This window comes from Somniosus microcephalus, chromosome 2 (assembly GCF_052327205.1).
Source record: "Somniosus microcephalus isolate GS21.2 chromosome 2, FLI_Smic_1.0, whole genome shotgun sequence".
Taxonomy (NCBI): domain Eukaryota; kingdom Metazoa; phylum Chordata; class Chondrichthyes; order Squaliformes; family Somniosidae; genus Somniosus; species Somniosus microcephalus.
Window position 1 is genome coordinate 46,393,239 of NC_140988.1, and position 218,553 is coordinate 46,611,791.

The 218,553-nt window shown below is 45.0% G+C and overlaps 2 protein-coding genes across 4 annotated transcripts; one reads left to right on the top strand and one right to left on the bottom strand.

Moving 5' to 3' along the window:
- The first annotated feature begins 2,255 nt into the window (after nt 1-2,255).
- On the top strand, nt 2,256-73,701 carry mfsd8 (major facilitator superfamily domain containing 8). 2 transcript variants are annotated; one of them, XM_086009402.1, is made up of 12 exons: nt 2,256-2,403; nt 25,822-25,913; nt 26,906-26,949; nt 29,554-29,794; nt 40,911-41,024; nt 51,485-51,629; nt 56,206-56,261; nt 56,359-56,467; nt 59,140-59,274; nt 59,368-59,471; nt 70,173-70,438; nt 73,328-73,701. In XM_086009402.1, the coding sequence occupies exons 1-12, from the start codon at nt 2,336-2,338 to the stop codon at nt 73,529-73,531; spliced, it is 1,578 nt and encodes a 525-aa protein (XP_085865528.1). In that variant the 5' UTR covers nt 2,256-2,335; the 3' UTR covers nt 73,532-73,701. The 2 variants fall into 2 exon arrangements, with proteins under 2 accessions (XP_085865528.1, XP_085865538.1); XM_086009412.1 differs by lacking the exon at nt 2,256-2,403 and adding an exon at nt 13,398-13,706.
- A 3,041-nt stretch (nt 73,702-76,742) lies between these two features.
- plk4 (polo-like kinase 4 (Drosophila)) lies at nt 76,743-142,496 on the bottom strand. 2 transcript variants are annotated; one of them, XM_086009389.1, is made up of 16 exons: nt 142,294-142,496; nt 121,126-121,221; nt 116,558-116,653; nt 116,362-116,476; nt 112,583-113,627; nt 111,967-112,070; nt 110,042-110,442; nt 103,906-104,010; nt 103,002-103,104; nt 97,183-97,332; nt 96,965-97,095; nt 95,772-95,866; nt 95,488-95,611; nt 83,602-83,745; nt 81,605-81,711; nt 76,743-79,706 (listed from the first exon to the last, which is right to left on the bottom strand). In XM_086009389.1, exons 1-16 carry the CDS (start codon nt 142,324-142,326, stop codon nt 79,598-79,600), a joined length of 2,958 nt encoding a protein of 985 aa, XP_085865515.1. In that variant the 5' UTR covers nt 142,327-142,496; the 3' UTR covers nt 76,743-79,597. The 2 variants fall into 2 exon arrangements, with proteins under 2 accessions (XP_085865515.1, XP_085865505.1); XM_086009379.1 differs by lacking the exon at nt 142,294-142,496 and adding an exon at nt 121,394-121,647.
- Nucleotides 142,497-218,553: the final 76,057 nt, after the last annotated feature.

The following is a 218,553-nucleotide window of genomic DNA, read 5'->3' on the forward strand; positions in this document are numbered from 1 at the left end:
TCACCTTTTGGAAGCTGCTGGGTGCAGAGCTAAGTCCAAATGGCATCCTGGTGTACTGAAAGACGCCAGCATGTGTCACAAAAGCAGTGAGGTCCCTGCTGCTGGGGTGGAGGGGAACCTGTAGATAGCCCTGTCGAAGGTCCAGTTGCGAGAACAGGATGGAGCCATAGAACTGCGCTGTGAGTTCCTCTGACGTGGGCAGTGGATATTTGTCAGGGATTACGACCTTATTCACTGCTCGAAGATCGACACAGATGCGTAGACCACCTGACTTTTTCTTTGCGACCACCAGGTTGGAGACCCATGGGGAGGCATCAAATGGTTCGATGATGCCAGCTTCCAGTAGCTGCTTTAGTTCAGCTGTGACCCCATCACGGAGAGCAAGCGGGATGCGGCGCAGTGGCTGAATGACAGGGGTAACGGTGGAGTCAACCATGGGCTGGTGGGTGAAGGCAGTCAGGCAGCCCAGACCTTCGAAGAGTGCTGGCCATGTTTGGCGCCACGGTGAGGCGACGTGCAGAATCGCAGACCCGCCGGCGTCCAAGAGGGAAAAACCCAGGTCAGTGAAAAGATCCAGTCCCATCAGGTTAGCTCCTTGGCGTGCCACATGAAAACAAAAATCTGGCAAAACTTTTATTCCATAGTGTACAGTGAAGTTGACTGAGCCCACTAGTTCAATTTTTGAATTACCATACCCGCAGAGGGCAGTGGAGGGCGCAGAGAGTGGCAGGGAGCTGAAAAAATGTTTGAATGTGTCCACATTCAGCAGTGAGACACTGGCACCAGTATTCAACAACAGAGGAATGCACACGTCATTCAGATTAATTGTGCATGACTTGAAAGCCCAGAGCTCACGTTGTGAATTATAGTGCTTGAGGACTGAGAGTGTTCATTTGTAGCAACAGGGGCAGAGCAGCAGACATTTGCAAAGTGATTTTGTTTTCCACAATTGCGGCAGGCTTGGCCACGCGCGGGGCAATTCTGCGCTCTGGTAGCATGTGAACGAGAGCCACAGTTTCCACACTGTTGCCGTGGTAGCGCGCGTTGCTGCAGTCGCGCGAGCATTACAGTGTCAGAGCTGTCGGGGCCAAGGGCGCTGTCACTGGGTGTGTGTGGCTGAGCCGTGTGTGAGAGTTCAAAGTGGAAGGGGATGCTGGAGAAGCCGCTCACTGGATGTCTTGCTAGTTTCGCTGCACATTCGGCTGCAGACTCCACTTGAAAGGCAATGTTAACTGCCTGTGACAACAACAGATTGTCGGACTCAAGTCTTTCACGCACTCTCACGTTGTTGGTGTGCTCTATTAGTTGATCACGCACCATCTCGTCTTGTAATGCACCGAACTTGCACGAGCTAGCTAACCCCCTCAAATTAGCCACGTACTGATGCACAGACTTGCCGGGAAGTTGGTGACGCTGTCTAAAAATTAATCGCCGGAGGAGGGCACTTTGTGGTGGTGGAAGAGAGATTTCAGCCATCCTCGTCACCAAATGTTGCGTTTGCAAGGATAACTCAATGACAGCATGTAGAAATCAACTCGTGTCGTGTTAATGCCCGATCCAACCAACCAACCAACGACAGGCCAAGGCAATCGAGTACCTATCACCAATGTCAGACATAATATAACGATAACAGCACTATCAAACTTCATGTGCTAGAGTAACTCTAATGCAGCACTGTAACCCAGTGTGCAGACATAACACAGGGTAAACGGAAGGGGTTGTGACAACCCAAAGCTTCTTCAGGGCTAAAGCAGCCCTTGAATCCACAGCAAATCTGCTTATATGTCACTGTTAAGCACTTACTGGAGTCTTCATTCTCAAATTTGAACGTCTGTTCTCTTCCTTAGCTTTTCCTATGTAAAATCTTTTAAAGGAATACAAATATTCATTAAAAAACTATACATTGATGTAAATCACATTAAAAAGTACAACATTAGTTGTTTGCCTTCAATCCCCTATGAAGATAGTACCCTTGAAAGTTGTATTACCATTCATATAGGGTTTTATTTGAGAACACTTTTTCTTCAGTCTCATCTGGACTTAAACCGTTTTGCACCACATAATTTCTGCTCGGGTTAAATTTTAAAAGTCAGTGATTTTTACACAACGAACAGTGATATTTTATCTCCCTCTCCCACCCAGTTCTGAGGCTCATTGGTTTTGACCGGAACAGTTGTTCGGGCGTGCAGTTTTCTTCCTCTCAGTGGCGTTGCTACACATGCTGCTGTCGGCTCGGGTTTTATCGGCTTCCCCGCGGAGCCGTCACTTCCGATGATAAATCTGGGCGGGGGAGGACAATATTAAATCTATTAAAGTCAGGAGATATTTCTGAAAAATGGCGGAGGTTCAGGCTGAGGCGGATGAGAGAAGCCCACTATTAAAGGCGGAGGCTGGGCCCGCCAGGTGAGTGACCGGAGGCGGCAGAGAAGCTGCAGCGACCAAACCCAGCCAGAGATAGAGATAGGAGTGACAGCCATTCGCGACTGAGGACCTAGTTTTGCTGCATTTTAATGTTAAATATTAACACACACACAATATATATATATAAACCTGATACAAAACAATTTGGTAATACACAACAGTCCCATCAGCATCTGAAAGAGAAAAGACAGGAAGAAACGATTTATCAAGAAAAACAACAACAACTTGTATTTATATAGCGCCTTTAACAGGTGCTTCACAGGAGTATTATCAGACAAAAAAAATTGACACCGAGCCACATAAGGAAAAATTAGGACAGGTGACCAAAAGCTTGGTCAAAGAGGTAGGTTTTAAGGAGTGTCTTAAAGGATGGTGGAGAGGTTTAGGCAAGGAATTCCAGAGCTTAGGGTCTAGGCAACAGAAGGCACAACCACCAATGGTTGAGCGATTATAATCAGGAATGCTCAAGAGGGCAGAATTAGAGGAGCGCAGATATCTTGGGGCGGGGGTGGTTTGTGGGGCTGAAGGAGATTACAGAGATAGGGCGGGATGAGGCCATGGAGGGATTTGAAAACAAGGATGAGAATTTTGAAATCAAGGCGTTGCTTAACGGGGAGCCAGTGTAGGTCAGCGAGCACAGGGGTGATGGGTGAACGGGACTTGGTGCGAGTTAGGACATGGGCAGCTGAGTTTTGGATCTCAAGTTTATGTAGGGTAGAATGTGGGAGGCCAGCCAGGTGTGCATTGGAATCGTCAAGTCAAGATGTAACAAAGGCATTGATGAGGGTTTCAACAGTGGATGGGCTAAGGCAAGGGCAGAGACAGGTGCTGTTATGGAGATGGAAGTAGGTGGTCTTAGTTATGCTGCGAATATGTGGTTGGTAGCTCATTTCAGGGTCAAATATGACACCAAAGTTGCGAACAGTGTGGTTCAGCCTCAAACAGATGTTAGGGAGAGGAAGAGTCAGTGCCTAGGGAAGGGAGTTTGTGGCGTGGACCGAAAACAATGGCTTTGGTCTTCCCAATATTTAATTGGTGAAAATTTCTGCTTATCCAGACTTGGATGTCGGACAAGCAGTATGATAATTTAGAGACCGTGGAGGGGACGCATCCAACAATTTGTCTGGCATGTGTATTTTGATTGCTGGAAAGTAACTCAAAGTCTCTGCAATGTGTAATTTGATCCAGTCCTTGTCACAGGCAGGCTGCTCCAGTGAAGCTGCTGTAAAGCAGCCAGGACAGTGGCTTCTACCTTTTAATGTGGAGGGTCACCAAGAAAAGCAAGAGAACTGTCACACAGCCACGTACAGCCTGCCCAGTCGACCTCCTTCTAATCATCAGTTGAGTGATATAGTGTAAAATGCTGGAAATGCTCAGCAAGTCAGGCAGCATCTGTGGAGAGAGAAGCAGTAACATTTCAAGTCGATGACCTTTCATCAGAACGTGAAACGTTAACTCTGTTTCTCTTTCCGTAAATGCTGCCTGATTTGCTGAGTGAAATCCAGAGCAGTGACTATTTTACATAATTTGAGCTGCAAGGTTGGTTTAGTGAGGTGCATTTCATTCGAGAACAGGTGAGGGTACAAAGTGAATAGTCTTAAGTTTATTTCTGTAAGTTAGTTAATTCTCGAATAAATAGAGGCATGGCAGGGCACCTCAGTCCCATGGAATGCACATCCTGTGCCATGTGGGAACTCCCAAGACACTTCCAGTGTCCTGGACAACCACATGTGCAGCAAGTGTCGTCGGCTAGAGGAGCTCGAGCTCCGGGTTTCGGAGCTTGAGCAGCAGTTCGTGTCACTGCGGTGCATCCTAGAGGCCGAGAGCTATGTGGCTAGCACATTTCAGGAGGTGGTCACCCCGCAGTGTAAGAATGTGCAGGCAGAGCGGGAATGAGTGATGGTCAGACAGACAAGGAGGACTAGGCAAGTAGTGCAGGAGTCCCCTGAGTGCATCTCACTCTCTAACCGGTCTTCAGTACTCAATACTGGTGAGGGCGATGGTTCCTCTGGGGAGTACAACCAGAGCAAGGTCCACGGCATCATGGGTGGCTCAGCTGTACAAGCGGGGAGGAGGAAGATCAGGAAAGCAATAGCGATAGGAGATTCGATAGTTAGGGGAACAGACAGGTGTTTCTGTGGCCACAGACGTAATTCCAAGATGGTATGTTGCCTCCCTAGTGCCAGGGTCAAGGATGTCACTGAGTGGCTGCAGAACATTCTGAGGGGGGAGGGTGAACAGCCAGAAGTCATGGTCCATATCGGTATCAACGACGTAGGTAGAAAGAGGGATGAGGTCCTGTATGCAGATTTTAGGGAGCTAGGAAAGAGATTAAAAGCAGGACCTCAAAGGTCGTAATCTCTGGATTACTCCTGGTGCCACGAGCTAGTGTGTATAGAAATAGGAGGATCGAACAGAAGAATGCGTGGCTGGAGAGATGGTGCCGGGGGGGGGGCGGGCTTTAGATTCCTGAGACATTGGGACCGGTTCTGGGGGAGGTGGGACCTGTACGTGTCGAACGGGTTGCACCTTAACAGAGCTAGGACCAATATCCTCGCAGGGGGGTTTGCTAGTGCTGCTGGGGAAGGTTTAAATTAATTTGGCAGGGGGATGGGCACCAGGATGTACCATTAGAAGGGAGAAGCAATGTGCACAAAGGATTGGGAGAGATAGCTCTAGAATAAGAAATAGTAAGGTATTAGGTGGGGTCACACTAAGAGAGAATACAAGAAGGTCTAAGAGAGGTTTACAGTGCATGTGTGTAAATGCACAAAGCGTGGTAAATAAGGTTGGTGAGCTGTAGGTGCAAATAGCCACATGGGAATATGATGTCGTGGTGATAACGGAGACCTGGCTCAAAAAAGGGCAGGATTGGGTATTAAAAGGAGGTGGGGTGGCAGTATTGGTTAAGGAGAATGTTACAGTGCTGGAGAGAGAGGATGTCCTGGAGGGGTCAAGGACAGAATCTATTTGGTTACTGTTAAGAAATAATAGAGGTGCCATTACACTACTAGCTGTAGTCTATAGGCTGCCAACTAGTGGGAAGGATACAGAGGAGCAAATTTGCAGGGAAATTACAGAGAGGTGCAAGAACTATATAGTAGTGATAATGGGGGACTTCAACTATCCTAATATAGACTGGGATAGTAATAGTGTAAAGGGCAGAGAGGTGTAAGAATTTCTGAAGTGTTCAGGAGAACTTTCTTGATTGGTATGTTTCCGGCCCAACGAGGAAGGAGGCATTGCTGGATCTGGTTCTGGGGAATGAGGTGGGTCAAGTGGAGCAAGTGTCAGTAGGGGAACATTTAGGGAACAGTGATCATAGTATCATAAGGTTTAGATTAGCTATGGAAAAGGACAGGGAGCAATCTAGAGTAAAAATACTTAATTGGAGGAAGGCCAATTTCAGTTGGGAACGGATCTAGCCCAAATAAATTGGAATCAAAGATTAGCAGGCAAAACTTTAATAGAACAATGGACTGTCTTTAAAGAGGAGATGGTTTGGGTACAGTCGAGGTACATTCCCATGAGTGGGAAAGGTAGGGCAACCAAAGTCAGAGGTCCCTGGATGACGAAAGAGATAGAGAGTAAGATGAAGCAGAAAAAGAGTGTGTATGGCAGATGTCAGGTTGAGAATACAAGTGAGAATCAGGCTGAATATAGAATTTCAGAGGGGAAGTGAAAAAGGAAATAAGAGGGGCAAAGAGAAAGATTGGCAGCTAACATAAAAGAGAATTCAAAAGTCTTCTATAGGCATATAAATAGTAAACGGGTAGTAAGAGGCGGGGTGGGGCTGATTAGGGACCAAAATGGAGACCTACGCATGGAGGCAGAGGGCATGGCTGAGGTACTAAATGAGTATTTTGCATCTGTCTTCACCAATGAAGATACTGCCAGAGTCATAGTGAAAGAGGAGGTAGTGGGATAAAAATTGATAGTGTAGGTACTAGAAAGGCTGGCTGTACTTAAAGTAGATAAGTCACCAGGACCGGATGGGATGCATCCTAGGATGCTGAGGGAAGTTAAAGTGGAAATCACAGAGGTACTGGCCATAATCTTCCAATCCTCCTTGGATACATGAGTGGTGCCAGAGGATTGGAGAATTGCAAATGTTACACCCTTGTTCGAAAAAGGGTGTAAAGATAAACCAAGCAACTACAGGCCAGTCAGTTTAACCTCAGTAGTGGGGAAGCTTTTAGAAACGATAATCAGGGACAAAATGAACAGTCACTTGGACAAGTGTGGATTAATTAAGGAAAGTCAGCATGGATTTGTTAAAGGCAAATCGTGTCACTAACTTGATCCAATTTTTTGATGATGTAACAGAGAGGGTTGATGAGGGCTATGCGGTTGACATGGTGTACATGGACTTCCGAAAGGCGTTTGATAAAGTGCCACATACTAGGCTTGCCAGCAAAGTTGAAGCCCATGGAATAAAAGGGACAGTGACAGCATGGATATGAAATTGGCTAAGTGACAGGAAACAGAGAGTAGTGATGAACGGTTGTTTTTCTAACTGGAGGAAGATATACAGTGGTGTTCCCCGGGGTCGGTACTAGGACCACTGCTTTTCTTGATATATATTCTTGACTTGGACTTGGGTGTACAGGGCATAATTTCAAAATTTGCAGATGACATAAAACTTGGAAGTATAATGAACAGTGAGGAAGATAGTGATAGACCTCAAGAAGACATAGACGGGCTGGTGAAATGGGCGGACATGTGGCAGATGAAATTTAATGCAGAAAAGTGCGAAGTGACCCATTTTGATAGGAAGAACGAGGAGAGGCAATATAAACTAAAGGATACAGTTTTAAAGGGGATGCATGAACAGAGAGATCTGGGCTATATGTGCACAAATTGTTGAAGGTGGCAAGGCAGGTTGAGAAAGCGTTTAAAAAAGCATACGGGATCCTGGGCTTCATAAATAGAGGCATAAGAGTACAATAGCAAGGAAGTTATAATGAACCTTTATAAAACCCTGGTTTGGCTTCAACTAGAGTATTGTGTCCAATCCTGGGCACCGCACTTTAGGAAGGATGTGAAGCCCTTAGAGAGGGTGCAAAAAAGATTTACAAGACTGGTTCCAGGAATGAGAGACTTCAGTTAGGTGGAAAGACTAGAGAAGCTGGGGTTGTTCTTCTTGGAGCAGAGAAGGTTGAGAGGAGATTTGATAAAGGTGTTCAACAGAGTAGATAGAGAGAAACTATTCCCATTGGCGGAAGGGTCGAAAACCAGAGGACACAGATTTAAGACAAAAGAACCAAAGGCGACATGAGGAAAAACTTTTCTACGCAGAGAGTGGTTAGTATCTGGAATGCACTGCCTGAAAGGGTGATGGAGGCAGACTGAATCGTGGCTTTCAAAAGGGAATTGGTTAAGTACCTGAAGGAAAACAATTTGCAGGGCTACAGGGAAAGGGCAGGGTATTTGGACTAGCTGAAGTGCTCTTACAGAGGCCAGCGTGGGCTTAACAGGCTGAATGGCCTCCGTCTGTGCTGTAATCATTCTATGATTCTATGACAGTGTCATGTCATCCGGATTTCGTCCAGTCCAATGATGTCACTTGCCGCATACATGCCGGGCTTTCCGAGAAATCATCTCACTGCCATTCATGGTCAAAAGCATGATCCAGGTCTGGGGGGAGGAGAGGGAAAACGTGGCATGGGTGTAAAGGGCTGGGCGTTGGGTTGGAAGAAAGTAATACATGTCTAACAGAAGGGGGAGAATGTGATCCATCTGCCTATCTGGATCACGATCTCACTCTCATCCCCCCCACTTTAGACCTGGATCACGTTCTTCTCCCATCCCCACTGTTCGCTCTAGGCTCCCACCCCCCCAGTCCGAGTTCCTGACCTCCCCTAACTCCCCTGAGTTCCTGACCTTCTCCATCACCCCCCCCCCCCCCCGCCACGAGTTCCTGACCTTCTCTCACCTCTACTCTCTCCCCTCCCCCCTCCAAGCTCCTCTCCTCTCTCCCCCGATCCCCCTGTCCTCTCTCGAGTTTCTGACCTTCTCCCCACTCCCCCGAGTTCCTGACCTCCCCTAACCCCCCCCCCGAGTTCCTGACCTTCTCCCCTAACCCCCCCGAGTTCCTGACCTCCCCTAACCCCCCCCCCCGAGTCCCTGACCTTCTCCCCTAACCCCCCCCCGAGTCCCTGACCTTCTCCCCTAACCCCCCCCCCGAGTTCCTGACCTTCTCCCCTACCCCCTGAGTTCCTGACCTCCCCTAACCCCGCCCCCCCCGAGTCCATGACCTTCTCCCCAAAACCCCCCCGAGTTCCCGACCTTCTCCCCTAAACCCCCCCGAGTTCCTGACCTCCCCTAACCCCCCCAGAGTTCCTGACCTTCTCCCCTAACCCCCCCCAGAGTTCCTGACCTTCTCCCCTAACCCCCCCCAGAGTTCCTGACCTTCTCCCCTAACCCCCCCCGAGTTCCCGACCTCCTCCCCAAACCCCCCCCCCCGAGTCCCTGACCTTCTCCCCTAAACCCCCCCCCCCCGAGTTCCCGACCTTCTCCCCAAAACCCCCCCGAGTTCCCGACCTTCTCCCCAAAACCCCCCCGAGTTCCTGATCTTCTCCCCTAACCCCCCCCAGAGTTCCTGACCTTCTCCCCAAAACCCCCCCCGAGTTCCTGACCTTCTCCCCTAAACCCCCCCCCCCCGAGTTCCTGACCTTCTCCCCTAAACCCCCCCCGGAGTTCCTGACCTTCTCCCCTAACCCCCCCCCCGGAGTCCCCGACCTTCTCCCCAAAACCCCCCCCCCCCCCCGAGTCCTTGACCGTCTCCCCTAAACCCCCCCCCCCGAGTTCCCGACCTTCTCCCCAAAACCCCCCCGAGTTCCCGACCTTCTCCCCAAAACCCCTCCCGAGTTCCTGACCTTCTCCCCTAAACCCCCCCCCCGAGTTCCTGACCTCCCCTAATACCCCCCCCGAGTTCCTGACCTTCTCCCCTAACCCCCCCCCGAGTTCCTGACCTTCTCCCCTAACCCCCCCCCCGAGTTCCTGACCTTCTCCCCTAACCCCCCCCGAGTTCCTGACCTTCTCCCCTAAACCCCCCCCCGAGTCCCTGACCTTCTCCCCTAAACCCCTCCCCCCGAGTTCCTGACCTTCTCCCCTAAACCCCCCCCGAGTTCCTGACCTTCTCCCCTAAACCCCCCCCGAGTTCCTGACCTTCTCCCCTAAACCCCCCCCCCGAGTTCCTGACCTTCTCCCCTAAACCCCTCCGAGTTCCTGACCTTCTCCCCTAAACCCCCCCCCCCGAGTTCCTGACCTTCTCCCCTAACCCCCCCCAAGTTCCTGACCTTCTCCCCTAACCCCCCCCCGAGTTCCTGACCTTCTCCCCTAAACCCCCCCCCGAGTTCCTGACCTCCCCTAACCCCCCCCCGAGTTCCTGACCTTCTCCCCTAACCCCCCCAGAGTTCCTGACCTTCTCCCCTAACCCCCCCCGAGCTCCCGACCTTCTCCCCAAAACCCCCCCCTCCCGAGTCCCTGACCTTCTCCCCTAAACCCCTCCCCCCGAGTTCCCGACCTTCTCCCCAAAACCCCTCCGAGTTCCTGACCTTCTCCCCAAAACCCCTCCCGAGTTCCTGACCTTCTCCCCTAAACCCCCCCGAGTTCCTGACCTTTTCCCCCCCTCCCCCCGAGTTCCTGACCTTCTCCCCTAAACCCCCCCCCCCGAGTTCCTGACCTTCTCCCCTAAACCCCCCCAAGTTCCTGACCTCCCCCCCCCCCCTCGAATTCCTGACCTCCCCTAACTCCCGAGTTTCTGATCTTCTCCATCCCCGCCCCCGCCGCATGTTCCTGACCTTCTCTCACCTCTCCTCTCCCTCCCCCGAGCTCCTCTCCTCTCTCCCCCGATCCCCCTGTCCTCTCTCCTCTCGAGTTCCTGACCTCCCCCCCTCCGAGTTCCTGACCTTCTCCCCTAACCCCCCCCCGAGTTCCTGACCTTCTCCCCTAACCCCCACCCCGAGTTCCTGACCTTCTCCCCTAACCCCCACCCCGAGTTCCTGACCTTCTCCCCCCGAGTTCCTGACCTTCTCCCCTAACACCCCCTCCCCCGAGTTCCTGACCTCTCTCCCCTCCTCTCCCCCCTCCGAGCTCCTCTCCTCCCTCCCCCGATCCCCCTGTCCTCTCTCCCCTCGAGTTCCTGACCTTCTCCCACTCCGATACCCTCTTTTTCTCCCCTCTCCTCCTCTCTCTCCCCCCAATCCGCCTCTCCTTTCCTCTATCCCATCCCCTCTCCTATCTCCCTTCAGATCACTCTCTCCTGTATTCTCCCCCCCGATCCCCCTCTCCGATTCTCCCCCCCGCCCCGATCCCCTGTCGTCTCCTCTGCTTCCCCCCCCCCCCCCCCACCCCCGATCCTCTTCTCTCCCCGCACCTCCTGACCTCCCCAAACTCGTGCAGTACACACAGGCTGAAACTTGGCCTGGTGTCTTGAAGCCCCGACCCTGCACCCAGATTCCCACCCCAAGGCCGGGGCCTACTGCTCAGGCCTGCGCCCACCAACCTGCCCCACATAGGAGGACGGGGCCCTCCGGTGCGCATGCGCAGCTGCAACGTTGGGTGTGCATGCGCGGCTCCGGTGGGGGTGGGACGGTGTTTAGACTCCGCCCCCATGTTCGTACAAATAAGCCACTGTGATTATTTGCACGGTCTTCTGCATCCTTCTGCGCATGTGGTCGTATGGGGCGGTGGGGCCTAAACACACCCCTCCCCCACCAGAACTGCGCATCTGCACAGACGTTGCGGCTGTGCATGCGCATCAGAAGGCCCTTGTCATTCCATCGCTAGCAATGCGTGAGGCAGGCTGGCAGGTGCAGGCCTGAGCAGTAGATCACTGCCTCGGGGTGGGATTCTGGGTGTGGGGACCAGACTCAGGCTCTGAAGCCTTGGGACCGGGGCTTCAAGGCGCTGGGCCGAAGTTCCGGCCTGTTTGTGCTGCACGTGTTTGGGGAGAAGGTCAAGAGATGAAGGAGGGTCAGTTGGTTATGGGAAACTGGAGGGCGGCTGGTTCCCCAGCAATAGGCGGCAGCTTTGGGGGATTAAAAAAACCCATCTAAACCCAAACCCACCGAGAGTCAACCGAGCGTGGAAACCCAGCTCAGGCTTAAGCCCCGATGTTTAAAGCCCCGCTCACCCGGTTGTGGTTGCCCATCTTGCGGTGTCGGGGCTCGGGGCCCTGCTCGCTCTTCCGCCTCTTGCGCTCTCCGGCCCGATTGTATAAGGAGAGCATGCGTAAGGTTTGCTACTGATAGCGAGGTCGAAATTAAATCAAAGCCCAAAATTTGTGAATTGGGAAATCTTAGTTTCTTCCACTCAGGAGGTGATGCGGAAACATGAGAGGCAAACGTAAATCGATGCCATTGGTTATGTTGAATGCCTTATGCCATTTAGTTCTGGGCAAGTTGAACTCGCAGCGCACTCATGCAGGCTGGCAATGCTGTTTTTGCATAACCCACCTGTACGCAGCTGTCCCATGAGATAAACAGAAAGTCACAATCACGACATTTTATTTACTATGGGTTAGGTTTAAACAGAAAGCTTTGAAATGGACCAACACAAATTAAAAGACTTAAATGTGTTCTGAGTGAATTAGGCTTTCATTCTCGAGATGTAAGGATTCATTTGATACTGAAACACTTATTTACTTCCATGTGTTTCAAACCAACAAGAATACTTTCATATGTTATTACTGGAAAGAAAAGCTCAGCGCTCCGGCCACACCGCGCTCAGCTCCCACACAAGGTTCCGGCCTGAACCCGCAGTCCAATCTGTAACAATCCAGAGCTACAAACTCCGGGGGAAGCCTTAGGAACAGCACTTATGAGCAAAATACCCGCACACCACACACACGGACCCCACTCACGGTCCCTGCATTCAGAATTAAAGAATTTTTATCGCTTCCAGAAGGAAAAAAGAACATAAAACTCTGAAGAATTAACTAACCTACTAATTAGAGTATAAAGTCTTTTATTTTACCAGCCAAGAACGATGATAATTACAATTGCAGAGTACTATTAACAAGAGGATCTTCATAAAGCTAACTAGACTTCCACATTCTGTAGTCTGGCAAGACTGGATCAAATTACACATTCCAGACAAACTGTTGGTTGTGTCTTGTCCTACAAGGGGACCAATCAGAAATCTGATCTTGTCCTCCAAGGAGACCAATCAGAAATCTGGTGTTACAAATAGACATGACCAAATAATCACTCCGAACCTCCTCCAGCCCTACAACCCTCCGTGAATCTGCATTCTCCCAATTCTAGCCTATTGTGCATCCTTGATTTTCTTTGCCCCTCCATTGGCAGCCATGCCTTCAGCTGTCTAGGCCCTAAGCTCTGGAATTCTCTCCCTAAACCTCTTTGCCTTTCTACCTCTCCTCCTTTAAGCTTTTGGTCATCGGTCCTAATATCTCCTTATGTGACAAATTTTGTCTGATAACGCTCCTATGAAGCGCCTTGGGATGTTTTACTATGTTAAAGGTGCTATATAAATGCAAGTTGTTGTTGGTGAAATGTGCTGCCTGAGTATCACAGTTTTGCATAAGAAGTTCCAGAGATAGTGAAAATACTGGGTTTGGTTCCCGTGTTTGCTGACAAAACAAAATTGGCTACACTTCAAAAGTAATTCATTGGCTGTGAAATGTTTTGTGATATCCCAAGGACATGAAAGGCGCTATATAAATGCAAGGTCTTTTGTAGATGGATCGTAGCAATAGCAAATCATATGTCCTAAAGATGGGTTAATGTTATGCGTTTTTGATGTAAAGAACAGTCACATTTGCAATGTTAACCGTCTTTCATTTTCAGATGCTGACTGATCTGCCCCTGAAAATAATTTTTAAAAATGTTTCTACCTGTGAGGAGAAACCACAACTTTAAGCAGCTTCTGGGAGGGATAACCACCATTTCTCCCAGTCAGAAATCTTGTTCAGGAATTGTTAGCAGATTTCCCGTGGTTAGGGTTGCAACAAAGGGGCATGAGTTCTCCGCAAGATTCAAGCCTGAGTGGTTTTAAACAACAAGCTTTAATGTACATTGACTAAAAACAGTTTTTTTTATGCAACTGTTCTACAATATTACATTGAATGGCAATCAATTAATACAACCTGTTTCCTTCACAAAGTCTCGTTCAGGTTGATCAGACTTGTAACCTTCGTGGGTCACCATTAAGGCAAATGGACTTCCGACTGTCCCAAGAGCGCTCTCAGTATTAGAGACAAAACGCCCATTTTTGTACTATTCGGTTACCTTGGGCTACACTTACACACAACAGTATGCGTAAGTGTACATTTACAGAGGCCACGTATTGAGGTGTTTACCCTGCTTCTAATCTTTTGACCTTCATCTCCGTTCTGCAAGCTTTGTTTATTATACTTTAAATACGCAGGCCAAGTGGTCTTCAGGCTTTCATAGTTCTGACTGCCTTAGCAGTATCTCAATGCTGCTACTTATTAGTTGATAACTTTGATTGACAACTGATGTCATAACCAATAAAAAAGTAAGTGCCCCCTTTTTAAAGGGGTACAACCAATAAACTGCAAATTAAACCGAATTGAAAGTAAACTTAACAAATCAAATTAAAATTGGGTTTCGGGGGATGATGAAGCACTCAAGATCCTCCGGTGCCCACCGGTCGTGGTGAAGGGATAATTACTAGTCCTAGCCCCTTTAGGGCTACCCCAGATCAGGCATATTCCTCAGACGTCCACTTTCAACTAAAGTTTGAGGTAGCCGAATCATAAAGATGCTTAATTGGGTCTAAAGGTTCGGACTATCCCTAAAGGAAAGGAACAACCTGAAAGTGTTACCATCCTCCAGATAGCACTTTTAATAAGTTTAGCTAGACTGTAACGTTCCGGATATTATGAGGGTCCGGAAAACTCCCCCAGAATTCTGCAACTCCTCACTAAAGAGTGTACAGAAATTGAGTTCGCAGGTTTGATACAGAAGTCTTATGTGAGACAATTCTAAAAATATATAGATTTATTAAAGAACCGACATGCAGTTTACAGTTGGTGAGTCAATCGCAACATTAACAGTTCCAAAAAGAGAAAGCTTTACAATCTTTTATCAGAGATCCTTATTCTCAAATCTTAACTTCGCTACAGTTTTACAGTTCTTAGTCTTATTCAGGATATCCAGCAAAATCAAATACCTTTGATCCCCGAGGTACAAAGAGTTGGAGACTTACAGAGCCGCCTCTGAAGCCGAGAATCGCTTTGCCCCTTTAAAGTGAGTCTACTATCCCATTTGAGAGTTCAATATTTATACCCTTTTCCAGTGGTATTTCCTTTAAGGTTTTCTGCTGATGTAAGCTAATTATCTCTAGTCATTTTTCTGCTGACCCCTGCAATTCTTACAGTCACCTCAGCTGGTAGCATTACAGAATTATGTCTCTTCTCTAGGTGTTCTAAGTTTACCATAAAAAACGGTGTAACGGCAGGTGTATTTTTTACTTGATGTAATTTTTAGGAAGGCAGATGTTTCTTACTTTTAAGTGCTTCTTTACGAAGTGTAAATTAGAACACCTTGTCCAGGGTGAACCATTGTTTCATTCTGAAAGGTTCAGCCTACCGGAGCCTTTAACCTTCTGTTTCAATAAGGTTATTGATTCAGTGTCAACAACTATCTTATCTCTATAGCCAGAATGCTTTCACAGCTTTTTCATAGTTAGGTTTCTAGATTTCCAAACCCAGTTTGTCATGTTTTAATAAGGCCAAATTCTTTCATACAATGGTGTATTTTTCTGAATAGGTTATATGGCTTATTCTTTCACAGTGGAAGGCCTCAAGTGAGTATCTCAATGCTATCTCTTACTGTGGTATGTGGTGTCTTAGCAACTGCCCCATCACCTTGGTGTTGATTCTCATGGTTCAGCTTGTTTTGTTCACACGGAAACAAAAACTTCCCCTTTTCTCCACATTCACTCTCTGGCTAAAATGCTAAAGCAAAACCTGCTGGGATACTTTGACCACTTAAACCATTTAAAAATAGTCCAACAGGAATTGACATACAACACCAGAATAATTTCTAAATTGAGGAAGGGTGTGGTTTTCTGGTTTGTGTGTGGATGGTTGTACCGTACTGGCTGTTCTTTTCCAATAATGCAAAAGTGCGCTAATGTATTTTAAAATTCATTCTCAGGATGTTGACGTCGCTGGCAAGGCCGGCATTTATTGTCCATCTCTAGTTGCCCTGAGAAAGTGGTGGTAGGCCGTCTTCTTGAACCGCTGTAGTCAATATGGTAGTCTTCGTAGCGGTTTGATACAACGGAGTGGCTTGCTAGACCACTTCAAAGGGCAGTTAAGAGTCAACAACGTTCTCTTGGATTTAATGCGTGTAATTTTCAAATTATGTTTCACATTATCCTAAAGTATACATTCTGAACAGTTGGTTTTTTGAACTGTCTGATCAGAAAGAAATCACAATTAATTTTAATGGCTTAGATTTTTCAATTGTAATGCTAATGGTAATCCATTATTACTGTGATCATTACAATCTAAAAACCTAGACAATGTCTTCACACTGTAAGCATAAATGAATGAAATTAAAATTGTTATTTTAGAAAATGTAAAATGTGATGCTCAATTTAATTGTGTCTTACATATTGTTAAGAATCTACTATGAGCTGCAGAGTGAGAACATTACCGCACAGTTTGTAAATACTCTTAATGTATCTGTTGTACAGTTACCTATCAGATGTGATAGGTATATTCTGAAAATATTAGGTAATATGTTTGGTATTCTTTATGCTTTCAGCTTGGGAATTTTTAATTGAACATTTACCCAATTTTGTTTTTCAAATTATCTTGTCTGGAATGAGAAAATAAAATACAAAGTTTCGCTACTCTATGCAGACTGATATGATGGGCAGCTTTTTGTTTCAGTGGAGAGACTGCCACTAAGACTAGTTATTATTGGACCCCTGGATCCACATGGGTTTCATTATCATTAGTTGCAGCAGTAAATGTTTTAAGTAAAGTTGAAACTTGGCATGTGCTCAACATGTTTTATTTAGGATTGCTTTAATTTAGGGTTGAAGCTGACTGTTGAAAGTGTTGTTTAAGATAAGGCTTGTAATCCCTGCACAGAAAATAATTTACTGTATGGTCTCTCCTGGAACTAATATTTGTAATTTGATAGACTTGCAGTCAGTTAAAAATAGGTTGAGGGTGCCCAACCGTTCATCCTTGTGCTCTACATAGTTTCCTCGAGGCTATATATAAAGTTTAAATCCAGGACACCATTGATTTGCTGATGCTAACAGATCGTGGTGGTATAATTTAGCAATTATCAACCTTCGAGGCAACAGTGTCAAAGCACCCCTTTACAAACCTACAGACCCACAAAATTCAAACAGGACAAACCAGCAAATTAGAAATTCAAATGCAAGTAGAACTGGGCTTCGATGACTGCAGGATAGACACCCTGCATTAGGCAGTGCAGTTTAAACTGGAGAAGTGAGGGAGGCTTTCTCCCTTGAAATGGAACGTTCTGTTTCACTAGATAGGTTTGGATGGAGAAAGCCCTTCAGCTCATTTGATTTCATCTTTGCAGAATACTAATCCTATTCTCTTTCCCATGACAAATTCTTACAGTTTCCTGAGCATGTCTAATGTCCTGGCCTCAACCACTCTTCCTTGCAGCTTGTTCCAACTTTGATCATCTTCTGTATGAAGAAATACTTCCTGACATCCACCCTAAATTTTCCCTTAATAACGTGCCACCTTGTTCTGTTACCTAGTGTGTCCAAAAGCATTGTTTTGGGTAGACTTCTCTATCTCATTAAGTATCTGAAAAAAACAAAATATGATCCATATGATTTAAAGAAGCTGCTGTAAATGTAGTGCATTTATTAACTGGGTTATCAGTTGAACTTACAGTGCGGGTTCATCATTTCATCCAATCTAGACATTGCGACCTTTTAGGTTATTCATGTGCCGGGCTGTACCTCTTTCCTCAACCTGTCAGTCTCCCATTTTTGTGGTGGCGTTCGTGGTTTGGAGGCTGTTGCTTCTTATGTCAATTTGGACTAGTATACCTTGGCCGCATCCCACGCTGACTGCTGTTTCCATTCAGCGATCACCCTCCCTGGTGCCATTCCCCTTTTACAGGCACACTGTCTTCCCCCGGAAGCATATCCCTTTCACAGACTCCCCTACCCCACCTATTGGCTGGATCTCCTATTCACAGCTCCCTATGGCTGGATTTCCCACTTGCTGTGTTTCCCATTCACAGGACCACTTCCCTGCGGTGCTGGCTGAATTTCCCCTTCCTCAACACCCACCTTCGCTGCTGACCTGAATTTTCCCAACTTCGCGCCGCCCCTCCCCTCCCCTCCCCCACCCTTATCCACCGTGACTTGAGATTTATGGTCATCTACTGCCCACACTGAGAGGATTTCCTAGGCAGAGGCATTCTACTGAACAGCATCCCCTTCTGTACCCCTCGTTTCCCTCTCCCCTTCCTGCTCTTCCTCCCCTCATCTTTTCCCTTCTGTCCCCTTGTCACCTCCTTTCCTCCCCTTAACCCCTTTCCCCATACCCACCTCTTTTCCTTCCACCCTCCTTTTCCTCCCCTGCTAGTTCTCCCCTCCTATCCCTCCCCTCCCTACCTGCCTCCCATCCCTTCCTGCCGACTCCCTTTTTCCTGCCTTAGCGCTTCCATTATTCCCCCCTCCCCATCCTACGCTCTACCCTTGCTTTCCTTCTCACTCCTCCCCTTTTCCTCTTCCCTCCCCTCCCACCCACTCCTCCCTACCTCCCTTCCCTTCCTTCCGTCATCTACCTCCTCACTTCTCTCCTTCCACCCTCCTACTGCGCCTCTTCCATCCTCCTAACCCTCCCCTTCAACCTTCATATCCATCCCTTTCCCTCTACTCCTCTTCTCTCCTCATTTTTCTCTTTTACCCTCCCACCAGTCTCACCTCTCCTCCCTATCATCCTCCCTCCACTCCCCAGCCCTCCTCTTTCTCCGTCTTCCTCTCTATCCCTCCTTCCTCCCCCCATCATCCTCATCCTCACCTCCAGCTCCTCACCCCCCCATTCATCCCCTTCTCTCATCTCCTTACCAACTTTCCCCAGTCACCACCTTGGTCCAATTATTTATCCGCCCTTTAACCCTGCTTAACTTGAATACTGCCCTGGGTTTTGACTCCTCTTATACAATGCCATGGGAGATTGACTAGTAATCTAACAAATATTCAGGAGGATAAAAAGAACAGAAGAAAACACCCCATTGTACAAAAAGAAATTCAGAAGAGAAAGTTTTATTTGCATGTTTGGTTTATTTCCATTTTATTAGATTGAGAGCTTTGAACAGTATCCTAGTATAGTGCAGTCAGTAATAGTTAACCACAGTTTTATCATCTAGTAGACCAGTGACTGGTAGACTACTGTTATGCAGACACACTCCTTAGTTAAAATCACATTTTATAACCAAGAGTAATTTTACTGCAGCATAGTTTGCTCTGTAATCAGCACCATGTAGTACAGTCTGCTGAGTATAATTCTGAAAAGTTTTCAAGGAATGAAAAACTGGGTATGTACTTGAAGGAGTTGAGTTGAAAACATAAGTATCATATTGTGGGTCATATATAGGGTCATCCATGATTTAGGATTTATCTACCAATGAGGCAGCAGTGCTAAGAACAGCCCTCTCCAATCCTCCAGGGCCACAAAATGTAAAAAGAGCAAACCAGCAAATAAAAAAATACAAGCACATGTAGGACTGAGTTGCCTGGGCTTCGAAGGCTGAATGGTCAGGGCTTGGGCCATGTGTGTCCCACAGGCTGCAGCTTGGACAACCTGTCTCAAGAACTGTTACATGCTTGGTTATAAAGTTCATTTCAATAATTTTTAAAAATGCTCCTGATTCTTGTCACAATTCCATTTAGATATTTCCTATCTCCTAATAATGTGAGCTGCATGAACTGAATGTTACTGTATCATGCTCCATGCAGTGTTTTTTTTTGTTTTTAGACAGGTTATTCTTGAACCCTGATAGAGTATTGTTTATTTTATTCATTCTGTGGAGGCTGCATTTTTCCTCCAACATGCTTGTGAATGACAACAATAGCTTTTTAAATGAATATGTCCAACTAAGCCAGTTAAAGACCTTCCCAGCTTACATTACACAAGTGGAAAGTAAAAAGGCTTAGTTGGCTTGAATATTACATGCAAGTCTGCACACCCAGCAAATTCATATGTGTTTTTCATAGAAAATAGCAGTTTTTAAAGCTAAGCTATTACCATAGCTATTACCATTAATCTTGCCCCTCCCCTCTTTTCTTATTGACACCTCTACTAGTTCGGTACTAAATGAGTAATACCATGGTTCCACTGTGACCCAGCAGTTCAGTATATTGACTCCACAGGAATGGATTGAGTGGTTAGATTGGAAGCTGTCAGCATACATATGGCTTCACAGGCAAGCAGTTACTTTAAAATGCAATAATACTTTTGATGCAAATTATTATTAGTTAAAAAAAAAAGTCTCGCTTTCCTGTTCTGAATAGTGTCCTTTTCACCACCTCCTAGATAGCAACAATGTCCAGTGCCCAAATCTCAGAAAAAAATGCTGTTTAGTTGACAACAAATCTGTCAGCAACCGGTAGGTAGTGTTGTTCGGCATCCTGTTGGTCCAGATGTGTCAGCTACTTAAAACTCATTATAAATTGGTCTCATTTACACCAAAACTGTGCTGTGCACAGTTTGGGCTAAATATATTGCATTGTGGCTGTCAATTCAGCTGAAGCTGGGTCCAGTCTTCCTCTGAACCACAGCACAACCATGGTGTAACAGAAACTAGTGTTAACGTAAATGGTTTAGTTACATTAATAGCTCTACATAACTTTAGTATTTAAAGTATACTGTAAACATTTCTGGATTTAAAAAATGTATATTTTTCCCCAGTGCTGATTTTTTGTGCCGTACTATATTTTTCCAACAGTAGGGGGGATAGTCTGGTATCTGGAATTTCCTGCGGGAGCGCAATCCAGAAGTAGTACACAAAATTACGCCCATTCCTGCAGCCGGTTTGCCAATATTTATTTACAGCCAAATTTCTTGCGGATCTCGTTAACATACGGCCAAACATAAAAATGGATGTAAACAAACAAAATCAGTGTAAACAATCGGGACCCGAGGAAAACACTGAATTTACAGCATATATTCCTTTTTGACTTATGAAAATTAAAGTTTCAAGCCATATAACTACAATTCATGCACATTAGGCACAGCGGCCTGGAGTTTCTGCTGGTTTTTTCACCGCAATTCGCCCAAAATCAGTGAAACCAGTGCAAAAGATCACGGAATTTTAAGTGCAAATTGCATTCAGCGCAAATCATGTTTCTGTGATCTTCCGCGCTAGTTTAAAAAAAGTCACACTCGAAGTGGCGCCGCCCACAAAACTGGTCATGCCCCCAGATCAAATTAATCACCGTTGCCAGTTTCCGCTAATTGTGCCCATTTGCGGGCTTTCAGAGAGACTCTTTAAAATTAAGCTTTTTTTTACGTGCAAGGACGCTAATAGGCACATTTAAAAGCTTTTAAATTTTTTTTAAATTTACTAAGAAACTGACTACTGTACACTAATGAAACTAGTAAATGGTTCTTTATAGTTTTTTAAAGTGGTTTTCAGTTATTTAAAATCTAGTTACAGGTGGCAGACTAGACACTCTGATTAAAAATGCTTAATTTTTGTGATAAACCCATTTTCAGCTGCATTAATAAAACTGCACCAGGTTACCGCTCTTAAATATATCAAGGAATATTTTTTAGTGCAAATGTTTTTGCAAAATTACATTCCAAAACGCTGCCCGATAGCGCTGGTTCATGGCAGATTTTACTTTTGACGATATGCAAATGAAATTGAGCAGAAACTTGAGATAAAAAAACCACTGCTCAGAACTAGCGCAATTTTGAGCGCAATTTGCGCCTGGATCGGCGATTGCACTCTTGGCCAGCATGCTTAAGGACATGCAATCATGGAAGCTTTTCAATTTTTAATGTGACTTAGGTCGATGCCATAAAAATGGATTCAAAGAAACAGAAAATGCAGTGCAGGACTCAGCAAGGAATTTTTTTTTTTTAATTGCTCAAGAAATAGCAGTTAAACACCAGAAAAATGACACTTACCTGCTGTGCCTAAAAGTCTCGGCTTACTTTGCACCCATTTTGAACCAGTGTAATTGCAGGAAATTTGCATGTAGGGCTCTTTAGCTTGGGGGCGGAGCCATTATAATGAGCCAACATGCTTTGGGGGCATGGATCGATAGACAGGCGTAAAAGAACGAGGAAATTCGGGCGTAGTGTAATTATGTGTGGAACACACTTGCACCCTAGTCTCCTCGATCCTTCACAACAGGTATTTGCTTTATGCCCCAATTGCATGTGCCTTTGGCTGCAAATACACAGGAATGTTCCAGCCTAATGTTACCTGTTATAAAGGCCTTATCATGGTGCCACCTACAGGCGTAACAGGTATTGCAGGGACATGAGGACACTTACAATGCATTTTTTAATTGAGATTGGGGTGACAGAGCAGCTTTCAATGCCTCTTGAAATAGAATGTGGTGACCCACTTATAGACCCCCCCCACCCCCACTTCTCCTTCCCACCCCTCCCAGCTGTCTCCCTGGGCTCCAGCTGTCCTGACCAAGCCTGCTGCCCTGCTACCTGTTCCTGGTACTACCTGGCACCAGACATCCGATGCAGTTATCACTGCTGCTATCTTTTGTACCCCTTGTGTATTACCTCCCCCTGTCTCCCCCCCCTCCCCCCCCCACCCACTAAGACGAATACAACAAAATGCTGGGCTGATCTGTCCCGAGGTACCCAAGGTCCAGCATTCCTGCCCACAAAGTGGCTGCCCCCAATATAGCCACAGTATTTATGTGGCTGGTCCAGTTAAGTTTCTGGTCAATGGTGACCCCCAGGATGTTGATAGTGGGGGATTTGGCGATGGTAATGCCATTGAATGTCAAGGGGTGGTGTTTAGACTCTCGTTTGTTGGAGATAGTCATTGCCTGGCACTTCTGTGGTGCGAATGTTATGGCCATCAATACGGCCATCCCTACTGATGCCACCCATGCCAGTTCCATCAACCCTGGTCCCAATCACCTTTTTATATTTTATATATATTGTAAAATGCAGGGGTATATAAATGTGTGTGTACACACACATTATAATCCACAGTTTGATTTTTAATAGTGGCGATTTGGTATTGCTCCCCCCCCCCCCCCCTTTAGTGTAATGTTTATAATATTTGAATTTGTACATGTGTGGTATACATGTCTGCTTACACTAGTTGATAAATTTATCATTGGGTTAATTTTATGCGTGTGACTCATTGCTTTGGAAATGTAAACTTTAATATCTTCCTCCTCATAAGATCACAATATTAAATGTTAGATTTCAAATGCAATGATGTTGAATGTGGAACTGGAGCATCCCAGTAAGGTAGTCATTGGCCCAGATTTTGCGTTGAGAATAACGTGAGGCTAACAGCGCTCACCATTACTATGGAGTAAATTGGACAACAACTTTTGGAGCACACACGTGCAGTTAAACATGGAAATCCGGAAGTTGTGATCCGAGTTACCCTGCTCCTCCACAGGCTGTACTATAACATTACCTCACCGAGGTGCTTCTTTTTGCCTCCAATACTTGTAATGGTTCGTGTAAGCTTGAGGTGTAAATATTTAACATTTTTCAAGTGTTTTAGTGCAAGTTAGTGTGTATAAAAAAAAAAAACTTACAACAGGCTAAAAAAAAATCTAGACTAAGATCTGGCAGGGCAGGTTTTGTGTCTGGACTGTGGTATATGGGAGTTTGTGGACAACGAGACTGCCCCGAGAGAACACGTCTGCAGTAGATGTGTCTGTCTCAAATCTCTACGGCTCAGTCATTGAGCTGGAGTGCGAGTTGGATACACTCCGACACATAAGGGAGGGGGAGGAGCAATGTTCCCCCTACTTTCTTTTGGCTGCGCGCGCCCCATTCACAGTTTCGCGCATGTGCGTGAAACTTAACATTGGAAAAGCCGGCCCTGGGCTACGCGGGACAGCTTAGCAGGAAAGTTGGGGAGGAGTAGCTGGACAGTTTGCTCCAGACCTTGGTCACACCTCGTAGAGAGGTGCAGGATCAGAATGGAGTTAGTGTGACCAATAGTGTACAGCGTAAGGGGACCCAGGTGAGAGAGAATGAGGATCAGGAGAAACTGATCCTATCCAACAGGCACAATGTACTTGCTACCTGTGAGGATAAGGATAAAGACTGTTGAAGGGCAGCCAGAATGCTGACCATGGCACTTTGGAGCAGGAGGCTGTTCAAAGGGGGAAGTTGAGGAGGAGGAGGAGGAGGAGGGGAAGCGTAATGTGGTAGTTGTAGGGGATTCAATAATTAGTGGGTCAGATAGTATCCTTTGTAAGCAAGATCGAGAGTCCCACATGGTATGTTGTCCACCTGGTGCCAGGGTGAGGGACATCTTGAACCAGCTTAAAAGGATATTGGAGAGGGAGGGGGAGGATCCAGTCGTTGTGGTCATGTTGGGACCAATAACATAGGAAAGAGTAGGCATAGCTCCTGTTTGACGAGTACTATCAGCTAGGAGCTAAATTAAAGAACAGGACCTCAAGATTATTACCCAAGCCATGTGCAAATTGGTGAAGGGATAAGTAGATTCGGGAGGTGAATACGGGGCTGAAGGAGATGTGTGGGAAAGAGGAGTTCCATTCATGGGACACTGGCACCAGTACTGGGGCAGGAAGGAACTGTACCATTGGGATGGGCTCCACCTGAACCAAACCTGGGTCCTAGCGGAAAGGATAAATAGGGCGGTCACGAGGACTTTAAACTAGTAAATGGGGGGGGCCGGGTGGGTGGGGGGGGGGGGGTGGAAAAGGTAGTATAAATAATAGTTCTAAAACAAGCGAAAGGGAAGAAAGTAGAGTAATAGTCAGAAATTGTGCTTTAGGCACTACAGGTAAAGGGAAAACTAAAAGATGTAAAGTAATTAAACCAGGAGAGAGTAATAAGAAATGGGTGAGTAAAACATTAGAGCAGGAGGAAAGGTTAGGGTGTGTGGCCCAAATAAGCGTTCTTTATACAAACGCACGGAGTATAAGGAATAAATTGAATGAACTGCAGACACGTATTCAACTTGGAGGTTATGGCATGGTAGCCATTACTGACACATGGCTGCAAGATGGTTAGGGCTGGGACCTGAATATACCAGGTTATAAGATCTACAGGAAAGATAGGGAAAATGATAGAGAGGGAGGAATAGCTTTAGTGATTAAAGATGAAATCCCTTCAATGATGAGAGGCTATACGAGAGGTAAGCAGGCAGTGGAGGCTTTATGGGTAGAATTAAGAAATAGAAAAGGATTTAAGAATGTTGTGGGAGCTGTGTATAGGCTCCCTGATAGCAGCTGTGAAGTGGTAGAATGTATAAATGCAGAGATTAGACAAGCGTGTAGCAAAGGCCGAGTGGTTTTAATGGGGATTTTAACTTTGATATAGATTGTGATAAGCAGACTAGCACCTGTCAGAAAGGCAGTGAATTTCTTGAGTATGTTCAGGATAGTTTCCTGCATCAATAGGTCCTAGAACCAACAAAAGGGCAGGCTATATTAGATTTAGTAAGAGTAATGAGCCAGATTTAGTTAACAGCCTGACGGTGTGTGAACATTTATCTGATAGCAATCGCAATATGATTGAGTTTAATGTAGTATTTGAAAGGGAGAAATGCAAAACAGCTACTAAAAGGGGAATTTTAACCCCAAAACATGGGCAGGTTTGGGTCGGGTGGGAGATTAAGTGTTAAAAATCTGAATCCCGACCCCAGTCCGCCTCCAGCCTACCCACTTCTAGTTTTAAAGGAGGTGGGATGGGGGCGGGCAGCCAGCCCGCTCCTAGGAGAGGGGTTGGCACTTTAAATATGATAATCAGGCTGGAAGCCTCACATTTAACCTGCTTTGCAGGTTTCGCTGTGGCTGGCCGGGGTACCTAGGCCGGAGGAATCCCGGCAGCTGCAGCGAGGCGAGGACAGCAATTAATGTTAGGTCAATTATTAACTTTAAGTTTGAGATTGATAAATTTTTGTTAACCAAAGGTATTAAGGCATTTGGGCAAAGGCGGGTTTCTGGAGTTAGGTCACAGATCAGCCATAATCCCATTGAATAGTGGAAATCATTCTGACGGAAGGTCATCGACGTGAAACGTTAACTCTGTTTCTCTCTCCACAGATGCTGCCTGATCTGCTGAGTATTTCTGGCTTTTTCTGTTTTTATTTTTAATTGTAGGTCCTGTGTACAAAATCTCAGTTGCCTAAGTAGTGAAGTGAAACACAAAGATAAACAATGATTCAAAATGATTGGTTTATTTTGCAGTGACGGCACATTGGTTGAGACGTTACAGGAAAATCGAAGCCGCTGGAGGTCAATCCGGGTCATGTATCTCACTATGTTCCTCAGTAGTATAGGTAGGTATTACACTCCAAGGTTAACCACTGATATTTAAAGTGAGAGCTTCCTTTTAAGCATGAAGCTTAATTGTGAAGTAACTGTACTACATTTGAGTTGAGTTACCCTTATCTATGATCTTAAGACAGCAATCGCATTTAAGTATTGTACATTTGTATTCGTCCCACCTTACTACTAAAGTGTTACATCATTGCTAGTAAGCTTCTGCTTTCCATTAAGTTGATATTTTTCATTCAGTATTTAGTTTTCTTTCTTGCCCTTGTCTCCCCCCCACCCCCCCCCCGCCCAATTTAAAAAAAAAAAAAAAAATTAATTTTTTGTTCCTGTGCCATGCACTTTTCTCAACCTAAAGATTGGGCAGACATTTTGACCCCAGGTCAGTGCTGCTGTTTATGTGGAGGTGTTTGAGGGAAGCCTGCCATCTGATAGATTTATTTCCCCATCCCCCGCCCCTCCCTTTGGATAAGTCCCCGATGGCACAGATGAGGAATTGTGGGTGATGCTCTGTAGCATGTAGATTTCATTTTTCTTAATATTGACCATTCTACCAGAGCAGCTTCAGTTTAAGTTGCATCTTAAAACGAGTGACTGTAATGGTATGCACCAGAGCACTAGTGTGATCTCAGCAGCATAAGTTGGGAAGCAATCAGTGGGGGCAGAGGGAAAGGAGATATCAGACAGGAAGTTGTTACTGGGTCACTCTCACATACTTCCTAGTGGCTGGTCCAAGACAGCATTGCTGGAGGGCAGGGAGCAGGATGTTTGTCTGTCCCTTGAGCTGTCACTAAGACCAGTACAAGAGGAGGGAGAAAATGTATATTTTTAAATATAAGTGGGTACCTTAAAAAAATGGTCTTAAGATATCAAGGATAAAACTTGTACTATTCATTTGATTTGTTATGTACTTAAATGACAATTGCTCAAACTTAAATACCCTTGTTATGAAGAAGGCTGCACTGGCTATATATAGTAAATAATCCTTTTTCTGCAGGTTTCTCGATTGTAATGTCTTCAATATGGCCATTTCTTCGAAAGGTTTGTGACTTTCTTCTTGGTAATCTCATGTTGAACTGCATAGTTCTGTATGAATCACAATTTCCAGCAGGTGTATTACTCCGACCCCGTTTCAGAACAGGCCTATTTAAGGTGCCAGAGAGGTTCAGTAGTAGCACTCCTGCCTCTAAGTCAGAAGGTTGTGGGTTCAAGCTCCCCTCCAGTACTGAGACATTAAATTGGCTGCCGTGTTTTCCTACACTGCAACAGTGGCTACTGTTCAAAACCTACTTCATTGATAGTAAAGTGCTTTGGGATGTCCTGAGGTCGTGAAAGGCACAATATAAATGCTCGCCCTTTCCTTTCCCTTTTTTTTTCTCCTCTAAAGTATTTCTAGCATTTTCTGATATAGACCCATAACCTGACACTAGGTTGTACCATATCAATGCTTCCTTTTTTAAAATAAATGGCATGATATATCAATGTGGCCAGCCATATCATGGATTATCTGAATATACTTCACACACACTTGTTTTGGGAGAACTCATTTGCAACTGAATGTTTGAGACAGGACGGATTTCTTTGACAGGATTTTTTTTTTAATTGACTTTTGTTGGGGGAGGGTTGGTGTTGTTTGAAGCATGTGATCTTTTTCTAGTTTTTCTCCAATCTCCCCACATACCCTCTCCGAGCTCATCTTGTCCATGAGACCCACTTCCTGCTCCCTCGACCCTATTCCCACTAAACTGCTGACCATCCAAATTCCCTTCCTGGCTCCCATGTTAGCTGATATTGTTAACGGTTCTCTCTCCTCATGTACTGTTCCCCTCTCCTTTAAATCTGCCATCATCATCCCTCTCCTCAAAAAAACCCTTGTTCCCTCCATCCTTGCAAACTACCGCCCCATCTCCAACCTCCCTTTCCTCTCAAGTCCTCCTAAAACAGTGCCCATCTTTCTCGCAATTCCATGTTTAATTCCCTCCCATCAGGTTTCCACCCCTGCCACTGTACCGAAACAGCTCTCATCAAAGTCACAAATGCCATCCAATGTGACTGTGACAAAAGTACATTATCCCTCCTCGTCTTTCTCAACCTGTCTGCAGCCTTTGACACGGTTGACCACACCATCCTCCAACACCTCTCCACCGTTGTGCAGCTGGGTGGGACTACACTCGCCTGGTTCCATTCTTATCTATCTAATCATAGCCAGAGAATCACCTGCTTCTCTTCCCACCCCTGCAGCGTTACCTCTGGTGTCCCCTAAGGATTTGTCCTTGGCCCCCTCCTATTTCTCATCTAAATGCTGCCCCTCAACAACATCATCCGAAAACACAGTGTCAGTTTCCACATGTACGCTGACAACACCCAGCTCTACCTTACCACCACCTCTCTCGACCCCTCCACTGTTTCTAAATTGTCAGACTGCTTGTCCGACAACGAGTACTGGATGAGCAGAAATTTTCTCCAACTAAATATTGGGAAAACTGAATTGTCTTTGGTCCCCTCCACAAACTTTGTTCCCTAACCACCAACTCCATCCCCCTCCCTGGCAACTGTCTGAGGCTGAACTAGACTGTTCTCAACCTTGGTGTCATATTTGACCCTGAGCTGAGCTTCCAACCACATCACTAAGACCGCCTATTTCCACCTCTGGAACATCGCCCGGCTCCGCCCCTGCCTCAGCTCATCTGCTACTGAAACCCTCATCCATGCCTTTGTTAATTCTAGACCTGACTCTTCCAAAGCACTCCTGGCTGGCCTCCCACGTTCTATCCTCCGTAAATTTGAGGTAATTCAAAACTCTGCTGCCTGTGTCCTATCTCGCACCAAGTCCCGTTCACTCATCACCCCTGTGCTCGCTGACCTATATTGGCTCCCGGTTAAACAATGCCTCAATTTGAAAATGCTCATGCTTGTTTTCAAACCCCTCCATGGCCTTGCCCCTCCCCTATCTCTGAAATCTCCTTCAACCCACCGAGATATCTGTGCTCCTCTAATTCTGGCCTGTTGAGCATCCCGAATTTTAATTGCTCCACCATTGGTGACCGTGCCTTCTGTTGCCTAAGCCCCAAGCTCTCAAATTCCCTCCCTAAACCTCTCCTCCTCTCTACCTCTCTTTCCTCCTTTAAGACGCTCCTTAAAACCTACCTCTTTGACTAAGCTTTTGGTCATCTTCCCTAATATCTCCTTATGTGGCTTGGTGTCAAATTTTGTTTTATAACGCTCTTGTGAAGCACCTTGGGACGTTTTACTACATAAAGGCGCTATATAAATACAAGTTATTGTGATGATGTCCCTTTAAGGTGCCTCATGTAGACACTTTCCTTTACACCATAATGCTCCCACTCTACTGTGAATGGAGATTGCTACTTGATAGTGAGCCTAGTTGAGACTCACACAGGTAGTACAGTAAGGATATTAACATTAGGCATAGAATGGGACTTTATTGCTGCCCAAATTATAGGAATGTCATTAAACCTTTAGTGGAAAGGATGTACTGAAGTACCAAATAGAGGTTAAGTAAGAATAGATGGGAAAATGTTAGGGATCTTTAATAGTGACCCTGATTAAAGTCAATTTTTTTAAACATGCTTTGAGTTGCATACAGAAAGTTGTTTAACATTGCCACATACTTCTTTTCTGCAGGTGGATAAGACTGCAGATACCAGTTTTCTTGGATGGGTCATTGCTGCTTACAGCCTGGGACAGATGCTTGCTTCTCCACTGTTTGGTGTATGGTCCAATTACAGGCCAAGAAGGGAACCTCTTATTATCTCAATTTTGATCAACGTTGCGGCTAACCTACTGTATGGCTACGTACACGCCCCTCCATCCCATAATAAGTACTACATGCTGCTTGGTCGAGCATTTGTTGGATTTGGAGCAGGTAAGACCAAGCTCATGTGAAAGCAAGGCTAGAAGCAGTACTATGAATTTTAGCAAAATGGACAAATTCTAGAGTTAAGGCTAAGTTTATTGGAGTCTAATGTGGGTATATCCCTATATTTATTCTGAGTCTGTGGACATTGAAAACTTAAATACATACAAATAACAGGATGGTTTAAGAAAACTTGCTAGGCTTTAGTTTGGCCGTGAATACTTGTGTTTAATTTATATAACCTGATTGTTCTGTTAAAATCTTTCCTGATGCTATTATCATTCCACTTAGCTTATTCAGTTCTCTATCTTTCATCATCGGTGCTCATGCATCTCCGGAGTCATTTTCTCTACTAATCGATTGCTTCACTGATGGTCTCCTGAGACAGTACTCCACTCAAGTTAGATCCGTAGCTTTAGGTGTTATGAATCATTTTTGAAATGAAAGTCCTTCTCAGTAATGTACTAGTGAGATTGCTGTTCTAATAGCTATTTTACATAGAGTGAAATAATTTCTTGGTGAGTGAAGGATTCTATATATTTCTTGAAACATGGCAGGGTGATTCTTGCAATCCTGCCAAGAATTGGATCACTTACTTTACTACTGGAATTCATCTGAAGCTTTAATTTGATTCAGTTCATGTTATGCTCTTTCCTGTTTTTGTTCGGAAACCTTTTTCTTCAATAAACAAGTCATGAGCCTCTTCATCTCTTTTCCGCTGTACTTACCTTTTAGTGCAAATTCTGACAAGTGATCTGATGGGCCTTCAATAACCACAAAACTAGAAGTTATAGACTTAAACAAGTTGGCTTTTAATCACTAAGATCAGAGCTAACATCTCAACACGCCGACTGGTTCACAGGAATGAGTCATACAGATCCTGGGATCTTTATGTAAGAGAAGTCCGGGGCGGAGCCAAGAGCCAAGACCTGGAACCTCCCAGGTTAGTCGGGAAAGAGGAAGTGAAACTATACACAGTGGGGGAGGGTAATATACATGAGTGCAAAACGAATACAGGATCAAGACAAACAGATTTCATTACATTCACCCCTTCTATAGATTTAGTCCATTGGGGTGATGTTTCTTAAAAGTTGGTATAAGTGAGTCTGTCAGGAGGTTTTGCAGTTCTCCGTGATCGGCGCAAAGCCGGTTGGGGTGCCTCTAGAGGAGTGGATTCTGGTTCCTCCGCTGTCCGGGCCTCCGCAGTGTCTTCCAGGTTATCTGCAGTGTCCTCCAGGTTAAAGTTGGGTATTGATACCTCTGGGCGTCCTGTCTCTTTGTAGTGTAGGTCTTCATCGGGTAGTCTCCCATCGTTCTCTCAGCTCCCCGAGGGAGCGAGGTCTTTTATGGAAACAGTGTCCTCTCGCCCGTCAGAGTATTCGATATAGGCGTACTGATGGTTTGCATGGAGGAGCTGTACCTTTTCCACAAGGGGGTCCGTTTTATGGCCTCTCACGTGCTTCCACAATAGTACTGTCCCCGGAGACGTCAGCCACGCGGGTAGAGATATGCCCGAGGTGGATTTCCAGGGGAAAACAAACATCTTTTCGTGGGGGGTAGCGTTAGTGGCAGTACATAACAGAGACCTTATGGAGTGGAGCACGTCTGGGAGGACTTCCTGCCAGCGGGAGGTCGGAAGGCCTTTTGACTTTAAGGCTAACGTGACAGCCTTCCAAACAGTAGCATTCTCCCTTTCCACTTGCCCATTACCCCGGGGGTTGTAGCTAGTGGTTCTGCTAGTGGCTATCCCCTTCAAGAGCAAGAACTGGCGCAGTTCGTCACTCATGAATGACGTCCCCCTATCGCTGTGTATGTAGTTCGGCATGCCAAACATGCAGAATAGATTACAGAGACACTTGATGACCGTGGCACTGGTCATGTCTGGGCAGGGAATGGCGAAGGGGAAGCGGGAATATTCATCAATGATATTGAGGAAGTATACGTTACGGTCGGCAGAGGGAAGGGGTCCCTTGAAGTCCAGACTTAGGCGCTCGAATGGCCGTGTGGCTTTGATAAGGTGTGCACGGTCAGGCCTGTAGAAACGAGGCTTGCATTCCGCACAGATGCGGCAGGCTCTGGTCATTGCCCTGACCTCCTCGATGGAGTGGGGCAGATTGCGGGACTTTATAAAATGGTATAGTCGGGTGACCCCTGGGTGACAGAGGTCGTTGTGGAGACCCTGTAATTTGTCCGTATGAATGCTGGCACACATTCCCCGCGATAGGGCGTCTGGGGGTTCATTAAGGGCTCCCGGCCTGTACATAATATCATAGTCGAACGTGGATAGTTCGATCCTCCACCTGAGTATTTTGTCATTCTTGATTTTCCCCCTTTGTTTGTTATTAAACATGAAGGCCACCGACCGCTGGTCGGTGAGCAGGGTGAAACGTTTGCCAGTTAGGTAGTGTCTCCAGTGCCGCACTGCCTCCACTATAGCCTGTGCCTCCTTCTCGACAGAAGAGTGCCTGATTTCAGGTCCCTGAAGGGTTCAGGAGAAGAAGGCCACAGGTCTCCCAGCCTGATTGAGGGTCGCAGCTAAGGCAAAGTCTGACGCATCGCTTTCGACTTGAAAGGGAATGCATTCGTCCACTGCACACACTGCAGCCCTTTCAATGTCCTGTTTAATACTGGTGAAAGCCTCCCGAGCTTCAGCTGATAGTGGGAAGGACGTCGATTTAATGAGGGGTCGGGCCTTATCGGAGTAATTGGGCACCCATTGGGCATAATACGAAAAAAATCCCAGGCACCTTTTTAAAGCTTTGGGATTGTGTGGCAGGGGCAGTTCCTTTTAGGGGGTGTAATTGGTCAGGGTCCGGTCCAATTACCCCATCTTCCACCACACAGCCGAGGATACAGAGACGGGTTGTGTTGAAGACACATTTGTCTTCGTTGTAGGTTAGATTCAGCTTTAGGGCAGTTTTTAAAAATCTCGCAAGATTTAGATCGTGGTCTTGCTGGTTGTGCCCGCAGATAGTGACATTGTCCAGATAGGGGTAGGTAGCTTGTAGTTTATTCTCGTCAACCATGCGGTCCATCTCACGTTGGAAGACCGAGACCCCATTTGTTACCCCGAAGGGCACTCTGAGAAAATGGTAGAGGCGCCCGTTCGCCTCGAAGGCGGTGTATGGGCGGTCCTCCGTTCTAATGGGGAGCTGGTGATACGCGGATTTGAGGTCGATAGTCGAGAAGACTCGGTATTGCGCAATCTGGTTGACCATTTCTGATATGCGGGGTAAAGGGTAGGCGTCCAGCTGGGTATAAATATTAACAGTCTGGCTGTAGTCAATTACCATCCGTTTCTTTTCGCTATTTTTAACTATGACTATTTGGGCACGCCATGGGCTGGTACTGCATTCAATAATGCCTTCCCGCAAGAGTCTGTCCACTTCCGCCTTGATAAAGTGTCTGTCTTCCAGACTGTACCGTCTACTTTTGGTCGCTATGGGCCTACAGTTCGGAGCGAGATTAGCGAATAAAGAGGGCGGGCTGATTTTTAAGGTTGATAGGCCACAGACTGTGAGTGGCGGCTGGGACCCGCCATATGCTAGCGTGACACTTTCGTGGTGGCACTGGAAGTCCAGGCCCAAGATTACATTAACACAGAGTTCTGGCATCACGAGGAGTTTAAAATCCTTCTAGTCCGTGCCTTTTACAGTCAGTGTTACCACACAGTAGCCCAAAATGTCCGAAGTGTGGAGCTTAGCAGCCATAGCAATTCTGCTCCGTGTAGAGGTTAACGTTAATGAGTGCCGCCGTACCAGGCTAGGGTGGATAAAACTCTCGGTACTCCCACAGTCAATTAAACATTTCATTAAATTCCCGTTTACCTGTATGTCCATCATGGATTTTGTCAACGGGTGTGGCCTGGATTGATCCACCGTGATCGAAGCCACTGTTAGGCCCTGGGCGTCCGTTGAGTCGGGAAAAGATGGCGGATCCTAAGATGGCGGCACGCACGAGGCGGTGACGGAGTTGGAAATCAGATTCCCCCTGCAGACTTTGCTAAAATGCCCCTTTTTCTTACATTTGAAGCATGTAGCGTCCTTCGCTGGGCATCGTTGTCTGGGGTGCTTGGCCTGGCCGCAGAAGTAGCATTTCGGGCCTCGAGACATTGCCGCTGTAGTAGGACTCCTGGGTGAACTTCTGTGTGGGGACTCCGGCGGCGTAGAGCTGGTCTGAGACCTGGATGGGGAAGATGGCTGATTCCAAGATGGTGGCCCCCTCGGCGCGCACGAGGCGGTGAGGGCCGGGAGAATAAGAGTCAGAGTTTTTCTGGGCCACGTCCAGCGATTGCGCAGTGGCCACTGCCTTTTTTAAGTCCAGGACCTCCTTCTCCAGCAGTCTTTGCCGGATATAATTCGATTTGAGGCCCGTGATGAAGGAATCGCGGACCAATTCATCAGAGTACGTGTTGGCCGTCACGGCCTTGCCGTTACAGTCCCGGACCAGGTCCTTTAGGCCCTGTAAGAAATCGTCCATTGATTCCTCTGGTCGCTGCCTGCGTGTAGCCAGCAGATGTCTGGCGTACACTTCGTTTACCGGTCTCTGGTATTGGGCCTTCAGGATAGTGATGGCCTCCGTGTAAGAGGTGGCGTCCCGGATGAACGAATAAATCCGATGACTTACGCGAGTAGTCAGTAGACTCAGTTTATCTACCTCGCTAGCGGATGAGGCCCCCGCGAAGAGTTCGAAGCATTTGAGCCAGTGTCCAAATTGATTTGATGCTTCAGCAGAATGTGGATCCAAGTCCAGACACTCTGGTTTTAGGAGTCGATCCATCCTAGTATTCTTTAGTGATTATAATTGATGGGCCTTCAATAACCACAAAACTAGAAGTTATAGACTTAAACAAGTTGGCTTTTAATCACTAAGATCAGAGCTAACATCTCAACACGCCGACTGGTTCACATGAATGAGTCATACAGATCCTGGGATCTTTATGTAAGAGAAGTCCGGGGCGGAGCCAAGAGCCAAGACCTGGAACCTCCCAGGTTAGTCGGGAAAGAGGAAGTGAAACTATACACAGTGGGGGAGGGTAATATACATGAGTGCAAAACGAATACAGGATCAAGACAAACAGATTTCATTACATGATCCTTGATACACCTCAGGGGTGTGATCCAGGTTATGTTGGCAGCACACAATGGATGCTCCAGCTTGAGCTGAAACCCCTAGCACCATGACATATGTACAGATACGTATATGCTGTGTCATGTAGTATACACAAGTGATGCTTGTCCAGTGATTGGAAGATGATGGATAGCCAGTTTGTGTGACCAATATAACCTGGCGACTTGTGTTGTATTTATCCATCAGCATACTGTTTGTTGATCCCAAGTGTAAGACTTGCACCAATGGTAAGTGGTACAAATTTGGTGTCTCAGTTGATAGCACTCTTGCCTCTGAGTCAGAAAGTTGTGGGTTCAAACCCCACTCCAGAGACTTGAGCACAAAATCTAGGCTGACACTTCAGTGCAGTACTGAAGGAGTGCTGCACTGTCTGAGGTGCCATCTGTCAGATGAGATATTAAACTGCGGCCCCGTCTGCACTCACAGGTGGACGTAAAAATTCCCATGGCACTATTTCAAAAGAGCAGAGGAGTTCTCCTCGGTGTGCCCGGGCCAATATTTATCCCTCAACCAATACCTAAAACAAATGATCTGGTCATTATCACATTGCTGTTTGTTGGACCTTGCTGTGTGCAAATTGGCTGCCGCATTTCCTATATTACAACAGTGACCACACTTTAACAGTACTTTGGGACTTCCTGAGGATGAAGCCAATGCAGTATTTCTGAAGTGTAGTCACTGTTGTAATGTAGGAAACATGGCAGCCAATTTGCACACAGCAAGATCTAACAAACAGCAATGTGATAATGACCAGATAATTAGCTTTTAATGATGTTGTTTGATAGATAAATATTGGCCAGGACACCGGGAGATCTCCCCTGCTGTTCTTCATAATAGTGCCATGGGATCTTTTACATCCACCTGAGAGAGCAGACGGGGCCTCGGTTTAACATCTCATCCGAAAAACGGCACCTCCGATGGCGCAGCACTCCCTCAGTACTGCACTGGAGTGTCAGCCTAGATTTTGTGCTCAAGTCTGAAGCTTTAGACAAAGCATGAAGCTATACAGAATAGAAAAGTGTAAGTTTGATTTCTTGTCTCTGCTGAATTAGTTGATCTCAAAGGTAGTAATAGTGCTAAAATAGGCCTCAGTGCTCCTGGGCTATGGAGGGAGCAAATCAGCCAAGGACTCCAGTACCTGATTGCTAGCTGGAGATCTTGGCTGCTAAGTGTACATGTGTTGATGTTAGGTAGTGACAGGATCACTCTTGGGTATGATGTTCCCCTTGGTTGAATAGTCTGCTGGCATTTACTCTGCATGTGAAGAATGGCTGCTTGGGTGAGGCGCTGTAGGGTGACCAGCATCTCTTGAATTGTACCCCAACAGGTGGAGTCATTGCTTGCAGGAGAGGACAAGGAGAAAACATTTGGCCTGAAATAACTTTAAACAAAGCTTGCGGGTTTTTTTTCATCCAATTTTTCCCCCCTCTTTTCTGATGGTGCTGACTGTTGCTAGTGCTCAATTCACAGGAAATGTCAACCCTCCAGTACCTGTGCCAAATAGCCATTCTTCATGTGAAAGCCTAGACAGTGCGTCTCAATAGAGTTTTTCACAGTGTAGAGAGTGGCAGTCAAGCTCAATCCTGATTTTGCCCCTCCCTAGCTCAGGTGCACTGAGGCCAACTGTAGCAGTGCAGTTTTCACTTGGTTGTGTTCAGCTAACTCAGCACAGATCAAGAATTTACTCTGGGATCTTCTGGGCTGTATAACTTAGTATCACACCACATGATGGAAATATACAGTAGAATATAACAGTGTGGACATTAGAGGTTTTGTAGTGAGTGTTTCAATGGCCTTTTCAAATTCCACCCTCGGGTTGGTGCTGTTCATTGCTTTGTCCAATCTAAAATACAAAGCGTACTGTAATCTTGGACTCTAAATTATTGGGGCCCTGCTGAGGCAAATTCTCCATTATCTGTGCAGGCACAGGATGAATTTAGAGCAGGGCCCAGTTACACTGAGTTACAATATCTGGAAGCCTCGGGCCTCCTATTCTGGCGCAGGGAGTGTACCCTGCTTCCCGTGTGTCCGGTAATAGGCCGGTGTATATAAAATAAAACAGCTTTACAATTCATATCTGGCTGCTATTCACAAAGGCATTATCAGTTTGCCAGCTGTAAGATTGGAAAAATGCACATGAAGGCACATACCAAAGACACACTATCCAGTTCAGGTTCCAAAGAGGTACTACTGCTATGACCTTGGGTTAGACTATCATATGATTAGACATTGGGCAGTTTGGACCCATTGAATGTAAGAAGTGGGACCATTGACAGGAATGACCAGTGCCATTGAACCCAAGAAAATATTTAAGGCAGACCTGAAATTTGTAACGTTGGCCCGGAATTTGCCGTTGTAATGACTGCATTTGTCGTCATTACAACAGTGAATCTGACAGCAACTTCTGGAGTATGCACATACGCAGTTAAATGCGGAAATCCAGAAGTTGATGTCAGTCATTCCCTGCTCCTCCACCACAGCCAGCAATCATTTGAAGTCACTGAACTGACGAGAACTTAAGCTTTTATGCTGGAATATTGCACTTAAAAACCCCTGAAAAAATTAAGCCTTGTTGAATGAGGTGTAACTGGGTTTTTAATAGTGTACTGAGTCATAACTACTGCTGATAAACCGTTCTGACCCTGAAAAATGAATTTTATATTTGTGGAATGTCAAATTTTTCCATTATGATAAAAATTCCATGGTGTTTTATATGAATGTTTTAATTTCTTCCACCATAATCCCATGTGTATGTCCCAATCTTTATTTTGCTCTCTGTAAAATGATTGAAAAGTGAAGGAAAATCAGTGCATTTTACTTCCTGGTTTGCTGTCTGTGAGAATTCTTCAATGTGATTGGTTGCTTAGCCAGTTTGATGACATCACTGTTGCTGGATGCTGGAGATCCCCCTAGACTTGGCGTCAAATTTAAATTAATGTCAGGAAAGGGCCAATGTTATCTACCTAAAATCCCACCAGCTGCACCTTTGTTGCCACAATGTAATGTACACCTGCATGGAAGCAGGTGTACGTACGTGCCAACATTATTTAAAAGGCTGCTTTCACCTGTGGCAATCGATTGCTGCTTGAAAAGCAGAGAATTTGAAATTGCAACTGTTACACATTATTTCTTGATCCTCAGATGATCCCCTTATTCTGCAACAAGATGCTGAGCTTGACACGCCAGTAGCGGCAAAAATGGTCCTGACTTCTGGATTTGGGGGATTGTCAGGGATGGCCAAAATCCCATCTCTCTGGGGATCCGTTGTTGCAGCTTGACAGGAACTTCCAGCCTTTTAACTCCACTTGCTCGTAGGGTTTGCTGTGTCAAGTTGCTTTCACATTTAAACATTCTTCTTAAAACATACTGCTCAATTGGGGATTAGCATTTGCAGGCCAGCACATCAGAACATGTAATTATTTAATCACAATCTTATGTACAAATCACAGGTGACGATCTTGTTATTTTTGTTTTATGTATACAATAACAACAACAACAACTTGTAGTATTTATATAGCACCTTGAACATAGTAAAATGTCCCAAGGCGCTTCACAGGGGTGCTATAAGATAAAAAATTTGACACCAAGCCACATAAGGAGATATTGGGGCAGATGACCAAAATCTTGGTCAAAAAGGTAGGTTTTAAGGAACGCCTTAAAGGAGGAAAGAGAGGCAGAGAGGTTTAGGGAGGGAATTTCAGAGCTTAGGGCCAAGGCAGCTGAGGGCACGGCCACCAATGGTTGAGCGATTATAATCAGGGATGCTCAAGAGGGTAGAATTAGAGGAGAGCAGATATCTCGGGGTGGGGGGTTGGGCTGGGGTTGTGGGGCTGGAGGAGATTACAGAGATGGGGAGGGGCGAGGCCATGGAGGGATTTGAAAACCAGGATGAGAATTTTAAAATCGAGGTGTTGCTTAACCGGGAGCCAATGTAGGTCAGCGAGCACAGGGGTGCTGGGTGAACGGGACTTGGTACAAGTTAGGACATGGGCAGCTGAGTTTTGGATGGCCTCTAGTTTATGTAGGGTAGAATGTGGGAGACCAGCTAGGAATGCATTGGAATAGTCAAGTCTAGAGGTAACAAAGGCATGGATGAGGGTTTTAGGGGTGGAGACAGGCGATATTATGGAGGGGGAAATAGGCGGTCTTAGTTATGCCGTGGATATGTGGTCAGAAGCTCATTTCAGGGTCAAATATGACACCAAGATTGTGAACTGTCTAGTTCAGCCTCAGACAGATGCAAGGGAAAGGGATGGAGTCGGTGGCTAGAGAACGGAGTTTTTGGCGGGGACCGAAAACAATGGCTTCATTCTTCCCAGTATTTAATTGGAGAAAATTTCTGCTCATCCAGTGCTCGTTGTCGGACAAGCAGTCTGACAATTTAGAGACCGTGGAGGGGTCCAGAGAAGAGGTAGTGAGGTAGAGCTGGGTGTCGTCAGCGTACATGTGGAAATGGACGCTGTGTTTTCGAATGATGTTCTAAGGGGCAGCACGTAGATGAGAAATAGGAGGGGGCCAAGGATAGATTCCTGGGGGGACACCAGAAGTAACGATGCGGGAGCGGGAAGAGAAGCCATTGCAGGTGATTCTCTGGCTACAATTAGATAGATAAGAATGGAACCAGGCGAGTACAGTCCCACCCAGCTAATTTCTCTTATCTGGAAGGAGGAGAGCATGCCAGGGGATCTCCGAGATGCCGTAATTGTGACCATCTTCAAGAAAGGTGACAAGTCCGATTGCGGTAATTAGAGGAGTTTCGCTGCTGTCTGCCACAGGGAAAGTCATCGCAAGAATCCTCCTCAATCGCCTTCTGCCAGTGGCTGAAGAGCTCCTCCCAGAGTTGCAATGCGGATTCCGCCCACTAGGGGGCACAATGGACATGATCTTCACCGCACGTCAATTACAAGAGAAATGCAGAGAACAGCACCAACCACATGGCCTCCTTTGATCTCACAAAGGCCTTCGACACTGTCAACCGTGAGGGATTATGGAGTGTCCTCCTCAAATTCGGCCAAGCGTGCAACGCCCTGGTAGCGCCCCAGACCGGATATTGAGTCGCGCCCCCTGCCTTAGCACCTGCCGCTAGGAACGAAAGGTAGAGGGGAACGTTTTCAAGTCGGGAAGGGGCTGGGGGAGTGCTATTTAAAGGCGGGCGCTTCCTGCCTTTTCTTGTTCGGCAAAATTTTTGGTTTTAACGCTATTCTAAGGTGTTTTGGCCCACAGCACCACTTTTGCGGTTCCTAAGCGCCGAGCTCCTTCCCTGGGCCTATTCATTAGTGCTTCCAACACAATTGCTTTTGAGTTCTCTCCAGGCCGAGATTCAAGGCTGCAATGAGCAGCGAGTGGCTGGCCAGCCAGATGGCCCCTCCCCTTTAAGAACTGGATGGCGCCACTCTGGCTTCCATGGTAATTGGCATCGTCTGAGCTTCGGTAGCGTTCTAAGGTAGCGCCTCGCTCCCTGACATTTGCGCCTTAAGAGAGGTGTGCAGCGCCTGATTTAGCGCTCAAATCACCTCCAGGGGCGATAGAGGCGGATTTTGCAGTCTGAGGCGATAATTAACGCCGGGCGCTAAACTTTGTGCCCGGCTGATATTAGCGCCCCAAAATGGGCGATACCGAATTTTTCCCCCTTTGAGTGTTAACACAAATGAGAGCATTATGAGGTCCAAGACTCAGGAGGAGTATTTCAATTTCTCTATTCCAGTAGGCTTTACAATGACAATTTAATATCTAGATGGGCTCAATACCAGTTTCATAACCATATGGGTGGTGCAATATCAGCATAACATAAACATACATATATATCTTTTAGAAATCATTTTAGATTTTTGAGCTTTAATTGTTATTCAAAAACAGCTACCATTTCGATGAAGTAAGGTTACTTCTGCAAAAAGAATGCATTTGTGCTTGTTGTATTTGTGGTAAACCCACTAGCGCATGCCTGTGTAGAGAGCTGGTTTTCTATTTCTTGATGTACTGCTTTTTCTATTTTTAGGAAATGTCGCTGTTGTACGATCATATGCTGCTGGTGTAACTTCACTTCAGGAAAGGACCAATGTGATGGCAAATATAAGTGCTAGTCAGGCACTGGGTTTTATACTGGGGCCAGGTACAAATCTTGTATTTCTAACAATATTTTGGCCATTAGCAAGTATTTACTGACGAGATTCACAAGTAGATACCTCACCCCCTATGTGTTTCCTGCTTGTGTGTTTTATTTTCATTTTTATTTTTGCTTTTAAATCACTTTACTGATTTATTCTGTACTCATTGTGGAGTTGATTGTGCCTCATCTAATGGAAAATGGCCCTGAAAGTACAAAGGAACCACTCTGTTCCTGCCACAGAAAAGGAAAAATTGGGTTTGGGCTTGGCGGTTCACAAATCCTCTCCTTTAACCTCACCTGCTCCTTGTCAATGTGGCTCGGTTAGTAACACTCTCACCTCCTGGGTCAGAGGTTGTGGGTTTGAGCCCCATTGCAGGATTTGAGCTCATAACCTAGGCTGACACTTCAGTGCACTATTCGGGGAGTGTTGCATTGTCAGAAGTCTTTTGGATGAGGTATTAAACAAAGGCCCGATCTGCTTGTTAAAAATCCTGTGGCACTGTTTGAGGAAGAGCCGGGAGTTCTCCCAGCATTCTGTCCAAAATTATTTTCTTAACCAGCACCACCAACAATAAATTACTGGTCAATCATCTCATTGTTTGTGGGATATTGCTATGCACAACATGGCTATCTGCATAACAGTTACTATACTCCAAATTAAAGCATTATATGTGAAGTGCTTTGATATGTTTTTCAGCGATGTGATAGGGCGTGATAAAAATCCATATCCTTCCTTCCCCAAGTTCCAATGTTGGGCACATGCAATCAGTTGTGGAGAGGTATAGGAAATCGAGTGGGAGCATTAATTTTACTGTTTAATCAACAGCTGAAACTTGTAAAATGTTATTGATAACATCACTCCCCGGTTGACACATGTATAAATTCCAGCCATAATACTTTTGAAATGTTAAAATCATCAGCACCATCCCTTTTAGGAAAGCTTTTATTTACCCATTACAAAATGAAAAATACTTCCTGAGCCATCCTGATAAAATCCCTCTGGCCATACAGACCAAAGGAGTCCCAAGTTCAATCCCCAGTCTGTGCTAAATGAGTTGACCTCAGCCAGGGAGGCTGCAGAAACATTACAATTGGCTGCAACACACCTGAGTTAGAGAAGGGAAAAAATTGGCCGTGGTTTTTGTTCTTGATCGGTAAGCAGCGACCGCTAACTGAAAATTTGCATGCATGGATGCTGTGATGTCCTTCATGGTCAAAAACCTTGCTATCACTCACTGTACAGACTCATGCATAATTAACAAGCATTAGCTGAGTTACTGGGGGTGACTGTCCTCTGTGGAACTGTAACCCAATGCGAGAATCAATGCCTTCAGAAGAGGGGGAGGGGAGAGAATTGCAGAAAGAAAAAAATACATCCGTTTGTTGTAGAAATGGTTGCACTAGAACAGAGAAATACACAAGAACAACCACTTGCATTTTATAGCACCTTAACCATAAACATTACAATTTATTGAAGCTGGGAAGGAAGTGGTTCGAAGAGGTGGCCGAAAGCTAGGTGGAAAAGATGGAATTACATAGAATTTGCAGATCAGAAAAAGGCCATTCGCCACAACTGGTCTATCCCAGTGTTTATGCTCCACACGAGCCTCCTCCCACCCTATTTCATCGAACCCTATCAACATATCCTTCTATTTGTTTTTCCCTCATGTACGTATCTAGCTTCCCCTTAAATGCATCTGTGCTATTCGCCTCAACTACTCCATGTGACAGCAAGTTCCAATTCTAACCACTCTCTGGGTAAAGAAGTTTCTCCTGAATTTATTTGGATTTATTAGTGACTATCTTTTATATTTATCACCCCTTGTTTACAACTCCCCACAAGTGGAAACCTCTACTCTGTGTCAACCTTATCGAAGCCCATAACATTTTTTAAAGACCTGTATTAGTTCACCCCTCAGACTTCTCTTTTTTCTAGAGAAAAGAGCCCCAGCCTATTCAGTTTTTTGCTGATAGGTATAACCTCTCAGTTCTGGTATCATTCTAGTAAATAGTTTTTGCTGTATCCGTGTGTTAATGGAGACACAGAATGCAGGAGTTGGTTTAACAGGTGTTTACTGAACAAAGTCTGGAGGTGAACTAAAAGATACAAGACGCTATACAGGCTTATATACCCGAGTGGTCACTACCGGCACTACAGTACACAGGGGCTCTTAAAGGTACATACACCACAATTCCTCCCCTTTTAGATAATTAGTACATAACATTTTAAGTAATCATTAATTAACATGTTTACAAGAACAATAATCTACACATTTGCTGGATAACGCCTCGGTGGTGTAGTAGTTTTCGGTGGTGTAGTAGGTTCTTTTGGCAAGGTCGATTCGGCTTGAATGCCAGTGTCGGGTTCATCTGGTTCCAGTATCACCGGATCGGAGGTAGATACTATGGGTATCTCTGCTTCATCATTAGGCGTATAGAGTTGTGGTGTAGGTTGTCCCTTTTCGGATGACTCTATGATCTGGTCAGCATGGCGCCTTATTATGCTTTCACCAATGTCCACGGTATACATCAGCGGTCCTAGTCGTGTGCAAATAGTTCCAGGCTGCCATTTCTCAGTACGGTAGTCCCGGGCCAAAACTTGTTGACCTATCTGGAAGGTTCTAGTTGGCCTTTCATTCATGCCTTGAAATTGCCGGTTCTCTACGTCCCTTCTGATGTTTGGCTTGATCAAATCCAGCCGGCATCTTAGTCTTCTATTGAAAAACATCATGGCGGGAGTTTGGTTTGTAACCACATGTGTTGCATTCCTGTACGCAAACAAGAAGTTATCTACCTTATGTTGTAGATTTATGTCTTCATTACCCATGGCCTTTATGGCCTTCTTGAAGGTCTGGACAAACCTTTCAGCTAATCCATTGGTGGCGGGATGGTATGGGGCGGACGTGTAGTGCTTAACCCCATTGTTTTTTAAGAACTTCCTGAATTCTTCGGACACAAATTGCGGTCCATTATCAGAACAGATCTGTTCAGGCAGCCCATTCCTGGCAAATATGCTCCTTAATACTGTGATGGTTTTTTCCGTGGTGGTGGAGGACATCTTTATTACCTCTGGCCACTTGGAGTGTGCATCAACCGCGATTAAGAACATTGAGTCCATAAATGGACCAGCAAAGTCAATATGTACCCTTTGCCATGGAGATGAGGGCCACTCCCATGGATGTAGAGGGGCTTGTGGTGGGGCGTTTTGGACCTTCTGGCATCCTAGACAGCTCTTGGCCATTTCTTCGATGTCTCCATCGATACCTGGCCACCACACAAACGCTCTGGCTAGGTTCTTCATTTTCACTCCACCCAGATGCCCCTCGTGAAGCTCCTTTAGCACTTTATCCTGGAGTTTGGGTGGAATCACCACTCTGGATCCACACATCAAGGTTCCTCGGCACACTGACAGCTGTTCTCCTCTTTGCGAGAATGCTGGCAACAGTGGTTCGCCATGTGCTGGCCATCCCTTCACCGTTAAATCGTAGACTCGTGAGAGAGTCGGGTCATTTCTCGTTTCCTTTTCAATGGTAGAATTTGTTACTGGTAGACATTCCACTATGGTTGAGTGGAACATCTCCACTGGGTCCACTGTAGGTGCCTCTTCTACCGTTGGCAACGGTAGGCGCGATAAACCGTCAGCATTCCCATGCTGTTTTGATCCTTTGTATTCTATGTCATATTGGTGTGCCCCTAGGAAAAGGGACCACCTCTGTAGCCTTTGCGCTGTCATAATGGGAACGCCCTTTTTAGGGTTGAATATGGAGACGAGGGGTTGATGGTCAGTCAACAAGGTAAATTTTTGTCCGTGTAGGTAATGGTTGAATTTCTTCACTCCCCACACCAGGCTGAGTGCTTCCCTGTCGATCTGGGCATAGTTACGCTCCGCTGAGTTCAATGAGCGTGACGCAAAAGCTATTGGCCGCTCCGAGCCATCAGGGAATCTATGCGATAATACCGCTCCTACGCCGTAAGGGGATGCATCGCACGCCAGTCTGATTGGCAGTGATGGGTTGTAATGAGCCAACACTTCCTTGGACGTGATCAAGCCTTTGCATTTATGGAAGGCACGTTTACAGTCTTCGCTCCATTTCCAAATTACTCCCGTTTGTAGCAGTGCGTTAAGAGGGTGCAGAACAGTTGACAAGTTCGGTAAAAATTTATGATAGTAATTTATCAATCCCAGGAACGACCTTAATTGTGAGACATTTTCAGGTGCTGGGGCTTTTATGACTGCTTCAATTTTTTCAGGTGACTTATGCAACCCTTCTTCGTTAATTATATGGCCACAATATGATATTTGTTTCTGGAAAAATTCGCACTTGGGGCGATTTGCTCGTAGGCCCCGTTCTCTCAGCCTAGTGAGCACCTGCTCCAAATTGGCAAGGTGCTCGTTGTCGTTTTCTCCTGTTACAAGGATGTCATCTAGGTAGCATTGAGTCCCCGGAATCCCTTGCAGGACTTGCTCCATAGCTCTTTGCCAGATAGCTGGAGCTGATGTTACTCCGAAAACCAGTCGATTGTACTGGTACAGGCCTTTGTGTGTGTTTATCGTGAGATACTTTTTAGAGGCCTCCTCAACCTCCATCTGTAGATATGCCTGTGCCAAGTCAATTTTGGTGAAACGTTTCCCTCCGGATAGTGAGGCGAAAATATCTTCTATCCTCGGAAGAGGATACTGTACCGTGTGAAGGACCGGGTTTACAGTCACCTTGAAGTCCCCACAGATGCGAATTTTTCTCTGTTCTTCAGATTTATCATTATTCAACGTTTTCTTCATGACCGGGACGATGGGTGTTGCCCACTCGCTCCAATCTACCTTGGATAACACGCCTGCTTTTTCCAAATTCTCCAGCTCTGCCTCGACTGCTGGACGAATTGCGTATGGCACCGGCCTTGCCTTAAAAAACTTGGGAATTGCCGCATCTTCCACTTTTATTGAGGCGGCGACGCCTTTCAAGGTTCCTCGTTCCTGTTCAAACACTTCTTTGGCGTTAGCTAAGATGTCTTTTAATCATTCAGGTATGACGTCATCATCATTTTTTTTCTTACTGGTCACCGTCAGTGCCTGAATGGAGTGCCAGTCTAAACGTATCTTCCTGATCCATTCACGTCCCAACAACGGTGGACCACCATCTTGCAGAACGTATAAATACAACTTCTGTATTTCCTTGCCGTTGTATACAACAGACACCCTTATTTTCCCTCTGGAGTATACTTTCTGCCCCGTATATGTCTTCAAGATAATGGATGTGTCTTTCAAAGGTATATGCGGAAATAGCCGCTCGTAATCCCGTCGACTTATGACGGCCAGAGCTGATCCTGTATCTAGCTCCATTTTAACTGGGGACCCTGCTATCGTGAGGGTAACCCAAATGGTCTGGTAATCTTCTTTGGCAATTACATTATGTAATTTGAGACAACTTAGTCTCTTGTTTCCGGAGTCGCTATCGCTCTTCTGGTCTTCGAGCTACTGTCTGTTAACATTTGTACCTTTCTGTACTTTTCCTTATTGATTTTTTTTCTGTCAGTGGATTTTTTGTTTCCAGATCGGCATACACGTGCAATGTGTCCCATCTTTCCGCATTGCCTGCATGCTTTGTCCTTGAACCAGCAGTCCCTCTGGTCATGGGTGGATCTGCCGCAGCGATAACATCTCTCGAAACCTCGTGTCATTTCATGGGTGCCGAAGTCCTGTGGCTTTTGCTGTATTTCTGCAGCTCCTCTTGCTGCTGCTTCGTATGATACAGCCATACTGAAAGCCTTGTCCAGTGTCAAATCTTTCTCAGAAAGTAGCCTTTTCTGTGTTCCTTCACTTAGGAGGCCGCAGACAAATTTGTCTCGTAGAGAATCTGCCAGTCCTGCCCCGAATTGGCAGTGCTTTGACAGCTTTCTTAATTCGGTGAGGTAATCAGCGTTACTTTCATTCTTGTGCTGATTCCTCCTGAAGAATTTGAATCGTTCCGCTATCAGCAGCGGTGTTGGGTTTAAGTGCTCCTGTAGGGTATCAACAATCTCCTTAAAATTCTTGTCCATCGGTTTGGCTGGAGTGATTAAGTTTCGTAACAGCCCGTATGTCCTTGCGCCCATCAGATTTAGAAGTACCGATGCCTTTTTATCGTCCTCTACTTCATTCGCTGTGCAATATACCTCCACTCTTTCCACATATGTGGTCCAATCCTCTATATCACTATCAAAAGCAGTAATATTGCCAGTCTTAGGCATCCTGAAAATCAAAAATGGCGCCTCCCACGCTTTCCTTTCTTCCCTGCCGAGAAAAAATGGCGCCTCCCGCGCTTTCCCGCCGCTGCTGACAACGCTGTTCTCCATGGTTTTTATTTACACAGATATTTTTAATAGTTGGAGACTCGTTCCCGCCGGAGTCTCTGGGACTTTTCCCTCCCTCTGCTTGGTCCGAACTCCGACCTGCTTTGCAGCGCCGGCCGTCTCCCGAGTGCTCTACCTTCCGTCTCTGTTTGCCTCCGCCTTCCGACTCGCTGCTCGGCCCCGCTGCAGAGCCACCCGATCAAGCCCCAGCCCGCCGCCCAGGAAGGATTAGTGCACTACCTGCCACCAGTCCGGCTAGCTGGTGAAACCACAGTTTTTTTTTTCTTCGACCTTCGTCTGAGGAATCGATCTCCTTGAGGTGCTGCCGCTTTGCAGGTAAGTCCGTTTGCAATTCGTCGCCACTGTTGTATCCGTGTGTTAATGGAGACACGGAATGCAGGAGTTGGTTTAACAGGTGTTTACTGAACAAAGTCTGGAGGTGAACTAAAAGATATAAGACGCTATACAGGCTTATATACCCGAGTGGTCACTACCGGTACTACAGTACACAGGGGCTCTTAAAGGTACATACACTACAGTTTTTGCCTCTTCTCCAGTGCCTTGATATCCTTTTTGTAATATGGAGATCAGAACTGTGCACAGTATTCTATGTGTGGTCTAACCAAGATGCTATATAAGTTTAACATCACTTCTCTGCTTTTCAATTGTATTCCCCAGTGCTTTGTTTGCATTTTTATGGCCTTGTTAACTTGTGATGCTACTTTTAATAATTTGTGTGACTGTCCCACTACATCCCTTTGCTCCTCTACCCCATTTAAACTCTTATTTTCCAAGGAGTATGTGGCCTCCTTATTCCTCCTACCAAAATACACCACAGCACACTTGTCTATATTGAAATTCATTTGCCATTTACATGCCCATTCTACAAGTTTATTAATGTCGTCTTGTATTTTGTCGCAGTCTTCCTCAGTATTAACGATAACCTCAATTTGGTGTCATCCGCAAATTTTGATATTGTGCTTCCGATTCCCGAGTCCAAATCGTTTATGTAAATAGTGAACAAACGTCGTCCTTGCATCGATCCCTGTGGAACACCACTTCCCACCTTCTGCCAGTCTGAGTAATTATCTTTAATCCCTATGCTCTATTTTCTGTTTTGTAGCCAGCTAGCTATCCATTCAGCTACTTGCCCCTTCACATGCTCTGACTGTAGTCATGAGTCTACTATGATACCTTATTGAAGGCCTTTTGGAAATTCAACTTTATTACATCTTCTGCATTACCCTTATCTACTCTTCCTATTACTTCTTCAAAGAAGTCCATACTGACTTCTTTATTATATTTTCAGTTTCTAGATGTTTTTCTATTACATCTAAGAGTAAATATTCCATTATCTTTCCTACCACTGATGTTAAGCTAACTGGTCTATAGTTCCCTGGATTTGTTCTATCTCCCTTTTTTAAATATAGGAATAACATTAGCTGGATTTTGTGGCAACTCTCCTTTCTTTATTTTAAAGGTGGGGAGAGAGGCAGACCGATTTCGGGAGGGTGTTCCAAAGAGTAGAACCGAGGTGACTGAAGGGGCCGCCAATGGTAGGATGAAGGGCTGGAGGTTCTGCACCAAAGGCTAGAGACCGAAGAATGGAGTGTTGAGGAGGGAATATATAGCTGGAGGATTTTCAGAAATTGGATGTGGAAAGGCCAAGGAGGGATTTATAGATGAGGACAAGGATTTTGAATTACATGTGTTGGGGACAGGGAGCCAATGTAGGTCAGCAAGGATGGGAGTGATGGGCATGTGCGATTTAGTGTGGTACAGAGTTTTGGACAAGTTGGAGTTGATGGAGAGTGAGGGATGGAATGCCAGCAAGAGGAGTGTTAGCTTAGTTGAGAATGGAGATCATAAGGCTTTCAACAGTGGAGGGGCTGAGGTATGGTTGGAAGCCAATAGTGTTGTAGAGATGGGAGTAGGTAGTCTTGGTAATGGATAGGAAATGGGATTTAAAGCTCAGCACGTGTACCATGATTGTGAATGTTCTGGTTCAGCTTATTTGGCCAGGGAAAACTTTAGTCTCAAGTGTGATTTGTATCATTTTACAATAAATGTGCTTGCTGATGGCAAAAGGTATGTCTTACATTGCATGTAATAATCTGTTTTCTTTAGATATTATGGGCTGGATTTTGTCAATGGGGACATGATGGAGGCGGGACTCCCACTTTTTGGGTTGTAGTCCCGCCTCCATCGACTTGTGGCCAACCCACGCTATTTTCCCTTGATTGACCGTGTTAAGCCCGCCCAGCAGGCCAATTAAGGGATACCTGGTTACTGGTGATGTCAGTGATTGACATTTCATCTGTCAAGAGCTTTTGACAGATGAAAAATCAGCGTTTGACAGCTCTGTGAAGCTGTCAAACACTGACAATCTGTCTTCTAACTTGAGTCCTTCTACTCAGACTCAGTTAGAGATCTCTCCAGACCAGAAAGCAGAGGCTGCAGCTTTTGACAGTTCAGCGGCCATTCTGCTTTCTGTGCCGGTGAACTGAGGGACTCCCGAGAACTGAAGGAAGGAAGCCTGCAGGAGAAGGTAAGTAAAACTTCTTAAAACACTTTACACTTACCTCACGCACTTACCTCTGCACACATGCACCCATCACTCACCTGCACAACGGACATCTCGACCCCTCCAACCCCTTCAGACCGACAGTCCGCCTCGCTAACTTGGCGTGGTTCGGAGCCGTCGGGGAGCCCACACTTCAGGGCTAAAAATAGGGATTAGGCAAAAAACTGCCTGTTAACAGGCAGTTAATTGGCACTAACCTCCTTCCCGCCTCGGGGAGGCGGTTCCCAGCACAGGTCGGATACCCGCCTCCTGGGACATTGGCACGGAGGCGGGTTGGGGGCGGGATGGGTTCCTGCCCCCCGATTCTGCAATTTTCCCACCTCCAAACCCGCCTCCACGGGGCTTGGAAATTCGAGCCCTATGAGTTCTACTTAAAATGAAGTACTTGGCACTTTAGAACACCAATTCACTGTACCACAGCAGAGGTGCAGGTTTTTTCCATGCTACTTATTTGCCACCCTCAAACGTGCTCTACTGGTGCTGTAGCTGATGGCCTATCCTTTTGACTTTTTTTCCTAGAAAATTGGGATTCCCCAGGGTTCTGACCCACTTCTCCACACCAATAACCACCTCTATCGATTGACCAACACCACCCGCTCCTTTGCTGATAATTCTATTCCACATTCATCACTTTCCTTCAGATTTCACACCCTTTGTGTAAACAATTTAACATTCCTCTCATGAATCAGTGGCTGACTCATACATCTTGATCTCCTCTGTGCCATTTCATGGAAAATCTTGCTGTTTTCAGTTCATTAGAAATACAGTTTCTTAATTTCTTTTGCAAGATTAATAACAGCTATGATCACTTGCCTTTGGCTCAGTCCTTCTTTGCCAATCAACATTTTTGCCTCATTATCTCCACTGGTCTTGAGTGGAGCTCCCGCAACTCCTCCATTGCTAAATTTGCCTCCAAAGCTTGGCTCGGCTTTCATGCCAAACATTTCCTTTCCTCTCAACAACTCCTAATTCTCTAATAAAGCCCAGGATCATTCAAGACTTTTCAATACTGCTGCCACATCTGGGGAATCTCTTCTAATGCAGCTCTTGTTGAGAGGAAAATAAATGTTTGGCATGAAAGACGAGGCCAAGCTTCTTGGAGGCAACGTTAAAATGGAGGCATTGCAAAAGATCCATAGGGGATGAGCGGAGATAATGAGGCAACCAGAAGAAGTGCATGGCTGCATGAGATTGGAACAGGGAACAAAGTGCAAAAGACGGTTTGGGTCCCAATATGGAGCGTTTTAAGTAATGTGGAGGTTCAGGCTTGACTGATATTTAGTTTCCCTTGCCTTTATTGGTTGAAATTTGATTGTTCTTTGCAGGCTCATTAAGTGGACCATTGTTTATTAGTGGTGGATATTCACCACCAGGAAAAGAGTTCTGTTCACTTGTGCAATTCTATTTTTAATCATTGTGCTTTATTCAGCATGAATACATTAAGTAAAATATTTGTATTGATGTTCAACAGGGCAACTGCTATACTCACTACTATAAGTGTTAATAGTCGCAAAGATAGTTAAGTTGCTTTTCTAAATTTATTCTGGTTCAGCTTTGCAGACTGTTATGACGAGCATTGGACCAACAGGAGTGTCTTGGAAGTTGATTGACCTTGAATTGAACATGTACACTGCACCAGCTTTCCTAGGAGCTTTCCTAGGAGTTGTAAATATTATTCTTATTATTGCATTATTCAGGTAAGTACTGATGGCTGCTTCATTTTACCAAGTTCCATGATATCCATAACAAGGCGGTGATAATAATTGCATTCTACAGTTGTTTGTACAATTTAAAAATAATAGCTTTCCTATGTTCGTTGTTAAAGTTTTGCACTAGGGTTTTGTTGGCAGTGATTTTGTAGCAAAACTTGTTTTTAACTCCCTTCTTTAGGTATTTTCTTTCCTCTGTGAAATTCAGCATGATGTGTGCTCACATGAGAGATTTGGGACAGGCTGTCAGTTCTCACCTGTGTTCCTTTGTGACCAGTTTCTTGGAGTGTAGATGTGTAATGGGAATTATTTCCCCCCCTCTCCACCTCCTCTAAAGGAAATTGTGTTGTACTAAAAAGGATGTGGGATTGCATCCAAGACTCGCCACATGGTGAGTCCTTTTGGAGAAGGTGCCAAATGGAACGGTTGTATTTCATGTCCTGGTGGTTGGCTCAAGGGCAGCATTGGTAGTAGCTTGGAGTGAATAATCTGCCCACTCCATTGGCTAGAGAATGGAAGGTAAAATGGTTGGACACAAAGAAATAGAAATGTGTGAAACAAAATAAAGCTATTAAGACATAAGGTACTGAAGATTGGGTGGTGACTGGGTTAGGCTGCACAGTGTGAGACAAAATCTAGTGCAAATTTAGCTCAGACTGGTGGAATGAAGGCATTCCCTTTCTCTTCTCGCTGTAAGGGTCCTACATATCATGAGTTTGGGTCATATCAACCCTGTTCCTAATGGAAATGGGCACACAGCACAAAATTGGCACCAAATTGGCAATCTCATTCACAAGTATGTCTGATTTGGGAAATGAAAATGTCACATTAGCAGAGTAGAAGGATTTTTATTCTGCAGCTGAGTGGGAGTGCTTAATGCCAATGCTGGGTGCCTAAAATGGAAGGTGTTCCACCTACCAACACTAACACCCCTCACCTTGAGGTGTAAAAATTCTACAAACCTATAATGGAAAAAAACCATGAAAGTTGCACACCCACAGTCATGCAGATTCAGTACTGGGATTGTAAAATACTGTCTCTTCCACACAAGTTGAGAAGATCTCATGATATTTAAGCATTAAAAAAAATTCTACAAAGTGAATTTTAATCATTAAGTATTTTATTTATTATCTCAGAGGAGCTTTCTATACTCTCTACAACATTGTTAATCCCTGTCCCAAAGCCTTTTGGTCATTGTAAATTTGTGTATTTAATTTTAACATTCAAATCAGAAACCAATTCTAAGCAAACAAATTTTTTTCAATTGACTGAAAAGTTTGTCCAGTAACGTGTTTTCAGTGTGTAACTGACTCATCCAGACCAGAAGTTCCCAGGTTCAATTCTCAGAGCCTATGGTACATTGGACTTCAGTTCCCTAAGGTTAGGGCAGAAAAAAATCAGTCTGGGTTCTTGCTCCTGATCATTATCCAGTGACCCACTGCAAGAACTGAATGTATTTAGACAGGATTAGACTTGACTGTGATGTCCCCCACCCCCCTGCCCCCGCTATAATCAAATAGCCTGTCAACATTCACTGGTTAGGTTCACATATGAAGAATGACCACGTGAGTCAGGTATCAGAGAGGATCTGGTGCCTAAGGAACTGTACCCCAGCATGAATTAGTACCTTCAACAGAGGAGAAAGGGAGGGGGTAAAAGGCAAAAAAATGGCTTCATAAAAATTGTGGCAACAAGACATAGGAGAGTGGAAACAAGATAAGTGGTGAGTAGAGAACCTCGATGGGCCGAAATGGCCTCTATCTGCACTGTGGGGTTTCTGTGATTGCAATGCAGATGGTCAACCAGTCTATTCCCAGTCCCTCCATTAGTTCAAGTGTGTAACTATCATCACTTGCAGTTGTATCTTTTCTCTCCTGTTTGGATTAATCTGGATTGAGAACATCTGCATGTGTGTAACACTGGAGCACACTGACAAGTGAAGGATGCCACAGATTTGTGCAGGGTGTTTTAGACTACAGATATGTTCATGATAATGATGGGCGAATGCATATGCTTGTATCCATTCGGAGATGAGGCAAGATTATTGCCTTGAAAAGTATCTAATCTCTTCCCTGACCCTCTTCCCCTCATAAACAAAACGAATTATAATATGCAATGATAGTGTTATTTCCGACCAGTTAATTGCCCATTATCACATGATATGCTTGCAGAGTGGAGACATCCTTTGCCAACCAAAAAAAAGACCTGACTGAAAGCAAAATATTACCTTGTCTATGAAGTAAACTAAAACTGATACATGGGAGGGATTTTCAACCAATGACCTCATCTCTGAATACAGATACTAGTTGCGAACTACTTGAGTATTGCTCGCATTGTTTATGATGTCATCTGAATTTCCTCCAGAGATTACAGTATTGTAATGATTCTGAGTTTTCTGGTGCTCTCTATTTAATCACCAGGTAGGATTGCAATTATGGATTTTTGCTAAAAGTGCTGTGCCACAGAATGAATCGTCAGTACTGCCAATACAAAAATTCTACATTCTGTTTTGTATTTGCAGTTATCACTATCTCTGGTCAAGTGGTACAACTGTAATACTTTTGCAATAATTAGGTTTCTGTTACAACTTTTGAAAATACCTATACTTGTTTTTTTAAACGGAAAATTGCCCATTTATTTTATGCTTTTAGTTCAGTTTCTGTATCAATGCTGTGTTCCTTAGTCAAGGTGAGATAGTTCTACCCATACAGATCTCCACTAACACTCATTCCTTGGTTTCCCTACTGGGATGTCCAGCCATCTTTCCCTTCTCCTTCCGTATGCGATAGGCAAACATTACTTAAGCTTAAATGTAAAACTTAAGTGATAATAGCAGTCAAGACTGGCATTTAGACTTGGCTCTCTTGGATGAACCATTGCTTTAACAATGGCCTGGAACTTGCGATGAGAATAATGGTGAGGCCATCAGCGCTCACTGTTATAATGGAGGAAATCTGACAGCAACTTTTGGAGTACGCACATTTGCAGTTAAACGCGGAAATCCAGAGGTTGCTGTCGGAGATACCTTGCTCCTCCACAAGATACGCTGTTGCAGTCCACGCCGATAGACTCACCATTGAAATAACTGCAACGGCATAAACTTGGAGCACTTGCCCACTTGTTCCGCACTAAAAACGGCTGAAAAATGGCTGGTGCATTCAGGAGTGAGTGGGTTTTTAATGGCATGATAAGTGATAATTCCTGCTGAACAACCTCTCTAGCCGTGAAAAATTAGTGTGGAGTCTCATTCCCTCAGAAGAAAATTAGTGTCGGAGATTTTAAAAAAATAATAAAAATTTAAATAATTCTTTTTACTCTTTCAGTCAGTGTCTTTTACCTCTCTCCCTTAATCCCATCTGTTATTTCCCAATCTGTATTTCGCTTTCTGTACATCATTTAAATCAAATTTATATTTCCTGCTTTATACATTCTGGTTTGGACTCTGTGGGGGCGAAATTGGGCGCTAATGGGGCGTAAATGGCTTTGCGACCGGGTGCGGCGCTGACATCGACTCCCGCCATATTCAGTGGGAGTTTTGCGGTGGCGCTACGGCATTGCGCCCCGGTCTCCTTCGCCTGAAGATCGTGACGTCATCACCATACGCATTGCCCCAGTAGTGCCCTGGACCCGAATTTGACTTCTGCCCCCTGCAGCAGCGCTGGTCGAAAACAGTGACAGCTGCAGGAAGCGTGCATCGGGCGGCCGGCCGCTTTGGGGGTGATGATTAAAGGCGAGGTGGCCGAGGTAAGTGGGGGAAAACAACTTGCCTTTCCTCTTCTAGTTTTTTTCGCGGGTTCCTGCCTGCGATTGATCAGCCCGGCACTCTGCTTGAGTGCCGGGCTGATCGCACGGGATCGCGGCTGCCTTGGTGGCTCAGGTAGGTACTTTTAAATTGCAGAGCCTGCAGCGATGGCCCTTCCCTTTAAGGGAGGGAAGAAGCCTATGAACGCGGCAGTGCTGCATGGCCCAGTGTGCAGCGCTGCTGAAGTCTCCGCCCCGCCTGCTGCCGATTGCGCTCCAGGAAGGAAGTGGAGCCCTTGATTTAGCACTCCATTTCCTTCCTGGTGCGCACAACTGAATTTTTTGAAAGTTTAGAAACATTAGCGCCTGCGCTGATTTTCTCAACTTTTAAAAGTTAGCGCCCCAAACGGGGCTATAATGAATTTCTTCCCCTGCGTGTCTCAGTGAGGATTCTTCAGTCTGATTGGTTGAAGAGCCTTGCTGTTGCTTGACCTGTTCACAGACGCCACAGACCCCCTGTAGAGGGCGGTGCGCTGGAAAAGACGTCGGATTAGTAGAAATCTCCGCTGACAAGCCCGCTAAAAGTCTGTGAGCAACTGTTGGGGAGGTGAACGGCAAGCGCCGTTCCTTCGCCGCTGAGAGCAAAATCCGGGCCATTGTAGCAACTGGGTCACAACAGAATATTATTTTAAATGTGTGTGTACAAATTGTCATTTTTAAAACAAGTAATTATATACAAATTGCAATTTAAACCTCTACAGCAATACAAACATTTGTTTAAAAGTCAAAGTTTTAACATTAAGTATGTGTTTTTTCCCCTCAGTGAACATTGTGGTGTTGATTTGGATAGCATGAGAAGTATAAATGCTAATATCCAAGGTAACTCTTTCAGATTTTCCTGAGATTTCTGCTGAATCAAATCAAATTATTAATATATGGATAGTGTCCTCTGGAGTGATTCTGTGTTTTTGTGTAGAAAGTCCTGAGGTGCTTGAAAATTCCTATGGCAATATTGATCTGATTGCCGTGGTGACATCCAACATCCTGTTTTTCATCATCCTCTTTGTGTTTGCTATTTTTGAAACGTAAGTGTTTTCCTGATTTACAAAGTTATGTTTCTGTACTGTGCTCAATTAGCTAATTTGATTCACAGTTGTTCTCATAATTAATAGATGCTGTGCCAAATGATTAGCAGTTCACAGGATCCAATCTTGAAACTGCCAATTCTTGTCAAATGTGAATGAAATTAAATCAACTTTTATCCTCCAGTTCCATTTGAATGTATTGGCTGTATATCCATAGCAAAGCAGCCCTACATATTAAAAAAAAGTATAAATTGACAACGTTGAGGATTAGAAATGAAATAATTAGGCCCCCACAGTGGCTGTGGGTCTCTTTACATTTTAGAATCGCATGAAAAGTTTAAACGATTTGCTCCAGGTTTTAAATTTAAAGAATGTAACTGAAGTGACAAAATATTCTTAAATAATTCAGGCCAGGTGGGCAGCAGCAGCTGCTGCTGTGAGTTAGTAGAGAGATTCGACCTTTTGGATTGAGGCAATAAAAGTCCAGCGGCTCAACAATGTTGGGTGAGGTTCGCCTGATGGTTCTTCAGAAGAATTAGAAGCACAGCGGGGGGGAAAAATGTTTTTATAAAACTAAGTGCAGAATAATATAAATTGCCTGGGAAATATTGAAACAAGTTGATGATCTTTCTCTCTCAAAAACCTTCCCTCCAGAGCTGCTGTTATAGCACATGAATGGTTGACCTGAGTTTTTCCATTCACTGATAGGTTTCACACATTGACAGAATGAATAGACTCCTGCTTTTTTAGGACTTATTGCAATCTGCTAAAACAGGAATGGCAGCACAGAATTGAGCTGTTTAGCACTTACTGTGCATTCTTGACTTATGCTACAAATGGGAAGCACTCATCACACAAAATCACGTTGGCAGAGTCAGTGCTCAAAAAAAAACCCCAACAGATCTGCTGATTGACAGAGTTAAAGGTCGTTTCAAGATGAACAGAGACTATGTAAAACTGACTGGAACTCCCATAATTTTACTGCCAATAGCCTGATTACAAAACCCTGATCAGTAGTGGAGTGGCCTAGCATGGAGCTAAATTGAAATTGGTAGGTATTGTATGCACGATTAATCCATGGTTTCCTTCAAAATTTACAATGATAAAATTCTAACCCTAGTACTTACTGTGAGTGAACAGTTCCAATATTGTGCTTACTTTAAATGATCCTCTTTCAAATTTTGGGAATTCGGACTATAATAAAGTAGCTCTAGTGATAGACACAACATTCTTCTTGTTGGGGCTTACCTTCAGATCCCAGTTAAACTGACATTTGAACTTGGTTGTGTCCAGCGGAAGGATTTTAGAAATCTTTGGTCAGACTGCTAAATAGATTAACTTGGAACAAGGGTGGGTGGGGAAAGAGAAATCTGTAGAGGCATATGGATTCAGCTGCTCCTTCTACAAGTACACAACCGCATTAATGTCAATCTTTGAGGAGTCTGCAGCCCAGACAATCCAGGCTTCCTAGCTCAAAAGGAACAGCTCGGAGGTATGACAGGCACAATGGTGATTATGAGGGGTTTTAAAAGCGACAATTAATAAAGCAAAAACAAAATGTTATCGTCTTTCTCTTTTTTATATTGAGAGAATGTATGGGAAAAAGGGATACATTTTCCACTTGTAATAGAGTTCACCAAAAATATTAAATCCCTTTTGGAAAAAACATTCTTGACTTAGTGTAAGATTACACAGGAAAATACTCCACTGGAGCCCGATTCATTGTTTACCACATTCCTCTCCTCCCAGAGGGAATCCTAGCACAAACTAAAAAATAATGACATAGGTAAAACACCCAAATCCTATGGAAATTATCTGACTCGACTGTTAATATTTAATTTAAAAGTGGTCGAATTCTCATTGTGCGTATGGTTGTATTTCATTTATAAAATATGGGCAACCACCCCGCTTCCAATTTCTGGCTATCTTTACATTTAAGATTAATAAAAGTTATACCAGACTGAAAATGGCTTTGGCTCAATGTCTTGGTTGATAAAAGCAGTGTGTAACTTCGCCATAAAGGCCAAAAGGGCCTATGTTCAATTCCCAATCTGTGTTCGAGTTAGTCGATTTCAATCAGTTTGGTATCTGACCTCAGTGATGTTGGACTAGAGGAGGGAAAATTAGCTAGAGTTCCTGCTCCAGATCACTATCTAGTGACTCCGCTGGCAGGTGACAACAGCATCAGGCTCAGTTGTGATATTCCCCCATGATCAAATAGTCTGCCAGTACTCGCTCCTGAGGGTCACGCATGAAGAATGAACACTTGGGTGAGGTACCAAAGGGCACTTGGTGCCCATGGAACCATATCCCAGTAGGAGTCAACACCTTTATCAGAGAGTGGGGAAGGCTGTTAATTTCCTATTACACCTGCAAAAAATGATTCGACTATCAGTATGATAAATATTAAAAGTAATAGGGTAGGCTGCCAAAAAGAACTTACAGTAGTAGCAAATCTGTAGAACCTGTATGACCAAAACTGCCTGAGGCCCTCTGCTATGAATCTGAAGGTAAGGGAATCGGAGACCAATGAACAACATTACAAAATAAATGTATAATCAGAAACATCTTTACTTTTAAAAAAATGTAGTTACTTTTGATTTTGTATGCGGCTAAATGTTTGTTTAGTGCAGCTGTTTTAAGAAGATGATTTCCTTTTGAATCCTTTGCAGGATAGCCACCCCATTAACCATGGACATGTATGCATGGACTGGGAAGCAGGCAGTCCTGTACAATGGGATTCTCCTGGTGGGTGTTGGTGTAGAGTCCATTATTGTTTTTATGACAACAAAAATGCTTTCAAAAAGGTAACAATATGTAATGGAAATATTTTAAAGTATTTATACTAATTTTTAAATTTAGATTTGTTATAATATCCATTTGGTTTGTTTCCTTAACAGATTTGAGGATCGCTTAGTGCTGCTCGGAGGGTTTGTTGTCATTTTTGTTGGCTTCTTTATTTTGCTACCATGGGGAACCCAGTACCCCCAAATTCAGTGGACAGGTACAGTCTGATTAGTCTTCAAACATTGAAGGAGCTAGTGGTGTTTTTGTTTTTATTGAACGTTTTAATATTAGTGGATGTACAATGTGTTCATTGTTATTTTTTGTTTTCAAATGTGCTGATTGTTTGGGGGATTTTTTTTGTGGATTTTAAATGTTATTTTAAATATTTTGCTTGGCCATATAAGCCAGTAAGAGGCTTTCCTAATTGCTGGAAATTTTCAGAAGTGTAAACAGGAAGTTTTGTTTCATGTTATTTGTTTTTTTGCGCCGGTAAAGGTCACTGCTGTTAATCATTTTGTGAATAGCTCAGCTTAGAATGAGGTTGTGTTGCATTTGAAAATGTCTGAAAGTATTACAGTAATGAGTTCATGCAGCTTGGCACAGCACTTAACTTCAGAGAGATAACCAGTGGAACTGAGCCAGAATAACTTGACTGCACTGTTGTTGATTAAGGAGGTCACCTTGCTAGCGGCAGTTGTGGTCGTCCTTTCGTTTGTATGAAAGGGGAAGGGCTTTCTTTCATGATTTTCAACTGGGCACTCAATGGTTACATGGCAGTCAGAGTTACTGGTGAGATGCTCTAATTACTGTGTGGGCACTTAGTGCTCAGTAGGACAATATTTCTATAAATGCTGAAACTGCCCATTAATTGTTAACTTGCACACATGAATTCATTTTATTGTGAGTACACCAAAATTCAAAAAACATGCACGTTTGCTTCCATTTTGTAATTTTGCCACCCAATGTTGTCCTAGTGTGAGACAAGTGATCTGCATCAAGGACATTACAATGATAGAGCAGACAATCTGTGCCCATTCTGATGTCAGTTACTTGCAACCATGGTCAGACTTTTGCTTCCCAATTTGTCTCCCCTCCTATCCTGAAGGCAATGACTCATTCTGGAGTATGATTCCACGGGTACCTACAGCCCTCTAATAATTTGGCCAAGTGGCCATTCTTCAAGTGTGAGTGTCAGCAGGCTGTTTGATTGTGGGGAGCATCATAGCTAAGCTAGATTAGTCCCATGTCACCCAAAACAGGCCTTTTTTCAGAAGGGATCACTGTGTAATGATCAGGAGTAGGAGCTGTGGCTGATGTTTTTTCTATTTCATAACTGAGAGAACAGAGACTGATTGTAGCACCTCCACTGCCACCCTGGGTTAGTTTTATTGACCAAAGAGAAACCTGGAATCAAACATGAGACTTTGCTGATCTGTATGGTTCACTACCAAGCCAATTGTTGTATTTGCACTTGAGATCTAAAGATGAAACACACTGGCCCAGAAATTCGGGTCTCCATGGGTGAGTACGCATGGGGTACTCACCCGTAGGCCCAATGGAAATGCCGGTTTCCTGCATGCACTGCGCATGCGCGGGAAACCGGCACTTCCGTTCCCCTGAACGAAGCGGTTCAGAGGTCGAACGCGTGTGCAGGAGAGGCTGCGCGTGCGCATCAAACTTAGTTTTTTTTTGCAGGTTTTCCCGGGAGGGTAAGTCTGCAGAAGTTAGACATGTAAAAAGCAGGCGTAAGGCCTGCTTTTTACAAGGTAAGTGGTGAATTAATTAAAATTAAAACATTTTTTCCACAGGTTTATTATTTTTAAATACTTTAAAGCAAGGTAAGTTTATTTTTAGCCCAGTTAGAAAATAAAATTATTTTTTTCAAAAATTTAAATTATTGATTAAAATAGTTATTTCATGTAATTTATAGTTTATTTAAAAAATGTGATGTTTTTAAAAAAATTATTTGAAGAATTAGTGCTATTTTGGGGCCGTAGTATTTGTAAGTTTTGACAGCTCTTCCTGTCAATCTTATGAATGGAGCATTCCCTGCTCCGATTGGCTGCCCATGGCCCACGTGATCCCAGGGGACGCATCGAACTAACTGCGCCCCGGGGATACGCAAGCACTGCGCGCCGGCAGCTGGACCAGGCCCCGGATCGGAATTCCATGGGGGCCCACAGCTCAACAACCGGCGCGCAAGGTAAGTGCAGGTCGCGGGAAGCCCCCAACCTGAATTTCGGGGCCAAAATATATACATTCTATCACATATTGAATCTGTCTGTAGCAAAGAAAAATCCAAGTGCCATGCTTTTCTGATTGGCTCAAATAAGCAACTTAAACATACCAATTTATTGAACTATAGATCAGGAAAGATCCATAGAAACAGAAAAACAACAAATTCACATTTTGGAATTTCAACCAACCACAGCTCAATTTGATTGAGTTACAGCAGTGGTTCCAGCTGCTAGCTTGAATGTTTGACTCGACTAAATATGTAACTGTGGCGGAACCACCAGAGGATTACGGACAATTGTATATAATTCCTTTTACAGCTGGGGGCTTTAATGTATCTGTTAACTGTACTAGGGCTTCTTTCCTGTACTCCGCGTGATGACGTCATGCCGTCCGTCACGTGATCTCTCAACGGTGGGAAGAACGTGATGACGTCATGACGTCAGAGCTCAGAACCGTCTAGCAGTTTCCAGAGAGGCTTTCAAGCAGACCAGACCTATTTGCATTGTATCCTACAGTTTCCTGTACAGCTTCGTTTGTTCATTAAATGTTATTGTTTTTGATTTTCTGAGTCGATCTCAATTCTTCGGCTAGGAACCCCAGTTCCTACATAACCATATAAATAATAACATTTATAACATAATTGTTAAAAATCATAAATTTTTACTTGCATCATTAAATGTTCTTATAACAATGTTCGAAATCCCTGCAAGAAGTTTCAGTCTCCGAAGCCCGCCCTTCTCTTTGTGATCTGGGTTTGAAGCCTGCTTCAAGCCTCCAGTTGTCTACTCGGAAATTGCCCCGAAGCCTCGGCAATAGCAGATTTCAAGCTCTTGTGAACAAATTGTTTGTGTGATTTATATATATATGTGTGTGTGTGTGTGTGTGTGTGTGTGTGTGTGTGTGCACGAGCTGCATCACGGGAGTTGTAGTTTTCTTTCTGCCTCTGTGGAACCAGAGTTGCTAGAATGCATCATCACAACCAGGCAGAGAATTTACAAATAATGGGGGGGGGGGTGGAATTTTTTATTTTACTGTTCATACCATTTTGATTTTTGAGCTAAAGGCATGTTTGGGATGAGTTTTAAAAAAAACATATAATTGATGAGGGGTGGGGGCGGGGGACTGATTATTATGTTTATAAGGCGGAGTCTACAGCCAGTCAGGCCCAGACAATGGTAACTGGCCACCTAGTTAAGCTTAGTCATTGGAGACTTGACGGTTAGAAAAACCTCCCTTATGCACTTTTGCATCAATGACTGCTTCAGCAAGAACTAAAACTGCTGACGGAGAGTACAGAGAGATAAAAAATATCATTTTAGAATTGCGTAATAACTGAAGTTTGTTGGTGGAAGGTGGGAAAAATAGATAAATAAAGTACTTGCACCTTAAGTAAATGTATCATGGGAAGTCGGCAAAGCTGAGAATCTCTCTTGGTGTTGCTGTAAATTAAAGGACTTTATAACAGCATTATACCATTTAACGTACAGTGGAATATGCCACTGCAAAGGACTAAGGGCGCGAAATTTAGTTACGCCCCGTTTGGGGGTGGTAACCGAGTTAAGGTCAGACATTTAGCGTCCGACGCGGAAGTACCGCTCCGGTCGCTAAATTGGGCTTACCGTCCCGCACAGGAAGTGGAGCGTAATCTCAGGCGCTCCACTTCCTGGTGGGGCGATAACCGAGGCGGTGTTGGGGTGCGGTCAGCAGAGCTCGGCGGAGGCACTGCAGAGCGCAGTCGCATTTCAATGCCCCGCCCCTTCAGTTAAAGGGAAGGGCTGCTGCGCACTCTGCAGGGCCTCCGATGGCCCACACTAGGCCACCAGGTCGGCGTGCAGCCATGGCAGCAGCCCGGCGCTGAGACACGGCGCCGGGCTGCGTGATGGTGGCCAGGACAATGCCACAGCACACCACGGAGGGCCGACCTGGAGGTTGGCTAAAAAAAGAAAATGACGGTGCGGAACATGGCCATACCGCCCCGTGAGCAGAGGTCGGCCCGGTTCGCGACCCACAAGGCTGGCGTTGACACCGTCCGCGGCAGCCTCGCGGGGCGCAGCTGAATTTCTACCACGGGGCCGTGGCAGGTCGCTAAAGAAAGAAATACTTGAATTTATAGCGCCTTTCATGACCACTGGACGTCTCAAAGCACTTTCCAGCCAATTAAGTACTTTTGAAGTGGAATCACTGTTGTAATGTGGGAAACGCGGCAGCCAATTTGCGCACAGCAAGCTCCCACAAACAGCAATGTGAAAATGACCAGATAATCTGTTTTTGTTATGTTGGTTAAGGAGGACATATTGGCCAGGACACCGGGGATAATTCCCCTACTCTTCTTCGAAATAGTGCCATGGGATCTTTTACGTCCACCTGAGAGCGCAGACGGGGCCTCGGTTTAACGTCTCATCTGAAAGACGGCACCTCCGACAGTGCAGCACTCCCTCAGCACTGCACTGGAGTGTCAGCCTAGCTTTATGTGCGCAAGTTCCTGGAGTGGGACTTGAACCAACAACCTTCTGACTCAGAGGCGAGTGTGCTACCAACTGAGCCACAACTGACACTTCAAGGGGTCGCAGCGCACAGCGATGACATTATCGGCGGCGCAGTGGCCCGGGGCGCTACTAGCGGGGCCGCGGCGCTATCGGGTAGCGCCTCCGCAATGCCCCGCCAAATTTCTCGGGAAGCACTTTTTTCACCCCCTCGGCGATAAGCCCTTTGCGCCCCGTTAGCGCTGCCTGGAAGCGCTAACAGCAGACGCAAAGGAGCCGAATTTCTAGCCCTATACCTTTAAAGGCAGAGTCTAATTACTATAAATAGGAGATTATTAGAACAATTACTGTGGAAAGAGAAGGGAATTTTGCAGATTGGCAGATGCTTTGTAAACTTTCAGCTCCAGCTCAGAGGAAACCAGCACAATATGAGTGCTTTTCTTTTTGTACTATTGATGTCTTAAGCGTGATGGACTCAAAATGGTTTTATAGGTATCTATAATGCTAATAACTGGAATAAAAAGTGGTAGGTAAATAGTATTACAAATATTATATCTGTGATCTCTATCATCGGTAAGGTATGGAATATTTTTACCTTGTGCCAGTCATGTGATATATTACTTCAGTACATTTTCTGTATTGCTGTAATGAGTGAACCACAGTTGTATTTAGGCTGCTGTAAAACTGTGGTAAGCATGTCAAAATCTAGTCCAGGTCCCAGACTATTCATAACCAATACCATGGGAGATGTACTAGATCAAATGAAGTAACTGATATGTCAGAGATTATAATTCAGAATCATGACATACCACTTTGGACTACATTATAAGACTCATAATAAATATAGGATATAAGATACTGGCAGTGATTTATGAAGCAGTAATTCAGTTGAGCATTTCTGATGGAGTCCTATTCTGTATTAAAGTTAAAGTAGCTTTGAACCACCAACAGAAATGTGAAATTAAATTACAAACAATCTCACAATTATAAATTTATTATAATAGTGTATTGTTTGAGGTTAAAATGTTAGTTATAACCATTGTACGGGGTATGCTGAATACTGTACATGGCAGCATGACTCCTTAATACTGATAATTGTGACATGGCCATAGTATAATATTACTTGCCTTTATATAATGCTTTTCACATCTAAATATCAAAAAAGTTACACATGGTGTGTAATGTCAGCTCCCATGGAACAAAATAGTGTTTTCTCCCCCACCCCCCTCAGCCACCAGCGGATTGCTGGTAGATTATACTGCACACTATTCATTAAGTTATTTTAAATAAAAAACAAGTAAGTAAAGTATTCCTTAGTGAGAATTTGTTAGGATTGAAATGACTAATGTTGGTATGCTGCTGATAACAATCTGCAACAATAACCGAAACAGTCTGTTTAAAAACAAAATCCTTCCCTGGCTTTTATGGAGACAAAAATTTGAGATGAGCTGCTGCTGCTATGCCAGTGCCACCATTTTCCACATATGTGGGCTGCAGCATGACCTCATTTTCTAGAGAAAACATTATGCAGGAATTGACACAATAAATTCACTCACTTACTCATTTGTCACTGTTGCTGTCCCTGAAGGATCTTCGAGATTGGTAGAACTGACTGAATTTCACACTTTTATAACTAAAGTTGAAATATAAACCAAAATAAACCTTTGGACTTGCAAGGATGTGTGTCGTGCTTCAGACTATTAAGTAATATTGTTGTTTTTTGTTTACAGTAATTATGTATTAAAGGTTAATGCATTATGTAGGAATTTTGTTGTGGGTTCTGCAGTATCAATCCCACCATTTTAGAGGCACTTGATCTTTTTTTATTTATTGCGCAAAGTGTTATGCTGTGAGAACAGACAACATATAATGGCACTGCTGCCTTATTACCTTCTGAATTGGTATTTTACCAGTCAGCCATTCAGAGGAGTAGCTGGTTGGGCAAGTAGCAACATCCTGGGGAGACCATCGCCTTCAAATTCCCCTCCAACTCGCACATCATCCTGACTTGGACATATGTCATCGATCCCTTTGTTGTTGCTGGAATCCCTTAACTAACATCATCATGGGAGTATCATTACCCAGGAATGCAGTGGTTCAAGAAGGCCCAACACACCTTCTAAGGTCAGCTAGGGAAGAGCAATAAATGTGGTCTTGTAAGTGTCACTCACAATGTGAGAACAAATTAAAGAAAAGTTAGGACAGTGACCTTTTATTCAGGCTGCACAGATGAATGTCAGATAAGTGGATTAGTAAAGCTCTAGTAAAATGACATCTGGTTTATTGTAATGCTAATGTCACAGTCTCTCCCTCTTTTAATTTATCAGCTAGGAATGGCAGTTTTGTTTGCTTTAGTTTCAATCTCAAATTAAGTTTTGAATAATTAGTTAAATTGGTGTGTGGCTGGTTTAGTGAATTTAAATACACGTTAGTGGTGATTTTGTGATCAATAATCTAGTAAACTATAAATGGAAAGTGGTCCACGTTGTCCAAGGCCTTGTCGTGGATTTTGATAATCTGGGGCAGTACTGTGTGGCGGGGGCCAGGTTGGTAGAGGACCTTTGTCTTACGGATGTTTAGTGTAAGGCCCATGCTCTCGTACGCTTCGGTGAAGGTGTTGACGATGGTTTGGAGTTCGCTCTCCGAGTGAGCGCAGACGCAAGCATCGTCTGCATACTGTAATTCGACGACAGAGGATGGGACGACCTTGGATCTGGACTGGAGGCGACGGAGGTTGAACAGTTTCCCATTTGTTCTGTAAGTTAGCTCCACTCCAGTGAGGAGCTTACTGAGGGTGAGATGGAGCATTGCATCGTGGACCACTTTCCATACCTCGGGAGCCTACTGTCAACAGGGGCAGACATTGACGACGAAGTCCAACACCGCCTTCAGTGTGCCAGTGCAGCCTTCGGTCACCTGAGGAAGAGAGTGTTTGAAGACCAAGACCTCAAACCCGGCACTAAGCTCATGGTCTACAGAGCAGCAGTGATACCCGCCCTGCTGTATGCCTCAGAGACATGGACCATGTACAGCAGGCACCTCAAAGCACTGGAGAGGTACCACCAACGCTGCCTCCGCAAGATCCTGCAAATCCATTGGCAGGATAGGCGCACCAACGTCGGTGTTCTTGCTCAGACCAACATCCCCAGCATCGCAGCTTTGACCATGCTCAATCAGCTCCAATGGACGGGTCACATTGTCTGCATGCTCGATACGAGACTCCCAAAACAAGCGCTCTACTTGGAGCTCCGGCACGGCAAGAGAGCCCCAGGTGGGCAGAGGAAACACTTCAAGGACACCCTCAAAGCCTCCTTGGAAAAAGTGTAACATCCCCATCGACACTTGGGAATCCCTGGCCCAAGACCACACAAAGTGGAGGAGAAGCATCCGGGAAGGCGCCGAACACCTCGAGTCTCTTCGCCGAGAACAAGCGGAAGCCAAGCGCAGGCAGTACAAGGAGCGCACGTCAACCCAAGCACCCCACCCGCCCCTTCAACCACCATCTGCCCCACTTGTGACAGAGACTGTAGGTCCCGCATTGGACTCATCAGTCACCTGCGAACTCATTTTTAATGTGGAAGCAAGTCATCCTCGGTTCCAAGGGACTGCCTAAGAAGAAACTATAAATAGAACAGAATTTTAAATTAATCTCAAGTTCTTTATTCTTCAGATTCAGGTTCCAAATGATAATCTTTGATACTACTTACACAAACAACTGGCTTTCAAAAATAGAGCGAGTTTAAACATTTATTATTTTATAACTAGTTTGGATTTGGACATTTTTGAAAAAAAATTCTATCTTGCATGGGTGTCCTTGACCTTAAAGTCCTTCCCAATGTTGCCTTTTCTGTGAGCAAGGAATTGACCACAAACACAGCAAAGTCACTCTGGTTGCTGATATGTCAGAATGTTTGATTACAGTAAAGATAACTGAAAGATTGAGTACATGGAGTTTTTATAGTAAATATTTTGAACAACTTCAACAATAGGATTTTGTATGAATGAGGAATTTGTTCAGAATATATCTACAAATACCGATCTATATTTGCTGATAGGAGCCAACAAGTGATGTTGCTTATAAATGGGACTAGTGGTAACTCAAACCACATGACACATTGGGGGCGAAATTCCCCTCGTTTGTGCCTTCAGTGGCTTTGTGCCCCGCCCCCCCCAGGCGATAACCGCACCCACCGTGAAATTCCATGGGAGGTTAGCGGCGGCATTACCGGGTAGCGCCCCGATCTTCTGTGCCCGAAGATCATGACGTCATCTCCGGGCGCAGCGCCTCGGAAGAAAAATTCGCAATTGCGCCCTGCAACAGTGCTGGGCGATGTTACCGAATGTTGCAGGGGTCACGAACACTGAGGCCGGCCGCTCGCAGGGCACAACTTAAAGAGGCGTTTGACGGCTGGCCAAAAGAATCTGCCGTTTTTTTTTAATAGTTACTTTTGGCCACCGGTCATGGCGTCCAAGCCGCGATCGGTCAGCCTGGCACCCTGCAAGATAAAAAATAAACCTGCAAGCGTGGCACTGCCTTTAATGCAGGGAAGAGCCCCTACAACACGGCAGTGCCACGCTTGGCCACTTGTGGCGCTGCTGAGCTCTTCGCCCCAGACCGGGACATTCCCCGCCTCTTGCGCGCCAAGAGGCAAGTGGAGCGCTTGATTTAGCTCCACTTCCCTCTTGGAGCAAAAAATGGGAATTTAACTAATGTTTGAAAAGGTTAGCGCCTGGCACTAACTTTCCAATCATTTTTTACTTAGCGCCCCAAACGGCCCTCTATGGGAATGTCACCCCCATTGTCTTTAATGCCCTTTGATTATTCAGCTTCACAGAAAAGGAACTTTAGCTGAATCACAATAGTATTCAAATGTTTTTAGAAGCAATATTGTGCACAATTTAAAAAGAAAAACTTTAGAGAAATACCTGAAAAATTAGAGGATGGGCTGCACTAGCATGTGATTAAAAAAAAATCAACGTTTCGTCTAAGCTGCGCGGTAATCTGCTCACGAGCTTTTCCATTTGAAATACCGCACATGCGCAGAAATTTAAAGGAACTGCACATTGAAATAAACAGGCTACACACAACAAAGACCATTTAGAGGGAACATTAATAGAAATATAAGAAAATCTTGAAAATTATAGAGAATGTCTTGTACTAACTACAGTATAGGCTTGGCTATGAAAGAAAACCGCCAGTGACAAGTGTAAATGACGTGATTACTAAATTTAATTATTTTACCAGTTAATCCCCCATAGCATGGCACATACAGAGTGAAAACCAAGTGTAGTCTTCACCTGAAGTAGGGTTAGAGGGTGGGGAATAACAACAGAAAACACTGGAAAAATTCAGCAGGCCAGGCAGCATCCGTGGAGAGAGAAACTGGCCTGCTGAGTTTTTCCAGCGTTTTCTGCTGTTATTTCAGATTTCCAGCATCCGTAGTATTTTGCTATTACAGGAAACTCTTTTTTATCCGGCACCAACGGGACCGGCGTGGTGCCGGTTTATCAAAAAGTCCGGATTACAGAGAGATATAGTTAAAAGGTACGAGAGCTCCGTACACAGCAACAAATCCAGGCTTCCCTGTTGCTTAGCAACAAGTGCAGGAACCCCGATTACACAGCCACATATCCAGGAACGGCCACTAATATGAAGTAAAACTTACCTGAACCTACTCCTGAATTTTGCCGGTTAACAGAGATTTCCGGTTACTTAGGTGCCGGTAAATCGAGAGTTTCCTGTATATTAGAGGGTGAGGATATTGGACCAAGATGCACAGACAGAATCTAGTCATCATTTTAAAGTCCATACATTCGGTCTTTATTTTTTATTTAATACTTTGTTTTGCTATTTAAGTAAGAATATAAAATCATATGAAAATTTGGGATGAGAAGCAGTTAGTTGGAGCATAGGAGTTTCTCTGTAGTACAGGCTGAGGAGCTAGGAGATGCAAAACAGAAGTGCTATGGCACCATTATTGGCAGAAGTGTGTAATTACAAGTTTACATGGGTAGTTTCCATTGTAAAGGTAGACCTAGTAACTTATAATGGAAATAGTTGCCGGATGGTGTGCAGGTGTAAGATTTAATATTACTTTTATTTGTATTCACATTTCCTTGAAACAGCTAATGGCAGAGCCAACTGCACAATGTGTGTTAAAAATAAATATCCTAATTATTTTTTCTATCATTGACAGAGATTAAGAATGCTTCCAACTACAGTTCTGCTGAAATAAAGTACAGTGAGTCATCCATAGTTACTTGGAATTTCTTGATGCAGCCTTCACTCGGTCTCGATGCTGAGACAGTAGGTTGTCCTGTGCAGCAAGTGTGGTGCCAGTATATTCCCATCATCCATCTAGCTCAGTACATCCTATCTGCTGCCCTGATTGGAGTGGGGTACCCTATCTGTAATGTTATATCCTACACATTGTATTCAAAAATTCTAGGACCAAAGCCCCAGGTAAGAGGTGTTTAATTATATACAAGTCTGTTGAGATTTTACTATAAAATTAGAGCCATGAAGAGATCCAATAACATACTGTGCTTTAACAACAGTGTACAGCAGTATTTGTATTTGTGATACCACATTTTAATTTTTTTTGTAATTGCTGCTTTTGACCTTTACCTTTTCCCTATAATGTTCTTCCATTTTATTTTAAATAGGTGTAATCCAAGACCGTAATTAGGGCAAGTGCTTTGACATGGTGTGACAAACCCTGCAATTTTCAAATCACACAACTTCCTCAGATTCTCGCCTCATTGGCACTTTAATTTTAACCAGCAATGTATCTTAATGGGCCAGTTTCCTGTTTTTCTTCTTCCAAATATCATTGTAGTAGTTTCCAGCTGGTTATTGTAACAGCTGGTTTTACAAATGGCAAGTGCACAGGTCTACTTCACCCACCAGCATTGTTTAAAATTAGAATCTGAATGAAAATCCAGGTGAGCAAAGTTGAACTTGTGCCCGCTCGAAGACTGGTTGGTTACTATAACAGCTGTCTTAAGAACTCAACATATACTTGGCTTTACTCTGAATCTGAATTAAAATACTGGTGAGCAAATAGTGACAGTGAGCATGGTGGAACTGAGGGCTTGCTGTCAGTCCAGCTCTTACAAGAACCACGTGGAAATTTCCTTTATTTGTTAGCCAGGCAGAGGGAGACAATACCGATTAAAAATTGAAGTGCCAATGTGGGAAGAAACAAACTGGGTCTGACCCATATCTGGAAGAAAAATAACCCCTACAACTGCCTATACTTGGCATTTTTACAACCCTGGGATTGATATTGCAACAAAATCAAAAATAATGCACCAGTGGGGCTGGATAGTGAAGTGGAGTGATGAGATGGGGCTGGATAGTGAAGTGGAGTGATGAGATGGGGCTGGATAGTGAAGTGGAGTGATGAGATGGGGCTGGATAGTGAAGTGGAGTGATGAGATGGGGCTGGATAGTGAAGTGGAGTGATGAGATGGGGCTGGATAGTGAAGTGGAGTGATGAGATGGGGCTGGATAGTGAAGTGGAGTGAGAAGGTGGTGGATAGAATTTCCTGATCTGAATCTTCCATGGCACCAAGGAGCCACCAGGCAGATACTTGGTCACTCACCACAGAGAGGGGGAAAAATAATCAAAGGATCAGGCTTATAAGGCTGCTCTTGGCCACTTTTTGGTCGTAGGCTGTAGAGCTGCAGGAAGCAGGCCTCCACCTTATCCTCTTGGTGGGGAAATGTAGGTATGGAAAGACTCCAGGAAAGAAAAAAAAAAGAGATTGCTCTACTGTAGAATCGTAGATGGTTTGGTGTCTGCAACAGCAGGTGCCCCCCCCCCCCCCCCCCCGGTGAGTTCCTGATCTCATCCAGGGTCTTGGGGGGTTAACTTGATATGCTTTCAGAGTTTAGACCTGTTAGAGGCTGAACTTTACACTGACTGGGTGATTAGGGTGGGAACAAGGAAACTTGACTTTAGCAGTTGTTTTATAGCTGATTTTCACTTCCAACAGTAAACCTACATCTTTATAATTGTGGGCTAAATAGCATCAGCAAAGAAAAAAATGTTTACCTCAGTTAAAAAAGAAACTGGCACTTTGCCTAGCAGGGCAGCATAGGCTGCCTCCAGCATCTTTGTTTCCATAAGACACCTCCCTAATTGCTATGTAGGAATTACGGTGTCTTCAACAGCCTGTCATAATCCTTCTGAAAGGCACCGCAACTTCCAGGTTTCTGCTTGCGCTTGCACATGCGCAAAAACCCAGAACTTGTGATCTATCAAGGTACGCCTTGACAGATCACATGAACCGAAAGTAAAATCAGTTTTGCTGGTTATTTACCCAGCAATTGCCCACGAAACCCTTCTAGCTGGTAAAAGCAGGCATAGGGCCTGCTTTCATCAGCGTAAGGGTTATTATAAATCTTAAATTAAACATTTAAAAATTAAAAATGATGCACTAACACTTAAAATTAGTTTATGCAAATGTGGCTCAGATTAAAAGGTTTAAAATTATTTTTCAAAAAATTAAATTTTTATTGTATTTGGTGTAATGAAGGGAGTTATGAATAAAATTAAAATTCAGAACATTTTTATTTATTAGAATTGTCTAAATTGTTTAGCAGAGTGACTGCGGCCAATGACCGGCAGCTTGATGTTTCTGCTTTTTTTAAACAAGCCTGCTCCCTTCCTGGCTTTTAATTTTTTTTTTTTAACAAGCCCGCTCCTGTAATGAACCGGAAGCAAGTATGCGCTGAACGCTTCTACGCAGCTTCCGGTTCGTTGGTAGTAGTCGCGTCCATTGCTTCATTATTTGGGGATTCCGTTCCTAAATGGCTGCAATGGAATCCTCCTTTCTCATTGGAGAACCAGGCCCACGTGATCCCAGGGACGCTTTCGAACCGCCTGGAACCAGTGGGCCTTTCTGCTGCCGTATGCATGGAGGGCCAAGAAGGGAACTCTCCGCAGCTTGGACGACAGCAGGTAGGTGCAGAAATGTTTTGCGGGTCGGAGGCGTACTCCAGAGGTATGCCTCCGACCGCAATTTCAGGGCCAACAGAGCTCCACATTTGGCCCTTGGGTGACATGACTTCATATTTACCTGGAGAGGATATTTAAAAAAAAACACACTTAACGACTACTTTTATTTAACCTCATCACCACTGATAAATTAAATATAGATTTGGACTACAGATTGGTAATTTTTCCCATCCTCCCCGTGATCACTATTACAGCCATAGTTTTAGAACCAGATGAACTGGAATAGGGTAGAATTTTTGAAACCGATTCTGTGGTAACTTAGATATTTACTTTTTTGTGTAAAAGTGTATAACATTTAAGTTTGTTCTCCTATTTTTAACCTTTAGGGTGTTTATATGGGCTGGCTAACGGCCTCTGGAAGTGGAGCACGCACACTTGGACCAGTGTTTGTTAGTCAAGTTTACACTCGTTACGGACCTCGATGGACATTTGGCCCCATTTGTGGGATAGTGATGACCGCTACAATACTTGTGGGTCTGATGTATAAGAGACTCATAGGATTCTCAGTCCGGTATCAGAGATTGCAGTAATGATGGGCTTTAAGAAGGAACAAAAAAACCCCCCACATATCCAGCCTTGAAAACCAAACTGATGAAATCTAACTAAATGGCACTTTATATTGACTTTAACTGCTGTAAGTTAATGGTATAGGGGAATGACTGCAAATGTAATTTCCTGAATTATATATTGATCTAAGTTACTTGACTTTGTTCCATATGCAGCTTGTACTGTAACTCATTTAATAGGTTAATAGCATTTACACTGTAAAATTCTGATGCCCAATATGATGGAGATTTTTAAATGATAGCTTTTTTAAAAAAAACAATTCCAATGGTTACTAATTTTGAAATTTCAAGAAAAGCAATGTTGTAAGCCATTTCAGTTTTATATGAAATAGGTTAATATAATTCAGTCCACCTATGTGGTATGCAAGTCATATATGCAAACAAAGGAGACATCTACTTAGTGCCAGGTTATCTGCATCTATAACAAAACTTTAATATGATAATGCAAGAATTAGAGGTGTGACTTTAAAAGGAAATGTAGGGGCACATACAGGAAACTTTGCGATATCCGGCACCGAGCTGTTGCCGTCCCATCAAAACTGCCGGACAAACCAGCGCTAATGTTAAAACATATGGAAGCTTTTGAGCTCCGTATCTAGCAACAAACCCAACAGCTTCTAAACAGTCGGCTGTAGCTTGCAAGCGTCTCTGCAGCTAAGCAACAGCTTTAGCTAGACCTTGCAGAGCCTGACTGGTGGAAAAAAAAGCAACGAAAAGAAAAAAAACTAACTGAACCGACTCCTGAATTTTGCCGGTGGCTCGAGCATTGCGGACAGTTAACCTCCGGATAAACCAAAGTTTCCTGTATTTAGGTCTGGATGAGTTTTCAGGTAAGTTTGTACATGTTTCACTGTATAATTCAAACAGGCACCCCATGAAATGGACACTTACTGCAATCCCAAATAAGAAAGACTTGCATTTATATAGCACCTTCCACAACCACCAGACGTCTCAAAGCGCCTTTACAGCCAATGAAGTACTTTGAGTGTAATCACACTTGTAATGTGACAGCCAATTTGCGCACAGCAAGCTCCCACAAACAGCAATGTGATAATGATCAGATAATCTGTTTTTTGTTATGCTGATTGAGGGATAAATATTGGCCAGGACACCAGGGATAATTCCCCTGCTCTTCTTCGAAATAATGCCATGGGATCTTTCACATCCACCTCAGAGAGCAGACGGAGCCTTGGTTTAATGTCTCATCCGAAAGACGGCACTTCCGACAGTGCAGTGGAGGGAGTGTTGCACTGTCAGCCTAGATTTATGTGCTCAAGTCCCTGTAGTGGGACTTGAACCCACAACCTTCTGACCCAGTGAGCCACAGCTGCCACTCTAAATAACTTACATTATTATAATAAATATAAACTGCCCATTGAAGCCACCGACACTCAACGCACCAAGTCTATTGACTTGCAGGAAATGCGAGGCAGTAGTGGGTGAAAAACAGGCTTTTGTGCAATGGAGATCTCTTTATCCAGCATGCATAGCAGCAGACACCTCTTTCTGGAATTGAATGCTTGCACAGCTCTAGAACAGGCACAGTTCCTTCTAATTATTTTTTGTGCGCAGTTCCTTTAAATTTGCTGCACAGCTACATATGCATGGTATCTCTTCCAGTGGCAGGAGCTGGTGAGTGGCCTGCGCGGGACCTCGTGATTAATGCGTGGCTGCACACCGGAGGGGGAACATTGATCACAACGATAGACGGGTTTCTCTGCTGCTATGGATGCTGGGTAAAAGATCTCCATTAAACAAAAGCCAGGAACTAGGAAACCCAAACAAACAGAAAATGAACTGAAATCATGTCCTTCCAGAATTAGGCATGATCCCAGGGGAGGGTGAAATATAGGACTGCTGGCGATACAGCCAATCCTGGAATATTTGGCTCATCTGATTTACTGTACATCAAATAACCATTTTGAAATGAACACCTGCAAATAAAGGACACCTGATGCAAGTCCCATAGGTGTCCCTAATTTACAAGTTTCACTTGTGCAAATATTTACAAGCATCCTCGGTGGAGCCTAGAGTTTCCACTGGTTTTATCAGCGCAATCCTGCTGAAATCTGGCAAAAATCACAGAATTTTAAATGCAAGTTAAGTCAAGTGTAAATTAAGTTTCTGCAATCTTTAACGCTGGTTTAAAAAACAATGTGGTGGAAGCTGCTTCGCCTACATAACTGGCCATGCCCTCAGATTGAAATAATGAGCAAGGCAAGTTTCTACTGATTGTGCCAGTTTGAGGAGGTTCTTCAAATTGAGTTTTTTTTGGTACACAGGCACGTTTTGAAAAGTTAAATTATTTAATTTACCAATGAAACTAGTAAATGGTTCAGTAGTTTTTTGTCATTTTCAGTGATTTAAAATCAGGTTACTCAGGTGGCTTCATAAACCCATTTTCAGCTGTATTAATAAAATTGCACCAGGTTACAAATCAAAAATCAATGGATTTTTTTAATGCAAAGTAAAAAACATTATGTTCTATTACGCTGACCAAATGTGCTGGTTCATGAAAGATTTTACATTTGATCATGTAAATGTTCAGCAGAAACTTGAACTGTAACCTAACCAGCACAATTTGCACCCAATTTCCTGCTTGTACCCAAAGCAGAAACTACAACAATGTGCTAGATGGAGAGGAATAGTAAGTTATTTCAATTGATACCAACTAACACAAGGAAGTAGACAGGGAGGTTACAAATTCAGTGTTGGAAATGTTTTCTCAGCATCAGATGTTTCTCATTGGCCTCGAATTTGTCATTTGCTTTCTTTTCTTCTCTTCCTGTCTGCGTTGCTCTCGCTCTTTCTCCATGAAACTCTCGTTCTATTAACTGAAATTTTCTTCCACCCTTTCAATTTCTGCCTCTTGATTTTTTTAAACTATCACTCTATTAAGTTCACTGAATTTTAAATGTATTAAATCATCACTAGTGCAACTCACTATACCAGGTAACTGCTACGAATTACAAATTTGGGTCTGTAGATAACTTCTTTGGTGCAGTGGCATCAATCACTCCTATAAACAGCTTGAGTTTACCTTTTAGCTACTTGCAGAAGAGGGGTGTAACACACTATGCCCTTGTGACCTGTACCAGATATTCATGGCTTTTGTACATGTACTTCAGTCTCTTAGAATGTGGACCAAACAAATATTTGGAGACAAGGCCAGATATAAATGTTAAGCTGCTTTATTTCACAGTAAGGTGAACATACGAAACAGCCGTTACAATTGGACTGCCTAAATTCAATATATACAACTTAGTGTAAAGAAAACAAAATTTTAAAAATTGCCACGATTCCTCACCATTGGGCCCCTTACTTGACGTAAAGATGGTTTTTAACTATCCTCCAGCACATCTAACCTTTTCCCTTCTACAAAAGGTCTCACAAATTTCTCTAACCAGACTTCTTTTGCAACCTTCCTATATATCTCTCACTATTCATAACCAGAAAAGGGGAAGACGACTATCCAACAGGATGGTTGAGAGATTTGATTGCAGAGACGGTAACAAATTGGGGGACATCAAAGCTAGCTCATTAGCATTTTAAACTACCTTTCAGCTCAGCCTCCCCTTTATTAAAAAAATTGTATGATACATAACATTTAAAGTAATTTTTTTCCAAATTCTGTGTAAAAAGTCAGAAGGTCCTGAACTGTTGACAGGTACAAGGGGAATTGGATTTTACCCAATGGAAAAAGATAACTAATTAAAACAACTTGTATTTATAGAGCACCTTTTAATGTAGTAAAACATTCCAAGGCACTACACAGGAGTATTATAAGACAAAAATGAGCCACATAAGGAAAAATTAGGGCAGTGACCAAAAGCTTGGTCAAAGAGGTAGGTTTTAAGGAGCAAAGATAGCGAGGTGGAGAGGTTTAGGCAGGGAATTCCAGAGCTTAGGGCCTAGGCAACAGAAGGCACGGCCACCAATAGTTGAGTGATTATAATCAGGGATGCTCAAGAGGGCAGAATTAGAGGAGCGCAGGTATCTCGGGGTGGGGGGGTGGTTTGGTAACTCACCAGTATTAACATATAACTGGTGGTGTTCTCCAAGATGGTAATTTATGAAATGCTCGTTTTAAACTTATTATAAATAAAATTGTGTTGTGAAGCTCCATTTTTGGTCGAGAATGACGTGATCAAGATATTCTTTCCAGCTGGTGGTGGCTTAGCGAGTTTATCCAGCAAGCCTCAGAGCCATTTAGAAGGCCCTAGATTTGATCCCCACTCTGGACTATTAGCTGATCTAGGGTGCTACAATTGACTTTGGTACCTTGGGTTTAGAATAGAATAAAGTTAGCAAGGGTTACCATTTCTGATTGCTCTCTGCTGACTGTGCAGGAAACATATACTTTTGGAGGTGATGAAGTCAAATAGCTTGCTGAAATTCCCCATCAAAGCTCGCAGGAATAATGGCCAGTTGGACAAGGTATTGGAAGCCAACCAGCACAACATCAGTGCCTTCAAGAAAGCAAGAAAAAGTAATATATTCTTACTACTTTTTCCAATATAGTCTGCACCAAAAAAATGCAACAGCATTACTATTTAAGTGTTGTCTTTCAGCTTCATATAATACTATTGGAAACGGATATTAGAACACTAACTTGCTATTTTAATAACCAGATTTCAAACTGAATGCTCTGCAAACCTCCTCTTATGCACACTGCCTTTTGAAATTTTGATTTTCAATAGTAGGTAAAACTTACAAATTAAAACTCATGGTATTCAGTGCAGTATACTCTTGGTTGCAACAAAAGCATTTGGTTATCCTTTTTATGCTCATAACACAATACTGGGCAAAGAGATTCACATTCATTAACCCCACATCCACTTTTCAGGGAAAGGGAATTGGGAAAACTGATTTTAATAAATCAATAAACTAGAATAAGAGCACCAAAATACAAAGCAATTATTGTATTAAAATAGTCAACTATATACAGCACAAAGCAATACAATACAAATAAATATATACACAAATATACATCATTCACAGTAATGCTAGAAAAGATGGATAAGTTTAGACTCCAGTTCCCACAAGAGATTTAAAAAAAATAATTTCTGCTGTTTCCACCCCCCCCCAACTGTCCTATATCACACGATAGAGAAAATTCATGCTATGTCAGCAACTGAGTGCGAGTTTCACTCCAACTTCAGCTGATCATCACTTTTCAGTCACAGACCAAGGTTGGACCCTGGAGATTAAAAACAAATCAGTAAATACTTACTGATTTTTTTTAAAAATGAGTATGAGGCAAAGGTACTGTAGCTGATCTTACAACACGTTCTGGTATTTTACTAATGTGCAAAGCAAGTATTACTTGCCAAATTGCAAACTGCTTTACTTTGTTCTATTTTGACATTTTCATTTTGCACAAATGAGTTAGTTAAAAAAAATCCAGGATAAAGGCGGCATGATGTCATGTAAAACATATTAAGTGCAATTCCCAATTACATTTTGGGAGGAAAGAAGTGTTTTGCTAACAATGGATGAAAATGTAAAGCCACAAAGAGACAAATGCTGAAATGCATCACTACCATAAGTATATAAAATTTCTATATAAAATCATATCTTACAAAAACAAAGTTCATATACAAGTTTTTTTTATATAAGTTGTGTAAGTCCCTTTTATACACAAAGCAGTTAAATACAACTCTACAATCTTCCATTTCAACTGTTTTAACACATTCCATTGATGTTCACTCAAAAATATACTTCTAAATGAGCAATAGAAAAAATAAAAATCTTCCATATACATTGGCAAGCATTACAAAATATACAAACTATTTACAGCTCTGGGTTCAGAAGTTACATTTTGCTACACCAATTCCGACCAACTTTGTTTTATAACTTTTTTTCAGCTTGAATTTGGTTAGTTATTATTACCCAGGAACACAAGTTTCAAGCTACTTTTACAAAAGGAAAAAGGGGAGGCTTATGAACCTAGTTCTCTGGAAAGCAGCATTCTGCAGAATACCAGAAGAAAATATCGCCGAACTTCAGATTACAGCTAATCAGTCTGCTTCACTGGATTCTCTGCTGGTTTGTTTGATTTGCCAGCAATCCTAGGATTGAAGAGAGGCACTGTAGCTTCCCTTTCACATGATCAGGAATCTTCTCGTTTTGCCCATACCTATCAAAACAAACATTTTAATTGAGAACAAGACTGTAGCCAATTCTATATAAATCAATATCATCTCATTCTTAAACTTGCCAGCTTTAAAAAAAGTTAAAAATTAGTATGGATTCTGAAATGCATTTTAAACAAGGGAGGAAAGTGTGGAGATGAAAGACAGAAGTTGTGGCAGTTGCTAAACATAGACATAGAAGATAGGAGCAGGAGTAGGCCATTCGGCCCCTCAAGCCTGCTCCGCCAATCAATGAGATCATGGCTGATCATCCAAATTCAGTACCCTGTCCCTGCTTTCTCCCCATACCCTTAAGAAATATATCCAACTCCTTCTTGAATATATAACAGTACAATGATTGGAGATGAAGCTATTTACCAATGGTAAGACTCTAGAGCAATAATGGCATTTAGAGGCAGATTACCAGTGTAATATGATTGCAGAATGAAAAGGAAAAACTGCAAATATGAAATAAAACCAGAAAAAAGGGTACACATCAAAAAGATCATAACTTCTGTATAACAGCTATATTTACAGTTAGCTAATAAAATTTCACTTTCCCTAGGTCTTTACATTGGCCTAGAAATTCGGGTCTCCATGGGTGAGTACGCACGGGGTACTCAACCCGTAAGCCCAATGGAAGTGCCGGTTTCCTGCATGCGCAGGAAACCGGCACTTCCATTCCCCTGAAAGCAGGGGTTAAGAGGTGGAACGCGTGCGCAGGAGAGGCAGCGCGTGCGCATCAAACTTACGTTTTTTTTGCAGGTTTTCCCTGGGAGGGTAAGTCACCAGAAGTTACACATAAAAAGCAGGCAAGGCCTGCTTTTTACAAGGTAAGTGGTGAATTAATTAAAATTAAAACATTTTTTCCCCACAGGTTTATTATTTTTAAATACTTTAAAGCAAGGGAAGTTTATTTTTAGCCCCGTTAGAAAATAAAATTATTTTTTTCAAGAATTTAAATTATTGTTTAAAATAGTTATTTCATGCAATTTATAGTTTATTTAAAAAATGTGATTTAAAATTTTTTTTGTTGAAGATTTAGTGATGTTTTGGGGCCCGTAGTATTTATAAGTTTTGACAGCACTTCCTGTCAAACTTATGAATGGAGCATTCCCTGCTCCAATTGGCTCCCCATGGCCCACGTGATCCCAGGGGACGCATCGAACTAACTGCGCCCCTGGGATACGCAAGCACTGCGCGCCGGCAGCTGGACCAGGCCCTGGATTGCAATTCCACGGGGGCCCACAGCTCAACAGCCGGCGCGCAAGGCAAGTGCAGGTCGGGGGCTTGCACCCGCGGGAAGCCCCCGACCCGAATTTCTGGGCCAATATTTAGTCTTTTAAAATTTTCAGTAAAGTTTCTGAATCTCTATTCAGTCAGAGCTGAATTTTCAGCAGCTTCATGGCAACTCAGACTAGATATTTAGGACTCTGCTGCAGCGGTTTCACACAAATACCCCTATAGAAGCATTTTCAATATGGCAATCGGATACCTTTGAAGAGAGCAAATAACTAAAGTGAATACTCTAAAGGTGCCCCATGAAAGACATTTGAGCTTTATGAATGGTCAGATACCAAGATTTAAAAAAAAAAACCCTATAACAGCCATCCCATATACAAGAGGAGCTGTAGCCTAGTACTTGTTGAATTGCTTGAATGCTGAAAAAAGCTATACGTAGTCTGGAAATAAATATCAGTATTTTACCTCTATCTGTTATTTAAATCCAGTTAGTTATCCATGTTCAGAGGGGTGTCTCATTAGGTAAACTGATAAATATCTGAGCTGGGTCTTGGTCTGCATCTCTTTTTGGATCATGTATTAGATAAACTCATTTATATGGAATGCCGTTCTATGATTGTTATACATAGCACACTGTTTTTCAGTCAAAAAATGTAGTTACCTGACTGCCTGCCCCTGAGGAGATGTGTAAACAACAGACGCGACTCCAGCTTGCACGAGGAGCTGAGAACCATCATTAAATTGAACCCAGACTTCACCACTGATTAGCTATCAAACAAAGAGTAGCAAACATTAGTTGTAGGCTTAGCCTTTCTTGTATTCCATCAATTATTTCAAAACCCAGTGCCTAAATTACAACTCTGTTCTTATGATTCCTATTTTGATTAAAGACCAAAAAACAAAAATTTTCAGTACTTCCTGATACTTGGTACTAAAAGTACACATTTCCCATTTCACAGGGAGAGTGTGAACAGTAAAATAACTTATGAAAAACATTAAAAATATATAGTATTGTTGCCTTCAGTAATTGCTTCTAGGTTTACAATTAATCCTCAACCCCTCTATTGGTTTAATTATCCACCTGACAGACACCGACCGGTCAGCATATCTATTCTTATTCATACTTAATTCTGGTTTGGCTCTCAGTCTCTTTCCACTACAAAGAACTCTGCACAGGGAAGGAATAAAGTAAAGCATGTGGCCTTAACTTGGTCATCCCCATGAGAAAGTCCCAGGCCTGTAGTTGACAGCTCCCTGTTGCAGCTCCTTGTTAGGCAATGGTATTAAGGGTTACAGAACCAAGGCAGGTAGATGGAGTTAAGATCAGTCAGGATCTAATTGAATGGTGGAACAGGCTTGAGGGGCTGAATTCATAGAATTATAGAAACCTACAGCACAGGAGGCAGCCATTCAGCCTGTCCTGGCTCTTTGAAGAGCAGTCATGCTTAGTCCCACATCACTGCTTTTTGTCCGTAACCCTGCAAGTTCCTCATCCTCAAGTACCTATCCAACTCCCTTTTAAAATTTATGGTCTACTCTTCTTCCTATGAGACAGAAACATGTCTGTACAAGGTAATCTGCATGCATGTGTTTGCAGAACCCTTGCAGAATAGTATGAAATTGCAACAGAGAAAAAAAGGATTCTCTGTATTAACTGTTACTAGTTCAAGTATCAACGCCATAAATTACAAAATTAAAGCAGTACCGCCAATGTAATACTTGCATTCCAAATATCACTGTTTAGATTGTTTAAAAGTATACCAGGATGCAATACATTACACATATTAATTCAAATGACACAGTGCTGCTCTGAGGTCCTTTGCTATAGTCCACTGATACCAAGTAGCATCTACAGCGGCAAATAAGTGTTAATTCAGTTTTTTTGCCCCTGGATGAGTTGCTAATTGCAGTTGTACTGCAACAGGGAGAGGGCAACTACAAGCCTGGGACTTACCCATAGGGACTACCAAGTTAAGGCCAAGTACTAGTACTACAGGGTAGGATTAGATTTCCAATTACTTTCATAAAATCAGATAAAACTGGATGTTTTCCTCAAGAGAAGCATTTTGACGTGAAAGTAAAAGCTACAATATAAACCCCAATATAACTTGGCTCCAGGCCTAGATTCAATAACCTGATTGATGTCTATTGAGAAGTAGGGGATGGCAGATTCAGGGTTAGAGGGATATTAATAGCACTGTTTTTGTTTCTTTACAGGAGGTAGAGGAAAGAAATCAGTGTTCCTTAGAGGAAGAGGGGGGGTGGAGAGTCCACAATAGAATAATCAAACATAGACTCTGGGTGGATCAAGCTTGATGGACCAAAGAGCCTTAGCTTGCACAACAGCTTACTTGGTTCTCAGCCTCTGATTATGCTAACCCAAATTCTCAATATAATGAAACTGGCATAAAATTAAACTGAAGGGTAGATCACATCTTTTCCTCTTAAATGTTCTCAAGATGTAGCTTTCAGAATTATGGACAAGAGATTTAGCTTTGCAAACAGGGAAGCCCTGCTACCTCACTGAGTGGCACTGAGCCATATCATAAAATTCTACTAGCATAACAAATACCCAATTATTTGTTCATGCACATGGTTACGCAACAAAATATCCCGTGATCATTGTTTTGAGATGAAAGAATGAATCATTTGGCATACCTGGGAAGCCCAGCCAACATTAGGTACAAATACAGATTTCAGCACCTGTCCTGGACTTGGCGATATTACAGTCTGTGTTGAAGGTGCAGATTTATTTTTAGCAACAGTGGTAGTTGTTAAAATGGAGCCTTTACACGAACAAATCTGCAAGGTCAAAATAAGCAACAAAGTGCATATTATTCCAATTTGAAAAAAACATTCCTTTTGTAACTAAATATATACAATGGTGTACAAATTATATTTAAAAAATGTACCACACAGCATAGATCAGCAACTTCAGAAGAGATGGGGAGAAAATTGGAGTTTTTTTAAATATTAAAATTAGCAATTATAATAGAGGACACCAGGTGAAGGAATCTGCAGTATACAAACTTCACACAATACACATCCTCAATCTCAGATGTGGAGCTATTACTGGCATGGAAGACCCCCGCACAATAATTAAACCTGTAGTTAACTAGTTGGAATTGAGCCATTACCAGCTTGGCTGAAGTACTAAATTATCTTTTCTTCTGAAGGCTCAGACTCTCCTGGGATAGTTTCCCCCAGGTGTCAGCCACCCTCCAATATTATGCCCAAGAGCCTAGATAACAAACTTCAATGGACTATTTAACTATGGAGGGTATTGCAGGCAAGATTGTCCAGAGTGAGAATGATAACACACACACACACAGGAGTCACTGGATAACAGCCAGGTAAGGCAATTTTGGCTAATATTTTCACTTTCTAGGCCATGACTTTTCATATAATTTAGATAGAGTAAATAAAGAGAAACTGTTTCCAATGGCTGAAGGATCGACAATCGGAGGGCACAGATTTAAGGTGATTAGGAAAAGAACCAGAGGCAACATACAGAAAAACTTTTTTTTTTTTTATATAAACGCAGCGACTGGTTAGGATTTGGAATGCACTGCACTGCCTGAATGGGTGGTGGATACAGATTCAATAGTAGCCTTCAAAAGGGAATTGGATAAATACTTGAAGGCGAAAACATTGCTGGGATATGGAGAAAGAGCAGAGGGGTGGGACTAACTGGATTGCTCTTTGAAAGAGCTAGCGCAGACTCGATGGGCTGAATGGCCTCCTGTGCTGTACTATTCTATGACTATGGGTATCAGTTGGAGATTGAACCTAGAACCTCGTTGACGTGAGTGGTATTGATCCATAGTGGGCAATACACTTACCAACTTAATCTTTGGCGAGCATTCTAAACTTAACCCTTCACTACTTAAATGACCACCAAGACATTATGCTTGGGAGAACATGGAGATTAAATTAGCATTCATTTTCAGTCAGTCTGTTGTATTTTGCCTATTTTTGGATACAATCAACTATGGAAACAAGAGGATTAGAATCGCCTTTATTCTGTACTCAAAGTTTATGCAGACTTATAAAATTTGTTTACATTTAGAGATGCTGGTTCAGATCCCCATCATAGTTGAATGCAGTAGTTATATACAATTCACTTAAAGGAAATCCAATTTATTCAAAAATGAAATCGCACAGTTACAACTGTACTGTTATATGGTAGATATTAATTCCCAGTTGAACCAGAAATAATGAAAACTTCCAGTCCAATTAGGTATGAGAATCCTTGATTTTATACTCTGAACCTTAACAATAAATTGACTCAGGGATGGATAATGCTGAGGAGTTTAAAAAAAAGTGAAATCTTTCAGAACTCAGTAGCAAATACAGGTGACAAAAAGCCAATTATAAAATGAAAAGGAAAAAAAAAATGTAACATTAGCAATAAGCAGTGAAATTACAAATCATTTAGATATTAATTGGCAATATATCCTTAGGAACTTGGAAGGCTTAAGGAAAGTTTCCTGTTTTTCCCTTTAGTTCAGTGTTGTCCAATAGGTTTGCCACTAATTACACTTCTGCTTAGTAAATAAAGTGAGAGTAATAGACACCATTGTTGGGCTTGCGATCTAAGTACTCATTCATACAGAGTTTGCACATATATTTTAAACTTTTTGTATATTTGTTGGTAAAATGAGAAGACAAAAACTAGAGTGTGCCTATGCTTTTTGATCATTGTGCATGCTTTATTTCCTTGGTTGTTGCTAATTGGTTATCTGCTAAAACGTCGTACATCATGAGTGAAATTGCTGGACTTTAGCACCATGGAAACTCCAGCAACATTGTATGGAGAGGGGAGATGTCATTAAGATAAGCTCGACAATAAGTAATCCATGCCAGAAGAAAGCAAGCCCAAGCAATAACAAGCAGCTCCAAAAAGGGCAAGTCATGCCAAAGGGCAAGCAGCATCTAACCACGTTCTAGATGGAGAACAGGAGAGGATCTGGCATTGTCTTGTGCGAGTCAACATTTTCAGTAATCACTTTGATGAAGCAAAGTACTACTACTTCTTAGGCAGTCCCTCGGAACCGAGGATGACTTGCTTCCACACTAAAAATGAGTTCGCAGGTGACTGATGAGTCCAATGCGGGACCTACAGTCTCTGTCACAGGTGGGGCAGACTGTGATTGAAGGGGCGGGTGGGTGGGGTGCTTGGGTTGACGTGCGCTACCTTCCGCTGTTTGCGCTTAGCTTCTGCTTGCTCCCGGCGAAGAGACTCGAAGTGTTCGGTGCCTTCCCGGATGCTTCTCTTCCACTTTGTGCGGTCTTAGGCCAGGGATTCCCAGGTGTCGGTGGGGATGTTGCACTTTTTCAAGGAGGCTTGGAGGGTGCCCTTGGAAGCGTTTCCTCTGCCCACCTGGGGCTCTCTTGCCGTGTCGGAGCTCCGAATGGAGCACTCGTTTTGCGAGTCTGGTATCGGGAATGCGAACGATGTGGAACTGATCGAGCGTGGTCAAAGCTTCGATGCTGGGGATGTTGGCCTGAGCGAGAACACTGACGTTGGTGCGCCTATCCTGCCAATGGATTTGCAGGATCTTGCGGAGGCAGCGTTGGTGGTACCTCGCCAGTGCTTTGAGGCGCCTGCTGTACATGGTCCATGTCTCTGAAGCATACAGGAGGGCGGGTATCACTACTGCTCTGTAAACCATGAGCTTGGTGCTGGGTTTGAGGTCCTGGTCTTTGTGGTAAACCACTGTAGTAAACCACTGTAGTTCACTGTGTTCACTGTTGTTGTTGTTGTTGTCGTTCACTCTTGTTTCACTGTTGTGCCTGACTATGCCTCAGCTGACTCCGCCCCTGGGCTACCGAGTACAAGAGCGGCCGCATGGCAGCTCCTGGCATTCGGTCGTCCACTAGAGGCATAGTCCTGATCTGTCTGAAGTGCAATTCAGTAGTTAATAAAAGCCTGTCGTTCTGAACTCTGCCCAGCCTTTTATTAGAATTGATAGCGCATCAATTTTATTAACTACAGGTAGACTACCCACCCTTTATCCGGACTTCCGAAAACCGAAACCCTCTAAAAACCGAAGGTTTTTTCGTTCAGCGTAAGTCGTGCGTACGACTTACGCTGAACGAAAAAACCTTCGGTTTTTAGAGGGTTCCGGTTGCGGAAGTTCGGATAAAGGGTAAGTCATGCGCACGACCCCCCGCCAGCCCCGACAACCGCCGACCCCGCCAGCCCCGACAACCGCCAGCCCCACCAGCCCCGACAACTGCCGACCCCCCCGTGGACCCCGCCGGCCCCGACAACCCCCCCCCGCGGACCCCGCCGGCCCCGACAACCGCCGACCCCCCCGCGGACCCCGCCAGCCCCGACAACCGCCGGCCCCCCCCACGGACCCGCCGGCCCCGACAACCGCCGACCCCGACAACCGCCGACCCCCCCGCGGACCCCGACAACCGCCGACCCCCCCCGCGGACCCCGCCAGCCCCGACAACCGCTGACCCCCCCCGCGGACCCCGCCAGCCCCGACAACAGCCGACCCCCCCGCGGACCCCGCCAGCCCTGACAACCGCCGACCCCGACCCCAACTGACTTACGCTGAGCGTCAGCGTAAGTCGTGCGCACGACCCCCCACCGACCCACCTTCCGAAATCCGAAATTCTCCTTTATCCGAAACTCGGCTGGTCCCGAGGTTTTCAGATAAAGGATAGTCTACCTGTACTGAAAAAAGAAAAAAAAAAACGATGCTGCAGATTCTTAAGATCAAGTGCCTGGAACTCGACCCGCAAGAACCGGACTCGACTGCTAAGTTCTCGCACTGGCTGCACTGTTTTGAGTCCTTCCTGACTGCATCCGGCGAGACCGTCGCCGCCGATGCCGACAAGCTCAGGGTGCTGAACTCTAAAGTAAACCACCGAGCTTTTGCCCTTATCCGGGACGCTACGAGCTACCAGGGGGCTATCGACATCTTGAAGGAGCAATACGCACGCCCGGTCAACTATGTTTACGCAAGACATCTCCTGGGGTCTCGCAAACAACAGCCCGGGGAACCCACAGAAGCATACATACGGGCGCTGAAGGAACTCGGCCGAGCCTGCGAATGCAAGCAAGTAACAGCCACGGAACATACGGAGGAGCTCATCCGGGACGCCCTCGTGGCGGGCCTCAGGTCCACTCACACACGGCAGCGACTGCTGGAAAGTAGCGAGCTCGACCTGAAGAAGACGATTTCACTCACCCTCTCGTTGGACGTAGCCCACCGGAACATGGAGGCCTACTCCCCGGACCGCGCGGCCGCCTCATGGATGCCGCAGCCGCCGCCACCTTGGGACGCGGCGCCGCCACGGGCCCTGGCCTCAACTGCTGCAGCGATGTCCCGCCCGAGCCAGAAATGTTATTTCTGTGGCCAAACCAAACACCCCAGGGCACGCTGCCCGGCGAAAAACGCGGTCTGCTCTGCCTGCGGTAAGAAGGGACACTACGCTGGCGTCTGCAGAAGTCAGAAGACCCCTACCTCCAGCAGCGCCGCGTGCGATTCGTGGGAGCGGCCATCTTGCCTCCCTCCAGCCTCGTGGGGATCGGGATCGTCATGGGCGCCGCCATTTTGTCCTTCCTCTCCGACGCCGCCATCTTGTCCGCCATTCTGCCAACGGGCCCCCGACTCACCCACCGCCGCCTCACCGGGGTTCTACAGCGACGCTACCGACTCCACAGCGGCCTCCATCACGCTGGATCAATCCAGACCCCATCAGCTAGCCAGGTCCACGATGGACATCCAGGTAAATGGCCACGCCACAACTTGCCTTTTTGATTCCGGGAGCACGGAGAGCTTCATACACCCTGATACAGTACTGTGCTATTCCCTCTCGGTCCGGCCAACGCGCCATCGGATCTCCATGGCCTCGAAATCCCACTCAGCAGACGTCGGCGGCTACTGCGTAGTGACCCTCTCGGTGAAGGGCTCCGTATATAAAAATGTAAAGCTATTCGTCCTGCCACATCTCTGCGCTGCCGTTCTACTGGGGTTGGACTTTCATTGTCACTTTAAGAGCGTCACCTTGACATACGGTGGACCTCTTCCCCCGCTCACTGTCTGCAACCAGCAGTTTTTAAATTGCCCGCCGCGCCCCACCTGTAGTCTCTCCACCCTCAAAATCACACCCCCCCCCCCCCCCGTTCGCCAACCTCACCCGCGACTGCAAGCCTATCGCCACAAAGAGCAGGCGATACAGCACCGGGGACAGATCCTTCATAAGATCTGAGGTGACGCGGCTCCTGAAAGAGGGGATTATTGAGGATAGTACCAGCCCCTGGCGAGCCCAGGTGGTAGTCGTTAAGACTGGCAACAAGCAGCGCCTAGTCATCGACTACAGCCAGACTATCAACAAGTACACCCAGTTGGACGCATACCCCCTCCCCCGCATAGCCGACATGGTTAATAAGATAGCGCAATACCGCGTTTTCTCGACCATTGGCCTCAAGGCAGCATACCACCAAATCCCTATCCGCCCTGAGGACCGTCAGTACACAGCTTTCGAGGCAAACGGCCGCCTTTTTCACTTCCTCAGGGTTCCTTTTGGCGTCACCAACGGTGTCTCCGTCTTCCAGAGGGAGATGGACCGGATGGTCGACGAGAATGCGTTACAGGCCACGTTTCCCTACCTGGACAACGTGACCATCTGCGGCCATGACCTGCAGGACCATGACGCCAATCTTGATAAGTTCCTCCGCACGGCCCAACTCCTAAACCTCACGTACAACAAGGAAAAGTGCATATTCCGCACAGCCCGCCTCGCTATCCTTGGTTGCGTGGTGAAACACGGAGTCATCAGTCCTGACCCTGACCGGATGCGCCCGTTGATGGAACTTCCCCTGCCCCACTGTCTCAAGGCCCTCAAAAGGTGCCTGGGCTTCTTTTCCTATTACGCCCAGTGGGTCCCTCATTATGCGGACAAAGCCCGTCCACTTATCAAGTCCACTTCCTTCCCCCTGACGGCGGAGGCCCGCTTAGCCTTTCACCGTATAAAAGATGACATTGCCAAGGCCACCATGCACTCGGTAGACGAGTCCATCCCCTTCCAGGTGGAGAGCGATGCATCCGACTTTGCCCTGGCCGCTACCCTTAACCAGGCGGGAAGACCCGTGGCCTTCTTTTCACGAACCCTCCAGGGCTCCGAACTCAGACACTCCTCTGTGGAAAAAGAGGCCCAGGCCATTGTGGAGGCGGTGCGCCACTGGCGGCACTACCTGGCTGGAAAACGATTTACCCTGCTTACTGACCAGCGTTCAGTTGCTTTCATGTTCAACAACAAGCAGAGGGGTAAAATCAAAAATGACAAGATTTTGAGGTGGAGAATCGAACTTTCCACCTACAATTACGACATCTTGTACCGGCCAGGGAAACTCAACGAACCCTCAGATGCTCTATCGCGAGGCACATGCGCCACCACGCAGATCGATAGACTACGGGGCCTCCACAACGACCTCTGCCACCCGGGGGTCACCAGGTTCTTCCATTTCATTAAGGGCCGCAACCTGCCTTACTCCATCGAGGAGGTCAGGACCATGACCAGGAGCTGCCCAGTCTGTGCAGAGTGCAAGCCGCGCTTCTATAGGCCTGACAGAGCAAACCTGATCAAGGCCACCCGCCCTTTTGAGCGCCTGAGTATCGATTTTAAAGGGCCCCTCCCCTCCTCTGACCGCAATGTGTACTTCCTCAACATAGTTGATGAGTACTCCCGTTTCCCTTTTGCCATCCCCTGCCCGGACATGACCACCGCTACGGTCATTAAATGCCTGCACAACCTCTTTGCTCTGTTCGGTTTTCCCAGCTATATTCATAGCGACCGGGGCTCGTCCTTCATGAGCGACGAACTCTGTCAGTACCTGCTCATGAGAGGTATTGCCTCAAGCCGGACCACCAGCTACAACCCCCGGGGGAACGGACAGGTTGAAAGAGAGAACGCGACGGTCTGGAAGGCGGCCCTCCTAGCCTTAAAATCTAGGGGCCTTCCGACCTCCCGTTGGCAGGATGTCCTACCCGATGCGCTCCACTCCATCCGGTCACTGCTGTGTACAGCCACCAACGCAACCCCCCATGAGCGAATGTTTGTTTTTCCCCGGAGGTCCACATCCGGTAACTCACTACCACACTGGCTGACGTCCCCAGGGCCCGTCCTGCTGAGGAAGCATGTAAGGTCCCACAAAACGGCTCCCCTGGTAGAGAAGGTTCACCTCCTCCATGCCAACCCCCAGTACGCCTACGTGGCATACCCGGACGGGCGGGAGGATACAGTCTCCATTAGAGATCTGGCACCCTCGGGGTCCACTGACCCGCCACCATTGCCCCCAACCACGACCCCCTCCGACACGGCCCAAAATTCAGTAGACCCAATTCTCACCCCTGTCCATTCCACCCCAGTAGACGGCATGCCGCGACCCCAGGACCAGCCGGAGTCCACTCGCCCACCCAACACCAAAGGGGACGATACGCCGGTGCTGGACCCCGCTCAAGACGCGTCGTGGGAAGCTGTACCATCGCAACCGTCGCCACGAAGATCTCGACGGCAAACGAGGCCGCCTGACAGACTCGCCTACTCGAACTTTTGATACACTTCACCCCGCCGGACTTAATTTTAAACGGAGGGGTGAATGTGGTAAACCACTGTAGTTCACTGTGTTCACTGTTGTTGTTGTTGTTGTCGTTCACTCTTGTTTCACTGTTGTGCCTGACTATGCCTCAGCTGACTCCGCCCCTGGGCTACCGAGTATAAGAGCGGCCGCATGGCAGCTCCTGGCATTCGGTCGTCCACTAGAGGCATAGTCCTGATCTGTCTGAAGTGCAATTCAGTAGTTAATAAAAGCCTGTCGTTCTGAACTCTGCCCAGCCTTTTATTAGAATTGATAGCGCATCAGTCTTCAAATACTCTCTTCCTCAGGCAACTGAAGGCTGCACTGGCACACTGAAGGCGGTGCTGGACGTCATCATCGACGTCTGCCCTTGTTGACAGTAGGCTCCCAAGGTATGGAAAGTGGTCCACATTGTCCAAGGCCTCGTCATGGGTTTTGATAATCGGGGAGCAGTACTGTGTGGCAGGGGCAGGTTGGTAGAGGACCTTTGTCTTACGGATGTTTAGTGCAAGACCCATGCTCTCGTACGCTTCGGTGAAGGAATTGACGATGGTTTGGAGTTCGACCTCGACCTCAGAGTGTACGCAGACGCAAGTGTCGTCTGCATACTGTAATTCGATGACAGAAGATGGGATGACCTTGGATCTGGACTGGAGGCGACGGAGGTTGAACAGTTTCCGGTTTGTTCTGTAGATTAGCTCCATTCCAGCTTACTGAAGGTGAGATGGAGCATTGCAGCCAGGAAGATCAAGAGGAGCGTTGGTGCGATGACACAGCCTTGCTTGACCCCAGTCCGTACGTGAACTGGGTCTGTGGTGGATCCATTGGTCAGGATCACGGCTTGCATGTCGTCGTGAAGCAGGCGGAGGATGGTGACAAATTTTTGAGGGCAGCCGAATTTGAGAACACTCCATAATCCCTCACGGCTGACGGTGTCGAAGGCCTTTGTAAGGTCAAAGGCGGCCATGTACAGCGGTTGGTGCTGTTCCCTGCATTTCTCTTGTAGTTGACGCGCGGTCAACTACATGCCAGAAGAAAGCAAGCCCAAGCTATAACAAGCAGCTCCAAAAAGGGCACGTCATGCCAAAGGGCAAGCAGCATCTAACCACGTTCTAGATGGAGAACAGGGCAGGATCTGGCATTGTCTTGTGCGAGTCCAACATTTTCAGTAATCACTCTGAAAAGTACTACTCAACTGCTGGACAAAGACCTAGAAGCTGCACTACAAGGGGCTGAGTCTGAAATTCATGCCAGATTTCCAAACTTCGGCGATAGAGAAAGACTGCAATGTTTTGCACTGAATGTTTGCAGATGTTTAAGTAAATATACACAAAGTATCTTTACCTGTATCGTGTGCAAGGCGTTTTCTACTAAAGTGTGTGGCTACAGCAGTGTCACTGTAGCCATGCCTGTGACTAGTCAGCAATTTCTATTGAGCAACATTGCTTTAATTTCATGCAAGAAGAGAGAAGAGATCCATCATAAAGAGACACAACCGCAAACAAAGAAAAATCCTGCTTTTGGCGGGGCGGGGCGGGGTGGGGGGTTAAGTGCAAACCACATCCATGCAGTAAATTCAAAAAGAATCCTTATAATAAATCCAAAAACACAAAGAATGGGAATGCAGGTACAAAAATGGGGACATCAAAGTCCTTATTACGGTGCAAAGGGTAAGAGTACATCAAACCAAGATATCCCCTGTGCCAAAGTGCTAAATTAAATTTGCAAAACTACATAATCCTTTTCATTGCTCCATATCTACAGGGCAGCAGTGATACCCGCCCTGCTAGAGACATGGACCATGTACAGCAGGCACCTCAAAGCACTGGAGAGGTACCACCAACGCTGCCTCCGCAAGATCCTGCAAATCCATTGGCAGGATAGGCGTACCATCAGTGTTCTTGCTAAGGCCAACATCCCCAGCATCGAAGCTCTGACCACGCTTAATCAGCTCCGATGGACGGGTCACATTGTCCGCATGCCCGATACGAGACTCCTAAAACAAGCGCTCTACTCGGAGCTCCGGCACGGCAAGAGAGCCCCAGGTGGGCAGAAGAAACGCTTCAAGGTCACCCTCAAAGCCTCCTTGAAAAAGTGCAACATCCACACCGACACCTGGGAATCCCTGGCCCAAGACAGCACAAGTGGAGGAGAAGCATCCGGGAAGGCGCCGAACACCGAGTCTCTTCGCCGGGAGCAAGCAGAAGCCAAGTGCAAGCAGCGCACGTCAACCCAAGCACCCCACCCGCCCGCCCCTTCAACCACTGTCTGCCCCACCTGTGACAGAGACTGTAGGTCCCGCATTGGACTAATCAGTCACCTGCGAGCTCATTTTTAATGTGGAAGCAAGTCATCCTCGGTTCCGAGGGACTGCCGAAGAAGATTCCATTAACTCTCAAATTAAATAAAGCATCAGAAGGCTGGGATACAGTAACACATTGCAAGAAGGAAGTGATTTTTTTTTTTTTTTAAATAAAAAACTTGCATATATAATTGCACTTTTCCTATCCTCTAGGCATCCCAAAATGCTTAACAGCCAATGAATTACTTTTGAAGTGTGGTCACTGGTGTTTTTGTAGGCACATACGGCAGCCAATCTGCGTGAAGCAAGGTCCAACAACTGGCAGAGATAAATGCCCAGTTAATCTGCTTTGGTGGTGTTGGTTGAGGGATCAATCTGCTTTGGTGGTGTTGGTTGAGGGATAAATGATGGTCACAACACCAGAGGTACACCCCAGCTCTTCTTCAAATAGTGCCATGGAATATTTTACATTCACCTGAACAGACAGAAGGGACCTCGGATTCACGCCTCATCTGATAGATGGCACCTCTGACAATGCAGCACTCGCTCAGTAATGCACTGAAGTGTCAGCCTAGATTATGTGCTTAAGCCCTCGAGCAGGGCTGGAACCCACAAATCTGACTCAGATGCAAGTGCTGCTACCACTGAGTTAAGTTGATTTGCATGGTAGAGTTCACACAGGTCTGCAGTAACCTTCTGTACCTCAAAATCCCAAACTGGTCCATGAAAAACAAATCACAAACTGCAGGAGGTAGAGAGAGCCCTAAAAGGATGGTTTCTATCCTTATTTAAATAGAAGAAATTTGGGCACATGTCAATAATATACTGAAACATTCTTAGAAGACATTTAATTCAAGAAGCTTTTCATAAAAGTCAGGCAGGAATCCATCCAAGTCCAAAGCCTTGCTGGATCATAAGGATATAATAGCCTGAATAACCTCAGAGTTGATGGGAAAATCCTCCCATTCTAAAGAGAGCAGCAGGCTGAGGTTTCTCCCGCTCCTCTTTTCAGTACCGACAGGTGTACAGGTACTGACTATCAAGAGGGTGTATTCTATCAGTCACACTGGAACACAAGTCTCGACATTAGCCTAAAAGGTTAGCAGTTGCTGCTATCTGAAGATCAATCTTACTCCAACAGAAGAGATTGTCCTTTGAACAAGAAGATTGTCTATATCTTATGAGTGTGTGCCAAGCTAACCGATCTATTAGCATTGACTTACTACAGCTCTTTCTGAATTCATTTTACACAGTATCCTATCTTGGAGGAGCAATGTATTTATTCTGAAGAGTTTAAGATGAAAACTCCAGGCAAAACAGAGCACAATCCATGCTGTGCCCGAGAAAAAATACTAAAAAGGTATTTTGACAGACTTTCAGATATAGTAAAATGGTCTGAAGCATCGAGTTCACTACTTGAAACCAAACATGGACTGCTTTATGTAAATGATGAAAGTCTATCAAGATTTGAATTATTGGGAAACACAAATTGATTTCACCAGAGCAATGACAAGATCAGAAACATCTAAAAAAAAAGTCTCTGTCCTAAAAGCTTTTCCTTGTTACAATCTGGTATGTGGAAGATGTTGAAAATAAGAAATTTTGCTATTTTAGATATAAAATATTTAAAGTGTTTACTTACAGAGGGACCAATGCCTGCAGCCTGGCTAGAAGAGGTACCTTGGATCAATGGTTGCTCCTGCACTGCACATTTTGGGTCCACTGAAGAAGCTGGAGACACCATAGAGTCTACGTTGGATGGCCGCCTATTATAAGAAAATGTCAGGCAATGAATCATTCAATGAGTCACCAATTAAAGTTCTATTCAACTGTCCAGCCTCAATAGCACTTTTAAACACATTGCACCTTTTCTATTTCCAAACCGTTTCCAAATTGCATGCAATGATTCATAGATTGATATTTTACCTTCCAATAATTATTGGGAAAAATGACATCTGCTTTTCCTTCCTTTCTTCTTGTACAGCAATAATTGATTCCAGATCAAGACAAGTTTGATGAGCCTGAGAGATACAAATAACTATTTATGATCTCGGGTTTAATATTTAGATTTTATTTTGAAGTATAATTTTGTTACTGTATTTCATTCGTTATGCATCCTTTACATATATTCATACTGTACATCCTTAAGTAATTTTTGCCAATTATCTTTGTTATGTTGTGCATTAAGAATTGAAATCCTAGCATTATACAGCACCCTGCATGCACAATATCCTCCAAGTTAAGCGGATGGAATGGTCTCACCCATGAAGTGTTTTGCTCCCCAAGGGTCAGTGCCTCTGAATTGACTCTCAGATGGATTCAAAGTGCTGACTTCCACTAAAAATCAATGAAGGGTGTCCAGAGTATACAACCAACCTCACTGAGGCAACTGAGGAAGGGATCAGGTACCCAACACGACAGGTCGTATTATTAAAAGGGGGAGTCTCAATTGGATGACGACAAGAATTTTTAGAATGACCTAATTGCTACTTTCCCCCATTATTATTAGGTTACTGTATTTTTGTTTTCTATCTCTGCCCCCAAACTGTTGAAAATAAGCTTTTTGGACTTTTCAGCAGCATTTAGCCCTTCTAATTTAGGGCTAAGTTGATTATCAACACCACTCATTTTTACCCTATAGAACTTTGCTTGTGTGATTGATCAATAGTGGATACAGTTTGCTTAGGCACTTGTGGTAACAATGGATAGTGATTCACGCTAAATATATATTCTATTATGGTGCTCAGATCATAGAAGTTTGTATTAGTTACCTTGTATGTTCTGATGTTCATCTGTAATTGGAATAATTATTTAAAAAGTATATTGCTCCATTTTAAAACTGTAATCAAAGCTATAACTCATTTTGATCAAATCAGGGCACTGAGGGAGACAATTGTTTAGGTACAGGTCACAAAATGCATTATAGGGATTGTCTTAATTACACATATCGTAGCTAGGTCAGAATTTATCTTAACTATACCAAGTGGACTGCAAGTACTCCATGCAAACTATTTTTTAAAAACATGATAGAGTAATGCTCATTCACTGTATTATACAAATATAGAATATTTACCAACAGCATGCAAACAGACCAGACACCTCAGGAATAATCTGTTTACCTCATGTGCATGTTCCACATAAGATTTTACATCTTCACTTGGGCCAGTCATTTTTGCTCCATTGAGTGTGTGTGACTTCCCAGACTTTTCTATGATACGAAGAAACTCTGATGTCTTGTTAATTTTGGCTCCTGTTAAACAAGTTATCAAAATAGTAAGAACCCACATGTAAGCCCAGGCATCTTGTTGTGCACCATGTTTAAGCAGTCAAGACTCACCATCATAAAAGCAGACTTCAACATCAGCTTGTGGGCCATTCTCCATCAACATGCATTTAGCATATTTAGTGTACAGTGTGACCTTTGGGGTTTTGGATCTCACCAAATGGACAAACTTCGATGCATATTGGTATTTCTTCCAGTACTTTTCTGAAACAAAATTTGTAACAGTGAAGGTAATGTACAAATGAATGCAACAAGGCCAGTCATTCTTGATGCAATTTTTAAACTAAACGCAATGCACTCTCTGAAGAGAACAGTACATCTAAAACAAAAGCAAAATACTGCAGATGCTGGAAATCAGAAATAAAAAACAGAAAATGCTGGGTACATTCAGCAGGTTAACAGACTTAATGTTTCAGGTTGATGACCTTTCAGCAGAACGTGAAGATGTTAGATGAACAGCTTTTAAGCAAATACTTGCTTAAAGCTATTTGTTTAAACATCTGTTCATCTCCAACATCCAGTTCTGATTAAATGTCATCAACCTGAAATGTTAACTCTCTCTCTACAGATGCTGCTTGCCCAGTTTATTTCTAGAATTTTCTGTTTTGATGAGAGTACATCTACCCTTATTATAAGGCTTTCAGCTATAACATTCTGTTAGAAGGTTTGGTAGGTTATACTTTGTAATGTATTTGGGGGAATACCATACCGCAAACATCTCATTATAAAAGTACAAAATGTTTGCTCATCAACCATGCCATCACAAGATGGTGTGCAATGTACTGTAACAAGATTCAAACAAATACTCAAGGAGAAGGCTACAATGGGCTCACCAAGTTTCCATATTAAAATTATAGCCTTATTTAAAAAACACAAACGTTCCTGTTGACAACCAGAACAGAGCTGGCATTTTCTAATTTCTAACAAACTGGGTGCCTAGAACTCAGTTAACAGGAAGTCAGTGTACCCATTCTGCCCTATTACTCATGATGGAATACAGACGAGCCAGAAATTCTCCAAATAAGACAGCTTCAGATGCTGTCCATAGTTGGCTTTTGGCTAGCAGCTGCTGTTTCACTTGCTGTCCGGTGACTCGTTCTACTGGCTTGTGGTTTTACATTTTCTCCGCCGCTTTGATCTACGGTGACCTCCCACTTGCGTCAATTTCACCATTATCTTGCTGCACCGCTACCGACTCATTCCTACGGCAACAGCTTCTAACTTCGAACTCTCTACCCTTCAAATAGCTTCTGGACTTCACTCCCCTGCTACACCCGTCTCTGAATTTGGACAGCAGTTAGTCGATGCTCTGTGCCGGCTCCATCCTGCTTATGTCGGCTTTGTCCCTCCATGGGACCTCTAACTTTGACTCTCGTCTCCCTACTATTGTCTCCAACCTATTCCCTATCAGAAAATATGTATCCCATTAATTACTACATAACCAGGCCTATGTAACCTGAGCTTTTCCGTGTCCATTCGTGTGCGCACTTTGGCTGCCGCTTCAGACCAGAGCCATTCATTTCTTTTTCCACTTTTTTCTCCCCTTTTCCTTTTCTCTCTATCCCTCCCCGACCGCTCTCTCCTGTCGTCATGCCTCCTGTCTTGGATACACTGCCCTCCCAAATCCCTACCTCAATCCTCCATTACTCTTCAACCTTCCTACTCTCTTGCTGCTGTCCCAGGCTTGACTCCCTCTTAGATAAGCCTACAGCATCCCTCTGTGCCTCTCTTGGCATCCTATGAAGGGCCCATCGAGGCACTTGTCGCTGCCTCCTTACGAGCAGCAACCCTAACTGTTCCATCTTACTCTCTAGCCGACCTTCCCATCCAGTGCGCCCACTGGGGGCTAATCTTACCAATCTCCTCTCTGTCCAACTCACCCCTCCCAGCGCTGACCCTGTGGACGGTGGCAGTGGGTCAGCCATCACCGACCCTCTCCGTATCTCCTTCCAGAATGTCTGTTCACTTGCAAACAAGGTCCTTGGAATCCATTAGCTTATCGTGGATGACTGCATCAACATCATGGCCCTGACGGAAACTTGGCTGAGGGGTGATGACACCTTAAATGAAGCCTCCCCGCCTGGCTATACCTTCCACCACTTGCCCCGCTCAGACTGCCGTGGTGGTGGTGTGGCTCTAATCAGCAAATCACACCTTGGTCTGTCCCCCTACTCCTCCGGCACTTTCTCCTCCTTTGAGCATCTCACCTTATTCCAACCCTCTCACTTAAAATTCTCGTTCTCTACCGCCCACCCAAGTACCATAAAAATTTTATTACTGAGATATCTTCACTGCTTTCCTCCCTTAGCCTCTGCACCAAGTGACTACTCATCCTCGGTGATTTCAACCTCCAGCTCAATTAATCATGCTCTCTCTCCCGAGTTCACTAGCCTATTATTTCTCCCTCCATGTAAACTCCCCAATCCATATTCACGGCTACCCCCTCGACCTTGCCATCTCTCGTGGCCTCGCTACTCCCATCGTGTCAATTGCAGATAAGGCCATCTCTGCCCACTTCCTCATATCACTCTCCACCCACATCCCCCTCCGCACCCCCCTCCCCTCCCCACCACCAACACTACTTCCTTCTGTATCCTCCCCTGGAAAAAACTCTCTCCCAACTCTCTTACAACTGCACTTATGAAATCCCAACTGTCCAGCCTTTGGCCCTCCATTCACCACATTTCTGCAGCTCATCAACACCCTCACCACCACCTTTGATGTCCTAGTCCGTATTAAAACAATTACTCTCTCTCACCCTGGCCGTTCCCCCCATGGTACGGCACTCATCTTTGATCACTTAAGTCCAAGGGACGCAGACTTGAACTGATATGGCGGACAACTGGTTTAGCCATTCGCCACCAGATCTGGCAGGACCACAAAGCATCATCGGGTCCTGCTCTCATCTGCCAAAATTGCTCACTGTTCCAGAATCATTCTGGAATGCAAAGATAAACCCCGGCTTCTATTCTCCACTGCTAACCGTCTTCTGAAACCTCCCGTCTCCTCCACCCTCACATCCGACAACAAGTGCGAGGAGCTCATGGACTTCTTTGTCTCCAAGATTGAGACCATCCGTTCAGCTGCCTCTGCCACTTCCTTTCCTTCCCAATGCCCACCGGGCCAAACTTCCTCTAAGGTACCCCCATGCCCTAGCCCTGAACTCACATCTTTCTCCAATTTCTCTCCTACCTCCCCTCATGACCTTTTTGTGCGCATCTTGTCCATGAGACCCACTTCCTGCTCCCTTGACCCTATTCCCACCAAACTGACCACCCAACTTCCTTTTCTGGCCCCCATATTGACATTGTTAACTGTTCTCTCTCCTCAGGTACTCTCCCCCTCTCCCTCAAATCTGCTGTCATCTCCTCGCTCTTCAAAAAACCATTGACCCCTCAGTCCTTGCAAACTACTGCCCCATCTCCAACCCCCCTTTCCTCTCCAAAGTCCTTGAATGTGTTGTCACCTCCCAAATCCGTGCCCACCTTTTCCACAACTCCATGTCTAAATCCCTCCGATCAGGTTTCCACCCCTGCCACAGTACTGAAAAAGCTCTCATCGAAGTCACAAATGACATCCTTTGCAACCGTGATAAAGGTAAACCATCCCTCCTTGTCCTCCTTGACTTGTCTGCAGCCTTTGACATGGTTGACCACTCCAATGCCTCTCCACCATCGTCCAGCTGAGTGGGACTGCACTCGCCTGGTTTCATTCTTATCTATCGAATCGTAGCCAGAGAATCACCTGCAATGGCTTCTCTTCCCACTCCTGCATCGTTACCTCTAGTGTCCCCCAAGGATCTATCCTTGGCCCCCTCCTATTTCTCATTTATATGCCGCCCCTTGACGACATCATCCGAAAACACAGCGTCAGTTTCCACCTTTACGCTGATGACACCCAGCTCTACCTCCCACCACTTCTCTCGACCCCTCCAGAGTCTCTAAATTGTCAGACTGCTTGTCCAACATCCAGTTTTGGATGAGCAAAAATTTTCTCCAATTAAATACTGGGAAGATCAAAGCCATTGTTGTTGGTCCCCGCCACAAACTCCGTTCCCCAGCCACCAACTCCATTCCTCTCCCTAACATCTGTCTGAGGCTGAACTACACTGTTTGCAACCTTGGTGTCATATTTGACCCTGAAATGAGCTTCCGACCACATATCTGTGACATAACTAAGATCGCCTATATCCAGCTTCATAAAATCGCCCGTCTCCGCCTCAGCTCATCCGCTGCTGAAACCCTCACCATGCCTTTGTTACCTCTAGACTTGACTATTCCAACGCACTCCTGGCTGGCCTCCCACATTCTACCCTACGTAAACTCGAGGTCATCCAAACCTCAGCTGCCTGTGTCCTAACTTGCACCAAGTCCCGTTCACCCATCACACCTGTGCTCGCTGACCTACATTGATTCCTGGTTAAGCAACGCCTCTTTCAAAATTCTCATCCTTGTTTTCAAATCCCTCCATGGCCTCGCCTCGCCACTCCCCAGCTCTAATCTCCTCCAGCTCCCATTACCATCTCTTTTTGCCTTGTACCATCATACCTTATCTACGCTCCTCTAATTCTGCCCTCTTGAGCATCCCAGATTATAAAATCACTCAACCATTGGATGTTGTGTCTTCTGCTATCTAGGCCCTAAGCTCTGGAATTCCCTGCCTAAACCTCTCCGCTTCTCTTTCCTCCTTTAAGACATTCCTTAAAACCTACCTTTTGACTAAGCTTTTGGTCATCTGCCCTAATTTCTCCTTATATGTCTTAGTGTCAAATTTTTTCTTATAATACTCCTGTGAAGCACCTCGAGTAGTTTAATACGTTAAAGGCGCTATATAAATACAAGTAGTTGTTGTAGTACTGAAAAATAAATTCGATTTGGAGAATAATTTAAAGACTCTCCAATAAATTAACTTCTAGTAATTTAATTTTTAAAATAGTGTATTACGCGAAGTATTCATGCGTTATATATTGTTTCCAAATGGTTAAAAACTTATCTTTGATCAGTTTAAGTGTGTATTTCTGACTAGGTTGCTCTCTTTCCCCACCCCATCATCCCCTCCACACCCAGTTTTTAAAATGCATTAAAAACAAATTCTACCCCAGTCTAGCCATGTTTTCTACTTGGCCCCGTTTTCTACTTGGCCCCACATGAAATCGTTAATTTGTCAATTTATATTAGAGTAACTAAAATAAAGCACTAAGTTGTTAAATGCTGATAGCATGCGTATTTATGCTTTTCACTTTAAAATTGATAATTATGAAAAGCAATCATTTAGATCATGAAGGCCAGGCATATTTAACAAGTCAATGTTTCCTTCTATTTATTGGTGACTGGAACTTGTAATATTTACATTTCTATATAATCTACATCAACTTAAGAAATGAGGGAAAAAAACCTTATTTAAACCAATTACAGGTACCTTTGTGCTATCCGGCACCCACGGGACCGAGCTGCTGCCGTTGCCTCAAAACTGCCGTACTCTCCAGAGTTACTGTTGAGAGATACGGAGATTCTTATCTCCGTATTTGACAACAAACACTGTTGCTTAGCAACAGCTTCTAAACACTCGGGTGTGGCCCTAAAGCTCTGTAGCTGAAGCTGTTGCTATAGCTACAGACCTTGCACAGCTTGACTGTTCAAACAAAGCAAAAAAAAACAAACAAAAAGAATAAAAAACGACTGCTGATTTTTGCCAGTGGTTCCAGATTGCCGGATAGCTCACCTCCGGGTAGCACAAAGTTTCCTGTAAATAATTTCTTGCAACCACAGCTACATATCCTGGCATTCTTACATAATTTTAGAAACCTATGAAGGCTTGAGAAAAATTCAGAACATCACATCAACAGGTCAACATTGTCCGTTAATAGTAGATACCTGGCAAGTTGTCAAAACTGTAAACAAATACTTCCTCTGGTGGAGATGGAGGTCTGTCATCCAGCGGGAAGCCTTTTCCCTCATTAGGATGATAAATATGGATCTGTGGAGAGTAAATGTCAAACACATTCCATACAAAATCATACTGTGTTTAAAGTCTAACGTAGATACAGAGTAACCGAATTAGCTTCACTTTAAATGAAACCTCAAGTGAAATCAAGACAAGGTTATAAAACAATGTAAATGATTTACACAACATTTCCCCTCGACAAGTAGACCAGTTTGAAGTGTGTTACTGGAACTTATTAGACCATAACACGTAGGAATCACAATTATCAGTAGAATTTTGACCAATCAACCTGCAATTTATTTAGAAGAAATCTCCCCACCTCTGCCCACCCACATACAGGTAGACTATCCTTTATCCGAAAACCTCGGGACCAGCCGTGTTTCGGTTTTCGGAGAATTTCGGATGGTGGGTCGGCGGGGGTGTCGGTGGGGGGTCGTGCGCACGACCCCCCGCCGACCCGACCCCCCGCCGGCCCCGACCCCCCCGCCGGCCACGACCCCCGCCGACCCCCCCGGATCCCCGCCGGCCCCGACCGACTTACGGTCGGGGTCGGCGGGGGGGTCGTGCGCACGACTTACGCTGACACTCAGCGTAAGTCGGCAGGGGTCGGGGCCGGCGGGGGGTCGCGCGCACGACTTACGCTGACCCTCTGCTCAGCGTAAGTCGTGCGCACGACTTACGCTGAACGAAAAAACTTTCGGTTTTTAGAGGGTTTCGGTTTTCGGAATTTCGGATAAAGGGTAGTCTACCTGTACAGATATTCTTGTTTGTATTAAAGAAAATAAAGATGCCAGCCACCAAAGCAAATTATCAAACATTTTTAAAATAACTTACCGTGCTTCCATCACAGGATATTCTAAGTACCTCCTTCACACGTTCTTGAGCACCGCTCCCTTTTAAAAGTTCCATACACACTTCTTCCGAGTCGAGAATACTCACCTGAACAACAAGTTTAGTTATGTATAGCAGTATGTCAAAAACGACGATATTAGAATACAAATAGAATGACATAAAATATACAGCACAGAAACAGGCCATTCGGCCCAACTACACTGGGGAGACCAAACGCAGATTGGGTGACCGCTTTGTGAAACACTTCTGCTCAGTCCGCAAGAGTGACCCCAAGCTTCTGATCACCTGTGACGTTAATTTTCCACGCCACTCTGACCTCAGCCTCGTACACTGTTCCAATGAAGCTCTACATAAACTTCAGGAACAGCACCTTCTCTTTCGATTAGGCACCTTACAACTGTATGACTCAATACTGAGTTCAACAATTTCAGATCATAACCTCTGCCCCCATTTTTCAGCTGGCAGCTATTGATGATTCTGCTATTCCCATTTACACCTCTTCCAGACCCATCTTTTGTTTCTTTACTTGTCCCATTACCATCTCCTTTTGCCTTACACCATCATCCCTTTTGTCTTTTAATCACTCCATCAAATACCTTCCCTTTTGTTCTTTCCTCCCCTCCCCCTTCTTCTGCACTTGCTTAAAACCTAATATATCTCTAACTTTTTCCAGTTTGACGAAGGGTCATCGACCTGAGACGTTAACTCTGTTCCTCTCTGCACAGATGCTGCCTGACCTGCTGAGTATTTCCAGCATTTTCTGTTTTTATGATAGAGAAGACTTTTCATTGGAAGATTCAAATCTTTCAAGAGAACAACAACTTGTATTTATATAGTACCTTTAACATTATAAAATATTCCAAGGTGCTTCACAGGAGTGTTACAAGACAAAAAGTTTGACACTGAGCCACATAGAGATATTAGGGCAATGACCAAAAGCTTGGTCAAAGAGGTAGATTTTAAGGAGCGTCTTAAAGGAGGCAAGAGAGGTTTAGTGAGGGAATTCCAAAGCTTTGGGCCTAGGCAGCTGAAGGCACAGCCACTAATGGTTGAGCAATTAAAATCAGGGATGCTCAAGAGGGCAGAATTATAGGTATGATGGTGCAAGTCAAAAGGAGATGGTAATGGGAGCTGGAGGAGATTAGAGAGATAGTGAGGGACAAGGCCATGGAGGGATTTGAAAACAAGGATGAGAACTTTAAAACTGAGGTGTTGCTTAACCGCACGCCAATGTAGGTCAGCAAGCACAGGGGTAATGGGTGAATGGGACTTGGTGCGAGTTAGGACACGGGCAACTGAGTTTTGGATGACTTCAAGTTTATGGAAGGTAGAACGTGGGAGGCCAGCCAAGATTGAGTTGAAATAGTCAAGTCTAGAGGTAAAGGGCATGGATGAGGGTTCCAGCAGCAGATGAGCTGAGGCAGGGGCAGAGACAGGCGATGTTACAGAGGTGGAAATAGGCGGTCTTAGTTATGGTGCAGATATGTGGTCGGAAGCTCATTTCAGGGTCAAATATGACACCAAGGTTGCAAACAGTGTGGTTCAGCCTCAGACAGATGCTAGGAAGAGGGATGAGTCAGTGGCTAGAGAACGGAGTTTGTGGCAGGGACCAAAGACAATGGTATCGGTCTTCCCAATATTTAACTGGAGAAAATTTCTGCTCATCCAGTACGGGATAATGTCAGACAAGCAGTCTGACAATTTAGAGACCATTCAATTCTTTCTTGTTCCTTACAGCAGAAATAAAGTTTTCCATCCTTTTACCCAACAGAAAATTGAACGTGCCATTTGCTCACTCTGCATGCTCAAAACATGTCAAAAAATACATCTATGCTCATCAATGACACTCCCGTCCATGTGACTGATAAGGTCTTCACTTTGAAGGGTCTTCCAATCACAACCTTATTGTGAATGATTGCATCAATATCATGACTGACAGAAGAATGACTTATGGCGGTGACACCTTGGCCCTTACTTAAGCCTCCCCACCTGGCAATACTCTCTACCACCTTCCCTGCCCAAATCGCCACAATTGGGGGTTTGGCCCAAACCCCTGGACCTGATGGCCTACATCCACGGGTTCTAAAAGAGGTGGCTGAAGAGACAGTGGATGCATTGGTTGCGATCTTCCAAAATTCCCTAAATTCTAGAACGGTCCCAGTAGATTGGAAGGTAGAAAATGTAACACTGCTATTCAAGAAAGGAGGGAGAAAACAGGCAACTACAGGCCAGTTAGCCTGATATTAGTCATTGAGAAAATGCTAGAATCCATTATTAAGGAAGTGGTAATAGGGCACTTACAAAATTATAATAATATATGATTAGGCAGAGTAATTAGGGTTTTATGAAAGAGAAATCATGGTTAACAAATTTATTAGAGTTTTTTTGAGGATGTAACTAGCAGGGTAGATAAAGGGGAACCAATGGATGTAGTATATTTAGATTTCCAAAAGACATTTGATAAGGAGCCACATAAAAGGTTGCTATGCAAGATAAGGGTTCATGGGGTTGGGGCAATATATTAGCATGGATAGAGGATTGGTTATGAACAGAAAACAGGGTAGGGATAAACGGGTAATTTGCTGGTTGTCAGGCTGTATCTAGTTGGGTGCTGCAAGGATCAGTGCTTGGGCCTCAGCTATTTACAATCTATATTAATGACTTGGATGAAGGGATCGAGTGCAATGTATCCAAATTTGCTGATGATACAAAGCTAGGTGGGAAAGTAAGCTGTGAGGGGGACACCGAGCCTGCAAAGGGATATAGACAGGTTAAGTGAATGCAGAATAAGTATAATGTGGGGAAATAGGAGGTTATTCGCTTTAGTAAGAACAGCCGAAAAACAGAATATTGTTCAGTGATTCAGAAGGGATCGGAAGTGGGGGGAGGAGAAAGAGGAGAGGGGATCGGGGGGAGAGGAGAGGGCAGGGGATTGGAGGGGGGGGGGGGAGGAAGAGGACAGGGGATGGGGGGGAAAAAAAGAGCAGGATCAGAAGGGGGTTAGGGGGACAGGAGGAGAGAGGGGACAGGGAATCGGAGGATGGGGGAGAGGGGACGGGATCAGAGGGTGGGGGGGGGGGGAGAGGGTGAGGATCAAGAACTCGGGGGGGGGGGGGTGGTGGTGTGGTGGGAGCATGGAGAGAACAGTGGGGATGGGGGTAGAAGAGCAAGATCCAGGTCTAAAGGGATGAAAGTGAGAACGTGATCCAGATGGGAAGACAGCTCACGTTCTCCCCCTCCGTTAGATGTGGATTGCGTTCTTCCAACCCCACCCCCTTTGCACCCAACACAACGTTCTATCTCTTCGCCCCCTAGACCTGGATCACACTCCTGACCATGAACGGAGAGATCGGAGGGGGCAGAGAGCGAAGTGATCAGAGGGGGCGGGGAGCGGCGAGATCGGGCAGAGTGGAACTATTCGCTTCGTACCCAATAAACCTATTAACAATCCGTGACCCACACACAATGCACCAGCAGTCACTGCATTTCTCAACCAGAGTGTTTAGTTTGATGTGATTAGCGACAGAGTGGGTACTTCCGCTTTTCTGTTGACCCGTGACGTCATCCTGCACAAGAGCCGGGTCACACTCAGTGCATGCTAAAAATCTACGGTTCTGCTAGTGATGTCACATCACCATCACCGGTTCTCGAATGAAATGCACCTCATTAAACCAACCCTGCAGCTCAAATTATGTAAAATAGTCACTGCTGTGGATTTCACTCCGCAAATCAGGCAGCATTTGCGGAAAGAGAAACAGAGTTAACGTTTCAATTTCTGATGAAATGTTACAGCTTCTCTCTCCACAGATGCTGCCTGACTTGCTGAGCATTTCCAGCATTTTACATTATATCACTCAACTGATAATGTGATCATGTGAGAGTTTTCTTGCTTTTCTAGGTGACCACATTAACAGGTAGATGCCACAGTCATTGCTGCACTGGAGCAGCCTGCTTGTGACAATGACTGGATCAAATTACACATTAGAGACTTAGAATTACTCTCCAGCAATCAAATTACACATTCCAGACAAACTGTTGGGTGTGCCTTTTCCTCCAAGAAATCTGGTCCAAGCCACTTGTGGTGCAACTAAATACAGCCATTTTTAAATGGTAAGAAACTATTAAATGTTGGTGTTCAAAGAGATTTAGGTGTCCTCGTACAGGAAACACAGTTAGCATGCAGGTACAGCAAGCAATTAGGAAGGCTCACCACCATTTTCTCAAGGGCACCTAGGGAGGGGCAATAAATGCTGGTCTTGCCAGCGGGGTCATACCCAAAAATGAATTCAAAAAACAGCATGGACAAAAACCTCAGTTCCATGTCCCTTGTATAACAAATATTCCAGCCAAACTCTGGCCACGGGTACCTCTATGGTCATCTATAGTCCCTTAATGCAGGAAAATTTGCAGTTTACAAAAATGGTATTCCCTCACTTGTCCGCAACGTACTATTGTGAAAGAGAAGCTAGTGTCCCATAAGTCGTAACCCCTTCACTTCCGTCCCATTCACTACAACCAGGTAAAGGTAAGGAGTCAACCTATCTACATCCATGGTCACCGCATAACTGGCCATCTCATACCTTACGAGCTCATACAGGCTCCTGGATTGCATCACAGGATTTCTAAAACACTAGCATTAGTTTACTTTGTAGCCTACCTAATCACACTTAAAACACCTGACCTCAGTCTCCAGATCTCCGACCTCACCCAGTGTGGGCTAAGCAACTGACTTGTTGAGCTGTTCAACCATGGGATGGCACAAGACATCTGGTCTCCCAGTCATGCAACAGCTTATCTGCGCTCACAAAGCCATAAAATGTCCAGCACACATAACTAGCTGCTCAAAAGTTATACACACCTGATCAAGTACTCAGATTCTTAAATTGGCTGGAACTATTTCCAGAAATCTATCCCTTAGCAGTTAAAAGGCAGTTTATGAGCATGGTGATGCTCTCTCTCCTTCCGGTCAGCTTTACACAGCTGTTTCTCCTGCTCATTGGCTTCAAATTCACATTATTCCCTCTTCCTGCAATCTGCATTGCACTCAAGGTCGAATTGAAACTTGTTCTCTTTAGCTAAAAATTGTTCTCTTTTGGTTTTTCTTCAGCAACTAATCTGACTAACATAAGCTTGACCGCTTCCGATTTGGACATTGTTATGGTTCAGTTCACTTTAAAATTTGAAATAGTTTGAATCACCTTAAATCGGCAGTGCAGCTCAGTAGTCCAGGTTGCTGCCACCAATTGTTACAAATTTAGTGTCTTGCCTTAGATAGTCTCTTGGGTAAAACAGTGCTAGTCACCCCCATAAAGCTAGCTGAGCCCATACTGCCCAATATCTAACTCTATGAAAACATAACCTAGGGGTGTAGCAATAGTGTCCCTTTGTGAACTGTACTGGATGTTCTGGTTATTTCCATGTGTGCTTCTTCAATTACTCCAAAATGTGACAGTTCTCAACATATTTACTTTTGAAAGGAACCTTTAAAATGAGGGACGACATTTGATGTTTGACCATGAACATTATTACAGCCAAAGCCCAATCCTGTTTTACCCAGCCTAGCCCAGGGATGCAGAGGCCAATTGTAGTGTCTTAAGTGCTGCCTTGGTTGAGGTCAGCTAACTTAACATAGTCCAGTGATCAGACCCAGGATTTCCTGATGTGGATGACATACTACAGGAAACTCTTTGGTATCCGGCACCGACGGGACCGGGATGGTGCCGGTTGATTAGAAATTCCGGATGACAGAGAGGGTTATCTACCGAGGCTATTTTTAACAAACAAAGAGTCAGACTCCTGTTATTGAGGTGTTCGGACTTCTGACAGCGCCAAGAAGCCGAGTAGTGGCAGTTTGGAGAACTACCCCCACTGACTAACTCGGACTCAGCAACATTTCTGGTTATTGAGGTGTTGTTTTCGGAGTATGAATTTTGCCGGTTAATAGAGAATTCCGGATATTTAGGTGCCGTTTAAACGAGAGGTTCCTGTAATATACTGGGCAATGTTTTTATCCACTATTAACCCAAGTTTCTGCTTACTGTCAAATCAGCAAGAAATGTTTCTGCGATTTTTATAACCTATACATTTATGAATAAGGAATTAAAGTTGTAATCCTTACCACTGCATTTTTGGTTTTCTGCCGGATTGATTTAAGTCTGTGGGCCCTCAGTGGTGACACCAGCTCTCGTAATGTCTTCATCTGGTATTCAGTAGGCTGTCTTTCCTGTTGTATGAAGCTGTGCTGTTTCAAAACTTGAGGACAGTCATACTGTGCGTCTGCTTGCCTGTAATCCCCTTTTGCAGAATGTGGTAAAAGAATCCCATCATATTTCTGAATGCCCATCTGTTTTTTGAAGTAGCTCTCTTGGTAAAAAGTATCAGTTTTCATTTTGTTGCTGGGATTTTCCCCCCATGTATTTGCTGATACTACTTCTTTCATAATCTGTTGCTTTCTTCCACTATGGAAACTTCCACTAGGGCTACTGGTGGCGCTAACATCCACTGTTTTTTTGAATGGGGCTAGGAGATAACAAAATGATTCATACGTTAAACCTAAATGAACAAATCTTGATAATCTAAATTTGCCTAAATATTGTACAGCTTTTATGTATATATACATATTACCCATGATACCCTTCTAGACACTTCATAAAACGGCACTACTTCAGTAAGAGAAAAAAATTACGATATTTGTGTTTTAAGTTTTAGCTACACATAGACTGAAGACAGAGACCACGGGGGGAGGTGATTTTCATTCAGAAGTCAGGAAGGAGGCGGGACTACAACTTTCGGGGTTGTAGTCCCGCCTCCATCGCGATGCGGCCAATCCACGCAATTTTAACTTGATTGACATTGTTGCGCCCGCCCAGCGGGCTCAGCAGGCCAATTAAGGGCCACCCAGCAACAGGTGACATCACAGACTAAAATTTCATTTGTCAAGACGTTTTGACAGATGAAATATCAGTGTTTCACAGCTGTTTGAAGCTGTCAAACACCGACAGTCTTACTTCTAACCTGAGTCCTTCTACACAGACACAGTTAGAAATCTCTCTGGCACAGAAAGCTGCAGGCTGTCACTTTTGACAGTTCGCAGCCATTCTGCTTTCTATGCCGGTTAGATGATGGACTCCCGAAACCTAGAGGAAGGAAGGCTGAAAAGGTAAGTACAGGTAATTTAAACTTCTTTACACACTTTAGACACACCAAACACACTTACCTTTGCACTCGTGCACCCACTACTCACCTGAACACCGACATCTCGACCCCTCCAAGTCCTTCAACCCGACGGCCCGACTCCTCTAACTTAGCGTTGTTTGGAGCCGTCGGGAATCCCACACTTCAAGCTTTAAAATAGGGATTAGGCTAAAAACTGCCTGTTAACAGGCAGTTAATTGGCACTAATCCCTTACCGCCTCGGGTAGGCGGGTCCCAGTGCGGGGCGGGTACCCGCCTCCTTTGAAACTTACATGGAGGCGGGATGGTGTTGGGACCCCCGAATTCGGGACTTTAACCCCCCGCACGCCTCCAATCCCGACTCCACGGGTCAATGAAAATCGAGTCCCATGTATTTTTATCAACAATGACAAATTGCAGTGTTTCACATAACCCGATTGCATTCTCATAACGGTCTAAAAAATAGGGAGGCATGGTAGCATGACATACTGCAGTTACCATGCATGATGCCAGAGTGGAAGGAAACAGTTTCATGTCTACAATTCACTGTATGCAAGTTCCTGATCTCAAGCATGCTGTTGAACAAAGGCCAGGTACTTCCTAAAAGGATGGAGGTGGAAAAAATTTAAAATAATTATAGTATGCCAAAGTGACCTAATGTCACAAGCCCCAAGTATGATCAGCATTGGAATGGTGTTGGCAGAAGCCTGGGAGCAGATCTCCAGCCAGTCATCTCATCCTAAAAAGATGCATGGCACAGACATACTACAAGGGAAAATGGAGAAAAATATTTTCTTTAAAAAAAGTTCAAATGAAAGCACACTTGCCATTGTTTTAACACCTTTGAAATGTCTAAATTTTATTGCATACCTTTTTGTGCCTGACCATTTTCAAACCAGCGTTGTGTTGTGCCAACCTGCGACATCTGCTCCAAGAACGGCCCACTGGACACAGGCTGATAAGCAAAATGTGGACTGTGAATAAAATTAGGAAAGATGAGCGTCTTTCTAACAACTTGAGAGGCTGGCTCCTAGTTAACTAAAAACATAGGGATGACAAATGAGAAAAGGCCATTTTTACTTTGCATAAGGCTGACCAATACTAAAGAAGCTATATCTATCCACAGTCACTCAAAAAATTACCATGAAATCTTTAACATGTTGAACACTATTTTGCCAGAGATCTAGGCAAGGATCTTTCCATACTTGTCAAACTGCTTCTCGAAAAATTACTATCTGAAGTCACAAAATGTAATTATGCAGACAGTAGTTTATTCTACACAAGTTTTGCCTAGAGCTCCCAACCTTCATTTAGCTAGTAGTTTTCCTATTAAGATTCATACCCTATAGTTAAAACTAGCATGAATTATAGAAATAATTTAACGACATCAATCCTATCCAAGCTTTCACCATCTTCTAGCCTGTAGCACCCCCGAGTGTAAAGTTACAATGAAGATGTGCTATTTGTTGAAAAAACATGTACTTACTTTGCTGTCTGCTTAACAGGTGGAGATATGGTGGATTTCTCATGCGAGCCAACATTACCTGAACCATCCCTACTAAACTGCTTATCTGTATAACTATCTCCATACAAATTTGCAGGATTGCACATTCCAGGTCTGGCAGACTTTGATAGTGCATCAACAGAGTGACATCGTTCCATAACACTATTGGGCTTTTCTGGATTCTGGCTTTGAAAGGTACCAGATCTGTCAGTGGAGTGTGCCCTTCGAAGCCATCGAGAGTGTGGTCGCTCTTCCTCTGCATGTTGTACAGTCCTTCCTCTACCACCTCTGGTAATTTCAGCATTTTGTACTCTTCCCTCATTAAAGACCGCACTGCCTTCCATGGATGACGTGTCATTGATAAGTCTATTGTGTGAGGTGATGACTGTCATTTTGTTTGGAAGAAACTGCCCTATGACTTGTTTGGTCTTTTGATGCAAGCGTCCCATTGTACTAGCACCAGAAGATCCTGTTCCTATGGTAAATGCTGTTGAAATTGTGGCGTGGCCACTATCCATCGAGTCCTCTACAGTTTCTGGATCTTTACTTCTGGATGAAGGGCATTTCATCATGAATGAATGGTCCAATACACCAGAAAGACTGATACGGTCTGCTGGATTTTTTCGAAGCAGCTGGTAGATCAGATCTCGAGCCTCATTTGAAATAAATGTTGGCATTTCATAATCTGCCAGCATCACCTTGTTCAGTGTATTTTTAACAGTGTCAGTATCAAATGGTGGCTTTCCCACTAGAAAGGTATAAAACATGCACCCAAGAGACCACACGTCAGATTCAAGGCCATGAGCACTGTGGGTTGCGATCTCTGGTGCAATGTAATTGGGGGTGCCACACATGGTGAAATGCTTTTCGTTTGGCATTTTCAGCTGTGCCGCTAATCCAAAATCAGCAATTTTTATGTTCATGTCGCTTGTAAGTAGAAGGTTAGAAAGAGTGAGGTCCCGATGCAGTATACCATGCGAGTGGAGGTACAACATTCCAGTAACAATATGATGCATGAAGTGTCGAGCTGTTTTAAAAAAAGTGAAAACAGAATAACAATTTCAAATAGTTTATATAGAAACAGCTCCACTTCTTTGCCACTTAAGTTACTTTTTCTCCCCAGTTTCTCTTTGAATAATTAAAGTCACTCATTATTATAGCCTTGTTATTTCTACATATGTTTCCAATTTGTCTACATATCTCTTTCTCCATTTCATTTCCACTGTTTAGTTTATTATAAATTCAGAATAGACTAACAGTTCTCTTCTTATTTCTCATCTCTAACCAAATTAGATTCTGTTTTTCCACCATCCCAAATCTGCCTCTCTTTGGCTCCATTTGATCCACTAGTTGGTGTCCATAACTAATTGGGCATAAAATTTAGCAAAGAACAAAGGGAGAGGCTAGGCTACTCTCCCAACCCAGAAACTTGTTAGGACATGGAATGCCCTACCCTACCAGAAACAGTGGTGAATGCAGAGTCAATAATACTTTTTAAGAAAGGAAGTGGATAAATATTTGAATTTTTTTTTTTTTTTTAAGAAAACAGTATTTGGAAAGGGCCAAATAGAGCTGATGCGATGGGTCAAATGGCCTCCTTCAGTGCTGTAAAATTCTATGATTCTATCATTGGAAAGAGGCACATGCAGGGACAATTTATAAAAAACTGTTGGAAAGTGTTTAATGTAGAGGGCATGAGTGGAGATAGAAGAGAAATTAGAGAGGCGGGTTCAACAACAACTTGCATTAATATAGCGCCTTTAAAGTAGCAAAACACCCCAAGGTGCTTAACAAGAGCGTTATCAATATAATTTGACATCGAGCCACATAAGGAGATATCAGGGCAGGCAAGTTTTAAGGAGCATCTTAATGGAGGAGAGAGAGGTAGAGAGGTTCAGGGAGAGAATTTCAGAGCTTAGGGCCAAGGCAGCTAAAAGCACAGCCGCCAACGGTGGAGTGATTAAAATCAGGGATGTGCAAGATGCCAGAATCAGAGGAGTGCAATGAACTCAAAGGCTTGTAGGGCTGGAGATAGGGAAGGGTGAAGCCATGGACATATTTGAAAACAAGGACGAGGATTTTAAAATTGAGGCGTTGTTGGACCGGGAACCAGTGTAGGTCAGCGAGCACAGGGGTGATGGGTGAACGGGATTTGGTGTAAGTTAAGATACGGGCAGCAGAGATTTGGATGAGCACAAGTTTATTGGGGGGGGGGGGGGGAGGGCACGGCGCGAGGGGACAGGAAAGATTGGAGGCCGGCCAGGAGAGCATTGGAATAGTTAAATCTAGAGGTAACAAAGGCATGGATGAGGGTTTCAGCAGCAGATGAGCTGAGGCAGGGCCAGAGTCTGGTGATGCTACACAGGTCGAAGTAGACAATCTTGGTGACGGAGCAGATATGTAGTCGGAAGCTCACCTTGAGGTCAAACACAACTCCAAGGTTACGAACAGTCTGGCTCAGCTTCAGATTGTTGCCAGGAAGAGGGATGGAAACGGTGGTCAGGGAATAGTGTTTGTGGCAGGTACCAAAGATAATGGCTTTGGTCTTCCCAATATTTAGTTGGAGGAAGTTCGTGCTCATCCAATACTGGATGTTGGACAAGCAGCGTGACAAATCAGAAACAGTGGAGGGGCCAAGAGAGGTGGTGGTGAGATAGAGCAGAGTGTCGTCAGCGTACATGTGGAACCTGATGATGTGTTTTTGGATGATGTCGCCAAAGGGTAGCATGTAGATGAGAAAGAGAACAGGGCCACGGATAGATTTTCTGGGGACTCCATATAACGGTGCAGGAGTGGGAAGAGAAGCCATTGCAGGTGATTCTCTGGCTACGATTCGATAGATAAGAATGGAACCAGGCAAGAGCAGTTCCACCCGGCTGGACGATGGAGGACAGGCATTGGAGGAGGATGGTGTGGTCAACTGTGTTGACGGCTGTAGATAGGTAGAGAAGGATGAGGAAGGATAGTTTACCACGGTTACAGTTACATAGAATGTCGTTTGTGACTTTGATAAGGGCCGTTTCAGTACTGTAGCTGGGGTGGAAACCTGATTGGAGGGAATCAAACATGGAGTTCCTGGAAAGATGGGCACGAATTTGGGAGGCGACAACACGTTCAAGGATTTTGGAGAAGAAATGGAGGCTGGAGATGGGGCAGTAGTTTGCAAGGACAGAGGGGGGGGTCAAGGATGTTTTTTTTTTTGTTTTTTTTTAAGCAGAGGGGTGATGATGGCAGATTTGAAGAGGAGGGAGACAGTAGCTGAGGAGAGGGGACCATCAACAACATCAGCTAACATGGGGACCAGGAAGGGAAGTTCAGTGGTCAACAGTTAAATAAGAATAGGGTCGAGGGAGCAGGAGGTGGGTCTCATAGATAAGATGAGCTCAGAGATGGGATAGAATCTAGAGAAAGATGAGAGTTCAGGGCTAGGGCAGCTGGGAACATTAGGGGAAAGTTTGTCCTGGTGGGCTGGGGGGAAGGGAAGGAAACAGCAGAGGCAGCTGAATGGATAGTCTCAATCTTAGAGACAAAAAAGTCCATGAGCTCCTCGCATTTGTTATTGGAGGTGGCATGGGAGGGTGTCTTAAGGTGGTTTGTGGTGGAGAAAAGGCGGCAAAAAGGTTCCGTATCAATGTTTTTTATATCTGGAGAAGCCAAACAAAGGATCGTTATGACACCTAGCCAAGAAATTGTATTACTGTCTGGAATACAACTTTCGTTTGTGAATATGTTCCTCTTAAATGTTTTCAGATAGTAGTTACCTTCATCCTCTGAGAAAGTAGCTTTCCTGTTCTTTAAATATCTGCTCATCTCTCCATTGTGACACATCTCCAGTACTAAATAGACATAATTGTTGTCTTCAAAATAGTTGTAAAGCTGAAAGAAAACAATAACCATCTTCAAGTATTTTAACACATTAGATTAAAAAATGACAGTTAATGAAAGTAGTGTTTTTACCTCCAATATAGAGGGATGCTTCAACTGACAGTGAATCTCCACTTCATTACGGACTCTCTGCACCATTCCCACTTTGTGCATGGCCTTTTTGTCAATCTGACAACAGAAAACCATTTGCATCAAGATATACAGAAATGTTAATCAACAATGCTCATGAGGTTATCGATCCTCTCAGTAATTATGTGATTATTAAAATGCCAGCCGTACGAAAATAAAATTGCCATCAACTTTTTAGATTCATTTAATGGAACATAATATTTTCACCGTAACCATGTTATTTCAGTAATATATAATTAGATGAATTAAATTATTTTCTGTTTATTCCAGGATTATTGCACAACTATTTTAAAATTGCAGTGGAGTGTACAATTGCATGGCTGGTTGGGAAAGTGATCGTTCATTCCTATCATACATAAATTTAAGTTGAGGGTAGTGAATTTAGTATTACTAGCACGGTAGGACAGGATGGGTAGTAAAGGCAACACATCTGCATTTCCCCATCTTCATGCTCCTGCACATCCCAACGACGCCAAGCAGAAACAGGACATTTTCCACACAAGAGGGCATATGTCATGGGGAACTTAGTATTCTTTTAAATGAAAGAACTGTATTCCATTTGGTAATAATGTCAAATACTTGTTCACCATTCTGTTTTAATGTTACTTTCTCCAAGTAGGAGGATATTTTTAGGACCTTGGGCAGTGTGTTCAGGCTCCAACCACTCTAAAAAGACTTGCAGTTATATAGCGCCTTTCACGACCACCGGACGCCTCAAAGCATTTTACAGCCAATGAAGTACTTTTGAAGTGGAGTCACTGTTGTAATGTGGGAAATGTGGCAGCCAATTTGCGTACAGCAAGGTCTCACAAACAGCAATGTGATAATGATCAGATAATCGTTTTGTTGGTTGAGGGATAATATTGGCCAGGACACCGGGGATAACTCCCCTGCTCTTCTTCGAAATGGTGCCATGGGATCATCTTTTACGTCCATCTGAGAGGGCAGATTTAATGTCTTATCCAAAAGACGGCACCTCCGACAGTGCAGAACTCTACTACAGAATAGTACAGCACGGGTTTCAACAATTAAGTCCCCAAAAATGAAACTACTACAACAACTTGTATTTATATAGCGCCTTTAACATAGTAAAATGTCCCACGGTGCTTTGCATGAGTATTACAAGATAAAATTTGACGCTGAGCCACATAAGGAGAAATTAGGGCAGATGAGAGGTAGGTTTTAAGGAGTGTCTTAAGGAGGAAAGAGAGGTGGAGAGGTTTAGGGAGGGAATTTCAGAGCTTAGGGCCTAGGCAACAGGAGGCACAGCCACCAATGGTTATAATCAGGGATGCTCAAGAGGGCCGAATTAGAGGAGCGCAGGTATCTCGGGGGGAGGGGGTGTGGGGCAGGAGGAGATTAGAGAGATAAGGAGGGGCTAGGCAATGGAGGGATTTGAAAACAAGGATGAGAATTTTGAAATCGAGGCATTGCTTAACGGGGAGCCAACGTAGGTCAGCGAGCACAGGGGTGATGGGTGAATGGGACTTGGTGCGAATTAGGACACGGGCAGCCGAGTTTTGGATGACCTTAAGTTTACATAGGGTAGGATGTGGGAGGCCAGCCAGGAGTGCTTTGGAATAGTCAAGTCTAGGAAGAGTCAAGTCTAGAGGTAACAAAGGCATGGATGAGGGTTTCAGCAGCAGCTGAGCTGAGGCAAAGGTGGAGACGGGCGATGTTTTTACGGAGGTGGAACTAGGCGGTCTTAGTTATGCTGCAGATATGTGGTCGGAAGCTTATTTCAGGGTCAAATGTGACAATGCGAACAATGTGGTTCAGCCTCAGACAGATGTTAGGGAGAGGGGTGGAGTCAGTGGCTAGGGAATGGAGTTTGTGGCAGGAACTGAAAACCATGGCTTCGGTCTTCCCAATATATAATTGTAGAAAATTCCTGCTCATCCAGTACGGGATGTCAGAAAAGCAGTCTGACAATTTGGAGACTGTGGAGGGTCGAGAGAAGTGGTGGTGAAGTAGAGCGGAGTGTCGTCAGCGTACATGTGGAAACTGACGCTGCGTTTTCAGATGATGTCGCCAAAGGGCAGCATGTAGATGTGGAATAGGAAGGGGCCAAGGATAGATCCTTGGGGGACACCAGAGGTAACGATGCGGGAGTGGAAAGAGAAGCCATTGCAGGTGATTCTCTGGCTACGAATAGATAATGGAACCAGGCGAGTGCAGTCCCACTCAGCTGGACGACAGTGGAGAGGCAATGGAGGAGGATGGAGTGATCAACCGTTTCAAAGGCTGCAGACAAGTCGAGAAGGACGAGGAGGGATAGTTTACCTTTGTCACAGTCACAAAGGATGTCATTTGTGACTTCAATGAGAGTCGTTTCAGTACTGTGGTGGGGTAGAAACCTGATTGGAAGAATTCAAACATGGAGTTGTAGGAAAGATGGGCACGGATTTGGGAGGCGACAACACGTTCAAGGACTTGAGGGGAAAGGGAGGTTGGCGATGGGGCGGTAGTTTGCAAGGATGGAGGGGGTCAAGGGTTTTTTTGTTTTTTTTTGTTTTTGTTTTTTTTGAGGGGGGTAATGACGGCAGATTTGAGGGAGAGGGGGACAGTACCCAGGAGAGAGAACCAGTAACAATGTCAGCTAACATGGGAGCCAGAAAACTATATTGATGAATAGTCATAGGACCTTTCAAGTGTCTGAAATTTAAACTGCAGTATGGATTCCAGACAGGTAGCACCACGTTTACAGTGCCTGGCTAGAATTCCAATTGTTCTTTTCAGGAGAGCACTCTGCATGTGCACAAGTCCATGCCTAGCAATTAAAAAAGTATATCTTGGCAATGCCCACACTGTCTAAACATTTGAATTAACTCCAGGTTGGTTGAAAAGTGTCCAAGAGTTCCAATAGACTCCAATGGGGTGCAGACTCCTCCTTCCAGTTTCTTACACCACTTCGCTCTAGGGTCAGGTTTGGCCAAGACTCCAGAATTATACTACAATTTTAGAGGTGGTGTGAAGCAGAAGTAGTTCACAGCAAGGTTAAAGTTTTAGTGTAAACACACCCCTAGATGCCCCATTCAATTTGGAAGCATGAAAAAACTGGTTATCAAGGGACAGTTTATGGTTTGCATTTGCACCAACAAGTAGGGCTTTCAACAGAAACAAATTTATATAGTGCCCTCAACACAAAAATATCCAAGGCACTTCACAAATAGGCATGGACACTGTGCCGGGGAAAGATTAGGAGGGGTACCAAAAGTTTGGTTGAAGAGGAGTTTGGAGATGGTTTTTAAAAAGTAGTGGAAAGGTTTATGGCAGATTTCCAGAGAGTACAATCAAGGTGGTGGCAGGTTCTGTCACCAATGAAGGGGGTACACAGAAGACCAGAATAAGAGAAATTGAATCTTTGGGAGGAAATATAAGTCTAGAGGAAATTGCAGATAGTGTGGAGCAAATCAAGGAGGAACTTATCTGTAAAAATGTTAAATGCAATGCTTTGGGAGATGGGTAGTCAATATAGGTCAGGAAGGATAGGGGTGATGGGCAAGCAGAATTTAGTGCAGGAAGGTCTGGTTCATCCCAAGATTGGCTCGGGTGAGGATGGAGTTGATGGCAAGGGCTGAAGACAATGGCTTCCTAATATTAAGCTGGTGGAAGTCGAGACTGATCCAAGATTAATGTCATACAAACAGTCTGGAGACTAAGGAAGTGGTGGAGTTGGGTGTCATTACCGTACACATGAAAGCTGACCCAAACCCTGATGTCACAAATGGACAGCATGTAGATAGGCAAGATAGGGGAACAAACAATAGATCCTTGTGGGACTCAGGAGATGACTGCGTAGGAGAGGAAAGAGAAGCCATTGCTGGAGAGGCACTGGCTATGTTCAGATAGGTAGGAATGGCAGTTCCAAAGGAGAGATGCTGAAAGTAAATGGTGGTCAACTGTATTGCATGCGGTGGAAAGGTTGAGGAAGAGGAGAGATAATTCACCACAATTGCAGTCAGAGAGGATGATGTCACTTGTTGGCTAGGGTTGTTTTGCTGCCAAGGGCTGAAGTGGACTGGTGGAATCCAAATGAAGTTTTTAGGAAGGATGGGCACAGATCTGGAACGCCAGGATTTGTTTGAGGACCTTAGAGAGGAAAAGGAGGTTAGGGAATGGGTCAGTAGTTGGGAGGATGGATGGGTCGATTTTTTTTTATAGCAGTTTTAAAGAGTGGAATGGTGCCCGAGGAAAGTGACCCATTGATAAGGTCAACTTATGAAGGCTAGGAAGTTTCAAGTCAAACATTTAAGGGAGACTCTTGATAGAATAGCTGACTGGGATCGTTTCTCTTTACAAACGTAGCAAACAGTATCATTGCTTTTAATTGTTTTAGTATTTTTTTAAAGTCACAAAGTTTACAAGATAAAAGAATGTTCAAAAACAGACTGAAAACGAACATAGAATGCATTATTTATTTTAATCCTTGAACGCACTAAGTATGCCACCGTCATAGATGGAAAGATTAAATAACGTTGTTTAAAAAATACAGCTTATGGTAAACTTACCATTTTTATCGCTACCTCCAGACCAGTGCTCACAGATTTTGCTCTGTAAACACATGCAAATGAACCCTTTCCCAGGAGGGTTAAGACCTTGAAGTCCTGTAAAATAAACATTTGAACAGATTATTATAGCTTAGTCGTCGATTTTAGAAATATGTAACACGTTTTTTCCTCAGCAATTACAACACAAAGCTTAATCGTTACAACGGCATCGATGTGCAAACAGCTCGTTTGAACGGCTGGTATTTTTCAAGTGCTCTGTCTTGCTCACCTCGATAGCATTCTCGCCATCTGTAACTGACATCCTTACATCGCCGGAGATTCCACTCTTGCATTTTAAGATGATGTAATTCAACACTCGATCAAGCATTTTAGAACTACCAGCAGGAACTTAGCCACTATTCGTTTGACTGCATTACCGGCCAGCTAACGATTAAGTGGGTTCAAAGGCAAAAGACTGAGTCATTAAAACGCAAGCCCGGCTTTATTCCCGCGTTAGAACCAAAATCAGCGGCTTCTCATCGCCAGGCAACAGCCTTAAGTATTAGTTACGAGTTGTCCAAGGTCTCACCAAGCGAAACATCAACTGTCGTTACAGAATATTTACTATGAAATATAAACCGCCGCCTTAATACAATCGTGTTGTGGTACTTATTGGAATTAGAGTTTGAATCGCCTTCAGTTTTTGTAAACCAAAAAATCTTATTAACTACGGATTTTAAAAAGTTATTACAGTAAGCTTTTATTGTAACCATTTAGTTTCTAATGAGCCCGTCTGCTATTAAACTCCACAGTATATATGTACTCCTATACACACACTTGCAACTTCTAGACAAAATGAGCACCGGCGCTTCAAAATTCAATTTTTTTTTTTTTTGCAGGATTTTCCTGAACGTCTATTCCATAGGATGGCCATTCAGTGTATTGAAAATTTCCTGACGTCAGTTGTAAATTTTTCTTTGACCAGTTTGACTCTATGCCCGCTGCTCCTACTCTGACAATTTGACAAATTAATATTCTAGATTTACCTTTTCCATTCCCTTAACTATCTGAAATACCTCTTTAAAAAAAATCACTTCTTAAAAACCGCCTTTCCACGCTGAAAATCCCACATTTCTTTAGCCTTTCCTCACAACTTTTGTCATTAGGATCAGCCTTGTGGTTCTTAGCTGTACTGCCTCTACTGCTTGAATGTCTTTGTTTCTCGGGGATCAGATCACGATGTGGCCTGACCAGAGAACTCTAGATTTTGGTCACTACTTCTTCGGAGGAGCGAGACCAATTACCTTGAATCGGGAAATATTAGCACAAAAAATATTTCCCGCAGCCTGAGGCTACCAACACGGATACATTTTGTTGAGATACATTTCACTACACATCTTTCTTTGGATGAACTTGACACTTTCCGAGCAGCATTGGCTGATATTTCACAGGTCCGCTCTGCATTTTGCACCAACAACTTGCATTAATACAACGCCTTCAACATAGGATAATTAAAATGCAACGGGGAAATTTGCATACAGAGACACTACCTCTTACAGGATCAAGCTGGTAAGTGAGCCATCCTCTTTTTGCCCCCAAAACTTCAACAATCCATCACTGGACTGTTTTCCCACAGGCACCAAAACAAAAGTACAAGCGAGGAGTGGTGGTGGCCAGAAAGAGCCATGGATTTCTTTTTGGTGGAGAACATTTTGAGAGGTGTGGCAGAGTGAAATTGTTTGAGCAGGAGAGATTTTCAGAGGGCTTTCTGAGTGTGGAGTTTCTGCTGACCAGAATGTTGGGTAAGTATTACAAGACTGGTAAAGATATAATTGTGTGACTGCTTTACACTAGGTAGCTGTTCAACTTCTGGGAATATGGCAGAACAGTCGAGATCTATTGCATTTGCATCCTGTGCCAAATGGGAACTCCAGGACACTTAAGTGTGTCTTGGACAACCACATGTACAGGAAGTGCCTCCTCAAGCTCAGGGTTTATGAACTTAAGGAGTGGCTGGTGTCACATCAGTGCATATGCGAAGCTGAAAGTTTTGTAGATCACAGGTTTCAAGAGGTGGTCACCCTGCAGCCAGGGAGTTCAGGAGGAGAGCAAATGGGTAGTCATCCAGCATGGTACGAAGAAGAGGCAGGCAGTGCAGGAATCCTCCAGGAGTGCGGCTCTCAAACTGGTTTTCTGTGCTGAATACCGATGAGGGAGACGACATCTCAGGGGAGTCCAAAGTAAATCCACGGCTCCATGGGGCAAATGACTGCACAAGGGGCACACAAGTGTGGCAATGCAGTGGTCATAGGGGATTTGATAGTCAGAGGGATAGACAGGCATTTCTGCAACCACAGACATGAGTCTCGCAGCACCGGTGCCAGAACAGAGGATGTTACAGAACAGGTGCAGAACATTCTACGCAGGGAAGGGGTACAGCCAGAATTCGTGTCCCATGTTGGAGCCAATAACACGGAAAAGAAGAGTGTCGAGGTCCTACAGAGAGAGTTTCAAGAGCTAGGAAGGACACTAAAGTGCAGGACCTCAAAAGGTGTTAATTTCTGGATTACTTCCAATGCCATATGCTAATGAGTATAGGAGCAGCAAAACAACGCAGGTTAATGCGTGGCTGGCAAAGTGGTGCAGAAGGGACCTGTACAAGGTGGACGGGTTGCACCTAATCAGGGCTGGAACCAATGGGAGGTTAACTAGTGCTGTGGGGGAGGGTTTAAATTCGTTTGGCAGGGGTAGGGGAACCAGGATGAAGCAGAGAGGAGAAGCAAGGTGCATAGAGGACTGCAACTGGGAGAGAGAAAACAGCATTAGAATAAATAGACCGGAAAGAGGAGCGATCAGACAGGGGAGAAGCAGACTACGGCACGTTTGGAGTGCATAAATGCAAGGAGCATGACAAATAAGGCAGGCACAAGTTGTCACACGAGGTTATGATATACAGTGAAACTTGTATAAAACAGACACTCCCAAATGACAGACACCTGCAAAAAAAGGACAGCTGATAGTAGTCCCTTAGATGTCCGCAATTTACAGGTTTCACTGTAGTGGCAATAGCAGAGACCTGGCTCAAACAAGGATAGGAATGCGAACTTAACATTCCTGGCTACAATGTATTCAGGAGGGATAGGGAAAGATAAAAAGGGGGGTGGGGGAAATGGGTGGCAGTATTGATCAAAGATACTGTTCCAGCACTGGAAATAGATGAGGTGCTAGAGGGTTCAAAGACAGAATTTGGTTAGAGTTAAAGCGCCAAAGGAGCTGTTACACTGCTGGGTGTAGACTATAGACCACCGAATAGTGGAAAGGAGATGGAGGAGAAAATCTGCAAGCAAGTAATAGAGTAGTAATAATGGGGGTCTTCAATTATCCTAATATAGAATGGGGGAGGGGGAAGTGTAAAGGGCAAGGAGGGGAAGAATTCCTGAAGTGTGTACAGGAGAAATTTCATGATCAGTATGTTTCCTGCCCAACGAGGAAGGAAGCAGTGCTGGATCTAGTTCTGGGTAATTAAATGGGGCAAGTGGAGCATGTATCTGGGAAAGTGATCACAATATTAGGTTTAGAGTAGTTATGGAAAGGGACAAGGAACAATCAAAGGTGAAGATACTCAACCGGAAGAGGGCTAATTTCAATGAGTTGAAAAGGGATCTCGCCCAGGTGGACTGGAAACAAAGATTGGCAAGTAAAACAGTAAATGCTTTCAGGGAGGAGATTGTTTGGGTACAGACTAAGCACATTCACATGAAGGGGAAGGGAAGGGAATCCAAAGCTAAAGATCCCTGGATGACTAAAAATATTGAGATTAAAATGAAACAGAAAAAGGAGGCTTATGATAAATGTCAGGCTCATAATACAGTTGAGAATCAAGCAGAATACATAAAGAGCAGAGGAGAAATGAAAAAGGAAATAAGAGGGGCAAAGGGAGTGTATGAGAAAAGATTAGCAGGTAACATAAAAGGGAACACTAAAGTCTTCTATAAACATATAAAGAGTAAAAGGATAGTTAAAAGGAAGGTTGGGCCTGATTGAAGACTAAAAAGGAAACTTCTTGTGGAAGGCCAAGGTACTGAATGAGTACTTTGCATCCATCAACACACTGGGTCTCTATTCAGAGGTGCTGGAGAGAATTTATAGCACCCCAAATGTGATCAACAAATCAGCAAAGATCAGAAATCAAACCTTGGACTTTCGAGTCGGTGTGGCTTAGTACTATGTGAGGCAGTGTGTTTGCCTGCTCGGCCATCTTGTGAACTGGCACAGAGGGCCAACCTCTTTGCAACCACCCTACATCAACAGCCATGGGGTCAGATGTTGGGCTGCTCTATCCCTTACCTGCAGACATGCGCTTTGGGTTTCTTTTCAATTTGTTATTGCCAATCACTTCTTAGGCCCCATCCATCTTGAACCGTGGCAAGTGTTACAAATGCGTGGAGTTCATTCTGAGCCTTTGGAAGTTTTGTTCCCCTATTTTAACACTCCCCTTTAACTGCCTCCTTTCTTTTACTGCTCTGACAACCTGTCCAACCTGCAAATGAATTTCACAATTTGGACAAGCATATTTCCACATGAATTTGTCTAAAAACCAACCAATAGCCATTTCAGTGTAGCTCAGTAAAATCCTCAATGGACTTCCAATTTTTAATCCAATCTTTGAGCTTACTTTGAGATTTTGTATTTTACCACATCAACAATCACTATTCTGTTGCAAAGTGTTTCCCATGTGGTTTAAGAGAGAGGGACAAATGTTTCATAACATGATGATTAGTGATCACAACATAATAAGGTTCAAGAAAGACTGAGAAATCATAGAATGATACAGCACAAAAGGAAGCCACTTGGCCCATCGTGCCTTTGCCAGCTCTTTGCTAGAGCTTTCCAATTAGTCCCACCAACCCCGCTCCTTTCCCCACAGCACAGCAATGTTCTCCCCTTCAAGTATTCAACCTTGAAAATACTTACATTTGTCCTATCATTTAATGAATTTTAACAACATGAATTCACAAAATGTTGTCAACCTGGCTGGCAGTCCTGGATTGCAGCTGAGCCAATGACTAAATTTGGTTTCTTTGAATTTTTTTTTTTTCAAAACACTGGTTTCCACAAGTCAAAAGGGCTTTCTCCTCAACAAACTATAGTACAGTACAACAAATACAAACAACAAACCCCTGACCCCCAGAAAAATAAACAAATCCCATTCAGGAGAAGAAATCAACCAAATCTACAAAAACAAAGCAGACAAGATTCCTGGGCTCAAATATTGTTCAATTTGGGTGTACAAAATCTGAAATCTTTTTGCACAACACTGATCATGGCTCACAAGGGGGGGGGGGTTAAATCAACAGGAAAATAACAGAAAATGCTGGAAACACTCAGCAGGTCAGGCAGCATCCGTGGAGAGAGAAACAGAGTTAACGTTTCAGGTCTGGGACCCTGCAGCATTTTCTGTTGTTATTTCAGATGTCCAGCATCCGCAGTATTTTGTTTGCTATTGTATAGGAAAAGAATTATACATGTTCAAGTTGAAAGTCATAACTTAGAAGGTCACAAGTAAGACAAAGACAAAGTAATAAATTGGAAAAAATATGATTTTTAAGGGGATGAGAATGGAACTAGGGAAAATAAACTAGAAAAAGTTACTGACAAACAAGAAATAGAACAGCAGTGGGAAACATTTAAAACAGGAGAAAACGAAGTAAGGACAAAATGGAAACTAAAGAAAAGGGCATAAACCATAAGAACATGGATAACAAAGGAGGATGACAAAAGAAATATGAAAAGGTTTAGAAAGTCAAAAAAACAATTAGGAAGGCAGAGAAAATACAAAATTAAATTATCAAGGAATATGAAAAGAAATAGTAAAATATTCTACAGACAGATAAATAACAAAAGAAAAATTAGGACAGGGATACTAAGGGACACATACGATAAACTCACATGTAATGACAGCAAAATGGCAGAAATATTAATTAATTACTTTGCCTTGGTATTTAACAGGGAGACTAACATGGTGGACATGACATTAGACAAAGAGATCAAAAAAGATAAAGTCATTTAAGATAAAAAGCGGGGAGATAATTGAGAAACTAATCTAACTTAACTTAGAGGATAAACTATATATAAAAATTCATTAGAAATGGGAATTGTGCCAGAGGACTGGCGGACAGCTAATGTTATTCCTATATTTAAAAAGGGTGATAGAACAAGCCCATGGAACTATAAACCAATTAGCTTAACATCGGTGGTTGAAATGAGAATGGAATCTTTACTCAAAAGATCTAATAGAAAAACATCTATAAACTGAAAATAATAAAATGTAGTCAGCACAGATTTCAAGAAGAAAGGTCATGCTTGACCAACTTTATTGAATTCTTTGAAGTATCAGAAAGAGCAGATGAGAGCAATGCAGTAGACGCAATATATTTGGATTTTCAAAAGGCCTTCGATAAGATAAAACATCAGACTCATGACTTAGGTCAGAACATGTGGAGTCAGGACAAGTAGCAGAATGAATAGCAAGCTGGCTATTAAACAGAAAACAAGAGTGTAGGGGTCAAACGTAGTTACGCAGGCTGGCAAAATGTGGGAAGTGGTATTCCACAAGGATTGGTGCTGGGACCACTGTTGTTCATTAGTTACATAAACGATTTAGACCCAGGAATCGGAAGTACAATTTCAAAATTTGTGGGCGACACCAAATTGGGGGGGTATAGTTAATAGAGGAGGACTACGACAAAATACAGGAAGACATGAATACATTTTCAGAGTGGGCATGTAATTGGCGAATAAATTTCAATATATACACAAGTGTGAGGTGGTACATTTTGGTAGGAAGAACAAGGAAGTCACATAATCCTTGGAAAATAAGTATCTAAATGGGGTGGAGGAGCAGAGGCATCTGGGGGTACAGATACACAAATGATTAAAAGTAGCAACGCAGGTTAATAAGACCATAAAATTAGTTCATTTGTAGAGGGATAGAATTTTAAAAAGAGAAGTTATGTTAACTTTATATAGAACCTTGGTTAGACCACACTTGAGTGTACTGTGAACAGTTCTGAACAGGATATAGAGGCACTGGAGAAGTTGCAAGAAAAATTTACTAGAATGATACCAGAACGGAGAGGTTATACCCATCAGGAAAGATTGAACAGGCTGGGGCGCTTTTCTCTAGAAAAAAAGAGAAGTCCGAGGTGTAAGAGTATTGGCTTATGAGGGTATTTAGAGGGATTAGGCATGCAAGAGTTAAATGACCTAAGTTTTTTGCTAGAACTGCTGTCTGCAAAATACACTGCTTACGGACTGTCTGTTTGACTTTTGGCAGGTGCAGGATGGACGATGGCTACAATGTTATCTCTTATCTATCTTCTGACTGTGGGAATGCACACAGAGCTTATTATTTGTTGAAATATAATCAAATATAATCCCCTTTTACTCATTTTCAGTATTAAGTTTTGCTGCATTGTAGTTTAATCTTAAATTTGCTACCATGCAGTTTTATTTCTCCTTTATTAGAATTAGTAAAGTGAATGCTGTTTAAGTTAGGATTTCTTTACAGCTAGTATGGTCGTTAGTTTCAAGGTATGCATATAATGGCAGAAACAAAGAGGAAAGCTTGTAGAAAAGATAAGGGGTTACAAGACAGTATCTGGGCCTGGACACGTACGTGCTGGGCCCATGATTAAGTAGAATCGTGGGTATGGAAGATACATGATTGGATGAATGTTGCTGCAATTTGATTTTTGGGGTATAACTGTAGGGGCTTAGACTTTTCTCAGTGGTAGAGGTTCGAGCTGAGGATGTGGCAGGTACGTGGAACGGAGTCACAACCCTACCCAAGGATCAACGGAGTAATGTAATTCTCAATTGTTCCTTATAAATTGACAAATACTGTATTAAGTCTTACACATGCTTAAATAAAAATCATAACTGTTACCAATATGGAGTCAGCTTCAAACTATTGGATAGGCAGTCCATAGGGACTCTAAATCTTTACAGAGGGGTGACCTGATAGAGGTCTTTAAGATTATGAAAGGGTTTTATAGGGTAGAGACATAGAGAAGATGTTTCCTCTTGCGGGGGGGGGGGGGAAACCAGAACCAAGGACCATAAATATAAGAGAGACAGTCACTAATAAGTCCAATAGGGAATTCAGAAGAAACTTCTTTACCCGGAGTGATTAGAATGTGGAACTCGCTACCACAAGGAGCAGTTGAGACGACTAACATAGATGCATTTAAGGGGAAGGTCGCTTGTCACTTGAATTCTCCGCTCCATTCCCACTCTGACCTCTCTGTCCTCAGTCTCTTACACTGTTCCAATGAAGCTCAATGTAAGCTCGAGGAACAGCACCGCATCTTTCTATTAGGCACTTTACAGTCTTCTGAACTCAACACTGAGTTCAACAATTTCAGACCATAACCTCTGCCCCTATTTTTTTGAGGCGGCAGCAGTTGATGATTCTGCCATCCCCATTTGCAACATTTAACCAATTCTGCCTTCCACCCCATCACAGGCCGTTCCCCTTTTGTTTTTTCCCCCCCCCCCAGCATTTTCTGTTGTTATTTCAGATTTCCAGGATCTGCAGTATTTTGCTATTGTAGAAGGATATGTTGAGGAGTTTAGATGAAGTAGGGTGGGAGGAGGCTCGTGTAGAGCATAAACACTGGCATGGACTGGTTGGGCCAAATGGCCTTTTTCTGTGCCATAAATACTATGTAACTATGTAATGATTATAGCAAATAATTAGGCACAGTATGACATCTCACAAATTACAAATCACAATTTGTGCTCAAATAGAGCAATCTTTGATACTGAAATGGCAGGGATACTGAATAAATATTATTTTGCCTCAGTTATCACCGAAGAGGCTAACAAAGAGGAAATGACAACAGTAGAAAAGAGGTCAAGAGGGATATTACAACGGTTAAGATAGATAAAAGAGATACAAGACAAAGGCCAGGTCCAGATGGAATGCACCCACAGATACTCAAGGAAACTGGGGAGGAGACATCAGAGGCACTAGTATCAATATAAAAATCATACAGCACAGGAGGCGGCTATTCAGCCCATTGCACCTTGCCAGCTCTCTGAAAGAGCTACCAATTAGTCCCACTCCCCTGCTCTTTCCCCGTAGTCCTGCAATTTTTTCCTTTGTAAGTAGAGGTCCAATTCCCTTTGGAAAGTTACTATTGAATCTGCTTCCACCATCCTTTCAGGCAATGCATTCCAGATCATAACCCTCGCTATAAGAAAAATTCTCCCCAAATTTGGACACAATCCTCTAGCTGAGATCTCCAGTGATTTATAAAGATTTAGCATATCTTCCTTGCTTTTTCCCCTCTGTGCTTCTATTTATAAAGACAAGGATCACATATGCTTTAACAGCTTCATCAACTTGTCCTGCCACCTTCAAAGATTTGTGTATATGAACCCAGTGTTCCTGCACCCCCTTTAAAATGATATCATTTAGTCTTTACTACCTCATCATTTTCCTTCCAAAATGCATTACCACACTTCTCTGTAGTAAATGTTGTCTGCCCATTTCACCAGTCTGTCTATGTCCGCCGAAAGTCTGCTTCTATTCTCCTCACTGTTTACTACATTTCCAAGCATTAGGTCATCTACAAACTTTGAAATGATGCCGCCGCCCCCCCCCCCCCCACCCCAGGTCATTAATATATATTTCAAAAGGAGCAGTGCTCCCAATACCAACCCCTGGGGGGACACCACTGTATTACCTCCCTCCAGTCCGAAAAATAACCGTTCACCACTACCCTCTGCTTTCTGCCTCGCAGCCAATTTCGTATCCATGCTGTCACTGTCCCTTTAATCCCATGGGCTTCAATTTAGCAAATGCTTTTTGAAAATCCATATACACAACATCAACTGCACTACTCATCAAACCTCTTATTTCATTGAAGAACTCAATCAAGTTATTCAGGCACTACTTTCCTTTAACAAATCCATGTTGGCCATTAAAATGTAGTTCCTATCTTCAAAAGGGAGATGCAATTAATCCAGCGAATTAAAGATCAGTTAGTTTAACGCCAGTGGTAGGAAAGATATTAGAATATTTGTTAAAAGATCAGATAACAAAACATCCAGCGAGAGAATATAAGAAGTCAACTTGGAATTTTAATAGGAAGATCATATTTAACCAACCTTGAATTTTTTTTTTTTTTTTTATAAACAGAAAGAGTAGACAAGAGCAATGTAGTATGCATGGATATTCAGAAGGACTTCGATAAGGTGTCACATAAGAGACTTGTGATAAATGTCAGAGCATGGGGTGTCAGAAAACAGAATGGATTGAAAGATGGCTACAAATCAGAAAATTGAGGGTAGGAGTTAGATTCAGAATGATACAGCTATATACAGTAAATTGCAAGTCTTTCTTTTAAACCATTGTCTGCTATGCAGGAGGTATAAACACAGCCTTGTAACAGTCAGTCAGCTATTTGTCTTCATTCAACGTGATTGGATTGCAAAAAGGCAAGCACATGCTGCTCAAACTTTGCATCTCCAAATAACGGAACCATCTTTTGATGGGGTATGTTGTGCGTCAATGTTGTGGTCAGAATAGTGAAGATCCAGCCACACATTTTATGGCCATTTGTGCTGCTCAGCATGCCCCGCGAAGAGTTCTCGTTATGTCTTCTCTCCCTATGAAGGGCTCAAACTTACACTAGCCAGTTGTCTAATGAATAACTCAGGAAGTGGGATGGATGGCTCCAACATGACATACCTAGTGATGGAAGATTTGAAGAAAACAGTTGCAGACTCTAACTGGAGTCATGAAGGTCCCTTCTACTTCAGGGTTCTGTTGTTGATTAACCAACAGCTGATTTTTTATTTATTATTCATGGGATGTGGGCAACCGCTGGCAAGGCCACCATTTATTGTCCATCCCTAATTGGCCTGGAGAATGTGGCGATAAGCCACCTTCTTAAACCGTTGTAGTCTGTGTGGTGAAGGTACTCCCACAATGTTGTTAGGGAGGGAGTTCCAGGATTTTGACCAAGCGATGATGAAGGAACAGCGATATATTTCCAAGTCAAGATGGTGTGTGACTTGGAGGGGAACTTGCAGCTGATGGTGTTCCCATGCACCTACTGCTCTTGTCCTTCTATGCAGTAGAGGCTGTGAGTTTGGGAGGTGATGTTGAGTTGCTGCAGGGAATCTTCTAGATGGTACGCACTGCAGCCCCAGTGGTGGAGGGAGTGAATGTAAGTTGGTGGATGGGGTGTCAATCAAGCAGGCTGCTTTGTCCTGGATGGTATAGAGCTTCTTGAGTGTTGTTGGAGCTGCACTCATCCAGGCAAGTGGAGAGTATTCCATCACACTCCTGACTTGTAGATGGTGGAAAGGCTTTGGGGAGCCACTCGCCACAGAATACCTAGCCTCCGACCTGCTCTTGTAGCCACAATGTGTGTGTGGCTGGTCCAGTTAAGTTTCTGGTCAACGGTGACCCCAGGATGTTCATGGTGGGGGATTAGGCGATGGTAATGCTGTTGAATGTCAAGGGGAGGTGGTTCGACTCTCATGTTGGAGATGGTCATTGTCTGGCACTTGTGTAGCACGAATGTTACTTGCCACTTATCAGCCCAAGTCTGAATGTTGTCTAGGTCTTGCTGCATGCGGGTACAGATTACTTCATTGAGGATTTGCAAATGGAACTGAACACTGCGCAATCATCAGTGAACATCCCCACTTCTGACTTTATGATGGAGGGAAGGTCATTGATGAAGCAGCTGAAGATGTTTGGGTCTAGGCACTGCCCTGAGGAACTCCTGCAGCAATGTCCTGGGGCTGAGATGATTGGCTTCCAACAACCACGATCATCCTCCTTTGTGACAATTATAACTCCAGCCAGTGGAGAGTTTTCCCCCCGATTCTCATTGACTTAAATTTTACTAGGGCTCCTTGATGCCAAACTCGGTCAAATGTTGCCTTGATGTCAAGGGCAATCACTCTCACCTCACCTCTGGAATTCAGCTCTTTTGTCCATGTTTGGACTAAGGCTGTAATGAGTTCTGGAGCCAAATGGTCCTGGCAGAACCTAAACTGAGCATTGGTGAGCAGGTTGTTGGTGAGTAAATGCCGCTTGATAGCACTGTCAACGACACCTTTCGTCACTTTGCTGATGATTGAGAGTAGACCGATGGGGCGGTAATTGGCCAGATTGGATTTGTCCTGCTTTTTATAGCTAGAACATACCTGGGCAATTGTCCACTTTGTCAGTTAGATGCCAGTGTTGTAGCTGTACCGAAACAGCTTGGCTAGAGGCGTGGCTAGTTCAGGAGCACAACTCTGCAACATGACAGCCAGGATTGTCTTCAGCATGACAGAGCTGGGAGAACACAATAGGAGTGGATCACAAGCAGAGTGAAAGAATTTGGTGAGAGCAGGAATCACTGGAGGAGGAGGAAGGCGGTTGAAACATCTAACTGAAAAGGAGGAGTGGAGCCACAAAATCAAAGGTCTCTAAGTTAATCGACACGAGAGCAGACCTGTGGGAGAGCGAGAGGAGTGGCACAGATAAAGGTAGGCCCGTGAGCCCAGAGGGAGCGCGAGCATCAGGGAGCGAGGTAAGTGACGTCAACACAAGGGAAGGAGCTGATTGGTGAGTAGCTGGTGATTGTTTTTAAGTCTTGAGTTTATTTCTATTAAGTTAGTTAATAGTCTATTAAGTAGAGGAATGACAGGGCACCTCAGTCCCATGGAATGCACATCTTGTGCCATGAGGGAACTCCAGGACACTTCCCGTGTCCTGGACAACCACATGTGCAGGAAGTGTCGTCAGCTAGAGGAGCTCAAGCTCCAGGTTTCGGAGCTTGAGCAGCTGGCGTCACTGAGGTGCATCAGTGAGGCCGAGAGCTACGTGGATAGCACGTTTCAGGAGGTGGGCACCCCGCAGCGCAACAGTGTGCAAGCAGAGGGGGAATGGGTGACCATCAAACAGACAAGGAGAACCAGGCAGGTAGTGCAGAAATCCTGAGTGCATCTCACTCTCTAACCAGTATTCAGCAAGGCGAGTACAATCAGAGCCAAGTCCACGACACCACGGGTGGCTCAACTGTACAGTTGGGTGGGGGGGAGGAAGGAGGATGATCAGGAAAGCAATAGTGATAGAAGATTTCGATAGTTAGGGGAACAGACAGGTGTTTCTGCAGCCGCAGACGTGATTCCAGGATGGTATGTTGCCTCCCCGGTGCCAGGGTCAAGGATGTCACTGAGCAGTTGCAGAACATTCTGGGAGGGGGGTGGGAAGCATGAACAGCCAGAGGTCCTGGACCATATCGGTATCAACGACATAGGTAGAAAGAGAGAGGAGGTCTCCTGCAAGCCAATTTTAGGGAGCCAAGAAAGAGATTAAAAAGCAGGACCTCAAAGGTCGTAATCTTCAGATTACTCCTGGTGCCACAAGCTAGTGAGTATAAAAATAGGAGGATAGAGCAGATGAATGCGTGGCTGGAGAGATGGTGCAGGAGGGAGGACTTTAGGTTCCTGGGACATTGGGACTAGTTCAGGCCAGACAGGTTGCATCTCAACAGAGCCGGAACCAATATCCTCACGGGGGGGGGGGGTTGCTGATGCTGCTGGGGAGGGTTTCAAACTAATTTGGCAGGGGGATGGGCACCAGGATGTAGCATTAGGAAGGGGAAACAAGGTGTACAAAGGATTGGGAGAGATAGATAGCACTAGAGTAAGAAATAGTATGGTATTTGGTGGGTTCAGACTAAGAGAATACAAGAAGGTCTAAGATAGGTTTACAGTGCATCTGTGTGAATGCACAAAGTGTGGTAAATAAGGTTGGTAAGCTGCAGGCGCAAATAGCCACATGGGAATATGATGTTGTGGCAACAACAGAGACCTGGCTCAAAAAAGGGCAGGATTGGTTACTAAATATTCCTGGATATAAGGTGTTCAGGAAAGGAAAGAAAGGAGGTGGGGTGGCAATATTGATTAAGGAGAATATTACAGTGCTGGAAAAACAGGATGTCCTGGAGGGGTCAAGGACAGAATCTATTTGGTTAGAGTTGAGAAACAATAGAGGTGCCATTACACTACTAGGTGTATTCTATAGGCCACCAACTAGTGGGAAGGATATAGAGGAGCAAACGTGCAGGGAAATTAGAGAGGTGCAAGAACTATAGAGTAGTGATAATGGGGGACTTTAACTATCCTAATATAGACTGGGATAGTAATAGTGTAAAGGGCAGAGAGGAGGAAGAATTTCTGAAATGTGTTCAGGAGAACTTTCTTGATCAGTACATTTCTGGCCCAGCAAGGAAGGAGGCATTGCTGGATTTGGTTCTGGGGAATGAAGTGGGGCAAGTGGAGCAAGTGTCAGTAGGGGAACATTTAGGGAACAGTGATCATAGTATCATAAGGTTTAGATTAGCTATGGAAAAGGACAGGGAGCAATCTAGAGTAAAAATATTTAATTGGAGGAAGGCAAATTTCAGTGGGTTGAGAACAGATCTGGCCCGGGTAAACTGGAATCAAAGATTGGCAGGCTAAATTGTAATCGAACAAATCGGCTGTCTTTAAAGAGGAGATGGTTCGGGTACAGTCAAGTTACATTCCCATGATGGGGAAAGGTAAGGCAACCAAAGTCAGAGCTCCCTGGATGACGAAGGAGATAGAAAGTAAGATGAAGCAGAAAAAAGGGGCGCATGACAGATTGGCAGACAGGAAGCAAAGAGTTGGAATAAACGGGTCTTTTTCCGAGTGGCAGGCAGTGACTAGTGGGGTACCACAGGAATCGGTGCTAGGACCCCAGCTATTCACAATATAAATGATCTAGACGAGGGAACTAGATGTAATATCTCCAAGTTTGCAGACGACACAAAGCTGGGTGGGCGTGTGTGCGGTGAGGAGGATGCAGAGAAACTCCAGTATGATTTGGACAGGTTGGGTGATTATACTGCATCTGCCCAATGTGGATAAATGCGAGGTTATCCACTTTGGTGGCAAAAACAGGAAGACAGATTATCTGAACGGCAATAGATTGGGAAAAGGGGAAGTGCAACGAGACCTGGGTGTCCTTGAGCACCAGTCGCTGAAGGTAAGCATGCAGGTGCAGCAGACGGTTAAGAAGGCAAATGGTATGTTGGCCTTCATAGCAAGAGGATTCGAGTGCAGGAGCAAGGATGTCTTGCTGCAGGTGTACAGGGCCTTGGTGAGACCACACCTTGAGTATGGTGTGTAGTTTTGGTCGCCTTATCTGAGGAAGGATGTTCTTGCCTTGGAGGGAGTGCAGCAAAGATTCACCAGACTGATACCTGGGATGGCAGGAATGACGTATGAAGAGAGATTGGGTCGATTAGGCTTATATTCGCTAGAGTTTAGAAGAATGAGAGGGGATCTCATTGAAACTTATAAAATTCTAACAGGACTAGACAGACTAGATGCAGGAAGGATGTTCCCGATGGCAGGGGAGTCCAGAACCAGGGGTCACAGTCTAAGGATAAAGGGTAAGCCATTTAGGACAGAGATGAGGAGGAATTTCTTCACCCAGAGAGTGGTGAACCTGTGGAATTCTCTACAACAGAAGGCAGTTGAGGCCAACTTATTAAAGATATTCAAGGAGTTAGATATATTTCTAAAGGCTAAAGGGATCAAGGGATATGGGGAGAAGGCAGGGACAGGGTACTGAATTTGGATGATCAGCCATGATCTCATTAAATGGCAGAACAGGCTCGAGGGGCCAAATGGCCTACTCCTATCTTCTATGTTTCTATGTCCGGTTGAGAATATAAATGAGAACTAGGCTGACTATAGAAAGTTCAGAGCGGAAGTGAAAAAGGAAATAAGATGGGCAAAGGCAGCGTATGAGAATAAGATTGGCAGCTAACATAAAAAGGAATCCAAAAGTCTTCTACAGGCTTATAAATAGTAAATGGGTAGTAAGGAGGGGTGGGGCCAATCAGGGACCAAAATGGAACATGGCAGCAGAGGGCATGGCTGAGGTACTAAATGAGTACTTTGCATCTGTCTTTACCAAAGAAGATGCTGCCAAATTCATAGTGAAAGAGGTAGTTAAGATACTGGATGGGATAAAAATTGATAAAAAAGGAGGTACTAGAAAGGCTGGCTGTACTTAAAATATATAATTCACAAGGACCTGATGGGATGCATCCTACGATGCTGAGGGAAGTAAAGGTGGAAATTGTAGAGGTACCGGCCATAATCTTTCAATCCTCCTTAGATACAGGGGTGGTGCCAGAGGACTGGAGAATTGCAAAAGAGTACACCCTTGTTCAAAAAAGGGTATAAAGATAAACCCTGCAACTACAAGCCAGTCAGTTTAACTTTGGTAATAGGGAAGCTTTTAGAAACGATAATCAGAGACAAAATGAACAGTCACTTGGACAAGTACGGATTAATTGAGGAAAGCCAGCACGGATTTGTTAAAGGCAAATAGTGTTTAATGAGCTTAATTGAGTGTTTTGATGAGGTAACAGAGAGACTTGATGAGGGCAATGCGGTTGATGTATATATGTACAGGTAGACTACCCTTTATCCGAACTTCCGAAAACCGAAACCCTCTAAAAACCGAAGGTTTTTTTTGGTCAGCGTAAGTCGTGCGCACGACATGACCAGAGTGGCGCACGACCCCCCGCCGACCCCGACCGACTTACGCTGAGCAGAGGGTCAGCGTAAGTCGTGCGCACGACCCCCCGCGGAACCACCTGACTCTCTTCCAAAGGCTCGAAAGCAACGAGAGCTCTGAGCCCGCGGCGGTGCCAGCCCCTGTTCCGACCGAGCACGACGACCTGTTGGTGGAAATGCGGAACTTCATTGCATTCCAGGCTAGCAGCGACTGACAAGCCATGACTGCGGACCCCCCCCCCCCCTGCGGACCCCCCCGCGGAACCCCGCCGACCCACCTTCCGAAATCCGAAATTTTCCAAAAACCGAAACACGGCTGGTCCCGAGGTTTTCGGATAAAGGATAGTCTACCTGTACTTCCAAAAGGCGTTTGATAAAGTGCCACATAATAGGCTTGCCAGCAAAGTTGAAGCCCATGGAATAAAAGGGACAGTGGCAGCATGGATACAAAATTGGCTACGCGACAGGAAACAGAGTAGCGGTGAACAGTTGTTTATCGGACTGGACGAAGGTACAGGAAACTTTGCTATCCGGCACCAACGGGACCGAGCTGTTGCCATCCCATCAAAACTGCCGGACAAACCAGCACTAACGTTGAAACATACGGAGATTTTGAGCTCCGTATCTGGCAACAAACACTGTTGCTTAGCAACAGCTTCTAAACAGTCGGCCGTACCTTGCAAGCGTCTCTGTAGCTTAGCAACAGCTTCAGTGAGACCTTGCAGAGCCTGACTGGTGGAAAAAAAAGCAACGAAAAGAAAAAAAACCTAACGAAACGGCTCCTGATTTTTGCCGGTGGCACGAGCATTCCGGACAGTTAACCTCCGGATAAACCAAAGTTTCCTGTACAGTGGTGTTCCCCAGGGATCGGTACTCGGACCACTGCTTTTCTTGATATATATTAAGGACTTGGACCTGGGTGTACAGGGCACAATTTCAAAATTAGCAGATGACACAAAACTTGGAAGTCTAGTGAACAGTGAGGAGGATAGTGATAGACTTCAAGAGGACACAGACAGGCTGGTGGAATGGGCGGACACGTGGCAGATGAAAAGTGCGAAGTGATACATTTTGGTAGGAAGAACAAAGAGAGGCAATATAAACTAAAGGGTACAATTCTAAAGGGGGTGCATGAACAGAGACACCTGGAGGTATATGTGCACAAATTGTTGAAGGTGGCAGGGCAGGTTGAGAAAGCGATTAAAAAAGCATACGGGATCCTGGGCTTCATAAATAGAGGCATTGAGTACAAAAGCAAGGAAATGATGATGAACCTTTATAAAACACTGGTTTGGCCTCAACTGGAGTATTGTGTTCAATTCTGGGCACCGCACTTTAAGAAGGATGTGAAGGCCTTTGAGAGGGTGCAGAAAAGATTTACAAGAATGGTTCCAGGGATGAGAGACTTCAGTTATATGGAGCTAGGGTTGTTCTCCTTACAGCAGAGAAGGTTGAAAGGAGATTTGAGAGGTGTTCAAAATCATGGAGGGGTCCAGACAGAGTAGATAGAGAAACTGTTCTCATTGGCGGAAGGGTCAAGAACCAGAGGACACAGATCAAATCAAATCAACTTTTATTGTCATTGTTAGTGCACAAGTGCAGTACAACGAAATGTAGGCTTGCGGCTCCCGAGAGTGTACAATTTGGATTAGGACACTTAAACATTTCAACATACATTTGTACATATATATTAGCATAAATATGACCATAATAAAGTGCATCGGCAGATGTGCAGGCTTTAGTGTTTATTTGTGGAGTTCAGTAGGATGACAGCCCTGGGAAAAGCTGTTCCTAAATCTGGTCGTACGGGTGCGAATGCATCTGTAGCGTCTTCCAGATGGTAGGAGGGCGAACAGACTGTGGCTGGGGTGGGTAGGGTCTTTGATGATGGACCGTGCCCTCCGTAGGCAGCGTTTCTGATATATATGTTCTATGGTCGGTAGCCGGGTGCCGGTAATGCGTTGGGCAGTTTTGACTACCCGCTGCAGGGCTTTCCGGTCATGGGAGCTACAGCTGCCGTACCATACCATGATACAGTTTGTCAGGATGCTCTCTATAGTGCAGCGGTAGAAGTTAGAGAGGATCAGGGGTGACAGATTACATCCCTTCAGCCTCCTCAAGAAATATAGGCGCTGCTGGGCCTTCTTCACCAGAGAGGTGGTGTTGAGGGACCAGGAGAGGTCTTCCGTGATGTGGACTCCGAGGAACTTAAAGCTGGCCACCCTTTCCACCTCCGCCCCATTGATGTGGATGGGGGTGTGACTTCCGCCTTTGGACGGTGATTGCCAAAAGAACCAAAGGCGACATGAGGAAAAACTTTTTTTTCTTTTACGCAGCGAGTGGTTAGGATCTCTAATGCACTGCCTGAAAGAATGGTGGAGGCAGATTCAATTGTGACTTTCAAAAGGGAATTGAATAAGTTCCTGAAGGAAAAATATTTGCAGAGCTACGGGGAAAGGGCGGGGGAGTTTGACGAGCTGAAATGCTTTTGTAGAGAGCCATTATGGGCTCAATGGGCCGAATGGCCTCCTTCTGTGCTGTAACCATTCTATGATTCTGTTGTCGGGCACACAGCCTTTGCTGTCTCCAGTGTGTTCAGCCGCTTCTTGATATCGCGTGGAGTGAATCGAATTGGTTTGAGACTGGCTTCTGTGATGGTGGGGACCTCAGGAGTAGGCCAAGATGGATCATCCACTTGGCACTTCTGGCTGAAGATGGTTGGAAAAGCTTCAGCCTTGTCTTTTGCACTCACGTGCTGGGCTCCGCCATCATTGAGGAAGGGATGTTCATGGAGCCTCCTTCTTCTGTTAGTTGTTTAATTGTCCACCACCATTTATGACTGGATGTGGCAGGACTGCAGAGCTTTGATCTGATCTGTTGGGCTCATTAATTGATACTGGAGATATAGTCCTGTCTTTGAGGGTTAGGATTCCTCCCACTCACCTCCAGATAACTATACAAGAGGTAGGGTTGTCCAGGCTGGAGAACCTGTGAGAAACTTGTTAGTGCTTCATGCTGGCAGACTATGGAGTTTTATCAGCATACAGTAATGCATTTATTTTGGTACTGTACTAGCAAGCAAGAGGTCTTCAGTTCAAATCACACTATTAATTCAATAAGTGTGGTGAGCAATTTGTGGGCTGGCACTGGACCGGTGGGGGGGGGGGGGGGGGGGGAAATGACCCAGAAAGCTGCTGGATTGTCATAAAAGCCCAACTGGTTCACTAATGTCCTTTAAGAATGTAACCAGACATTTACCCAGTCTAAGCTACGTATTAACTCAGTCCACACTACCTGGCTGACTCTTGCCTCAAGTGTCATAACAAGGCATTCAGATGTAAAAAAATCACTTAAAATCTCAAGGCGACTCAGGATGGAGTGTTGTCAACTTTCATACAAGCAAAGTGGGGTATATTCCTCACAGCAAAATAGAATGGCTACACTGAGCAAACAGACACAATGTGTGGATCTATCTAATCGTAGCCAGAGAATCACCTTCTCTTCCTGCTCCCACATAGTTACCTCTGGTGTCCCCCAAGGATCTACCCTTGGCCCTCTCCTATTTCTTATCTACATGCTGTCCCTCGGCAACATCATCCAAAAACACAGTATCAGTTTCCATATGTAAGCTGACAACACCCAGCTCGCTCTATCTCATAACCACCTCTCTCGGCCCCTCCACTATCTCTAAATTGTCAGACTGCGTGTCCGACTGGATGAGCAGAAATTTCCTCCGACGAAATATTGGCAAGACCGAAGCCAGTCTTCGGTCCCTGCCGCAAACTCCGTTCCCTAGCTACCAACGCCATCCTTTTCCCTGGCAACTGTCAGAGGCTGAACACACTCTTGGCTGGCCTCCCACATTCTACCCAAGTAAACTTGAGGTCATCCAAAACTCTGCTGCCTGTGTCCTAATTCACACTAAGTCCTATTCACCCATCACCCTTGTGTTTGCTGACCTACATTGGCTCCTGGTTAAGCAACGCCTCAATTTTAAACCTCGCCCCTCCCTTTCTCTGTAATCTCCACCCGCCCAACACACACCTGCGTGCCTCCAATTCTGGCCTCTGGAGCATCCCTGATTTTAAATCGCTGCACCATTGGCGGCCGTGCCTTGAGCTGAGAGGCCCCAAGGTCTGGAATTCCCTCCCTAAACCTCTCCTTCCTCCTTTAAGATGCTCCTTACAACCTACCTCTTTGACCAAGCGTTTAGTCACCTGCCCTAATATCTCCTTATGTTAAAGGCGCTATATAAATACAAGTGGTTGTTGTTGAATTTCTCATTGGTTTGGTTTGGAGGCTTGGCTTCCAGGCGCATCAGACACCCCGCTGTGTTACAAAACAAACCTTTGGCGGCTTATCAGAGGCAAAACCATTGGTAATTTGCCACCTGGAACGTGTTGATAAAAACAAACTCACGACACCGCAGGCCCTGCCATCGACAACCGGTGAAGGGGACGGGGCCCCGCAGCAGCTGCCCCAGAGTTGGGCGGGATGCCACCGGCAGTAGTTCGAGCTACGACTCTTATCAATAACCAAAGTTAACACGGGCTCTACCTTTATCCTCTCGCCGATGCAGACGGTCGCCATGCCGTTGGCCACTCTGTCTCCGCCGCTGCCCCCCGCAGGGCGCGGGCTCAGTGCTCGGCCACGCGCCGCCTCGCTCCGATTATCTGGCGAACGCCGCCGCACAATTTCCCCATGTTTGAAAAATCCGCCGTTTACACCCAGAACGAGGCCTGGCTGACGTCACTGGCACCCAGGCCTAGGGAAGGAGAGGAGGGCGGGGACGGAGAAAAAAACAACTCACGAAAACGTAATAATTTCTGAAATAAGAAGTAACAGCACTATTAGGATATATTCAAATGTATTCACTTGAATTCGAACTTTTTTAAAGTATTTTTTGATTAAACGGTATCACGTGACTGCCATGCCGGCTACTGCGCATGTGTAGGTCTATTTGGATGACGGGAATGCTCGCAGTGTTTATCAGACGCTAAGAGGCAGCTGCGAAACGTAATCTTGTATCATTATCGTTGGCTTGTGGCTTGTTTGGTGGTGGTGGGAGAGTAATTGCCGTAGGAGGAGAATAAGAGAACTGTAACTTCTTTGTATTTGAAGCTTACTAAAGCAGAAGGGTTTGCAGTTGAGTTAAAAGTGTTGTTTCTGCTGCTTATGGATGAAAACGACTTGCATTTATATAGCGCCTTTAATGTAGTAAAACGTCGCGAGGCGCTTCACAGAAGTGTTATACAACAACATTTGACGCTGTGCCACATAAGGAGAAATTAGGGCAGATGAAAGAGGTAGATTTTAAGGAGTGTCTTAAAGGTGGAAAGAGAGGTTTAGGGAAGGAATTTCAGAGCTTGGGGCCTTGGCAGCTGAAGGCATAGCTGCCAATGGTGAGTAATTAAAATCGGGGATGCTTAAGGAGCCAGAATTGCAGGAGCACAGATATCTTGGGTGGAGGTGGGGTGGTTGTTGAGCTGGAGGAGATTACAGAGATAAGGAGGGATTTGAAAACAAGGATGAGAATTTTCAAATTGAGGCATTGCTTAGCCGGGAGCCAATGTAGGTCAGCAAGCACAGGGGTGATGGGTGAAAGGGACTTGGTGTGAGTTAGGACACGGGCAGCCAAGTTTTGGATGAACTTGTTTACGTAGGGTAGAATGTGGGAGGCCAGCCAGGAGTGCATTGGAATAGTCAAGTTTAGAGGTAACAAAGGCATGGATGAGGGTTTCAGCAGCAGATGAGCTGAAGCGGGGGCGTAGTCGGGCTATGGTACAGAGGTGGAATTAGGCGGTCTTAGTTATGGTGTGGATATGTGGTCGGAAGCTCATGCCAGAGTCAAATGGCACCAAGGTTTCAAACAGTCTGGTTCAGCCTCAGACAGACGTTAGGGAGAGGGATGGCATCATGTCGTAGGTTAGAGAAGAGAGTTTGTGGCGGGGAATGAAGACAATGGCTTTGGTCTTCCCAATATTTAATTGTGGAGAAAATTTCTGCTCACCATTTCTGTTCGAACGTCGCCTGAAGCAGGGGTACTGTGAGCTGCTGGCAGAGCTGCTGTCTCTGCTTACTTGGGCTAATTTTCTCTTTCCCCCCCACCCAATTGTTTTTTTGGAAAAGTCATTCAAATTGTGGAAAAAGTATGTTTGTATGTGATGTTTTTTATTATGATACATGAATGATGAGAAATGCTATTTTCCTCCGTACCCCACCCTCATCAGCATGTTTGTGATTTTTATAATGTTTTTTAATTATATAAATAGTATAGTATGAGGACTACAGGTAAACCTGACTTTCTTTCATATATATAAAAAAACATAGATTACTGCGACAAGGAAATTCAGTTTGGGACATGATGCAAATAAAATTTAGAGACCAGTAGGTGGGGTAACTTTCCTGGCACAAAGGAAGATGGTTGTTTTTGGAGGCCAATCATCTCAACCCAGGACATAGCTGCTGGGTATTCTGGGGTGAGTAGCTCACCTGACTCCCCAAACCCCCTCCACCACCTATAAGGCACAAGTCAGGAGTGTGATGGAATACTCTCCGCTTGCCTGGCTGAGTGCTGCTGCAACAACACTCAAGCAGCTTGACACCTTCCAGGACAAAGCAGTCCACTTGATTGGCATCTCATCCACTAGCTTAAACACCCATCCCCTCCACCACTAGTGTACATAAGAAATAGGAGCAGGCCATTCGGCCCCTCGAGCCTGCTCCGCTATTTAATGAGATCATGGCTGATCCGATTTTGGCCTCAACTCCACTTTCATGCCTGCTCCCCATAACCCTTGACTCCCCTGGTGCTCAAAAATCTGTCTATTTCAGCCTTGAATATATTCAATGACTCCGCTTCCACAGCGCTCTAGGGTAAAGAATTCCAAAGATTCACGACCTTCTGAGAGAAGAAATGCCTCCTCATCTCTGTCTTAAATGGGTGACCCCTTAGTCTGAGACTATGCCCCCTCGTTCTAGATTCCCTGACCAAGGGGAAACATCCTCTCAGCACCTACCCTGTCAAGTCCCCTCAGAATCTTATGTTTCAATAAGATCACCTCTCATTCTTCTAAACTCCAATGAGTATAGGCCCAACCTTTCCTCATAAGACAACCCTTCCATCCCAGGAATCAACCTAGTGAACCTTCTCTGAACTGCTTCCTATGCAAGTATAGCCCTCCTTAAATAAGGGGACCAAAACTGTGCAGTACTCTAGGTGTGGTCTCACCAGTGCCCTATACAGTTGTAGCAAGACTTCCCTACTTTTATGCTTTATCCCCCTTGAAATAAAGGGCAACATTCCATTTGCCTTCCTAATTACTTGCTGCACTGCATGTTAACTATTTGTGTTTCATGTACCAGGACACCCAAATCCCTCTGTACTGCTGCATTCTGTAGTCTTTCTCCATTTAAATAATATTTTTCTTTTCTATTCTTCCTACCAAAGTGGATAACTTCACATTTTCCCACATTATACTCCATCTGCCAAATTCTTGCCACTCACAACCTATCTATATCCCATTGCAGACTCTTTATGTCCTCCTCACAACTTGCTTTCCCACCTATCTTTGTATCGTCTGCAAATTTGGCTACAATACATTCGCTTCCTTCATCCAAGTCATTAATATAGATTGAAAATAGTTGAGGCCCCAGCACGGATCCCTGTGGCACCCCACTAGTTACAGATTGTCATCCTGAAAATGACCCATATACTATGGCTGCCGTATATACTATTTACAGGATGTACTGCAGCCACTCGCCAGGGTTCATTTGGCAGTACCTCCCAAATCCACAACCTCCTCCACCTAGGACAAGGGCAGCAGGTGCATGGGAACAACATCACCTTCAATATCTCCTCCCAAGTCACACACTAGCCTGACTTGGATGTATATCATCATTCTTTCATCGTCACTGGGTGAGATTCCTGGAACTCCCTACCTAACAGTATTGTGTGTGTGAGCTTCTTCACCACGTGGACTACGGTGGTTCAAGAAAGTGGGCCACCTCCACTTTCTCAGGGTAATGGGTAATTAGGAATGGGCAACAAATGCCATGCCAGTGATGCAGACATTAAAAAAAGACAGCATGTGAATAAAAATGATATTGAAGTTTTGGAAATGCAATAATGGTACAAATTCTGACACTATAGGCGATACGATTTGGAGAACATAAGAAATAGGAGCAGGGCATTCGGCCCATCGAGCCTGCTCTGCCATTTAATAAGATCGCGGCTGATCCGAGTTTGGCCTCAACTCCACTTTCCTGCCTGTTCCCCATAACCCTTGACTCCCCTGCTGCTCAAAAATCTTGTCTATCTCAGCCTTGAATATATTCAATGACTCAGCTTCCACAGCTCTGGGGTAAAGAATTCCAAAGATTCACGACCCTCTGAGAGAAGAAATTCCTCCTCATCTCCGTCTTTAATGGGTGACCCCTTATTCAGAGACTATGCCCCCTCGTTCTAGATTCCCTTACGAGGGGAAACATCCTGTCCGCATCTACCCTGTCTCATCCCCTCAGAATCTTATATGTTTCAATAAGATCACCTCTCATTCTTCTAAACTCCAATGAGTATAGGCCCAATCTGCTCAAGACTTCCATTGCTGCGTTTGCGTCAGTCAGTTCTGCAGTTAGATTGTCTGATATTCTTGATTTGACTTGGAATGAGTGAAAGAAAGGCAATGAGCCATTTATTCTTGGGACCACTACAGTATCTAATTGTTTCTGAAATATCTTTGGAATATGTTACCTAGACTGAAGCATTACTGCTATATTACTTCATTTAGTGTTGACATTTATGTTCTTTGTTTTTTCTTGAAGAGCTGGTGATACTGTCCCGCCAGGGAAAGATCACAAGTGGTGATTTCTATTTTTATGTTTTGATATTAGGAATATTTTTACACTGTCATTTCCTGTTCCCATACTGTATAAAGCATTACTTGTGAGCCTTTAACTCAATTTTGCTGTGTTTATAAAAAAAAAAAAGGTTCTATAATTTTGGTGCTTCCTGTTGAATTATTTTTCTCAAGTTTACTGACTGGGATCTGGCTATTTGTGAACAAATAGAAACATTTCAAATCATCGAATTCTTTCTAATTGTGTTAAGAACATCAGACTTCAATCTCCTAAGAAATATAATTATGCATTCATAGTAGATGGCCTTTCATAGTAGACCCTGTCTAAGGTGTACATGATTTAAATATGATGTAGCAAAATGCTAGATTTGTTTTGACTTTGTGCACACCCATTGGGAGCACCTGAAACTAGAAGTGTGTGGCACACACTGCTAAACTTTAAAATGTTAGAACATAAGAAATAGGAGCTTGAATAGGCCACTTGGCCCCTCGAGCATGCTCCGCCATTCAATAAGATCACGGCTGATCTTAGGCTCAAAGCCACTTCCCTGCCCGCTCCCCATAACCCTTCACTCCCTTATCTTGCAAAAATCTGCCTATCTCCACCTTAAATGTATTTAATGACCCAGCCTCCACAGCTCTCTGGGGCAGAGATTTCCACAGATTTACAACCCTCTGAGAGAAGAAATTCCTCCTCATCTCCGTTCTAAAAGGGCGACCCTTTATTCTGAAACTATGCCCCCGAGTTCTAGAATTCCCCACGAGGGGAAACATCCTCTCTGCATCTACCTTGTCGAGCCCCCTCAGTATCATGTTTCAATAAGATCTCCTCTCATTCTTCTAAACTCCAATGAGTATAGGCCCAACCTGCTCAACCTTTCCTCATAAGTCAACCCCCTCATCTCTGGAATTAACCTAGTGAATCGCCTCTGAACTGCCTCCAATATAAGTATATTCTTCTTTAATAGATGCTTTCCCACCCATCTTTGTATCATCCGCAAACTTGGCTACATTACACTCGGCCCTTTCATCCAAGTCATTAATGTAGATTGTAAATAGTTGAGGCCCCAGCACCGATTCCTGTGGCAGCCCACTAGTTACCGTTTGCCAACCAGAAAATTACCCATTTATCCCGACTCTCTGCTTTCTGTTAGTTAGCCAATTCTCTATCCATGCTAATATATTACCCCCAACTCTGTGAGCTCTTATGCAGTAACCTTTTATGTGGCACCTTATCGAATGCCTTCTGGAAATCCAAATACACCACATCCACTGGCTCACCTTTGTCCACCCTGCTCGTTACATCTTCAAAGAACTCCAGCAAATTTGTTAAACATGATGCATAAAAACACAGCTTATATAGTCAGAGAATAATGTCTGATGTTAACAGGTAATCTTTCTAACTGCCATTTATCACACCTTGACAGAGGGATAATCACAACAATCAAAGGTGTAAATGGTGTCCAAATAGGTCAGTCAGGAAAACATTACATCAAAGAACAATGAGGTGGGGTCACAAGGGGTCAAATGTTGCAGATGCTGGGGTCTATGAAAAACAAAAAAACAGACAAAAAACATTTTTTTTGCTGGAAATCACAGCAGGTCCGGCCGCATCTGTGTGGAGAGAACAAGCCAACGATGACTCGAGTCTGGATGACCCTACGTCAGGTGGGGTTACATGTAGCGTGACATGAACCCAAGATCCTGGTTGAGGCCGTCCTCATGGGTGCGGAACTTGGCTATCAGTTTCTGCTCGACGATTTTGCGTTGTGTGTCTCGAAGGCCGCCTTGGAGAATGCTTACCCGAAGATCGGAGGCTAAATGTCTTTCACTGCTGAAGTGCTCCCCGACTGGGAGGGAACACTCCTGCCTGGCGATTGTTGCGCGGTGTCCGTTCATCCGTTGTCGCAGTGTCTGCATGGTCTCGCCGATGTACCATGCTCCGGGGCATCCTTTCCTGCAACGTATGAGGTAGACAACGTTGGCCGAGTCACATGAGTATGTACCATGTACCTGGTGGGTGGTGTCCTCACGTGTGATGATGGTATCTGTGTTGATGATCTGGCATGTCTTGCAGAGGTTGCTGTGGCAGGGTTGTGTGGTGTGGTCGCTGTTCTCCTGAAAGCTGGGTAATTTGCTGTGAACGATGGTCTGTTTGAGGTTAGGCGGCTGTTTGAAGGCGAGTAGTGGAGGCGTGGGGATGGCCTTAGCAAGGTGTTCATCATCATCGATGACATGTTGAAGGCTACAAAGAACATGGCGTAGTTTCTCTGCTCCGGGGAAGTACTGGACGACGAAGGGTACTCTGTTGGTTGTGTCCCGTGTTTGTCTTCTGAGGAGGTCTATGCGATTTTTTGCTGTGGCCCGTCGGAACTGTCGATCGACAAGTCGAGCGCCATATCCCGTTCTTACGAGGGCGTCTTTCAGCGTCTGTAGGTATCCATCGCGTTCCTCCTCGTCTGAGCAGATCCTGTGTATTCGCAGGGCTTGCCCATAGGGGTTGGCTTCTTTAACGTGGTTAGGGTGGAAGCTGGAGAAGTGGAGCATCCTGAGGTTGTCCGTGGGCTTGCGGTAGAGTGAAGTGCTGAGGTGTCCGTCTTTGATGGAGATTCGTGTGTCCAAGAATGAAACCAATTCTGAGGAGTAGTCCATGGTGAGTTTGATGATGGGATGGAACTTGTTGATGTTATCGTGTAGTCTTTTCAGTGATTCTTCGCCGTGGGTCCATAGGAAGAAAATGTCGTCGATGTATCTGGTGTATAGCGTTGGTTGGAGGTCCTGTGCAGCGAAGAAGTCTTGCTCGAACTTGTGCATGAAGATGTTGGCGTATTGGGGTGCGAATTTGGCCACCATGGCTGTTCCATGTGTTTGGGTAAAGAACTGGTTGTCGAAGGTGAAGACATTGTGGTCAAGGATGAAGCGGATGAGTTGTAGGATGGCGTCTGGAGATTGGCTGCTGTTGGTGTTGAGTACTGAGGCTGTCGCAGCGATGCCATCATCGTGGGGGATACTGGTGTAGAGTGCCGAGATGTCCATCGTGGCGAGGAGTGTTCCTGGTTCAACTGGTCCGTGGGTGCTGAGTTTCTGTAAGAAGTCTGTAGTGTCACGACAGAAGCTGGGGGTTCCCTGTACGATGGGTTTCAGGATGCCCTCGACGTATCCAGAGAGGTTCTCACACAGGGTTCCGTTGCCTGATACGATAGGACGTCCGGGTGTGTTGGCTTTGTGTATCTTTGGGAGGCAGTAGAAGTCTCTCATGTGGGGAGTACGTGGGATGAGAGCGCGTAGGATGCTTTGAAGGTCTGGATCGAAGGTCTTGATCAGTCTGTTGAGTTAGCGGGTGTGTTCTTTGGTCGGATCTGCGGGTAACTGTCTGTAGTGTTCCTGGTTGTCCAGTTGTCGGTATGCTTCTTTGCAATAATCCGTTCTGTTCTGTATGATGATGGCTCCTCCTTTGTCTCCTGGTTTGATGACGATGTTGCGGTTGGTCTTGAGAGCGTGGATGGCGTTGCGTTGTGCTCGGGTGACATTCTGGACTGTCTTGAGTGTGGCTGGTGAATCTGGCGTTGATGCATCTCCTGACAGCTTTAGCATACATGTCAAGCTTTGGGCAGCGACCCTCCGGAGGGGTCCAATTTGACTCTTTCTTCTTCGGTTGCTGCACTGCGGATCCCTCTGTCTGCTGGTCCGGATCATTGATTGTCTCATTGGGTTCGCTGCTGACATCTTGGGATTTGTGGAAGAATTCCTGGAGCCTCATTCTCCTGATTAATTCCTCTGTCTGCCGCGAGACCGATGGGGTCCATTTTGGTGGTGGGGCAGAAATTGAGCCCTCGGCTGAGAACTTCAATTTCGTCTGGTTGAAGGGTGTGGTCGGACAGGTTGACGATGGACTTCCCTGTGGTTTCAACCGTGGTACCGGGGGAGGCTTGGTTGCTGCTGCTGGTGATGCAGAGTTTCTCAATTTCCTGTTCTTGGTGTCAGGAGATGCATCAACGCCAGATTCATCAGCCGCACTCACAAGACAGTCCAGAATGTCACCCGAGCACAACGCAACACCATCCACGCTCTCAAGACCAACCGCAACATCGTCATCAAACCAGCAAAGGAGGAGCCATCGTCATACAGAACAGAACGGATTATTGCAAAGAAGCATACCGACAACTGGACAACCAGGAACACTACAGACAGTTACCCGCAGATCCGACCAAAGAACACACCCGCTAACTCAACAGACTGATCAAGACCTTCGATCCAGACCTTCAAAGCATCCTACGCGCTCTCATCCCACATACTCCCCACGTGAGAGACTTCTACTGCCTCCCAAAGATACACAAAGCCAACACACCCGGACGTCCTATCGTATCAGGCAACGGAACCCTGTGTGAGAACCTCTCTGGATACGTCGAGGGCATCCTGAAACCCATCGTACAGGGAACCCCCAGCTTCTGTCGTGACACTACAGACTTCTTACAGAAACTCAGCACCCACGGACCAGTTGAACCAGGAACACTCCTCTCCACGATGGACGTCTCGGCACTCTACACCAGTATCCCCCACGATGACGGCATTGCTGCGACAGCCTCAGTACTCAACACCAACAACAGCCAATCTCCAGACGCCATCCTACAACTCATCCGCTTCATCCTTGACCACAATGTCTTCACCTTCGACAACCAGTTCTTTACCCAAACACATGGAACAGCCATGGTGGCCAAATTCGCACCCCAATACGCCAACATTTTCATGCACAAGTTCAAGCAAGACTTATTCGCTGCACAGGACCTCCAACCAACGCTATACACCAGATACATCGACGACATTTTCTTCCTATGGACCCACGGCGAAGAATCACTGAAAAGACTACATGATAACATCAACAAGTTCCATCCCACCATCAAACTCACCATGGACTACTCCTCATAATCGGTTTCATTCTTGGACACACGAATCTCCATCAAAGACGGACACCTCAGCACTTCACTCTACCGCAAGCCCACGGACAACCTCAGGATGCTCCACTTCTCCAGCTTCCACCCTAACCACGTTAAAGAAGCCATCCCCTATGGACAAGCCCTGTGAATACATAGGATCTGCTCAGACGAGGAGGAACGCGATGGACACCTACAGACGCTGAAAGACGCCCTCGTAAGAACGGGATATGACGCTCGACTTGTCAATCGACCGTTCCGACGGGCCACAGCAAAAAATCACATAGACCTCCTCAGAAGACAAACATGGGACACAACCAACAGAGTACCCTTCGTCGTCCAGTACTTCCCTGGAGCGGAGAAACTACGCCATGTTCTTTGCAGCCTTCAACATGTCATCGATGATGATGAACACCTCGCTAAGGCCATCCCCACGCCTCCACTACTTGCCTTCAAACAGCCGCCTAACCTCAAACAGACCATCGTTCGCAGCAAATTACCCAGCTTTCAGGAGAACAGCGACCACGACACCACACAACCCTGCCACAGCAACCTCTGCAAGACATGCCAGATCATCAACACAGATACCATCATCACATGTGAGGACACCACCCACCAGGTACATGGTACATACTCGTGACTCGGCCAACGTTGTCTACCTCATACGTTGCAGGAAAGGATGTCCTGGAGCATGGTACATTGGCGAGACCATGCAGACACTGCGACAACGGATGAACGGACACCGCACAACAATCGCCAGGCAGGAGTGTTCCCTCCCAGTTGGGGAACACTTCAGCAGTCAAGGACATTCAGCCTCCGATCTTCGGGTAAGCATTCTCCAAGGCAGCCTTCGAGACACACGACAACGCAAAATCGTCGAGCAGAAACTGATAGCCAAGTTCTGCACCCATGAGGACGGCCTCAACCGGGATCTTGGGGTCATGTCACGCTACATGTAACCCCACCTGACGTAGGGTCATCCAGACTCGAGTCGTCGTTGGCTTGTTCTCTCCACACAGATGCGGCCGGACCTGCTGTGATTTCCAGCAAAAAAAAATGTTTTTTGTCTTTTTTTGTTTTTCATACAGACCCCAGCATCTGCAACATTTGACCCCTTGTGACCCCACCTCATTGTTCTTTGATGTAATGTTTTCCTGACTGACCTATTTGGACACCATTTACACCTTTTGATTGCTGTGATTATCCCTCTGCCGAGGTGTGATAAATGGCAGTTAGAAAGATTACCTGTAAACATCAGACATTATTCTCTGACTATATAAGCTGTGTTTTTATGCATCTCTCCACTTCACCTGACGAAGCAGCAGTGCTCCGAAAGCTTGTGATTTCAAATGAAGATGTTGGACTATAACCTGGTGTTGTGTGATTTCTTACATTTGTCCACCCCAGTCCAACACCGGCATCTCCACACCATATTTCCTTAGTGACAGTGATTGTCTTTAGTTCCCCTCTCCCTGTGGCCCCTTGATTATCCATTATTGGGATGTTGTTCGTGTCTTCTATCGTGAAGACAGATACAAAATATTTGTTCAGAGTCTCTGCCATTTCCCCGTTCCCCATTATTAATTCCCCAGTCTCATCTAAGGGACCAATGTTTACTTTAGCTACTCTCTTCCTTTTTATATCCCTACTGCCTGATGCATCAGTTGGGCTTGATATCATCAGCACCAGAAGGTTTGGACTGTAATTCATGTCAGTTAGAGAGCCAACTCCGTACTGGCCAGAATGTCCTGATCAATAAGATGGACTAGTCGCACACACCTATTTTTCACCATCTATTGCTTGCTGATCAGCATCAATGGAATACAGCCTAGCACCAACAGGAGCTGTAGTCCCGATAAAGAGAAAATATTCTTTGCCTTCCCTCCTCCCACCACGCGCCCCCCACCCCACAGTATACTGTCCACTGTTTTTGCCTCAATATAGCTGATATCAGAGAATGTGATGGTTTACATAAACAACATCAACGCAAATCAGCAAGCTGATCATTATTTTCAGAAAAGCTTCTGTTGGTTACTTCAGACAGTTTTTGAACTTTTGATGTCTGACACATTGTGGGCACTGCCATTGCAGGAGGATATTATGTTAATTTGTAACACTTAGCTATGGTGAAGAGAAGATGATGGTGGGGGGGGGAATAGCCTCTTCAATCAGCAAATGGAGGATCTACTTTGCAGCTACTAACACCAACAACAAATTCTTTATTGCAGACCTGATGGCTCAGCGAGTTCATCCAACGAGTAGCTGAAATACAGATGAAGTTCCGCGGTTCAGTCTCTGCTCTGTGCGGAGGCAGTGGTAGGAGTGCTGCAATTGCTCTCGGCATCCTGGGTTAAGATGGAGAGAATTGGCAAGACTTCACACTCCTAATTGTAAAGCAGCAACTCCTTCTGGAAGTGCATTTATATAGTCAGGCGAAGCCAGCTGATGCTTGTCAAGGCTCACACATGAATGATTGCCACTTGACCGGAGTCCTGGAGGGCATCTCTTGAACTATACCCTAGCAAAATTGGTGGGGGGGGGGGGGGCAAAAAATGCTACTTGCCTATGTTGTTGCCGATATAGTACTTGGGGAGTGAGCTGTCTGCTGTGGGGCAGGTTGTCTCATCTACAAGCCAAGATGGGGCAGCAGGGTTTTTGCTGAATCAGCAATGACTCTAGACTTTTTTGCAGCCCACAACAACCCAAAATGAGTCTCGTACTACGGATACCTTTTTCCAAGTGCCCTGCAGCCACCCAGCATGATTCTCTTTTTCTGCTGTACAGACCAGAAGTTACTTTTCAGTTCCCACTCTGTGCTGTGTTAGCTGATCTCAGCTGGGGCAAAGCAACATTTGACCTTAGTACCTTGGACTGGTTGATTGGAGGAGGAATCATTTAGGATTTCTGCTCTTCATTACTGCCAAGTGCTAGAAAGTGCATGTCAGGTAGGGACAGTAATGGCTCGGCTATTATGCTCCCCACTGGCAAGTAACACAAACATAGCAAAAGAGAGTGAGGTAAGACCATTAATCCTATTGTCATGTTTGGTGTATTTTTTTGACCATTTTTCCACAAAGGATTTGGAAATGAGTTACATTTAAGCAGTGTGTTTTAAATTAAAGTAGATTAACACAGGTTTAAAATTCTTACAGGTGTCAGCCTTGGCTCAGTGGTAACACTCTTGCCTCGGAGTCAGAAGGTCATGGGTTCAAGTTTCACTCCAGAGACTTGAGCACATAACCCACGCTGACACTTCAGTGCAATACTGAGGGAGTGCTGCACTGTCAGAGGCGCCGTCTTTCAGATACATTTGGGTGAATGTAAAAGACCCCATGACACTATTTGAAAAAGACTGAGGGGAAACATTGAGAGAGAGACCGAGGGGAAACATCGAGAGAGACCGAGGGAGCACTTTATTTATTTAATTTAATTAATTAATTAATTAATTTTTTAAATTATAAGTTGTGAGTTCCTCATGATGCTCTCCCAGAGCGGCCACCCTGTAGCCAGAGATTATTCTAGAAGCTTGGGTAGAAATATCAATGTAATTACTGTAGAAATTACTTTTTTTACATTATTGCTTGTTCATTTTATGTGCTGTCTTTTTTTATGTCTTTATTTTATGTCTGCTTTATTTATATTTAAAGTATGTATGCGTGTATATGTCGGTATGTGTTTTTTTGTGATGGCGCCGATGAAGATGGCTGCCGTCCTTGCGAGCTCCGTGCGTACCAGGCAGCGAAGTGTTCTTGCTGCTTGGTGCTCTCGGCTCGTCAAGAAAAAAGCATTTCACTGACTAGATTTCACTTCTTGTATTTAGTTATGTGACAAATAAAATAGAAATGAAATGAAAAAGAGCAGGGGTGTTCTCACCGGTGTCTTGGCCAATATTCATCCCTCAACCAACATCACTGAAAACAGATGATCAGATCATTATTTCATTGCTGTTTGTGGGACCTTGCTGTGCACAAATGGAGCGCCGTGTTTCCGTACATTACAAGTGACTATACTTCAAAAGTACTTCATTCACTCTGAAGCACTTCAGGACATCCTGTGGTAGTGAAAGGTGCCAAATAAATGAGAGTTTTTTCTAACCTTAAATGTATCTATAAAACTAAGTCTTGCACATTGAGCCTTGCACATTAAATATCACACTGTAAATATGTATGCAGAACATACTTTTTTTGAATTGCTCAAATAGCCATTGTCTGTTAAGTTATCCATACTAATTAGCTGAACTTTGTCACCTTTCAGTTTGTTACTGGTGCAATGATGATTGTGTCTGCAGATTGGTGGTGTAAGTGTTCAGCTGAAGCCCCATAGTGTGACTGACTGGCACAATAACATGAGCCTAGGCGCGATAACATCCCAATTTCCTTTCCCCTTCCTTTCATTTCTGGCCTCCCTTTAAAGTGCTACCCTGAAAATGTGGGTCTCTTGGGGGCATCGCTGAGAGGTTCTGGGACTGCCTTAGTGGAAAACACATCTGTCCTTAACGTCCCTGAAAGTCTCAGTGAATGGCAGCCCTCACTTCAACTTATCAGCTACTTCATCCACCGCTCCTCTCGCATACCTGTCCTCTACCTGCTCTGAGGTCAGATTGCAACAACAACAACTTCTATTTATATAGCACCTTTAACATAGTAAAATTCCCAAGGCGCTTCAAAGGAGTATTATAAGACAAAAAATTTGACACCGAGCCACATAAGGAGATATTGCAGCAGATGACCAAAAGCTTTGTCAAAAGGTTGGTTTTAAGGAGCATCTTAAAGGAGGAAAGAGAGGTTTAGGCAGGGCATTCCAGAACTTGGGGCTTAGGCAACAGAATGCACGGCCAGCAATGGTTGAGTGATTATCAGAGATGCTCAAGAGGCGCGCAGACATCTCAGGGTGAGGGTGGGGGGATGATGTGGGGCTGGAGTAGATTACAGATTGGGGGTGTGGGGAGGGGAGGGAGAGGACATGGAGAGATTTGAAAACAAGGATGAGAATTTTGAACTCGAGGCGCTGCTTAACCGGGAGCCAATGTAGGTCAGCGAGCACAGGTGTGATGGGTGAACGGGACTTGGTGCAAGTTAGGACATGGACACCCGAGTTCTGGATGACTTCAAGTTTATGTAGGGTAGAACGTGGGAGTCCCGCCAGGAGTGCGTTGGAATAGTCAAGTTTAGAGGTAACAAATGCATGGATGAGGGTTTCAGCAGTGGATGAGCTGAGGCAAGGGCGGAGACGGGCAATGTTACGGAGGTGGAAATAGGCGGCCTTATTTATGTCGCGGCTAAGTGGTCGGAAGCTCATTTCAGGGTCAAATATGACACCAAGGTTGTGAACAGTGTAGTTCAGCCTCAGAGAGATGTTAGGGAGAGGGATGGAGTCAGTGGCTAGGGAGCGGAGTTTGTGGTGGGGACCAAAAACAATGGCTTTGGTCTTCCCAACACTTGCTGGCAGTCACTTGTTATCAATGAGCAGAAGAAACGGGGCTTGTGTAGGCAGTGATCCTGCTTGCTGGGAGGGTGTAGAGTTTGTGTTGAGAAGACATGCTCTGAGTCAAGGGCGAGGGGACGGCAGAGAACTATGAGGAAAAAACAGCTGCAGCATCCCACATGAGCTTGCAGTACCCGTTCATGGCGTCACATATTTGAAGGGGTCCACAAGTCCATTGCTGGGTTGGCCTGGCATGGAGAGTTTTCAGAGTCAAAGCGAGATGGGAGTCCACTGAATGTGGAGATCTCACTCCCCCAGCAGACAAGAGAGTTTTGTAGGAGTTTTTACAGGTCCTGTTGATGGTGTGCCATGTGTGAGTCCAGGTTCACAATGGTTGTCACAAATTGGTGGCATGCAGTGCTCTATGGAGTGTGGCCTGGCGTGACAGATTGCTAGTCCTCACAGCTACCTCATGCAACTGCTTGTCCATTTAGTCAGCCATAAACCAGGGAAGCAGATGCTGTACTCCCTTTACCTACATGCTGAAACTTATCCCTTTTCAGGGTGCACACAGATGTTTAGCATCATAGGTCTCCAGAACATTGCAGATGCTGCTGGAAGCATAACTCACCTCCACATGTTCACAAGGGGATGTCTGTAGACACTTGGGTGGAAACACATTGCAAATTAGTCTGTACCATGTGTGAAGCCATGTGCACAACCAGAGGCAAAGGACAACCAAGGGCGGAGCAAAGGCCAGCATCAGGCCCCTCAGCAGACAAAGGAGGAAACGAGATCTGCAACTCCTGGACAGATACACTGGAGAGCTTGTGGGGGATGGAGAAGAGCTGCCAGTTTCAGGATGGTAATGGGATTATGGAGTGTATACAGATCTGTGTTTCTAATGTCAGCTGATATTTGGATGATGGGAAAGGCTTGCTACTATTGCTCAGTCACCTATCATGATACACAAGTCAATTGATGGCATTTTACATTGCTCATAGTTGGAGAAAGATGCATCTGACAAGCAGCCTGGTGCCTCCAGAAGGCCCCTCCCTGTAACTAATCCACCTGTTGTGTCATGGCATTTTGTTTACTCAAGCGACAGCACAGAAACAACCACCCAGGGTGGCGATATTACTGATAGAGTGGGTATTACTGGGTGGATTGCTCCCTGGCGGTGACATAAGCAATAGGCCTCAGCTGAGATTTCAAGACCAAGATCTCAGGCCCAGTCTGTTAAAGATGAATAATTCAGGAGCATAGGTCTCGCGTGCAGGCAGTGGAGACAGATTATGCTCATATGCTGCTGATGATTCAACTATTGGAGGAGTACAACAACAACTTGCATTTATATAGTGCCTTTAACATAAAATGTCCCAAGACATTTCACAAGAGCGTTATCAAACAAAATTTAACACCGAGCCACATGAGATATTGAGACAGGTGACCAAAAGCTTTGTCAAAGAGGTAGGATTTAAGGAGCGTCTTAAAGGAGGAGAGAGAGGTAGAGAGCCTTTGCTTCACTACAAACCATCTTCTTAAACTCCTCTCCCCTGCCCCCTCCACCCACACCTCCCAACAACAAGAGCTCATGGACTTCTTTATCTTTAAGATTGAGACTATCTCTTCAGCTGCCCCTGCCATTTCCCTCCAGTCACCTAGTCTGCCAAACCAAACTGTCCTTAGGGTTCCCCCTTGCCCTAGCCTGAGCTCGCATCTTTCTCTAGTTTCTCATCTATTTCGTCTCATACCCAATCTGAGCTCATCTTGAGACCCACCTCTTTCTCCCTTGACCCTATTCCCATCAAACTGCTGACCACCCAACTTCCCTTCCTGCCCCCCATACTAGCTGATACTGTTAACAGTTCCCTCTCCTCAGGTACTGTCCCCCTCCCCTTCAAATCTACCACCATCATCCATCTCCTCAAAAAACCCTTCATGAACCTTCTGTCTCTACAAACTACCGCCCTATCTCCAACCTTTCCTCTCCATAGTCCTTGAACGTGTTGTCGCCTCCCAAATTCATGCCCATCTTTCCTGCACGCCATGTTTAAATCCCTCCAATCAGGTTTCTGTCCCTGCCACAGCGCTGATACAACCCTTAGCAAAGTCACAAATGGCATCCTATGTGACTGACCATGGTAATCTATCCTTCCTCATCCTTCTCGACCTGTCTGCAGCCTTTGACATGGTTGACCACACTGTCCTCCTCCAAGCCATCTCCTCTGTCTTCCAGCTGGGTGGGACTGCCCTCACCTGGTTCCATTCCTATCTATCCAGCCATAGCCAGAGAATCACCTGCAAATTACTCCTGCACCATTACCTCTGGAGTCCCCCAAGGATCTATCCTTGGCCCCGTTATTTCTCATCTACAAGCTACCCCTGGCGACATCATCCAGAAGTGTTTGGTTCCATGCATCTGACACCAGACATCCAGCTCTCTCAACCCCTCCACTGTCTGATTTGTCACACTACTTGTCCCACATCTAGAATTGGATGAACAGAAATTTCCTCTAAATAAATATTGGGAAGACCGAAGCCGTTGTCTTCAGTTCCTGAGCCACAGACTCCATCCCTCTCCCTGGCCACTGTCTGAGACTGAACCAGACCATTTGCAACCTTGGCATCCCATTTGACCCTGAGCTGGGCTTCCAACCACATTCTCTCCATCACCAAGACCACCTACGTCCACCTCTAAAACATTGCCCGGCTCTGCCCCTGCCCCAGCTCATCTGCTGCTGAAACCTTCATCCATGCCTTTGTTACCTCGAGACTTGACTATTCCAATGCTCTCCTGGCCAGTCTCCCACCTCGCACTCTCCGTAAACTTGAGGTCATCCAAAACTCTGCTGTCCATATCCTAACTGGCACCAAGTCCCGTTCACCCATCATCGCTGTGCTCGCTGACCTACATTGGCTCCCAGTCCATCAATGCCTTGATTTTAAAATTCTCTTTCTTGTTTTCAGATCTCTCCATGGCCTTGCCTCTCCCTATCTCTGTAATCTTCTCCAGCCCTCTAACCCTCTGAGATCTCTGCGCTCCTCCAATTCTGGCCTCTTGCGCATCCCTAATTTTCATCGCTCCACCATTGGCAGCCGTGCCTTCAGATGTCTTGGCGTTAAGCTCTGGAATACCCTCTCTAAATCTCTCTGCCTCTCTATCTATCCTCCTTTAAGATGCTCCTTAAAACCAACCTTGTTGACCTGTCTTAATATCTCCTTAAGTGGCTCGGTGTCAAATTTTGTTTGATAACACTCCTGTGAAGCGCTTTGGGATGTTTTACTAGGTTAAAGGCGCTAAATGCAAGTTGTTGTCGTTGAGCAGTTTCAGCGAAGGTCCCCTGCCCCATTTCTCTTGCCAGACCACCTTTACACCACCCAGAAATGGGTGATTTTTATATGGAAACTCCAGGCCCTTACGTTGGACGAAGTTGTGAACAGCTGCTCAGACCACATCTTGACTACCTTGTGCAGTGCTGGTCACTGAGGCACAAGGGAGCTATTGATATCCAAGTTCGCAGATGACACAAAACTGGGTGGGTGTGTGTGCAGTGAGGAGGATGCCGAGAAACTCCAGTATGATTTGGACAGGCTGGGTGATTGGGCAGATGCATGGCAGATGCAGTATAATGTGGATAAATGTGAGGTTATCCACTTTGGTGGCAAAAACAGGAAGACAGATTATTATCTGAACGGCAATAGATTGGGAGAAGGGGAAGTGCAACGAGACCTGGGTGTCCTTGTGCACCAGTCGCGGAAGGTAAGCATGCAGGTGCAGCAGGTGGTTAAGAAGGCAAATGGTATGTTGGCCTTCGTAGCGAGAGGGTTCGAGTACAAGAACAAGGATGTCTTGCTGCAGTTGTACAGGGCCTTGGTGAGACCACACCTTGAGTATTGTGTGCAGTTTTGGTCGCCTTATCTGAGGAAGGATGTTCTTGCCATGGAGGGAGTGCAGCGAAGATTCACCAGACTGATAACTGGGATGGCAGGAATGATGTATGAGGAGAGATTGGGTCGATTGGGCTTATACTTGCAGGAGTTTAGAAGAAGGAAAGGGGATCTCATTGAAACTTATAAAATTCTAACAGGACTAGACAGACTAGATGCAGGAAGGATGTTCCCGATGGCCGGGAAGTCCAGAACCAGGAGTCACAGTCTAAGGATAAGGCGTAAGCCATTTAGGACAGAAATGAGGAGGAATTTCTTCACCCAGAGAGTGGTGAACCTGTGGCATTCTCTACTACAGAAGGCAGTTGAGGCCAATTCATTAAATATATTCAAGAAGGAGTTAGATATATTTCTTAGGGCTAAAGGGATATGGGAAGAAGGCAGGGACAGGGTACTGAATTTGGATGATCAGCCATGATCTCATTGAGTGGCGGAGCAGGCTCGAGGGGCCAAATGGCCTACTCCTGCTCGTATCTTCTATGTTTCTATGCTGGCGCAGTGCAGAGAAAACCCACAAGGCGGATTCCCAGTGTAGGAGAAAAGGACATATTTAAATTTCGGACTGATATCAAGAAATTATTCATCACACAGAGAGGGATCAACACTTGATTCAAGGCAAGCCAAATGCCCTTACTCATCCATGGCTATCTTCTGCGCTCTCTTTTGAGTGAGAAAGAGAAGGAGCAATGGAAGGAAGACGGGCATCATTCATAGATACAGAGAACCCAACTAGCCGAGCAGCTCTGGGAGTGAAGAGGTGGCACTGTGCAATGCATGTTGGCTGTTGGCAAGAGCTATCACCAGTACTGCCAAAAGACATTGGCTTAGAAATTCGGCACAGGGAATGATCCATTCATCTGAATGGGTAGGCCCAAGGTGTACCCGTTATTAGACCTCTGCCTCATTTAAATGAGATTGCCAGCTCGCTGGTGAAGAGGCTTTAAATAGCAGAACGCTGTGTTGGGAGCAGTGGCCCTCAATTAGGTTGTTAAAGGGGAAAGGATGAGGGCAATTGGGTTAAGATTGTGATCAGTAAGAGACAGTGCCACCAACAGTCTGTACTTCAAATGTGGGGGCAGAAGGAACACTTTTGCACCTCCCAGCTTACTGTTTTGGTAGTGGCGGCTTCATTCCCGTTAAGGACCACCCGTTAGACTGCATGTAGACCTGGTTTTTCTGAATGCAGCCAGCCCAGCACCGGCTGCATTCAGGGTAAACCAGTTTTGCACAGGTACCTCAAATAGTGGTAGGCCACTCATTTGCATATGCAAGCGGCATAACCCCTGGATGCCAATTCTTTTGTCTAAGCCAGTATGGCAGGTGGTGCACTTCTGGCTTGTAATGAGCGCATGCTTCCTGCCAATGAAATTGGAGGCTTTAGGTGTCCTTTTAGTGACCGATAAATGGGTACAGCACCATTGAATTTCTAGGGCATTATGTGTTGCCTGCAGCTTTGCAGTAGATGCCAGTGCTGCTGTCTGTTGTAATTGGACAGCAGTCACCCAGCATTCTGTCTGAAATGTGTAATATGATTCCATCAGTGGTAGTCAAGCTGAAGACAAGCAGTGCAGCCTTCAACCCCTGAAGCTCTGTGCTAATAGCTGCGAGTTCAGACAATGCAGAAAGCATTCTGAATAAAATTGCACGTCCTTCTGCACGTGCACCCGTATGGAGGCAGGGCTTAAGCACTGTCCCACCCCCACCAGAACCGCGCATGCGCACTGACCTTGTCAGACCATCACTAGCTATCTGTGGGGCAGGCTGCCGGGCGTAGGCCTGAGCAGTAAGCTGCAGCCTCTGGGTGGGAGTCTGGGTGTGGGGACCAGACTCAGGCTGTGCAGCCACAGGGCTGGAACATCAGGAGATGAATGAGGGTCAGTTGGTTGGGGGAAACCAGAGGGTGGCCGGTTCACAGCGAGAATCAGCCAAGGGCAGAAACCCAGCCTGGGCCCAGGCCCCAATGTTTAAAGCCCTGCTCACCTGATTGAGCTTGCCCATCTTGCGTCCTCAATGTGTGAGTGTTTTGCTCAACCGATCGAGCTTGCCCATCTTGCGTCCTCGACAAGTGTGTGAGGATCCTGGGGTTTGGTGGTGTCAGGGCATGGGCCCCTGCTTGCTCTACCGCCTCTCGCGCTTTCCGGCCTGGTGCGGGGTTCACATGCAGCTCCTGGGCGCCGCCATTACCAACCATGTGTTCGCGAATGCACCCACTCAGCGCTCCGACAGCGCCGCACTTGGCTCCCACACAAGGTTCCGTTAAACAGGGAGGGGGAATTAAACGGGGGGAAGGCTACAAACTCCAGGGAGACCTTAGGAACAGCACTTATGAGCAAAACACTCACACAACACACAAACGGATCCCACACACAGTCCCTTCATTCAGAATTAAAGAATTTTTATCACTTCCAGCAGGAAAAAAAACCACAAAGAATTAACTAACCCACTAATTAATTAGAGTATAGAAATTTGCAGGGCTACGGGGAAAGGGCGGGGGAGTGGGACTAGCTGAAGTGCTCTTGCAGAGAGCCGGCATAGGCTCGATGGGCCGAATGACGACCTCCGATGCTGTAACCATTCTATGATTCGATGATTTTACCAGCCAAGGACAACAATAATTACAATTGCACAATACCATTAACAGAAGATCTTCACAAAGCTAACTAGACTTCCACATTCTGTAGTCTGGCAAGACTGGATCAAATTACACATTGTAGGGTTGTCTACAGCAGGCAGGATCAAATTACACATTCCATACAAAATGTTGGGTGTGTCTTGTCCTCCAAGGGGAACTAATCAAAAATCTGGTGTTGCAAATAGACGCAACCATAAAATTGGTGAGCAAGAGGCAGTAATTGCTATGGGGAGGTGTGGTGCAATCGCATTAACAGAGATGAGGAGATAAATATTCCTGGTAACAAAATATTCTGGGGGGATAGAGTAAGACAAAAAAAGGAGGGTAGTAGTATTAATCATAGAAACATAGAAACATAGAAGATAGGAGCAGGAGTAGGCCATTCGGCCTCTCGAGCCTGCTCCGCCATTCAATGCGATCATGGCTGATCATCCAAATTCAGTACCCGGTCCCTGCTTTCTCCCCATACCCCTTGATCCCTTTAGCCTTAAGCAATACATCCAACTCCTTCTTGAATATATTTAATGAATTGGCCTCTACTGCCTTCTGTGGTAGAGAATTCCACAGGTTCACCACTCTCTAGGTGAAGAAATTCCTCCTCATCTCAGTCCTAAATGGCTTACCCCTTATTCTTAGACTGTGACCCCTGGTTCTGGACTCCCCGACCATCGGGATCATCCTTCCTGCATCTAGTCTGTCCAGTCCTGTCAGAATTTTATAAGTTTCAATGAGATCCCCTCTCATTCTTCTAAACTCCAGCGAGTATAAGCCCAATCGACCCAATCTCTCCTCATACGTCATTCCTGCCATCCCAGGTATCAGTCTGGTGAATCTTCACTGAACTCCTTCCATGGCAAGAACATCCTTCCTCAGATAAGGCGACCAAAACTGCACACAATACTCAAGATGTGGTCTCACCAAGGCCCTGTACAACTGCAGCAAGACATCCTTGTTCCTGTACTCAAACCCTCTCGCTACGAAGGCCAACATACCATTTGCCTTCTTAACCGCCTGCTGCACCTGCATGCTTATATCAAAAATTCCATTACTGCAGTAGAACACAAGGATGAAATAGGGGATGGTAAAAAAGCTGAATCTATTTAGTTAGAGTTAAAGTATAAGATGGGAACTTTTGTGATTTTATTGTAAACTAGTAACAGTGGAAAAGAGACAGAGGGATCGTCCAGTCTGGAAGTGACAAAGGTATAGAGGAGAGTTTCAGCAGCAGATTGGCTGATGCAGATATTATGAAATGTGACATTTTTGATATTTTATTTTGTTTAAATCCTTAATTTGGACAATAGAAATTTCATTCACTGAAGAAAAAAATGGCAGACAATTTTGTGTGATTTGATTGGTTCACTTTTTTTCTTTTCTTCATTGGTGGAATCTCCTGATTGGTCATCCAGGATTGGATATTTTCACAAGAAATTAATAATTTCTAATTTTCCAGCTGCTTTCCTTGCTTTTGGATTGTACATTATGTATCTCTTTAGTTTAATTTGCTGCTGTTGTACTTTGAACCAGTTAATAAAATATGATGCCGAAAATGTGACAACAGAAAGTAAGTACGACAAACAAGAAGAGTGCCCTATATGTAAGGTTTCTAATACATTATGGATAGATTATTTATGCGCTTTGTAAATCCATTATGCTCATTTGATCCTTTTGTGTCAAATAACCTTATGGGAATTAATTGGCCCAGGCTGGCTTAATTGCAGTGTCTGCATCAGAGAAAATTCATTAACTTGTGAGTGACATTGAATAAGCTGTGAAGAGGTGACCCATTTCAGAGTGACTATATGAACCTTACTTTTACACAGCAACCAAGTCATTAAGTGCATTTGGGTAAAACTCCTTTTTTGCAAGTTTAACTTTAGGGAGTTTAAAACTCACAATTGGGTTGAAAAACTGAAATGGATCCTATTTCAGTGTAACTCTATATAGATCTTAACTTCACACAATAAAGTTGCTATGCGTACATGGTAAAACATAATTTTATTTCTATGCTTAGCCTTAAAGGGAGCTTAAAACTCATGACTGATCTCAGCAGGATTTTTCCCTGTTTGGTTGTTGCCAAGTTATGTTGCCATAGTTGCATGCAAATTATCAAGAAGACTTATTGTGAGTGATGTTGTTTTAAGTGCCAGAAACACTGTGCTTGAAATGGGAGTATTTCTTTACACTTTCTAAGCACTGGAATCGGTCAAACTTGCAATGGAGGAAATGTCACATAGAGCTTCTCAGATAAATGAATTGCACCAAGATGAATCGGTGAGTATTGTGTTAAAACCATGGTGGCTAGGAAGCCCTGTACTTCATATAATCATTACTAGTATGTATATTCTCTCATAGTTTGCCATAGAACTATATTGACATTGACAGTGTTATATAACATTAATCTGTTCAGAAGAATGATATTACAAACATTTGTGAATGATTTTAGATTTACAAGGATAATGCCAGAACTGAGGGGTTATATATCTATCAGAAAAGATTGAACAGGCTTAGGCTCTTTTCTCTAGGCTGAAGGGTGATCTGATAGAGAGCTTTAAGGGGGAATAATTCGGTATTGACCATTTTGGGGTGCTAACATTGCTTGGGCGCTAACTTTAGCGCCTGGCGCTAATTAGCGCCGACGACCGCAAAATTGAGTTTTAGTGTCCCAAGAGGAAGTGGAGTGCTAAATCAAGCGCTTCTTAGGGCGCTAATGTCGGAGAGCGGGGTGGAGACTTCAGCAGCGCTGTACACTGGGCCACGCAGTGCTGCCGCTTTCAAAGGCTTCTTCCCTCCCTTAAAGGGCCATCGCTGCAGGCTCTGCAATTTAAAAAGTACCTACCTGGACCACCATGGGCAGCCGCGATCCCACGCGATCAGCCCAGCACACAAGCAGAGTGATCGATCGCGGGCAGGAACCTGCAAAAAAAACTAGAACAGGAAAGGTAAGTTTTTTTCCCACTTACCTCGGCCACCTCACCTTTAATCATCGCCCCCGAAGTGGCCGGCCGCCCGATGCATGCCTCCTCTGTTTTCGACCGGCGCTGCTGCAGGGGGTGGAAGTCTGCACACTGGGCCGTGGGCGATGTGCACGGCGATGGCATCACAATCTCCGGGCGAAGGAGATCGAGGCGCAATGTCATAGCACCACCACAAAACTCCGACGAATATGGTGGGAGTTGATGTCAGCGCTGTGCCCGGCAAAGGCATTCAATTTCACCCCCTAAAATTCTGAAAGGGTTTGATAGGGTAGATGTAGAAACGATGTTTCCACTTGTGGGGGAGACCAGAACTAGGGGCCATAAATATAAGATAGTCACTAATAAATCCAATGGGAAATTCAGGAGAAACCTCTTTACCCAGAGTGGTTAGAATGTGGAGCTCACTACCACAAGGCGTAGTTGAGGTGGCTAGCATAGTTGCATTTAAGGGTAAGCTAGATAAACACATGAGGGAGAAAGGAATAGAGGGTTATGCTGAAGATGAAGATGAAGAGGGGTGGCAGGATGCTCATGTGGAACGTAAACAACGGCATGGACCAGTCAGGCCAAATAGCCCGTTTCTGTGCTGTACATTCTATGTAATTTTACACAGCTTGCTGACAGAAACAGGTATCGCTGAAAAATCTCAGAAATAGAGCATATTTTGCAGTTGCCATGGGTGATGGAATAGGCAGTCAGGGACTGGCCTTTTACAAAATGTGCAAGAGCTTCAGTAAAATACTATAATACGTTTAAACTAAGCAAAGTGAGATTTCACTCTTAAGGACAGAATTGCGCTGTGTGCTCTTTTCACCCATCTGGAGTGGATCTAAGGGAAGCTGTATGACTGATGGAGCTCTTCAAGAGTTTTTTTAGCCTTTTTTGAATTTCCAGTTTTATGACACAGTTTTAGTACTATTTTTGTTGTTTTTTTGGCACTCCTATGAAAATTAAAAAACAATAGGTATTTTTTACTATTGCCATAATAATAGGTAAGCATTTATGTGGATGCTAAAATGGATAAATATTGTCTGCGAATTCACCAGAAAGCTGACTGCAGTTGAAGCATTTGCAAGACTGCAGTAAAACAGGAAGAATTGGGGAAATAAAAGAGGGGCCTCTTATAATGCAAGCTTTCACGAAAGCTGAGGGAGTGACAAGTCATCAAAGTGCAAGATAGAGTCCTGTGGCTGTCATGAAGTCAACTCAAAATTCATGATGGGGGTTGGTTTTGAGGTGCCTCAAACACAGTGGGCCAAATTTTGCTGTCAAAAACAACTATGTGGCTAATGGCATTCGCCGTTATTTATGCGTAAATGGTACAGCAACATCAGGTGAGGAGCAGATGTGTGGTTAAATGCTAGTATCCAAAAGTTGCTATCCGAGTTGCGCCGCTCTGCCCTTAGCTCTGCAAAAATGACATTTCGTTGCCTGCCTCACCATTGACATGTATTGATAAGGAAAGAGAAAAAAGAATATGAGAGTAAATTAGCAAGAGACATTAAAACAGATTGTAAACGTTTCTATAGGTATGTAAATAGGAAGAGATTAGTGAAAGTAAACGTGGGCCCATTAGAGTCAGAGACAGGAGAAATTCTAATGGGCAATAAGGAAATGGCAGAGGTATTAAACAAATACTTTGTATCTGTCTTCACGGTAGAGACAAATAAAATTGAAATAATTGAAATTGAATTGAAGACACAAAAAACATTCCGGAAATAATGGGGAACCAAGGGTCTAGAGGGAATAAGGAACTTAAAGAAATCAGTATAAGTAAAGACTGACGACCTGTATCCTAGGGTTTTAAAAGAGGTAGCCTCAGAGATAGTGGATGCATTGGTATTAATCTTTCAGAATTCCCTAGATTCTAGAACAATCCCCAAGGATTGGAAAGTAGCAAACATAATCCCAGTATTAAAGAAAGGAGGAAGAGAAAAAACGGGGATCTTTAGGTCAGTTAGCCTGACATCAGTAGTTGGCAAAATGCTAAAATCTATTATTAGGGACGTGGTAACAGGGCACTTAGAAAATCATAATATGATTAGGCAGCGTCAACATGGTTTTATGAAAGGGAAATCATGTTTGACACATCTGTTAGAGTTTTTTTGAAAATGTAACTAATAGGATGTAGTGTATTTGGATTTTTAAAAAGCATTCAATGGCCCAGAAATTCATCTCTGAACGCGTGAGTACGGTTTGGGTACTCACGCATCTGGCCGGTGGAAATGCCGGCGTTCAGCATGCACAGCGCATGCGGGGAACGCCGGCATTTCCAGTCCTCTGAACGAAGGGGTTCAGAGGCACAGCGCGTGCGACTGCACAGGCAGCGCTTGCGCAGTGAACTTCGTCGATTTCATTCATGGATTCAGTGAGGGTAAGTCCTTACAAGTTACACTTGAAAAAAGCATGTGTAAAGTTGTTCCAAGGCTGCGGAGGAAGATATATTTTATCGTAGAGCTTCTGAAAGGCAATATTGTTGTTTGGGAAAGGGAGGAAAGTTATTTTAAGAAATTTTAAGTAAGTTTTAAAGTTTAAATTGTTTTTTTTAAACGGGTTTTCAGCACGGTAGGTAAAAGGAGCAATTGTGGCTGTGTGAATTGAATGTGAAAATGAGTGTTCTAAAATGAGTAATGTAACATTTCCAGCACTTTTAAGAAAGAAACTTTTCATCAGTAATAAGTAATTATGTATGTATGTCTGCATATATTCCTTTACGTATATGTATGTATGTTTTATATTCCTTTACTTATGTGTATGAATGTATGTTTTTAATTATGATTTTCCAATAAGTTACTTTCTCTGAAAGTCATAATTAAATAATACATTCATACACATAAGTAAAGGAATATATACATAACACGCAAAGGAATATATACAGACATACATACTTTCAGAAGCTCCACGATAAGAAATATCTTCCTCCGCAGCCTCTGGAGCAACTGTACCCATGCTTTTTTCATGTGTAAGTTGTAAGGACTTGACCTCACTGAAAGGATGAATGAAAGCGGCGAATTTTACTGCGCACGCGCTGCCTGTACAGTCGCACGCGTTCTGCCTCTGAACCCCTTCGTTCAGAGGACAGGAAATGCCGGTTTTCCCCGCATGCGCTGTGCATGCTGAAAACCGGCATTTCCTCCAGCCAGACGCGTAAGTACCCCGACCGTACTCGCGCGTTTGGAAGGGAATTACTGGGCCAACATTTTACATGTCAATAAAATGAAAAATTTAACAATTGCACGATTTGCCCCCTCGCATCTGCGACTGAGGGTCCAAGGAGGTGCATTGCGCAAGAGGTCATCGTCGTACGTATCCTCACACTGTTCCCTTTCAGGAACTGTATGAAGCGGTGGAAGGATTTCTGGCCACGTTAACACTCCTTCCGTGACCATAACCATCTTCATACCAGCCATTAGGGTGGTTAGTCCTATGGCGTGAGGGTTTTACGGGCTCCCACAACCCATCTGAGGGGGGGGGCACCCACACCCGCGGACGCAAGTATCCCGCTGGATGTCCACCCAGAATTTATAGTTGGAGATCCGACTCCACTTGCCGGGACTGTCTGGAGTGGGGTTCGAAACCCTACTCCTTCTGGCCCAGCGGCGGGGATGCTTACCGCTACGCAAAAGGCCCACTCCACGCAAAAGGCCCACTCCGCGCAAAAGGTGACACCCATACGTTTCCTGCGCCTTTTCCCTCCCCGTGCCTGGAGCCCCATGCTGCCACTTGAAAGACCAAGCTATCATCTGTCCTTTTTGCGGCGCCTTTGACTTCTCATTACCAATGATGAGCAGGCGCTGCGCCTCCACCTCGTTGAGGAGATTGCTGAGGTCATCATCAGTTCAATTGTGAGTTCTTTTAATGCCGTGAATTGTGCTCATTCCAGCCATTTCACGTTGCTAATCGGATTGGGCCTTTGGCGTAGCGGTAGGATCCCCGCCGCTGAGCCAGATGGGGTAGGGTTTCGAACCCCGCTCCAGACAGTCCCAGCAAGTTGAGTCGGAGCTCCGGCTCTAAATTCTGGGTTGACATCCAGTGGGATATTTGCGTCCGTGGGTGTAGGTGGCCCCCCCTCCTTGTATAGCTTGTGGGAGCCCGTAAAACCCTCCCGCCATAGGACTAGCCACCCTAATGGCTGGTTCAAAGATGGTTACGGTCACGGAATGAGCGTCAATCACGGCCATAAATCCTTCCACCACTTCATACAGTTCCCCAAAGGGAACAGTGTGAAGACACGTATGACAACGACATTGCTAAATAAATAAATGGAATAAACAAAATTCTTTTAGGGCTTTTAAAAGTCTTTAAATTGCTTTAATTCTGTTTAAAACTACTTCAGATTCTTCAAAATAATGTAAACGTTTTTAAAAGTTTATAAAAGTTACCAAAAGCTTCATAAAAGTACCAAAAACCTATTTAAAATGCTGCTTTGCATGTAAAAATGCTTAGCAGCTTGTGAGAAACATTGGGGGCATGTCCTATTAAACTGAGACCTCAAGGGGCGTGTCTCACTTGCACAGCGCGCTACAGGCTTCGCGCTGGCTGCACTCCTGGGCGGCGTGACGTCAGACGCTGCCCGGGATTCTTCTCTTTCAAACTGGAATTCCAGGCGTCCCTGGAGGTGAACGGCCGGCGCGTCGGGTAAGTGCATATCGGGGCCTTGCACGCGCGGCAAGCCGCCGACACGAATTTCTGCCCCATTAAGGTGCCAAGAAAAGGTTATTGCACAAAATTAGGACTCATGGGATTGGGGGTAATATATTAGCATGGATTGAGGATTGGTTGATGGACAGAAAACAGAGAGTAGGAATAAACGGGACTTTTCAGGTTGGCAGGCTGTAACTAGTGGGGTACAGCAAGGATCAGTGCTTGGGCCTCAACTATTTACAATCTATATTAATGACTTAGATGAAGGGACTGAGTGTAACGTATCCAAGTTTGCTGATGATACAAAGTTAGGTGGGAAAGTAAGCTGTGAGGAGGATGCAAAGAGGCTGCAGAGAGATATAGACAGGTTGACTGAGTGGGAAAGAACATGGCAAATGGAATACAATGTGGGGCAGTGTGAAGTTATCCACTTTGGTAGGAAAAACAAAAAAGCAGAATATCTTTTGAATAGTGAGACACTGGGAAAATGTTTGCATTCAGAGGGACCTGGGTGTCCTTGTACATGAATCACAAAAAGTTAACATGCAGATACAGCAAGCAATTAGGAATGCAAATAGTATGTTAGTTTTTGTTACAAAGGGACTAGAGTATAAGAGTAAAGAAGTCTTACTACAATTATACAGGGCATTGGTGAGGCCACACCTGGGGTACTGTGTACAGTTCTGGTCTCCTTACCTAAGGAAAATCATACTTGCCTTAGAGGGAGTGCAATGAAGGTTCACTAGACTGGTTCCTGGGATGAGGGGATTGCCCTATGAGGAGAGATTGAGTAGACTAGGCCTATTAACCCTAGAGTTTAGAAGAATGAGAGGTGATCTAATTGAAACATATAACATTCTTAAGGGGTTAATGCTGAGAAAATGTTTCCTCTGGCTGGGGAATTTAGAACATGGGGTCACTTCTCAAAATAAGGGGCTGGCCATTTAGGACTGAGATGAGGAGGGTTGTGAATCTCTGGAATTCTCTACCCCAGAGGGCTGTGGATGCTCAGTCATTGTGTATATTCAAGACAGAGGTCAATAAATTTTGGGGAATTAAGGGATATGGGGATAGTGCGGGAAGGTGGAGTTGAGGTAGTAGATCATCTTGTTGAATGTGGGAGCAGGCCCAAAGGGCCAAATAGCCTAATCCAGCTCATATATTTCTTATGTTCGTATGAATACGAACAATAACAGACAGGTAAAGACCATCTGGTCCATTCAGCCTGTCCCAGTCAATTGTGATACCTTGTGTATCACATTATATACACTACCCAACCCACCCAAAATGATGTGATCTCCTGAGAGGCGAAAAAACAAATAAAAACCCAGGCCAAATTGAATGTTGTGAAGTTGCTGTATTTGCGTGGTAGATATGAACTAAACTCGCCACAGAAAGCTAAGTCTTGTCATTTCAAGCATAAGTATCCTTTTAACAATGTGATAATTGTTAATTACTGCCAATCAATCTCTCTGGCATTGAAAATTAACTATTAGAAGTGTAGAGTCTCATTCCTTCAAATATTAATTGTTAGCGATTTTAAAAACGTAATTTAATTTTTTTAAACTTTTATTTTCTGTCTTTTTTTCCCTTTCTCTCTTAATCCAATCTTCACTCTCTTTATTTATCTTTCAGTACCTGATTTGACATTGAATACACCCATTCTAATTTACATTTCCTTCTCAGTCCTTCCGCTGTTTATTTCTCAACCCTTCAACCTGATTGGTTAAACAGATACAGTTGGTTGCCCAGATGCCCTGTTTCCCTTATCACCATTATCAGCTTGCACTTCAGCAACTTTCAGCAATTATTGCAAAAACGTTTTGAGCTGAAGGATGCAGGGGCAAGTCTAACTAATGGCAGACGCCATTAGAAGCCCTGCTACAGCAAAATCTGGCCCAATATTTCTTAAGGCTAAAGGGATCAAGGGATATGGGGAGAAAGCAGGGACAGGGTACTGAATTTGGATGATCAGCCATGATCTCATTAAATGGCGGAACAGGCTCGAGGGGCCGAATGGCCTACTCCTGCTCCTATCTTCTATGATTCTATGGTGTTTGCAAATTCCGATGAGGACGATGCAGGATTCTGTGAAGTGCTATTTTGTTCTGGGCTACTGGTAATGAGGACAGTCTACTCTTTCTGGCCTAAAATGACAAAAAAGGAATAGAGGCATAGGGCTAAAGATTAAGTAGTAAGTTTGCAGACGACACAAAGCTGGGTCAAGTTTGCAGATGACACAAAGCTGGGTGGGCGTGTGTGCTGTGAGGAGGATGCCGAGAAACTCCAGTATGGTTTGGACAGGTTGGGGGATTGGGCAGAAGCATGGCAGATGCAGTATAATGTGGATAAATGCGAGGTTATCCACTTTGGTGGCAAAAACAGGAAGGCAGATTATTATCTGAACGGCAATAGATTGGGAGAAGGGGAAGTGCAACGAGACCTGGGTGTCCTTGTGCACCAGTCGCTGAAGGTAAGCATGCAGGTGCAGCAGGCGGTTAAGAAGGCAAATGGTATGTTGGCCTTCGTAGCGAGAGGGTTCGAGTACAAGAACAAAGATGTCTTGCTGCAGTTGTACAGGGCCTTGGTGAGACCACACCTTGAGTATTGTGTGCAGTTTTGGTCGCCTTATCTGAGGAAGGATGTTCTTGCCATGGAAGGAGTGCAGCGAAGATTCACCAGACTGATACCTGGGATGGCAGGAATGACGTATGAGGAGAGATTGGGTCGATTGGGCTTATACTCGCTGGAGTTTAGAAGAATGAGAGGGGACCTCATTGAAACTTATAAAATTCTAACAGGACTGGACAGACTGGATGCAGGAAGGATATACCCGATGGCCGGGGAGTCCAGAACCAGGGGTCACAGTCTAAGGATAAGGGGTAAGCCATTTAGGACAGAAATTAGGAGGAATTTCTTCACCCAGAGAGTGGTGAACCTGTGGAATTCTGTACCACAGAAGGCAATGGAGGCCAATTCGTTAAATATATTCAAGAAGGAGTTGGATGTATTTCTTAAGGCTAAAGGGATCAAGGGATATGGGGAGAAGGCAGGGACAGGGTACTGAATTTGGATGATCAGCCATGATCTCATTGAATGGCGGAGCAGGCTCGAGGGGCCGAATGGCCTACTCCTGCTCCTATCTTCTATGTTTCTATGCCCCATCTTACCGGAAAAATTAGTGCCCCCGCGCCGGAAATTAAGTGGTTGCGCCCCAAGAGGGAAGCAGGGCGCTACTGGACGCGCCCTGCATTGCTTTTGGGGCACTGCAAGTCAATATTGCGGCGCTACGTGCCGCAGCGCCACGCTGCCGTGGTATTGCAGGCCTTCCTCCCCTACTTAAAAGGGGGGGGCCTTGCGCAGCGCGACCCGGGGCCCAATTGGGCCCCCGGGGATCGGGAGTGCCGGCAAAAGAGCCCAGCACTCAAGAGAAGTGCCGGGCTCTTGGAATGCAGCCGGCACTCTGTGGGGTTCAGGAGGCTGGCGATGGGAGCGCAGGCAGCTGCTGGCAGGTGGCCAGCAACAAAAATGGCCGCCCTGCACCTCGCCTTTAAGTAGTGCCTCCCTGGCCGCAGGTAGGCCCCCCTGACCCCGTCGGACATAGTGTCCGGTGGTAAGTCAGGGGGTGCTCCCGAAGATCGCGGCCGGGGCACTGCGTACGGCAATGATGTCATCGCCGGCGGCGCAGCGCCACCGTTAACCTCCCGCTGAATTTCGCGGGAGGCGTGTGTGGCGCTGCGCCCGGGCGCCCTCTACCAGGAGGCACAAAGCAACCCAATTTTTCCCCCATAGAGTCATAACGGCACAGAAGGAGGCCATTCCACCCATTGAGTCCGTGCCAACTCTCTGCAGAGCAATCCAGTCAGCCCCATTCCCCCACTCTATCCCCGTAGCCCTGCAAGTTTATTTCCCTCAAGTGCCTATCCAGTCTCCCCTTGAAAACATTGAGTGTGTCCGCTTCCACCACTTCCGTCGGCAGCGAGTTCCAGGTCCTCACCACTCGCTGCGTAAAAAAGTTTTTCCTCACATACCCCCCTGTATCTCTTGCCCAAAACCATAAATCTGTGTCCCCTAGTCCTTGTAACATCAACTAGTGGGAACAGCCTTTCCCCGTCTAGCCTATCCAAACCAGTCATAATCTTGTACACCTCTATCAAATCACCCCTCAACCTCCTTTGCTCTAATTAAAACAAATCCAGCTTCTCCAACCTGTCCTTGTAGCTAAGATCCCCATCCCCAGAACCAATCTGGTAAATCTCCTCTGCACCCTCTCAAGGGCCTTCACATCCTTCCTAAAGTATGGTGACCAGAACCAGAACTTAACCAGCGCTTTATAAAGATTCAGCATAACTTCTCTACTTTTGTACTCAATACCTCTATTTATGAAACCATATCCCTTATTCAAGATCCCATATGCTTTGCTAACCACTCTCTCAATATGTCCTGCCACCTTCAGGGACCTATGCACATTAACTCCCAGGTCCCACTGTCCCAGCACACTCTTTAAAACTGTGCCATTAAGTGTATATTGCCTTTCCCTGTTCCTTCTGCCAAAATGCATCACCTCACACTTCTCTGTATTAAATTCCATCTGCCACTTGTCTGCCCATTCTGATAGCCTTTCTATGTCCTGTTGCAGTTGATTGGTATCGTCTTCATTGTTTGCCACACCCCCAAGTTTGGTGTCATCGGCAAATTTAGAAATTCTACTTTGTATTCCAATATTCAGGTCATTTATATATATCAAAAAAAGCAGTGGCCCCAGCACTGACCCTTGGGGAACACCACTGTCTACCATTCTCCAGTCTGAAAAACAGCCATTTACCTCAACTTGCTGTTTTTTGTCCTTAAGCCAATTCCTTATCCAAGCTGCCACTGACCCACCTATTCCATGAGCCTCAATTTTGTTAACCAGCCTTCTATGTGATACTTTGTCAAACGCCTTCCAGGTATACAACATCCATTGCATTCCCTTCATCGATCCTCCCTGTTACTTCATCAAAAAATTCAATTAGATTAGTCAAACATGATCTGCCTTTTGCAAACCCGTGTTGGCTCTCCTTAATTAGCTTAACCCTCTCCAAGTGCCCGTTAATTTTTTCCTTGATTATTGTTTCTAAAACTTTACCCACCACTGATGTTAAACTGACCGGCCTGTAGTTACAGGAAACTCTTTATTATCCGGCACCAATGGGACCGGCGTGGTGCCGGTTTATCAAAAAGTCCGGATTACAGAGAGATATAGTTAAAAGGTACGAGAGCTCTGTACACAGCAACAAGTCCAGGCTTCCCTGTTGCTTAGCAACATGTGCAGGAACTCCGGCCACAGACCAAGCATCCCTGTTGCTTAGCAACAAGTGCATGAACCCCAGTTACACAGCCACAGATCCAGGAACTGCCACTAATATGAAGTAAAACTTACCTGAACCTATTCCTGAATTTTGCCGGTTAACAGAGATTTCTGGTTATTTAGGTGCCGGTTAAAAGAGAGTTTCCTGTATTAGGATTGTCCTTACACCCTTTCCTGAACAATGGTGTCACATTTGCCACTTTCCAATCCTCAGGCACCTCCCCCGCATCTAGGGAAGATAGGAAAATTATTGCAAGCCCTTCTGCTATCTCCTCCCCCAATTCCCTTAACAATCTGGGATGCAAGCCATCTGGACCAGGCGACTTATACACTCTAAGCATACCCAGCCTTTCTAGTACATCCTATCTATCAATTTTCACCCCTTCCATTGCTTCTACCTTTTCCACTGCTACTGATATTTTGTCAGCATCCACCTCCTTACTAAACACCGATACAAAGTACTCATTCAGTATTCTAGCCTTGCCCTGCGCCTCTAAGCATATATCACCTTCTTTGTTGCTAATAGGCCCCACCCCGCCTCTTACTACCCGCTTACTGTTTACATGCCGGTAGAAGACTTTTGGGTTCCCTTTTACGTTAACCGCCATTCTACTCTCATATTCGCCCTTTGCCAATCCTATTTTCACCTTGACTTCCCCTCTCAACTTATTGTATTTGGTCTGGTTCTCCCTTGAAGAATTCACCTGACGATATTGCATCCAAGACACTCCTTCAAGGAAAGCTTAGAACATAAGAACATAAGACGTAGGAGCAGGAGTAGGTCATTTGGCCCCTCGAGCCTGCTCCGCCATTCAATAAGATCATGGCTGATCTGATCTTGGCATCAACTCCACTTCCATGTCCGCTCCCCATGACCCTTGACTCGCTTACCATTCAAAAATCTGTCTATCTCCACCTTAAATATATTCAATGACCCAGCCTCCACAGCTCTCTGGGGAAGAGAATTCCAAAGATTCACGACCCTCTGAGAAGAAATTCCTCCTCATTTCCATTTTAAATGGGTGCCCCCTTATTCTGAAATTATGCCCCCTAGTTCTAGATTCCCCCACTTGCATTATGTTTGTGTTGTTTGTGTATTTATATGGGAATGAATGAGAAGGGGAACCAGACATAAGAACGAAATGGTACTAGTCCTCAGTTTGCAGGAGGTCTGCGGATTCACCTACCCTGTTCTTTTGTATGATTTTATATGCAATGCTGTTCTGGGTAGGTGATCATCTCCAAGGGAATCTACAGCTCGTGATTTCTCAACTGTAGTGTATGTACTTTGCAGAAGGAACTATATTCTGCAGCCCCTGTATACTGCAGTACCAGTAGTGACCACCCCTGTATATAAGCCTGTGTAGTAACATTTGCATAGTAGTTCCAGGTTGCCTCCATTCAGTAAAGACCTGTTATAACCAACTCCTGCAGTCCGTGTCTCAATTATACACGGACATAATACTGGCGACGAGCAGATGCGAACTTACCTACAGTCTGCACCACCTCATGGGGATCCATCCCTGAAGCGAAGTTATCAGAGGTCAAGGCCAGAAGGAAGAAAGAAACAGAAGAAACGGGCGTCGACCGTGGGCATCCGCCTCTGAGTCAGCGGAGTTGAAGAATTGCAGGAGAGGCTGTCGAGAGCGGGGCTTGGTTATCCTGGCGATGGTGCTTCAGCTAATCGGGCTGGTGGCAGGTAGTACACTGATCCTTCCTGGGCTGCGGCGGTCTAGAGCTCGAACGGGTGGCTTTGCAACGGGGCCGAGCAGCGTTGTCGGGAAGAGGAGAGAGAGAGAGAGAGGGTGGAGCACACAGGGTGCGGCCGGTGCTACGAAGCCGGGCAGCGCACAGACCCGAGAAGAGGGAGGCAATAGTCCGCAGGATTGTTCCGACGACGGGGAAATAATAAAAATTAAACGCGCAGAAAGCCGCGAGGAGCTGCAGTTTGCCACGGGAACCGCGGAGAGCGGCGTTAGCAGCAGCACGGGGGGAAGTGCGCGAAGACCATAGGGCGTCGCCATCAAGGCATAAAACGCCAGCAACAGCGCTAGCAACAGCGGAGAAGACAGAAAGCACGGGAGGCGCCATCTTAATCCAGCGGGGAAGAAGGCAAAACGCGGGAGGTGCCATTTTGTTAAATCGGGGAAGAAGGCAAAGCGCGGGAGGTGCCATCTTAGATTTCCAAGATGCCAAAGACTGGCAATATCACTGCCTTCGATAATGCAATAGAAGACTGGACCACGTATGTGGAAAGAGTTGAGGTATATTGCAAGGCAAACGAAGTAGCCGATGAGAAAAAGGCATCGGTACTGCTAAACTTAATGGGCGCAAGAACGTACGGCCTATTGCGGGACCTGATTACTCCAGCCAAACCGAAGGCGAAGAGTTTTAACGAAATTGTTGCTATCCTACAGGAACACCTAAATCCTACACCGCTGCTGATAGCAGAAAGATTTAAATTCCACAGGAGAAATCAGCATAAAGATGAGAGCAGTGCTGATTACCTTACGGAACTACGCAAGCTATCAAAGCACTGCCAGTTCGGAGCAGGACTGGCAGATACCTTACGGGACAAATTTGTCTGTGGACTCCTGAGTGAAGGAACCCAGAAGAGGTTACTCTCAGAGAAAGAGCTGACGCTAGATAAGGCTTTCAGCATGGCAGTATCGTACGAAGCAGCAGCAAGGGGAGCTGTGGAAATACAGCAAAAGCCACAGGAATACGGCACCCACGAAATGACACGGGGATTTGCAAAATGTTATCGCTGCGGCAGAACAACCCATGACCAGAAGGACTGCTGGTCCAAGGACAAAATATGCAGGCAATGCGGAAAGATGGGACACATTGCACAAGTTTGCAGGTCTGGGAAGAAGACCAACGACAACAAAAAGGCTACTAAGGAACTGTACAGGAAAGTACAAAAGATGATGGACAGTAGTTCTGAAGACCAGATGAGCGATAGTGAATCCGGGAACAAGAGACTAAGCTGTCTCAAACTTCACAACGTAATCGCAAAAGAGGATCACCGAACCATTTGGGTCACCCTCACGATAGCAGGGTCCCAAGTCAAAATGTAATTGGATACAGGATCAGCTCTAACCGTCATGAATCGACGAGACTACGAGCGGCTATTCTCACACATACCCTTGAAAGAGACATCCATTGTCTTGAAGACGTATACGGGGCAAAAAGTATACCCCAGAGGAAAAATAAGGGTGCCTGTCGAATACAACGGCAAGGAAAGACAGAAATTGTATCTGTACATACTGCAAGATGGTGGACCACTGTTATTGGGACGTGAATGGATCAGAAAGATAAGTTTAGTCTGGCACTCCATTCAGGCACTGACGGTGGCTGGTAAAAAGGACGACGACGTCACTCCTGGACGATTGTCAACAATCTTAGCTAACGCCAAAGAGGTATTTCAACAAGAACTGGGAACTCTTAAAGGCGTAACCGCCTCGATAAAAATAGAAGAGAATGCAATTCCCAAGTTTTTCAAAGCAAGACCGGTACCATATGCAATTCGCCCAGCCGTCGAGGCAGAGCTGGAGAATCTGGAGAATGCAGGCGTGTTATCTAAGGTAGACTGGAGCGAGTGGGCGACACCCATCGTTCCTGTCATGAAGAAAACGTTAAACAATAAGTCTGAGGAGCCAAGGAAGGTTCGCATCTGTGGGGACTTCAAGGTGACGGTGAACCCAATCCTTCACACAGTACAATATCCTCTTCCAAGGATAGAAGATATCTTCGCCTCACTATCTGGAGGGAAGCGTTTTACAAAAATTGACCTAGCACAAGCATATTTGCAGATGGAGGTTGAAGAATCCTCTAGGAAGTATCTCACGATAAACACTCACAAAGGTCTTTACCAGTATAATCGACTGGTATTCGGAGTAGCATCAGCTCCGGCGATATGGCAAAGAGCGATGGAACAAGTCCTGCAAGGAATTCCGGGGACTCAGTGTTACTTGGACGACATCCTAGTGACAGGTGAAGATGACAGTGAACACCTTGCCAACCTAGAGCAGGTGCTCACTAGACTACGTGAACATGGGCTACGGGCCAATCGCCCCAAGTGCGAGTTTTTTAAGAAACAGATATCGTATTGTGGCCACGTGATTGATGAAGAGGGGTTACATAAGTCCCCTGACAAAACTGAAGTGGTAGTTAAGGCTCCAGCGCCTGAAAATGTGTCGCAACTGAGGTCATACCTCGGATTGGTGAATTACTACCATAAGTTTTTGCCGAATTTGTCCACAATTCTGCACCCACTGAACGCCCTACTACAAACGGGAGTAGCATGGAAATGGAGCGATGACTGTAAGCAGGCCTTTCAGAAGAGTAAGGACCTAATCACTTCAAGAGAAGTATTGGGTCATTACAACCCATCACTACCGATAAGACTGGCGTGTGATGCATCTCCCTACGGCATTGGGGCGGTACTGTCACATAAATTCCTTGATGGTTCAGAGAGGCCGATAGCTTTTGCGTCACGCTCGTTAACTTCAGCCGAGCGTAACTACGCCCAGATTGACAGAGAGGCCCTCAGCCTGGTGTGGGGGGTGAAGAAGTTCAATCACTACCTGCACTGTCAGAAATTTACTCTACTTACTGATCATCAACCTCTTGTCTCCATTTTCAACCCTCAGAAGGGCGTACCGATAATGACAGCACAACAGCTACAGAGGTGTTCCCTTTTCCTAGGGGCACACCAATATGACATTGAGTACAAAGGAACTAAACAGCATGGGAATGCTGATGGATTGTCATGCCTACCGTTGCCGACGGTGGAAGAAGAACTTGCAGTGGATCCAGTGGAGATATTCCACTCGACCATAGTCGAATGTCTCCCTGTGACGAATGCAAACATAGAAAAGGAAACACGAAATGACCCGACACTCTCCTGGGTCTATGATTTAACGGTGAAGGGATGGCCAGCACATGGCGAACCACTGCTGCCAGCATTCTCGCCGAGAAGAGAACAGCTGTCAGTGTGCAGAGGAACAATGGTGTTAAGCATTTCACATCCGCCCCATATCATCCGGCCACTAATGGATTGGCCGAGAGGTTCGTTCAAACATTCAAGAAGGCTATCAAGGCAATGTGTAATGAAGATATACCCCTACAGCACAAGGTGGATAACGTCTTGTTTGCCTACCGGAATGCGACACATGCGGTTACCAACCAAACTCCAGCCATGATGTTCTTCAATCGAAGACTACGATGCCGCTTGGATTTGGTTATGTAAAGTCTGTGGGTTGTATAGCGAAGTAATACACAGACTACCAGAGTAACTTAACAGGACTTTACTATTCGAAGGTCAGGGCGAATCTGCCCAATAAATTCTGCCACAGCACTTATATACCGGTGTGGTCACCGTCGGTATTACAGTATACAGCAGCCAGGATAAAGTAGTGCCACACCTAAAATAGTTCTCTTAAAGGTGGACGGTTACATACAATAGTTCTCTTAAAGGTAGAACAGTTACATACACTACAATCTTCCCTTTTTAGCTTACAACATACTTATTCCCCATTAACATAACATCATAACATATCCAACTTCATGTTACAACAGTTCACAGAGGTAGTCTCTGCGGAAACAGTTCACAGATTCAGTCTCTGTGGGAAACAGTTCACAGATTCAGTCTCTGATCTTCTTGACTCGGTCCGGACCACGCCTCCATGGTGTAGTCGGGTCACCTTGCTAGAGGGACTCCTCCCATAGTCCTTCCCTAGACTTAACAGCTTTACTTCCATCACTTCTGAACCAGCATTGCTGACTTTTTTAAAACAAACAAAAAACAGTTGGATTGCCTTGGGAAATATTCCTACTTTCCAACTGATTTGGCTCCGTTCGGGGGACCACGTGTGTGATCGGGTAGAGGTAATAATGGTTCAGATGGTTATCATCTTCTGCTTCGTCTTTTCCTTTTTTGCTTCTTGGAGACTCTCGGGGCTCCATTGTCAGCTGCCAGCTGTAACGCCACCATCTCCCTATGTTCCTTAGACTTTAAGTGATTCATCCTGATTTCGGCACTTTGGGAGTTCTCGGCACAAGCTGGGCAGACCAGGTCCTCGTAATATTCAGTGTCACTCAACAGATCATGGTAATATTCGGTGTCGTCCTGAGCTAGGCCAGCGAGAGGGTCTTCTATTTCCTCCTTACCCAGCTGGACGTTAGCCAGCTTTTGTTCCAAATCCAGACATCTTTCCTGAAGAGACTTCTTCATGTGTTCCGCTTCATCCAGCTTTTTCTGGGCTTTCAGCAAGTCTTTTACTAATGACCTCATTTGTGATTTCAATACTTCAACTTCCTTTGGAGATTGATTGATCGGACTATTCAATCCCTCTACTGAAGTAGCTGTTTCAGCATTCTGTTGTTCTACATTGACGTGAGTCAGCATACTTTTGGCATCCAAGGGCTGCTCTGCTGCAGTCTTCTCCGTCTGTGTTGCCACTTCAGCTATTTCAATAACTTTTGAGAGCTCCGAACCCCTTTTCTTTGAAGATTGAGGCTCGTGTTCAAGTTTTTCCCATTTCAGAGTCTTGTCCCTCAGCATATGAAGGAGTTGGCTGACTGTTAACTCTTCTGCCATCATCCCTTTCCCATTCGCTGCAGGGCTGTTTATAACCTTGCCCTGGAGGAGTTGGCTGACTGTTAACTCTTCTGCCATCATCCATTTCCCATTAGCTGCAGGGCTGTTTAGAACCTTGCCCTGGGGCTCCTTTGCTGTTTCTACTTCGCCATTATCCGCAGCCCCCACCATTCGAATTTCCACAATTGAATCGCCTGGTGATGCTGCACCCGACTTCAGTAGGAGCTCGGAATTCATGGCGACCAAATCAGCCTTTTCTGCCTGCAACCTGCTAACAAGCGCCTTCAGTTGCTGAACATCTTGCTCCACCAGATTAGAGCACGCACCTTCAGAGACCGAATCAGCTTTGATTCGTTTGGCCTCCTCGCGCAGACGGTTTGTGTGCTCCTGCTCCATTTTCTCTCTCAGCTGCTTCTGTTGTCTTTCCAGATTCTCCCACTCTGTGTCCAAGAACTTTTTCATTGCTGTTGTCTCTTGCTCAAGACGGCGACTCAATTGTTCTAATTGCTGTTGTAATTTGAAATAAAGTTGAGTTCGAGCCCGGTGTTCCTCAGTAATGTATATGTCTGTAAACTGGACAGACTCAGAATTCTCTGTCAAACTATGTTGTTGTTGTTCAGTGGAATTCTGTTCTGAAACTTTGTTCTCCTCTGGCGCATAAGCCTTTATGCACGCCTTCGTTTTTCCAACCTCAGTCAGCAAGTCCATTTTAGCCTTGTCTTTCATACTTGGGCTGGTCTTATCGTCATCCGTTTCAGAGTCTGAGCTGATTGTCTGCACCGAGTCCTCACTCGTTATTGCTTTTAGGTAGTGCCATTCCATGTCTATTTTCTTGATCCACTCCCGTCCTAGAAGTGGTGGTCCTCCCTCAGGTAGTACATATAAGTCCATTCCTGGGTGTTCTTTGCCCCTGTCTCTCACCTTGACTCTTATCTTCCCCATGGGGTATACTTTATGCCCTATGTATGTCTGCAATACGAACTTGGTATCTCTCAAGGGTATATGTGAGAATAGCCGGTTGTAATCCCTTCGATTTATGACTGATAGGGCTGATCCAGTGTCCAACTCCATTTTCACTTGGACACCGGCTATTTTTAGCATGACCCAGATAGTTTGTAGGTCAGCTTTCTTACTCACATTGTGAATTCTCAGGCTATCCAGTTCCTGGCCGTTTGGGTCTGAATCCGAATTCTGTTCGTCTGAACTCTTCTCAGCCGCCTTGTGTACTTTGTTGTACTTTCCCTGTGATGGCTTTTTTTGGTTGTTGGTCTTCTTTCCTGACCGGCATACTTTAGCTATGTGACCCAGTTTGCCACATTTTCTACATTCCTGGTTTTTAAACCAGCATTGGTTCTGGTCGTGTGTTGTCTTCCCACAACGATAGCATTTCGTTGTACCCGAAGTAATTTGATCCACACTGAGTACTGCTGCCTTTAGCTGCATTGCCGCAGTTCCTTTCGCTGCGGCTTCATGCAATGCTGCAATAAGGACAGCCCTCTCAAGTGTAAGGTCGTTCTCTTCGAGTAGTCGCTTTTGCGTTCCTTCCTTCGACAACCCGCACACGAACTTGTCTCGCAATGCCTCTGTCAGATTTCCTCCAAACTGGCAGTATTTCGCTAGTCTACGCAGTTCGACCAAGTATTCCGAGTTGCTTTCCTCTTTCCGTTGCGTTCTCGCATAAAATTTGAATCGTCTCGCCAACATCAGCGGTGTGGGGTTCAAGTGATCCTTCAGAACAGCAACAATATTATCGAAAGTCTGATCTGCCGGTTTAGCTGGTGATAGAAGATGCTTCAATAACCCGTATGTCTTCGCGCCCATCGAGTTTAGCAAGGTTATAGCTTTATCATCATCTTCTATTTTATTGGCCTCACAATATATCTCGATACGTTCTACGTACGTGGCCCAATCTTCCACCTCGGCATCGAAGTTGTTGATGTTACCATGCTTAGGCATCTTCACTATCTCTCACTATCTTTCTGCGAAACAACAGGATTTCTCTTTAACTTTTTAACTTTTTCTTTTTTTTTCAAAAATGGCGGTTTCCCGCGCTTGTCTTCTTCCCCGCCTACTGGCAAAATGGCGGTTTCCCGCGCTTGTCTTCTTCCCCCCTACTGGCAAAATGGCGGTTTCCCGCTCCTGACTTCTTCCTCTGGTGGGAGGGGTAAGCTTTGCCCTCGGGCGACGACCGCTGGTTTACGGGGTTTGTAGCCTGTGCGCCGGCTTCAGTTTATTCTGAAGCGCGCGCTAGAAAAGCCGATCGCGTTCCTTGTTCCCCCCCCCCCTTCTTCTTTTCGGCAGGGGCAACCGGCGCTGGGGACAACCAGTTGGCGTCGGACAGATCCAGCTCCTGGTCCTTCACGGCAGCTGCTGCAAGCCGCTGGCCGGAACCTCGCTGGTCTCTCTCTCGGGCTCTGTCTCTCCCGCTCGCGCGGCTCTCGCTCGCTCTCTCTCGGGCTCTGGCTCTCCCTCAGCGGCTTTAAACGCCTCTCCCAGACCTCCCGCAGCCCGGTCCTTTCCTCCCCGGCTGCGGCTGATTCTTCGCGGGTTATTTAGTTATTTATTTATTTATTGCCTCCGCGCCTTATGATCCCGGTCGCAGCGCCTCGCGGCCTCGGTAGGTGCCCGGCCTTTTTCGCTCCAATCGCGCCTCCCAGCCCTCTCGCAGTCCGGTGCTTTCCTCCCCGGCTGCGGCTGAGTTCTCCGTGGCTTATTTATTTTTATATCTTCCCGCGCCTTACGATCCCAGTCGCAGCGCCTCGTGGTCGCGGTAGTTGTCCGGCCTTTTTCGCCGTCGCGGTCTAGTCGTCTCACGACGCTCCCCAGCCCGCTTGTACCGCGGCTTCTGCTCCACGCTGCCCCAGTCTCAGCGCCTCTGGGCCCGACTTCTGTCCGGCTCCTTTCCCCCTCGACCGTGGTCGAGTGCACCGCCCTTATCCTCCGTTTATTTGTTTCTATTTTCCCTTTACTCACAGTCACCGTGGCCGACTTGCCTCTCGTGTTGATCGGCTCACTCACCACCGTGGCAGAAGGGACAATCCGTGCCTGTTGCTGATGGAAGACTTTGTGTTTGAAATCTTCCTCCTTTCTTGGTCTGCAGACTCGAGTTTTCTCTCAGCAAAACGACGAGGGCGGGTGCCTCTTCTCGACGCTCGTTTACTTCTTCAGAAGTATTGTTGCCGCAGGGTAAGATCGAACTCGTCGCCACTGTAAAGTCTGTGGGTTGTATAGCGAAGTAATACACAGACTACCAGAGTAACTTAACAGGACTTTACTATTCAAAGGTCAGGGCGAATCTGCCCAATAAATTCTGCCACAGCACTTATATACCGGTGTGGTCACCGTCGGTATTACAGTATACAGCAGCCAGGATAAAGTAGTGCCACACCTAAAATAGTTCTCTTAAAGGTGGACGGTTACATACAATAGTTCTCTTAAAGGTAGAACAGTTACATACACTACAGGTTAAGCCAAACATCAGAAGAGATGTGGAGAACAGGCAGTTTCAGAATATGAATGAAAGGCCGACCAGGAGTTTTAAGATAGGTCAACCAGTTTTGGCCCGGGACTACTGCACAGAGAAATGGCAGCCAGGAACGATCTGTACATGGCAAGGACCTCTAATGTATACCGTGGACGTTGGAGAGAGCATTGTAAGACGCCATGCTGACCAGATTCTAGAGTCACTGGGAAACGTCAACTCCACACCACGATCTGATACACCTGGCGATGAAACCGAAGTACCAATTGCATCTACCTCAGAATCGGTGATATTGGAAGCAGACGTACCAAACAACGACGTTGATCCCGACTCAACGTTGCCAGAAGAACCTGATACCCCAAAGAGGCGTTATCCAGACAGAATCAGGAAGTCTCCTCAAAGACTGAACTTATAATTGCTTGACTTCAACTAATGTATCTAGCAACTGTAATTGTAAATATGTTATTTCATTGTTAATCGAATGTTATGTACTGTTTAGCTAAAAGGGGAGGAATTGTAGTGTATGTACTTTGCAGAAGGAACTATATTCTGCAGCCCCTGTATACTGCAGTACCAGTAGTGACCACCCCTGTATATAAGCCTGTGTAGTAACATTTGCATAATAGTTCCAGGTTGCCTCCATTCAGTAAAGACCTGTTATAACCAACTCCTGCAGTCCGTGTCTCAATTATACACGGACATAATATCAAACCTCCTCCAGTTCAGGTCTGTTCTCTTGTATTATATGCCATTTTGTCATGCAAACAGATAAGTAGGGCTTGATTTTGACATTGGGGTTGGGCTGGGGCGTGTCAGGTGGTTTTCGTGTCAGGACCCCGACTCCGGTGTGAAGTGGGAAAAAAGTGCGATTTTCCCCTAATTGGGCAATTGATTTCCAGCGTGTGGGAACCCCTGGCCCAATTAGTCTTTCCATCCTGAAAGTCGCCTCCGATGACATCATCAGTGCTGCTGGATTTAAGGCCTGCAAGCAGCCTGGCTTCTTTTGGAGACTGGAAATGCTTTGGACATTGTATGAAGGACTTCATTTACCGACCATGTCCGCCAGCAAGCAAAAGTGTGCACCTCGCTTTGATGAGCCCTCCCTCCAAGCTCTGGTGCAGGGAGCAAGATCTAATAAGGAGGTGCTCTCCCCTTTCTCGGGAGAAAAAAGCTACCACAACAGAATAAAGCTGTGTGGCTGCAAGTGGCCCAGGAGGTCAATGCCATCTCTTTGTGCCGCAGAACCTGGCTGCAGTGCAGGAAGAGGTTTCATGACGTTCTCCGCACAGGAAAAGTGAGTATGACTTTCTCATCACCCTCAATCTCATCCCCATCACCTCTCCTCACCAGCACTTTGCTTTGCCAACCTCTTCCTCCACATCCCACTTGACACTGACATCCCTGCACCATTACCCATTCCCTCTCTCTCTATGGTCACATTCACTTAACTATTCGACCATGCAGCCCTCACACTCCCTATCACTGTGATGCAATGACAACAACTTACAACACACAGGGAGGGCCCTTTGTCTCCTTCTAAGTATCTATGCTATGGATTCATTACACTCACTCCTTCATTCTCACTCAAACTCCACTTGTGTCTCTCATTGCAGGAAGAGAGGGCCCACAATAAGAGGGAAAGAGCGAGGACAGGAGGAGGGCTACCCTCAGTAGCCCAGCTCACCACCTCGGAGGAGGTGGCCCTGGAAATTGCCGGGATCGAGGAGGATTCCCAAGTGGGGGACGGACAGCAAGCTGGTGACAGAATAGTTTGGCATCTCTCTCATTGACATTGCATGAGTGACTGATAATGATTCTGATGTTCTAACAGATTGACTTATGATCATCTGCACAATTCAATGTGCATGCAACCTTTACCTCACATCTCTAACTCTTTCCTTTACTCCCACACAGGACCATCGACAGCCCTCATCCCCACTGTCCAGGAGGAAGAGCCTGAGCTTCCAGACTACTCAGAGGAAGCTGCAACCTCTGAGGGCGCAGCGTCAGCAGAATTATGTGCACCCTGCACCAGCGCAGACACTCACACCTCGGTGGGACCTTCAGCACATAGAGTAGATTTGTCACCTGGTGTATCGCAGCTCACAAGTGAGCATCAGCAGATGGTGGAGACAGGGACAGCAGTGGAGAGTCCTCGTCGCAGTGGAGAGGACGCTCCCAGCTCGGCTCCGCTGCATGTCGACCCTGTGCCTTCGGGTCCATTCAGAAGGAGAGCAGTGCTGGAACTCCAGGAACAGGTGCAGGAGTCTCTGGCAGGTTTTGTCTCCAGGGTCGCTGCGAGTGTGGAGTGAATGGAGGAGTCTTTGTGGAGGCGTTGGCGCATGAACGCATCACCATGGAAAGGATGGCAACCTCCTTGGAAAGGATGGCTACCTCCATGGTGAGGCTGGCTACCTCCATGGTGAGGCTGGCTACCTCCATGGTAAGGCTGGCTACCGTAATCACTTAGGTGTAATGTTGTGTTTAATTTTGAAAAGCCATCAGTTGCTTATTGTCATAAAAAATTCTGATGGCAAATTGTTGCAGTTGTGGCGTATGTCATTTTGCTAATGGGACTTCCACATTGAGGGCTTAGGACGACTTGCAATTGTCAGTATGGTGGTCAGAGTGATGGGAATCCGCAGGTTCTTGGCCATTGTTGATGGTCTGATATGAAGGTGCGAGACAAAATTGTTTGATTGTGCAGGCTAAGCAAATCTGGCCAAGATGAGTGTGTCCCTTGTATCCCGGGCAGCAATGTGGTTGCGCGCTGGCGCCTTCTGGCCTGTGCAGCTTCAGGCGGGTGAGCAGCAGCTTGGCGCTCCTGTTGTTGTTGCTGATGTTGGTGGTGCTGTTGTTCATGGTTCTGCTGCTGCCACGGCTGGTCTTCGTCCGAATCTGATGTCCAGGAGGAAAGGAAATAAATGGTTCCCACGCTTCTGGTATATGCCTCAGTTGAGGAAGCGCTCAGTCAAGGTGGCGAGAGGGGTTTCCCAGGAGGTCACACTGGAGATGGGTGTCAGGCTCCAAACTTCCACAACAATGGGTATGCCTGCTAAAAGTTCCCCCATACCTGAGACAACAAAGTTCTGCCACCTGCAAATGATGATTGCTGAAAACTCCTTTTTAATGGTGGAGCTGCAGCTGTTAGTAAGCAGTCCACTTGTGAGGCCGCCAGGATTCACTGGTGTGTTCCAGAGGAGACGTGCAGGACGTGGGAAAAGTGGTAAAATCAGAATGGCCTCTCAAAATGGGATTATAGAGGCACTTAACTGGTTGTTAAGGGCCTTAAGGGCCTATCCCGCCTCTTGGAGGCGGGATGGAAACGGGGTCAGAAAACACGCATTTGGGAAAATTGCTCAGAGGCGGGATGGAGGCGAGATCGGGCCCGCCCACCATTTTTTGAGATTTTACCACCTCACACGCCTCCAACCCGCCTTCTCGGGCCTGGTAAAATCGAGCCCATAGTCTTTAAATGGTGTAAGTTGAAGGAGCACATACACAGTGGTAGACATGTGCCCAACTTGTAGCCCATCGTGTATGTCAGTAAATGACAATGCATTATGCACCTAGATTGCGTTACATTAATTTCATGTGTGACGTACTCATAGATGTCATTGCATCAAGTCTTTCAATTGTAAGTTGTAGCTTGTGCCCTGCTGTAGTATGGGTATGTATGAAAAGCAACATAGTAAGATTGTGTGAGAGATTTTCATGTGCCTGCTGTGGAACAGGTTGATGGGCAACACCTAGTGGCATGCATACTTGGGACATCTACCTGGTAAATAGTATTGTTGGGTAGTCTTCTGTATTCACTTCCTGGGTCATATGGGTAGTATACACAGCATTGACCTTGCTGCCATCACCTCATCAAACACAGGATAGGGAGTACAGTATATCATTCACGTGGAAGATTCAAGAAGGGGTCTGGGCGAAGTTCCTCCTTCCTTATTAATTTATTGGTACCTATTTGCTGACTGATGATTCTTGATTGGTAATTTTCCTACCCATTTGCTACTAGTTCATCAGCAGGTTCCCTACCTATTCGGTTGGATTTATTGCTATTTTATGAATGATATTTGAGACAGTAGAAAAAAAAGGGGAAAAAAACTGGTTAAAAAAACATCAATAAAGTTTAAAGAAAAGAAAAGAATCTAGCTTTAATATAGCATCATTCACATCCGCAAGGCATCCCAAAGTGCTTCATAGCTAATGGATTATTTTTGAAGTTATGTTCACTCCAGTTTCATATTGAAATGCAGCAGCCAATTTGTGCACCGAGTTGTGCACCAGTTAATTTCTTTTTGGCAGTGTTGGTCTCAGGAGGAATGTTGGACAGAGAACAGCCTACTTTTCTTCAAAAAATGCCATGGGACCTCTTGGGACTGTCTGAACAAGTAGAGCCTTGGTTTAATGTCTATTCCAAAAATAGCACCTCCATCAACACAGCTCTTTCAGTATTTCACTGAAGTGTCAACCTAGGTTACATGCTCAAGGTCTGGAAGGGGACTTTAAAGCGCAATTTTCTGACTTAGAGGCAGGACTGTTACACTAAACCAAGCTGACAGCTAACATTTGTTCATAAACTTTCACATCATTGTATCATGGTGACATGTTTGATACTGCGAAAAATAACTGTTTGAACTGATTATCATTGGTCCCAGCCACAAACTCCACTCCCTCACCACCGATTCCACCATCCTCTCAGGTTGAACCAGACTGTTGGGAGCGTCAGCATCCTATTTGACACTGCCACGGGAAGCCATTGTATTGACTCTGAACGCGGCGCTGTATGTATAGCTGACGCATCCCTACGGGGAACAAGCATTCCATTGTACTTGTTACACATGGCAAATAAATCTAATCTGAATCTGAATCTGAATCTGAATTAAGCTTCTGGCCCCATATCCTCTCCATCACTAAAACCGTTTACTTGCACCTCCATAACATTGCCTGTCTCTGTCCCTGCCTCAACCCATCTGCTGCTGAAACCCTCATTCATGCCTTTGTCTCTTCCAAACAATTATTTCAATGCACTCTTGCTGGCCTCACATTCTCCACCCTCCATAAACTTTAGCTGATCCAAACCTTTGCTGCTCGTATCCTAACTTGCACCAAGTCCTGTTCACCCATCACCTCTGTGCTCGCTGATCTACATTGGCTCCCGGTCAACCAACGCCTTTATTTTAAAATGTTCATCCCTGTGTTCAAGTTCACTCATGGCTGAATCCCTCACTATCTCTGTAACCTCTTCCAGCTCTACAACACTGAGAACTCTGCATTCCTCCAACTCTGACCTCTTGCTCATCCCCCACTCCCTTCACCCCACCATTGGCGGCCGTGTCTTCAGCTGGCTATGCCCTAAGCTCCGGAATTCCCTCCTAAATCTCTCCTCTTCCTCACCTCTCTCTCCTGCTTTAAGACCCTCCTTAAAACCCACTTCTTTGACCAAGCTTTTAGTCCTCCTTCCTAATATCTCCATCTTCGGCTTGTGTCAATTTTAGTCTGTGAAGTGCCTTGGGACGTTGTCCTATGTTAAAGGTACTATATAAATGGAAGTTGTTGTTGTTGATTGGTCACTTCTGTTTGTACATTACTCAGCAATTCAGAAGTGGAGAAAAGTTTTCCTGCCTGGCCACCATTTTATTACCACTACTGTAATTGTACTCGTTGAGTGGAAATCTGGTTCAAAACATTTAACCAGGATGGGATTGTAATGCTGCTTGCTATAAACATATGTTATTATATTAAAATCCCATTTAAAAAGTACATATATATATGTTTGTGTGTATGCTTGGATATCTGAATTTCTGTTCATATTTTGAATGTACTCCAGTCTGCTTCAGTTAAGATAGCTGATGTGGGGACTGCACATAGCAGCAATCAGTTCTGTTCTTTACCCTATCTCCAAATATTTATTCTTATGCTGGTTTGTTTGATTATATGTACAATATTGGCTTGATGAACTTGTTTTGAGTGCAACCTTTTTGTTTTCATTAAGGCTTGTAACTATAATGGCCTGGAATTTGCGGTCAGCGGTGAAGCAAAGGTGTTCGCTGCTGGCCCCAAAGAAAGCTGTGACAAGAAGTTTTCCCTTTTTCGACGCGTAAGTGAGTTCAGCACAGTATAATGGGGATTCCCTAGTGCAATTTGCTGTGACGTCAACAAGCTGTCTAAGCAGCCAATCACGTTGCAGAATTATCACTGACAGGGAACCAGGAAATGAGAACCTGCTTTTAACCTGACTTATTAAAAATGTTACAGCGAGCAAAACAAAGATTGGGGCTCTCACATGGGGATAAGGTAGAACCTGAAATATCATGAAAACTAATTTAAAAGAATTTTTTTCAAATTTCTTAAAAATTGTCATTTTTATCATCATGGAGAAATTTGATACACCACAAAATTAAAATTAGTTTTTCAGGGCCATAACGTTTGTTTAGCAGTCAATAATACGCTGTTAAAACTCCAGTTACATCTAATCCAACAAGGCCTAATATTTAATGGTGATATTACCGTGGAAAAGCCCAAGTTTTCATCAGTTTCACTGATTGCCGGCTATGGAGACAGGGGGGGCACACGCAGCCAGTGTCGGAGCAGCGAATGACTGACCGCAACTTCAGGATTTCCACATTTAGATGCGCATGCGCTACATTCTGAAGTTGTGGTCAATTTTAAGGGGTAATAATGGCGAGCGCTGTTAATTCACCATTATTATGCACCACAAATTCTGACCCATTATTCTCTGCTGCCTCTTTTTATCACAACTGGCATATATGTACAACACTGGAACAGAATTACAATTACTGTATTTTCCGGTTTATTTCAAAATTACTATCTAATGAGACCTCCCATGCAAAACTTTTCTTTATTCTCAGTAATTCTATTCTCTGTTTGTTTTTCTTTCGGCTCTGTCAACCTGGCAGTGAGAGTATGAGTTTTTTCATGACAATTGACTCCTCAGTATATGGGCAGATTAATCTGGTATGTTTATGCCATTCTTTTGTTTCCTTTTTTGAATTGAGAACTGTCATGAATCTTACCATTCATGTAGAAATGACTCATGAGATAACACTGGATGGCCAGCTGGTGGCGCCGTCCAGGGAAAGTATAAATACTCTGGCGTGGGCCCAGCTTGCTCAGGACGTTTTTGTAACCAGGAACTAGTGATGTAACTAGAAACTCATGGTTGTGAAACAGTTGATTAAAGCCTTGTTTTATACTCAGACCAAGTGCTCAGTAGTTTTCTTACATCAATTTAATCAACTGTGCATCGGCTCCACGCTCTGAGTGATTTCGGGAACAGCCAGCTACGACTTCAACTGTAGAAGGGAACTCCGACGTAGTAATCAATCCATCATGGACAAACTACTCAGACCCGCCCGTCTTGACCTGGACCCGAATTCACCTACAACTGCGAAGGTATGGAAACACTGGTATCGTACCTTCAGCAACTTCCTCAGGGTGTGTGGTGAGAATGTTCCTGATAAATTAGAGATACTTGCCAATTATGTATCTCCTCATGTGTTTGACTATATCGAAGACTGTGTAGACTATGACTCCGCTATCCTAATATTACAGCGACTATATGTTAAGGCCTCAAACAGAATTTTTGCTCGGCATCTACTGGCCACAACTCGACAACAACCCGAGGAATCACTTGACGAATTCCTTCAAAAGCTTCGCAGGCTCAGCAAGGATTGTAATCTTAAAGCTGTCACAGCTGAGCAGTACCAAGAGGAGTTAATTCGTGATTCTTTTATTAACGGAATTGCGTCTCCCTTCATATGCCAGTGTCTGTTGGAGAATAAAACCCTCAAGTTACAGGCTGCCTATAACCAGGCATGTTCTCTGGACTTAGCAAAGAAGAATGCAGATACCTATCTTTTACCACGTGCACGGGCTGCTGCTATCACTTTTAGTGACTCCTTCGATAGGCCTCGGGCAGAAGCCCTCACTGATGATGACTCTAACCTAGCTGATGATAACCCTACCCTAGAAGCCTTCACTGATGACGACCCTGTCCTAGTGGCATCTTGGCAATCTGGAAGGAAGTGTTTCTTCTGTGGAGGTGCAATCCACTATAGGAAATTTTGTCCTGCTCGTAACACAACCTGCAATCATTGCAGTAAGAAAGGCCACTTTTCTAAGGTATACCGGTCAAGAGCCCCTGTTAGTTTTGCAGCTACTATCTATAAAACTGCTCCTCCCCCAAGAGCCACTACTAAGGTTACAGCTGCTATCTATAAAACTGCTCCTCCCCCAAGAACCACTACTAAGGTTACAGCTGTCAAGGGTAAAACTGCTCCTCCTCCCATCACAGCTGTTTTTCCCCAAAGTCTGTCCCACGCAGCCACGAAGGTTTCGGTAAATGGACACATTTTGAGTGCACTAATCAACTAATGCAGCTCTGACAGCTTCATTAGTGAGCGGGCTGTCAGTAAGTTAAAACTGCGTATTTACCCCTCAGACAGGGAAATTGCAATGGCTCTGACGACACTGACCACCAACTTTTCCTTATTCTCAATGGCCGCACTTATTTCTCCACCCGGCTCGGGGTGCTCAAAAACCTATGCAGTGATGTGCTCCTGGGACAGGATTTCCAGAAACAACACAAAAGACGCACTTTTGAATTTGGATGGTCAAAGCCGGAGCTTATTATTTCCAAAGTACCGTTTTGTGCGCTTTCGGCGGCTTCGCTCGACGAGCCCTCCTTGTTTGCCAATCTTTCCCCCCGATGTAAGCCCATAGTCACTAAATCACGATGTTTCAGCCAAGATGATCTATCCTTTATCGAGGCAGAGATCTCTCGCCTTCTAGCTGACGGTATCATTGAGCCATGTTCATCTCCCTGGCGGGCTCAAGTCGTCGTTGTTAAAAATCCGCTGAAGCAACACAAGAAACGTCTTTGCATTGATTACTCGCAAACTATTAACCAGTATACCGACCTGGATGCCTACCCACTGCCATGCATCGATGACATGGTCAATAACCTTGCCAACTACAAGGTATTTTCAACTTTTGACTTAAAGAGCGCGTACCATCAAGTACCGTTAAAAGACTTTGACAAAAAGTATACGGCCTTTGAGGCCAATGGTTGGCTTTACCAGTTTTGTCGCCTCCCATTTGGGGTCACCAATGGGGTGGCCATCTTTCAATGGGCAATGGATAGCCTAGTCAAACAGGAGAACTTAACGGACACTTTTCCATATCTGGATAATATCACCATTGCTGGTCATGACCAGAAGGAGCATGATGCCAACCTCCAGAAATTTTTTGACGTTCTCCGTCATTGCAACTTAACCTTAAATGAGTCCAAATCTCTGAAATCAGTACCATCAGTCAACATCCTTGGCTACTGGGTGGGCAATGGTGTCATGAAACTGGATCCGGAGCGACTTCGTCTGCTTCAGGAGCTCCCTCCCCCTACGAATCTCGGCTCTCTTCGCCGGGCACTCGGCATGTTCGCCTATTATGTGAAGTGGATACCCCACTTCTCCGACAAGATCCAGCTCATGCTTCATGCGAAGTCATTTCCGTTGGAGGCAATGGCTATTTCAGCTTCCAACCTCCTCAAGCGACAACTGGAAAAAGCCACGCTTCGTTCCATCGATGGAAATCTCTCTCTCGTGGTTGAGTGCAATGCATCGGAGGTGGCGATCTCGGCTACCTTGAATCAAGGTGGTCGACCCGTTGCATTTCTGTCCAGAACTTTGCAGGGTAGCGAGCTCCATTATCCTCCTGTCGAGAAGGAGGCTACGGCCATCATCGAAGCGGTATGTAAATGCAGTCATTTTCTCGCTCGTCGCCATTTCACGCTTATAACCAATCAGCACTCCGTGGCCTTTATGCTGGATAACTGGGAACACACTAAGTTCAAGAATAACAAAATACAGCTCTGGAGGATGGAACTGGCCGCCTTTGGCTACACCATACATTATCGACCCGGCAAAGCAAATGTGGTCCCGGATACCCTCACGCGTGCATTCTGCTCTTCTATGTCAACTTCGACTCTTGTGGATCTTCATACTGACTTATGCCATCCTGGCGTTACCCGTATGTTGCACTTTGTGCAATTTCAAAATCTCCCATTTTCTACGGAAGACGTGAAAAGAACATGCTCCACTTGTAGAATTTGCGCGGAATTAAAACCGCAATTCTTCCGTCCGTCGGATGGCTCGCTCATACATGCTATACAGCCTATGCAGCAACTCAGCATTGACTTCAAAGGGCCATTGCCTTCCTCAACGCAAAACACCTGCTTGCTTACTATGGTGGACGAATATTCACGCTTTCCCCTGTCCCAATATGCTTACTTCCACAGTGATCAAATGCCTCGATCAGGTCTTTTCCCTTTGCGGTACGGCCAATTTCATCCACTCTGATCGGGGTCCCTCCTTCATGTCAAGTGAACTCAAAAGTTATCTTTCCCAACAGGGAATCACCACAAGTAAAACGACACCGTATCATCCTATCGGTAACGGACAGGTTGAGAGATACAACACTATCATTTGGAACGCTGTTCGTCTTGCACTGAGGTCACGCAACCTACCAGACCAGCAGTGGGAAACTGTGCTCCCTGACGTGTTGCATTCCATCAGGTCTCTTTCTACGTCCACCAACGTTACTCCTCAGAAACGATTCTTCGGGTTCCAGCGTCGCTCCACTCATGGGACGTCCCTACCATCATGGTTAGCAGCTCTCGGCCCCATGCTGCTCTGAAGATTCGCCCGATCTTCCAAGAATAATCCCCTCGTCGACGAGGTGGAACTAACAGACGTTAATCCCACATACGCGCACGTGCGGTACCCGGTTGGCTGGGGAGTCCACCGTTTCACTCCGAGATCTGGCTCCCTGTCCAACTGGTCCCACGGACCCCACCAATAGAGGGATCCATAGTAATGATGCTGATACTCTGCGCTCCTTTGAGGATGACGCCCTACCCGGGACATCAAGGGAACTGCCGGCTACTCCACCAAATCAACTCAGGGAGCAGAGCGCTCCCCACGGGATGGCCACCCGAAGCCAGGACGACGGTCAATCATTGGCTACCAAGCAAGATGAAGCCAGCTCTGCGCCTGTGGGGACCCGTGCCCGGAGTCACGATCTCCCCAGTCCCCCTCAAGTCGATCAATGTGACACGGGTCTTGTCAACCTACCGGTACGAACCAAGCGACCCAGGGACCAAGACACGGTCCGAGGAGACGTGCCCTCCAGCCACAAACAGAAATCGAAACGACTGCGGCTCTTCGTGGTCCGTTATATCCGCTAGAAGGAAGTCGCGGGACTTCCAAATCTTTCAGCTGGGAAGAATGTCATGAATCTTACCATTCATGTAGAAATCACTCTTGAGATAACACTGGGCACCCAGCTGGTGGCGCCATCCAGGGAAAGTATAAATACTCAGGCGTGGGCCCAGCTTGCTTAGGACATTTTTGTAACCAGGAACTAGTGATGTAACTAGAACTCATGGTTGTGAAACAGTTGATTAAAGCCTTGTTTTATATTCAGACCAAGTGCTTAGTAGTTTTCCTACGTCAAGAACCATTTTACTGAGTGCCTTTATTTCGAGAGGGCTGGAATACAAAGGGCAGAAAGTTATACTTCAGTTATATAGAGCCTTGGTCAGACCACATCTGGAGCACTGCGTTGAGTTTTGGGCACCGCATGTTAGAAAGGATATATTGGCTTTGTAGGGGGTGAAGCATAGGTTCACCAGAATGATACCAGGGCTTAGAGGGTTAAATTATGAGGACAGCGTGCATAAAAATGTCTTGTATTCCCTTGAGTGTGGAACATTGAGGGCTGACCTGATCGAGGTGTTTAAAATGTTAAAAGGATTTGGTGCAGAAATACTTCCTGACATTATCCCTGATCAGCTTAGCTCTAAATTTAAAGTTATGTCCCCTTGTTCTGGACTCCCCCACCAGAGGAAATAGTTTCTCTCTATCTACCCTATCAGATCCTTTAATTAGATCATCGTTTAATCTTCTCTACTCAAGGGTATACAAGCCTAGTCTCTGCAACCTGTCATCATAATTTAACCCTTTTAGCCCCTGGTGAATCTGTGTTGCACCCTCTCTAAGGCCAGTGTATCCTTCCTGAGGTGCGGTGCCCAGAACTGAACGCAGTGCTCCAGATGGGGTCCAACCAGAGCTCTGTACAATTGTAGCATAACTTTGTGTTCCAGCCCCATTGAGATAGAGGCTAACATTCCGTTAGCTGCCTTAATTATATTTTGTACCTGTCCACTAGCTTTTAGTGATTTCTTTACATGGACCCCTAAATCTCTGTGCTCCTCCGCAGTTCCTTCTTACCATTTAGAAAATACCCTGATCTATCTTTCTTGGGTCCAAAGTGGATGACCTTACACTTCCAAGACATAATTGGAGTTAGGCCATTCAGCAGTGAAATCAGAAGCCCTTTTCACACAGGGTTGTAGAAATCTGGAACTCTGTGCCCAAATTGGCTGTGGCTGCTAGGACAGCTGCCCAAATTGGCTGTGGCTGCTAGGACAGCTGCCCAAAAAGGCTGTGGCTGCTAGGCTGCTTGGCGCTTTCAAGACTTTTTGTTAGGTAAGGGTATGGGGGATTATGGGGGATTTTAACTATCATATTAACTGGACAAATCAAATTGGGCAAGGCAGCCTTGAGGATGAGTTCATTGAGTGTATTAGGGATGGGTTTCTTGAGCAGTATGTAACTGAACCGACCAGGGGGCAAGCAACCTTAGATTTGGTCCTGTGTAATGAGACAGGATTAATTAAAAATGTCCTAGTAAAGGATCCCCTTGGAATGAGTGACCATAACATGGTTGAATTCCATATTCAATTAGAAGGTTGGATCTCAAACAAGCGTGCTGAGCTTAAATAAAGGAGACTATGAAGGTATGAGAGCGGAATTGATTAGAGTGGACTGGGAAAATAGATTAAAGGGTAAGACGGCACATGATCAGTGGTGTACATTTAAGGAGTTATTTTACAACTTCCAAAAAAAAATATTCCACTGAGGAAAAAAGGGTGTAAAAGAAAAGATAGCCATCCGTGGCTAAGTAAAGTAATTAAGGATAGTATCCGACTAAAAACAAGGGCATATAAGGTAGCCAAATCTAGTGGGAGGATGGAAGATTGGGAAGTCTTTAAAAGACAGCAAAAAATAACTAAAAGATTGATTAAGAAAGGGAAGATAGATTATGAAAGTAAATTAGCAAAAAATATAAAAACAGATAGCAAAAGTTTCTATAGTTATATAAAAAGAAAAAGGGTGGCTAAAGTAAATGTTGGTCCCTTAGAGGATGAGACCGGGAAATTAATGGTGGGAAACATGGAGATGGCAAAAACGCTGAACAAATATTTTGTATCAGTCTTTACAGTAGAAGACACTAAGAATATCCCAACACTGGACAAACAGGGGGCTCTGGGGGGGGAGGAGCTAAATACGATTAAAATCACTAAGGAAGTGGTACTTGGTAAAATAATGGGACTCAAGGCAGATAAATCCCCTGGACCTGATGGCTTACATCCTAGGGTCTTGAGGGAAGTGGCGGTAGGGATTGTGGATGCATTGGTAATAATTTTCCAAAACTCCCTGGACTCAGCAAAGGTCCCGGCAGATTGGAAAACTGCTAATGTAACACCCTTATTTAAAAAGGGTAGTAGGCAGAAGGCTGGAAACTATAGACCTGTTAGCCTAACATCTGTGGTTGGTAAAATTTTAGAGTCCATTATTAAGGAGGCAATAACGGGATATTTGGATAAACATAATTTAATAGGACAAAGTCAGCATGGTTTTATGAAGGGGAAGTCATGTTTGACAAATTTGCTTGAGTTCTTTGAGGAAGTAACATACAGGGTGGATAAAGGGGAACCAGTGGACGTAGTGTATTTAGACTTCTAAAAGGCATTTGACAAGGTGCCACACAAAAGATTATTGCTCAAGATAAAAAATCACGGGATAGGGGGTAATATTCTGGCATGGGTGGAGGATTGGCTATCTAACAGAAAGCAGAGAGTTGGGATAAATGGTTCATTCTCAGACTGGCAATCAGTAACTAGTGGTGTTCCGCAGGGGTCAGTGCTGGGTCCCCAACTCTTTACAAACTATATTAATGATTTGGAGGAGGGGACCGAGTGTAACATATCAAAGTTTGCAGATGATACAAAGATGGGAGGGAAAGTAGTGAGTGAGGAGGACATAAAAAACCTGCAAAGGGACATAGACAGGCTAAGTAAGTGGGCAGAGATTTGGCAGATGGAATACAATACTGGAAAGTGTGAGGTTATGCACTTTGGCAGGAAAAATCATAGAGCAAGTTATTATCTTAATGGCAAGAAACTGGAAAGTACTGTAGTACAAAGGGATCTGGGGGTCCTGGTGCACGAAACTCAAAAAGTTAGTATGCAGGTGCAGCAAGTGATCAAGAAGGCCAATGGAATGTTGGCTTTTATTGCTAGGGGGATAGAATATAAAAACAGGGAGGTATTGCTGCAGTTATACAAGGTATTGGTGAGACCGCACCTGGAATACTGCATACAGTTTTGGTGTCCATACTTAAGAAAAGACATACTTGCTCTCGAGTCAGTACAAAGGAGGTTCACTCGGTTAATCCCGGGGATGAGGGGGTGGACATATGAGGAGAGGTTGAGTAGATTGAGACTCTACTGATTGGAGTTCAGAAGAATGAGAGGCGATCTTATTGAAACATATAAGATTGTGAAGGGGCTTGATCGAGTGGATGCGGTGAGGATGTTCCCAATGCTGGGTGAAACTAGAACTAGGAGGCATAATCTTAGAATAAGGGGCTGCTCTTTCAAAACTGAGATGAGGAGAAACTTCTTCACTCAGAGGGTAGTAGGTCTGTGGAATTTGCTGCCCCAGAAAGCTGTGGAAGCTACATCATTAAATAAATTTAAAACAGAAATAGACAGTTTCCTAGAAGTAAAGGGAATTAGGGGTTATGGGGAGCGGGCAGGAAATTGGACATGAGTCTAGGTTCGGAACGGTCATGGCCCTGTGGGTAGCGGAGCGGGCCCAGGGGCCGTGTAGCCTGGTCCTGATCCTACTTGTGTTCTAATTCTGTTTTAGATTTCAGGAGATGGTTCTATTCACAGGGATTAGTGGAGACATCGAACAGGCTGCCAGCTAGGTTTCCTTCAAAAGTAAATTGGGCCTGTTCCTGGCTGGGATGGAGATCACCTTTTATAGAAGGTAAGTACTGTAGGAAATACAGGGACAGAGTGATCTCCTGGACGAGTTTCGATCGCCTAGATGGGTCGGAGAGGAATTTCCCAGATTTTTTCTCCCAAATTGGCCATTGGGTTTTTTATCTGGTTTTTCGCCTCTCCCGGGAGATCACATGGGTTCGGGTGGGATGGAGAGTGATAGTAGACTTGAGGTTAGGATCAGATCAGCCATGATCTTATTGAATGGTGGAGCAGGCTCGAGGGGCTGATTGGCCTACTCCTGCTCCTATTTCTTATGTTCTTATGTATCAAGGAATTGGGGCAAAGGCGGGTAAATGGAGTTGAGATGCAGAGCAACCATGATCTAGTTGAACAGCGGAGCAGGCTCGAGGGGCTGAATGGCCTACTCCTGTTCTTAATGTTCCTATGTTCCTGTTTCTCTGATTCTCCAGCAAGAACATTGACTGCTATGGACACTCGCCTTAATTGTCAAATGGCACAAAATTGCACTGTGCAATAGTGGCATACAAACATAATGCCCCAGAATTTGCTGTCAAAATAACGGTCAGGCTAATGGCGTTCACCATTATTTATGCACAAATCACACAGCAACTTCAAGCGAAGGCAGATGTGCAGTTAAACACAATTATTGCAAGCAATGTTCCTCCTAATTTTTTATGGGTGCGCAGCCCATTCAAAGTTTCACACATGCGCAAAATTTCACACTGGAAAAGCCGTGGCCGCGCAGCTTAGAGTGAACGTTGGTTACAAGTGTGGAGTCTCATTCCTTCAAGTTTTAATTGTTTTTGAGATTTTTTTTAATTAATTTTTTTTAGCTTTTTCTTTCTGTCTCTTTTCTCCCTCTCTTAATCCAATCTTTCTTTCCCTCTCTTTATTTCTCTTCCTGTACCTTATTTGACATTGAATTCACCATTCTAACTTACAATTCCTTGTTCAGACCGTGCGCTGTTAATTTTACAATCCTTCAATCTTGGTTAAGGAGATACAGTTGCTTTCCCTGTTCACTCTGATCCCAGATGCCAGTAGAGGGCGCCATGCCGTTTCCGTCTCGCATTTCCAGCAACTTGCAGGGTAAATTACCATGGAAATTAAACGGGCAAGGGCAAGTCTAACTAATGGGTGTCGTTTGTTGGCCTGCCACAGCAATTTTTGGGCCATTAAATTTCATTCATATCAAATTCATCTATCTGGTACTTTAATGAAGGAATGAAATGGACTAACACCTTCATTAAAGTACCAGGTAGAACAATTTGATATGAATGAGATTTTACCCTAAAAGTCTGAAAGAAAGAGAAGCCTCGCGTCATGAGTTGTAGTGTTTTAAATCTGGAAATACTAGGGGGGAAAAAATTCAGTATCGACCATTTTGGGGCGTTAACATCGCCTAGGCGCTAACTTTAGCGCCCGGTGCTAATTAGCGCCGGCGACTGCGAAATTGAGTTATAGCGCCCTAAGAGGGAAGTGGAACGCTAAATCAAGTGCTCCATTTCCTTCTTAGGGCGCTAACGTTGGAGAGCGGGGCGGAGACTTCAGCAGCGCTGCACACTGGGCCGTGCAGCGCTGCCGCGTTCAAAGGCTCCTTCCCTCCCTTAAAGGGAAGGGCCATCGCTGCAGGCACTGCAATTTAAAAAGTACCTACCTGGACCACCAAGGAAGCCACGATCGCGCGCGATCAGCTCGGCACTCAAGCAGAGTGCTGGGCTGATCGATCACGGGCAGGAACCCGCGAAAAAAAATAGAACAGGAAAGGGAAGTTTTTTATTTACTTACCTCGGCCACCTCGCCTTTAATCATCGCTCCCGAAGTGGCCGGCTGCCCGATGCACGCCTCCTGCAGCTGTTGGTGTTTTCGACCGGCGCTGCTGCAGGGGGCAGAAGTCAATTTCAGGTCCGGGGCGCTACCAGGGCGATGCGCATGGTGATGACATCACGATCTCCAGGCGAAGGAGAACGGGAAGCAACACTGTAACGGCGCTGCAAAACTCCCGCCGAATATCGTGGGAGTTGATGTCAGCGCTGTGTCCGGTCGCAAAGCTCGGGGGCGCTAACAGGAGGCGCAAAGGCACCCAATTTCGCCCCTAGGAATTACACAATGCACGAGGCTTTCAACACTGCAGACTGGTGTAGTTTGGGAAAAACAGTACCTTTAAGAAAGAAAGGAATTAATGCAGTTGGTAACAAATAATTAAATACTTGATGTGATCAAGCAGTTAACTTGAGATCTGTTAATTCTCATATTTCTTTCCTTCTCTTTATTTCTCTTTCTGTACCTGATTTGACTCTAATTCACCTGCTCAATTCACCCCCTTCTCTGTTGTTCCTCTGTTTCTTTCTCAATCCTTTAATCTCATTGGTTAAGAAAATACACTGTTGGTCCCGTCGTTCACTAAGGTCCCAGATGCCCCGATGCCCTTGCGGCGCCGTTATCAGCTCACACTTCCAGCAAGTTACAGCGCAAATTATATTTGCGCCAAAGGGTGCAGAAAAAGGTATCACTAATTGCTCACGGCCCGAGATGCCTTCTCCAGCAAGATTTGGTCCACTGTGGTTGGGATTACGTAGCTTGATTTCAGATGTTTTTGATAAGATCCCTTACAAGAGTGTTATGGTTATAATCAAAGTCCATGGGATAAGGGAGGAAATTTAAAACTAGATACTGAATTGAATAGATAACAAGAAACAGAATAGTTATCAATGGCAATTGTTCTCTTGGCATGTGAGAATCACCAATGAATTGATTCTCAGATCCCTGCTGTTCATGATTTTTCGAATGACCTAGATGACGCTAGTACAAGTTTGCAGATGATGTCATATTCTGTGAGAAAACGGAATGTTTTGAGGAGAAGCATCATGTTCAAAAAGCATTAGAGACAAAGTAATTGGAAAGATTATTATTTCTCTCCCTACCTTTGTAACCGCCTCCAGATTTACAACCCCCCCACCCCTGTCCCCAACCCTTGACATCTCTCTCCTCAATTCTGGCCTCTTGTGCATCCCTGATTTTCATTTTTCCACAATTGACAGACGTGCCTTCAGCTGTCTAGGCCCTAAGCTCTGGAATTCGCTCTCCAAACCTCTCTGTCCTCCTTTAAGTCGCTGCTTAAAACCTACCACATTGACCTAGTTTTTGGTCACCTGCCCTGATATCTCTTTATTGGCTTGGTGTCAAATTTCCTCTGATAACACTCCTGGGACATTTTTACTATGTTAAAGGTGCTATGTATGTACAGTACGTTGTTGTTGAAGACAACTAATAAATGACATTTAATATTGAGAAGTCTCAGGTGATGTATATAGTAATATTTTTTAAGAGTTCCAGAAGTACAGAGGTTGTTAATGAGGACTGGAGATTATCTCGCATGATTCCAATATTGAGAAAAGGAGACATCAATCAGGAAAATATAGATCAAGTAGTCTAACACTTAAATGGACAAAAATCTGGTCACAAATTGAGAGTATTCCATCACACTCCTGACTTGTACCATGTAGATGGTGGAAAGGCTTTGGGGAGTCAGGAGGTGAGACACTCACCACAGAATACCCAGCCTCTGACCTGCTCTTGTAGCCACAGTATTTATGTGGCTGGTCCAGTTAAGTTTCTGGTCAATGGTGACCCCCAGGATGTTGATGGTGGGGGATTCGGCAATGGTAATGTCGTTGAATGTCATGGGGTGATGGTTAGATGCTCTCTTGTTGGAGAGGTTATAGGGATAAGTAAAGGTATAGCTAGTCAAATATTCTATGGAACACTATCGTTCCAAGTCTGTTAACTATGGAATGCAATAGGTCAGATTGAATAATATTAGATACTTCCTTGTGTTCATATACCAGTATTAAGTAGTTTTTCCTTAATTCTTCTATGTTCTGCACAGGATGAATACTGCAATGTCACGCAGCTGGAGGTCGCAAAGAAGAATGAGTCTAACCAACAATCCAAAGATGCTATTTTCCATCTTCCAGCCATTGTCAAAGAAACCCCTCACAGAGAATCAATCCTTCGCATTTGCCCCAATGCAGGCAATAGTTTTATGCTCATAGGACAGGATGGTCTGATTTCCTTCTGGTCATCGGGCCTGAAGTTTGTGAAAAGCAGATCTCTCTTTGTGAGTAGTGGCAAAAAAACTATAGCGTCCTTTTCATTGGGGGCGGGCGGTGGGGAGGGGAACGTGAATGAATTCAGGACAAAAGCAGTGCAGTTTTTAAAATTTGTTCATGGGATGTGGGCATCGCTAGCAAGGCCAGCATTAATTACCCATCCCTAATGGTCCTTGAGAAGGTGGTGGTGAGCCTCTTGAACCTCTGCAGTCCGTGTGGTGAAGGTACTCCCATAATGCTGTTAGGGAGGGAGTTCCCTTGTCCTTCTAGATGGTAGAGGTCACAGGTTTGAGAGGTGCTGTCGAAAAAGCCTTGGCGAGTTACTGCAGTACATCTTGTAGATGGTACACACTGCATCCATGGTGCACCGGTGGTGGAGGTAGTGAATGTTTAAGGTGGTGGATGGGGTGCCAATCAAGGGGGCTGCTTTGTCCTGGATGTTGTTGAGCTTCTTGAGTGTTGGAGCTGCACTCATCCAGGCAAGGGAAGAGTATTCCATCACACGCCTTGTAGATGGTGGAAAGGCTTTGGGGAGTTGGGAGGTGAGACACTCACCGCAGAATACCTAGCCTCTGACCTGCTCTTGTAGCCACAGTGTCTGTGTGGCTGGTCCAGTTAAGTTTCTGGTCAATGGTGACCCCCCCAGGATGTTGATGGTGGGGGATTCGGCGATGGTAATGCCGTTGAATGTCAAGGGGCGGTGGTTAAACTCTCTGCTGTTGGAGATAGTCATTATCTGCACTTGTGTGGTGTGAATGTTACTTGCCACTTATCAACCCAAACCTGAATGTTGTCCAGGTCTTGCTGCATGTGGGCACGGACTGCTTCATTATCTAAGGAGTTGCGAATGGAACTGAACACTGTGCAATCATCAGTGAACATCCCCACTCCTGACCTTATGATGAAGGGAAGATCATTGATGAAGCAGCTGAAGATGGTTGGGCCTAAGACACTGCCCTGAGGACCTCTTACAGCGATGTCCTGGGGCTGAGATGATTGACCTCCAACAATCACAACCATCCACATTTGTGCTAGGTATGACTCTAGCCAGTGGAGAATTTTCCCCCTGATTCCCATTGACTTCAATTTTACTAGGGCTCTTTGATGCCACACTCAATCAAATGCTGCATTGATGTCTCACCTCAACTCTGGAATTCAGCTCTTTTGTCCCTGTTTGGACCAATGCTGTAACGTGGTCTGGAGCCGCGTGGTCCTGAGGGAACCCAAACTGAGCATCGGTGAGCAGGTTATTGGTGAGTAAGTGCCGCTTGATAGTACTGTTGACGACACCTTATATCACATTGCTGATGATTGAGAGTAGACTGATGGGGTGGTAATTAGCCAGATTGGATTTGTCCTGCTTTTTGTGGACAGGACAAAACTGAGCAATTTTCCACATTGTTGAGTAAATGCCAGTGTTGTAGAAGTACTGGAACTACTTGGCTAGAGGCACGGCTAGTTCTGAAGTTCAAGCCTTCAGCATGACAACCGGGATGCTTTCGGGGCCATAGACTTTGCTGTATCCAGTGTGCTCAGCTGTTTCTTGATATCACATGGACTGAATCTATATTAACGATTTGGAGGAAGGGACCGAGTGCAACATATCCAAGTTTGCCGACGATACAAAGATGGGAGGGAAAGCAGTGAGTGAGGAGGACATAAAAAACCTGCAAAAGGACATAGACAGGCTAAGTGAGTGGGCAGAGATTTGGCAGATGGAATATAATATTGGAAAGTGTGAGGTTATGCACTTTGGCAGAAAAAATCAAAGAGCAAGTTATTATCTAAATGGAGAGAAACTGCAAAGTGCTACAGTACAAAGGGATCTGGGGGTCCTGGTGCATGAAACACAAAAAGTTAGTATGCAGGTGCAGCAGGTGATCAGGAAGGCCAATGGAATCTTGGCTTTTATTGTAAGGGGGATGGAGTATAAAAACAGGGAAGTCTTGCTGCAGCTATACAGGGTATTGGTGAGGCCACACCTGGAATACTGCGTGCAGTTTTGGTTTCCATATTTAAGAAAAGATATACTTGCTCTCGAGGCGGTTCAGAGAAGGTTCACTCAGTTGATTCCGGAGATGAGGGGGTTGACGTATGAGGAAAGGTTGAGTAGGTTGGGCCTCTACTCATTGGAGTTCAGAAGAATGAGAGGCGATCTTATCGAAACATATAAGATTGTGAGGGGGCTTGATCGGGTTGATGCTGTGAGGATGTTTCCACTGATGGGTGAGACTAGAACTAGGGGGCATAATCTTAGAATAAGGGGCTGCCCTTTCAAAACTGAGATGAGGAGAAACTTCTTCACTCAGAGGGTAGTAAATCTATGGAATTTGCTACCCCAGAGAGCTGTAGAAGCTGCAACATTAAATAAATTTAAAACGGAGATAGACAGTTTCCTAGCAGATAAGGGAATTAGGGGTTACGGGGAGAGGGCAGGGAAGTGGACGTGAGTCTAGATTCGGATCAGCCATGATCCTATTGAATGGCGGAGCAGGCCCGAGGGGCCGTATGGCCTACTTCTGATGCTCTTATGTTCTTATGAATCGAATTTACTGAAGACTGGCCTCTGTGCTGGTGGGGAACCTTAGGAGGAGGCCGAGATGGATTATCCACTTGCCACTTCTGGCTGAAAATGGTTGCAACTGCTTCAGCCTTGTCTTTTTCACTCACATGCTGGGCTCTGCCCTCATTGAGGATGGAGATATTCATGGAGCCTCCACCTCCCATTAGTTGTTTAATTGTCCACCACCATTCATGACTGGATGTGGCAGGACTGCAGAGCTTTGATCTGATCCATTGGTTGTGGGATTGCTTAGCTCTGTCTATAGCATGATGTTTCCGCTGTTTAGCATGTATGCAGTCCTGTGCTTTAGCTTCACCAGGTTGGCACCTCATTTTTAGGTGTTGCTCCTGGCATGCTTGTGTACACTCCTCATTGAACCAGGGCTGGTCCCCTGGCTTGATGGTAATGGTAGAGTGAGGGATATGCCAAGCCATGAGGTTACAGATTGTGGTGGAATACAATTCTGCTGCCCACAGTGCCTCATGGATGCCCAGTTTTGAGCTGCTAGATCTGTTCTGAATCTATCCCATTTAGCATCTGTCCCATGGTAGTTCCACACAACACGATGGAGGGTATCCTCAGTGTGAAGATGGGACTTCGTCTCCACAATGACTGTGCGGTGGTCACTGCTACCAATACTGTCATTGTCAGATGCATCTGCGACAGGTAGATTGGTGAGGACGAGGTCACGTAGGTTTTTCCCTCATGTTGGTTCTCTTGCCACCTGCTGCAGGCCCAGGCTGACTGCTATATCTTTCAGGAATCGGCCAGCTCCATCAGTAATTGTGCTACCGAGTCGCTCTTGATGATGGACATTGAAGTCCCCGACCCAGAGTACATTCTGTGCCCTTGCCACTCTCAGTGCTTCTTCCAAGTCGTGTTCAACATGGAGGAGTACTGATTCATCAGCTGAGGGAGGATGGTAGGTGGTAATCAGCAGGAGGTTTCCTTGCCCATGTTTGACCTGATGGCATGAGACTCCATTGGATCTGGAGTCACTGTTGAGGACTCCCAGGGCCACTCCTTCCCGACTGTATACCACTGTGCTGCCACCTTTGGTGGGTCTGTGCTGCTAGTGGGACAGGACATACCCAGGGATGGTGATGGAGGAGTCTGGGATGTTGGCTGAAAGGTATGATTCTGTGAGTATGACTATGTCAGGCTGTTACTTGACTAGTCTGTGGGACAGCTCTCCCAATTTTGGCACAAGTTCCCAGATGTTAGTGAGGAGGACTTTGCAGGGTTGACTGAGCTGGGTATGTCTTTGTCATGACCGGTGCCTCGGTCGATGCCAGGTGGTCCGTCCGGTTTTATTCTTAGCATACTTCTTTGTAGAGGTTTGATACAATTGAGTGGCTTACTAGGCCATTTCAGAGAGCAGTTAAGAGTCAACCACATTGCTGTGGCTCTGGAGTCACACGTAGGCCAGACCAGGTAAAGACGGCAGATTTCCTTCCCTAAAGGACATTAGTGAACCAGATGGGTTTTTACTACAATCTGATAGTTTCATGGCCACCATTACTGATATTAGCCTTTTTTATTCTAGATTTTTACTTTTTATTTAATTAGCTGAATTTAAATTCCCCAGCTGTCGTGGGAGGATTTGAACTCACGTCTCCAGATCATTAGTCCAGGCCTCTGGATTATTTGTCCAGTAACATAACCACTATGCTACTGTACACCCAGCAATGCAGTTTTGTTATAATGTACTCACTAAGACTAAACAAAGATTTTAATTTGTACCTTTTAAATGTCATTATCTTTTCCTTGGCTAAAATCACATTATGGTCTTGATATTGCTTCACAATTGTATATAGTGTATACAACAAACAGGAAATATCATACGTTCTCCTTCAGACAGAGCAAGCTTCTACATACTGCCATCAATAATGCTTGCTAATCTGTCACCCGGAGGTACTACTTGAACAGAATGATGTGCATGGATTTCATTTAATCTTCTGCTAAGATTGAAAGCATCACTTTCACATGGCAGTTCCATCTATTGTCCAGTTACAAAATCACAAACCCACCTTGAGCTGAGATAAGTAAATTCAAATGGTAGGCAGCTTTAGGGTTATGAACTTGTGAGGTTTTGGTCAATTCGTTTAGAGACCAGGCAGACGTTCCCTCAAGAAGTTAAATAAATTGAGTAGAGTCTGTAACAGGCAAAATTGTACACAGTCGGTAGAAGAAAAATGGGGAGAGGAGGAGATTATTATAGCCCTTTTTTGTTCTGTGTTTTTCTCATGCCTTCTTATGAGCCAATCAATCAAATGAATTAACAAACCAGCCCAAACGGAAATATATCTGATATAATAAATGAATATCGTGAGAAACTTGGACGTTTACTAATGACAAAGCTATTATGCTATTTCAGGTACAGGAAGAAAACAGAAAGTTCAAGTGGATTGTTGATTTCATCCTAATGAATCAGTACAACAAATTCGTGATCGGAACATGGTATAAACATTTGAAAAATCTACATACTGTACAATATATACAACACTTCAAAGTACCTTTGTGATAGTATAGTACCTCTCTCATGATGCCTCCTCTAATTTACATACTCCACAATCTTTGCCCCGTTCACTCGTTAGTGGAGCTCTGGGAGCGGTCTCCTTCCTATCCCTTCAATGTAGGGGAAGAAAATCAATAAGAGAAGTCTTCAGTGGACTGTTGATGTGTATCTCTGAGCTGTCCATCAAGAGTGCCATTGAGTTTGGCCTGAGATCAGCCAGCTGCTTAGCCTCTTAGCTGCAAGAGATGCATGTCACAGTAAGGATGAAAATAAGGTAGAGTAATATACCCAGTAAGTGGATATAGCCACCCCCACCCCACAAGTAAAAAGGAACAACCATGTGGTAACAAGAGGCTCTAACACTGGAATTATGATAATTTTATGAACTCCTCAAGCAGTGCTGTCAGTTTGTTGATGTAACTGAAACCTTTGTGTTAAATCATTGTAATGCACTCATAGTGAACATACTCAATAGAGGTAATTTACAAGCCTCTGCTCCCAGCGTGGAGCCTCACTAGATTGGAGTGCAGTTGCAGAATTGACTATATAGTGTTATAGCCCTATCTCTGATCCATAGTCCCATCTAGTGAGGATTCATGTCAGGAGCAGAGCCTTTCAAAATTGCTCCTTATATGTATACATTCATTACTGGTTAGATTCTATGACATGAAGAAATTTTAATAAAAGACTGCCTGAAAATATTGTATTAAAATAGGAACATTGGCTCTTTGATATATTCACAGTGTGATTGTAAATTCTGATAGAACATGCATGTACTAAATACACATTAGCCTAGAAATTGGGTTGCGACCATTTTAGGACGGGCAGTTCGTGTACCTCCGCACCTGAATGGTGAGGCCTGAGATTCTCCAAATATTGGGCCTCAGGCCTCATTTCAAGGCGAAGCGTGACGTGCCTGCTGGTGAAGAGGAGTCCAAGTCAGGTAAGTGATGCCAGCGATCGGGCCTGGGTCGGGTTGGGTCAGGATCAGGCGTTGGCAGGGGTATCCAGGTATGCTGGATTGGGAGAGGAGGCCCGGGGTGGGTATCCAGGGTGGGGGAGTTAAATGTGGGTTTGGGAGGAGCAAGAGGGAGGAGCATTCATACTCCTCCCAGTTCCACATTCAGGTTAGTTACTTACCTTCTTTGTTGCAGGCGATGGCACTGGCTGCCTCGGCATTTTTGGATAGGAGACCTCAAACGGGCGTTAGACCCCTTATTTCCAAATGCAAAGGGCTTAATGCCTGTTTCAGGTGTGGGTAAAGCACACCTCTTGTTTGTCCTTACCCAATATGGCGAAGGGCACAATTCCAGCCAGTAATGTGCTCACGTTTCCTGCCCGCCAAATTGGAGCCTTATTGTCCGAGTAGCGCACAAAAATCAGGTGCTGTGCAAATCAATTTCTCAGCCATTGGGCCTGAATTGCCCCTTGGAGGAACAATGTAAAAGCATTTCCTTCATTACATGTTGTAATGGTGGTTTACTCCAGTAATAAAACCCATTGGGGGAAAAATTCATGTTACATAGTTATGTTGGGACTACATTGTAAAAGTGTACTAACACTCAAATCAAGTGTAGCAGCACTACGATGCTGGGAAAGTAGTGCGCAGGCGCCGCACAGGCACTTGGAAATATCACCCCGCACCATGCGGCAGGCAGCCGTTACAACTCAAATAAAACAGTAGTTTATAATTACAAACTACCGAGTCCAGAGGTGTCTTTACAAAGCACTATGAGCGCAAGAAGACATAACATGGTGGCAGTGGTATAAGCGAGTAAAACTTACGCAAATAAAAACGATATCAGATTGAAGAAAGAAATTTAAAAGTAAACTCTGCAGCGTTTTAACCGCAAATCGTACGGGCAGCTAAAATGGCGGCATCCAATGCACTGACCGCGAATATGCTCCCCATCATGAACTGGGAAGCCGACGATATCGTGGAAGCTTTCCGGAAATTTAAGCAAAAATGCGAGCTTACATTTAAAAGTTTCCTGAAAGGCTCCTCCGATGAGGAAAAAGTCAGCTACATTCTACTGTGGGTGGGAGAAAAAGGCTTAGATCTCTATAACAGTTGGAGTTTATCCGAAGAGGATAAAACGAACCCTACGGAGATTTATGAAAAGTTCAGTAACCAGCTTGAGCCTAAATCAAACCACCGCATACACAGGTATAAATTCCAAAGCTTAAGACAGGAACCTGGTGAAACGGCTGACAATTTCCTGACGAGATTAAAAAACAAAGCCAGCAAATGCAAGTTTACGGAACTAGAAGAAAGGCTGGTAGACCAACCAATATGGGGATCAGCACATACAGAAGTGCAAAAAGAACTAATAGGAAAAGAAAAGCTCGGAATATCAGAAGCCATAGATACAGCGAGGGCTCACGAAGCCACAAAACAACAGATGAAAACACTGAATACTCATACGGCTGACGTGCGGACAACTCCCGAACCGGATCACAGAGTAGATGCAGTGCGCGAAAAGCACAGCACACAAAAACAAGTATATGACAGCGAGAAGAATACGTGTAGAAAATGTGGAAGACAACACGACTACACAGACAGAAGAAAATGCCCAGCGTATGGAACAAGCTGCAACACGTGTGGTAAAGCAAACCACTGGCAAAAGATGTGCAGAGCTAAAAGAGAGGGGCTAGCAGAAGCAACAAAAGAAAAACAAAATCCATACCATGGGTGAGCAAGATGACGAAGACTGCGGGTACGACAAAGCTCTGAACATTGAAACCATAAAGGTTCTCTTACACGAAACGTCCAGAGCGGAAAGCACCCCAAAGAAAGAATGGCACAATATCATCCAGATTAAAAAGAGGATCGAAGGACAGCCCACAACCGTCAATCTAAAAGTAAAGTTGGACACGAGCTCAGAGCAACATCCTTCCACTGATGCTATACCAGAGGATCTTCCCCGAAAACTTGGGCGAAGATAGATACCCGAAAAGAGGATGTTTAAAAGCAAACAACGTCACGCTGACAGCGTATGGGGGGAGCGAGATCAGACAACTCGGAACAACCTATATAAGAGGAACACACAAAAGCAGAAACACCAACTGCATGTTCTATGTGACCGACTCCGAGGGACCGGCAATCCTGGGATTAAACAGCTGCGAGAAGCTGGGGTTAATCTCGGTAAACCACGAACTAACAAAAACATCACTGAAAGTCGACAGCAACACCCCACTGGAAAATCGTCCACAAATCATGGACACGAAACATTTGATGGACATGTATCCAGAGTGTTTTGATGACACTGTAGGATGCTTCGGGGAGTTCAAGTACCATATAACAATAGATCCAGAGGTAAAACCCGTCATCCACGCTTCAAGAAAAATACCCATCGAGCTAAAAGAAAAATTATACACTGAACTAAAAGAAATGGAAGAGAAAGAAATAATCGCAAAGGTCACTGAACCCACAGACTGGGTAAACTCGATTGTGGTACGGGAAAAGCCGAACGGGCGGCTCCGAATCTGTCTGGACCCCAAAGACTTAAACCAGGCAATAAAGCGAGACCACTACCCCACACCAACATTAGAAGAAATCACACCAGCACTGGCAGAAGCCAAAGTCTTCTCCAAACTGAATGCCAGAAACGGCTACTGGAACGTAAAACTGGACGAAGAATCAACTAACCTGACGACTTTTAATACACCATTGGGGCGTTATAAATTCCTGCGGCTGCCATTCGGGTTGAAAGTCAGCCAAGACATCTTCCAACAAAAGATCGATGAAACATACAAAGGCTGTGAAGGAGCCATTGGAATCGCTGATGACATCCAAGTTTACGGAACAAATGAAAGAGACCACGACGTGCACTTGCACGAGGCCATGGAGCGCACCAGAACGGCTGGCATCAAGCTGAACGCCAAGAAGTGCATCGTTAAAAGTACGAAATGCAAATTTTTTGGCATGATCTACACACCGGAGGGTGTCAAGCCTAATCCCAAAAAGGTCGAGGCGATAGCAGAGATGAAACCTCCAAATGACAAGAAGGAGCTGAGAAGCTACCTCGGCTTGGGCCAGTATATGAGCTCTTTCATCCCGAACATGTCAGACTACACAGCGAACCTAAGAGAATTACTAAAAGAAGACACCGAATACCAATAGTCAGAATCCCATGAGAGGAACTTTAAACACCTAAAGGAATTATTATGTAAAGAAACCAGCCTGTCTTATTACGATAGAAAAAAACCTGTCACCCTACAGGTAGATGCCTCTACCAGGGGGCTAGGGGCAGCCCTCGCGCAGGAAGGAAAACCAATAGCTTTCGCATCGAAGGCATTGACATCAACAGAGACAAGATACGCAAACATCGAAAGAGAGCTATTGGCAGTAGTATACAGATGCGAAAAGTTCCACACCTACTTATACAGAAGAAAATTCAAGGTAGAGAGTGACCATCGTCCACTCGAACAAATTTACAAGGAAAACCTAAGCAAGGCCCCAGCAAGACTGCAAAGGTTACTGTTAAGACTCCAAAGTTACGACTTCGAATTAAAATACCGGCCAGGAAAAGAAATGGCACTGGCAGATGCATTGTCTCGATTGTTACCACACGAAAAACATGAGATGAAGGGCCTGACAGTAAAAATACACCACCTCGTAAATGTTACTCCCACAAAACTTAGCCAAATTCAAGAGGAGACTGGTAAAGAAGAGGAGTTGCTGCTACTCATGCAACAGGTAATACAGGGGTGGCCGGAGAAGATCCAGCAGGTCCAAAACCAAATCCGACAGTACTGGACAATCAGAGACGACATCTTGGTGGAGGACGGTGTTCTCCTTGCTGGCTCAAGAATCATAATACCAAAAACGATGCAAACGGAACTTCTCCGCTTAATACACCAAGGCCATATGGGGATGGAGAAATGTAAACTAAGAGCCAGATCAGCTGTGTACTGGATAGGCATGTACAAAAGCATAGAACAATGGTCTCCACATGCTGCATATGCCAGAAATACCGAAACACACAGCAGAAGGAGGAGATGATTCAAATGGAAGTACCCCCGAGACCATGGCACACGGTCGGAACAGATCTGTTCCTGTGCAACCAGGAGTGGTACATCATAGTAGCAGACTACTACTCAAAATTTCCTTTTGTCAGAAGGATAAACGACATGAGAGCCACAACAATCACAAAAATTGCGAAAAACTTATTCGCAGAACAGGGCATCCCAGAGAAGGTCATCTGCGACAATGGGACACAATTCACCTCCAGCGAATTCAGAGCACTGGCTGGAAAATATGGATTTTAAATAATTACCTCATCCCCACATTACCCAAGGGGACACGGATTTATTGAAAGACAGATCCAAACAGTCAAAAAGAGCTCTCATTAAAAGCAAGGAGATGGGAGAAGACCAAGACCTCGCCCTTTTGGCAATCAGATCGACACCTTTGAGAGCAGACTCAATCACCAGCAGAACTACTAAACGGTAGAAAATACAAAACAACTCTACCAGCAAAGATATATCCTCCCCAGGACCAAGAGGACGTTCGGCAGAAGCTGATGGAAACACAAGCTACGGGGAGCACACACTATAACAAGCATGCAAAACCACTACCGGAGCTGCTAAATGGGCAATCAGTGCATATACAAGATCCGTTGTTGAGAACATGGAGTCCAGCCAAGGTTATTGGAAAAGCTGATACTCCAAGATCTTACTTGGTAGAGACAGAACCTGGAAACCAATACAGGCAAAACAGGATCCATATCAGACCCTCACCTGAAGCTGTAAAACAGCGGACAACATTAACAGCAGTTACGGTACCAGACACGGGAAACAATATAACGCCAGAAACAAACACCTCAAATACAACAACTGCAAACATGCACTCTCCAGAGCCAAACAGGACAGCACCGGCAACAAGAAATGAACACAACAAAACACAGCAGAAAGGAATAGTTACAGCCAAGTCCACAAGATGGAGGAGTAACATACAACCACCTGAGCGGTATCGCGAATAATTATACAGACAATTATAATTTGCACAGAACAGTAAAACAACATGGACAAATATCTGTATATAAATTGAGCAAAGAAAGCTCACGTTCTGTATTTTGTTAACGTTGTTCAACTGGAAACATTGTAAAATAGAAAAATTGATGTAATTAGTTTTGTTGGGAAAGAGGGATGTTACATAGTTATGTTGGGACTACATTGTACAAGTGTACTAACACTCAAATCAAGTGCAGCAGCACTACGATGCTGGGAAAGTAGTGCGCAGGCGCCGCACAGGCACTTGGAAATATCACCCCACACCATGCGGCAGGCAGCCATTACAACTCAAATAAAACAGTAGTTTATAATTACAAACTACCGAGTCCAGAGGCGTCTTTACAAAGCACTACGAGCGCAAGAAGACATAACAATTTAGTATCACCCCGTTTGGGGCGCGATTATGGGCCGGGCACAAAGGTTAGCGCCTGGCGCTAATTATCGCCTCCGACTGCAAACTTGGCTTTTATTGCCCCTGGAGGTGATTGGAGCGCTAAATCAGGCGCTTCACACCTGTCTTAAGGTGCAAAGGCCGAGGAGTGAGGCACTACCTCAGAGCGCTGGCGGAGCTCATGTGATGTCAGTCAGCAATGGAACACAGACACAATGGTGCTGACCAATTCTTAAAGGGGAGGGTTCATCTTGCTCTCCAGCCACACCCTGCTCATTGCAGCCTTGAATCTCGGCCTGGAGAGACCTGTACATCAAATCTGCTGGAAAGAACAATGGAGAGGCCATGAGAAAGAGCTCAGAGTGCAGCCCCCACAGTCTTTTTTAAATCGATACAAGGAAGGGCAAATCAAAATGAACCTGCAAAATTAACTAAACATTTTGCGGTGGCGCTAAACACTACCGCCATGATCTCCTGCGCCGGCAGATCGTGACATCAGTCGAGTGTGCAACGCCCCGGTAGCGCCCCGGACCGGATATTGAGTGGCGCCCCCTGCCTTGCTGCCTGTCGCTAGCAACGACAGGTTAAGGGGAGCGTTTGGCAGTCAGGAAGGGACTGGGGGAGCGCTATTTAAAGGCGACCGCTTCCTGCCTTTTTTTGTTGGTGACATTTTTGCACCACGCATTCTGAGAGAGAGAGAGAGAGAGACTTCTGGAGAGATTCAATGCTGTGTGAAGGAGTTTTGGGTACTGAGCAGCACTATGCAGGTTCATTTTGATTTGCCCTTCCTTGCTTCGCCAGCGCTCTGAGGTAGCGCCTCACTCCTCGGCCTTTGCGCCTTAAGACAGCTGTGAGGCGCCTGATTTAGTGCTCCAATCACCACCAGGGGCGATAAAAGCCAAGTTTGCCCTTGGAGGCGATAATTAGCGCCAGGCGCTAAACTTTGTGCACGGCCGATAATGGCGCCCCAAAAGGGGCGATACTGAATTTTTCCCCCTAAGTGTTTGTTTGCCCAAGTGTTAATGAGAAATTTCAGATGAATGACAGTGAATGGTGGGACTGTGTTAATGCGACATCGTAAACTCCTAGAGCAAAACTCAAATGATTTGCAGAATCATCAGAACCCTGAGAACAGCCTTATACACTTCAACAATTAACAATGGTTTGCTACTTTTTTATGA

What these genes read in the sequence shown, in the direction of transcription:
- mfsd8 (XM_086009402.1), top strand. Translation starts at nt 2,336, where the DNA reads ATGGCGGAGGTTCAGGCTGAGGCGGATGAGAGAAGCCCACTATTAAAG. An exon ending in GCGGAGGCTGGGCCCGCCAG is followed by an intron (nt 2,404 to 25,821) that starts GTGAGTGACCGG and finishes TTTATTTTGCAG; the next exon opens with TGACGGCACATTGGTTGAGA. An exon ending in TATAAATGCTAATATCCAAG is followed by an intron (nt 56,262 to 56,358) that starts GTAACTCTTTCA and finishes GTTTTTGTGTAG; the next exon opens with AAAGTCCTGAGGTGCTTGAA.
- plk4 (XM_086009379.1), bottom strand. Translation starts at nt 121,492, where the DNA reads ATGCTTGATCGAGTGTTGAATTACATCATCTTAAAATGCAAGAGTGGA. An exon ending in TACTTTCTCAGAGGATGAAG is followed by an intron (nt 113,628 to 116,361) that starts GTAACTACTATC and finishes TTTTTAAAACAG; the next exon opens with CTCGACACTTCATGCATCAT. An exon ending in CCTCAGGGGCAGGCAGTCAG is followed by an intron (nt 79,707 to 81,604) that starts GTAACTACATTT and finishes TTGTTTTGATAG; the next exon opens with GTATGGGCAAAACGAGAAGA.